We start from the raw sequence: 279699 nt of genomic DNA on the forward strand, positions 1-279699 counted from the left end.
CCACAATGATAACTGTGGCTAAGTTTGGTTAAATTTGGCCATGTGGTTTCAGAGAAGAAGATTTTTGAACAAGTTACAAAAAATGACGAAAAGTTAATAAAAATTGACTATAAAGGGCAATAACTCCTAAAGGGAATGACTGACAATTTTGCTCTTACTGTCGTATTTGTAGGTCTTACTTTGCTGAACATTATTGCTGTTTACAGTTTATCTCTATCTATAATAGTATTCAAGATAATAACAAAAAACTGAAAAAAATTCCTTAAAATAACCAATTCAGGTGCAGCAACCCAACAACAGGTTGTTCGATTAGTCTGAAAATTTCAGGGCAGATAGATCTTGACCAGATCAACAATTTGACCCCATGTCAGATCACTCTTAATACTTTGGTTTTTGAGTTATAAGCCAAAAACTGCATTTTACCCCTATGTTTTTTTTTAAGCCGTGGCGGCAATCTTGGTTGGTGGGTTGATTGTGACCAAGTTTGGTTAAATTTGGCCCAGTAGTTTCAGAGGAGAAGATTTTTGTTAAAGTTTACGGACGACGGACGCCAAGTGATGAGAAAAGCTCACTTGACCTTTCAGGTCAGGTGATCTAAAAATAGTTTATCCAAAATAACAAACAAACCTGCCACAAAAATCTTCAAACAATCTACCATAGAATGTCCTTTAAAATCTTTGAAAACATGAGTTATCTCACTTTGTACAGAAATATGATTTAAGATAGTATTCTAACAATAGATATGAATCATAACACTAGACTAAATCATTGGACCTAAACAAAACTTGATCTATAATTTGTCATGATTAAACTATATACCAAATAATTATCTTCAAGAACAAAGAAAAAAAGTGTGGAAAACTAATTTGCCGGACTGACGGACGGACAGACAGACGGACAGAGTGCAAACCTAAAGTCTCCTTCGACTTTGTCAATAGTGGACTTATAATGTCAATAGTGGACTAATAAACTTGTACACAGAGATATGTCTTGCCTATTTGTTATTTTGATAATGCAAGTGTTGAAATTAAAATAGCAACACTTTAATATGTAAATATTCAAAGTCAATGAACCATGACTGATGGTGCAGGGCAATACAATCTCCATGTGAATGAGATGTGCCAATGCTTATACAATTGCATACCAAATACCAAGAAAAATGCTTATTTGCACCCTTTTTGGCCCCTAATTCCTAAACTGTTGTGAAAAAAACTCCCAAAATCAATCCCAACCTTCCTTTGGTGGTCATAGATTTTTATTTACTTAAACTAAAGTTATAGTGCAAAACCAATGTGTCTTTGGACAACAACGACCATGACACCAAAGTCATACCAATTTATGACCGAAAAATTATTTGATGCCGTATAAAAATCAAACAAGAAAACAAATGGCCAGATTTATGTACAAAACAACAAACTATAAACAAGCAAACAAAGATAACCACTGAATTACAAGCTTGTGTCTTGGGACAGACACATACAGAATTTGGATGTGAAACCACTCCTATTGAAAGTGGTGTAACAGCACAACAAAAAAAACAAAATATAAAAATAAGTTGAAAAGGAGCTTTGGAGATGAAGAACAGTAAAAAAGTGCTGGACCTTTGCTTTTTGTGTGTTTGATTAACATATCAGATTGACACAAGACACAACAAATCAAAGTGCTGGATAGCACCTGTGGAAAGATTGGAAGAGTTGTTTGAATTATTTCATATTTAGGTATGGTGGGGACAAAAGAACATTAATAAAACAGTATTGCTGCAAATTGCATAAACAGCAGGGTTCTAGCAGGAATAAAAGTGCTTTTCCAGTATGGGATAAAATGACCTCAAATTAAATAATATGGGTCTCTTAATTTGCACAATTTTATTTAAACTGCAGTTTATATCTTATCCAAATAATGTTGCCTGTTTGAACATGTTTAAAAAAAAATCAAATCAAAAATTCTTCTAGTAACTGTTACCAATTCCTTGTAAGCCATAAGTTCTAGACCAACAGTTAAGAACTTAAAGTGTCAAAAAATATAATCTAATCAAAGAGCTGAAAGCTCTGAAGAAAAATGACGCCACTGTCTCTAATATTGGGATAGTTTTTATGCAAGTCTGGATTTTCACATACCGTAATTAGTTTAACAATGCAACATGTCTCGTAAGCATATAATTGATATTCGTATATGTGTGTGTGTGTGAAGTGAAGGTGCCAACTGGCTGGGTTTTTTTTAAAGACAAATGAATAGGTCAAGACTACCTGAATTGTACAAATAAATACCGTAGAAAGGCTTCTATATTTCTCACTGGTACATAGGCTGAATCCGGGTCCGTTCGCGCCCATTCACCTTTGCGCCAACTCATGTTCGCCCCCTTTCACTTTCACACCCTACATGTTCGCAACTAATCTTAATTGGTTTTGTGTTTAATAACTCTGTAAGCAAGTGTTTTCTTATAAGTATAATTGTTGTCATTGTCTCAAAATAAAGTGAGACAGCATTTTTTTTTGTGTTGAATAAATCTTAATCATGTTTTAGATAGCGTATTGTTAAAGATAATAATAATCCTTTCTAAATAAAGTGGTATTTTGTCAACGTTTTATTTAGCGTTGAATAACTCTTAATCATGTTTTGGTTAGTGTATTGCTATACTTTGTTTCATTGACCTCTTTCATAATGAAGTGAGATTTTGACTATTTTTTTTTCTGTGTGTTGAATAAATTTTATCATGTTTTGGTTATAATAGTGGATTGCTATATTTTGGTTCCTGTATTTTATTGTTTCGTTGTTTCAGATCAAAGGGCTTAAAAACAATTATCTTTTGTGTTTTTCCTTTAAAATCTTCAATGTTTTACTCATACCAAGCTATAAATACATTCAGTATTTACACCAAAGCAATTTAAAACAACAATCATGATTTTCCAATTATTCAACTTGAATTTGAATTAAAATTGGGCGCGAATGAGTAGAGTGAGAACGGACCTTAGGTGTGAACGTGCGAGGTGCGAAAGTGTATTGGGCGCAAACAGACCTGATACCACATAGTCTGAACCCCCTTCTCCCACAAAATATGAAGTAAATTAAAAACAAATTGTTCAGAGAACAATTGAAGTCTTTCCACTAGAAAAGATCTATTTTTATATTGAAATATGAAAAATCAGTTTAAAATGTTAGTTCCTATGACGTCCTATTAACCTATGACCTTGACCTCAATTTCAAGGTCACAAACCATGGACCTTGAATCAAAATATCCTAGGTCTTTATTATATTGTATGCGCAGCCTTTCAACCAAAATATACAAGTAAGGACATGTCGCAACTAATAATTTATGAAAAATTATTTGTCAAAATGTCATACAGTATTTGAAAAGAAGTGAAAATAAGCCAAAATCAAAATTTATAATATGACCTTGACCTTTGACATTGACCTCATTTTCATTTATAGTACCAATGACCTCATGAAGACCCTAGGTCTCTATCAGTAATGGTTTACCAGTTGAAAATGCATATCGCTTGAATCAAATGAAAAAGGGGGAATAACTCTCATATGGAGTCCCCATAGAGCTATGGTTCAAACGAATATTCTTATCCTAAATATGTAACGAGCAATTTGGTAAAATAAAATTTTAAAGGATTTTCTTACCCCAGGAGTAGATTACCTTAGCCGTATTTGGCACAACTTTTTGGAATTTTGGGTCCTCAATGCTCTTCAACTTTGTATTTGTTTGGCTTTTTAACTATTTCGATCTGAGCGTCACTGATGAGTCTTATGTAGACGAAACGCGCATCTGGCGTATAAAATTATAACCCTGGTACTTTTGATAACTATTTACGGTTACGAAGGAGAGGTGGCCACAAGAAAAACAGTGTTTGGGGAGATAACTCTTACAACGTAATGTATTTTGTTATAATTACATTTGATATATGTTTCATTATAATACTTTATTCTGATTGGCTAACTGCACATCACATGTTATTCCTCAAGCAATTGCATCACTCAATAAAACTTTTCATTCATGATAACACGTGGTCCCACAATAAAGTGCACAGATGAATTGAATAAAAAAGTTATAAAATTCGTGTTTTCATGATCCTAGCTAAAAAAAGTAATTATAAGTATTGAATGTTTCTTTTTGTAACCTCATAGGGTTGCAAAAGCGTTGACCGTGTGCACATTTTTAGAATGAAGCGCTTACGCTTACGCGCTTCATACAAAAAGTACTTCGGTCAACGCTTTTACACCTCAATGAATTTACAAAAAATAAAGCATTCAATACTTAAATGCAGTTGTAAATTTTTAAAGCAAAAAGAGTTAATACTAACTTTCACTTTTTCGGATGTTCATGTACATTTTGTATGTATTTATTTTTCTCAACTACATGATTTTTTTGGTGTATTTTTAATGATATATATGAGTAGTCCAAATAATTATTACATCTGGCAAGGCTTTTTAAATTTTATTCTGGGACACCTTCCTATGACCACAAGGCTATGTTAATTTTTTTCTGGGACGCCTTCTTAGGAAGCCTTCCTACGAACGTCTTAGGAAGGCATCCCAGAAAAAAAAATAGCCTTGTCAGACGTCATTATTGTTTGGACTAATACATGAGATATTGGATATTTGTATGCATTATTTAACCAGTTGAGTCTTTTACAGGATTGTTTGTTTAATGCTGTTACTGAAAAAAAAACAACTTAAATTTGCTAATTATTTGGCATGAACGTTTGATTTATTGAAAGGGACTCATAGTTTTCCATTTAATTTTAATAATTGTCTAATGGTTAAAACAATAGCTTCGTTGTTTACTTTTAGGGAGCTACCATTTGATTTTTATGGGGGGGCTAGGATGAAATTTGAAAAAAATAGGCAGGACAGGAGTTTTGAGTAAAAAAAAAAGGCAGGATGAGACACTTGCAAAAAAAATTAGTCAGGACGACAATTTGGGTGAAAAAAGTCAGGATAAACTAAAAAATAAAAGGCAGGACCGAACAGAGTGAAAAATAAAAAGGCAGGACAGATTACAGCTAAAAAAAAAATGCAGGACAAAATTTTTCTTCCTAGCCCCCCCCCATAAAAATCAAATGGTAGCTCTGTGGAGTACGCCGGTTAGGCACAATCAAACATGATATGCATTAGTCAAGAGAGTTCCGAATGGTCGGGGATTCCCTCAGAGTTACTATAGACGGCCAAGCTGACAGACGTGTTCCCTGATCGTAGGAGCCTGGAATTCGGTGCTGTACACAGACCCGTGTAACTCTCAGCCTAAGAGTATTCAGCGACACTCTTGGGTAAGTCATATATATATATTAGTATACTTATGTCACCACAATTGGTGTCAGAAGTTGTTTGACGAACTCACTGTTTGTTTACATTATCTGGCGGCAATTTTTTTCAAATTTTGGAAAAGAGAAAAACTTGTTTTCTCTTTTATTTAAAGAGATATATGATAAAAGTAAGAAGTATTATTCACTTTGTACTGTGCTTAAAACTTTTACATTATATTTAATACAATTTTTGTTGTTTTCAGTTGTCCAGTGACATTGAGACCCCCCTCCCCCTTTCCCCAGCTACTATAGTTTGATAAGGGTACATCAGATGTTCTGATGTTTGCGTTTTGATATTGTATTTATATCCTTTACCTTCCCTGTAAGGGTACATCAGATGTTCTGATGTCTGCGTATTGACAGATTCTATTTCCTTGACCCCCCCTTTTTTTTTTTTTTTTTTTTTTTATTTTTTTTTGTCGTGATATTATTTTGAATAGTACGCCACATTTTGATTCGTAGTACGTATTTCAGCATTTTGAGATAGCGTATATCATTTTTGCGCGTTGACTTATTTTGATCGTTACGTGACACTATTTGATCTCGTGTACGTTTTGATTTTTAGATTTTGAGACATCGCATATTTTTTGGACCGTGAATTTTTGCGTATATTTATTTTCTGCAAAATACTACAAAATGTCACAGCCAATTAATATCAACACTGCTACAGTTGAAGAACTCAAAAGTATTAAGAGTATTGGCACAAAGAGAGCTGCGATCATTACAGCTGCTAGAGAGGAGAGAGGACAACTTACCATAGAAGATTTGAAATTACTTGAAGGTATTCCTAACACCATATGGGACCCTTTGGTTGACGAAGGAGCAATTGTTGTGGAACCACTGGAACGTACCAAAAAAGACATAGATCCAAAGCAAAGAGTTCGTGAATTAGAGGAGCAAATGAGTGGCATGAATGCCGTAATCAAACAACGAATGCAAGAAAAGCAAGTAGCACTACAAGAAATGCAACATCAAATGCAAACTATGCAAGATGATTTTGAAAAAAGATTTATTGACCAAAATGCAAAGTTTCAGAAATGCATTGAGCAAATGGAACATGACCATAAAGAAAATACAGATGCGCTGTCAGTAGAGTTTGAGAAAAGAGAAAATGAAATGCGTGAAGAAATCAGGATTAGAGACAACAAAATGAAACAAGCAGATGAAATGAGACTCACCACTGAGAGAATTGAGAAGCTATTTCCGTCCGGAATTTACAGTAAACAAGAGGACAGGAAACCATTAATAACTGCATTGAAGTCAAGCTCTGGATATACTCCAAAAGGTAATTTACAAGACAGGAGTGAAAAGAGAGTTGAAGGACCGTCTGCTCCAAAGTTGGCAACTTATGATGGAAAAACAGATTGGCGACCTTATTTCCTACAGTTTAGTCACATTGCCAACAGATATAAATGGACACCACAACACAGACTTGATAAATTGATAGAATGTCTGAGGGACAAGGCACTGAAATTCTACAGCGTGAAAGCCAAAGGAGTACAGGAAGATTATGACAAACTCTGCAACAAGTTGAATGAACGTTTTGGAAGACGGGATCTACCACATATCATCAGGAGACAGTTGCAGGACTTGAAACAGGACCAAGATGAGACACTTGAGGAATACACAGAAAGAGCACAAGAAATGGCAACAGATGGGTATCCTGATACACCAGAGGCGTTTGTAGAAATTGTAGCCATAGATGCATTCCTGAAAGGATGTCTAGACAAAAAGGCAGCCCTCACAGCAACGGACAAGAATCCCACTACACTAGATGAGTCAATGCAGTATGTGAAAAGTGCCATAACTAACCAAAGAATTATCCTTGGAGCTAAAAGAGTCGAGATGAAAAGGGTTACATTTGATGACGAAAAAGAAGAAATTCCAGCAAAATCAGACCTTTGCATAAGAAATGTGAAATTTGCTGAGCGGGAGAATAACCCATCCATTGTCAATTTGGACCAAAGACTGAAAAAGACAGAAGAAGGGTTAGAAGAGACCAGAACAATGGTTAAAGATATATGGAAACTGCTGACCAGCAACAGATCAAAGTCACCACCTCGACAGTTCCCAAATTCACCTGTGAACAACATGGGAGGCGGCAACAGAGACACAAACTGTTTTAGCTGTGGTAAACCAGGACATTTTGCAAGAGATTGTAGAAGTAGAAGTAGAAGCAACTCACCTGGTGGGAATCGGTCACGGTCACCATCACCAAGCAGACAGTTAAACTGGAACGGACTGAAGATGTAGGCCGATCTTCAGTTCACCAATCAAATACTGGCCAACCACCTCCTGTGACGATCAGAGAAATATACATGTATAAAGGAAAGGCGCAGATTGAAGCAAAGACTATGTATATTCCAGTACTTGTAAATGGTGTAAAGAGTCATGGAGTAATTGATAGTGGTGCTCAAGTTTCAATACTTAATACAGAGCTATTTAGAAAACTACAAACCAAGCCAAAGCTATCGGATACTGTTGTTGTTAAAGGTATCAGTACAGCAGGAACAATTCAAGCAGAAGTTGCAGAAAAGGTCGCTCTACAAATAGGTAGATCAAAGATAGAATGTAACATGCTAGTAGCAGATATAGAAGATGAGATAATTCTTGGTTTGGATTTCTTAGAAACTAACAGAGTTATTGTTGACCATGGACAATATACAATAACATTGAATAAAGAAATAATATCGGCGACAGAGACGTCCAGTACTGAAATAGTTGACGTTAAAGTGTATAGAGCAGTAGTAGCGGAAACGACTGTTTTACCACCATACAGTTCACAATTCATCCAAGTGAAACTTGACAGCAAACCAGAAGGCGATATTGTTATACAGCCATCACCAAATCTTGGAAAAGTATTATCACCAAACTCCTTGTGTAAACCGGAGGCAGACATGTATCTCTTAGTTAGAAATCCAACAGACAAAGAGGCAACTCTAAAGAAAAAACAGTTATTTGGATCAGGAATTGAAGTACAGATGCTATTTGGTGAAGAAAGATGTGGAAAATATTCAGCAAAGATCAGAAAGGTGAATACGACACACACGGAAAGCAAACAACTACCAGATCATTTAACTGACCTGTACAAACGGTCCATACGGAAACTTAACGAATGTGAAGCAGTTAGAGTTAGAAATTTGTTGTTGGAATATCAAGATGTTTTTTCCAAAGATGACTTTGATATAGGTTTGTTTAATGGAGATGTGAAGCACAGAATAGACACAGGAGATGCAAAACCAATTAGACAAAAGCTTCGTAGAACGCCACTCCATTTTGAAAAAGAGGAAGAAGAGCATCTTAAACATATGTTGGAGAAGAATGTTATACAGGTATCAAACTCTGAGTGGGCAGCTACTCCGGTATTAGTAAGAAAGAAGGATGGTAGCTTGAGGTACTGTGTTGATTATCGTTCTTTAAATAAAGTAACTATAAAAGACGCATTCCCGATTCCAAACATCGAATCTTGCTTAGATACACTTGGAGGAAATGTATTTATGTCATCGCTGGACATGGCCGCAGGGTATTGGCAGTTGCAGGTTGACGAAAGGGATAGACACAAGACGGCCTTTATTACAAAGTATGGTCAGTTTGAACATGTAAAATTAGCCTTTGGTCTGTGTAATAGTCCTGCTACTTTCAGTAGAGTGATACAGCTTGTCTTGCAAGGACTGGCATGGAAAGAGTGTTTGGCTTATCTTGATGATGTTCTAGTTTTAGGCGACAGTTTTTCAAATCATTTGGAAAACTTAAAACAGGTACTGGACAGATTCAGGAAATATAACTTGAAGTTAAAGCCAAAAAAGTGTAATTTATTCCAGCAAGAGGTTAAATTCTTGGGAAAGATTGTCAGTGCTGAAGGAGTAAAAGTCAATCCAGAAAATGTTGAAGTCGTTAAAAATTGGCCAATCCCAAAGAATAAAAAAAATGTAGAGTCCTATTTAGGTTTTATGAATTATCATCGGGATCACATACCTAGATATTCAAGTATAGCACTACCCCTCCATGAGATTGTAAGACTGAAAGAACCTTTTATTTGGCAAGAAAGGCACCAACAAGCATTTGACACATTGAAGAAATGTTTAATTGACGCTGTTATATTACACTACCCTAGCTCACATGGTACATACATATTGGATACAGACGCTTCTGATGATACAATAGGTGCTGAACTTAGTCAAGTGCAATATGGAGAAGAGAAAACTCTTAGTTTTGCAAGCAAGGTACTAGCACCTGCTCAACGTAAATACTGTACAACGAGAAAAGAACTTCTTGCTATTATTGCATTTACCCGACAGTACAGACATTATCTTCTTGGTAAACCCTTTATTGTTAGGACGGACCACAATAGCCTTATTTGGCTATTGAACTTCAAAAACATAGAGGGACAACTAGCACGTTGGATTGAGGAACTTGCACAGTATCAAATGGTTATACAACATCGAGCTGGTAAACAACACACGAACGCCGATGGACTATCAAGAATATCTGATACACTACCAGCCTGTTCCGAATATCAACCCATCATTGAATTGAACCAGCTCCCTTGCGGCGGATGTGATTTTTGCACAAGGGCCAGGAATCAATGGAAAGTGTTTGAAGAAGAAGTTGACTATGCGCAGACTATAGCAGTCCGACGTATATCGCCCGAAGATGGAGGATGTAATTGGATAGAGGGTCATACTTCAAAGGAAATCAGTGAGGAACAGAAAAGGGATAAAGATTTAAAATGCCTCATTGAATGGTTTGAAAGAAATCATGAACCTACCATCTTAGAACTTCAATTAAGCAGTCCAGCAGTTAGACATTTTTGGACCTGCCGCACCCAATTGAGAATTGTAAACGAGGTGCTTTATTATGAATGGGAAGACCCTGTTGAACCAAGGATACTGTTGATGGTTCCAAAAAATATGAGAAGGCAGGTATTAGAGTTGTGCCATAATTTGCCGTTGTCGGGTCATATGGGACAGACTAAAACATTAATGAAGCTTAAACAGTACGCTCTTTGGCATGGAATGTCAACTGATTCCAAAATGTATGTAAAATCCTGTGGCATATGTAACAAAAACAAGAGAGCAAGAGAACATTCTAGGGCAAAGCTAGGCCAATATCACTCGGGAATACCATTAGAAAGAGTACACATGGATATACTTGGTCCTTTACCACTGACAGAACAAAAGAACAAGTATATATTAATGGTAATTGACCAATTTACTAAGTGGATTGAGTGTTATCCCTTGCCAAATCAAACTGCAGATACTGTTGCGAGAGCCCTGGTTGATGGATTTATCTCTAAGTTTGGATGTCCGTTGGAATTACATACTGACCAAGGGAAAAATATGGATGGCGTTATGATCAGAAAGCTATGTGATCTACTGCAAATAAAAAAGACCAGGACAACACCTTACCACCCTTCCTCTAACGGGCAAATCGAAAGGTACAATAGCATAATTTTACAGGCTATCAGATGCTTTATTAAGAAACAGCAGAATAAATGGGACAAATATTTGCAACTGCTTGCAGGGGCAATCAGAGCAACACCGAGCAGACAGACAGGTTTTTCGGCAAACTTTTTAATGTTTGGTAGAGAGGTTAATCAACCTATTGATTTATCTTTTGGACTTTTGGCTGTAAACCAACGTGAAAAAGAGACTGTAGAATACATACAAGATCTGATTATTATGCTGAATTTGATACATGATATTGCTAGGGATAATCTTAAATCAGCACAGCAACGACAAAAGAGAGATTATGATCTAAGGGCAAGATTTAAAACCTACTACAAAGGGGATGCTGTTTACAAACGTGATTCAGTTACTAAAATCGGACAATCCAAAAAACTGAAATCTCCATGGAAAGGACCCTATATAGTAACTAAAGTGATAAATCCTGTTTTGTTTCAAATAAGCGACAGAAAGAAAGACTGGATCGTACACCATGATCGATTAAAAATATGTACGGACGGTGAACTTCCGGTGTGGCTACAACGGAAAAGATCTGACCTATGTAAACAGGTTCAGGAAACAGATGCAACAACCCCAGAAGATAAAGAGACAGACATGAATCTGGAGCCATTATTGGATGAGTCGAGTCTTATTACATCGGAAATTCCGATGTACCGTGACGCGTCAGTAGAAACATCGGATGTTCCGATGTACCGTGATACTGCAGTTGAAACATCGGATGGTCCGATGTACCGTGACGACACTGCAGCGAAGGACGCTTATCGATTAGAAGACTCACTTTATCTCCAAAACATGTCGGAAGATGGTCACAGAATCGTTGTTAACAGTTTGAATGATATTGATATTATTCCGGAGATGGATGATACAGTTATCTACGATTTTGACAACGATGACAGGGATGTTAATATACAAGAATGTTCAACAGAAGGGTCGAGAACAAAGCGGAAAGTGAAGAAGCCCGCTTATTTGTGCGACTATGTTGAATAATTTAGACAAGATATTGTTTTATTTGTATATATGTATAGTGATGTTTTGTGTTTTGTAATTATACTGTGTTGTTCAATAAATATTGCAGTATACGTATCCGTCATGTATATTTTGTCACGTTTACTTGTATTGTTTTTGTGCGTCCTATCTGTCCTATAAGTTTGTCTGGTATTGTAAACGGTTTGATTTGATTTTGTTTTCCTGACGAACTATTTAGTTGTTTCTTGTGTGTGTTTGTTTGCGTTTCTATATTTAAGTATAGATTCAATATATAATATATATGCATATTTATCTTTATTTATATAGTCTATTATAGATGATGGACGATTTTGAACCAGACTATGAACCAATAGAGGGTGAAATTCCGGAACCTCGTTCGACAATTAGAGGCAGTTCTAAACGTAAGAGTAAAGTGCAATCTTGTCCAATTTGCCAAGGCAGATTTACTAATGTTAGGAGACATGTTATTTGTTCCCATCTCCCTTGGTATACCTCGCCCCTCACAGCATGTTGGACTTGTAAACTACAGTTGGCACAAGAAAAGTTGGTACAGGTTCATATGGTAAACATACACAACAGCCAGGAGGAACAACATAAATTTGATACTTTACAGCATGGGAAAAGATGGACATACTTAATGAACGGTTTATTGGATGATATTGCTAAACGTATACCAGTTAAGTTTGAAGGTTTGATCAAATTTGTTCAAAAGCATTCAGATTTTTCAATTTGTTCCGGTGGGGTACATCATTGGTCAGATATGCCATTATTAAAGCTGTTTAATGAGGTAAACATTTACAAGCCGTCCCATCTTTTACATTCAGCCTACCCACCTACAGATCCCCATTCGTTACTTCATTGGAAAATTCTGGCACTTCTGATAGCCCATACAGAATCGGGAGAAAATTTAGTCACTTTCGAAAGAGAACTAGAACTGCATCCTACTCAAAGAACAAAACATTTAGTCTCACTTGTTGATAGCCATTTTCATCTGGATTTATATTTAAAAGAGACCAGACATTCTGGTCTACCGTCATTAACATGGGATGAAACAGACAGACACGTGGAAATTCAGTTCTTAATTTCAAACTACTGCTTTCCGCGTAATTGGCCATCCAGCAAAGACCGACACCAGCTCAGAAAAGATAAAAGATTGATGTTCACGTTTGGTATACACCCAAGGATGGTAGCAAGAGAAACAAGACGACAGATGGAGAGTTGGTTGTCGGACCTGGAAGTGTTGGTCGAGGCAAAGAATGTATGTGCAATTGGGGAATGTGGGTTAGACGCTCAACAGGCTTCGGAGCGGGATATTAGCAGGCAAATGGAAGTTCTGGATAGCCAGCTACAGTTGGCTAAGGCAAAACAGCTGCCAGTAGTCATCCACTGTAGGGGATTGTCTGGAGAAGATAGTACAGACGACAGATGTTTAGATGTTATGAGGAAAGTGTTGGAAAAGGACCATCGTATACATAGACATTGTTTCGGGGGTAACATTGGTATGTATAGGAAATGGAAAAGTTACTTTCCGAATTGTAAATTTGGGATTTCCCCTTTTTTGTTGATGGAAGAGAAATATCCTGATATAAGATCGACAGTATGTAACATGGATATCAACGATATTATTATTGAGACAGATGCGCCTTACCTTAGTAACAAAGGAGGAAGAACAGGATGTCCATCTATGACTTATGACATAGCTCAAAAATTGGCAAATCTATTCAATGTATCTCTCATGGAGGTAGCCTGTGTTACAACTTCAAACGCTCTGAAGTTGTATAACATAAAGCATTAGTTCATGGATTTATGTGATTTTAAAACTGTACAAAGCTTTGTTTAGTAGTTATGCCTTTAACTTTTATGTGTGCTTTATGTGTGGGATAAAAACATTTGTCACGTGTGCGTACCTGTATATATGTTTGTTTATTCATGTTTTATCGGCTTTAGTTAATCTAAGACTTTTGATGTGAGATAATATCTGTCTTGGATTTGCAGACGAACTTAATTCTAAAAACTTGAACGGTAACGAAATCCTATCAAATAGAAGGGAGAGGAATGTGGAGTACGCCGGTTAGGCACAATCAAACATGATATGCATTAGTCAAGAGAGTTCCGAATGGTCGGGGATTCCCTCAGAGTTACTATAGACGGCCAAGCTGACAGACGTGTTCCCTGATCGTAGGAGCCTGGAATTCGGTGCTGTACACAGACCCGTGTAACTCTCAGCCTAAGAGTATTCAGCGACACTCTTGGGTAAGTCATATATATATATTAGTATACTTATGTCACCACAGCTCCCTTAAACACAACAACATATTCACTTTGGTTTCGTTGTTTACATAATATTCACTATGTACTTGGTAACAGTTATTAATTAATTGAATAGAAAATATTATAATAAATATTATTGGAAGCCGAATTGACGTCAAATAGGTGCCGATTTGACTAGATGCCAATTTAACCAGGTGCCGACTTGACTTGTACGTTTCAATTCCTCTGCGATCGTTTGCGGTATTTTCTTGAGAAAACCTATTTTCCATCATCAAAGAGAAGAAGAAACTGCTTGAAATGATTCCCGAACGCTTCGTGATTGTTAAAATAAGTTTAATTCACTCAAAAAACAATTTTAAAACTTGCGATGTTTAAACAGGAAGTTTCAAAAGCACGTGTAAAAGAAGAAATTAACCGGTGAGAGTGGAAATCCGTACATAACATATATCACTATAGTACGACTTTTAAAGCAAAACAGTTTCATCCTTTTGTAAAACAGTCTTTAATATACCTATCACATTAATGTTTGAAGGGTCTTAAGCTTATTCAAACCATATAAGTCGGTATGAAACACCAAAACGGAATGATAATAACCGATTACGTTTTGTAGTTTACAAAATTCTGGACTGGTTCCTGTCAAGCTACAACACTTTGTTCGACTGTAGTGGAATACAAACAGAAACCAGTTAGTTTGTAAACTGGTTCCTGACTGATTACTACACAATGCTCATGCATAATGATAACACAAGCACATTCCAGTTTGTATTGAAATTAGTAAATACGAAACCAAGCGCGGTAGGCAGAGAAATCAGGTCGGCAGTTATGGAACAATGACTGCGTCATTTTCCAAAAATGTTGTTTTGGGGCATTTTGTTAGTTGAAACATAGGTTATATGGCTATTGAAGATTAAAAGTTGTAGAGTGCCTTTTGATCAATTTATAAAGTATTTATTCAGCACAGGGCATTGAAAATGTACTTCTTCAGCATAAACAAATTTAAAAAGTTTTTCTTTTTTAAATGCAGATTTTTCTTGATAGCAAAAATATATATTCACTTCTTATAAAAATTCAAATGACTAAAATAGACATAATGATTGATGGGGAATAAATTAATAAAATATGGTTTGTTTAGATAAATAAAAGTTTTAAAATTTTAACACTGTTTCAAGCCAATTTCTAATAAAAAAAACTAGAGGCTCTTAAGAGCCTGTGTCGCTCACCTTGGTCTATGTGAATATTAAACAAAGGACACAGATGGATTCAAGACAAAATTGTGTTTTGGTGATAGTGATGTGTTTGTAGATCTTACTTTACTAAAAATTCTTGCTGCTTACAATTATCTGTATCTAAAATGAACTTCGTCCAGTTAGTTTCAGTGGAAAATGATAGTGAAAATTTACAAATTTTGTGAAAATGGTTAAAAATTAACAATAAAGTGCAATAACTCCTTAGGAGGTCAATAGACCATTTTGGTAATTATGACTTATTTGTATATCTTACTCAGCTGAACAATATTGCTGTTTACAGTTTATCTCTATCTATAATAATATTCAAAAAGAGCAAAATTTCCTTAAAATTACCAATTCAAGGGCAGCAACCTAACAACGTGTTGTCCGATTCATCTGAAAAAATTGACAGCAGTTAGATGTTGACCTGAATAACAATTTTACCCCATGTCATATTTGCTCTAAATGCTTTGTTTTTTAAGTTATAAGCCAAAACTGCATTTTACCCCTATGTTCTATTTTTAGCCATGGCGTCCATCTTGGATGGTTGGCCTGGTCGTCGGACACATTTTTTAAACTAGATACCCTAATGATGATTGTGGCCAAGTTTGGTTTAATTTGGCCCAGTTGTTTCAGAGGAGAAGATTTTTCTAAAAGATTACTAAGATCTACCAAAAAAAATGCTGAAAAATTGACTATAAAGGGCAATAACTCCTATAGGGGTCAACTGACCTTTTAGGTCATGTTGACTTATTTGTAAATCTTACTTTACTGAACATTATTGCTGTTTACAGTTTATCTCTATCTATAATAATATAGAAGATATTAACCAAAAACTGCAAAATTTCCTAAAAATTACCAATTCAGGGGCAGCAACCTAATAACGGATTGTCCGATTCATCTGAAAATTTCAGGGCAGATAGATGTTGACCTGAATAACAATTTTAACCCCATGTCAGAATTGCTCTAAATGCTTTGGTTTTTGAGTTATAAGCCAAAAACTGCATTTTACCCCTATGTTCTATTTTTAGCCATGGCGGCCATCTTGGATGGTTGGCCTGGTCGTCGGACACATTTTTAAAACTAGATACCCCAATGATGATTGTGGCCAAGTTTGGTTAAATTTGGCCCAGTAGCTTCAGAGGAGAAGATTTTTGTAAAAACTAAGGACGACAGACGACAAACTACGACAAAGGACGATGGACGCCAAGTGATGAGAAAAGCTCACTTGGCCCTTTGGGCCAGGTGAGCTTAAAAGTGAACTAACCTAAATTGTTGATTTATTACAGATGATTATTGGAAATTTATCAAGTATATTATAGGCCTAACTTGCCTACCTTTTATATTCAAATTTATATATGTTATTTTTTTTTAAAGATCATGTTAATCCTTAATTAATCATTTATCTTTCAGACATAATTTACAGAATCACTTTATGTAATGTAGATCAAAAGTAATCGACAATAAATAAATCTATCATCCTTATATATCAAACATCTAATATACATTTGTGTATTCAATTATGAGGTCAAGTATTTTTTGTATTGAGATGTTTATTGGGTCTGTACAATTATGTAACACTGATGTTGATAAGTAATGTGGTCAATTTGATTGACAGTTTAGGAGGTTGCTCATTGTAATTTAAGGTCCACCTTGTCCCTGACTGTTTGGTGATAACGACAGTTGTCAAGCCTACTGGTATTGTATCAATACTCAATTACCTAATAAAAATTCTTAAAAAAAGCTTGCACACCAACACACCTTAACTACATACATTCTTGAATGAACTGCTTCAAAAATATATCCATTTTTCACAGTTTACATGTGTATTATGTGCACATACATGAGAACTATAGGGAACTATATTTCAGTGTGAATACATGCAGTTATCAAAACCTGTCGTGTTGTTAGGGAGGCCAATGGCTAAGGAAAGATTTAGAACAAGTTCCAATCTTTCCAAAAATGAGTTACAAAAAGTCTAAAGACACAAAGTACCAATTAAACATAATTTACGAAAGCTATACCAAAGCCTATCACAACTTATAATATATATCATGTTTCACTACAACTCAATATTGTGTATAATAATATGATGTACCAGACATCATTCTGGCATTCAAAATTTCTATGTTTCATCCTGGTTGATCCACTTTGCAGAAAATATTAATTACACTATTTCAAAATTGCTTTAAAATGCATGAAATATTTGCCACTGGATGTTAAAGTAACGACACAAAAATTAAACATAAAACCAAAATCTGATCAATAAACAACATAATGTGTTATTAATAATGACAATTTATTAAAATAACAAATTTAAATAACAGATATATATAACAGAATATTTAAATATAAAATAAATCAAATGAAATTTACCAAAATATGCAATATTCAATAGCAATATAATTTATTTAGTAAAAACATAACAATTCTCAAATTTCTACAGGAGTTTTGTAATAAAAATCTGTCTTCTAAAGCACACACAATCAACAAAGGATTTCAACATTTATTCAAAAGATTCATTTTATATTCTACTTTTCAATTATAAAGCAAAAACTTAATGCAACGTCCGACTGCATGCTTTTGGCCCCAGAAAAATATTTGTAAAGTCTCAGCTTACAAAAAACAGTTTTACTTGTTCTACTAAAAAGACATATCCTAAGGGAATCATTTAAAATTAACATGTCTTCTTGTCCTAATATACAACCAGGAACATATATACTGTTCCCAGATACGACTAGCATAAATAATGCATATATTGTAAAGAGATTGTGTGGTTCATGAAATATGGGGTATTCATTATGTTTTCATATATAAACACAATTAACTGAATTAGTGAATGCATATACCTAATTTCATCAATATGAAAGAAGGTTTAATAATGCTTTTTAGGAATGTTTAATAATGCCTTTTAGCAATGAGAGTAAATACACAAAAAATTAATGGAATGCAAAATAATTTTAACTACTCCCAATCTGGGATTGTTTGAATAATAGTCCCAGCCCCAATACACATTTTATTTTTATCAAATCATATATCATAATCATATTAATCTACCCAACTTATTGCACATTAAATATATAAATCAAATCAAAATATATTTTATACTTATTACAATGGCACTGTAAATAAGAGAGTTAAAATGTCCCTTTCAAAATCACATACTAAATTGACATATCTTTTATACAAGTTTAATCAGAGAGTTAAATAGTTCTGAAGCCAATGTTATGTCCATTGAATATTTATTTTGTTTTCTGCCAATTGTTTTATCCGTAACCTAAGATTCACAATTAGGTCATATGAATCAAGTTTTTAACATTCTTTAAAAATTTAAAAGAGACTATTAAATCTCTAGAAAAATTTTAGCATCACAAAAGAATCTTAATAAGTGACCTTGCAACATCATACATCAAAGGATAAACAAGGTCAAATTGTCATCTAAAAGTTTGACTTATTTAGAAGTACAAAAAAAAAAAACAGTTAGATTTAGGGGGGGGGGGGACTTACAGAGCTACATTTTTGTACATATATGGTTATTCTATAGACCTCTTACATGTCCAACTCCTACTGTTGCCTTTTTTTGGGTGCCCTCCAACCCTTTTTTTTTTTTTAAATCCTGTAACTGTGACTTACTTAAGTACCAGACTTAGCAGTCATATATTTAATGCAGTGATGAGGGAACATTTTCTATTTCAGTAAAACATATTATTACATTGCTTTATCTGATTATTAATATATCTACACTCTTAAAAGTATAATAATCATTTACCAATGAGAACAATATAGACTAGAGAAAAGGTCCAACACATTTGATTTACATTTTCAACCATTATCTTTTTTTTCACTTTTGTAACTTGATCTACTGTGAAGACTTTTCTGCTGCATCAAATGACTTGATCATCATTATCTGACCAACACTATTTTCTATACTTCAGCTGTACAGAGAAAAATGCCATTTAACTCCCTTTCAATGGACACACTGCATATTTTCTGCATGATTCTTAACACTAATCATCTGCCATTTTGATCAACTTTAATATATAAAAAATACCTATCATTTCTGTCATAAGTTCGCCATCATAGATTTATAGCTATATCCTGATTCAATCAATAGTCTGACTAGCTTAATATACTCTATAATTAACTATCCTCTTTCAGTTGTACTCAATGCATCAACCATCTGATAACATCTTATTATTGCTAACTTCCACTAAATACTATATTTATATTCACTACCATCGAGTGTAAGTAAAATCAGCAACCTATTATCTATCCACACTAATCTGACTAGTTTGAGTAAGTTTGTTAAGTTTGTAATAGGCAGTGGTTGGGTAGCGAATTGTTTCAGTAACTTTGTCTGTTGAGATCCAATACCAAACAGTGATGATGAGGCAGTCTGAAAAATACAGATTATCAACATAGTGAAGTACTATTAATGGTAAATTCAGAAATTATTGCAATGCTTAACTTTTCATTAATGCCAAAAATGGCACAGCATCAGGATTGTAATAATGAAAACTTGACGAAATCATGCTCCAATGAAATTAGATTTTACATTTTTTTCAGATGTCAAAGATTCAATATAATAAATACATGCTTTTAATTCTAAATTTACATTATTCTTTTTTGTAGACCTGAAATTTCCAAAATATCTTCAATGATGTTGATTTCAATCATAGGAAATTAATTTTCTGAATTTGTGTTAGTGCAGCCCCTTATTTGTTCTCAAAAAACCTGCCTGAAACATAAATAAAGTCAACAGGTACATTGTATTAAACACCTTAGAATTAACTGCATTCTTGAGCTTTTTGAAAATCAGTTGGATTTGAATCTGTTATATTCAACAGAAATGCCAAAAGTGCATAGGATTCTCTCAACTGTTTTATTGCATATTCAGTGCTATAATTAGTTTTTATACTAACTAATTTGTTGAAAAACCTACCTGCCAGAATTTAAGCTTATTGTCTGTATGACTATATGTTGCCAAATGTTTACCGTCAGCAGCTATAGCTGTGGCTACAATGTGACCGGAATGTGCTGTTATGACCTGGAAAATAATAGAACCTTAATGAGCTGGCTATCATTACCTGTGCACCTGTAGTGAGGTGTAATACCACCAAACAAACGGTTGCAAACTAAAAAAAGGTTGAAAGAAATATTTCTTTGAATTTGACAGTTGTAATACATTGTACATTTCATTCCAGTAAAACATTTCTGGGTCATGAACATATATCTTAGTGTTATTACACCTAATGACCCATTAAAAGGGGGAAAATAAAGGCAACAGTGGTAGACTGCTGTTCGCAATTCATAAATCGATAGACAAAAAAAAATCAGGGTTACAAACTAAAACTGAGGGAAACATAAAATATAAGAGAACTACGAGACAAAATTAAAATGTAACACACACAGAAACGAACAACTTCTCGCTGCATTGAAAACTATCGGTGACCTTCTGCTGTTATTTGTTCTATGGTCAGGTTGTTGTCTCTTTGACACATTCCCCATTTCCATTTTCAATTTTATTTAATATAACAAAATCCATTCTCCTGACTTGGGACTTGGCATTTTAAGAAAAAAATGGTGGGTTGAACCTGGTTTTGAGGCATGCCAAATCTCCCGCTTTAATGGCAATGTTAATTTTAACATTAAAATGACAACATTACATGACAGGACTACAATACAAACAAATTGGAGAAAATATAGGACTTAGAAACAAACGAATAATAATACATGAAAGGTACCAGGTTAAAATTTAATACGGCAGACGCGCGCCACATCAACACAAGACTAACCAGCAACGCTCAGATGAAAAAGTTTGGAAGCCAAAACAGGTACAAAGTTGCAGATTCCCGAGGACCAGAAGTTCCAAAAAGTTGTGACAAATATGGCCAGGGTAATCCACCTTGGACGAACATCCTTATTATTTAGAATAATTCATACTTTTGCAAACAGTAAATTTTATAAAATGACTATATGAGAGATATACATGATTAAAATGAAGTGGTGACTAGCTACAGAATAAAATGGATACATTACAAAAATACACAGCCATGTTAGCCAATAGGCAAAGCTAATAGTTTCCCTAGTACAGTTTTTATTACATAAATCCAAATAACCCTACCAATCAAACTGGTTAAGAAATGTTGGGAAAACAGATCATAACATGTTTATCACATTGATGTTGGTGCATGTATAATCTCCTGTCACAAATCAGACCTAAATCCAAAATAAATGTCTAAGGATGCTAACAAGACCAGTATTGAATATTATAAATAAAGCTTCCAACATTTGTTGGGCAATATATAAAATTTTCTCCATTATTTTCTATACTGTTTTACAAAAAACTATCTGAGACAATATACTGTTAGGGAAAAAACTTCCATTATAACTAATAAACCTTTATAATTATCATCTATCTATGTACAATTGTACATGTAATTATCCTCTATCTATATATTTTTTTATAATTTTTAATACTTTACTCTGTTCTTTTCTAATGTTTATTTTTATTACATTCAGTATCTGGTCAAATGATCTTTTGCCGTGTGATACTTGTTAAAAATCATATAACTTACTTGGCACTTGGAATGTTGTTTCAAATCATAAAATGCTAAACCTCCGTTCTTAGCTCCAACCCAAATTCTCTTTGAAATAGGACACATACTGACCATACTGAAACTATACAAACAGAAAATGTTCTTGTCATGGTCACTGCAATATGCTGTAAATGTTTTTTATAAACTATCTGAGACAATATACTGTAATGTATCCATTTTATTCTGTAGCTAGTCAACAGTCAATAAAAAATAGGAAGATATTTTATGATTGCCAATGAGATAACTACACGGGTGTCATTCGGTTTATCGAGAGAAATGAGCGTGAAAGAATATCTAACGGCCGTCAAGTATTGAGCGACGATCGTGAAAGCTCTGGTAACGGATCGTGAAAGACATTTAATGAAAATTCTAGGTCAGAATCTTTGAAAAAATCGCTTAATTTTCAAAACGCGGAACAAATCCGAACAAAAAAATATGTCTGTCAAAATGGTTTAACTTCCTCAACATAACTGTGAAATAAGAAAGATAAAATATGCAGTACTTTATGAAAAAACACAAAAGGCGCAATGCATGTCTATGAAATTAATTACAAATAACACGCTTTTTGCTACTATAATGGTCATATTTCAGTACATCGTGATATATTTGAAATTTAATCTTTGGTGTATCTGATAGTACAGTAAAAGTAAAGTATGTTCTTCTCTTTAAAGCATTAATTTGTTTATGAAAACCTTGAATTTGTTGAATATCCATCAAACTTGGTCGTGAAAGATCAGGCAACGCATTATTTTGATCGTGAAAGATAATACGTGACCAGACTTATTACTAGTAATCAGATATCAATATTTCTTTTACCATTTGATAAACCTGCAACTGGTTGAAGCCTGAAACTATTTTGATAAGGATGAACAATAAGGCTATTTTTTTTTATTCAGCACTTTACCTCGAAAGTTAAAAAAACTAACAACTAAAACATCTCTATATAAATTTGAAAGATTCAGCTCTGAAAATCGGTCAAGTTCAATTCAGGCAGACCGACACTATTTAGCCAATAATATGGATATGCAACGTTTAAACCAAAATGATATCCATCAATCAAAACATTACAGCAAAACAGCATCTTTCATGAGTAATTTGAGATTGAATGATAACCAACATTTTGTGCAACAGTACTTTCTTAAGTTCTGCATATATACCACGCAGATGTGGATTGATTTAACTACAGACTATAGAATACCAGACCGCAAATGCTGTAATGCCTCGTCTGCTTAACTTATGATAGTTAATTTTATGGAACGTCTATAATATCAAGGGTTTAACTAGAAGTGACAAATGCGCTTAATGCGCTTAATGTATTTTTGTCCTTCTGATGAGTTAAGCCTTTTCAATTGATTTTTATAGTTTGTTCTTATGTTGTACTGTTATACCACTGTCTCAGGTTAGGGGAGGGTTGGGATACCGCTAACATGTCTAACCCCGCCACTTTATTTATGTATGTGCCTGTCCAAAGTCAGGAGCCTGTAATTCAGTGGTTGTTGTTTGTTTATGTGTTACATAGATATAGGAACATGTGGTGTGAGTGCCAATGAGACAACTCTCCATCCAAATAACAATTTAAAAAGTAAACCATTATAGGTTAAAGTACGGCCTTCAACACGGAGCCTATTTGTTTTTCGTTCATTTTTTGTTATTAAAAAAAGGCCGTTAGTTTTCCCGTTTGAATTGTTTTACATTGTCATATCGGGGCCTTTTATAGCTAGCTGACTATGCGGTATGGGCTTTGCTCTTGTTGAAGGCTGTATGGTGACCAATAGTTGTTAATGTCCTGTGTCACTTTGGTCTCCAGTGGATAGTTGTCTCTTTGGCAATCATACCACATCTTCTTTTTTAAAGTTATGATAGTCAATGGTTCATAAAAAGAGTGCAAGGTTAGATGAACCATGACATACAGATCTCTACAAATATCCCGTAGACCAAATAAATGTGTTCCGATCCTTACAGTGCCTTAGAAACTGACAAATGTAAAAGTTATGCTTGGCCAAATAATTCGAAACATAAGGTCAAAAGTACATGAACCCTGACCGTCAGCCAGACATAGACATCTTTCTAGCATTCAATATATCAAATACAATTGACGTCATCGTGGTCATATATGAAACATGCAAACAAACATGTACGCCATACACGAAATACCATAGCGCTATAGCATACAGGTATATATCTAAAGGCTAGACAACATAAATTGACCATTGCCGAATGATGCATGATAATGAGTTCGATGTTATTTGAAACCTTGCAGAAGTCGAAAATATACATCTCACAATCATAACAACAGACAGTTATCCTAAAGCTTAACGAATCCGCGATACGGACTTGACCACAAAAATGAATCTTCCTCCATGAAATAAGGCAAATTCGGGGTCAGGGGAATCCTGTCTGACGTACATGTAGTTTATAGGACCCAATATACAAAATGTGGGTATCCTATAACTCGTGATAAGTGAGTACTTAACATGACAATAAAAAGCTTCATCCTACAATCATCCAACTATTTTACATTTTATTTTCTGAAAATATTAATACTTTGAAAAGCTTAAACCTATTGAGGATGTTGACCTATATAGCTTTTCTCAATACCAATAACAAATATTAACTTTGCTATAATTGAAAAATAATTTGAACGTCTTCGTAGCATCAAATCTTTCACGATCCTTTTCACGATCTTCAAAAATGCGGTACGTGATCTTTCACGATCCAATAAAACCATTTTTGTGTAAATAGTTTTTTATTTACCAAGTTTCAGATTATGTTTATACAAAATAACTATAAAAACCATTTGATTAATTCAAAAAGAATGCCCTTATGCATATCAAAGTAGGTTTTCTAGTCGAATTTGTGAAAAAATCATGTTTGTTTACATTTTTTATGTCATTGAAATGTCGAGAAGCAATCTGCCTTTTGTTGTTTTGTAATAACTGTGTACTTTTAAAACTGGATATTCTCACATACTGATCATAATGTTGAACCATTTTGACAGACAGTTTTATTTTGTCGTAAATTTGTCTGTGTAATTAATTAAATTAGAATATCAATTGACCTTTCATATGTCTTCTCGATTAAATGTCTTTCACGATCCGTTACCAGAACTTTCACGATTGTCGCTCAATACTTGACCGCCGTTAGATATTCTTTCACGCTCATTTCTCTCGATAAACCGAATGACACCCGTGAACTAGCAACCATAGACCAAATAATATTGATGTTTGTAACTATATGTCACTTTTAGACTTTCAATAATGACTTATTACAATACTGAATAAAAAGCTTTATAAGGCACCAATGTGATAAAAATTCAAAGCAGAAATTAATTAACATATATTTCATGCCATAATAATTACATTAGATGTATGTTTCATTATAATATGTTATTATGATGGGCTAACATCAATCTTGAGTCATTCTGAAATTAACATTCATTTCGAAATAAATTGTAACATTCATGATGACATACGTTTCCACAGTAAAGTGTCCATGTAAATAAAAAAACAACTTTATTGTAATCGTGATTTCATGTTTAGTGAAAAAATGTAATTATAACTTTTGAATGCTTTTTTAAGGAATTTCATATAGGGTAGTGAAAGTGTGACAGAATATTTTTTGACTTTGACAAGGCTTTTACACCCCAATGATTTTATGAAAAGAAGCATTTAATTAACAAATACAGAAATACTTACCGGCAAATAGCAGGAAAGAGTTCTTGAAGACCCTTTGACTTCAATTGTGGTACATCTAAACAATGAATAGTAACATCCATGGCCTATTAAATAGATAAGACAAGATTACTCAAGAAAATTGGTCACAAAATATTTTTCAGACACATAGTTTTCTAAAATAGACTATGTATCCATCAAACAAGCCATAATTTCAAGTACATGTATAAAATCTTTTCAAATTAAAAAAATGTATAAACACAATGTCCGGGCATGAAATGATATATGGTATCTCTGATTAGTAATTGCTGAAGAAACTGATACCCAAAATTTATGTGGCAGACAGATACTCAGCTGAGAGATGGACAGACATTATTACTGCCATGGAAAGGGGTATACTAATCAAAACTAATCATTTCTTATGAAACATGTAGAATGAATAATTAAGCAACAAACATGAATGATGAACACATAGATAAGTATGTCTTGTACCTCTACTAGATGGTCAGCAACATCATTTGGCATTTTCTCTACCAATAATTCTATGATTCTTAAGATTTCTACTTTAGCTCTGATAAGCACAGAGTTTTGTATCTGAGAGTGTTGTGACTGTGTTGTTTGTAGCATGGCATTAAATCTGGCCACTTCCTTTGCCATGGTGATGATGAATGCAGGTGGTCGAGCTGTTGCTATTAGTGATAGAGCATGTCTGGCTGTCCTACAGGCATCCGCAGCTGGAGACAATGGAAGCCCAAAGGTCATACTAAAATAATGTAAAATATGTTAATCATTAGCCAACTATTTCTTCAGAAAGAAATGGTTTGATTCTAAGCAAAAACTTTTTTTTTTTTCATGAAAAAAAAACCCAACTGTTTAAACAATAAAAAAGGTTCAAAACATTCTAAACACAAATACATAATCACTGTATATTTCAAAGTATGTGAGGACTATTACATAATAGTAAAGTTGTTTTTATGATAAAGTGCCTTTGATCATCTAAAACTACATTTGCAATAACTAATCATATAAGAACTGATTCACAAAATTTATTGAAGTAGAGATATACTAAAAACGTTTGCCAGAAGTGTTTGAAAACCAATAAAACACCAATTCTAAAGTTTAATAAAATCCTAGAATTTTATTAATAGAAAAATTCTTGTCAGATGAAAGTAGACTCAGGCTTCCCAGCCCTCCATTCCATAAAGTAATGTAAAAAATATTATACCACCACCTTCAAGAAAAGCAAGAAAACACTTTAACATGATGAAAATAATTTAGTACATGTAAGTGACTAGAACAAAGTAGGGGTAGTGTAATAAAGGGGAAATTAGTATTTAAAAGTTAGTAATAAAACAAAATAATAAATTTCCTGTCATTAAAGATTAAACGACTTACATATCCCTAATAAATCTACAAATATTATCATAATGAATTCTGAATAACAAATCTAAACATGAAACTTCTAAGTTTACAAAATAACATCCAATAAATGATGCCCCCACTTGCATATAATATAAAGCTGTTGTAAGGGAACATAACTGCAGGAAAGTAAAAGTGACCAAACTGAAATCTGTACTTAATCTGAGTTCTGTGTCAATAAGTATTGTGTATAAATTTCATAACATTGGGTTGAGATAAACTAAAATTAGAGAACAGAAACTAAACAAGAATTTGTCCAAAGTACACGGATGCCCCATTCGCACTATCATTTTCCATGTTCAATGGACCCTGAAATTTGGTAAAAAAATCTAATTTGGCATTAAAATTAGAAAGATCATACCAAAGGGAACATGTGTACTAAGTTTCCAGTTGAATGAACTTCAGCTTCATCAAAAACTACCTTGACCAAAAGCTTAAACCTGAAGCGTGACAGACGGATGGATGCAGGGTATGACACACAGAAGGATGGACACACGGAGGGACGACCACACAGACCAGAAAACATAATGCCCCTTTACTATAGTAGGTGGGGCATACAAATCATCAATTTTTGCATTTTTAAAGGGCCTAACTCTCGAACAGTTATAGTGGCATCACCAAAATTCAAACTAGATCTGTTTTTTGTGGTAATAAGCATTGTGTATAAGTTTCATAACATTGGGTTGAGGCAAACTAAAGTAAGAGAACACAAACTAAAAATTCAGCAATTTTTCTATTTATAAAGGGGGATAACTAAAGAACGGTTATAGTGACACTTCCAAAATTCAGAGTTGATTTGTGTGTTGAAGTAATAAGCATTGCTTATAAGTTTCATAATATTTGGTTGAGTCAAACTAAAGTTAGAGAATGGAAACTAACTTTGGGAAGTACGGACGTAGGTACAGACGGACAAGGTTATAACTTCATGCCCCCTGCTAAACAAATAATCATTTTTTATATTGATAAAAATATTTGGCATGGGTATAAAAAATTATGATAGACGAATGAACATTTAACTTCAATTTTTGAAAATGTTCTTGATTTTGAACTATAAGGCATTACATTTAAAAAGTTTTGTTGTATAAGAAGTACTATTTTGTGTATAATGTTGTATTTTAGAAAAAAACACAAACCTATTGGGATGGGATAGGTTTGAAGAATAAAACAAAAATATAAGAGACAGATGACTGAAATATGAATATTAAAATTTGAGTGAGAGTATTTTATCAATATCACAAACAATGAAGAAATATGAATATTTCTTAAAACATGAGTCTTCTGTTACTGGTTGAATAATTTAGTATTTTGTTTACAGAATTTCTCTTTTTAAAGCTGTCTTAAATATTAGTAACAATTCATTTGAACTTGGAGCTTAAGTAAACCTAATAGGAAATCTTTATATGAAATGGGTTAACCCAGGAAAAAATATTTACTTTGATTTTGGGAAAGTGTAACTGCAATGATTAAAAAAAAAAACTGAAGTGTGCATATAGAAGTGAACAAAAGATGATTCAATCTAAATCTAATACCTTCAAACAGAGTTAATAGTAAAATGATAAAACCAATTTTAATCATAAATTATTATCGTCTTTATAAATGTGTATACAAAATACCTTGGAACAAGCCTATCAGAATCAACACAGAGCTCAAGTAGACCAAGCAGTACTGCAGACACGTCTAGATATGGCTCCCATACTGTGAATCCTCGACCAATCAAATCTATGGCAGCTCTTCTGATAGGTGTGTGTGCAGGTAACTTACGACTTGGTGGCTGTTGCAGTAAAAATGTTAATGCTTTACCTAAAAATACACACCATGAAAAATTAAACAAAGCTTTAAATCTAATATTAATCCAATATAAGAGATAATATCTTAATCAATATTGTATTATTTATCATCAGAAGCATTCATTCATAAGAGGAGATGTAAACAATCAAAGTTATATGAAAAAAACATTTTTTTAGTTTATATACATCAAATTGATCATAATATCCCCTTTTAGTTTGGATTCATCAATTTAATCATTCTGTGAGCACCTAATTCTTAGAGGCATACTATTCATTTCTACAATTTACTTTGAATTGAAAACAAACAATTAAACAATATTTTGCCCTTATACATATTCTATATTTAACACAGATTAAGCATGATACACACTTGAAACAATTTGAAGTATTTAGAAAGTATACAAGTTCCAGAAGCACCATTGGTGCATAAGCCGAGTTGCGTGAAAAAGACTGTAAAGTTTGTTGACAAGTTCTGTTCATGAAGGGGAAATGGGTATTGTGACCTAGACCTGAAATATAGCGATTTTCTTCTTTTGAAGGGGTATTCTCAAGCTAAGCTTTGTGAATAGAGGTCATACGGTTCAAATGATATATCCCAGTCTATCAATTGCTACTGTGACTGTAATTATCTATAACCCCTTAATCTTTTATTGATAGGGTGCCTCATCACCAAATGGGCCTTTATCAGAACAAGATTGGTAAAGATATTACATATTTGGTCCTAAAACTGAAATGTTGGCACCAGGAGATTCAGATGACATTCATCATGTGATAAGCTGAGTTTGGCTTTGTTGCAACTCGGCTTAAAACTAAAGAGGCTTGGTCGTAAAATTGATTGAATCAGGAGAAAAATAAGACTTCCATATTTACAAATGTATTTGTACCCTGCCATATAATGTGAATATCATAAATCTTTAAACATTCAGCTATCATCACCACTTGATTATATGGGAATGCATATACAATTAATATCTACAAAATCTAAGGTTTGGGATTATTTTACATACATGTACTAGCATTATATTTATTGTCACTGTCAGTCAAATTATCAATCATTAGATAAAAACCTGAAAATTGGATACTGTGTTAATATATGTATAGCAAAACAGATAAATATAGATACTACCACTGTATTCAGTGTGATACAATATTCATCCACTAGAGACAGTTAAATTTTCTAATTTAAAACGCAAGGCTTGCCAAGCGTTTTATATATTTAATATTTAACTGTTGAGAGTGGATAAATATCGTATTACACAAGATTTAGTGGTAGAATCTGTTTCTCTAATGATTTTCACACAATATGCAGGCAAACTTATTCCTTCTTTTCAAATAATCTGCAAAAAGATGTGTTCATTCAATGTGATGTCATCAGGCATGATCACCTTTTTTCATGCTGTCACAAAAGAAAATTCAGAGGATTGCAATAAAATTTGATGTCATAATTGGATTTTTTAAAACCAGTGAAGAACTGAGATCAAACAAAGTAAATATTGATAAAAAAAAAATTAATACAATGGATGCACAAAGGGATAAATTGAAGAAGATTAATTAGAGAAATTATTAAAACAAGTTACAAACAACAAAAGGCACAGACATGTTTTATAAATATTCCATTATTGTTTTTCTATCATTTAAAAAAACTAAAGAAAATATCCTGCTCCTATTAATCATTGCTTCACTGCATTGCACCCTAACTTACTTGTATGTCTTGACAGAGAGTAGTTAGACAGAGTGAAGCCTTCCTGTTCTTTCTTGGATTTCTTGGTTACTTCTACCTTCCTTCTATTAGGTTCTATCTCATGTCCAAACTCAGCACCAATCACTCCTAGCATCACTATAGCTGTAGCTTGCTTCCTTCTACTCTCAAAGGAATACGATGACCCTCTATGTAAAGGAGAGTCTGTATTGATTCAAAAGAAAGTTTTACAAAAATATTACAGGAAAAGGAATTCAGGAATTGCAAAAATATTGGACAGTACAACAAAGATCACATCAAACACTTCCTCCCAACTCCTTTGAGATAATAGAGATACAAATAAAAACAACTGACAGCACATAATTTAGATAGCCTAAGTTACTTGGTAAAGTATTATCATTTACTTTTTGCTGTATCCCCTTAAGGTAGTATTGGTATTTAATGTCACATGTACATTAACTACATTTGCATAATAAAACTTTTTTTTTATCACATTTTTTTCAGTAATATAATATACTCCAAATGTTTTAAGATTCTAGAAATGTAATTATTTATTACGAAAATGTAGTGAAACCATGAAAAAGTAATTTTACCTATTAAGAAGTCTCTATGTTAAATTAACCATGGGAGATAACTGTATATACCTGAAACCATGGGAGATAACTGTACACACCTGAAACCATGGGGGATAACTTTACACACCTGAAACCATGGGAGATAACTGTACACACCTGAAACCATGGGGGATAACTGTACACACCTGAAACCATGGGAGATAACTGTACACACCTGAAACCATGGGAGATAACTGTATACACCTGAAACCATGGGGGATAACTGTACACACCTGAAACCATGGGAGATAACTGTACACACCTGAAACCATGGGAGATAATTGTACACACTTAAAACCATGGGAGATAACTATACACACCTGAAACCATGGGGATAACTGTATACACCTGAAACAATGGGGGATAACTGTACACACCTGAAACCATGGGGGATAAATCTACACACCTGAAACCATTGGAGATAACTGTACACACCTGAAACCATGGGAGATAACTCTACACACCTGAAACCATGGGATCCATATTGTCATCCTCATCATCCTCCTCCCCTCCTTTCTGAGTCTCAGCGTTCATAAGACTGAGGTTAGGATCTACGTAGGTCGGAAGGTATGGTGACCACTCATCTACTATTGCCTTACGTCCAGCTGGACCAATTCTCCTTAACTCTGCTAACAACAGGGCTTGGGCTGCTTCTCTTATCTGAATATAATTATAATTTAAGTCAGGTTTTATAAAATCAAAAATGGCCAGAAAATAAAGCTACCATAATTTAGGGAACTTAAATACATTTTCTCAGAATATTTGTAGGTTTCTTGTGAATATTTTTGAGTTTAGTATGATGTCCATTATCACTGAACAAGTACACTTTTTTAGGGGCCAACTGAAGCATACATCCAGGTGCTGGAGGTTCTCACTGTGTTGAAGACCCATTGGTGGCATTTGGCTGTTGTCTGCTCTTTGGTTGGGTTGTTGTCTTTTTGACACATTCCCTATTTCCATTCTCAATTTTATAACAAAGACATGAGAAGATGTGGTATGAGTGCCAATGAATGAGACAACTCACCATCCAGTTGATATTTTGTTTAAATGTGAACTTGATTTCTTGCCATCACCAATCTAAGCCTACCTCAAGACATCTGTCCTGCCATCTGCGAGCCAACATCTCCAGCTGAGGTGATTTTATATTTTCAGAGCCCACCATTTCAGGTAGGAGAACACAATGTAAAGCTGCAAGAAGACTCCATCCTTGTTTTATCTGTGCCTGGTGTAACATCTGTCCATCTGTCTCATCCTCACTCCCCCCTTCAGAACTGTCCCCACCCTCTACTAAATGTGGTGGCTGAGGGGCAGCAAAACTTTTGGAAGATCTTCGTCTGTACAAGAAATATAAGAATACAGTCAAATTGCAAACAGATAAAATATTTAATCATAATTGATAAAAAATATTTTTTATTCGTTTCAACATTCAATTAGAAATAATATTTTAATATTGCTATTAACCCTTTCAACGCTATACACGGCATATGCCGCGATGACGTACGCCGTTCGCCACTGCTATTCGCGGCATATGCCGCGATGAAAAAGGATTTTTCATCAGGACTCTTAAACCATTCGGTTTTCATTCGGGTTCTCCCTAATTTTTCCTCGTTTGAATCTAGGATATACAAGGTCTCATTTGCGCTTGAAATCCCAGCAATTTTTATAGTAAAATCATGCAGTAGAAGGAAAATAGAAGGAAAATAAAAACAAATATTTTGACAAATGCAAATGGCGGAAATCGGAAACGAAGCTGTAAATATGGGAAAATTTCAGCATTTCTATGGCGAAACTAACAACGAGGATTAGTTAAAAGGTTTCTTGTTATCTCAATGTGTTTATTACATTTAATTCGTGTGGGAAATATGATTTGATCCATCATTACGAGACGTAGAAAAAGGGGGGGAAACGGAGGTTGACAGATTTTTTTTAGGACGGAGCTATTTATTTGTGCCACGATTACATAATACGTTGTGTATGGTGCAATACGCTACCGAATCAGTCAACTGATGTCTTCTTTATTATATGGCAGATAAAACAACAAAATAAATGAAGACTAAAAGTAGTTTTTATTCAAAATTCAACATAAATGTAATAAATTACGCCTTTTACCTGACAATTACCTGAAAATGCAGGTAACCTGATAAAAATTTCACTAAAATAATTGCTTAACATTACAGTTCTTGCTCTCCTGAGCATTTTTCATGCAATAACTTTCTCTGTATCTCATATAATAAAAAAGATACAGCAGTCTGAAAAGGAAAATACTGTTCTAATGACTGAACACAAAAACAATGCAGCAGCAGCAGCCATTTTTCTATTTTTTTGTGTAGCGTTGAAAGGGTTAATAAAATCATAATTACCAAAATGAATAAATAACACTAAAATAGATATACATTGTATACGATGAATTCACCTGAACTTTTTACATGATGAAAAGCTATAAAAAAAAGTTGTTAATAAAAATTAACCAAATTCATTAGATAAATTGTTACAATCAAAGAACAATATTGAATTTGACAAAATCTAATTTTCAAACAATAACTGACCAGTTTCAGTTACATTAATAGCCTACCTAGGTCTTGATGATTTCAGTCTCCTATTGATGAATGCAGAGTTTGTCATACTCATTAATGTATTAGCAGTAGATATTACACTCAGCAAATGTTGTGTAGTGACACCACTAGATATCTGCCATCTAGACTTTGTAGAAAAGGCCCGTAACTCTTGCTGCAGTGCTTCAGCTGTGGATCTTTTTATTTTAGATTTTGAACCTGGTGAACTTTCTCCTTCTTGGTCACTATCAGAATACATTCCTGAAGTAGTTTCAATCTGTGACAACAATGTAGGTTTGTCTGAGGTGGCCTGTGGTAACTTAATATCTGAATCACTTGATTTCACTTCCTGTAGAAGACGTCTATGCCATGCAGGAAGCATTAAACACATATGTCCATTTCTAGATATCAAACCAAAAGATAATGGGACTTTAGGTTTAATCAGTCCTAATTTGTTCATACAAAGTTTATCAAGATCTGGGTCAAGTCCCCAAGCATGAAGACTGGACATAAAGAGTCGAGCAATCTCTAACGTAAGATTGTTCACATCGGTCACCACCACACGTTTCTCCTTCTTTCTACCTTTGACAGGTGAGGCTTGGACATCACTATGTACAGGTGAGAATCCAGCTCCTTCAGCCTTGGACTGGATCTTCTGACCCAAAGAATCAGCTTTATCTTTAATCTTTGTCAGCATACCTATAAGGGTAAAATAAACACATTCATTATCAAAGACTTCAATCATTTGACAAGAAATTTATCTCTGAACTAAACATCTCATTTTATCTTTAAATGAATCCTGCCTATACATTGAAAATCTATCAGATTTCCAAAATCTGCTAGAAAAACAATTAACTTGTTTATCAATTCATAATTTTGTCATTTAATTAATATTGTTACCTAATATTTTAGCTTGTGCATCTGAGAATTCTGATCCAGGTATTTCATAGGAAGGTAGAATGAATCCCTTGGCCTCTAATTCTCCTGGTGACATCATAGCATACTCATCAGTTAATAGTTGAACTAAAAAATAAATATCAAAGCACTGTAAGCGCTATAGGCAGTTAATCAAATACCAAGGCAAAGGTAATGATAAAAACTGTGGCAGCGTTGCTTCAATTGTTTATAGCAGCTTCATTAGTTAATATTTGTACTAAAAATTAACAAGGACGCAGACGACAACGCCAATGTGATACCAATATACGACCAAAAATTTGTCAATTTTTGCGGTCGTATAAAAAAAAAATGAATATAACTTAATTTAACTTCATAACTCTAATGACTTTATTTACTTTTATCTGTATCAAAAAAGTTAAATGAGCATTAAGGCACATAATAAAGGGAGCCAATATACCCACTGTGGTATGCAGATCAAAATTGCAAAAGGAAAGGCCTTCAAGTCAGTAAAAACGTCCATGGAGAAAAACTTTCAGGGTATATCTTTAGTCAAATGAACATTTCCTTTAATTGTATGGTGAAAGTCCTATAGCTCTGAACAGACAAACAAGTGGACCTTATTGCTATATGTCATTTTGCAACACTTGATTGATAGATGTCATAAAAAAAACTTTTACACAATAGTGACAAACATTTTTAAATCAACAAATCAATGTTTGCCAGAAACCAATGAAAATTAGTATCAAACAGTGAAAGTATTTTGACAATAATTGGAACTAACTGACTACCTACCAATCAATGCTTCTGTATCAAAGTAGATAATGTGAGCATCAGGGTCTCTAGTGTTAGTTCTAACACCCTGTATATACATGGCATAATTCTGAGGTTTAACAACCTGGTCAGGTCGCTGGTTCTGTATAATACTTCCAGGAGTTTGTAGTTTCTGCTGAGCCAGATTTTTGAACGTGGCCAGATTTCTACGTTTCAATGCTTGTGATAAGGTTATGTTAGGATTAACAAGTCCATCCACAGGCATTGCATTCTCATCACAGTTACTCAGTATATCCTCAGCAGTTATACCATGGACTACTCGGTCTAAATGGCCTACAAAATAAAAGTTGTATAAATTGTGGTACTATACCATGGACTACTCGGTCTAAATGGCCTACAAAATAAAAGTTATACAAACTTTTAAAAAACAACCAAAAAGAGCCTATTTCATATCTTCCAAAGATTATTTCTATAGGGTTTAAAACATAAATAAAAGTGGACAAATATTTCATGATGAATGAACATAAATTGTATTGCCACTATTAAAGTATAAATCAGCCACATCTTGTTTTGATTCCAATATAATGAATAATTCAATAGAAAATGAAGTTCAACCTTAGACCCTTGTTCTTTTAAAATAACCTTAAAATATGATCTGTCTCATAGTGTGAAAATAAACAAGAATGTGTCCATAGTACACAGATGCCCCACTCACACTATCATTTTCCATGTTCAGTGAACCGTGAAATTGGGGTCAAAACTTGTGGGTTTTTTTTTAGAATTTTAGAAAGATCATATCATGGGAAACATGGGTACTAAATTTCAAGTTGATTGGACTTCAACTTCATAAAAAAAATACCTTGATCAAAAACCTATAACCTGAAGCGGGACAGACAGACAAAGGAAAGAATGGACAAACAGACACATACACCAAACTTTGGCACAAATGTGGACACAAACATGATGGTAGTCTCACATGTAAAAAATCAGCTCAAAATCTGGAGGTGTATAGAAAAAAAAGTCTGTATAACTATGATTTTCACCAATTTTCAAACTTGTTAACCCTCAATTTTGGCAAAAATTAGCAGAGCACAAAGAAATTTTTACTTGGTCTGCAACACATCATGATTAGCTCACATACCAAAAATCAGCCCAATATCTGAAAGACTTTAGAAAAAAAGTCTGTATAAATGCGATATTTCAATAATTTATCAAAGTCCAAAGCCTGAAATTACAGCAAAAATTACCCCAGTGTAACAAAACTTAAACTTGATCTGTAACTTATCATGGGTGATTCACATACCACAAAATCTGCCTAATATCTGAAAGTGTTTAGAAAAAAATCCATATAACTGTGCTTTTCAACAATTTATCAAAGTCAAAAGTCTGTAATATCGGTAAAAATTAGCGGAGCGGAACGAAACTTGAGCTTGATCTGTACCTCATCATGGTAAACTCACATACCAATAATCAGTCAATTATATAAAGGCATTTATAAAAAAACTCTATATAATGGTTTGTTGCGGAATGACAGAATTAAGGAATTTCTGAATTACAGAATTACGGAATTACTGACAACAGTAAAACTATATGGCATCGACAACTTCGTTGCGGGGCCATAAAAACATAACACCCCTCTACTATCCTAGGTGGGGCATAAAAAGAAATATACCAGTTTCCATCTGCCAAACATAAACAGTTCCATCTGAACAGCTCACAACCATGAAATCATCAAGAGGTCTCCATTTTATTGTCTGAACAGGAAATAGATGGCGCCCTGCTAACATAATACACTTCCTCTCTTTCAAGCTTAACAAAGCTACTGTGTGGTCACTTCCAACTGAACAGATTGATGTCAAAATTCTTTGCTGAAAGAAAATCATGTAAATATTTATGTCAAACCAAAGTAATAAACTAGGGCCACTCAACATTTAAAAATAAATATTCCCATAATTTAAGATAATTCTTAAATAACATTATACAAAGACTTACATGATAGACCACAACAGAAACAACAGAGTATAAGAATATTGAGGAATAAGATTTTATCTGTACTCCTGTCAAAGATACAGGTGCAGATCCAGAGGGGGGTGGGGGGTGTTCTGGGGGTTGGAACCCCCCTTTTTTTGGGACGATCAATGTATTTGAATGGGGACAAGTAATTGGAACCCCCACTTTGTCCTGGGTTAGGCCCCCCCTTTTTAAAATGGCTGGATCTGCCCCTGAGATTGGTACTATTGCAGTGTTTCTTTATTACCATTGTAATGAGTTAGTGGACAGCTTTTAGTATCTCAAAAATCACTTATAAACATGACTTTTCATATCCAATGGTAATGATATTATTGTTGTCCAAATTAAACTGCGTTAAGATTTATAATTGACCCAAATTATAGTGCTGCCATGTTTTAGTAGTCTGGTCTTTTTAATATTGCTATGTTTATGATGATGCAGATTTCTTTCAATATTTTAACAATCATTCAATAAAGCCTGAAACAATGAACATATGTACTCACTCAGTAGTTTTTACTCTTGACATTTCATACTAGTTAACATCATACTTACATTGCAATTCATTGGAGGAACAAGTAACTGGGTTATCTCCCCTCCATGAACAGTAAATGTGTGAAGTCTGGTTCCCACAAACATGTCCCAGAGTATAACAGAGAAGTCAGATACTTACATTGCAGTTCATTGGAGGAACAAGTAACTGGGTTATCTCCCCTCCATGAACAGTAAATGTGTGAAGTCTGGTTCCCACAAACATGTCCAGAGTATAACAGAGAAGTCAGATACTTACATTGCAGTTCATTGGAGGAACAAGTAACTGGGTTATCTCCCCTCCATGAACAGTAAATGTGTGAAGTCTGGTTCCCACAAACATCCCACAAACATGTCCCAGAGTATAACAGAGAAGTCAGATACTTACATTGCAGTTCATTGGAGGAACAAGTAACTGGGTTATCACCCCTCCATGAACAGTAAATGTGTGAAGTCTGGTTCCCACAAACATGTCCCAGAGTATAACAGAGAAGTCAGATACTTACATTGCAGTTCATTGGAGGAACAAGTAACTGGGTTATCTCCCCTCCATGAACAGTAAATGTGTGAAGTCTGGTTCCCACAAACATGTCCCAGAGTATGACAGAGAAGTCAGATACTTACATTGCAGTTCATTGGAGGAACAAGTAACTGGGTTATCTCCCCTCCATGAACAGTAAAGGTGTGAAGTCTGGTTCCCACAAACATGTCCCAGAGTATAACAGAGAAGTCAGATACTTACATTGCAGTTCATTGGAGGAACAAGTAACTGGGTTATCTCCCCTCCATGAACAGTAAATGTGTGAAGTCTGGTTCCCACAAACATGTCCCAGAGTATGACAGAGAAGTCAGATACTTACATTGCAGTTCATTGGAGGAACAAGTAACTGGGTTATCTCCCCTCCATGAACAGTAAATGTGTGAAGTCTGGTTCCCACAAACATGTCCCAGAGTATAACAGAGAAGTCAGATACTTACATTGCAGTTCATTGGAGGAACAAGTAACTGGGTTATCTCCCCTCCATAAACAGTAAATGTGTGAAGTCTGGTTCCCACAAACATGTCCCAGAGTATAACAGAGAAGTCAGATACTTACATTGCAGTTCATTGGAGGAACAAGTAACTGGGTTATCTCCCCTCCATGAACAGTAAATGTGTGAAGTCTGGTACCCACAAACATGTCCCAGAGTATAACAGAGAAGTCTGATCCACCAGATAACAGGTGCTGGGGTTCGTACCGAGTGTTTTCATTGAACGGGTATAACAGAGTTGTTACTGTACCATCATGGCCATCTAGTACTTTAAGTGGAACATCTGCAAAATTGTTTTCAATGCACTTTTACTGCTGACATACATGATTTCAAATTTATAACAGATTTGTATAAGCTGACAAAAAGATGTAATCATTAAACAAAATTTCAAACAGACAATTTCTCTGGTACTGGTATGTTTTTATGTATTGTACTGGATATAGTTTTTAATTAATTGTATTAAATTTGTTAATCAACCTGAAACTATTTCTTGTCGTTGTTAATACAGATTAGTGAATTCTTATTTATGTAGAACTCTTGGCAAAGTTCATAGTGTGTTTGCTGATATTCAATGTATTCTATAGGTCATATGCTCTTATCTATGTTATAAAACCTATGGTAATAGGGATCATCTATGTCTTGATTTCCTTGGACATTTAGATTTGTTGATGAAGCCACAAAATAAAGCACTTTCATAGAATTTTGAATGCCTTCATTTAAGAATTGAATGCTTCTTTTGTAAATTCATTGGGGTGTAAAAGCATTGACAGAGGTACATTTTTTTATGAAGTGCTTCATTGAAAAATGTATGCAAAGTCAACCCTTTTACAACCCTATTAAATTACTAAAAGAAGCATTCAATATATTATAAAAAAGAAGATGTGGTATGATTGCCAATGAGACAACTATCCACAAAAGACCAAAATGACACAAAAATTAACAACTATAGGTCACCGTACGGCCTTCAACAATGACCAAAGCCCATACCTCATAGTCAGCTTATAATTACATTTTTTTGCTATGACCATGAAATAAAGATTACAATCAAGTTTTACTTTTATTTACCTGTGCACTTTATTGTGGAAACGTTTGTCATCAAAAATGTGAAAATTCATTTCGAAATAAATGTTAATTTTAGAATGACTTGAGATGGATGTTAGCCAATAAATAAGGTGTTATAATGAAACATACATCTAATGTTATTAATATAAATATATATATGTGTGTTTCACACCTTTGTGAACATGTCACATGATGTGCATGCTGATATGTAAGTAAGCAATATAGTTTGGTCATATTTAAAAAAAAAAACACTTTAGCATGTAATCAATTTTGACATTGTTCAGATAGAACTATTTACCTTTATGTTCCAATGTCTTATCCTCCAACAGTTGTAGTATAATACTTTGTGTGGCTACTGCTATCACTATAGAACCATTACTTCTGCCACATGCCACTTTACCTTGGGAGGGAACATAAATTGTGGCAGTTATCTTTAATGGCTTGTCTTTATGGTCATGCTGCAAACATTATTGCAAGTTATATTTATAACAAACACATTTATTATTTGTACTGATGGCATAAGGACCATAATTTGCTATTGGGCTCGTTTCCTATAACTATAGAAAAGTGATAAAATTGTGAATTACTGTAAGAAAAGTTGTAACTACATCTAAAGATGCCCTTATTTTTATCAACATACAAGTGTATGCTACTCTTCCCTAGAAAAAAATTGAAATTAACAAATTTCAAAGATTCTACAACCGTATTTTTGTGTCGTTTCTCGAGTTACTTTTCACTTCCGAAGAGCATAACGCTGACTGATTTATAGATAATCGTCACCGGCAAATTCATAACTTTTGCTTTCAAATAACAAAGAACATCGACCAATAAGAGTAGTCAGAAGAAAATGCCAACAATTATAAGTATTTCTGTAGCAGGTGAAAGACCACTGTCGTAACTTTGGTGTCCGATTTCGTAACGCATATTTTAGATGATCTGTTTTGTTGTTATAGAATTCTTAAAATCAATATGCAAAAATGAACTCTCGCAAGATGTTCAAACAGGTAAATCAGGGGTGATTCACATTCTTGTTTTGTTCTTCGTAATAATTAAGTTAGAAAATGGCGTTATCGTTATGCGTTACATTTCACACAAAACAGAAGTCCAGTTTTTGTCGTTAAGTTCTAATCATTTCCGGTCATACGTGAAACATGTAACTAGCATGTGATCACGCCCTTACAGCCGGACATACGATATCCTAGGTCTAAATATTGTTTTTGTTTCCAACGGGATGTTAGCAAACATAATCTGTAGACTTGTTTCGTCTTGTTTAAAAAAGGAAAATACAATTTTCAAAGAGATTGCGCCGGGGGTCTGTTATTTTTCCTATGTGCATAATGTTACATACGATCTTGTGTGAAAATAAATGCTCAATGACTTGACAAAATCGATTTCAGATTTGACCGACGTTTTAACACACTTCGTTTCCCAATGACGATGTAAAGGGTCCTTGGAAAATTCAATCAAAATTACGTCTCTTATCATGGTGCCGATGTTCGTTGGATTGATTTTGCTTCAGCAGTTAATATAACTGGATATTTTAGGTGAATAAAGATAATTTAATAAAAAATACATGTTAATATACCGTTACACTTGGAATGTACAAAGTTGGGATCTTTGTCACAATTTTTAATTTTTTTTTTATTCATGTTCTGCAAACACTTTTCAGAAACGCAATAAACTTGTCAAATGAAAAGTAAACTTTTACCAGGCACGACTTGAAAGGAAGTACTTTATTGATTTTAGCCCACTAAAGTAGGTTAAAATGTGGAAGCCATGTAGATGGTGTACAGGTCACAAATATCACATGGTGCCTATTTTAAAGATTTTAATTCCAAGATAAAAGTTTTTTTCTTTACTGGATTTAAAGAATTTTACATTGCCAATGATTTGGAATAAATTGTATATAACTGGAATTTCAAAACCAAATATAAATATATTTTTTTGGCTATAACATCATGATACAACGATTATGGTATCCTGTATCAATGAAGAAAATATGGAAATTTCCGAATAAATTGTACTAATTGGTTTCAAAACAAGCACATATTTAGGAGTTTTATAAAACTGTTACATTTAAGATGGATTTTAAGAAAAAGTATAGTGTTCAGATTATTTTAAGCAGATTTTTGCAATGAAATAAAACTAAAAAAATGCTTTCGGTTTCTTATCGTTTCCTGTCGCGTATAAAAAAACCTTTAATTTAACATTGAAAATAGATTTTAAATATTAACATGAAGCAAGTAACACTAGTAATGGTGTACATTTATGTCTTTTGAAATATATTGTGCAAAATAAAGAAAATAAAGATTGGTTTCCTGCTTGGTTTCCTGTCACGTAAACGGTGGATCAAAATGTATTAATTTTTTCACAAAAAACTCAATTGTTCCATTCATACTATTCTAACACCAACACAACCCACAGAATAAAAGTTAAAGTTTTAGAACTTATAAAAAAGGATACAAAAAGAATCCAAAGGCTGAATACCAAATTATGATCCATATATATTTCAATGTAAATATAAACATGAGTATTTCTTGCTTTGACTTAGTTTGTTTACTTGATCATAGGGGTTGCCAGTTAATTCAGTTTGTGACCTTGACCTTTATGCTAGATTCCAGCTTTGAACCAACCCTCTACTTTGATGAACATTTTCAATATAGTATTATGAATAAACTCAAAGCAGTACTGGGTAAGCTGAACATGACTTAGGACAGATTTTTTAAAAGTGACAAAATAATCTCCTTTTTCTGGTCCTTCAATTATTAGTAAAGCCCATACAGCATAGGCAGCATTAAAAGGCATCGAAATGACAAATGTAAAACAATTTAGACGAAAGTCAAGTTTTTAGCCATCAAAATGAGGATTCACGATAAATAGTATTCATAGTGATGAAACAAGATTGTACATGGGTGCTCTATCCACACTATCATTTTCTATGTTCAGCGGACCGTGAAAATGTGGGAAAATATATAATTTGGCATTAAAATGAGAAAGATCATATCATCGGGAACACATGTACAAAGTTTCAAGTTAATTGGACTTCAACTTCATCAAAAACTACCTCAACCATAAACTTTAAACCGAGATGGATGAACGAACAAACGAACGGACAGACAGACCAGAAAACATAATGCCCATAAATTGGGCATAAAAATGGAATTTATTTATGATTGGAAAATGGATAAATAAATCCTAAAACAGCTTCAAGTATTTCTATTTGATATAGACTTTAGTTATGCTTATTATATCTGAATGAGGTTAAGGAACAGGTACAATATAGGTATTTTTATCCTGTTTTGTTCGAGGTGTTCAATTGAAATTAACATCAAAGAAAGTGTAAGTTGATATGTCAAGTATTATTCTAACACAATCAACAATTTATTTGAAGACATCCAGCAGTTATGTAACAATTCTGAGAACCTGTTTCTTATACTTTGTCATTTTTATACATACATACTATCATCATTAAATTAACTACTTACAAAGCCATCAATAATTCCAGGAGGCGTTTCATATAAACTCTTCCATACATCTTTCAAACTCTTACTACATTTAGGTGGTAAAGCTTAAATTATATAGTAGATTAAAAAAAAATACTTTAAATATAGGAAAAGTAATACAGATAAAAAATTTGTCAATTAAAGGTTCAAACACTGACTGAAGTTAGAAGGAAAGTCTTAAAACAATTTGAATCAAAAGTGAATTAAACATATTTTTTTTAAAGTAACTGAAATGCTATCTTGACAACTATGATGCTCTATGATGATGTGAGCACAAAAACCATTGTAGAAATTAACACAAAGAGCCTTATTAAAAAAAAATTTTTTTTTTTATCAGTGATGATTTTTACCTGGCAATCTATCAAAACTCTCCTGTCTGACCAGGGTCATCTGCCTCTCTGATACTGTAGGTAGGGTCCACATTGTAACCTGACCTTCTGAGTCACCTCTAATTAGTAATGGAGGTGAGGCTTTATCTCCTTTGCCTTTGTTGAAGGTCATGGCAGGTGAACAAGCAGGTGACTGAAAGTAAATAATATCCTTTATACATGTATGTATATATATATACACAAAATTTGTCTTGTCATTTTTCATTTGAAATCTTGAGAAAGGACAAAAATACCATTAAACAAAAAAATGTCCATAGTACATGGATGCCCCACCCGCACTATCATTTCCCGTGTTCACTGGACTGTGAAATTGGAATCATATCATAGGGAACATGTGCACTAAGTTTCAAGTTGATGTGACTTCAACTTCTTCAAAAACTACCTTGACCAAAAACTTTAACCTGAAGCGGGACAAATGGATGGACGAACAAATGAACCAAGGGACAAACAGACCCACAGACAAGAAAACATAATGCCCCTCTACTATCGTAGGTGGGGCATAAAAATATTTTCATGATGTTCTACAGCCTACTTTACACTTTGAACATGACCTTAACATATACTGGAGTCTATACCAGGTTCAACCTATACTGGAGTCTATACCAGGTTTAACCTCTACTGGAGTCTATACCAGGTTCAACCTATACTGGAGTCTATACCAGGTTTAACCTATACGGGAGTCTATACCAGGTTTAACCTATACTGGAGTCTATAGCAGGCTTAACCTATACTGGAGTCTATAGCAGGCTTAACCTATACTGGAGTCTATACAAGGTTTAACCTATACTGGAGTCTATACCAGGTTTAACCTATACTGGAGTCTATAGCAGGCTTAACCTATACTGGAGTCTATACAAGGTTTAACCTATACTGGAGTCTATAGCAGGCTTAACCTATACTGGAGTCTATACCAGGTTGAACCTATACTGCAGTCTACACCAGGATTAACCTATACTGGAGTCTATACCAGACTTAACCTATACTGGAGTCTATACCAGACTTAACCTATACTGGAGTCTATACCAGGATTAACCTATACTGGAGTCTATACCAGGTTTAACCTATACTGGAGTCTATACCAGACATTGAACACACCTTTCAAGAAAATTTCAAGGCTTGAACTGGTCTATTCTAGGAACATAAACAAATCTTAAAGAAAAGTGTAGGACTATATTTCAAGATTACTATAGACTTTGAATAAACTTATCTTCTAAAGTTTACACTAAATGAACTTACATTATCAGAGTAAATATCTAGGATGTAGTAAGCATGTGGTGATGATGGCTGGTAGCTGTGTTTATGGTATTCTTGGCTCTCAGAATCAGCACTGAAACAAACTTAATTGTTTAACTAGTTGCAAACAATTGAAATTTCTTCACTTGTGTACTGGAGGGGGGGTTATTCATTGCAAAAAAAGTGTTTCTTAAATACCGTAGTTAACATTACAAGTATCACATGAAGTAGTTTCCATATTCAACATAACATTTACACATACAAATAAGTTAATGGCTTATTTTAAAATAACTTAAAATTCAGTACATGAAACATGGACTTTTTATTTTATGCTTTAATTTTATGCACATACAGTAAACCATTACAAATATATTTAATAATGTGTTACTAAATACTAAAGCTGAACTATAAGCATTATCTTTATTGAATTTCTGTCATATTTTGGCTCAAAGTGGTGAAAAATATAATGTTAAAAGGACCATCAACATTCCATAATGATATCTTGCATATGCAAAGCAAAGATTAGCCTAATGCCTACAATACAAATGTTCCAGGCAGTGTCAAAGCTGACCTAGCAATATATATTGTTAAGGCTTACAAAATCTTGTTGCTTTTAAAAAGAAGAAAATTTAGAAGATTTGTACATAATCTGATACCTAAGGAGTCAAACATTATTATTAAGCAAGGCATACTTCAATTAGACAGCAGCCTAACAACAACAAAAAAGACAAGAAGATGTCAACTAGTGTCTGTTATAAAAAAAATCTTGGCAAACTGCACAGTAAAACTGAATACTGAGTAAGATATGATACATTGAGTATATTTCAGAAACCCCTCTAAGAAGTCCATACCATTTTCATATATATTATGATGTGGAACATAAAATTTGGACAACGGAATAAATAATTGATTAAAAAAACCTCTAACCAATCAGTAAAACAATCTGAAAAACAAACATTATTATGTTATGAATAAACAGGTCAAAAGATGACATATGGTCGATGGATTATGATTTGTTAATTTCAAGCAGCAAAATAAACATTTAATTTTTCAAATTTAAACACATTTATTGATTTGCATGCTTTGTAATCCTTATGTTGAAGACAATCTTTTTTTTGAATGAACAGTCGTTTTGTTTGCTACATTTAAGGAATAACAGTACTGTAGTTGAAGAGTTGCCACCGTCAATTGTAGATTTGACGGTCGCAAATGCAGTTTTACTGGCGACGCGGAGCGGAGACAGTAAAACGGAGAATTGCGACCGTCAAATCAAAATTGACGGTGGCAACTCTTCAACTACAGTACTGTTATTCCGATTCTAATGCATTACAAAAAGAAAAAATACGATAAAACTTGAAAAAATGTCTAAATTTGTCAAATAAAAAAAAATCCGCGAAACTTCATGAATAATTTTGGCACAAAGACGTCATGGCTAAACGTGACGTCGTACAAACGAAAACTTACAAACTGGAGGATATTTCGTTACCTGTACGCTTCAAATTTGGATAAAATTACATTAAAACGGCAAATTCGAGGTAGGTGTTGTTTTATTTTTGATTATATAGTAGTAATCGAACATTTGTTGATTCATCAATTCAAAATGGCGGGTCTCTCCTTAGTTACGCCTGGTCAACTGTGGATTTGACGGCAACTGTTAGCCAATGAAAAAAATTGTTACATCCAAATCGCATTAGAATCATAATTAGACATAGATATTAAAGAAAATCTCAGAAATTCAAGTTTAAACTAGCAAAGTCATGATCATGTAGAAGAATTGAAGATGCTGTAACTTGCTGATTGATATTTCTAATGAGTAATGAAGCTGTGATGATCGATATACAAAATCTTATCTCATTGCATGAAAACCAGTTCATAAGTTTTGACCTTTTTGAGGCAAATTTGAAAGTTAACTCATTAATTCCTTTCTCAAGCTTAATGCTACATTGTACATTGTGGTTTGAATGAATTATACTGTAATAAGTTTAATTGAGGCACTTAAGTCACAGAAATCCTTGTAAGGCAAGTTTAAAGTAATGCACCAAGGTTCAGATTATACAGTGATGTCTCTCATCAAAGATCATGCTAGTTTTATAATATCTATAAACTCTCGTCTTTCCAATTTTTTGATTGGAGCATTCCTGATGAAGGTTACTATAGAAAGAGTGTTGCATGCACCAAATTTGTGTTATCTTAATCAATTTATAAGAAAAATAATATATTATGCATTGCAATGAAGTAAGATTTTAAAGTGACAAAAATAAGGCAGAAGCAAATATTCAGAATAAAGGGGAGGCTACTCACTCTACTGACCTAGAAAAAATGTTGTAATTACAATACATAAGTGGCTTACAAAAATATCTCCTGCTAAGTTTTCATGATATAAATTTTGTTTCCAAGATAGCAAGAAAAAGCTGACTTTGTTTTCAAATATCAGATTATTTTTTTCTAAAAATGAAAATATTCCTTGGTATGAAAGAACGGGGCCTGACCTTAGGGTAACAGTTGCAGATCCAGTGGGTGGGTTCAGGGGGTTGGAACCTCAGTTTTTAAAAATGGATGAATTTGCCTCTAAGCAGTGTACACAGAGATATCTTGGTGCAAATATTGGGCTACATTATTGAATCTGGGGCTTAAATGTGGACAGGATGCTTATCATGAATTTTGTGATTTGTCCATATATATATTGCAGTGATTGAATGATGATGTCCAATAAATGTAATACTCTTAAATATGGTACTTTATTATCGACTGCACCTTATTGGAATATTCTGTCTAGTTATGATGAAAAAAAAGAAGATGCAGATATCCTTTAATCAAAAGCTGCAATCCTTAGGTGAAAGATAAGTTTAAATGTTAAGGTATTCAAATGGATAAAACCAGAGGATTTCGAAAATCTGACAAAAATTCCAAAACATGACCAGCAAATATCCTTCGGTTAAAATCTTAAAATAAAATGAATTCTATCATTGAGTTTAATATGGTTATTTTAGGAAAATCCATTAAAGAGGTATACAGTATTCTATTTCATAAAACATAAGCTCCTCACAAATCAACTTCTCTAACTTGTCATTTAAGCGTTTTTGCTATTTTGTCACCCATTTCTTTATGATTATTGGCCATTTTTTGTATCAGAATCCTGACCAACACATACATTCATTTTGGAAATGACACTAATCTAAAAATTAAACATCTATGATAACTACACATTGTAATGAGAAAGATTCTAAACATAAATATATATGTCACAAAAACTTATGAAAAACAAGTTGGAATCAGTTAATAAAAATTATAATCAACCAAAAACGAGTAACAAAGAGAGTTCAAACATAGGTTAATTATGTGAATTACATCTATGTACTCATGTCAGTGCAAAACTAAATACAGTTAAGAATTTCACAAAAGTATTTCACCACATTCACAGCAGTTAATAACCAACTGGATGCTTAGCTTTTCTATAAGCAGCAACAACAAAATATTTCTTCTTCCTTTTTATTCAAAATCATTAAAGGAGCAGAACCAAGGGCTTTGTGATGATGAGAAGGAAATTCTTAATCATAGTAAAATATGTCTTAGGGACTTTCATTTATAGACTACAAGGAAAAATAAATCAATTATAATTGGTTAATTTTAAATCTTTTAACTCAATACAGGAAGTAAAAAGAACAAGTTCCAATCGGACAACATGTCCCCTTACACTTTCTCAATTCTGTGTTCACTGAACAATCTGGGTCAAAATTCTAATTTTGAAAATATTTCAAAAATTTTCATCCTAATGAACATTTGTTCTAAGCTTCAAGTGAATGTGATCACAACTTCATGATATGTGACTTTGAACCTAAACTTTAATCTACCTTAAAATAAAACTTTAACATGATACAGGATGGACGAAGAGAATGACTAACAGACAGGTCCATACCAGAAAACAATAATGCCCTTCTACTATCAAAGGAGTGGTGTCGTCTGTTACTCATACCAGAAAACAATAATGCCCTACTACTATCAAAGGAGTGGTGTCGTCTGTTATTCATACCAGAAAACAATAATGCCCTACTACTATCAAAGGAGTGGTGTCGTCTGTTACTCATACCAGAAAACAATAATGCCCTACTACTATCAAAGGAGTGGTGTCGTCTGTTACTCATACCAGAAAACAATAATGCCCTACTACTATCAAAGGAGTGGTGTCGTCTGTTACTCATACCAGAATACAATAATGCCCTACTACTATCAAAGGAGTGGTGTCGTCTGTTACTCATACCAGAAAACAATAATGCCCTACTACTATCAAAGGAGTGGTGTCAAAATGAAATACTGCCCTACTACTATCAAAGGAGTTGTGTCAAAATGAAATACTGCCCTACTACTATCAAAGGAGTGGCGTCAAAATGAAAATTTCACTGAAATAAATGTGACAGACATTTAAAAAAGCAATGATGAAACATCAAGCCTGAAAACAAAGCTCAACTAGAGATTCTGTTAATACTCTCATTCACAGCAAACAATCAAATACTAAAATATATCAATTTCTGGTCTTAAGCAACATCTTAATGGCAACATCAAACTGCAATTATACAAGTAATACTGTAAATTATGAAATTATTGGAGGCAGTTATTATTGTGATTTTGTCATTTGAGACTAAAATGACTTTTTGAATGCGATTTAAATGTTTGCGATTTTGAGAAAAATCTTGTTAAATTCATATAAAAGATTTCAATTATCCAGTTGCATTTTTCGCATTAAAAAACATCACAATAATTTCTGAATTTACAAAAGATTATTTTTTTTGAAAGATAAACTAGGAGAGTAATCTTTTAGCCAAATCTACAGTAGTTCACTGCTTTTCTACGTGTGTCTAAGAGCCAACAATAACATAAGTAAGAGCTTTTTTTTTTTCATGGCACAGCAAAACCAAAACATAAAAAACATTTTTTTTATATAGAATGTTTGCCATGAACAAGCTTGATACAAACAGAATATTTTCAGACTTGACATATTACCTGGTGAAAACTTTTCCTTTCAGTAAACTAGAATGCAATATGATATAAAATGATTTTTTTTACTGAAACTACAAATTTCTATTAATATATTTGATATTCAATGAAAACTTATGAGCAAAATGAATTACTTAAATAACAGCAAATTTAGATTTCATTGCTCTCAAGTTGAATTCATGATACTGTGGATTCATTCATTTTACAGGGAAACCAATTTTTGGGATTATGGAGAAAAAAAAACATATGAGTTGATATTTAATTTCATTTGAAAGTGTGCATACAAGCTTTTAGAAAAATCTGAAGTTCCTTAAACATTTATGCTTAAAATTTCTTTTAAATACAAAATCATCTAAAATTGGTATCCAAGAATAATTATAAATCCACAGTTAAATATCTGTCAAGCCTGAAAAGTACTCATAAACAGTTTTCAAATATGCAAATTTGAAAAATCAGCTAAATCCATTCTTTGCGATGTAAACTACAATAATAAGTAATAGTAAATAAAATTGAATTTTCTAATCATTCTATAACGATTATTAAACCATGTTTCTGGTGATGATTTTGACCAGGCTAAACAGATATTTCTGTTCATATTAAAAATGTTTTTCAGATATATACAAAATATGTAATGTAACAATAATAAGCTAATTTAAACATGAAAACTCATCTAGATTGTTTAAAATATGAATATGCATGATGTGAAGTTTATGAAAGAGGAGATAACTCTAACAAACTGAAGACTATATAAAATCTTATTTCAAATTTTTTCTTCATCAATGTTTCTGAACTTACTTTGTTGGTAATTTATATAGGTAGCCTTTGCCGTCACTACTCCAGACCAATACTTTATCTACACTAATGAAATCTCCGCCAGACCAGCGCTCACCACAACGATTAGACTCAGAACATAACAATGTAAAATCTCCTGCATCATATATCTGTAATGGAAAAAATGGCGGGTAACTTAATCATAAAAAAGAAATGTCAGTTTTCAATCACTTATCAAAATACGTTTATGTATAAAATATTTTTTTTACAAAACTGACTCATATATAAAACATATTTTTTATTCAGTATCATAAGGTATTGGTAAAACTGTTAAGTCAACAAAATTGACAAAGCAATCAATCAATACAAGTACATAAAAGCTATACATCTAGAGGTCGCATCTAGAGGTCGCATCAGTCAGTTGGATTTAGTGAAACGAAATTTCCTATATAGTTCAACAAGCGCTAGTCACTAGAGGGGTATAACTTTAAACATTTAAAGGAGTACATTTGGTATGTACCAAACAAGATATCTTGATACTTTAAAGTTCCAGTACTTCGAGCATATCAGTTATAAGACAACATAAATCCTAAATCTTCTACCAAATTTGTAAGTGGTGTTTTCAATTTTTGTTAATAACCTTGAAGTTTGGTGCATTACACCTTATCACTTTTTGTCTTTATTACTGTACATCACAAAGGTTCTTGTAAACTATTGATGTCATAATAGAAAATATCTGACACCACAATGTAAAGTGACTGTTGTGTGACGTCAATAAATCAAGAGACGCAGATATTCGGGTTAACAGGCGTGAACTTCCAAATAACAATAAGGTATATTTTTAAAATAAAGTAATTGATATATTAAATCATGAATTAAAGTGTAATATAATGAATTAAATGTGTTTTTTTTGTGTATGTGTATTTCTACTAACTTGATACACGTGTATTAATATTTTTTCTAACACTGATTCCCATCATATATAATTAATGCATATGAAGCTACATTTCTACTACCAAATTATATATGCAAATAATCAAATATGAAATGAACATAAAATCTACTGGAAAACAGAACAGTTTAACTAAAGTGATCCTGAAACAGACATTCAAAATAGCAAATCTACTTTGTTCCGACTTTGAAATATTGTGCTGAAAAAGCTAACAACGATTGATATTGAGTACAGTGATTATTATATTCAGGGCATTATTAATTTGAAACTTCTGCATCAATTATAATTCTACTGAATGATGTTTATTTTAATTTTCATGTACTGTGAATTCATTTATTTTCTTGGGTAACCATTTTGGAGGATTGAGTAATACTTGCATTTTCATGGATTTTTGGTTTCTTGGTTTTGCCAAAGTCTTAATAAAATTGAGAATGGAAATTGGGAATGATTGAAAGAGACAAAAAACCGACCAAACAGCAGAAAACAGCTGAATACAATCTTATAGAAAATTTAATAATAATATAATTCGTTGAAAATTTATATATTTATGGTTCACAAGTATCCACGAAAATTGGTATTGGACAAATAACAGTGAATTGTCAATTAGCAAATAAACTTTGTGTGGGCAAGTGTGAAGATAAATGTTGCATAAAATTATACTGCTTACAACTTTGGTTCCCTTCACAATATCATGATCCTGGTCACGGCACCATAATATTTTTAAGGAAACAAAAGTTGTTAACTGTATAATTGTATTGCAGTATTGTTAAGTCATTCTATTATGTTGTTGTTACTCTTCATCTCAATGTTTCTACTGCAAAACAATTATACAGCTTACAACTTTTGTTTCCTTCACAATATTATCCTGGTCACTGCACCATAATATTGTGAAGGAAACAAAAGTTTAAAGCTGTATTATTGTATTGCAGTAGCCACATTGAGATATAGAGTATCAATAACATAATAGAATAACGTTACAATAGAAGTTTCTTACGGCTCCACAATGTCGTGTTAAAGTTTGCGAGTTTCTCAACAACCTATATGTCAAAATGTGTCCTTATTAGCTATAGCTCATTGGTCTAATAAAATATATTTGGGTTTAATGTTAATACTGCCTATCTTCAGGTCTGAAGTCATGATCCATATCAATGTTGACACATTGTGAATAGCTGTCTTCTAAAAATATTCAAGATAGTGGTATTATAAATTTTGGAAATGCAGTCAGGCGTAAAATGGATTTTCAAATCTTCATTTATGGTCAACAAGTACTTTTAAAGCTACTTGCATTCTAAACAACAGTAAAAACAGGAAAAAGCTTTCTGACAGTAAATAACATTTATTTTTTTTATTTTCAAAAAGCATGACTCACAAATGATTAGCAATGCAAGAGGTCATTACATGTCAAGAAAAGACATATCCATACTAGTTCTGTCATTGATTGTTCAATATTTTGAACATACAATATATTTTACAGTCTCAGCTAAACAATACAGAAGTTTCATTTTATGTTCTAACATGCAGGCCTTACCAATAAACGTTTATCCTTAATTCTGTCATAGCATGATTTCACATCAAAATCATACACCTTTAAATCAAAATATGCAAATTTCTAATAAATCAAAACACTACCTTAAAGTGTTTCATAATACAATAAGTGTTTTAAATCATTTATCAAAAACATACAATCCGATACATGCATTTTTTTTTTTAAATCAGCAGCATTGAAGATGAAATGGCTTCTTACTGTCAATTGACCTAATATTTCAAATATGTATTTTTAATTTTTGTTTATTTAGATTATAAATGTTAGAGTAATACAAATAAGAGCTAGCAAACCTTTTTATTAAATGTATAAGACAAATTTCTAAGAGCATATCATTAGACATGTATAAGTAGAAAACTGCAATAATTTACATGAAAAATGAGAAGATAATCAATGAAGATTGGAATAAACTTTGATAAAAATAAAAAATAAATCGTATCTGAGATATACATATGTATATGAAAGTATTTTAAGCATCATAAGATTCTATTTAAAATCCTGATGTGTATAAATTAAAGCATGCTCATCAAACATGTTAACTCTATTTTCTGCCTAAGTTAAAAATTTCAAACATCTAATATCATTAAACAAGCAGTGAATAGAATTTAAAGATAAAAAGATATAAAATATAAAAATACAAGCAAACACCTTACCTTGAACAACCTATAATTTCGATTTTGTCCAATCACTAGCTTGCATTAAAACAATTTAACCAATCAGAATTCAGAAGATCTTACCTGCCAATACTTGGAACAGACTATAAGGACAGTCCTCTGGTTAAAAGTACAACATGTTAAAGTTTCTGCATTCAGACATCTTATCTGCTTAGATTCTTCTTCAAACACTGGCTGAGCCTATCACAAATATAGTTTATACAATGATCTATTTTGTCACTTTATATTGATTGCTATTCCCAGTGCAAAGATTCTAAGAAAAGTTGAGAGAAATATCTAGAAGCAAAAATCACATGTGATATCAATTTCTTAAAGGGCTTACATTGTAAACGTATATATTTCATAATTTGTTCCACCTTACAAATGTTCTACTTGAAACTTTGTTATAAACAATGTCATAAGATCTGTTCTGGAAGGAACAAATATTCTTTACCATATATTCCGTTAGGAAGTTGAAACATATTTATTCCAAAAGAAATAATATTTGTTCCAAATTTTATCACTTGAAGTAGACAGTTTCATTTCATATTTTAAACAATTCGAGAGTGAAAATATGGATTTTGGTTATTCATCTTTTATTCTTATTATCTGTAAACAGTATCTGTTTAATCAGAGCCATTCTACTACAAAATGGAAGTCAAGGTATTTGATTTTTGTATGGATTTTCATAACAAACCAGATGTGTCAATTAAAGAAGATAATGACATTTAGTTGATTCAATCAAAAATTCAAATCAATGATATTCTTAGAATTTAATTTCCTATCATTAGTTGATAATGATAATGTTTCTTTTTAAAATCCGGTGTAGTAATTATATACATAAACCAGTGTTTTTTCCCAGATAAATCAGTTAGCGTCTTGGTTAACAAGGAAATTTGAAATATCATCTTGATTCAAACAATTATAGCATCACATTCATAACATTATCTATATGAAAACCAATTCAGATAGAATCACATTCTAAAAATATAACATCACATTACCATGATGCTAAAAGGCCATGGGAACATCACTGGATAAAGATGTAAATAAACATTACAATAAGTATCTACCCTATTTTCATAACCAGTCAACATCCAGATCTTCACCGCACCAGAGTTGGTTATTGCCAACAAAACATCCTCTACAGAAAAAAAAAATAGTTCCATGTACAAAAGCATGATAAAAATATTAATGAACAAATCATACAATGCTTCAACTAAACTTTTGCATATAAATTAAGTAAGTGAATATTACATCATATTCAATGTGTCTGTCTATCATTCTATAGAGAAATTATCTAGATACAATTCATAATTCTTGTTTTCAAAATTCCAATAGGGAACATACTTTGTATAGTTGTATAAATAACCTATTTTTCACGACGTTACGGCCATTGGCCTTCTTCAGTTCTTTATTTTTCCTCTCAACTAGATGGCTGACATTACATTTGTATTTGAAAAGATTGAAAAGGAAATACAAATGTAATTTCAGCCATGTAGTTGAGAGGAAAAAGTAAAGAACTGAAGAAGGTCAATGGCAGAAACGTCTTGAAAAATTGGTTTATTTATACAATTATACAAATCATAATTGTTAAAACTTGTACATGTATATACAAATACTTTTTTATTATTCACATTTAGAAATAAACAAAATGCCTATAAAATAACTATTGGCATAAAAAAACTAAAAATAGCAAATGGATTAAAGAGACAACAAGCACACAGCTATTTAGCTATAGCATGTAACACTGCAAAGTTTCAATGTAATTTCAGTAAAATGCATTGATGTGTGTAGGTGAAGGTAATGTCTGATTAGCATGCATGCTAGCTGAACTGTGAAATCATTATAAGGTTTACTATACTACCCTCCTTTCAGAGTAGTCTAGTCCTTGAGTCAGAGATGGGTTATCTGTTGGACAAGTTTACTCTTGAAAGAGGGTAGACTAGTTTACCTAATCTAATAGTGAATTCACAGTAATAAGCAAGCTAACCAAAGTCATTACTTTTATCTTCATACTAGTACTCAATGCATTTTGCTATATAACGGAAAAAATATCTGCAGAAAACACTGACAAATGTTGATGGAATAACAATTGGATCCTCAAACATGGTTAAATTTATGACAAATTTTCATGGAATAACAATCCCCCAAACATTGTTAAAAATCTTGAAATTTGTACAGGAAAATCCACATATGACAAACTGCATATAATGTAATACATGTACATCATTATTTGTACAGGACTTTCAAGCAGTGAAAATATTCCATTTGATCATTTAGTAAGGAAAGGCAGTTTTATGCTGAAGATTTAGCAGAAAATTGATAAAGGTTTTCTAGATAGTAAAATTTTGTTTTCAACAAAAGCAATGATTTTTTATAGGTTATCAGAAATATTATAACATATTCATTTCTGCATTTAGGAAAGGTCTTACAGAGTTCCTAGCATTGACTAGATTTCTAATATCTTTTTTATATCACAAGTAATTTAGTAAAGCAATAATCTATCTTGATTGTTAGTTGGTACTGTGGAATTATTATTATTCCTCAGAATATAACCATGAATTTTAATATTCAACAAATTACAAATTTTTAATATGCTTTGTATATAAAGATTGGCCAAACCACGAAATCAAATATCCACGAAAATGGAAGTTTTCCTCAATCAACGAAAAATTGATCCCCAAGTAAATAAATGAATCCACAGTAGTAAGAAAAATGTGTAACAGCATCAAATAATTCAAAAGCATGTAAAGACTGTAAAAGTCTTTTTTACCATGGCTAAAAATTGCAATTGAAAGAAAAATAGGTTAATGAACATTGAAATCATTCATTTTCAATAGTTTTTATTTTATTTCAGTCACTCAAGTACTTACTCCTTTCATCTGAAAATAATTTCATTCAAATATATTTACAAATACAGAAGGAAAAATAAAACGCATATAAAACAAAATATATTGAAAAGCCATGTTTCAACTTTCTTGAAGAGTATATTTTAATGTTCAATCAGTTTCAATATTTTCTTTCATTGAACATGGTTTCAATTCTATCTGGCTAAATTTACTATCACAAAATTCTCTTTAAATGATATACAGTAAAACCTGCCTAAACAGTCACCTCATTTCAATGGTCACTTTTAGAATCTCCCAAATATCATCTCTTTTGAGTCACCTTATTATTATTTACAATTTTGTCAAGTTCTAAGCAAAGATCATTTTTATGTTTTAACAACCTTAATTCACCAATATGTAATCAAAACAAAAATATATGTATTCATTACCTTCAAAGTCAAAATGAGAATCAGAACATGTTTGCAGCCAAGACCATGAGGATAAGAGGCTTTTAGTGAAATCTTCTTGTCCCACTCCTTTACATTTTCATTTAAAACCATAACAACAACTTATTTCTATCTATCAATTTATGTATTTCAAAGTTTTCTTTAAATTTGTAATGCTAAATTCCAACAGCTTTTTTACTGCTTGCAAGAAAGTTATTTTACTATTTTAACCATTGTCATTAAAAGATTATGAAGAATGGAGATCAGTGTAACATTTGATAAAATCTTTATTTCAAGCACATAACCACAGTTTGTAAATTACATCAACTAATTTTTTTTCATGACTTTCACATGTAGAACAAGTGAAACTGTAAGCTACTGTCCACTGATGATACCCCCGCCGTAAGTGGATAATTTTAAAAGTATAGAAATATACAAGCGTTCAAAAATTTTCAACTTGGCTATCATGTGTAAAATCATACAAGTGGTCGGTTAACAGGAAGTTGTTGAGTGATAAATCTGAAAACCAATCACACGGTATAGCAGACTTATATAAACCCTAAAACCAAATTTCAGAAATCCTTGTATTGTAGTTCCTGAGAAAAATGTAAACAGATGGACTGACGGACAGACAGAGGTAAAACAATATACCCCCCTTTTCAAGGCGGGGGTATAATAAAAATAATGCAAATATAAATCATTACGAATACTCAAAACTAATATTTTTCTTTATTTATCTACATCAAGTAAACATAAGAATCGCGGAATTAAATTGCCTCAAAATGGACTAGAAAGGGATAAACAAGAAATAAAGTATCTGCTAAAATAAGTTGCTTTACATTACTTTAATAAAATCAATATAACACATTACCTTCTCTTTTTACTGGTCTGAGAACACAGCATGCACTTATCCAATCAGGCAATACTTTGGAACACAATGTGTACAAGGTGTCAAAGGTCAATGGGTCAATAATAAGAATTTCTGGATAATAACCATTACATACTAGACGTAGGTCTTTTGAGTTCTTAAAATAGTAAGACTGGAATAGAACAAACAATTTCTGTATTAACAATTTTTCATATTGAAATAACTCTATAAGAAATTATAGATGTCTTATATTTCTATATTATGCACACAATACTAGAATGATAGGAAACATTAATATAAATTTCATACTTCTGCTTCCCATTTGTTCACTATCAAATAGAATAGGATTCATTGCATATTTTCTTGATTGCATCTTCACTTTATGTAACTTTTCACTCAGGATTCTTACATTTTGGGTGCCATAAGTATATAAAGAACTGTTTTCCCTCCCATGGGACTTGAGTACAACCTTGGTTTTTGTTTTGAGTACAACCTTGGTGTTTGTTTTGAGGGCAAGTTGCTCAATCTCAAGTTTTATGTGTAGTGTTTTGTGCACTGTTGTTTGTCTTTTCTCTTTTAACAAATGTTTATTTTCTTTAACAGGTTTTTCATTGACTCCTTGGTATCTTCTCTCTGTTATTTACACTTGTGTAAAGGCATGAAAGGCAAGATATTATGTTAACCTTTACATGATTTCTTTGCTATGAGCAGCTTGGTTGCTACATGTATCTCAATGACATTTGCCAAAGATCTCCTTTTATTAATATCCACTTTTATTTAGTTATTCTTTTTATAATTGACTTTTACAATGTTTGTAAAGTCAAAGTCTATTTGTTTTCCTAACAGATGTTCCACTAGAAACTTCTTTATAAAGAATGTTATAATATCTATTTCTGTTGGAATAAAAAATATTGTACCCTTTAATCTGCTGGGAACATATACTGTAATATATATATTCCAGTAGAAATACTATTTGAGAACACTTTTTCCATTTGGAATTTATAATTATAAAGGAGATAGTGTTTCCAGTCCAGTAGTACTGTCCATACTTTACTATTAGCCTTATGAAGGAACTTGTTTTCCATGCCAGTAGTCCAGTCCATACTTTACTATCATCCTATTTACCTGCATGTTTGTGTGTGTGACTGTTAACTTGCTACATTCTACACATCTACCGTCACTTATATCCCAAAGGCACATCTCTCTGAAATTAGACATTACACTGATTCACAACAGGTTTTCATTTCATAATGGGTTATAAATCTAACTTTGTTTAACAAAAAAAAGAAAGTTTAGGATGATGTCCATTTCACTAACTTTCAAGAACTGCATCCTAAATGTATATATTTCTCCAGATGATAGTTGTCCTACATGTTCTCAAACCACATCTTTATAATACTCCTCCTATAGAAAATATGCTATTATAATATATACAGCCAATTTCCCTTTTACAAAAATAATTAAGGTTAAAATTACATCCTTTGTTGTAGCATCAATTTAACATCAAACTTTTTTTCTTCATATATGATGTAAAATGCTCCAGTCATGGAAACAAATGTACTGTAAGCAGGGGTGTGGAAATGCTATGCCTGACTCATACATTTGACCACCTGGACAAGTAATTGTTTCTGTCTCATTGATGTTAACCCATAACCTCCTTTACTTATTTGCATGAATACCATCAAAGTCAATCATTGTGTATATTGTGATGCAAAACAGTGTCAAGAACCATGTTTTATCCAGTAAAAATTATTGCATCAATATTTATTAGGAATTTCAGGGCAAGTAACTGTTTTTCTGGACAAGTCAGATTTACATTTATACTTGCCCTGGGACAAGTGCTCAACAAATATTTCCACACCCCTGAGACTGTAAGTAATAGTAGAACTACATAAATATAAATATACCCATTCTCTGAAGCACTGTTAGTAATAGTAGAACTACATAAATATAAATTTACCCATTCTCTGAAGCACTGACAACATATGGAGTTTCTGATTTGCTACTGCCTAAGGCTAAACAAGTGATTGCAGTAGTATGTCCAAATAGTAAACTTCTTGGAAATATCTAAAAATAAATTAACAACATACTTGCGTAAACTCTGGTTGAATTTTTATTGAGCAATCTATAACAATTTTTTTTTTACCTGTTTTTTTCCCCTGTTTTTTTTACCTTAACATTTGTATTCATCTTTTTCAACTTCATAAAATAAAGAATAAAGAACAATGGTGCATTTGTAACAGCCCCTATGTTCCATCAGCTAGTTTGTTAGTTCTGGTTTTGACTAATTTGCCAAAGAGGAACTTTGTGACTAGTTGATAAGTTCCTTTTGACTTTCTTAGTCAGTATCTTGGTTCCCCTTCGAGAGGTTCAAATATAATATGCTGCGCTTTTACTTTGTATCAATTCTCCAAATGGAACTTTGTGACTGGTTGAAAAGTTCCGTTGGAACTTTTGGGCTAGTTTGTCAGTTGCGGTTTTGACTAGTTTGGCAATAAGGAACTTTCTAACTAGTTGATATGTTCTGGTGGAAGTTTTAAACCAGAGGAAGAACAAAGTAACTAGTTAATAAGTTCCTCCGGAACTTTTTCAGCTAGTTAGTTCTTTCTGCCCAGACTTTCCAAAGCCGGAACAAAACAGCATTTACACATTTACCTGCCAATTTTCTGTGACATCCCATATACCAAGCTGTCCATCATTACATCCAGTGATAATAGTTCTCTGGTCAGGTGTCATCAACACCGCTGATATACAGTGAGTAGGACAGTTATCTCCCCATAATACCATCGGCACAACAAGATTTCCACCAGTAGACATTTTCAATTCTATCTGCAATTAAAGATAAAGGCAAATGTAAAAATATAACAAATTCAAGAATAATGTATGTGCAAGAAGTGTTGCATTAATGTCAATAAATCAGCAACCATGAATATATATGGCTTGATGTTACAACACAATAAAAACAGATATATAAATCTTGTTTTTCTGTCAAAATGTGTTGGCACTTGTACATGTGGACATAGACCTCCAACAAGAGTACAAAAGAGAAGTAACTCTTGCTTATTTTTTCATTTTCCAACATTTGCGCAGAAATCTCTTTCTTCCTTACTTCCAGTCTTGTTGGTCATGAGACTATGAGTAACAATAGAACAAGCATAGGAAATGTTATGGTATTTGTGTTTCTTTTTTAACATTAAAATATATATTAGAAATTACAAAATGTAATTGATACCGACTTATTCCCTTTCACAGGTAACATCAATAATGATGTGTAAGCTACAGAACAACTTTGTCAAATCGATTCATCCAGTAAGCTAATACCAAATGAACGCCCTTCCAGAAATAAAAACGAAAAGGCACTTATAATACCATCATGTAAAACAACTGTACGGCAGGAGTCGTTCTATTTAAGAACACCTTGCCCAACTCTACTGTCTGTGCCCTGAGTCCTGAATCTTTCAAGGCTCAGCTTCGTCATTAGATTTAAATGGCATGTTTTTAAATTGCACCTGTATATATATTAAATTGATCCCATTCTATTGGTTAATTAAATTTCAAAAATATTGCATGGGCTCACTCCAAAATGTGGCAGAATTGTCAACCAGTTGACAGTGGCCGCTTACCGGAAGAAGAACACCTGCCTCATACATGTCATATTAGCTGTGTATGTGGTATGGGCTTTGCTCATTGTTGAAAGCAGAATGGTGACCTACATGTACATTGTACATGTATAGTTGTAAATTTCTGTGTCATTTGGTCTCTTTTAGAGAGTTGTCTCATTGGCAATCATACCACATCTTCTTTTTATATATATATATGGTAAATGGTCAAAATCTGTATCCATATGAGTAAGTTAACTCGTACCAACGAAAACTTGTACAAATGTACCTTGTTAACTCGTACCAAAAAAGTTAACTCGTACCACTGGGAAGTCGTATCAGTGCAAAGTCGTACCATCAAAAATATATTAAAAATTATGAATATTTGATGGTATTTTTTGTTAACTTAATAAAACTAATGTTGAATTACTTGTCTACTGGATTTTATAGACAAAAATACGAATGTTTTTCTAAATAGCTTTACCGGTATTTTTTAAGCTGATCTTTCAAAGTAGTTATAATCCAGAAGAAAGAAAAAACATTGCTTTAACTGTACCTTAAGTTGAATATCAATATCAAAATTAAATTAATTAATGCTGTAATCCATGATCACAAATTGAATGTTTTGTTTACAATTGTTGAAAGCCATGTTCTTTTTGGCGGGAAAATTCGGGAACAGGAAACGGTTACATTTTATTGTAACTTGTTATTTATAAAAAGTCAGAATTTCATTTTGGAAATCATTTTGATTAACTGCTAGGATTTATTCATGAAGAATTAAAGAACCTTAGTGAGCACGCTCACATACCCCACGTCCCCACATTGTCATTGCAGAAATTAAATAAGTGAAAGAAAAAAAAATTGTATAAGAAAAATTAATTTCCTGCCAATATGCACATCTAAATAGTATGTCCTTATTATCTACAAAATTTCATGAAATTCTGTTGTGTGGTTTCAGAGGAGTTGAGATGACAAACTGTTGCAGAAGTACATTGAAGCAAATAAGTTTAAAGGGGCGTATTTATTTCTCCTAGAAAAAAAATTGAATCCCAATTTCACGTCGATATGCACAACTACATAGTATGTCCTTATTATCTGAAAAGGTTTCATGAAATTCTGTTGTGTGGTTTGAGAGGAGTTGCGATGACAAACTGTTGCAGTAGTTCATTATAGTAGATAAGTTCAAAGGGGCGTAACTCCTAGAAAAAAATGGAATCGCAATTTCACGTCGATATGCACAACTACATAGTATGTCCTTATTATCTGAAAAGGTTTCATGAAATTCTGTTGTGTGGTTTGAGAGGAGTTGCGATGACAAACTGTTGCAGTAGTACATTGAAGCAAATAAGTTCAAAGGGGCGTAACTCCTAGGGAAAAAATTGAATCGCAATTTCCTGTCGATATGCACAACTACATAGTATGTCCTTATTATCTGAAAAGGTTTCGTGAAATTCTGTTTTGTGGTTTGAGAGGAGTTGTGATGACAAACTGTTGCAGTAGTACATACAAGTAAATAAGTTCAAAGGGCGTAACTCCTAGAAAAAAAATTGAATCGCAATTTCCCCTCGATATGCACAACTACATAGTATGTCCTTATTATCTGAAAAGGTTTCGTGAAATTCTGTTGTGTGGTTTGAGAGGAGTTGCGATGACAAACTGTTGCAGTAGTACATTATAGTAAATAAGTTCGAAGGGGCGTAACTCCTAGAAAAAAAATTGAATCGCAATTTCCCGTCGATATGCACAACTACATAGTATGTCCTTACTATCTGAAAAGGTTTCGTGAAATTCTGTTGTGTGGTTTGAGAGGAGTTGCGATGACAAGAAACAGGACTGAAGGACGGATGGACGGACGGACTGACAGACGGACAGACGGGTCAAAAACATTATACCCTCCGCAACTCGTTGCGTGGGGTATAAGTATAATTACTTTGGAATGATTGAAAATTAAATTAACAGTAAAAGTTTAAAAAAAAAGTCTTTTCAAAGGAGACAACAAAGCAAATCTGCCACGGTATTTTCTATCCAATAGACAGGGAACATTAGCTACAAAGTGGTCATTGTACTTTCAAACTATATACATTTTACAGACTTGAGAGACATTGAGTGAAAGTAAATTACGTCATTAAACACCATTTATATGCATTTAAATAAGTTGGTACGAGTTAGCAGTGGTATGAGTTTGCACTGGTACGAGTTTTTCTAAAGTGGTACGAGTTGACGTTGGTACGAGTTTACAATGGTACGGGATAACTATAATTCAATTGAAGATACCAATTCTCGCTTGTACTCAACAGAAGAGAGCGTCACCTAGTGAAGGTGCTGGAGATCAGCCTTGAACTTGAAGCTCTTAACTATATTCAACTGTATAAAATTTATAAACTTCCCTAGTGATATGGAGGAGAAAATGTCATTATCATGATTATTCTGTAGTGTGCAGAACAAGAAGTTCAACTTGATTCCGTAGTGTGCAGAACAAGAAGTTCAACTTCATTCTGTTGTTTACAAGGCATATTTTTTCTTTATATATACCAAGGATTTGTATAGTTAGAAATCCTTGTATATACAGTAACAAATCATATTTTGTATTACTATTAGTGCCTGTGACAGTGTCAGTACTGAAACAGATGTCAGATGATCTAAAATACTTCTTATTTCTAATCAGTTCCACAATTCTTTGTAAGGGCAATGAGGGATAATGCTAACAGGTTAAATGCTAACAGGTGTGATTTACTTAATACAAACAATGGTCCCCTCTACATTTGAAGAAATACACAGAATTAACCAATAGGGTCAATATATGTTGATTTTCCGTAAAAAGTCAAATGATAATGTGCCTAACAGCTCCTTTTCCGGTTACTTACGACATAAAGTAATTCACAAAATGTTTTGATGTTAAATCTGAAATGCAGGTAGTTTTCAATCTTTAAAAATCAATTTGAAATAATAGGATATTGTTTCATTAACAAATCTAGATTACAAAATATAAAGCAAAAAAAATCATCTTGAGAGCATATCACTACGCATAAAACTAAGATAAAAAATGAAATCGGTGACGACTTTCATTCGGAAATAAATAAAGGCAACAGTAGTATACCGCTGTTCGAAACAAATCCGATTTTCAAGGTATAAATTTTTCGTAAATTTTTCATTACTATCAAAGGAACAAAACTGAGATAAAACATGATAATAACAAGATTGGTATAGTGAGACTCTCTCTCGGACTCTCTATACAAAGCCTTGATAACATTGAACTCAAGACCAGTTCTTATATTTTGGTTTGGACTTGTATTTACTAATGGTAATAATTCTAAGTATAAAAGTTACAGAGACAGCTAGGTCGGAGCTTTAACATAGAAATTACCTGATCCCTGTGGAGTATGAAAAGAATGTCCAGATTAATATAAAGTTAATCCCAGATAAACTGATAGGCAGTGGCTATTTGACCGGCACCGGCTAAATAGCAAATTTGCTATTTGACCGGCACCGGCAAAATAGCAAATTTGCTTTTTAGCCGGCACGGAATAAAACTGTACATTGATATGATTAGTGGAGAATAAAAAAAGCTTAATAATAATTTAAAATCATTTTATCACAATATCAAGCATTAAAAATACAGTACAATAAAAAAACTTTTAATTTTCAAATTAAAAATATTCTAAAAATCAAAATATTACTCTCATTTAGAAAAAAATATGTAAGGTTTTCGCGGAACCCAGTGCCTCGCCTACTTTTGCTGTTTTAGTTTAAACATATTTTATTTGCTGAATTAAAGCAAAATGGATTCATGAGACACAAGTAAATCATACTTATGAAGTCTTCTCCATAATACAATATAAAGTTACAATAATAGTATAATATAATGGACATGCATATAAAACAAACAGTTAATACAATATAATACTAGCTTTCATAGGTGAACAAAGAGGAGACAAAGTAAAAAAGGAAAAAGAAAGTTTGAAAAATCGTATACTTCTGTGACGATGACTTGTGGATTGATGACAACGATGACGTCCCGTGTCAGCAATAATAACGCTCTATCAAGGCATAAGAAATCTGTTTGACCTTTTTGTGTAATTTTGAACATGTTTGAAAATTTGAATATTTTGTTCATTCGAAAGTTCCAAGTGTCCGCAAATTAATAGTTTTGTATCTAAAACAACTTTTGCTGTAAATGGCAGGCTCAACAAAAACGAGGAAAAAACAATAAAAATGTTCCTCTTGATACTATCTTTTGATTGTAAGAACCTTCTGTCCAAGTTTGTTAAAAATCCATGATAGTTTATGAATCTAATAAATGTTTTAAAAACTTTAACTGCAGACTGTATGTAATGTTAACTGGAAGAAAATGTTCATGTATAAGTAAAATATAGATACACAGGTACAAAATATTAGTTAACAAAATTTCCTTCTAGATACAAGCTTCTGTCCAAGTTTCGTACTAATTAGAAATAAGATAAGAAAGTCATTAAATTTTTGAAAATTTAATCACAGAGTAAATGTGTTGCTTCCTGGCAAAAGATTTAAGTCCATTTAAAAGTACAAAACGGAAAAAATGGTGTTTTTTTTTACAAAGCTTACTTCTGGATACTATCCAAACATGCTGTTAATAACAACATTTCAATAACGAGAACAAGTTAAAGCAAGACCTGAACTTTTAACTGCCTCTTGTTTGGACTCAATTGTGAACATTGATTTAATAAAAAAGTATTGTCAAAAAGATGCATGGGAAGCTATCAAGGGCGTATATAAAGAGAAGAAAAAGAACCCTATCTACATATGCAAAATTTGCATATATGATGCAGATTCAAAGGAAGCCAGTGTAATGAGTAGTTCATGTTTGGAGTGGCGGTAACCTTTATCTTGTGCTAGACTAAAAAACGTTTCAAAGGTAAAAAATTGGTTTTGTAACAATTGCAAATGTTAAATCATGTGTCATTTTGAAATTCGTAGCAAATATAAAATTTATATTTGCTACGAATAATAAAAAAAAAAAGAAGATGTGGTATTATTGCCAATGAGACAACTACCCACAAAAGACCAAAATGACACAAACATTAACAAATATAGGTCACCGTACGGCCTTCAACAATGAGCAAAGCACATACAGCATAGTCAGCTATAATAGGCCCAGATAAGACAATTAATGTAAAACAATTCAAACGAGAAAACTAATTAACTTATTTATGTAAATTGAAAAAATGAACGAAAAACAAATGTAACACATAAACAAACGACAACCACTGAATTACAGTTCCTGACTTTAATAATGTCCTTTTTATGATGTACGTAGTTTTACAAATCACTATTTTATCGCATGGCAGGATATTTTGCACAGATTTGGGCATTAACTTTTTTATAAATATTTTAGAAAAGATATATTTAGTAAATTAATGTACAAATAAATCTGTTTTCATACTTTTAATTGATATTATAAAGTTAAAAATTATTAACATCTTCAATATTTTATTTTTTATTGTTCTATATTTTTAATGCTTGATATTGTGATAAAATTGTTTTAAATTATAATTGAAAAGTTTTTTATTCTCTATTAATCACATCAATGAACAGTTTTAATCAGTGCCGGCTAAATAGCGAATTTGCTATTTTGCCGGTGCCGGTCAAGTATCAAATTTGCTATTTAGCCGGTGCCGGTCAAATAGCCACTGCCATACTGATATGTACAGTTTATATACTAATTACGTACAGGCGCGGATCCTGTCATTTTGAAAAGGGGGCTTCCCAACCCAGGATAAAAAGGGGGCACTGGCTACATGGAAATGTAACAATAATAAAAATATTATTGTTCCATATTGGAGACATCTTCGCTAGCCAAGGGTTGAGATCCTCCAAGTGGATCGTAACCCTTGGCTAGCGAAGATGATGTTATATATATGGTACCTTTGATAACTTTTTACACCACTGTGTCGATGCCACTGTTGGTGGACGTTTTATGCCCGAGGATATCACCAGCCCAGTAGTCAGCACTTCGATGATGACATGAATATCAATTAAATGGTAATTTTTATAAATTTCCTGTTTACAAAGAGTTTTTTTTCGAAAAACTAAGGATTTTCTTATCACAGACATATTTGGCTTATTTTGAATTTTTGGTCCTCAATGTTCTATAACTTTGTACTTGTTTGGCTTTATAATTATTTTGATTTGAGCGTCACTGACGAGTCTTATGTAGACGAAATGCGCGTCTGACGTATTGAATTATAACCGGCCTGGTACCTTTGATAACTACAATTGTATCAAGGAAACAGGATAAAAGAGGGCCGAAAGATACCAGAGAAACATTCAAACTAATACATCGAAAACAAAACTGACAACGTCATGGCTAAGAATGAAAAAGACCAACAGACAAATAATAGTACACAAGACACAACATAAAAAACTAAAGACTAACCGAAAAACTTGGGATGATCTCAGGTGCTCCGGAAGGGTAAGCAGATTCTGCTTCCCATGTGGCACCCGTCTATGCTCATGTTATTACAAACCCAGAAAGTAAAATAATTCAGTAGGTCACATTCGTGAAAAGGGAACGGAATAGTAGTAACGACAAAAGGAACATATTCATCTGTGAACTGGATATTCCAAAACGGTAAACCAACTCGTGATGGCGACCGCAAAATTTACGAAGGGATGATTTCAACTTCGCAATTTGGAACTCTTGTTTTAATAGCTACCTTGTGAGCAGCAAGCCTCGATCAAGGAAATAATGATTGGAAATGCAAGCCTGGAATATCCTATCAATTGGGAGATATATATCCGTATGCAGGTTCTGCTGGAATGTTACTATACATAGAAATGGATAACATTTGGGTTGCACCATTAAAGAGGCAATGACAGCTCATAAACTATAGCAAGAATTAAGAAGGTCCAAATTCTACTGAAGCAATTTGCGTCTGTCTTAAAAAAAAGAAACAATACAAAAAATACCAGCAACAAACATCATGGTAAAAGACTCCATACATCAAATTACCATCAAAATAGAAGTTGTGAGAAAAGCTGTTACACACAAACAACCAATCCAAAGCATCTGGCCCAGACAACATACCAAATAAGAGTACTGAAACAATACACCAAACATCTGGGACCAATACTGACACCCATATTCCAGCTATACCTAGACATTGGTTCCCTAGCACAGGAATAAAGCAATGCCAATATCTCTTGCATCTTGCAGAAAAGAGACCGACATGCGACTGAAAATTATAGACCCGTCTCACTGACATCAGTACCATGTAAGCTACTTGAACACATCATATACCGACATATGATTAAACATCTTGAAAAGCATAATGTATTGACGTCGCTAAACCAAGGCTCCAGATCAGGTTATTTCTGTGACACCCAATTTGCCATCACCAATCCACGACATGCGACAAAGGAAACCAGGTAGACATTGCGATAATGGGTTTTTCCAAGGCATTCAATACTTTACCTCATGATAGACTCCTGCACACAATAAATCATTATGGAATATGGGTATTTGTCCACAAAAATGCCGAACTTCATTCCTAACAGAAAGAAAAATGCGAGTCCAAATTAAAGGAGCAAACTGAGGTTGAATTCGGAGTCCCCAAGGAACGGTGCTAGGACCCATCCTCTTCTTGTGTCACACAAACGACCTACAAGATGCAGTAAACTCACCAGTCCGACTATTTTCAGACGACTGTTTGATGTACAACTGCTAACAATAGTAATCAACAATTTAATCAATTGGAAAAGGAAAAATATATTCCCAGAACTTGACTTTCAGATTAATGACAAAGAAGTCAATGAATTGCAGCAATTTATTCATTAAAAACTAAGAAGTCAAGTGGCTTCGACATGATCTTATATGAAATGCTAAAATGTAGCCATTCATTTCTTTTAACAAGTTAAAAAAAAATGTATTGATATTCTTTTTACTGGTACCTTCCCTACTATTTGGGCAAAAGGATTTATAGTGCAAATATTTAAAAGTGGTTCTACTGATGAACCCTCTAATCATAGGGGTATAACAATTGGAAGTGTACTAGGAAAACTATTTGCAAAAAATATTGAACACAAGGCTAGATATTTTTGTTTGTTCATTCAACAGAAATATAATATGTGAAGAACAGACTGGTTTTGCAAGAAAAAGATAACTCACAAGTAACCATATATAGATATAGGAAGATGTGGTGTGAATGCCAATGAGACAACTCTCCATCCAAATAACAATTAAAAAAAAAAGGAAAACCATTATAGGTTAATGTACGGCCTTCAACACAGAGCCTTGGATCACACCGAACAACAAGCTATAAAGGGCCACAAAATTACTAGTTTAAAACCATTCAAACGGGAAAACCAACGGTCTAGTCTATATAAAAAAACGAGAAACGAGAAACACGTATAAATTACATAAACAAACGACAACTACTGTACATCAGATTCCTGACTTAGGACAGGTGCAAAAATTTGCAGCGGGATTAAACGTTTTAATGGATCCAAACCTTCGTCCTTTTTCTGAAACAATTTATAAACTATGCACAAATTTTGATCTGCGATATTTGAATGCAAATGCACAGTTAATGAAATATTAGTGGCAAACATCCAAGGCCAAAAAGCAAACAAACAAGTACAATCAAAGCCATTACAAGACACCACTGCGAAATATTTAACCCTTCGAAAATATTCACTTTAGAAAAAAATACAGGTAAATCTTGAAGTTTATACAAATGTAGTAAGACGAACAGAGTGAAAATTAGAGTATTCCAAATAATCAAAAAAAGAGGGACGAAATATACCAAAGGGACAGTCAAACTCGTAAATCTAAAACAAACTGACAACGCCATGGCTAAAAATGAAAAAGACAAACAGAAAAACAATACTACACATGACACAACATAGAAAACTAAAGAATAAACAACACGAACCCCACCAAAAACTAGGGGTGATCTCAGGTGCTCCGGAAGGGTAAGCAGATCCTGCTCCACATGCGGCAGGTATATAAGCTGGTATATAACCAAGATCCATATAAATATTAAATAACACAAAAACATTATAAACAGTATCAACAGAATATGTTTATAGTAACATACCGGTATACTCAAATGGGTCCTGAGCTTCTCTTTCAAAAAGGCATTATTTTAGGTTTCATCTACCATTTTCTACATCAGAAAATGCCTGTACCAAGTCAGGAATATGACAGTTGTTATCCATTCGGTTTGATATGTTTGAGCTTTTGATTTTGCCATTTGATTAGAGAATTTTCGTTTTGAATTTTTCTCGGAGTTCTGTATTTTTGTGATTTTACTATTTATACACAACACAACATAGAAAACTAAAGACTGCGGAAACCACACCAAACAATGGGGGTGATCTCAGCTGCTCGAGAAGAGTAGGACATGATTCACAACAAACCTTCTTTTTCATTATTTGTTAGCTGTTTGAGAAACTAAGGTTTAAAAGGCAAAGTTGAATTTGGTCATTATTGTAGGTTCTTTTTTGTCATACAACTATTTTAAATATTCGGCTTTGTGCGTTCCTGGTGAAAATAAATCAAGAAAGCACTTCGAACTCATGCAATGAATTAATATTTTTTTTTTATGTTTTATTAAACTTTTATTACAACAGCACATCTGTAAAAATAATAATTTGAGAGGTAGTAGAAGTGGTACATAGAAGCATCATTCATTCCCTTTTATAATAATCTTCTTCATCCTGATTTGTTTTTCTATCGCGACATAGAAAATGAAAAAAACGAAGAAAATAGAACACTCAGAAAAAAATTATACAACTATTAAACAGATGTTACTATATTGTAAATTAAAAAAAATCAGTTTTAAACATAAACACATTATAAACATGTGAAATAAAAGTAAGTTTGGTTTAGGATAAGCAGTTTTTCTGAAATCAATAACGATTTGGTAAGTTTAGTTTTAAGTTTCAGAAGTAAAATAAGTTCGACGATACCAGTAATTCAATGAAGCAGCTTTCCAAATCTGAATGGCAAGGTGTTAAAGAAATCAGTAACGATTTTGTTTCTAGAGTTGTTGCACAGGCACTTGTCTCAAAAAAAAATCTCCTATATACCTTAATATAACACAAGGTACTTAACTAAATTTTTAGAAAATGACACCCAGTCCCGAATTCACGTCATTTTTTTTATTTCTCGGTTTTCAAACTTACTTAAACTTAATATGCCGTAAATCTAAATTGATTTATCTACACAATGGTATATGACACGACTATCACTGTTGTCGGGATCATTGGTAGCAGGCCTCAGAAGTCGGTCAACGGGATGTTTTTTTGCATTCGTCTCAATTTTTGGCAACACCCGGTCCGCATGTAATTTTATACTGGTTTCTCATCGGTCAATCGTCTGGCTAAAAATAAATGTGGGAAATTTTGGTCAATTTATAACTCTACATTAGTGTCGTTGTGTACACGTGTGTTTCATAACAAAGTTATTTGGGTTTGTTTCACATAATCTGTAAAGAATTTACAATAAAGGTAATAATTCATAGTCAGAGGGAAGCTAACAGTTTTTATTTTAATATTTTTTTATAATAATTCAATCACTGCGGGTTGGGTGTTGCCAAAAATTGAGACGAATGCAAAAAACATCCCGTTGACCGACTTCTGAGGCCTGCTACCAATGATCCCGACAACAATGATAGTCGTGTCATATACCATTATGTAGATAAATCAATTTAGATTTACTGCATATTAACTTTAAGTAGGTTTGACAACCGAGAAATAAAAAAATAACGTGAATTCGGGACTCGGTGTCATTTTTCAAAAAATTAAGTTAAGTACCTTGTGTTATATTAAGGTATATATGAATTTTTTTTTTTGAGACAAGTGCCTGTGAGTTGTTGCAATTGCTGTAAGTAAGGCCAATATATACCCTCGTTATCGGTTGTGGTATTGCTCATCTTAAGATTTCAGAAAATAACAATTTCAATTTTAAATATTTTACTTTCTTTAAAAACAATTCAAGGAATTGATCGTCTCGATTTTTTTAAACATACGTATTTCTATTAAATGGTTACATCGAAATGAGAACAGTTTGAGTTTGCCTAGTGACTTGTACTAATAGAAAGAGTAAATCTTTGATGAATTTGAATCGATTTCAAATTCATCAAAGATTTCCCCATTGAACCTCTATTGAATAGCTAATAATACTCAAACGGAGAATGTGTGTGTGTTTCAGAGACGTAGTCAACAACTAGAAAAATACATTGCGTTTGGTCTGTGAGGAATTTCCTTCCATATCAACATTTGAAAATATTGTTATGTAGCTTCGTGCATTATGCAGTAAATAATTACTTTGTATTGGTAATTCTGTTAATATTTTATTTTCACTATTACTTATACTAGTAACCCGAAAAAATACATTTTGTGAAATTATAACAGATGCCTGCCAAACAATGAACAGATCTATTTGTGAAGTTTGCAAATGAGATATTTTTGTCACAAAATTATCAACTGTTCATACAGCTACTAATGTTATTTTTGTAATTTCATGTTGGGTGCCAATTCTAATAGGAAAGCCCCAATAGTACGTTCCCATTGATACATAGATAAAGGTGTTGATACAGACCTGCATAAAAAGGATTCATCAAATAGGAACTTATTATATATGGAAACATTTGACCGCCATGTGTATGTCCTGAAATAGAGAAAACAGAATAAGTTAGTTCTTACAACAAAGTACATCTTTATTATAAAAAAAAGTTGTAAAAACTTATTATTATAAAAATTAGGTTAACAGCCACATGAGCAAACTATTGATGCTGATGAAAGATCTTTGTTTGTCATTGTTAAAATTTCTTCACAGCTTTCATAACCTCGGGAAATTTTGGAACTTCCCGAATGGTATATACATTATTATTATTATTATTATTATTATTATTATTATTATTATTATTATTATTATTATTATTATTATTATTATTATTATTATTATTATTATTATTATTATTATTATTATTATTATTATTATGTCTAATGGTGAATTATTGACGCTTCCCTCTGGATGTTATGTTTGTTTTTTCTGTTGATGTTGCATTATTATAGAATCCTATATACAAATGCTAATTGCATTCTGAAAAAGTATGCATAGTACTGTTAACTTCCATTGATGTTTTTCTATTTTCTGTAAAATTTGTTTTGGCCTAAAATTGTAAACTTACCACAGAGAATTAAATCAATCTTATTATTTGACTGCAATGCAAGTTTTGCTGCCTTTGGTTGATGTGCTATTAAAATGGTGCGTTGTTTGTCTGAGCAACCCTTAATGGCAGTGTCTAATTGCATACCATGATCTTCATACCTGTTAGGAAAACAATGTATTGTTGTGAAAATAAAACAAAAACAAATCCACATATCGCAATATAAGTAAATGCCAATTTCCCTGTATGATTACCATTTTATCAATTTGTATAAATTTTTTGTAACTATATTGTGTGGTTTAAGCATATAGGATCATATATAGGTACTTTTTTGTAATTTTATTTGCCAAATACAGCTAAGGTAATGTAATCTTGTAGAAATACTTTCTTTGTTATTATGAAAAAAAATCAAAGTTTTGTTAAAAATTAATTTGAAATGCTGACCATCGATATGATCGGTAACACATTGAGTAGATCATTCCAATGTAAAATACTTAACTGTTTTTATGTTGACTTCTAGAAAATACATGCATATATGTATAATACAAATTTCTTGACAATGTATGCGTATTAAAGATTGGTATAAGTGGCGATATCGTTTCACATCACCTGTTTGGTAAGGTGTATACCTAAGACCTTATACAGTATTTAGTGTAGCAATTTATAACACCCCTATGTTATTTTTTTTAAGATATAACTTTCTTCATTGTCGATATTTAGTTAAACATTTGTTTTTACTGAATATAACTGCCAATGCTAACATGCCATATTACCTAATCCTATCTGCTTCTATATCATCAGTCCCTATAAAACATAAGGAATTGGCGTCTGCTTTGTCTGCTGGTACTTTAACATTAGTATTGTGTAAAACTTGAACACCTAATTCTTTCATGGTTACCATCCAATTTTCAACATCCATAGTGTTATATTTATGATTGCCTGTTGATTAAAAAACCTCGATATAGGTGTACATAAAAATTAGACATTAGTGAATTCTAAAAAAATACGTTATGTCAGAGTTTAATATGTTATATATTTTTTTTTATATAAATTTCCCGTTAACAAAACTTTGAATTTTTCGAAAAATTAAGAATTTTCTTATCCCAGGCATAGATTACCTTTGACGTATTTAGCACAACTTTTAGGAATTTTGGATCCTCAATGCTCTTCAATTTTGTACTTGTTTGGCTTTATAAATACATTGTAGTTTGATATGAGCGTCACTGATGAGTCTTATGTAGACGAAACGCGCGTCTGGCGTACTAAACTAGATCCTGGTACCTTTGATAACAAGGAGTTTCTTGAAGAGTTATGTGATAACTTCAGTTTTTTTTTTATATTATCATGATTTGTTATTTTAAGCAATTCCTAGAAATTTTAACGACGGTAAACTTCCAATATCTATTTCTAGTCTACTGTGAGGCAAAAAATACCTTAGTCGTTTACATAAGACCCAACTTTTAATTACTTGATTAAATTTATAATGCTCTTCAACTATGCATTTGATGAAATGAGTGCACGACATACCAACTAATATTTTGTTATCTTTTATGATTTGTTAAAGTTACCGAGTCGATGCTTATGGTCATGACGTGAGGTATGATTGATATGATCTTTTGTTTTTAAATTCACTATTACGAAATGTTGAATGATTTGAAACTCTAGTGGTTTTCTGTCTTAGTCGTATTGGACTGAACTTTTCGATTTTTAATACTCTTTAGCTTCGTATTTTGAATTGGATTTCGAATTGTCACGATTCTTGCATTAAGGAAACGAGTTTCAAGAGTATCTACATTTAACTGGTACTTTTTGCGGGGTTTTACCATCAAATCAACAAAAAGTAAAGTTTACGGAGTTTCTTGACTTGTATGTAACCCAGATTTGTTTCTCTTTATCGATTTATGACTTTTATACAGCGTTATACTCTATCTATATAGGTTTTTTTTTTTTTTAACCAGAACGAGTAGTTTACAAACTTTATGATATTAGAGATAGGCGTGGTTTTACACGCCTTTGAATTTTTTTATCAACCAGAACAGCACTTTTTAGAAATCATAACGATGGCGTCATGAAGCGGAATTTTCTGCGACTGTCATCTGTCATGAACTTGTGTAACATGTTGTTTAAATTTTTCGTTTCATACAAGCGAGTTTCATAGCTGGCAATGAAACCAGGTTAAATTCACCATTTTGTACACAAGGAAATGTGTGTACCGAGTTAGAAATATGACAGTCGTTTGCCATTTGATGTATGTGTTTTTATCTTTTGATTTCGAATTTTTGCTATTTTATAATTTTATAAATATATATATTTTTCTAATTGGCAACAAAATTTATTTTTACAAAATACAACTCTCTATTCTTCAATAAAATCATATTTAATTTAATATTATATTATTTGTTGAATTTTGTTCCAGATTTTGTTTCTAATTTTTTCACACAAAAGTTATAATGTGTCTAAAGCTGTACAATTGTTTTATATGCATTACCTGTGACATAAAAGATTCCATGTTCCGATCGAATATTTCTCAGGGGCTGTACTGCATCCCTCAACTGTGAAACCAAACCGTCAACTAAATCTCCGTCGATAACAACAACATCTGAAAGATGATACTCCGTAATCAGGTTCATTCAAAATAGTCCAGTCAAACTAAGATTTAACCTCAAACTAATTGCAACAGAAAATGTTTTAGTTCTAATCTAAAACATTATACCCTTTATATACAGAGAAAAAAGTCTCATCAAATCTAACTTGAGGAAAACTCAAAATCAGCATTTTTTTAATTCCTATGGAAATTAACATTGGAAGGGGAGATAACTCTTGCAAAAATGAGTCTTTTTTGGACAGTTTCTGGTTGTTTTTCTTGAAATTTATGTAAAGTATTATACTTTGATGGGGTTATACGTTTGTATTTGATTAAATTATGTAATCTTCTGCTCATGAAATGTACAAAAACCGAAGTGTTATCGGTAGTTTGTTTTTTTTCGTGCATTTTTCATTAAAGAAATTGCAATTTTGAAGCTTTGTGACCATTTTGAAAAATAATGCGAAAATTTGGTATTGTTTATACTATATAATTTATATTTTTTCAGCAACTTACTTATTTATAGAAACTCCAAACCACAAAATGAAGAATACATGCTTAATTATTTTTATCAAATTTGAGATTCCTTACCTTGACATGTTGAAAATTTCAATAAATGGTCAACCCATTAATTACGAAATCTAAATTGTAGTTTGATAAAAGATATGAAAATACCTTTAGAGTTGTTTGTTATATTCTAAAAATCAAGAATCAATACATTCTGATGAATAGAAGTGTTAAAGTTATAATTTTGTATCAATTTTAATTGATATTTCTGCCTTTTTTGTAAGACTTATCTCTCTTTTCAATGCAAATCTCCATAGGAATTTTAAATGGTGATATTTTTTAGTCTTCCTACAGTTAAATTTTATGGCACTTTGTTCTGTTTATATTTGGGGTATATTGCTCAAGATTAAAACTTAAAAATCTTCTGTTGCAATTACTTTGGGGTAAGGGTCAAATTTATGCTAGATTGAGTTGACAAAAACCAAAGAAATGTATTCTCGTAAATGCTCCATTTTACATATACAAGATAATTAAAGAGTGATATGGTTTAAGAAGTTCATTCAAATTTAAGAAATATATTAGCAGAAAAGAACTATCGTATCAGTAATTAAGTTGATGAATATTGATAGATTATCGTTGATCCTCTGAACGAACTTGATTTTCTCACTTGAGCCGGTACGGCGAAAGTGATAAAAGCAATCGAGTTGAGAGAACCAGTGGTAATATGTTTATCGCTATTTTACCTATGACGACGTTGTCATTTGCATTGTCAATTTCATTGTCAACGCAACGTGCACCCTTAGATTCTTACGATCATTTCTCATATAACTCCGACTACGCTGAAAAAGAAAATTATCAGTCAGGAAATTTCGTCAGATAGCGATAAAAAGTATTTTTTTATTCACTGATTAAAACATTGAAAAGCTTGACATTCGTCATTAATGTGATGCAAATTTGCATGATATTTTTATACCAACTCTCAGACATGAATTCTGTCATTATCTGTCTACTTATATTAATTGAATTTTCCATAAAGGGAATAACGCACTGGTTGAAGGTTCTTTGGTTGAAGGTATTTTATCTTTGCTAGATTCGACCAATATAAAGTGTTGTTATTTTGTTTAGACTTGTGTGTAATGTTTATGGCAATATGTTCGCTCCTAGATGCACGTCCTTCATTTTGTATTATTTGGTAACTGCCCAATTGACATATACCACTTATTTCCTCTCATGCATAGAACTACAATATGTGTCATTCTTCGTCCCTGGTCCCTATTGTGATATGTATTTATCATTCATTACAACAATTCGAAGTTAACATAATGAATCGAGATATCCGTATGATATGTATTCGTGTGATCTTTTGCAATTTTAATACAGAGAATTTCAAGTTTTAATGATGACTTATATTGAAGCACTATATATATCTAATGGTAATGACAAAAAAAAAATCTTCTAGGATAGACGTTTTATCGTATAAAATTGTCTACACATTGTAAGGTATCCATAACATATTCAAAATAAAGATAATTTTAGAAAATTATTATATATTTGGGTGGAGAATTCCAGAATTCTCAATCTGTTACCGATGGCCAATATTGTTTTATTTGACCGAAATAAACATGATAAACCATGACTGAAATTTAAGAAAACATAGGAGCATCAAGGAATTGGTTAATTTTTCGACATCTGCCGTATGAGCTATTTGATTAGGTTCTGCATTAAAACACAACTCTTTCTCTCTCTCAACTGTATGATGATTTTAAGAAAACCTTCATTGGTTAGACTTTTTTCTTATAATACCTGACTGAAGATTGTTGGTTATGTCAACTGCAACTTCAAGCTGTTTCTTTCCTACAGTTGGCCCAATATGAATATCACTGAGTAATGTAATTGTAAAGCCATCCAGCGAGTGGGGTAAATTCTTTAAAGGAATAGTAACTTTTTTGACGATTGGTGGTTGACAAACTTTATAATACCCGTAACTTGTGATGGACAAAACATACACAATTGCCAATATTGCTGTATGATCATCTTTAAGTGGTCTCTTATTACGAAGTTCACTGCTTTAGCTATCACTAAGAATGTACACATCTGCACATGTGCCCCTAAACACAAGTAACTGATTGTGCCTAGGAATGTACACATCTGCACATGTGCCCCTAAACACAAGTAACTGATTGTGCCTAGGAATGTTGGTTCTGTTCTGTTTAGAAAAAAGTTTGATGTATAACTTCCATGTGCCAACATTAAATAAAGTATTAATATTAATTTCCACATAAGTCGAAGAGTTGATGCTTGTTGACATTTGTCCTGACTTGCAGACGACAGGTTTAACCATACGAAGATCGACATAAGTGTAAGGACACACTCTAAGAACATAGTAAATTGAATCTTTAGAATTACTCCTTTTAGATTGGTTTCGAGAGAAAGCACCCATGACTCGGCTAATACTTTGCTTAAGACAATAACAACTACTGTGATAACCAAAGCAACTTTTCTTCTCGAAGTCATACCGGGTTGTTTATGTATATCGGTTACAACCTGAAAAAAATATAGCCTTAATATCAATTCCCGTCACAGATATGATAACCGTTCCGTACCTTCCACATTTTAGATATTTAAGACAATTAAAGTGTGATATACTTATATAAGGACTTAAACTAACATTTGAGAAATATATTAGCAGAAAACAAATATCTCTCAGTAAACAAACTGATGAATATTTAGTGTTATATGTTTTTATATTGAGAATAGTGTTGTAATCGTACACATATTGAACACAATTCATCAATAAATTAACTACCTCCTTCGACATTAAATAGATGTAGATGTGTTCATATTAAGGTTGTGTCTTTTTTTGTATGTTTCTTTTTATTGATTTCGTACGTATTGCTGGCAATTTCAACCATTAAAAAGATTTAGTTATAGGTTTACCAACATTAAATTTAAATTTAATGGAAGGATAAGTGAAGTGTTTTTAGAAACAAATAACAAGATATGTACACCAATACAATACATAGATTAAAAAGCAACAAGTGACAAGTAACTGATACAAATTCCTCTCCTTAAATGTGAAGTATTGACAACTGTACGCCGTTTTTGACATTTTTACCTATATGTCTGTTTGTTTTGTTCACGCATTGTTGTCAATATAATTAAATTTTCTGCGACTGTCATACAATTTAAAGGTTTAGTTAGCTTTAAAACAAGGTTTAATCGTCCATTTTCTGCATCAGGAAATGGCTGTTCTAAGTCAATAATATGACAGCTTTTGGTTTTGCCATTTGATTAAGAGTTTTCCGTTCTGAATTTTCCTTTGAGTTCGGTATTTTTGTTATTTAACTTTTTAGCGGATAGTAGAGCAAACTAGCTGAATACAGTCCCAATAGTTATCAAAAGTACCAGGATTATAATTTTTTAGTACGCCAGACGCGCGTTTCGTCTACATAAGACTCATCAGTGATGCTCAGATAAAAAAAGTTAGAAAGCCAAACAAGTACAAAGTTGAAGAGCATTGAGGACCCAAAATTATAAAAAGTTGTGCTAAAAACGGCTTAGGTAATATTTTCCTGGGATTAGAAAATCTTTAGTTTTTCGAGTAATTTAAAGTCTTGTAACAGGAAATTTACAAAAATGACCATATAATTGATATTCATGTCAACATCCGAAGTGCTGACTACTGGGCTGGTGATACCCTCGGGGTACCAAGACATCATCTATTGACGAATGCTGTAAAAAGATTGAAAAACATAAATTGCATAATTTTAATATTGACGGGAACATCTACTTGTAATAATAATATCAGATACGCTGTACAGTTTATACTTTCATTATAGTAACTCTGAAACTGATCATTAAAAAGAAATTGTCTTTGAATGTTTGAAATACTATGACTTTTCTTCCTCAGGAATAGATAACCTTTATAGCTGTATTTGGAAAACTTTTATGAATTTTCGGTTCTCAATGCTCTTCAACTTCGAACTTTAATTGGCCTTTTGACATTTTTCGATTTGAGCGTCACTGATGAGTCTTTTAATTGAAGACGAAACGAGCGTCTGGCGTAAATGTAAAATTTCAATCCTGGTATCTATGACGAGTTTATTGACTATGTCGGTGGTAACGTAAATATACCTTACTTAATCGATAAAGAAGATTAAAATCAGGGCAATATACAAAACCTCAGGGACAGTATGTCTTCCATACGAAATGGCGCCCTCGATCACACATTACACTGCTATCAGAGTACATAAGATGTGCTCAAAACAACTTATTCAACTTTTTGATATGTTGATTTCTAGGTACAAGAACGATACACATGCACACAATGTTATTACCGCAAATGCCTGCTGCTAACACTTTGATAAGGTCTTCTGCGATCGTGTTTTCCAGTCTTGCTAATCAACGCTTAGTTTAGCTTCTTTTCGCTAAACAGCGAAACCCATTCATAACAAGAGGCTGTCACAACGACAGCAAACCGGATTTATTAACATTTATTTGTGTCCTGGCAATATCACAGGAACCATTGCTGATGGATAGTGAAAGTGAAAATCGTCAATATCAAATGTGACCTCATTTTGTCATCAGTATCAACATATTAAAATTAGAAAAGCTTAGATTGAATGGTTCATGAGTAAATGTAACATCGTTAAATTGATGTTCAGTTTTTTTTTTTTAAAGGAAATCATTATTTCTAAAGCTGAAAATGGTTGGTTTGCTTTGGGTTAAAACAATCCAATTAGGCCGTGTTCACATTGACCTAAATTCGGTGTTGTTTTAGTGTAACTCACACGTAAACTAAACACAATTGCGTTCCTATTTATAGGTTAGACACTACTTGGTCATGTTTTATGAAGATTTAAGCCCAAGGGGAAGCCGAGGGCTTAAATCTTCATAAAACATGACCAAGTATTGTCTGACCAATTTAGAACATATTCACACTTTCGAGTGACCTTCCAAATTAGCTTTCCCATTGTAATTTTTAAACCTTAATAAGAGTTCACTTTTTTTTTTATAATTAACCAAATGTTAAGGTTCCACTAAAGTCAAAATATAGGACACTTCATAAACATCTAAACTTTGCCTGTATTTTTCAACCTATAATGAATAAAGTCATAAACTATGAAAACATATGTTCATTTAAACATACTTTACATATACACACAGTGTTAATTGTAAATAAACTTGAAATTATTATGTTGTGGCCAAACCGGTTCTTGGGGTGAACACTAAATTTTCTAAAAAATCTGCAGGCCTGCAAGACGACTTAATTTGCTTAAAATTGGTATGGATGAATACTGTAACATGTAATGCAGGGCAAGCTAATGCTGATTTGTCACATACATATGTTTTAATGGCATATTTGTCCAATTTCTGTATTGTACCTTCCATATTCGTTCACTTAGATACATGAAATTAACTGAAACTCGGAAATCAATACATTTTATAAAAAATCAACAATGGCTTGCCCTGCATTACATGTAATAGTATTCGTCCATACCAATTTTAAGCAAATTAAGTCGTCTTGCAGGCCTGCAGATTTTTTTGAAAATTTAGTGTTCACCCCAAGAACCGGTTTGGCCACAACATAACAATTTCAAGTTTATTTACAATTTACACAGTGTGTATATGTAAAGTATGTTTTAATGAACATATGTTTTCATAGTTTATGACTTTATTCATTATAGGTTGAAAAATACAGGCAAAGTTTAGATGTTTATGAAGTGTCCTATATTTTGACTTTAGTGGAACCTTAACATAGGTAATCATCATTTCAATGGATGGAATGAAATAGCACTGACATAGTTTGTGAGGACCGAATGGATAAATTGTTTTTATTCTGCTTCAGGTAAAATTTTATACTATATATCTTGAGATTTTTTTATTTTAAAAAGCAACTCAATGTTATATAAATCCCCATTTTGATTTTTTTATAAATATAAAACTCTGTATAAGCATTTAAATTCAGTACTTTTTATTGATAATTTTATAAGTATTGTGTCTCCGAAAAAAATCCTTTGCTTTCTATATCAGCAGTCTGGAATTGTTTTCTTAAAAGAAAAAAAAATCCCTCAAATGCCCGGTATATATAATAAATAAATATTATTTTACCTACATCATTACCCCCATATTGTTTTTGTTTATTCTATATATGTGTACATTAGAAAATTTATAAAAATTTGCAAAATTCAAAATGTTTTGTTTTAGTATTTGCTCTTTCATCTTTAATCAGTAGGCTCTTTTCCCAGGGAAAATGCCTCAGGGGATTGTACACTACATTAGTGCAGTTATTAAGAGTTCACTTTCATAATAAACTGACAATGAAAAGTCATTCATGTATAGCATTTCATAATGCATGGAAAACCATGTACTATGAAAATTAAAGGGGGAAAAACTGACTTTTCATTGGACGAGAAGGGGTGAGTATGTTCTAATGATAAAACTCAATGTTTACATGTAGTTTAAATCATGTTTTACCTACACACAGTCGATAGTCAATGTAGGCCTTGTGTAGGTTAAGTGTACACAAAACTAGGCATTTAGGACAGTAGTTTTATCGTGTATATATTTAAGGAGGAAACTATTTTTGAGTAAAATTGATATTTTTGATAATTATATTTGTTGTCTAAATTTTACAGTTTTTTTTTGTTAAAAAAAAATTAACGTACTTTATTAACCCCTTATTAAGACTCAAAGCAGCATCATTGCCGAACCCATAAGGCAGCAACCAATTGATTTTCGGGGGGGGGGGGGGGGGTATTTTAGTTGAGTATAAAACATAAAGGCAAGGGGGTGGGGTGGGGAGCTATGGATTTTGTTTTGGAAACAAAAAATGTTCCCAGTTTATGGCCCTGAAAAAATTTTTGTTTGTTTCATCCTCATCTGCCACTATATATAATGCTATAATTGATTTCGACTTGTCACCAAAATTTGTCCAGAAAAAATTCAATAGCTCACGCCCCCCTCCCCCTCCACAAAAAATGTAAATAGGTGCTGCCTTATTCATTTGAAAAGGTCTTCCAGAATCGACTTGACGAACACAGAAATATTCGCCACTGGTCTTTACTCAAAAAACGATTCAATTATAAATAAATGCACGACTAAAAAAAGTGTGAGGCAAATGATATGTTTGTCTAGTATCTCAGATCCGTTAAATAACACGTAAAATAAATAATAAAACGTTACCCTTTTTCCTCTACCAAATACTCCTTGGAGAAGACATATACCATTTGAAACGAACAGAAAAGATAAAAATGAAGTGATCCCTAATATCTCAATCCTTTTTTTTTTGGGGGGGGGGGGGGGCTGTAAGCACGCTGTTGCAGCTAACGTTTTCTAATGCGTTATCGAGACATCTCTAGTATATTCAAACTGCTGCAAATTATAAAGATGGCTTTCATAAAGTAGCAACCACTTAACTTAAAAAAAGGGGGAGAGTTATTTTTTTTTTTATCTGAGTCATGTTTTTTTTCGCGCGTACGTTTCTATTCCTTTTTTTCGATGCTGGTGATCAAATACTTTTTTTTCAATATTCAACACTATAATGTATGGGGAAACTCTTGATTCAGAATATAATCTGTATGACCATTTTTTTTTTTTTTCAAATTGGGGATCGGAATATTTCCATTCCCATCCCCCACCCCACTTTTGAAGTCAAATGGTTGTTCCCTCACCGCTAGAAAAAATTTCCAAAAATTTTGAATTCATTTCTGCGTAATGCACATTTAAATGACATATAGTTTACAAGTGGGAACAAATCTTATGTACAGGTAGCTAAACAAGTTGTATAGATGTGAACAAATGTAATATGAAATCAGTCTACACTACACTAAACTAATTGTAAACATGTTTACTCTACACGGCGTTTGGTGTGAACACATCCTTAGATATGCTAATTTCATTATTCTATATTTACCTCTTCCAACATTGTATGGAAGACATTACAAGTTAATTGACCGTTATTAAATATCCGTTTTCACAGGACGGGATAGTCGTAAACACAATCCCGTCCTCTTTCCTGTCGAATGTGACATACAAATTTATACAAATCAGTAGGTGTGATCTAACATAAGCAACCTGACAAGTGCCTCATGAGCAGCAAACCTCTGGTTTTTGGCAGAGTACGTGATGCTCAGTCATTATTTTTCTATGTAGTGTTTTGTATACTGTTTGTTTTTCGACTGTTTTCAGCTTTTTATCAAGGCATTGCAAGTTCGTCTTCGAGAACAATGTCATTATAGTTCATTTGCTTCCTCAGTAATTGTTAAATAAACTTACATTCATTGAAAGTTATACTGGTTTAATCAAACTTGTAATTTTGTCTTTTAAACGCTCACTACATTGGATGTCTCCCTTTATTTCAATCAATTAGTAAATTTTCAACAGTTGATGAACCATAATGGTATTTGAACAACAAAATAAACTTTGAATTCATCATAGTCCAACGTTTCTGTTCATGTCAACTTTGTCAAAATATAACAAATTATACATGGTTTTTTTTTAAACTTTTGCAATGGACATACAGCACAACAAGAGTGCACACGCTGAAATGACTAGCCTTCTTTACTAATCATTGATATTATTGTCGAGCCTGCAACTTTTGTCGACTTAGGTATAGTGATCCGGCGGCGGCGGCGGCGGCGTTAGCTTACTTCTTAAAAGCTTTATATTTTAGAAGGTAGAAGACCTGGATGCTTCATACTTTGTATATAGATGCCTCATGTTACAAACTTTCCGTCGGTCACATGTCCAATGTCCTCATTTTCATGGTTCAGTGACTACTTGAAAAAAAGTTAAGATTTTTGTAATGTTAAATTTTCTCTTATTTTAAGTAATTGGATAACTGTATTTGGTATGTGCGTACCCTGCAACGTCCTCATGCCGGTCGGAAGTTTTCATTAGACCTCAATCTCATTTCATGGATCAGTGGACAGGTTAAGTTTTGGTGGTCAAGTCCATATCTCAGATACTATAAGCAATAGGTCTTGTATATTCGATGTATGGAAGGACTGTAAGGTGTACATGTCCAACTGACAGGTGTCATCTGACCTTGACCTCATTATCATGGTTCAGTGGTTATACTTAAGTTTTTGTGTTTTGGTCTGTTTTTCTTATACTAAATGGATCGTAGCCGCCGGATCACTATCCCTATGTCGAGCCTTCTGCAACAAAAGTTGCAGGCTCGACAAAAACGATAGTATTGTCAAAACAAAATGATTTAGCAATTTTAAGACTACTGTTATTATTTTTTAATTTCCTTACTATTCGTTTAGCAATATAATATATATTCCCTAAAACCGGTACTGTCATATGTGATTTTTTTCTATAAGTTTGACTCACTGCCAATTTACATATTATTGAAACATAAAACAACTTCTTACTAGCAATAATTTATTTCACAATATTCAAAGAAAACGTTTAAAAAAATCAAATATATGCTGTCATTAAAATTTTCAGTAAATAAATAACAAACAAACAATGACTAAAGTACTATAATCAAATCAAAATAACAATAAAAATGCCCTTAAATTAAGAAAATATACTGATTGCATGTGTTTATAATTAAGTAACTTGCCGGTTATTTTTTTTTCTCTCAAAAATTCAATAAGCCTTCTTCTGTTTGAGAAGTCTCTATTTCCCTTCCATCATTATATATAAGCATAAGTTCACATAAAGGAAACTATTTTATCTTTTTACACGGTAAAGAACCCTTTTAGTTTATTTTTTATTAATTTTAAAGAAGCCTACCACAGTGACATTAAAGATGGGTACAGAATATTAAAAGGACTTATCTGTGATTAAAAAGCGATCAGTCAATAGAAGGCTTATTTAAAAAAAACCATCAGGAATCTGATCTAAAAGCAACAATTAAGTAATATTATACACAGAAATCTTATAACCTGATATTTTCTCCTTTTGTTATATTTTAAGAAAAAATAATATTATATGATAAATCGTATGATACCAAAATCTACTTTTTATTAAAACAATTGCTTATAATATTATAAACAATAATATTCTTACAGGAACATGAAAATTATTGAAGAGTTCAACTTGTAAAAGGAATACTTTTCACCTGATTTCTGACTAGCTAGACGGATATAACATAAAGTGACTAGCTAGACGGATATAACATAAAGTGACTAGCTAGACGGATATAACATAAAGCACACCATGAGATCAATAAGTATTTCAATCTAATATCACAATAAATAAACAGGCAGAACTGAAATTGTCAAAAATAGACCAAATTCCTTATTAGTTTTAAATCCAAGATTCATTTATTAACTAACACATGTATATACTTTTTATCTTATTTTCAGCCAATTTTTAATTAAAGATAATTCTGTATTTGAACATATGGTATTTTTTTTTCATCTGTGGCATTAATATAAATGGTGCCAAGAATAAGTCAACTTCAATTTGATTATTGGATCCTAAGTTTCAGGATTGTATTTTCTTTAAATTCGTTTTAAGAACAGTTTTACAACTATATGTTATATGAAATTTCGTTGTCATCATGATTTTTATTGTTGGGAACAGAATACATATACACATCGGTCAGATATTATTACCTTATACAAAAGTTGAAATACCTAGTGTAGAATTGGATTTTTTTCAATATTTATGTAAATTTAGCATGCTTCATCAGGTATGATATTACACAAATTGTTAACACGTATAAAAGAATACAAAGTAACAATTTCCTATAAAAAGTAAGCAGAATAATTTACATAACAACAAAAAGCAGATACTATAAAACTAATTATTTGAACACATAAAACAGTCATACAGAAACAAGATATAAACAAAGTTTAAAATTTGAGTATTACTGCATCATAAGCATTGTATATTCCTTGAACACAAAAGATGAAATAAACAAAAATGATAATCCTGCAGTTACATGTGAAATTTGGCTTAAATAAACTGCAAATTCTGAAATTATTGTGATCTTTTAATCAATAAGGGAAAAAAGCAGTATCAGGTTCCCAATAATACAAACTTTCATTCATCATTTCAGCAGCAATTTTCCTTTATGAATTTTTGCAATGTATTAATTAGATTTTACAGTTGTGGCAGTGGTCAGTGATTTGGCAAGAATAAATACAAACATTAATATCAGGATTTACAGTAATTGCTTTTATTTTTTCTATCAAATAACTATTGCCCATGGGCAGTTTTCTTTAGAGTATTCTCAACCAAGTTCCCAATGAGTTAGTACTAACTTGTTATTATCCACATATTTGATATGCTTGGGCTTTTGATTTTGCCATTTGATTAGGGGCTTTCTGTTTTCATTTTTCGTTTTTTTCTTGTTAATTTATTTTGTACACAGTACAAGTTCATATAAGTTCATACATTTTTTTATACTTTAAAATAAAAATCTAAGCTAAGTATACATTGTCATATGGCAAAGCAGACCTTTGGTGATTCTACAAATCTTTAAGTCCTTTTAAACATGGTTCACATTTATGAAAATGTTAAACATGACTCATAGTGAACAAAAATCTTTGGTTTTCTAAACTATAAATTCAGATTCTTCTCAAAGAAAGCTTTGAGCACCTTTAAAGCTTAAATAAATATTTGACTACTTATAAATACACAGCCTCATATGATAACTTAACAACTTTCATTAGACATCTTTGAAGATACTTATTTATTTGGACACAACATTAATCACTTTAACCTTGGTGAAAAAAGAAATTTCATACATAAGTAAAATTGAAATGAAATATGTATATATATATATATAGATCATATTGTAATTGCATAAGGAAAGTTAAGTTTTTTATTTGTCACCAGGCTGCTTCCAGTTAGTATCTACAGTATGGGATTTTATTTCTAACATTTTTTACCCTTTTGCAAAAACTGGATTTTTTGTTTTTTTTCTTCAAAATCGATATTTACTATGTTTCATAGTTAAATAAATATGAATTTGAAAAAAAATATGTAAAAATATCAATAAAAAAGAAATGTGAGAATTCCAAATATAGATTAGTGCACTTTCAGAATAAGTCCCATGATGCACTGTTCACTGTTGAAACATAAATTAAAAAAATCATATGACATGAAAAAAAAAACCAACCAATTTGCAGAACTTGGATTTAATGGATGATTGCAATTGGCTAAAATCACAGTAAATCATTATTCTCGTTATATATTTTGGTTTCATTCATTTGAATATATCAGTAATGAACCAGATGCTCCGCAGGGCGTAGCTTTATACGACCGCAGAGATTGAACCCTGAACGGTTGGGGCAAGTATGGACACAACATTCAAGCTGGATTCCGCTCTAAATTTGGATTGTGATTAAATAGTTGACACAGCATAGGTTTCTGACACAGAATGAATGTATTCAAATGAACTTAAAATTTTTGTTTTCTCTTAGAGCAATTCACTATGCTGTTGAATATTAATCCTCTCAAAAAAATGTTTGAAGAAATTTTCTTTTTATTTATGAAATTTCAAATGAGAAAAAATTGAACCCAATTTTTTAATCACATCCCCCTTTCCCTTATTCCAAAACTAATTTCAATTCAAATATTCTAATGGAGTTTGCAACAATTACTACTCATTTAAATACATCATAAAATATTAAGATGTAAAAAAACTGCTTGTTATCACTGAATGGTAAAGATTATTTAAATTGATCACTTGGTAGTAAAAAGTGAATATACATTGTATATTGTATATAACAAAGATTTAAGTTGATTCTGGACAAAGAAAGATAACTCCAATTAAAAAAAATTCTTGCAGATATTTCTTGCTTACTATACTGGACAAAGAAAGATAACTCTTAATCAAAAAAAAATTTGCTATTTCACAATATTGTGAAATTAGATATTTCTTGCCATTGCACAATACTGTGCAATTGAAAAGACTTGCTATTGCACAATACTTAATATAATAATTTTAGATCCTGATTTGGACCAACTTGAAAACTGGGCGCATAATCAAAAATCTAATTACATGTCTAGATTCAGCATATCAAAGAGGCCCAAGAATTTAATTTTTGTTAAAATCAAACTTAGTTTAATTTTGGACCCTTTGCACTTTAATTTAGACCAATTTTAAAACTGGACCAAAAATTAAGAATCTACATACACAGTTAAAATTGGCATATCAAAGAACCCCAATTATTCAATTTTTGATGAAATCAAACAATGTTTAATTTTGGACCTCGATTTGGGCCAACTTGAAAACTGGGCCAATAATCAAAAATCTAAGTACATTTTTAGATTCGGCATATCAAAGAACCCCAAGGTTTCAATTTTTGTTAAAATCAAACTAAATTTAATTTTGGACCCTTTGGACCTTAATGTAGACCAATTTGAAAACGGGGACCAAAAATTAAGAATCTACATACACAGTTAGATTCGGCATATTAAAGAACCCCAATTATTCAATTTTGATGAAATCAAACAAAGTTTAATTTTGGACCCTTTGGGCCCCTTTTTCCTTAACTGTTGGGACCAAAACTCCCAAAATCAATACCAACCTTTCTTTTATAGTCATAAACCTTGTGTTTAAATTTCATAGATTTCTATTTACTTATACTAACGCTATGGTGGGAAAACCAAGAAAAATGCTTATTTGGGTCCCTTTTTGGCCCCTAATTCCTAAACTGTTGGGACCGAAACTCCCAAAATCAATACCAACCTTCCTTTTGTGGTCATGAACATTGTGTTTAAATTTCATTGATTTCTATTTACTTTAACTAAAGTTATTGTGCGAAAACCAAGAATAATGCTTATTTGGGCCCTTTTTTGGCCCCTAATTCCTAAACTGTTGAAACCAAAACTCCCAAAATCAATCCCAACCTTTCTTTTGTGGTCATAAACCTTGTGTCAAAATTTCATAGATTTCTATTAACTTAAACTAAAGTTATAGTGCGAAAACCAAGAAAATGCTTATTTGGGCCCTTTTTGGCCCCTAATTCCTAAAATGTTGGGACCAAAACTCCCAAAATCAATACCAGCCTTCCTTTTATGGTCATAAACCTTGTGTTAAAATTTCATAGATTTCTATTCACTTTTACTAAAGTTAGAGTGCGAAAACTAAAAGTATTCGGACGACGACGACGACGACGACGACGACTGACGACGACGACGACGACGACGCCAACGTGATAGCAATATACGACGAAAATTTTTTCAAAATTTGCGGTCGTATAAAAACTGTTGGGACCGAAACTCCCAAAATCAATACCAACCTTCCTTTTGTGGTCATGAACATTGTGTTTAAATTTCATTGATTTCTATTTACTTTAACTAAAGTTATTGTGCGAAAACCAAGAATAATGCTTATTTGGGCCCTTTTTTGGCCCCTAATTCCTAAACTGTTGAAACCAAAACTCCCAAAATCAATCCCAACCTTTCTTTTGTGGTCATAAACCTTGTGTCAAAATTTCATAGATTTCTATTAACTTAAACTAAAGTTATAGTGCGAAAACCAAGAAAATGCTTATTTGGGCCCTTTTTGGCCCCTAATTCCTAAAATGTTGGGACCAAAACTCCCAAAATCAATACCAGCCTTCCTTTTATGGTCATAAACCTTGTGTTAAAATTTCATAGATTTCTATTCACTTTTACTAAAGTTAGAGTGCGAAAACTAAAAGTATTCGGACGACGACGACGACGACGACGACGACTGACGACGACGACGACGACGACGACGACGACGACGCCAACGTGATAGCAATATACGACGAAAATTTTTTCAAAATTTGCGGTCGTATAAAAATGCATCTGCAAAATGAAAGAATGTGAAATTAATAGTCATTAAATCATCAGTCAACCATGTGCACTCATGCATGATGATAAGAACTTAATTTTCCAATTGAAATCATATCAATTAAGCAAGTAATTTATAAAATACTGATAACTTTACAGCAACATTTAATGATTTTGGGCACATAACATAACACAATCATTTTAATCACACTGACACTAGTGTTATTTTTGTAATTTCATGTTGGGTGCCAATTCTCATGGGGAATCCCCAGTAATAAGTCCCCATGGTTACATAAATAAATGAATCTCCATGCTGATACAGTCCAGCATAAAAAGGATTTGTTAAATAGGCACCTATTATTATGGGAAACATTTGACCGCCATGTGTATGTCCTGAAATATAGAAAAGATAATCTGTGTTATATAAAAGAGTAAAACATACATCTTTTCAAAATAAAATAAATGACAAATATATTCATAAATTTTCAGTTGTATTGTATTGCATAATAATGATGAATGTGTGTGTGGGAAATATGCAATGAACATTCTTAGATTGTTTGATAATGATTTTATATGCAACTCAAGACTTAAAAAAATACTTGTTTGTAAACAATTTTCCAAAGAACGTAATTATCTGAAATAATAATGAAGAAATCACATGGACAAACAATAAGGTACATCTAGGTCCATTTGTTTCTAGTCTTGTGACTTCATATGTGTGTTGCTTTTAGACATATTAAATGATTTATTCAAACAATTGAATCGTGAAATCTGAAAAGATTAATATAAATATTCCCTAAAGATCTAAAATATAATTTATTTTTTCTGTCAAATAGGATTTGTACTTACCACATAGTATTAAATCAATTTTATTATTTGACTGCAATGCAATTTTTGCTGCACTCGGCTGATGTGCCAATAAAATAGTGATTTGTTCCTTGGAACAACCCTTAATAGCAGTGTCCAGCTTCATACCATGTCCATCGTACCTGTAATGCAAACACTGTGATAATATAAATTTATATAAGTCCATAACAAAACACCACCTGGAATAAAAGGCATGACTCTTTTTGTTTAATCTAATTTTATTTGCTTCTGTAGATAAATAAACTCATCATAGATACCAAGACTAAATTTTGTAAATACGCCAGATGCGTGTTTCGTCTAAAAAAGACTCATAGGTGACGCTCGAATCCAAAAAAGTTAAAAATGCCAAATAAGTACAAAGTTGAAGAGCGTTGAGGACCAAAATTTCCTAAAAGTTTAGCCAAAAACTGTAGATGATTGATTTATTCTAATGTTTTATTAATTGTTATAATAATGTTGATACAAGGGGTATACATCTATGAGACAAGACACCTTACATTTTGGTTCTGTAGATGATTGATTCATTCTAATGTTTTATTAATTGTTATAATAATGTTGATACAAGGAGTTTACATCTATGAGACAAGATCAGACAGACACCTTACATTTTAAAACCAGATACTGCTCTTCTCACCTGACATGAATATGTTTTTTGTATTTTCACCTTTTTCACAAGTTACTTGTTTTTTTTAAACAAATTGTTATACTTTTGATTATCTGAATTTGATTATTTTTCAATATTGTGTAGTTTCTTTGAATTCTTTGCTTTCTAAAAAGATAAAAGCTTGTGAACAACCATTTGGCCTGCCAATTGCGATGATTCCCTCTAATGTATTTTAATGAGACTAAATTGAGCAACACGATGGATGCCACATGCTGAGCAGAATCTGATTAAGCTTCCAGACAACTGAAATTACCCTCAGTTTTGGGGGTATGTTTTTCTCAGTCTTTAGCTTTCTATGCTATGCTATGCTTTGTGTACTATTGTTTGTTAGTTTTTTCTAGCCAAGTTTATTTTCTCTTTATGAATTTTAATATCCATCGGGTATCTTTCATACCTCTTTTATGTAGACAAAACATGTGTATGGTGTATAAACTAAAACCTTACAGCCAAGTGTGTTTCAGGCATTTAATAAATTTACCTATAATACCAACATCAGCAAGATATATTTTAAATGTAACACAGAGTTACATATATTATAATTTGTATTTCTTCCTAATGTTTTTGATTCTGTTTAGAACCAGATCATGTGATTGAGTATGCCTTGATCTTGTATGTAACCACCTGTAAGTTAAGAGATAGGCTTCAGACTAAATTCTTAATGTTGTAAGTTACAGATTTCCCCTAATGTTATTTTACATATGATGGGCTATTAGCTTTCTTCACTGGCAATATTCTTTTAGACATGTTCATGCTTACGACAGGAGCACTATGGACCTAATCTTTTTGCCCAGATATAATACCTAATCCTATCTGCTTCTATATCATCAGTCCCAACAAAACATAAGGAATTGTCGTCTGCTTTGTCTGCTGGTACTTTAACATTAGTATTGTGTAATACTTGAACACCTAATTCTTTTAATGTTTCCATCCAGTTTTCTACATCCATAGTATAATATTCATGATTACCTGGAAACAAAACAACTTATTTGATATAAATCTTACTATTACTCTGTATCCTTTTGTATCTGCTATTTTACTTATTATACATGTTCATGTACATATATTTGTATGTTGTATATAACTATTTACTACATTCAGTTATTTCCATCGTTTTACATTCTTTACAAACATGTTGTGTCTTGTAACAGTGTGATACTTGAAGTGTATTATTGTTTTAAGTTATTCAAATGTTTTTAATGACAGAAAAATGACAGATAATTGATATCAGTGACATTCCATGTAATGTCAACACAAACTACCTTGCTTGTGATAATCTCAGGGATAAAACACCTGCGTGTGTATCATTGTGTATAAAGAAATGTTGGTCATTTCCAATGTGTATATTGTTGGTTAATTGCATTTCTGTTTCTATGAATGGACATTATATTTCTGATTTTTATTCAGAGTAGGTTGTTGGTGGTAAATGTGTTCTGTTGTACTTTGTACAGTAGACCCCGGCTAATCAGATACCCAAAATGTCAGCTGAAAATATCTGATTACCCGATATATTCAATTAGACGATGAATGTATATTCATTGAACATTCTGCAATTATAAGTAGATCTTATCCTCAGATGTTACTAACCTTGACTATTGCTTAATATGTGAAAGGGCTAGAGGAAGCTAGAGGTGATTTTTATCAGTTGCATCACCATTCACCACGATGTTTGCGTAAAAAAATATCAGCTGATTATGTAGTATTTTTGATGAGTTTCTTCTTTCCCTTTTTAAGAAGTGGGAAACTATCACATACATGTTGGTAGAATGTATTGGATGACAAGATCTTACTATATAAGAAATGTAGATTATATCAAAACTTTGACTTATTTTCTTTGCATATTATATTGAATCAATTACATGTATAATCATATCATTCTTACTGAAATGATTTGTATTCATACAGTTACTATTCTTATACATGTACATTACCTGTGACATAGAATACTCCATATTTTGACTTAATATCCCTCAGTGGCTGTACTGCATCCTTTAGCTTTGAAACAACACCATCAACTAAATCCCCATCAATTACAACAACATCTAAAAAAAACATGAATACTAATGAAAATATTTTCAATTCTTGGTATTTATATACATGTACCTATATAGATACTAGTTTAATGCATTTGTATATTTCAGAGAAAATTTGTCAAAAGATTAAATAAATTTTTATAACATATAAAAAGGGATAACAGGAATATAATAGCATCATGTTTTTCATGTTAAATGTTTGTCTTGTTCAACTGAATTCCTTTATGATACAAGTTTCCACATTACTGGAGAAAGTACATATTATAATGCAAGCCATTTTATCAAGATTTACAAATTCTTTTTAAAGGTTTTTACTTCTAAAATGTCTTTATTTTTCAATTAAATTTCAAAATACATGTATAATTAATCCATATGATATGTTCATTATATGACATCTTTATGCTACAAAATGTACATAGACTTCATAAAATGTTGTATGAGTGCCAATGAGACAACTCTGTACCGTAAACAGTATTTTACACTATTGTAGATAAGACCTGACAATTGAAGTTTATAAAAAAAATATGCATGCACATACATTTGAGTACATCAAATGATAATGTTTAAATCAAGTTACATGTACATGTATATTGACAATTAATTTTATCTGTATACATTTGTACCTAATTATATTATTACCTGACTGAAGATTGTTGGTAATGTCAACTACAACTTCAAGCTGTTTCTTTCCTACAGTTGGCCCAATATGAATATCACTGAGTAATGTGATTGTAAAGCCATTCAATAAGGGTGGCAAATTTTTAATTGGAATAGTAACATTTTTAACCATTGGTGGTTGACAAATTCTGTAATAGCCATAACTTGTTATTAAGAAACCATAAAACATTGCAAATATGGCTGTACTATTATGTTTTAATGGTCTCTTTTTGCAAAGTCTGATCATGAAGCCAACTGCTTTAGCTATGATCAAGAATGTAAACATCTGAATGTGTGCCCCTAAACACAAGTAACTAACTATGGCTAAGACTGATGGTTCTGTTCTGACAAGAAAAATGTTCGATAAATAACTTCCATGGGCAAGCATTGTATACAGTATAAGTATAAATTTCCACAAAAGTCGAGGAGGCGATGCATCATGACCTTTGGTCTGAAATACAGAAGACAGATTTTTCCATAAAAAGATTGATATAACTGCAACGCCACATTGTATGATTATCACAACTTGAATTCTGAGAATTCTTCCTCTTAATTTGCTTTCTAGCGAAAGCACCCATGATTCTGCAAATAGCACACTTAAAACAATAGCGACTAAAGAGACGATTAAAGCACCCTTTCTTTTCATGATCATGCCGGTTTGTTTACATCGCTTACAACAATGAGGGTAAAACGAAAGTAGACATTATAACAATATATTGTATAACAAGTTTTCCTATAAGACATCTATACTTTAAATGGTATGTTAATTTTGTCTCTGCTAAAGAAAATCTACTGAATAAAATAATAGCCAAGGAACATGAGCCAGAGTGCTTGACGATGGTCATGATCTTAAGCGGTAATGTACTTTACCTAATTACCAGTAAATATTTATACATAAAATAGGACAACAATGTACGTTTTTAAAAAGCAAAAAATGTTATGAGCAATCGGAAATCATTTTACAAATGTTCTCCCAAAATCGTAAGTACTTAGAAATTATATTGCACATGATATGAGTTGATTTGATAATGTAGTAAAATGTAAATTATAATTGATATAGTTTTAAAATGTGTTTTTTTTTTTAGTAAAAGCAAAAATTAGAATTCGTATTTTTGAAGGACATTAAAGTAGATTTTAAACTGTAAGTTGTCATTTACTTCCCTCAGGCAGGTTATTTTCAAAGTTTTGTTTTACCTTCCAATGTTTTTTGTTGGAAGCATGTGAGTTTTATAATATGTTTCATTGCCGTCCATAATTGATTTTATGTTTGCCTCCGATTTTAATTTCCAACTTAGCATAGCCGAAAAAATATGCAATAAAACATAAAAATACAAGTCACTTGTGGAGTCAATCGATCATAGATGTCAACCGATTTGTCGACATGTCGAAACCGGAGGAATCAGTGTTTTCATTTTCACAGTTCAGATATTTTATGATCGGAATTTCTTTCTTACGGCGAAAACAAATAGGCAACGAAACTATAGAAGGTTTATTTACAAGTAAATCTAGCGTATATTGTAAGTGCATTAATGTAACGAATAACACAAAGTAATCATAGACACAAATATTATTGTTACATTCGTAATAATTCGATCATTACCCAACTATGTATTCCGGCAATTAGTCTCCAATATAACAATAATATTTTTATTATTGTGACATTTCCCTATAACCGTAACCAGTGCCTAAAAATATTGGGCATCCATTTGTAGCAATAAAATCATAACACAACATGTAGTTAAAATTATTTCTAAAATATGTCTAATACTACCTTTATGGTCCTTTATGTATAAGAACAAGATTATATTGTATTTTTTCAACTAAATGTTAAAAAAAAAAGAAAGGTAAAAAAATCTCATAACATAAAAATTGATACAATCTAACAAAATGAATCACATAGCGTCAAAATCAAAAATGTTTAAATCAAATTTGCTATTGAAATAATAGTCAGTTCTTTGAATTGCATATATGTAAACATAATTCGCGTTATATAGACAGCACTGCTCGACTTCACCTCACCTTTAGCTGGCAAAGTAGGTCACTACTTTTGTCGAATTGCCGCTCGAGGTCGGCTACAGTTTTTCTTCTGAAATATAGGAATGAAACTTTCACTTTTAAAATATATTATACTATTTCAAATACTAGTTTGACTAATTCCGTATCTTATGTGACGTATGCGTCAATAGAGATAATAGATGTATTTCACATGTTTGATTCGACATTTTATACACCTTATCGCTATCTATCCCAATACGGGAAGTTCTAAAAATTTACACAACTTTCAAAAACCCTACAAACAAGATATAACTAATATATGGAACTTTTTTAAACAGAGGCTGGGCATAAAAGTTTCAAAAACACTTTGTGAACACTTCCTCAAATCAAGGCATATTTCTTACTTAAGATTAATTCAATAATTGTGTTAATTTTTTTTTCGAAAACTATACAATTCCTTGATAGATTGTAGATATACCAACAGTTCGAACATCAACCTACGGTAACAACTCTTAATATACAGCTGCTGTTTTATGGAATGATCTAAATGATTTTAGAAAAATTACTAATTTCAGTCAGTTTAAAAATATTTTAAAGTCATGGAATGAAAATGACTGTAAGTGCAAAGTTTGAGCAGATGATTAGTTAATACATTATGTTAAAAAAATACCATTTATATCATATGCGATTTTTAATATTTTACGCTATGCATTGTGGCAGGTTTCTAATGATGGTTCGTGTATATCTTTATATGGTTTTAGCTTTAATACCTATAATGCTTTTGCTTCAACATCTTGCTTTTCATGATTACTAGTAATCTGCTAATTACAAACATTTATATATATGCTTCATTTTGTATGATGAATTAACTTATTACATGTGTTTTTCATATTTTGAGTTTGTCGGTTAAAAGCTTTTAAGAGCTTATGTTATGTTCATGTTTGTACACTATGCCGACTCTATAAATAAAGCGGCTAAAATTATTAATATTCATATTTAAAAATTTTAAATGTTTACTTTCGATATGTTTTCCGCCCTCGGATCATAATTGTCTGATGACCTTTGTGTTTCCTAAACTGGAGTGCCATTCCATCTAAGGCCTTCGTATATTTGATCATGAAAGTAATATTCAATATTACTTCCATCATTTCATGTATCTATACTGAGTGAGCATAGCAGCCAGGTGTGCAGTTTTACGTCACTTGACCGTGGCCATGGAAGTTTTATATTGTTAAGATCATGATGATACTGAATTTCATACTTGACACAAACAGGAAATTGTCTAAGCGACTGTTATTTTCCTCCAGATTGAAAAATAAGATCAAGGATTATGGTGTAGTCGTGAATCATGGTTCTAAGCTGGAAAGTTTATACGAGCCGAGTATATAACTATTAATCGATATATACCTTTACATAGGTAACTTCAACTTGTATATTGGGCATATATCAACTAAAACATTTGTGGCTATAATATTTATTTTTGTGACAGAATGGCCATATATTATATAGCAGAATGCATACGTAATTTCCTCTGTGGTCCGTGTAAATATATGGGCGTACTACACCATATCGTTATTTTGTGATTTAAGTGCGGTATTCAGACATATTTCGGATATATCCATACTGTATAGATAATAACCGAGAGGTTCGAAAATAAGGAAATTTATAAATACCAACTGCTAATGTTATTTTTAGATTAGTTAACTGAAGCTTATGTTTAAAGTTGCAGTGCATGGTTAACTTCTCAAGTTTCTGCTTACATTAAAACAAAAATGTGTTGTTCGTTTGTGGAGTTGTGATGAAGAACACATAAAGTTATGAGGAACCGAGTAAACCAAGTGGTCAATGGTGAAAAGGAACCATCAACGTTAAACGAAAATAATGGGTTGAAGTTGAACGACGAAGGCAAGTTCGTATCTAGAACACCGCGTAAGCTTTTTGCAGATTTGCATAGACACGCCATCAAGCTTGGATTAAAACCTGAAGACTTCCAACAATTAACCAGTGTAAACGAAATTCAGAAATCTAGAAACCGTGTAAACTATTGTAGACTGTTAATAACGATTGCATGTATAGTTTTTGTGGCTATATTATTTATTTTTGTGACAGAATGGCCAGTATCTAACACCCATGTAATAGTGTGGTGGTTTAAGTGGTACAAATCTGATCCTTTGAAAGAACCATGTGTTGTATATGTACCAGAGAGCGTTACGGAAAATATAAAACCACCGTTAAACTGCGATTTTTGCAGGAACCTTCACCATGTGGTTCATATTAATAATATCAGTATCGAAGACTTTGAAAGTCAGTATGCATATAGTGGAATACCTATTGTCGTTAGTGATGGCACTAAAAATTGGACGGCATCAGAATTTTTCAGTTACAACTTTATGAAAGAAGTGTTTAGTCCTGGAAGTGAAGCACTTGACAAAGTAGAAAAAGAGTGCCAGTTTTTTCCATACAAAACAGATTTTACTTCACTTGGAAAAGTGTTTGAAATGAGCGAGGAAAGAGCTTTCATGAAAGGCAAATCAAAGCCATGGTATATTGGATGGTTAGTATATTTTATTTACTTCATTGGTTGTAGTAATTATATCAAAATTATGGTATGATTAAAAAATGTAAAACCACAAAAATAGTCTGAGGAAAATCATAACGAAAAATCAAATGAAATGGCAAAATCAAAAGCTCAGACACGTCAAACCAGCGAACTGATTCTTTTTTAGTTAATCATCTTGAGTATGTCACAAAATAATGCATGCAGTTTATTTGTTTACAAACAAGCAGACATAGAGAGAAAGTCTGATGAACTATGTTCATTTTTTGCAAAAATGAGTTACATGTACAAATAGGGGGAAACACTATAATGCAATAACATAAAAATGGATATTGGCCGGAAATTCCAGTAGATACTTTTCGGGTGCTAGTCGAATTTCACACTGTGACGAAGAAAATTGAAATGATCTAATCATCTTATATTGCATCAAACACATATAGGTAACCTGTTTTAACTTTCTTAAAGGTATTATTTTTATTAGTGAATGTAAAAATACTTCCTACAAATATATAATATATATACTAGTATAGGAATTGAATTTTGGTTAAAAAAACACCTTGTGAAATAAAACGTTATCAAAATTCAACCATTGCTTTTCGATCACAAACTATTCTTCTCAACATGAAAATCAATGAAAAGAAGGAAAAGGTCAATGTTTGATTAGCAATTGGACATCTTTCCACCAGAGCCAAAATGATGCAAAAGGCAGTCTGTATGTCGACCTTTAAAAGTCATTTTAATTGCTTATATATATATATACATGTAAATTTTATATAAATATCATTTAAATATTATCATATTCCATCAAAGTCCGTCTAAAGCTTTTATATCAAAGATTTCTTTGATAGTAGCCACTATCAAAAATACTTTTAGAATTCTGGTCAATATTGATCAAGTTTACTTCGTGAAAGACAACTTAAATAGTGACAAATGACTTTTAACAATGAAAACTTATGCTATACATATAGATGTATGTACCAGTGTTAAATACACATGTTTCTATGATTTACTGTCGTGCGCACTCAGCAGGTCATCACCAGACTTGCTTAAACATCATGTAATTTTCGTTTTCGAATGGACCCCAATGTTGACTGGGAAATAGAAATATGGTCACTTGGTCTTCTCCCGACCGGCAGTAAAACGCTTGCTGAAGTGGGGCGTCCGTTTGGCTGTGCGGGATGTATCAAGTTCGCAGTTACGTCCGGTCGGAATGGGGACGTTAAATCCGATGTCTCGTGTAAAGAGAGCGCCACGCTCTTTGCACGTTAAGATCCCTTGCAACAACTCTTTGAGGGGTCCGTAGGTGGCCTGTTGCAAGGCAAAATTTCTGTCCCTATCCAATAAACCCTCATTTTCCAGTGGCAGTCCAAATTTCCCCGACCATCATCCCAGATGCATGGCCCAGCTGTATTGTGACAAGTCCTACCTATTGTATTTATTGTGAACTTGTTTTCGTCCTGAATATGCATGAAGACGTTAAGCAACCAAAAATCAATCAATCAATCGTTTTCGAATGGTCTTATGAACGGGTAAAGAGTCAAAATATCCAATGTCATTAATGTCATAATTGATAAATAAAAACAAAACATACATACATTGGTAATGCAATGCTTCTTTATAGTAAATGCTTCCAACTCACCGTACAGTTGTAAACAAAAAATGTAAAACAAAAGCATACCGTGTGTAAAGAAGAAATAGATGAGGCCTTTCTAGTAGTCCCGAAAATCAAATTTGGAAGGGACATTTCAACATGAACGTGTTGAAAATTCAAAGAACTGTGTAATTAATAAGAAATAAAAAAGGAATATACATTTTTTTCCAGGAGCAACTGCGATAATTCAGCAGCAAATATATTGAGACAACATTATACTAGACCATACTTTTTACCAGAGTTTTCAGAATCTAGCAAAACTGACTGGATATTTATGGGTAGCCCAGGCTATGGGGCTCATTTGCACGTAAGTAAATGGCTGTAATATTAATGATACAGTCTTTGCATTTTTTTGGTGGTACGTACATGTATTATATAAATATAAATTTAAATAGGTCATGCACGGAGACATCTCCTTAAAGAAGAGGAATATAATGATATGCAAAATTGACCAAAACTTAAAACTTTTGACTTTACATGTATTTATGTCTAGTTATTTAAGTATCGGTTAGACTTCTCAGAATCCATCGATAATATATGGTGATAAAGAACACGATTAGACCCTTGTGCACTTGCGGTTTTATTTTATGCATAGTAAATCTCGAAAATCAGCTTGGTAACTGATAATATCATTCGTTATATAATGATCTTGGTAACACTGAACAGTCTTAGTTTTGACGGTAGGTCCAATTACGTGTAAAAAGTTTCACTTTGTACGCCTTCTACATCTGATTTTTGGCATTCATTTTGAATTCCTTAACAAGCCAAGATGTTGTTTCTTGTTTCAGATTGACCATGTAGACTTACCTTCATGGCAGGCTCAGATAACTGGTAGAAAAAGGTGGATTTTACAGCCTCCACGGGACTGCTATTTTCAATGTCCGCGACAGCTAGAAGTTATTGTAAATCAAGGAGAAATAAGTATGAAATAACTAGATATCCTCTTCCCAGCTATAATTGCTTTTTCGTAAAAAAAAAAATCATTTCCTTTGATATTGTCATTGGTCTCAAGTCTAATCTTCCATTCCATCGACCAGTTTACTGCTCATTATTATTTTCAGTTCATAAACAAATGACTTTTCAGAGTTCAACAGATATTTAAATTTAGGATGTAGCAACTGCACTTCCTTTTAATTTTATCATTATCGTACAGATATTTAGAGCTAAAACTCACCAAATAAGTCTTGATATATCAGGCTAATGCCAGACGCGTATTTCGTTTCCAGACTCATCAGTGACGTAAATGTAAACAGCGTAATAGAGTTTTACATATTTATTTAGTTTAGAACCTCCCCAACTAGGGCAAAAACATGAACCTTTCATTCTCACTTCTACGGAAGGTGCGTGTAACATTGAAGACCTGTTGGTGACCTTTTGCTGTTGTCTGCTCTATGGTAGGGTTGTTGTCTCTTTGGCACATTCCCCATTTCCATTCTCAATTTTATAGATATAGGAAGATGTGGTGTGAGTGCCAATGAGACAACTCTCCATCCAAATAACAATTTAAAAATTAAACCATTATAGGTTAAAGTACGGCCTTCAACACGGAGCCTTGGCTCACACCGAACAACAAGCTATAAAGGGCCCCAAAATTACTAGTGTAAAACCATTCAAACGGGAAAATCAACGGTCTAATCTATATAAACAAAACGAGAAACGAGAAACACGTATATATTACATAAACAAACGACAACTACTGTACATCAGATTCCTGACTTAGGACAGGTGCAAACATTTGCAGCGGGATTAAACGTTTTAATGGGCCCAAACCTTCTCCCTTTTTCTGAAACAATAGCATAACATCACAACATATAAAAACATACGATAAAATGTTGGATTCAGAAATGATATGATGCAACATATTTTTTAAGGTCAAAACCCACTTTAATTCTGGTAAAATTCTAATCTTGGACATTGCATTGCCTTTGACAGTTCCTTTACTTTAATTTATTTCTAAAAAGCATCAAACAATTCTTTAAATGTTACATATTCAGGCTTCTAATATTTAGCATTTAACAAACACTGTGTATATCATCTATGAAATTTCGAAAGAAGCGATGTATTTTGATTTATTTGTTTGCATATTCTAAATTAAAAAAATAGGTTCCTTATGACTATTTATAATACTACTACTGAATCAAATTATTTTTGGAATTGTTGATGGGTTTTACTAATTATCATGGTCTAATTTAATTTTTTCACCGTTATCAACATTCTTGTAATGAAGTATAGAAGCATTTTAATATAATTGTAATGAAAATTTACAATTGATTAAACACAAAAATAAGAATACCGTTATCTTTATGGTATAATGAATACACATAATTGGATTTATAATGAATAATCAGAAGTTGATCGGAGTATAACTACATTTGTGTCAGTAGAAAATATGACTAATCTTTTATTTTATTTTCAGTCGTTTTAGATACAAACAAGTGGTACCACTCTACACTAAATATAGGAGAAAATATCAGTATAACAATAGGATCAGAATATGATTAGATACAATCATATAGATAACTGCACCATGTTTTTTCAGAAACATTCCTTTAAGTTAATTTTAGCACAAGTTGATCCTGCAGGTCAAGAGACACGTTGAACAGATACACTGTATTTTGTTTAATTTTAATGATAATAAGTTACTGGTCAATGAGCATCATTGAAGCCCAGTTCTCAATAGTGTGTGCAAATATATCTGAACGGGCCATAAAGAGAGGTTACTGTTCAGGTAATAACTATTATTCGAATGAGTTTGTTTATCAACAAATTCTTGTAAAACTTTATGAGAATGCTTATTACATAAGGATAACAGTATTGAGTTGGGAGCTTCTAGTCATTCTATTTTTTGAAAAGACCAGAACAGTGGGGCACCACAATTTTTTAATAAATTATATATATTCAGGTGATTTTCTTTCCCTCAATAACCTATTGCAGTTCTTGAACTTCTTATAAAGATTAACCTTTATTAATTAAAAATAAGTAGAAGTTATCAAGGTTACGTTTGAAAGCCAGATAACAACTGACATCACCATGTCAAAAACGAGAAGATAAACAAAAATAATCCGGAAAACAAAACTAAACACCGAGCAACATGAGCCCACCAAAATCTGGGGGTAATCATACATGTGTCTTAAAATGTTAATGTTAATTTGTATGCCCCACCTACGATAGTAGAAGGGCATTATGTTTTCTGGTCTGTGCGTCCGTTCGTCCGTTTGTCCCGCTTCAGGTTAAAGTTTTTGGTCAAGGTAGTTTTTGATGAAGTTGAAGTCCAATCAACTTGAAACTTAGTACACATGTTCCTTATGATATGCTCTTTCTAATTCTAAAGCCAAATTAAACTTTTGACACCAATTTTACAGTCCACTGAACATAGAAAATGAAAGTTCATGTTTCAGGTTAAAGTTTTTGGTCAAGGTAGTTTTTGATGAAGTTGAAGTCCAATCAACTTGAAACTTAGTACACATGTTCCCTATGATATTATCTTTCTAATTATAATACCTAATTATTTTTTTATCCAATTTCATGGTCCATTGAACATGGGAAATGATAGTGTGAGTGGGGCATCCGTGTACTTTGGACACATTCTTGTTTCTTATATACTTGGTAGACATGTAACCTACGCCGCATTTCTATTCATATAATACCAAAACTGAATATTTATTAATATTTTTCTGTAGATGATTAACTTTGTGAAATGAATAAGACTATATCATTGTAATTTAATTTCATAGGTAACATATGAGTATCAGATAAACTCTGATAACTTATATTATTAAAATGAAACATTTACTCAGTAGGATGTTTACCTTTTATATCGATAGACAGCTTATGTATTTGTGATTAACTTGATAATACCAGTCCTTTTTTAGCCTTCCATTGTCACAAATAACGCATGCTTTATAGTACTTCATATTTATATTAATATGGTCGTCTGCAAGGAACTGATGTAAAAGTCTGTTTAGTACAAGGAAGATTTGTAAAACATGGATTTATTCATGGAAATTAAGTTTAAGTTTTCCATAATGTAATGTATTAGCGATAGTGTTAAGTAGTGAATGAAATGATAAAAAAATAAGAATGTTTTAATTTGCTGTCGTGTGTCTGCTTTACTTTCTAAATATTTATGTATTTTATCTAGATCGACTTTAGTACTGTGATTTTATCATTTTTTATATATTATTTATGAATAAGTATAAGTAATCCTTTTTTTTTATAATTATATTTTATATTGATTGTATGAAGTATGTTTATTTAAGCAATAAATGTGTAGATTTAAAAAAAAAAAAAAAATATTTGATATTTTTGGCGTGCAATATTGAAGTTATTTTTCATTAATTAAGATATATATCTTTCGTTTTAATCTAAAATATGATAAAACACTTCATAAACTAACAAGCAATCTGAAGAAAATGCTGTAATTGAGGAACAGGCCAGAGAAAACATTAAAATGACTGAAAGACCAAATTCTTTTAAAAAGAGCAGCATATTTAAATATTGCAATTGTAGTTAAAGTTCTTATCATGTTTCAAAAGGCTGCTGCTATCAAATACGATCCTCTTAAACAGAAGAAAAACAAAAATTATTCAAGTATGACTATGCTATTTCATCAAATATGTTCAACAAAATTGATTATGACATGGATTGTGTGAAAAAAAAAGAAAATACAAATGTATACAGAATATGATGATATTTTATTGCATGTAAAAATGACACTTTTTTTTCAATTCAGCGATAATAATAACCTGTGTATTTCAATTCACAGGTATGTTATAAATATAACATAATTGATTGTAATATGTTTGGTTTGAACTATATGTTATTCCAACTAAATCATACAACTAAGGAAAATAATCATTAACAATTAAGATTCAGAAACCAGTAACACGACTCTGCCAGTTATCTATTTAAATAAAAATATGTGGTATGATTTCCAATAAGACAACTCTCCACCACAGACCTTATGACTCTGAGGTTAACAAATATATTGGCCATTTAGGCATTTATCAATTAGTTAATGTCATACCGTTCAAGATCTTTAGCATATAATACAACAGTTTAAATATTAGTCTCACATTGAATTATAAATGACATCAAGCCATCAAGCAGTATTGAAGCAACATCTAACAAAACAGTGGCATTGTATAAACATTCGTTCACAACTATTGTAATTATTTATATATTTCCTTGGTAAAATACAGTATGCAGTTAGACACATTTCATGGACCAAACACAAAACATGTCTGCATCTGTTAATCAACACACTTACAAACACACAGACACATACCTAATGTTTTATCATTAAAAAACAAGATTTAAAAAAATCAGTCATATACAGAACTAAATTGAAAAGTGCAAAAGTAGTGTGCACCATATCACAGAACTGTGAATAAGAATAAGAATAGATGATTGTTTGTTGATTTTTTTGTTCCAAATAAGGCTTTATTATCAATTTTAGTAAAATGCATTGGAATGTGAGACAACTGAAATTAGCAATTTAATTAATGGCACGAAAAAAAAAACAGTTTCAGTCTGATTAACAACGAATTATTATTCGATAGTTTTATACTCTGGACAGTCGCAAATAAGTTAGAAAAAAGCCTTATAATTCAAAAGTATTTAAAAAAAATTAAATTCGTCTTTTGAATGATAACTTTAAAAAAAAAGAACAAAAACATTCAGTTCAATCATGTATTTGTCCAAAACACTGGATTTCACATACATGATACTATATTACAACATTAACAGTTTAAAAAATATATGGATACAGGCACCAGTAATCATATTAACAACGCAACTATAACAAAATATACAGATGACGTGTTAAAAAGATTAATAACTAATTCTGAATTAGGAATGAGTGAGTTTAATTTTTTTTTATCAAACAGTTACAAAAATACATTTGATTTTCATGTACAATATGCACAAAAATGTATACCTGATCATTTCTGATAAATGTATAAATGACCACTGGGACTTTTTTGGAAGCATAATACAATCTTCTAATTTCTTTTTTGCTCATGCATTCACCATGAATAATTTTCACAGCATGCAACAACCCTTAGAAACCTTCTAAAAAGAGCAAAAGTGCACTCAAATTCAACGTAAATCTACAGGTACCATATAAAACAAGCCAACAGTAAATATTTATATATTAAAGTAAATTTGGTGATTTTTTTAAAAACAACTAAAAACAGCACTTATAATTAGTAATAACAGATTGAAAATAAATCATTGGTTAAAAATATATGCATAGAAAGTTCACATACAGTATTCAATTGTTTGAACTTCAGACATACAATTACAATAACAAGATAAAGCATTTCATGTTCATGCTAATTGTCATATACTCAACAGGTACCATATAAAACAAGCCAACAGTAAATATTTATATAAAGTAAACTTGGTGATTTTTTTAAAAACAACTAAAAACAGCACTTATAATTAGTAATAACAGATTGAAAATAAATCATTGGTTAAAAATATATGCATAGAAAGTTCACATACAGTATTCAATTGTTTGAACTTCAGACATACAATTACAATAACAAGATAAAGCATTTCACGTTCATGCTAATTGTCATATACTCAACAATGACTCAGTTTCCGATTCGTTTTTTTGAAATCAAGTTATGCATGTTTAATATTCCTAAAGATGTTTTTCACCCTTATTTCTACTGAATGAATTGTATGATTATATTTACATTTAAAGCTTGCATATGATGGAAACTGAGTTTTGAATTGATTATTAAAATAAAGAGAGAAATATAACTATTCTTAGTGATAATAAATAAAGTATTGTAAATATTTCCCCCTTTTTAACAACTCATTCTCTCTCCATCATCTCCCTACTCCAACTCAATATTTTTACTTTTACAAGCTAAGCAAAACTATCAATTAAAGACAATTACTACAAGCCTCAAGACATTTCAGAATTTTCAGTAATTACACATTTATATTCACTTTTACTATCATTTAGTATAATACACCCCTTTGAGGTAAAAAATAGGAACACAATGACCCCATTACCACTAATAAATTACCCATATTTTCCTTACTTTCAGGTCTACAATTCAGATTTACCAATGCTATTATATATATAAATTCCCATGTAATTCTAACAGTATAATTCAGTGTGCTTCTTATTACACAGATTCAATTTCATATTGTTTTGACCAAATTTCCGGTCTTACACTCATGCATGCATCATTGAAGACCTGTTGGTTGGTGACCTTCTGCTGTTGTCTTTTCTATGGTCGGGTTGTTGTCCCTTTAACACATTCCCCATTTCCATTCCCAATTGTATCGTGGTGCAATTTTAGAAACTAGAGTCTTTATCGCTCTCCTTGTGTTTGGAATTAGTTCAACAACGAATTAATACCGTTATTATTGGCCAAAGACTCCAGTAAGAATCGATCACCATGACTTTTTAATGATAGGGTTTGTTATTTTACGGTCTCTCTCAATATCTTCTTTAGTTTCAACAACACCACAACAAACTGATCCAAGTCGAAGGGCAATAACATTGTAACGAACCAACTGATTTTATAAATGTTGACTTATATTTGGTGGTCTTATCCTGTCTAGAGACCACTTTAATGTCTCTCAAAATAATAGCCAAAAATCGTTAATCGGATTACTTGTAACCCCAAGGATGACAGGGGTACAATTTGTTTCAATTGGCATAGTACTTCCAAGTTTGGTGTAATAGTTACAGACGACGGATGCTAAGTCTAGGCAGGAACTCATACAGGCTCTTTGGGTAAAGGGAACACAAACCTGTTTCAAATATTACATAACCTTACATATTGACATTTTTTTCATCATTATATATAATTAGACGTATGTCTAAAAACCCAGATGAACTTTAATATTGTAAAGTCTGAGAGCAATTCAATACTAGTATTTTACAATTTTCGTATAAAAAAAACCTTATCAATAAAACTTAACAATAGATATCTATCATCTTTCCTTCTATCTAGATTCCATTTCTTTAGGGAGGACATCTACATATCCATGTCTACAAAAGTTATACATAATCATAAATATCTTAATTCAATTACTATATATATTTTTATGATATTTGAGGCTAGATTGTTGAAACAGTAATTGAAAAATGACCAATAACCTTTATATTCGTATTTCCGTACTACCAACACTCATGTTCAAATTAATTGGCACAAAAACCCACTGCTGTTTGAAAGTTTACAATTACCATAATATCAACAGAAATTGAAATACTTTATGTAAATTTAAATAAAGTTATACACTTCAAGGGGCCGGATCGATCTTTTTGATTTATCGTCATCAGGAAACCTCAAAGCCATGTGCGACAGAGAAACTGTTCACAGTGAGATTACATGAAAGCCAAACATATTATTCGATACTTCAACAGACATATACTTAAAACAAGAATGCACGTATTGTAGTAAAAAGTAAGGACAAAACACATCAAACGAATGAACAAAAGCTGTCATATTCCTGACTTGGTACAGCCATTTTCGAATGTAGAAAATGGTGGATTGAACCTGGTTTTATAGCACTAAACCTCTCACTTGTGTGACAGCCGCATCAAATTCGTAAGCATAATCCTACTCGTAATTAAAAGTATGAGGAAATAGGTGTATAACGAATCAAACAAAGTTGCAGCCCATCAATATTGAGCTACTAACCAAAAAGGAAGTCAGTAGTCTAGAAGATTCGTTGTTTTGAAGGAAAACTGACGATCCTATAGTCAATTTATATTGGAGTCGAACGCCTACCACGTTAGGGATTCGAACTCACAACAACAGTAATGACAGGCTAGTGATACGATATTTGGACTTCTTAGATCCTTGGGCAACGAGGTCCCCGTAGTATAGGACAAATGTACAACGACATTTATGTTCATTCAACATATTGACAAATTATCGGCAGAAAATAACATGGATTTGACAATTTTGTTCATGCCATAATGCTTGGAAGTATTGAACATTTTAAAGTATGCTTGATTCTGTTTAAATGAGACGAAATGTATGTCATAACAGTTTTTATTCTTTTATCGACTTTTAATATTTGCCCTTAATTGGTATCATATAAGAAAAGTATATATATTGAGATTACAGGTCAAATGTATTCAGTTCTCCACCTTTTTTTCTCCTGAAGAAAAAACGAAAAAATAAATAAATTTAATAGACATCTTACCTTGATGACCACTTCTCCCATGTTGTTGTCTTGCTCCTGTTATCAAATAAAAAAAAAATATTTTACATACACATGCATAATTATTCAGTGAAATCATTAATTATCTTGATTTCTATGATACAATTTAAGAGAGTTCTCATATTTAATGAGTCACGGTTACGTATATGTAGAAAGTAGAAGCGTTATAATACTTAACATCTCTATTAAAGTAAATTGTCATTACTTTTTTTTTATATTCAATAGCTATTTTACCTTATATTGACGTTTAATTGTCGATAGAATGTGTTTGTGTTGGTAACAGTAAAGGGTTAGGGTTAGTATCGTTTAAGTTTGTAAATTTCATGCATGTGTCGTTGTATTTCTCTTCTAGATGATGCATTTCCCTAGATGTTGGTTTGTGACCCGGATTTTTGTTTTTTGTTTGTTAAATTGATAAGGGACGAAAGATACCAGAGGGACAGTTAAACTCATAAATCGAAAATAAACTGACAACGCCTGGCTAAAAATCAAAGAACACAAACAGACAATCAACAGAACAATATGACACAACATAGAAAACCAAAGAAATCAGCAACACGAACCCCACCAAAAACTAGGGATAAGTGACTTTTGATCAGCGATGTACTAATGTTGTCTTTATTAATATTAATGGGGACATAAGCGATTCTTATATACATGATATATATTCTGTAAAATTCTATATTTGATCTAGCATTTGCCTATGCAGATAAAAATCGAATTGTTTGGGAAACAGGCACAGGTGGTCCGACGAATTAAAAGTCATATCTTGTAATTTTAGTTTTATATATAATACTTTCATGTGTCAATACATATTTTTGGTTTAGTATATGTCATCGTGCAATTTGACTGTCTTTATCTGTTTACCAATTATGTCTGTTTAGATTTCTAGCACAAATTTTTATAAATTTTATGAAACTAAATTCAGTGGACAAAAGAGAATTTCCATCCCAAAAAAATATCCTATCATATAAACTAAAATCGTATAAGAAAATTTATTAAGTAAAGTTACTTGGTAATATTTTTTTTTAAGCGATTTCAGTTCAAACCACAGGACAAGTTTTGAGGTGGAAATCACTTTTGACCTCTGACAGTATAAACAACTTTCATAGAACCGGGAGGTTTAGCTAGCTAAAAATTCAGTTTCAATCAACCAGTTTCTTCAGACGATGCCTGTTCCAAGTCGATATGAAGATGAGTTGTTTTTCAGTCGTTCTGCTGGTTGATATAATCAAGCGCTTGATTTGTTTTTGTCAGTTTGATGGACTTCCACCTTCTGAATTTATCTTAATGTTTGGTATTTTGTTTAAACATTTTATAATAGAAAATTCATTTTCAATATTGAAGTACCATTACTTGTCATTCACACTTTTCAAAATTCACAATTTTACAGGAATATCTTATCTAAAGTTTAAATATGAATAGAATCCTAGTTGCAATCAATTACAAAAGAAAAATAATATCAGTGTGCTCTATTTTTGTGTGTTTTTTCGAGATGAGTGTTCCAACTGAGATTACATTAAGCAACTAAAGTAACAGAAAAATTATTATGTGTTGGTATGGTTATAAATCGATTAAGGTTCATCATAACCTTTTGGCTAATATGGCCGTATTTACACCCCAAATTTTACTCTGAGTACAGACTTACCTATGCACCTTCAACAGTTTTAAGGGATGGCAGGAACTAGATATATAAATTTTAAATGCATTTTATGTTTTAGAAAATTATAAACTTTTCTAGATTTTGACTTCCAGTTTTTTTCGTTCCTGCAGAAGGTGCAAAAATTAACTAAGTAGTGAAAACGACTGAGAAGCTCCCCTCATATAATCAATGTTGTGAGTAGTATTGATTTAAATGGACAATGGATGGACAATAGACACCTGTAAACAATAGGTGATTTAAACTGTGTAACTGAGTGGACCGTATCAAATGAAACTCGGGTGTTTGTTTACTTTGCTATCTTCTGCAGACTGAAAAAAACTGGACATGAAAATCCAGGTAAGTTTTTTATTTTCTGAAACGTAGACTTCGTATAACTTTTATATATCTAGTTCCTGCCATGCCTTAAAACTTTCCTGGATGTACTAGTTTGTCTGTACTCATAGTAATTTTTAAGGTGAAAACACGGCCATATTTTTCAATTCCTTATGATGAACCTTAAGTAATGACATTTTCTTTTAAATGTTGTAACACAGCAGTGTGAAAAGGTTTATATGAAATAAAAAATGACAGGGTATGAAAGGGACAATCAAAGTATAGCTCAGTCAAAATGGAAAAGTGAGAAAAACAAACTGTTATAATTGCCCAGCATACAGACAGACAGGCAGGATGTATAAAAACTACAGGATTATCAAACTTAGATAAGACAGTAAATGCTCTTGATGTAACCTTGAATGTCGCCCCTTTCTAAAATAATGAAGTCCAAGTGATAAAGCATACTGTGGCCAAAAACTGAAATGTCCACACATTGAAAGATGTAAAGGCTGTGACGACAGAGCGTTTGTAATAATAAAAAAAAAGCAAGCAATATGTAAAAAGAAGGAACAAAATTTCATATTATTAATAACCCAAAAGATTCTCAAAATAATGATCAACAATGTAAGGAATATTTGCTTTAAAGTCTTTAAAGGAAGACAACTTTTACAAAGGGTGGAGAAAAACATATTTACTTAGAGGAACTGGCTGAGTTTGCTCATAGTATCCAACTCTTTGGCTAAGTCCATCCAAAACCTGCTGATTATGTCTCGGTCTACAGCTAAATGTTGCATGGGCTTCAACCATATCCGAGTTTGAAATTGGCCTCATGTTAATCGTGATGTTACCAACTGGTATTCCATGAACTGCCTCCCTTATACCTGTTCCTCCTCTTCCAAAAAAACGACCAGTATGATCTGCTTTAAGTGATCCAATATGAACTGGTTCCCCAGGCGGCCGCTGTATGATCGGACAAATTCTTTCTAAAATATCTTCTCTCACTTGTCCAACGGGAAGCAATTTGTTTGATAAAATGAAGATAAGCCGATCTGCACTTCCATTATTATTCCTTGTAAAAATGTTCTTCTCATGAAGTTTTACATAAAAATCTTTGAGTAAAGTTCTACTGTTATCAGAATTCACAGACCTTTGATAATAAGTGTGAGCATTTTGAATACTTTGTTGTGTAATGGTACTCCATGCTAAAATAAATTAAATAAATGAAATGTATCTATCAATTAAAATGTACAACTAAATCTCATACGTTGAGACTTTTATACTATTAAAAAGCGCTGCACCATGTGCACTTGACACGTTCATCGCCTTTAAGCTCGTCTTTGTGATTTCAATCAACTAGAAATACTCTGATTTTCGACATTTTTTTTAAAAGAGAGGTGAAAGAAACCAAAGAGTCATTCAAACTTAAAAGTCGAAAATGACTGACAATATTATGCCATGGCTAAAAACAACAACAACATGTAGATATAAAATAGGTCACCCAGGTTTCATGAAAACTGCTCCAAGCGTTTTTCAGTTATTTCCCACCACTTTTTTTATGAATAAAGTCCCAAAGTTGAAGAGGAAAGCATGTCAGTATGTAAGCAATTAAATTCACCAAAGTTTAACATGAATCTGTATTTCTCAACTGGTAAATTAATCTCTTTATAACTTTTGAGATAGTATCTTATGATGACATATTTTAAGCTGTACATAGTTTTGTTATAATCAAACCTCATAAGTTTTATGTAAGTATTCTTGTTTAATACGGCGTTCATTACCACTGAACTAGTATATATATTTGTTTAGGGGCCAGCTGAAGGACGCCTCCGGATGCTGGAATTTCTCGCTGCATTGAAGACCTGTTGGTGACCTTCTGCTGTTGTCTGCTGTATGGTCGGGTTGTTGTCTCTTTGACACATTCACCATTTCCATTCTCAATTTTATTGATTTTAAAATAAAAGAAGATTTTTTTTAAAGATGGCCAATCAAAGTTTAGCCACTTTCGTTTCATCCGATTAGATCAAACATATCAACTCAGAATGGTTCATAGAAGACATTCTTTAAAATTTGGTTGAAATTGGTAAAAAATTGTAAGAGGAGGTGGCCATTTTATTTTTGTCCCCAAAATGAGAACCAAATGAGATTGTGGAGTGTTGAATTCATCCACCTACTAAAATTGTTTTTTGTAGTGTTTAAAATTGGACTACTAGTATTAGTATTAAAAAAACCCATTTAAAACCATGTTTCCGCCAATTGGGACCAAATGAGAAACATGTTCATATCACATTCCTGGCAGTAGGTATAGGAAGATGTTGTGTGAGTGCCAATGAGACTCTCCATCCAAATAACAATTTATAAAAGTAAACCATTATAGGTCAATGTACGGCCTTCAGCACAGAGCCTTGGCTCACACCGAACAACAAGCTATAAAGGGTCCAAAATTTCTAGTGTAAAACCATTCAAACGGGAAAACCAACGGTCTAAAAAAAGTCTAGTGATAACTGATCATATACATGTACATTGTATCTCATGATATGAATTCCACATGGTTTGAGAGGATTTGTATGTAGCTATTGGCGCCATGTATGCCATCCGATCACCATTAATTTTTGTTGTTTTGTAAAGGGTGCTCCACTATTACCCTAATATGTTTTTGAATTAATTGTGGTATTAGTGAAGAATACTCTAAACTTTGATTTTTATCTAAATTGAATGAGAACCATATGCATTCCTGAAAAGTGTTACCCTAATGCATTGTGCTATGGTCCCATATCTTTATGATTCTCAAGTACATTAATATATTTTCATAGACAAAGTCCTCAGTATGAACAAAAGCAAATCATAATAATAAAATTAACGGTACCAATTTTCTTGCACCAGATGCGCATTTCGACAATACATGTCTCTTCAGTGATGCTCGTGGCCAAAATATATGAAATCCAAAGCTTATATAAAAGATGAAGAGCTATAATTCAAAAGGTCCAAAAAGTAAAGCCAAATCCGTGAAAAGAATCAGAGCTTTGCATGAAGGAGATACATTCCTTAATTTATAATAATTTATAATATTTTGTAACAGCAAATTTTAATAACACAAACAAATCCGTATTTTCATGCCCTCTTTAAGGTGGAACCTAACACTACAGGGAGATAACTCTGTAAAATCAGTTACACGTTTTGATTACGTTGTGTTGTTAAGGGAATATTAAGCTTCTCAATGATCAAAATAAGTGTTTGTCAAACTGCTATATAACCAGTGTATTTTTTCTGATAAAACGGTTGGTTCAAAGTTTTTTTTGAAATTTTTATATTTTTTCAAAGGGTCAAAGTAACTACTTTGTCAAAATTTTAAGAAAATTAAACGAGCCAAATCAATTTTAGATAGTGTTGGGTACATCCTTAAAACAGGTCGAATCATCAATAAAAACTGCTTAAGGGGGCTCGCTGGTCTAAATCATTTTTTTTTATTTAATATAGGATATCGCTATATTTTTCTATAAATGAACTTTATCTTATACTTAATAGAAAAATGAAATAAAAAAATGGGGTCACCGTCCATTTACGCTCATAATCTGCCTTTGAAAGAAGCATACATTTTTGTTAATGTCCTTTTTTTCTGTTGAGCTAATAGGAGAAATAGCGGTAATATTGAAATAAAAAAAGAACTAAATTACAGAAATCGCTTAAATTTTACAATTATTTAGGTTACGTACAGCTTATTCGAAAACAACTATAAAAATATAGGTCACCGATGATTAAAAAAAGATATTTCAATTTTAATGCCAAGAAATGGCATTTTTGCACCAAAGGGATATAATTTGAACCGTTTTCACTGATATCTACATTTTAAAAGTAATCAGGGGCTAACACGAATTGATTTTTTGGAATGATTTTTGTACCATATGATAAAGTAACAACTATTCAAGGTACTTATTAAATTTTGTAACGAAAAATAAATGTTTAATTTTTTTCTGAAAATCTTATACCCGCGAGCCTCCTTAAACAATCAAAAACCAAATTCAGTCTATTACCAGAATTTTAGGTATACGAGTTCTGATCATGAAAATTAATGGTGGAAAGAAATCAATCTTATTAAAATAAGTTCTCATCACATGCTCCTCGTTTTTTATGTGTCACACGGCGACATATAAAAAATCGAGGAGCAAGTGATGAGAACTTATTTTAATAAGATTGGAAAGAAATTAGCTTGGTTGTGAAATCGTAAAACTATAAACATTATTAATATCAGGGGTTTCCCATAACTTTGAATATTTATTTATTTTTTATTTTCAAGGTATTGTGGCCTAGTATCATCCATTTGTCTTGTTGTATAACGAGGACAAGTTTGAAAATATGCCACCGTTTTGAAACTACGTTTTTTCATGCATGACTCTCCATATAATATTGAAGATCGTCATTTGTACGTTTGTTATTTTGAGATTTGGAGTAGTATTTCGTAAAAATCAAAATGTTTTATGCAAATCTCACAGGGTCCTTCCTTCTTGCTAATTGAACTTCAAAGGGAAAGAACAATAATCTTAAATCAGGAACTCGTGAAATTTCATGAAACCAAATAATTTCACATACAGTAGAAAATAACAACTGAGGTGGCAATGTTTAAGAAAAAAAAACGACAGGTATACGATTTGATAAAAGTATGCCAGCGTTCAAAGCCCAATAGTCTCTTCTTGAAGTGAGTCTATAAATATATATGGGGATTTTCAATTTGAAAAAAAGATATTCGGATACACACAAAAAGGCTTAGCAGATTACCAGACATTTCTTTTGGGGAAATAAGCATTTCAATTAACGCCGTTTAACGGGTAACATTATATCATTATATTCATAAATTAATACATGTAACTAGTTTGAAATAAGTTAATTTGTTCTTACCCTCGTTGACAGTCTCTTTGTTGACAGCCTTTTTGTTGACAGCCTCTGTGCATGTGCACACTGCTTTTGTAATTCTTTTAACATCACTTTGACAAATTAATGGATTTCTTCTGGTTGGTCCACTGATTTTGTTTAAAAACTCCTGAAACCTATTCCTCCACTGTTTGTTATGTTTCAAGCATACTGCATGAACCCCTGATGCCATCCCACTTGTCCGTCGATTTCACTGTTCAGACTTCTGCAATAGTGAATTGGGAAAATGCTGTCAATACAATAAACATATATTTGTTTGCTTGATTTTGAGGCACATACCACAAAATAAATCACTTTATACAGATATAATTATACGAACATTTACAGGACATATTCTTACAAGGAAGTGATATATATCGTTAGACACCATTACAACAAAGACCACGTGACAAAAGTGTAAATTGGTGGCATATTTGATTATGGTAACTAAACATTGTAATTCTTTCATACTTTATGATATTTCAATAATTAACCAGATGCTCCGCAGGGCGCAGCTTTATACAACCACAGAGGTTGAACCCTGAACGGTTGGGGCAAGTATGGACACAACATTCAAGAGGGGGCAAAGGGTTAACTGTTATGCTGTTATAGGGCAATTTAATTCTTTGTTATCTGTTATTTTGAAAACATATTTGCTGTTAGCTGTTATTGTCTTATTCTTTGTTAGCTGTTATTAGGCTTTTAGTTTTTTTGTTATCTGTTATTGTGATAATGTATTTGCTGTTAACTGTTATTGAAAATTGGAATGTTAGCAATTTTTTTTGACAGTCAATATTCGGTATGAATTGAAGATCATTGGACATTGGGGTCTACCACTACTAATATGTTGTCCCGTATTCAGAGAAGGATTCCATTAACATATACCCATCACAGAAGTGAGGTCCAAGACAATTCAAGTATATCTTAGGATCATCCTTTGTAATAAATTCCATTTTTTTTTTATGAATGTGTATTTAGAATTATCTCATTTTTTTGTATGAGAATAATGTTCCTTGTATCACGTACGAACATATTAAATTAAAACGATTCTTAATATGACAAAAAGGAAAACATATGGCCAGGAATATCTGACAAAGATCTTAAATAAGGACTAGGTCCTAACAACCAGTTAACCTTTTATATAATATGGTACATAGACTCAGCTTTGTGATTCTTTTCAAAGCAGAACCAAATGCATTGTACAATGAAAGTTCCAACCATGTAATTGGGTCCGAAGTAGCTGCGGTATCGTAGCTCTTTAGGTCCTTTTGTTATTTTTTGACTATTTGCGGACCATAGAGCTACGGATTTTTCCTATTTCAAAACGTTCGGAATTGCGACCCAGGTTCAGGTCGCACTTATTTCCCAAAAATTTATTCTTTATAATCCATGCAAAGCTTGTCAATATATCTAGTTCGTTTCGTTAGATATTTTTCTAGGATATGACGTACCTACTTATGTTTGAATATTCATTTCCTTAACACTATTATCTTATTATTTCCATTTGTATACATTCTCCGCCTATTTTGTTCGGCCATATTGAATCTCGTGGTGACGTCACGAAAAACAAGAAAAGATAACTCTTATAGGAAAGCACGTGCTAGTTTGTTTACGTTGTCTTTTATTTTATTTTCATGACTTTTTGAATGAAAGTACGTTTAATTAAGGTTAGATACTAACGGAAATAATAATTCTTTCATGGAATTTAAATATATAGTATGAATAAATGTTTTAAAGTCTTTTAAACACTCGATTCTCGCTTAGAAATAAGAAAACAAACCAACACGTGTTTGTCTATAAGAGTTATCTGTTCTTGTTTTTCGTAGGCGTTCCTCACCTCCAACATAGGAGATCGAGGATATTTGAGTTATCTTTTCTTGATTTTCGTGACGTCACCACGAGATTCAATATGGCCGAACAAAATAGGCGGAGAATGTATACAAATGGAAATAATTAGATAATAGTGTTAAGGAAATGAATATTCAAACATAAGTAGGTACGTCATATCCTAGAAAAATATCTAACGAAACGAACTAGATATATTGACAAGCTTTGCATGGATTATAAAGAATAAATTTTTGGGAAATAAGTGCGACCTGAACCTGGGTCGCAATTCCGAACGTTTTGAAATAGGAAAAATCCGTAGCTCTATGGTCCGCAAATAGTCAAAAAATAACAAAAGGACCTAAAGAGCTACGATACCGCAGCTAGGTCCGAAGCTGCACATTACTCATTATAAACAAAGATTTATTTTGTTATAAGCCATTGTTTCCCTACTAAACTAAGTATTCTACTTACTAGCACACTTGGTACAATCAAAAACCTTATAAAAAACTGTTCAAATAAGGCCTTTAGAAATAGTGGAATAAATTGCTTTTGGAGTATCAAAATTTGTTCAATTGAGTTATTTTTGAAAACTAGAAAATACCACCTTTTTCTAATGAATAAAATCCCTTAACTCAATAACATTAAATCTGAAATTAATAAAAAATCAAAAGGGAGTTTACAACAATAGATATAAATATTTCAGCAAAGTTTCATGAGAACTGCGGAAAACATTTTTGTGTTTATGTCTGAAAACTGGAAAATCACATTTTTTTAATTGATAAAACCCGTTAACTCGGAAACGTAAAATCTAAAATTTATAAAAATTGAAAGTGACCTCATGTTAATATAGATATAAACAATTCACCAAAATTCCTTGCTTTAATTGTAAAAGCATTTTTGAGATATGATCAGAAAACTGAAAAAAAAGCACCAAATTTATTGAATAAAAAACCATTACCCAGAAAATTAAAATCTAAAATTTATAAAAAAAAATAAAAAAACAACAATAGATATCGACAATTTCCCAAAGTTTAATGCAAATTGGTAAAAGAGTTTTTGAGTTAATGTCCGACAATCATGACAACAAACAGACAACAGTATACCATAATACGATACATAAATAAATACTAAAAACATAGTCATAGAAAATGGAATGCATTATAAAGGATTATATCCGTAAAAAGAAATACTGATTGTCAAAGACTGAATTATTTTAATATTACATTTACTGTTATTTTTTTTTTGTCCATTTTAATTCCTTGTTATCTATTATGAGACAAATCAATTTGCTGTTTTGCTGTTATTGGGACCCCCCTTGCCCCCATCTTCGCTAGCCAAGGGTTACGATCCATTCCCTTCCCGCTCTCTTCAGAGAGAGCGGGAGTGGATCGTAACCCTTGGCTAGCGAAGATGCCTTGCCCCCTTCCCCCTCATTCAAGCTGGATTCAGCTCTAAATTTGGTTTGTGATTAAATAGTTGACACAGTAAAGGTTTCTGACAGAGAATGAATGTGGTCTAATGAACTTAATTTTTTTTGTTTTGTCTTTAAGCATTCACTATGCTGTGGAATATTTATAAAAAAAAATCACATCCCCCTTTCCCTTTTCCAAAATTGATCTCAACTCAAATTTCTAATGGCCCCTAACAATAAATACTCATTTAAATACATCATAAAATATTAAAATGTTAAAGTCATAAGAAACCTCAAATCAAAAAAAAATAATGCATATGTTTTTTATAACTCAATGGATAGTTTTCATTATAAAACTTACGTTCATTTACTATTTTCTGAAGAAAATTCTTTAATTTATTCATATTTAGAAGAAGTTTACTTTATTTTAATTGCTTGCTTCCAGCAACCAATTCCCCCGACATATTTTCCGTATGCAAAGTGACCTCAGTGTGACCCATCTCGTAAAAATCCGGTGATCATAATACGCATGAATGTCCTTAAAATAAACTATTATCTGAATTCACATGTTAAACACGTGCTCTCTTTCCATGCTTTTTTGTTTATTTTTTGTCGATTGTTGACAAACAGGTGACCATCGTTAAACTTCGGCTTCAAAACACGAACTTTAATTACCTGCCATATTTTCACAACAACACTGACCGATTGAAAAAAAATTGACGATTATACGAAATTTAGACGAAAAAAATGATAAATTCGTGCACAGAAGACTAAGTTTATGATGTTTGTATACATTGGTTCAAGAATTGCAAGAACATAATTTTTCACCGGTCACTCGTTTCTTATGACTTTAAAAAGTGCTTGTTATCACTGAATGGTAAAGATTGTTTTAATTTATCAGTTGGTAGTAAAAGTGAATATACATTGTACATTGTATAAAACAATGATTTAAGTTGATTCAAATACTTTTCTGGACAAAGAAAGATAACGCAAATTTTCAAGGAATATTGAAATTTTCTTGCTATTGCACATTATTGTGCAATTAGATTATTCTTGCCATTGTGCAAAACTGTGCAATTGAAAATACTTGCCATTGCCCAATACTGTGCAATTGAAGATTTCTTGCTATTGCGCAATACTGTGCAATTGAAGATTTCTTGCTATTGCGCAATACTGTGCAATTGAAAATTTCTTGCTATTGCACAATACTGTGCAATTGAAGATTTCTTGCTATTGCTGAAAACTGTGCAATTGAAAATTTCTTGCTATTGCACACAATACTTAATATGATACTTTTGGATCCTGATTTGGACCAACTTGAAAACTGGGCCCCTTATTAAAAATCTAAGTACATGTTTAGATTCGGCATATCAAAAATTAAGAATCTACATAGACAGATTTGGCATATCAAAGAACCCCAATTATTCAATTTTTGATGAAATCAAACAAAGTTTAATTTTGGACGCCGATTTGGACCAACTTGAAAACTGGGCCAATAGTAAATAATCTAAGTACATTTTTAGATTCAGCATATCAAAGAACCCAACGATTCAATTTTTGTTAAAATTAAACTAAATTTAATTATGGACCCTTTGGATTTAAATGTAGACCAATTCGAAAACGGGACCAAAAATTAAGAATCTACATAGACAGTTAGATTTGGCATATCAAAGAACCCCAATTATTCAATTTTTGATGAACTCAAACAAAGTTTAATTTTGGACGCCGATTTGGACCAACTTGAAAACTGGGCCAATAGTAAAAAATCTAAGTACATTTTTAGATTCAGCATATCAAAGAACCCAACGATTCAATTTCTGCTAAAATCAAACTAATTTTAATTTTGGACCCGTTGGACCTTAATGTAGACCAATTTGAAAACGTAACCAAAAATTAAGAATCTACATACAAAGTTACATTCGGCATATCAAAGAACCCCAATTATTTAATTTTTGACGAAATCAAACAAAGTTTAACTTTGGACCCTTTGGGCCCCTTATTCCTACACTGTTGGGACCAAAACTCCCAAAATCAATCCCAACCTTTCTTTTGTGGTCATTAACCTTGTGGTTAAATTTCATTGATTTCTATTCACTTAAACTTAAGTTATTGTGCGAAAACCAAGAAAAATGCTTATTTGGGGCCTTTTTGGCTCCTAATTCCTAAACTGTTGGAACTAAAACTCCTCCAAAACCAATCCAAACCTTCCTTTTGTGGTCATACACCTTGTGTTAAAATTTAATAGATTTCTATTCACTTTTACTAAAGTTAGAGTGCGAAAACTAAAAGTATTCGGACGCCACAGACGACGACGCCAACGTGATAGCAATATACGACCAAAAAAATTTCAATTTTTGCGGTCGTATAAAAAGGTGCCAACATAGGTGTCTCCTTTAACATTCAATTTATGATTTTTTTTTGCCATTTCTTTTTTGCATGCCAATTAGGGATACTAATTATAATATTTAGAAGACTAAGTAAATCACTTAATATTTTAAAAACATTAAGATATAGTCTAAAAGCAAGTATTTCAAGCATCATAGTAAATATTCTTCAGGGTTCCGCGGAACCAATGCAGTGTCTCGCCTACTTTTGCTGTTCGTCACAGGCCCAACAAAAATTAGAAAAAAAATAAGAAAAATGTTCCTCTAGATAATATCTCTTGACTGTAAGAAGCTTCTGTCTAAGTTTAATAAAAATCCAATTCATAAATCTAATAAATGTTTAAAAAACGTTAAATGCCGACTGTATGTTATGTTAACTGGAAAAGAAACTAAGTCAATTTATAGGTAAAATATAGAAAGACAGGAACGAAATTTTAGCAAAACTTTCTACTAGAATAAGATACTACCTTTTGATCATAAACAAGGGTCTGTCCAAGTTAAGTAGAAATCCAGGAAAGTTTAGAAAGTTATTTAAATTTTGAAAAAGGAATAGCTAGATTACCTTAGCCGTATTTGGCACCACTTTTCGGAATTTTAGATCGTCAATGCTCTTTAACTTCGTACTTGTTTGGCTTTATATATATTTTGATATGAAAGTCACTGATGAGTCTTATGTAGACGAAACGCGCGTCTGGCGTACTAAATTATAATCCTGGTACCTTTAATAACTATTTACACCACTGGGTCGATGCCACTGCTGGTTACGGGACGTTTCGTCCCCGAGGGTATCACCAGCCCAGTAGTCACCACTTCGGTGTTGACATGAATATCAATTATGTGGTCATTTTTATAAACTTCCTGAATATAAAACTTTGAATTTTTGAAACACTAAGAATTTTCTTATCCCAGGAATAGATTACCTTAGCCGTATTTGGCACCACTTTTCGGAATTTTAGATCCTCAATGCTTTTCAACTTCGTACTTGTTTGGCTTTATAAATATTTTGATATGAGCGTCAGTGATGAGTCTTATGTAGACGAAACGCGCGTCTGGCGTACTAAATTATAATCCTGGTACCTTTGATAACTATTTACACCACTGGGTCGATGCCACTGCTGGTGGACGTTTCGTCCCCGAGGGTATCACCAGCCCAGTAGTCAGCACTTCGGTGTTGACATGAATATCAATTATGTGGTCATTTTTATAAATTTCCTGAATATAAAACTTTGAAATTTGAAACACTAAGAATTTTCTTATCCCAGGAATAGATTACCTTAGCCGTATTTGACACCACTTTTCGGAATTTTAGATCCTCAATGCTTTTTAACTTCGTACTTGTTTGGCTTTATAAATATTTTGATATGAGCGTCAGTGATGAGTCTTATGTAGACGAAACGCGCGTCTGGCGTACTAAATTATAATCCTGGTACCTTTGATAACTATTTACACCACTGGGTCGATGCCACTGCTGGTGGACGTTTCGTCCCCGAGGGTATCACCAGCCCAGTAGTCAGCACTTCGGTGTTGACATGAATATCAATTATGTGGTCATTTTTATAAATTTCCTGAATATAAAACTTTGAATTTTCGAAAAACTAAGGATTTTCTTATCCCAGGAATAGATTACCTTATCCGTATTTTGCACCACTTTTCGGAATTTTAGATCCTCAATGCTCTTCAACTTCGTACTTGTTTGGCTTCATGAATATTTTGTTATAAGCGTCACTGACGAAACGCGCGTTTGGCGTACTTAATTATAATCCTGGTACCTTTGATAACTACTTTAACTAACCACAGAGTGAATGTAATGTTTCATGGCAGAAAAATTAAGTCCATTTATAAGTAAAATAAGGAAAAACAGGGTCTTTTTTTACCATATTTACTTCTGCATACTTTCTTATGGCCATAAGCAAGCTTTTGTCCACGTTTGGTAGCAATCCATGAAATTTCAAAGGGAATATTTGTGGACACGGCAAACCGCCGACGGCGAAGACGGAATGTAGGATCGCTTTGTCTCGCTTCTTCGACAAAAACTTCATAAGAAACTTGGTCAAAGTCTTTGCATAATATAAGGCAATATCCAGAGCAAATTTTTCAAAAAATGTTTTCTCCTTTTCAGAGTTGTTCTGATAAAAGGACATCAATAACTTAGTCAATAACTTCATAGACTTTCCCCAAAGCTCTTATAAACAATAACGTAAAAGCAAGGATTTGTAAAGTAAGAATACAAACCCTTGGTAAAATGATTTCTCTTTGACACATTCCATTTGAAATGTACTTTATAGGCCATTGTCCATTGTAAAAGAAATATTCCTTGTAACCCGGCGATTTCTCAAATAAACTTGCCAGTCGAAGTTTGTTTTATGTTTAACTTTGCGTTATTGGTAAGACATCTTTTTTTTAATTTGACACCCCTCTTTTGCTTACTCCAATAACGGATGGTTCCAAAAGAAGTCTTTCTGTGTAAATGAAACAATAACACAACACCACAGAAACCGAAAAATGACATCTAGATTCATCCATAAACAAGTACCAATGCCAGGCTTTAAGCCATACAGGCTTGCGACTACCAAAAAATCTAACATCAGGACCCGAGGTCAAACTATTATTTAATCAGTCTAATATATATTATAAAAAAACTATGTATAATAGTCCAAGACATCATGTGTATGCATAATTTATTTAACTCCTTATATACATGTACATGTATAGCTTCTTAAACGGTCCAGGGTTTGCTCATTGTTGAATGCTGTCCACTTATTGTTTTACAAATTTAATTCTAGGTTTTGCACTTCAGCAAAAATTGCATACATTCATGCCATGAACAGTACATCTTCGTTAGCCAAGGGTTACAGTACACTTCCTCCTGATGGTAAGTGGAGAGGAGAGGAGCGGGTCGTTGTCCTTGGCTAGAGAAGATGTGATCAGTATAGAAGACCATTTATGAATGTCCCAAGTAAATGCATAGTACAGAATGACAATTCAGAAATAAAAGTTATCAGTAATTTACAGTGTCGTTTTGAATTTTTTTTAAGTTAACTATATGTGTTGTATGAGTGTTTTACATATTATAATACATGGTAATCTTGATGTTTATCCATTTTTCAGAAGTTTACCTATGGCCATTGACGTCACTTTTGTGGCGTTAATCCAGTCGTGGTGTCACGGACATTTTGTGTAGGACCAAGTCAGGAAAATGGCAATTGTTTTCATAAAGTTCGTTTCTATGTGTGTTGCATTGTCGTTTGGTTTTTGTTGCATTTCTTTGTTTTTCTCTTATATAGTTGGTGTGTTTCCTATCGTTTTAGTATGGATTTGTTTTCTCTCAATCGATTTATGACTTTAGAACAGTGATATACAAAATTTAGTTCTGGTATTAATGATGTTTAATTACAACCACTGGGTCGATGTTTTTTTTTGTATACTACTGTTGCCTTTATTTAGTATGCTTATTAACGTCACTGCAACACACACACACCTCTATATTCAAGACATAGTAATAATATAGTGTATCAATCGTAACTACTCGGCCATTCTCGCTACGCAGTACAATAGTTATTTCTTCGTGCAACCAGAAAGGCCGAGGTGTTCCAATTGAATAGCGTATTTATAAATATTACAGGAGAGCACAAGTTTACATAATGTAATTGAATTTCTTTTCTTATAGCTAGATACAGCTGTATTTGGCAAAACTTTTACACCTTTTGGTCCCCAATGCTCTTCAACTTCGTACTCTATTTGGCCTTTTAATTTATTTTTATTCGAGCGTCACTGATAAGTCTTTTGTAGTGTAGACGAAACGCGCATCTGGTGTATATATAAAATTGTAATCATGGTATCAATGATGAGTTTATTTATATGTCACCGACATATATAAACAGGTTTTGACTAAAACTTGTTGATTAAAAAAAAGAAAACGAGTTTGATTTGACTTTATTTTGGACATCTTTTCAAATATCCATAAACAGTTGTATGCGAAAATTTATTTGAAATAAACAACTCATCTTTGCTGTACAAGATCATCAATCAATCATGAAATCAATAGCATATGATTTCTTTCATGGTCAATATTATCTAAGAAATTCAAAATTCTAAAATATCAATTTTATTATCATGTTTTTATCTTAAAATGTCACAAGTTTTCTCACATAACATTCAAAATATTCTGACCATGTGGAATATTTTATTTTCATGGTACCATTTTCATGGGCTGATAAAAAACAAGTCCTTTTCATAGATCTCGATTTCTTAATTTTACTCAAGCATTACAATGTCTTAATTTTGATTGTGATCAATTTTTTTAATAAATTAAGGTTTCTGATACAAAATTAGAATTTTTGAAAAATCTTACAGAAAAAAGTATAAACCCCACCAAAAAAAAATTTGAAAAAAAAATATTTTGAAGACAAAAACGTGAACTCCAAATCTTTTTTTAAATTCTAAGAATATTTGTTTTATAGGAAAAGTGTACAATTTAAGAGAATTAAATGAATTGTGTTGAGTAAACTTCAACACAATTTATTGTCTGGAAACTAGAAGAAAGGTTTTTTTGTACCTTTTTTGAGGTAAAAATATGGTCATTTGACAGTTATTAATCATGTTAATATACAAGTGTTTTTTTTATTTACGGATACAAGTAAACATGTTTAGCACAGGCACTTGTCTCAGATTTTTACCCCCTATATACCTGTTAGTCTTGGTATCTATGATGAACTTATTGACAAAAAGGTTTATAGGGGGGGGGGGGTCTGAGATGAGTGCCTGTGATGTATAGTAGCAGACTTATACATGTTATAAATGTACCCCTAACCTTTCAAATTTTATTTTTTACTTGCATTGTTCAACAGTCATCATGGTCATAATTTCTTCGTTTTTTAATAATTGAAGTTCTCTTGGCTACATTGCTCTAATAATAAGTAGTCATCAATGTTGGCTTTACCATTAAAATAAATAATCCTGGAAGACGAAAACCTCATTTTTTTTAATATATATCTTGTTTTTAAAGTATTTTCCCTGATTGATGGAACACTTTCAGGGGAGACAATAGTAAGCTCAATAACAAAAGAGGGACGAAAGATAACAAAGGGACAGTCAAACTCATAAATCTAAAACAAACTGACAACGTCATGGCTAAAAATGAAAAAGATCAACAGACAAACAATAGTACACATGACACAACATAGAAAACTTAAGAATAAACAACACAAACCCCACCAAAAACTAGGGGTGATCTCAGGTGCTCCAAACTGTCTCTGAATCCTGAATTACTCTTTAGAAAAAGAGGAAAGTAAACTGTAACAATAGAATATAGGAAGATGTGGTTTGAATACCAATGTGACAACTCTCCAGCCAAGTCCCAATTTATAAGAGTAAGTCATGGTACAGTCTTGATACATTTATGTGTAGGCATAACTATTAGTATATATAATGAGGTATTGAATAACATAAGGAAGGAATACTTGAATTGTAAAGTAACTACAACTTATAAAGTGCATGGAAAAAACTATTGAAAGTAAAACCATGAAAAATATAGCTAAATTGACCAAGTGATTTATTATAGTATAGCTGCTATTTGATCCATTTCACTTATTTTCTAGAATATGTTTAAATAAAACTAACTACAAAGTTACAAATTTACAATAGCAATCAGCCTTTAATTTTAGAATTTGATCTTATGATCTATTGTTTTAAATAATAATACATGCATAACTGCTTTGGTGATGATCAGTATTGAAAGATTGTCTAAACTTTCATTCTCCCACCTGTTGCCCTGCCATAATGTAGGAGAGATTGCTGAAGAATCTTAAATCATGCATAATGTCATAGTTTCCAGTTTAGTTTTTTTTGTAGTGCCAGTATGTATCTGTATTACCAGTCTACATATATTATAAGTGCACATTTATATTTCATCAACATCAATATTTCATACACTATATATACATGTGTGACAAAATAGCAAAGAAGGTATTGTAGATCATTGTAATTAAATTTAAACAGTGGGAGCCCTAAAAGAAATCCAAACTACCCTGGTTAGTGACTTATCATTTTTAATCTGGGAGGGGGGGGGGGGGGCTGGTCAAAATACAGGGGGGTCAAGTTTTTTTCTACATGTATATATGTGGAAAAGGGGAGTTCAAATTTTTATATAAATTGAAAGTGGGGAGATCAAGTTTTAACACACAGGACAATAAGTATTTACATACTTCAAGAGACAAAATGTCTAGAAGAACATTACAACAGTCAAAACAAAATATACTTTTAACACCATTTATATACAATTATAAAGTAAGACATCACAAGACTTTGGTGATGTAGGAAGCTGCATGCAGCTCCATTATCTAAATAATTCAGTTGTTATATATGTATTTCACTCACTTTGATCAATAAATTAACAAGCCTTACTGCTAAGCATAATTTTAGTTTGAGAGATATAAAGTACAAATCAAAGAAAAATCTACAGCGATTTGTGCAAAATTTTGTCCAAACATACAAATCATACCACATTATGAAAAAACATAGTATATGGCAATAAATTCTATAAATGATTAAATATTTATCTACTCTGCATTTGAATATTGATAGGCATTGATAATGACTCTGAGATGAAGAACACCACAATGTATCCTCGAGAATGTATCCAGTTGTTTTCATAACAAGATCCCTTGGAGTCCATTTATAGCTCTAACTCCCTCAAAATTTGTACTTTATAGGCAAATAGATCAAAATTTCAAGGTAACTATCACACATTTGTGAATGAAATGTGACGATAAATGAGCAACTGAATTGTTTAAGCTGAAAGCATGAACTATCCATATTAAAGTTTAGCGACTCAATTGAGGTTTCATTAAAGCATAGGCCGATCCAGGGGGGGGCCTGCTTTAATAGGAAAATGTGGCTGCTCATATCTTAAATTTTCTAAGTTTATACTTGGTGTACACAAAAGGAGTGTCAATTTTGCTGTATTATCAGAACTGGGGCGTTTCCCCTTACATTATGATATTGTAAAGTCAATTGTAAAATACTGGTAAAGATTTGAAAATCTTACAACTGAATTCAGTCTATTGAAAGATGCTTATAAATGCAGCCAAGAGCTTCACAAATCTAACATAACTTCTTGGTACTCATTTGCTAAGAAAGTATTAGAAGTTTTTGAAATTAAACCAGAAGTAAAACATTTTGGACAATATAAATTTTTGAACATATCTAGCAAATTAATTCACACTAAATATATTAGCAATTGGTATGCTAGCCAAAATAAAGCTTCTGATGGAAAACTGTTTAATTATGTGAAATTTAAGCAGAATTTTGGTTATGAAAATTATCTTTCTTTAATAAAGGACTTTGATTTAAGAAGATCTATATGCAAATTACGTATTTCTGCTCATAAGCTTCAAATTGAAGTTGGACGTTTTTCAAATATTCCACGAAATGAAAGAATTTGCAAAAAATGCTCCTCTGGCTGTGTTGAAGATGAAATCCATTTTTTAACTAACTGTGAAAATTCTAAATCAGATAGAGATGCTCTCTTTGACTTTGTTTGCCAAAGAATTCCAAATTTTTCCTTACTGGATAATCAGCATAAATTTATTTATTTATTAAACTGTGAAGACAATCAGGTCCTTAATGCTGTTGGTAAATTTATTAAAGTGAATATGAGTTAGTAATTGTATTGTTACTGTATGTAAAATAATGTTTGTATCTACATTGTATGTATCTATCAAATTAATATTCTTTTTCCTTATTCATGTATGCTCTGTATGCCCCTTGTGGGCCCTTAATTGGAAATAAAATATGTTCTGTTCTGTTCTATAAGGAATCCTACTAATATTCACAGAAAAGGTCTTATGGAAGACAAGACAATTTCCCCACAAAAATGTTTTCATTTTTAACATTTTCGTGAAATTTGGTACTGTACACGTTTTTTTATGTTAAAATTTCATATGTAAATAGAGGTGGGTCAATTCTTTTTTTTACTGGGGGTATCAAATAAAAATAGTGAAATATTATGAGGAGGGGTCAAAAAAAAAATTATATAGTTACTTATAGTTACTTATAGTTGATTTCCAGTACAGGATCCCTCAAGGTTCCTCTTCACCAGACTCGTAATTTAATGTGTTTCTTATACTATTTTGACCGTGACTTCCGGATATTTCTGCTCTATAGTCATTATAGTATAATTCTTCGTCTGACCAATATTTGTCTAGTCGATTTTTGAATGCATTTATCGATGGTGACTTTGTTATTTTATCTGGTAGTTTGTTCCAGGTTTTAGCAATTCTAACAGAGAAAGAGTGTTTACGGATATTAGATTGGAATCTTTGATGCACTACTTTATTACTGTTGGTCCTACTACTACATCTTTGTTGAGAATCGTCTGCCTTTCTTAAAAATGAGCTAACTTCTTTGTCGTAGTATCCGTTCATTGTTTTAAAGGTTTCGATCATGTCTCCTCTTATTCTCCTATAGGATAATGTAGGTAAGCCTAGTTTTTTTAGTCTCTCTGGGTAGCTCATGTCTTTTAGCCCTGGTAGTTGTTTTGTTACCCTTCTTTGGACACTATATTAGATTTCAAAATGACCAAAAAATTGTATAATCGGGACCTGGCTGCGGAACAGTAGCTCTATGGTCCGCGAGTTGTCAAAACGTCGTAAGAACCTTAGAGTATTACCGTTCCGCAGCTTATCGAGACTGGGCTCAGTGTTTTGGAGTCTTAGATCGGGGCCAAGGCCAAAATTCTATGCAAATGTACGTTTACGATCTTTTACTATTCTTCGACCATTAAGACATAGTGATTGAATGCTTCAAAAGTTAAATGACAGCTTGAACTTACCTATAATTTTGTAAACAGTGACAACAATCTATCAGGAAGAATATCAGGAAGGAAAGGGAGATAAAAAATGTAGCCTGGAAATTATCTTGGGCGCAAGAGAAAACGCAGGTTAGACCCGGGATACAGGTCCAATTGAAAACGAAAGTAGAAAAACACACTGTTTATATAGTCATTTTAATTTTAATTGTTTGAATCAGAAACTGCCAATAAAACATAGTCGTTTCTGAGGGTCATTTTTATTCTGTCATACGGGGTTTTCTATCTACACCGTACGAAAAATCACATTTTTAAAATTTTACTTTGGAAAAAAGGGGGGAGGGTGTATTTATGATTTTTTTTTTGTCGGAGTCAGATTTGTGTTTCGACGCTCTTATCAGTCAAACTTTTCTTCCTTTAAAACTTAAGACTCTTGGGGAATATTGGGTTTCAGCCCCACCACAATATTTTTTTCCATCGAATTGATGATCTGACAATATTTTTTTATGAAAAAAAAACAGAAACCCTGGCCCCTCGGCATCAAACATGGTTTAATTTGGGACCCTTTTGGCCCATAACTCCTAAACTGTTGGGACCAAAACTCCCAAAATCAATCCAAACCTTCCTTTTGTGGTCATTAACCTTGTGTTAATATTTCGTAGATTTCTATTTACTTATAGAAAATACCACATGTCACTCTAATATAATTGTAATCAATTTAACTATTGTAAGTTTATTGTCTTAATTTTGTATGCCATAACCATTTAATGTAAATGTGTTTGTGCGAATAAAATATTGTCTATTGTCTATTGTCTTATACTCAAGTTATTGGGCGAAAACCAAGAAAAAGGCTTATTTGGCCCCATATTCCTAAACTGTTGGGACCAGAAATCCTAAAATCAATCCACACCTTCCTTTTATAGTCATAAACCTTGTGTTCAAATTTCATAAAATTCTATTTACTTATACATGTACTAAAGTTATAGTGTGAAAACCAAATGTCTTAATTGGACGACGACGCCAACATCATACCAATATACGACAAACAGTTTTTTATTTTTGCAGTTGTATAAAACATTACTGAAACATTAATCCAGGCATAATGTTAACACATATCATCCCTCATAAATTTTTTTAGATGTGTTAACTCCAATTTATTTCTGGACAATTCATCTCATTATTTTTTTGACATGTCATCCCTCGTCTATTTCTGGATATGCCATCCCTCATTAATTTGTGGATGAGTCTTCTCTCATAAATTACTAGATATGTCATCTTTGATTAATTTCTGGATATGTCATCTCTCATTTATTTCTGGATATGTCATCTCTCAATAATTTTGGATATGTCTTTTCTCATTAAATTCTGGATATATCATCTCTTATCAATTTTTGGATATGTCCTCTCTTATTAATTTCTGGATATTTCATCTTTATTATTTTTTTGGAAATGTCATCTCTTATTAATATCTGGATATATCATCTCTTATAAATTTCTGGATATGTCATCTCTTATTAATTTCTAAATATAACATCTCTAATTTATTTCTTGACATGTCATCTCTCATTAATTTCTAGATATGTCATCTCTCAGTTATTTGTGAGTGTGTAATCTCTTAGTAATTTATTGATATGTCATCTTATTAATTTCTTGATATGTTTTCTTGTATTAGTTTCTGGATATGTCATCTCTTATTTATTTCTGGATAGGTTATCTCTTATTTATTTTTGGATATGTCATCTCTCATTAATTTCTGGGTGTGTCATCTCTCATTAATGTCTAAGTATGTCAAATCTCATAAATGTCTAAATATGTCAAATCTCATTAATTTCTTGATATGTTTTGTTGTATTAGTTTCTGGATATTTCATCTCTTATTTATTTCTGGATAGGTTATCTCACATTCATTTCTGGGTGTGTCATCTCTCATTAATGTCTAGATATGTCATCTCATTAATTTATGGATATGTTATCTCTCACTAGTTTCTGGATATGTAATCTCACATTAATTTCTGGATATGTCATCTCTCGGTAATTTTTAGGTATGTCATCTCTTCTCAATTTTTTTTGTAAGTCATCTCACAGTAAATTATGGATATGTCATCTCTCAGTTGTTTCTGGATGTGTCATCTCTCATTAATTTCTAAATATACCATCTCATTAATTTATGAATATGTCATCTCTCATTAATTTCTCAATAAGTCGTCATTCATTTATATCTAGATATGTCATCTCACAATAATTTTGAGATATGTCATCTTTCATTAATTTCTAGATATGTCATCTCTAATCAATTTCTGGATATGTCATTTCTCATTAATTTCCAAATATGTCATCTCTCATTAATTGCTTGGTGTCTCATCTCTCAATAATTTCTGGATATGTCATCTCATCAATTTCTGGATATGCCATTTCTCATTAATTTCCCAATATGTCATCTCTCATTTATTTCTGGATATGTCTTTTCTTATTTATTACTGGATACGCCATCTCCCATTGATTTCTGCTTGTGTCATCTCTGATTAATTTCTGGATATGTCATCTCTCAGTAATTTCTGGGTGCGTAATCTCTCAGTAATTTTTGTATATGCTATCTCACAGTTATTTCTGGATATGTCATATCTCATTAATTTCTTGATGTGTTATCTTGTATTAGTTTCTGGATATATCATGTCTCAATTATTTCTTGGTGTGTCATCTCTCATTAATGTCTAAATATGTCAAATCTCATAAATGTCTTAATATGTCAAATCTCATTAATTTCTTGATATGTTTTCTTGTATTAGTTTCTGGATATGTCATCTCTTATTTATTTCTGGATAGGTTATCTCACATTAATTTCTGGGTGTGTCATCTCTCATTAATGTCTAGATATGTCATCTCATTAATTTTATGGATATGTCATCTCTCATTAGTTTCTGGATATGTCATCCCTCATTCATATCTGGATATGTCATCTCTCATTAATGTCTAAATATGTCAAATCTCATAAATGTCTAAATATGTCAAATCTCATTAATTTCTTGATATGTTTTCTTGTATTAGTTTCTGGATATGTCATCTCTTATTTATTTTTGGATATGTCATCTCTCATTAATTTCTGGGTGTGTCATCTCTCATTAATGTCTAGATATGTCATCTCATTAATTTTATGGATATGTCATCTCTCATTAGTTTCTGGATATGTCATCCCTCATTCATATCTGGATATGTCATCTCAATAATTTCTGAATATATATGTTATCTCTCAATAATTTCTGGATATGTCATCTCTCATTAACTTTTGGATATTTCTTCTCTCAGTAGTTTCTGGATGTGTCATTTCTCATTAATTTCTAAATATATCATCTCATTAATTTTGAATATGTCATCTCTTAATAAATTTCTCAATAAGTCGCCAATCATTTATATCTGTACAAGTCATCTCACATTAATTTCTGGATATGTCATCTTTTAGTAATTTCTGGCAGTGATATTGTTGGCTTTTTTCAAAACTACCTCTACCCTTTTTTATTGCGAAAATATGCGTCATTTTCATCAAATTGGGAAATTTCAAATATACCATGAATTTGACTGAAACTTCAATTACAGACCCATTTTCAAGAGTCAAAGCCTGTTATAAAATAAGACCCCATTTTATCAGTGATGATACATAAATAGACCCTTAAATCTGCACATATAGTCATTTTAGGCATGAAAAATGTTAAAATGATTTTTTTCAGTTTGTTTTCATGCACAATTACTACTGAGACTGAACTGTTTGGGAAGAAAGTTGTCTTTTTTTGGGAATAATTTAAGCCATATTTTTTTTCAATTTGGGATTCTTCTCCAGGGGAAAAAGCCTGTATTCGCCACTAATTTAAGGCAAACAATATCACTGTCTGGATATGTCATCTCTCAGAAATTTCTTGGTGTGTCATCTTTTAGTAATATCTGGAAGTGTCATCCCTCAGTAATATCTGGACATGTCATCTCACAGTAATTTATGGATATGTTATCTTTCATTTATTCTGGATATGTCGTCTCTTATTAATGTCTTGATATGTACTCTCACCAATTTTTGGATTTGACATTTTTCATGTTTTTTTTTTTGGATAATGGCCAGGAAAATGAAAACTTGGTATGGATATGAAAATAGATTGTGCTTTGTACGAGACTGACACCTAAGCCTAATTTTAAAGGTTAAATAAAAAATAAGAATATAGGATATAGCTGCCAATAAGACAACACTCCAGAGACTATAAGATATATAAGTTAACAACTTAAATTCCCCTTATGGCCTTAAATAATATGTTAACATGGCAGTATTCCACAGGAAGACATGTCATCATACTGTGACATATTATTTTTACTCATGAGTGGACCAGTCTTTGATCTCCCCCTTAAATGCAACTAATTTACCAGTATTTGGAACAACATTTTTTGAATTTGGGGTCCTCAATGCTCTTCAACTTTTTACTTGTTGGCTTTCTATTTATTTAGATCTGAGCATCACTGATGAGTATTATGTAGACGAAACACGTTTCTGGTGCATTTCATCATAGTAAATTCTGATACCTTTTGATAACTATATCCATAGTCTAGAAACTGCAAACACAAATTTTAAAGTCTTTTGTTTGGATCAGCCAGGTAGCAAACCCACAACCTCCTGCACTCCAGGTGAGACAACTATTAAGTAACCTCTAAGCTACTCATTGAGTGTGGACAACAGGTCAACAAGCAAAAAAAATAAACTAACAGACATGCACTCACTGAACATCTTCACAAATAACAAAATTTCTTCACACAATTTAGTTAAAACAAAGATTCAAAACTAAGTGGTTTATTGTTTTTATACTACAAATAAAATATCCAACTTAGTATATTAAAAGTTCTGTATTAAATACTCAGTACTTTTTATCACTTCACCAAATACCATATAATCTGACATAAAAACAGGTTCAGTTTTCTCACAGAATTTGTTTAGAATAAACCTGGACTGTGCCTCCTCTTGAAAAATCTTGAATTTACTCTGCAAAAATTAAAGAAAATTGTTTACAAAAATACTCAGCAATTATATGATGTAAGCTGTAAAAATATTTCATAGACAAGATTTTGATCGATTTTGTGTATTGAATGAAATGTCAAACTGCTCATGAAAATAAATCTTCTTATTATATGTTAATAAGATACCTGTATGGTACCACCAGAGGGTTTTTTTACCATCTGACATGATTTACTTAACATTTAAGATGCTTTTTTCTTTCTTCAAATAACTTTTGGATTTAATATGGGGTTTACCCTCTGCTGAGGTACCAAGAATCTTCTTGTTTCTTTTGATGACAGCTAAATAAAACTGGACAGTTTATATAAGATGTGCTCTAAAAAACATCTTTGTAGTCAAGAAAATCATAGGTTAATAATAATAAGCCTCATGAAATTTGAATTTTAAAATTGGATGACAAACCTAATCTATACAAAAGCAGTACAACTACATGTATTATTAAAAAGAATTGTACTAGATTAACTTACGATCCATGTTTTCTTCAGCTGACTGGTAGTCCATTGATGCTGGAAAATATCAAATGTTTTAAAAAGAGTAATCAGTGTCTGATATGTTACATGGTAAGATACTTTTTGTTGTAAAAATGTTTTTCTTTGTACTTTATAGTAATATATATGTAAATCAATTAATATCACCATATTCAAACAAGTAATTAATTTTGAATCAAGGGATAAACCCTACTACATTTTTTAAATATCAGTCTAATAATCAAGGAATGATTATAAAATTATAAACTACAACCAGTTTAAAAATAATAATCTGAAAATGAACCAGATGCTCCGCAAGGTGCATCTTCATACAAACGCAGAGGTTGAACCCTGAACAGTTGGGGTAAGTATGGACACAACATTCAAGCTGGATATAGCTCTGAATTTGGATTGAGATTAAAAAGTTGACTTAGCTTCTGACACAGAATGAATGTGGTCTAATGAACTCAAAACAATTGTGTTGCTTTTTAGCAATTCACTCATAACCCTTAAAATAGATCCCAGCCTTCTACTTATAGTATTAAATATTGTGGTACAATTTCAGAGCAATTACAACTTAATTGTCTTTAAACTAGATAAAAACTTGTTTTGGGTCCCTTTGGGTCCCTAATTTCTAAACCTTTAGGACCATAACCCCCAAAATCAATCCCAACCTTCCTTTTGTGGTTATAAACATTGTGTTAAAATTTTATTGATCCAGAATATTTTTAATAATTTTTGCGGTTGTATAAAAATTACAGTTTTAAATTAAAATATCATACAAAACTGAAGAACATTAATCAAAGTACCTGCAGTGAACATTGCATTGTATAGATCATTGGTTGTAGTTGATGTAATTGTTAAAATTAATTTTTGGAAATTGGAATTATCCCTTTGTCCATCCATAATTGTAGTTGGTAAAAAATAATTTTCAAAATTAATTCCACTACAATTATGAACAAAGGAAGATAACTCTAATTAAAAAAAAACAATTATCCAATTAATATTTTTTCAGCAGATATTAGATTCCTTTTTTTTCCATTTGTAAAGGAGCATGACTCTAGAATGGTTGTCAGAAGTGACATCACCAAAATTCAAATATAATCTGTATTTTGAGGTAATAAGCATTATGTATAAGTTTAATAACATATGGTTAAGGCAAACTAAAGAAACAAAACAAAAAAATCAGCACTTTTTCATTTGTTAAGGGGCTTGACTCAACAATTGAAAATGTGACACCACCAAAATTAAAACTTGATCTCTGTTTGATGGTTATTAGAATTTTGTATAAGTTTCATAACATTTGGTTGTGGCAAACTTAAGTTAGAGAACAGATACTTTTTTTTTTTTTTCTATTCATAAAAGGGCATAACTCTAGAATGATCTAGTAATGCTTCCAAAAGTTCAAACTTGATTTGTATTTTGTGATAATTAGCATTGTGTATAAGTCTCATAACATTTGGTTGAGACAAACTTAAGTTAGAGAACAGAAACTAAAAAGTTCGCAATTTTTCTATTTATAAAGGGGCATACATGTACCTCTAAAACCATTAAAGTATAGCCACCATAATTCAGATTTAATCTGTGTTTTGCTGTAATAAACATTGTGTATAAGTGTCACATATTTGGTTGAGGCAAACTCAAGTTAGAGAACGGAAACCAAATTCGAGACATACGTAGAGACAGACAAGGGTAAAACTTAATGCCCCCTCAGCTACTGTTGGGGCATAAAAATTGCTACATCTGACAGAAATGTGTTTTTTTTCTTCTGGATTTCTACATTGTTTTAATGTCACATGACATCTTTTTAATTGTTACAGTAAATTGCTCCTTTTATTGAATATTAAGTGCAAGTGTACTTACATGGTTCACCCATCATCTCATTATACTGCCTAACCTACAAAACATAAAACAAGGCGTTATAAAAACAAATAAATTATCAACCATTTAAAAATCAATCTAATACTTACTTAAACGTTTTATTATATCTATTAAAGAAAAGATGAGTACATTATATGTAATCATATTTTTGGGTTGCTGTGAATGGCTTGGTATAAAGGCATTTTTCAAAGAAAATTGTGGGTTAAACCTGGTTTGAAAGTTCAATTAATATTGTACAGAGGAGATAGTCAACAACATCTGGCAATAACTCTTGGCAAAAAAGACTATGTATATCTTATTTAACTACTAGTTGTTGCATTTTTGCAGTAATGGTGTAAATGGTGTAAACCTTCTGGTAATTTTAGTATTGTTCATTCTTGTGATAATATGTCTATTCACTGAGTAGGTTATTATTTTCACTAGCAATGTCAGTTGGTACTCAACCAAGGGGATATACAGGTGCTCATCTTAAATAAGTAAACATATCAAGTAAGTACATGATATGAATGCATTAACTTACATTATATGAGAAATATAAAAATATATTAAGGAGTATATGAAAATAATACATTTTACAAAAACAATTATCAACGCATCTCCTTAAAGCAAAAAGTGTTATTCATAGTATATGTATCAATTTAACTATCATCAAATGTATTGTCTTTATTTTGTAAGCCATAAATGGCATAACCATTTAATTTAAACATGGTAAATGTGTTTGTGCTAATAAATATTGTCTATTATATACAATTATAACACTAATATTAAGATTACTTATTTGACACTGGACCTAAAAAAACTGAGAATCGTCACCATTATTTAAGATATTAATGATCAAGAGTTGAAATATTTCATTAAAACTCTACAAGTTTAATTAACTTACTGATTCTTCGTGTTGACGCCTTGCCTGATTGACCAGGGCTTCTCTCTGTAAAAGTCTATCTTTTATTTCCTGCAAGTCTTCTTTTGTTGCTTCTATTTCAATCTTAACATGACCCTCTTCTTTTCCCATTGTTATTTTGCTTCCCTGTTTTTCTTTCAGAAGTCTCCTTATATGGATTCCCTTCTTTCCAATGAAATTTCCTACATCTTCAGGCCTTAAAGATTTTAAGTGCATATCTAATTTCTCTAATGGTACAGCAGGTGTCATTGGCTCTTCTTTAACACCATCTTTTACCTCCTCCTTTTTAGGAGGTTCTGGGGGTGGATTTAATAATGAAGTATCTTTATCTTTATCAAACTTGTAGAAAACATAAAGAAACCTATTAGCACTATTAAGTCTACTAGATAATTGTCCACGTTCCTTCAAAACATGTAATATATCTTTTAGATGTCCATACTCATCTTTTGTTTTGTCAAAGTTTGTTTCGATATAATTGTTAAAATATTTATAACATTCCTCAGCTACTTCATCAGTTATTAGTTCTGCCCACCTTGTATCTAAAATTGATAAATAATAAAATAAACTGCTGTGAAATCTGTCTATTGAAAACTGACAATATGCAAGATTGAAACCTATGCAGAAGAAGAAGAGAGAGAAGATATTTTAAATGAATATATATTAAAACCAAAGGGCATAATCATTGCAACATCAATAATTTTCATAATACAATAAAAACAATGAGATAAAATAAAGATGAATGAGAACTATTAATTTCCTAAAGAATATGTAGATAAAGAATCTATATTTTTTATTATCTAAAAATGTAAAATACCAATCTTATTTTTAATCACTATTTATTCCATTCTGAATATTAAAGTTCTAAAATAACACAACTTTTTTCTTCCAGATAAAACTATCTGGGACCCTGTTTAAGCAATGCACGATGCATAATACTTTTCTGTTTAGACCATCTAAATACTTCAAACAAAATATTTTTTTTACTTTAAATTAATTGCTTCTGCTTCTGTTTCTGCTGCTGCTAGATAATGGCCACAATCAACAAACTGATTATACTGCCATGGTTTGGTGCGCATATTTGACACCCCTAGCGCCTCCCCCAATTGAGTTTAGAAAAAGTGGATCATAATTAATTTATAAGTTTCCTAGTGATCGCTTTCCTTCCTCAGCACATTTTCGGTGACCTTTGTTTTGCTTCACCATTGAAACTAACAGAGAGTTGTCTAAATGACTGTTTTTCCCAGAATTGACTAAATAGTGATAAGGTGTATAGAAACACACATCATTTGTTTGAGCAGGAAGAAGAATACATGACCTTCCAACTGCCTGACTGGGGTCTACCATCGGAAGATTTGATGTTATTAAGCAAATGTCATAATTTCTGTTAAAAAAAATTCCCCCAACTGATCCTAGGTTAACTAGGAATGTTCATCAATTTGGAAATTTGTATATTCCAAGAAGACCAAATAAATTTTGTGAAAAGAAAGTTGAATGCAAAAGGAAGTGTTTTTTACTGCATGTGGTGCAGAAAAAAAGTACAACTGTACTTCATAATACAATATGTTAACATAATAACGTAACCTTTTGATTTTCTAATACGTTTCTCTTGGATTTTTTCCGGCAAAAACCTGAAAATATCATCGTCTGGTCCGCATGTACAAATGGCCTCGCCTACTTTGTGGAAATATTGCTTTGTGAATTTAGCTCTTAAGATGTTCATTAATTGCTGGAATCTTGCTCGCCATCTGGCTCCGTGTTTCATGCACTGTGGTTCATTGAGATAATCTAACTCTGACATGTTATATTTTGGAACCAACAGCAAACACGAAAATTGGAAATTCCCTTTCCTATAAAAAGAAACCAATTACGGAACGTAATTCCCGTTCCGGTGGGCAAATTGGTTAACTCGGCCTTAAAATAAAACTCGACCTACAATTATTTGAATTTAGAAATTAAGTGAAAAAACTAGGTCTATGTTTCGTAGATTGTTTAATTTTTTTTTTTAATTTTTCACATTATTTATGGGTTACTTAATTTTAACAACTGTACCGTGTAAGCCTTGGAATTATCTGGGTACAACATCATTGATAATGGAGTTGAAGTCAAAGTCTTTAGTCACCTAATTAACTCAAGTTTATATGGCATACCTGTTACCTGTCTGGTAGGTTCACCCTTTCTAAGGGTCACTCCCAATGGGATTTATTTAGGTTAGTAATTAAATATGTACATTATTTACAGTTGTACATTTAAACTTTTAAAGAATTATACCTGTACAGTAACACCATAACCCAAGAAACTCCTACTTTCACTTGATAGACTGATATAGTTCATTTAGTCAAATTTAACTCTTGTTCAACAGGGTTGTTCGTTTTGTATGTAGACCATAGCATAAAGTTCGTGTGATATTCTCAATGTCTCTGATATTTTGATGTTTGATGTTAACTATTTCCTTGATCTTTTCAGATGATGAGTCCAGAATAAACTGCACCATTTGTCCTTCATTCATAATTTTATCGAATATCTTGTTGCCTATATTGTTTTTCACATATCATATAAGTGTTGTTAAATGTTTATCTCTTTCGGTTTTCAGTGCATTGCATTCCAGCATAAAATGTTCTGTATCTTCTGTAGCTGAATTACATAATTGGCACATATCCTGCTCCACATTTCTGCTAAACTTGGCTCTATCTACTTGGAGTGTATAAGTCCTTGTTATAAGTTTTGCTTTTAATTCTGCTTTTTTTACTTCTAAGGTGTTATTTGAAGTGAATTTCCATATTTGGTGAGCATGTCCAAATGGCCTTGCTTTAATGTCAAGGTACTTCATTGTTGATTTTTCCAATTTTTCCATCTCCCATTTCTCTGTCCAATAATCTTGAATTGCACACTTGACAGTTGTTTTCCATTTTTCTCTAGTTGGGTTGACTAATAGCAGTTCTTGAGCTTTTGGCAGTTTGTACTTTGATAGAGCAGACAGTTTCCAATCTACTTATGAACGTATTTGCAGTTTGTTTTGACATTACAAGTTGTCTAGCTTTCTATAATTCGGTACTCTATGCTGGTATTGACTTGAATTATGCCTCCGAAGAAATTGAGTAGCAGTCGGTCCACAGTTGACTGTATTGGTTCTATACCAAGTAGACAATAGTTGGCAGCACTAGCAACTCTTTTTGGCAGTCCTTGTATCTGTCTGCAGATTTGTAGTTGCACTCTCTCCAATTTTGTGATGTCAGACTTTTTTTTTTTTTTTTTTTGTTTATATAGATTAGACCGTTGGTTTTCCCGTTTGAATGGTTTTACACTAGTAATTTTGGGGCCCTTTATAGCTTGTTGTTCGGTGTGAGCCAAGGCTCCGTGTTGAAGGCCGTACTTTAACCTATAATGGTTTAATTTTTAAATTGTTATTTGGATGGAGAGTTGTCTCATTGGCACTCACACCACATCTTCCTATATCTATTTGTATAGTTTAAGACTTCAATACCATACAGGCTCCTTGGCAAGGCGTAATTTTGCCAGAATCGTGCCGAGACGATTGGTGACATTCCTTTTCTGGCACTCAGTCCAGGACCAAGCATAGCATATATAGTACGACGTGCCACTTTTAATCGGTCTTCTATATTCACGGCTTTGTTCTTAATAGTTCTAATAAGACCCAGATGTTTAACTTCGTTCTTTTCGTCGATTTTTTTGTCTCCTAAATAAACATTCAGCTGTTGTTGAACGTTTGTTAACGGCACAATTTCCGATTTTGCAGGATTGATTGCCACGAAGTCTTTGTTTGTCATATCGATGACTATATCAAGTAAAGCCTGAACTTCATGCTCTTTGCTGGCAAGTATGGCAATGTCATCCGCACAAGTTGGAGCGACAACGTTAATGTTGCCTATTCGTGCACCGATATTAGATCGTTCTAATGCTTCTAAGATGTTGTTGTGATAGCGTTTGTATAGTAGAGTCGATAACTTTGCACCTTGTCTTACACCTATTTCTTGCGTAAACTTATCTGAAATGCTGTTATTCCACTTGACTTTAACAGTTACATTCCTGTACATATTTCTTAGTAATAACCACATATTTCCCACAATTCCATCATGGTACATTTTGTTAAAAAGGATTTCGTGATGTCAGTTTATCGAAAGCTTTTTGAGCATCTAATGTTAGCAATACGAGTTCTTCTAGGATCTCCTTGTAAGAACTCATATGTCAGACAGACACATATTTTTTTATAATTTATACTTACCTAGTTTTGTTGACCTGTAGTCAGGTGGAATTTAAGTGATATAGTTCTATCTTTTGTTAATATGTGTGAATAAGATAAGTTTAACTGGAAGACATGTCGCCCTACCCTGACACCTTATTCTGTCTCCTGGTTAAGGTCAACTGGAAGACGAGTCGTCCTACCCTGACACATAATTCTGTCTCCGGGTAACAGTCAACTGGAAGACATATCACCCTAAACGGACACAATATTCTGTCTCCTTGTAACAGTCAACTGGAAGACATGTCACCCTACCCTAAAACAATATTCTGTCTCCTTGTAACCGTCAACAGGAAGACATGTCGCCCTACCCTGACACAATATTATGTCTCCTGGTAACAGTCAACTGTAAGACATGTCACCCTACCCTGTCACATTATTTTCTCCTGGTAACAGTCTACTGTAAGACATGTCACCCTACCCTGATACATTATTCTGTCTCCTGGTAACAGTCAACTGGAAGTCATGCCACCATACCCTGACACTTTATTTTGTCCCCAGGTAACAGTCAACTGTAAGACATTTCACCCCATCCCGACACAATTTCTGTCTCCTGTAAGATTTGTCATCCTACCCTGATACATAATTCTGGCTCATGGTAACAGTCAACTGGAAGACATGTCACCCTACCCTGACACAATATACTGTCTCCTGGTAACAATTAACTAGAAGACATGTCACCCTACCCTGACACATTATTCTGTTTCCTGGTAACAGTAAACTGTAAGACATGTCACCCTACCCTGACACATTATTTTGTCTCATGGTTACAGTCAACTGTAAGACATGTCACCCTAACCTGACACATTATTTTGTCTCCTGGTTACAGTCAACTGTAAGAAATGTCACCCTACCCTGACACATAAGTTTGTCTCCTAGTAACAATCAACCAGAAGACATGTCACCCTACACTGACACATTATTTTGTCTCCTGGTAACAGTCAACCTACCCTGACACATTATTCTGTCTCCTGGTAACAGTCAACTGGAAGACATGTCGCCCTTCCCTGACACATTATTCTGTCTCCTGGTAACAGTAAACTTGGAAGACATGTCACCCTATCCTGACACATTATTCTGTCTCTTGGTAACAGTCAACTGGAAGACATGTCACCCTACCCTGACACATTATTATGTCTCCTAGTAAGTCAACTAGAAGACATGTTGTCCTACCCTGACACATTATTATGTCTCCTTGTAACAGTAAACTGGAAGACATGTCACCCTATCCTGTCTCCTGGTAACAGTCAACTGGAAGACATGTCGCCCTACCCTGACACATTATTCTGTCTCCTGGTAACAGTCATCTGTAAGACATGTCGCCCTACCCTGACACACTATTTTGTCTCGTGATAGCAGTGAACTGGAAGACATTTCACCCTAAACGGACAAATTATTCTGTCTCCTGGTAACAGTCAACTGTCACCCTACCCTGACACATTATTTTGTTTCATGGTTACAGTCAACTGTAAGACATGTCACCCTAACCTGACACATTATTTTGTCTCCTGGTTACAGTCAACTGTAAGACATGTCACCCTACCCTGACACATAATTATGTCTCCTAGTAACAATCAACTAGAAGACATGTCACCCTACACTGACACATTATTTTGTCTCCTTGTAACAGTCAACCTACCCTGACACATTATTCTGTCTCCTGGTAACAGTCAACTGGAAGACATGTCGCCCTTCCCTGACACATTATTTTGTCTCCTGGTAACAGTAAACTTGGAAGACATGTCACCCTATCCTGACACATTATTCTGTCTCTTGGTAACAGTCAACTGGAAGACATGTCACCCTACCCTGACACATTATTATGTCTCCTAGTGAGTCAACTAGAAGACATGTTGTCCTACCCTGACACATTATTATGTCTCCTTGTAACAGTAAACTGGAAGACATGTCACCCTATCCTGTCTCCTGGTAACAGTCAACTGGAAGACATGTCGCCCTACCCTGACACATTATTTTGTCTCCTGGTAACAGTCATCTGTAAGACATGTCGCCCTACCCTGACACACTATTTTGTCTCGTGATAGCAGTGAACTGGAAGACATGTCACCCTTCCCTGACACACTATTCTGTCTCCTGGAAGACATTTCACCCTACCCTGACACATTATTATGTCTCCTAGTAAGTCAACTAGAAGACATGTTGTCCTACCCTGACACATTATTATGTCTCCTTGTAACAGTAAACTGGAAGACATGTCACCCTATCCTGTCTCCTGGTAACAGTCAACTTGAAGACATGTCGCCCTACCCTGACACATTATTCTGTCTCCTGGTAACAGTCATCTGTAAGACATGTCGCCCTACCCTGACACACTATTTTGTCTCGTGATAGCAGTGAACTGGAAGACATGTCACCCTAAACGGACAAATTATTCTGTCTCCTGGTAACAGTCAACTGTCACCCTACCCTGACACATTATTTTGTTTCATGGTTACAGTCAACTGTAAGACATGTCACCCTACCCTGACACATTATTTTGTCTCCTGGTTACAGTCAACTGTAAGACATGTCACCCTACCCTGACACATAATTATGTCTCCTAGTAACAATCAACTAGAAGACATGTCACCCTACACTGACACATTATTTTGTCTCCTTGTAACAGTCAACCTACCCTGACACATTATTCTGTCTCCTGGTAACAGTCAACTGGAAGACATGTCGCCCTTCCCTGACACATTATTTTGTCTCCTGGTAACAGTAAACTTGGAAGACATGTCACCCTATCCTGACACATTATTCTGTCTCTTGGTAACAGTCAACTGGAAGACATGTCACCCTACCCTGACACATTATTATGTCTCCTAGTGAGTCAACTAGAAGACATGTTGTCCTACCCTGACACATTATTATGTCTCCTTGTAACAGTAAACTGGAAGACATGTCACCCTATCCTGTCTCCTGGTAACAGTCAACTGGAAGACATGTCGCCCTACCCTGACACATTATTTTGTCTCCTGGTAACAGTCATCTGTAAGACATGTCGCCCTACCCTGACACACTATTTTGTCTCGTGATAGCAGTGAACTGGAAGACATGTCACCCTTCCCTGACACACTATTCTGTCTCCTGGAAGACATTTCACCCTACCCTGATACATTATTCTGGCTTATGGTAACAGTCAACTGGAAGACAGTTCGCCCTACCCTGACACATTATTCTGTCTCCTGGTAACAATCAACTGTAAGACATGTCACCCTACCCTGTCACATTATTCTGTCTCCTGGTAACAATCAACTGTAAGACATGTCACCCTACCCTGTCACATTATTCTGTCTCCTGGTAACAATCAACTGTAAGACATGTCACCCTACCCTGTCACATTATTCTGTCTCCTGGTAACAATCAACTGTAAGACATGTCACCCTACCCTGTCACATTATTCTGTCTCCTGGTAACAATCAACTGTAAGACATGTCACCCTACCCTGACACATTATTCTGTCTCCTGGTAACAATCAACTGTAAGACATGTCACCCTACACGGACACATTATTCTGTCTCCTGGTAACAGTCAACTGAAAGACATGTCGCCCTACCCTGACACATTTTTTTGGCTCCTGGTAGCAGTAAACTGGAAGGTATGTCGCCCTACCCTGACACATTATTCTGGCTCCTGGTAACAGTCAGATGGAAGACATGTCACCCTACCCTTACATATTATTCTGGCTCCTAGTAACATTCAACTGGAAGACATGTTGCCCTACCCTGACACATTATTCTGGCTCCTGGTAACAGTCAACTAGAAGATATGTCCCCCTACCCTGACACATTATTCTGGCTCCTGGTAACAGTCAGATGGAAGACATTTTAACCTACCCGGACATATCATTCTGGCTCCTGGTAACAGTAAACTGGAAGACATGTTGTCCTACCCTGACACATTATTCTGGCTCCTGAGCTGACCAATCTTTGTTCCTACTCCTTAATGTTGTTTGATTAACTGAGAAGCTACAAATACCAATTGTCAAGTCTTCAGGGTGACCTGGCCTAAGATGGAATCCATGACCTTCCACACTTGAGGCATTAATAGCTTCTATGAGAGATGATATCATCAGGTAATAGGATAAAATAAACTGTTATCACAGAGATATGTCTCGCCTTTTTGTAATTTTGATAATGCAAATGTTGAAATTAAAATTTGCAATACTTTAACATGTAAGTTATGCAAATATTCAAAGTCGATGAACCATGACTGAAGGTACATGGCTAAACAAACTCCATGGAGTAAGATGTGCCAATGCTAATACAACTGCATACCAAATACCATTGGCTTATTATAAGTTGTTCCCTTTAAAAAAACCTAAACACAAACATTAACTATTTTAAAGTTTCAAAGTCAATGAACCATGATCCCGTGTGTGGCAAAATAATCTCCAAGGAAACGATACTTGCAAATGCCAATAAATTTGCATACCAAATATCATTGACTGAACATTACCAGTTCATCTTAAGCTGATCTAATCACAAACTAGTACATGTATTCGTGTAAACAAGGCAAAAGTTTCAAAGTAAATAAACCATGACTGAGGGGGCTAATGCTAATACAACTGAACACCAATTAAAATTGGCCTACCACTAATGGTTCCCCTTCAACTGACCTAATTATAAACTAATACATGTTAACTTAGAAAAATGTTCAGTCTATAGACCATGACTTAGGGGGCGGAGCCAAAAAATTTCCATGGAGATGAGATATGTAAATGTTTATACAACTGCATACCAAATATCCTTGACCTACCACTAGTGGTTCCCCATAACTGACCTAATTACAAACTAATGCATGTAAACTATAAAAAGTTTCAAAGTCAATAGACCCTGACTGAGGGGGCAGGGCCATATAATCTCCATGGTAATGCCAATACAACTGTACCGGTATATCAAATATCATTGACCTACCTCTAGTGAACAGCATACCCTTGTCTCGCTTTTTTTACTTCAGCAAGGCGAGACAACAATAAATTTACAAAAATATTTTATTTGTCACACAAATAATTTATCTAAACATATACAAATATATGACGCATATACTTTCTACCTTTTCAGTTTTACATTACACTCAACAATGTGTTCCATCAAATAAAATATTGCATAACAAAATGCTTCCATTTTTTATATTCACTGCTTCAGTACATTCCATATAGAATGAGTAATTATTATTAAAAATTCCAAGACAGATGTTCTTATTTAAAATTTCAAAACAGAAACAAAACGAGATGTTATCAGCAAAGTAAATTATAGATAAGTATAGAACAGATCTCATCTTGAAATAGCACCAAAGAAATTGCAGTAGAAAGAGAAATGTTCAATGAATGATCTGGTTATACAGAGGTTTTCTCTTCTAGCTAACAAATACTGTAATTCTGTCTATAATTTAATGAATATACAATTATAAAATGTGCATGATAGCTCTGCAGTATGAACAAAAATTGTCAGAAATTCAAAACGAAACGTTAACCAATTAATTTATGAAACTGCTAAAAACAAATAAATCAGAATAAAGAGCGCCAACAAAAGAAATGAAATAATTTGATACCATCTTTTAACCATAACACAGAAACCTTGCATAAAGGGATTCTAACTCTTATTGTTCGTGGGTCAGATAAAAAACTTAAGATTATTCAAAAGTTAAATCATCTTCAAAAAAATATATGGAAAGAAATTGAAAAGACATAACTGCATTCAGAACAAAATAAAAAAGACCATAAATCGTGAGAGAAACTAAGTGCAAGACATATTCCAATTCATTTGATCTACAACCTATAACAAAGATTTTGACTTTTAAATTAGTCTGTGCATATACATAACCCACTAATTTTACAGCACATTCCTACCACACTACACATTTCATCACATACATCAAAATAAACTTTTATGTAGTTTTAAAATATTAGCTACAATATTATAGAAAGAAAATTTTAATAAAATACAGGACGGAATCAAATTGGCAAGAATATAAAACATAATAATTTCTACAGCAATAAATACAATAAATCTAACTAAACAAGTAAATACTTTAAATATTGCAAAATAAAGATCTAATAAATAATAATTATAATAATTCTCCATTGCCACAACTGTAATATTTTTTTATGGTAAAAACAACTTGCTAAATGCATAACAACTTTGTTTAAAACAAGATCTTTGATAATTTGTCCAAAATATAAGAAAAAATTGTAGATATTTGATTGTTAAGTTACTTAAAACAATACACTTAATTGCTGATAATTGGAAATAACAAAGGTTTCCGTAAAATGTTGACAACACAATAGAAAATTTCAGACGCCACAATGAAAAAGTGATTGTTGTATGACATCAAAAGTTCACATATTAATCACAAGATATATGCAAAATTGGTTGTTATACATCTGAACAGATACATAGGTCAAATGATGCTATAAAAAATTCTACAAAGTGTAAGAAGTGAAAAAATACTAACAATAATTTTACATGCTACGGTGTGCACTCACAATATGCTTGCTTATGCATTATGATTGTGCCTACCTAACTTATCTAAATGCTTAAAACTTTTGAACACATCTCTAAAATACCTTGAATCACTAAACAAAATAATCATGTTTGTGTTTGGTATTTATAGATATATCTAGATTTGGAGGCATTCCCTACCAGCTTATTAGGACTTAACTGAATGAACTTAAAATTAAATTTCTAAGACGGGTCTTCATCAAATCATAATTAGTGTTTTATGTGAATCAGTGAATTTTTAAAGAAACATTAAGGCAATCCATCAATGTAATGAGATGTGTTTCATTCATTACCTTACATTTCGTGTGTCAGAGTAGAAACAATTTATGTGAAACAAAATTAAAAAAATTCACAGCAGCTTTATCACAATAATGCTTGGAATATTTAAATAAATCTTTATTTAATATGCTATGTTTCTCTTCCATCATACAGAGTTGCACATCCTAGCACTTGATCTGATCGAGAGAGCCCAGGATTATGTCCATGATCCCTACTGACACTCGGTAGATAACTACTCTCATTACGAGTAGATAACATGTTCATTGATTTTTTTAATTGGTTATAACTCCAGTTGAGTTGCTGAACTTCATTGTTATGTCTCTGTTTAGTGTTGTTAAATTCCTTTAAAAGATGATCGTTGGTCGTGACAAGTGATCTAAAAAAAAAAAAAGTAAACAAACAAGATGAACATGACCTACAAACCAGATTATTTTATCTTTGTCTGCTTCATAAAATTTGATTTTTGAAATTCATATCTCAAAACATAAATGATAAGTGTTAATTGTTTTCATGCTCCGAATAGTAAGAGCAACAGCTCAGTATTTACAAAGGTTTATAATTGTCATTCTGGAATTTAATTTTATTCTGATCACACTTAGACAAAAAAAAGTTAGCAAAATTATATTGGATACCAGGAATTAGTTGTCTCTTGGTCACACATACGTTTTTCTCTCTATCCTATGTATTTCATGTTGCCTCAAACAAATCCTAACCTACCCTTTAGTACAGGGTCCCCTAGAGTAAATTCTTTAAATGTAAATGAAAGCCACTTGATTTTACATTTAGAAATCAGTAGATTTTGGATAGGCAGATGAATGAACATTATAAGGATCGCTATAGATCTTTTGTCTAAAGATTTTCCGTTATCTGTTTGTGTATACGATGATATACTTTTACAAAACATCTTTTTAAGGAGGCTAGCAGGTATAAGATTTTCAGAAAAAAAATAAACATTAATATATATATTATTTTAGATAGAGATAAATGCAGGACGCCCGACGCAAAGTGATGAGAAAAGCTCACTTGGCCCTGGCCTGGTGAGCATAAAAGGACATTAACAAAATTGTATGCTTCTTTCGAATGCAGATGGTGAGCGTAAATGAACAGTTACCCCATTTTTTATTTAATTTTTCTATAAAGTATAAGATAAAGTTCATTTATAGAAAAATAAAGGGAAATCCTATATCAAATAAAAAAAAAATGATTTAGACCCGCAAGCCCCCTTAAGCCAATAAATGTTTACTTACTTGTGACTATCCTGTAACATGGATGCAAGGTCCTGTAATTGACCATGTTGTTTTAATCTGATTTGTAAAAGTTGGTTTTCATTCTTCAACACATCATTCTGTCTTTGTAACTCATCTAAAATATCATACATCATTAATATAAGAGTTATGAGCTTCTTCAAAACAAATATTCCCATAAGTTCTTTTGTTCTATAAACAATGTCATGTTCTATTTAAAACAAAACATTGGGTTGTGTGTGTTTAGTTACAAATAAACTTGTATTATGTAAGATTTTTTTTAACAACGTTGGAGATCCAAATAAATATTTCTGTGGGCATAACTTGCAAGAAAATCAAATGTATTATCTACAAAGTTAGTCTTCATGTATTTGTTCAGTGCCTAACAGTTGGTTTTCTAAAACTTTTTTCCTCCATAAAAATCAATTGGCTTCCTTTCTATCTTATCTTCTAGGTCAGCTTTGAATGAAAAGTGAATAAAAAATAGTTTCCTACCTAAATGGGTCTGATTAACAGAAGACATGGAGTTTACAGCCGACACTTCATTCCCTGTGTCATTTAATTTCTTCTGTAAATCACGATTTTCCGTCACTATCTTTTTTAAATGCTCTTTCAATTGATCCTGTAGAATAAATAAATAAATTAAAGAGAGAAAAAATAAACTGTAGTTTCAACTTTTCATTATCAACTTAATTCTTTACTTTCTTAACCAGTATAATCATTTGAGGCTCATTAGGCAGGTAAATGCACTTCCATCAGTAAATGAATGAGTTTACCTATCTAAAAATATATTTATATTGTCAGTTAGGGCAGCTGACAGACACTGAGAAATAGTTAACAAAGCACTTGTTGGTGAAACATGTTTACCAGGATAAACTCTTACCATGCGATAATTGATGTGTGTTGTTGTATTTATTATCGTTTTATAATACTTATTCAGTGAAAGACAAGTGTCAATACCATTAGGTATCCACCCACTATTACCCAACCACAAGAATACCTCTTAATGTGTTGGTTCACCTTGTTCAAATTCAAGTAATGATTGAAGTAAGAGATAATACAATCTAATTCTTAACGTTTTACGACAATAATATATGAGAGTAACTATACAACATTGGTGTCTTACCACATCTGTCTGTGCTTTCCTTAACTGGGTTCTCATCTGTGTTTCATTAAATGTACTATCGGCTAATGTTGCTTTGGTATCGTTGGATTGCTTCCGTAAACGATAATTTTCTTCTTCCAGTCGATTTAATTGTTCGTCCACATATCTTTTTTCTCTTGTAGAATCATCGCCAAATTTTTTTCCAAGATTCTGTATTAAACTGTAGGCAAAACCTAAAAACATAGTTCATAGAAAACTATTATTTCTGAGCAAAATGTAAGTTTTTGTTCAGCATTTTTACTGAAAATACTAGAATTCAAAACATCTACTTTTAATTAATAAAAAGAGGACACATGTTGATTAGATCATCTTTCAAAGATACCATAAGGTTTTATCTGGGACAACATCCCTAATGCGCCTTGAAATGAGGAACTCAAAAGTCACATGTAAACAAAAATTCTCTGTGTAGTGATATTTGACACTTTTCTATGATAAACAAGTGACTGAGCTTAACCATTTGAGTTAATTTAGAAAGTAGGGGAACACAGAATAAATGTGTATAATCTATGGAGCTATTAAATTTGTTTAAAGTATTAAATTTTAAAAGAACTTATTGTGTTAAAAATGGTATTTTTTACTACTCCGGGTTTGCTAATTTACAGAAAAAGAAATCTCACTTCGTACCCTGAAAATTTAACCACATATGTCAAAATGTCTCAGCTTCGAAACGAGCCATCACACATATCCAAGTTAACGATAAGGACTGAGGAACAGAAGAAAACGATACCATTACCGCCTATGGAGAAACTAATGCGCATCTATACCCATCTGGAGAGCAAATATTTTATAACACAAAAATTATTGTTAATCTCATACTAAATGCAGCATAATTTAAGCTATTGTAAAAATCATTTTTAGAGTTATCAAAATGAAATAAATAAGCTTTTAAAAAACTTGGAAACAACCATATTCATTATACATGTATATGAATTCTGAATAATAAAATCAAAATAGCATTTAGCATTAAGCACTAATAGTGAAATTTTTTCAACCCTATTACAGAAAGAAGAAATTATAGCAAACCTTTGTATTTTGGATTTTTGTGTAAAGATTTGGTTCCATTCCAGTATCTATCTACAAGATCACACATTTTAAATAAAAAGTCTTTGTACGTTGGAGTTTCTCCTTGAACTGGCTCATTTTCAGACTTTGGTCTCTCAAGTGACCGATGTCCATTCTCAAGACGATCTCCTTCTATTCTATGCATACCAAAATCTTCCAAGGAATCCTGACATAATATAATAAAGATATTCATCAAATATAAATCACATATCAGAAAGGTTCTATCCTGCTTTTTTAGTTTATAATATTAAAGTTGGCTGAAAGACCAAAAGTAAAATGTGCTTCATAATATAACCATTGCCAAAACTACATATAATAACAGGTAGAATCAATTCTCAATGCCTTGTATAATTTAAGTCTCACTAAAAAGTTTTGACTGCTTCTTACTATTGTCCAGAGTGCTGCTACATTCAAATGTAAAATTATAACACTTTTTTCTCAAGATAAATGTTAAACTCCCAACAATATGTATTACTTTTTCTGACATAAAAGTAATTTTTCTACTTTCATAGTTTTCTACAGCAAAGTTAACAAAATGTGTTTCTCTTCTTGCAATCTAAAAAGAATGTCTACATGTGATGTGGTGTAATAACCAAACAATAGGCTAATTATTGAATCTGTAAAGAGTTCAATTATTCAATGCATGTAGTTTAAATATTTAATGCAACGTAACAGAACTAGGTCAAATATGAGTCTTTGTTAGCCATTCTAAATTGAACATAAAACCTTAGAAAATTCTGAATTTGTATGTTTAAAAAATAAAAATAGCAAAAAACTTTCTAAAAATGCTCTCCATTTTTGAAGGTATCTATGATAAAACCACAAAAACATGAGAAGTCCATTATTTTTGCTCACATTTAGTTTGTGTGAGGGTACACTCTTTGTCCTTCTGTGATCATTAGGTTCCTCCTCACCACCATGTCGTCTCTCTGTAGGTATTCTAGGACTCTCTGATCTATCTCCTCTTCCATTCTCTAAAATAAATATATTCAATCAACAAAGCAAAAGTCTTAATTAGAAACATTTGAATTTATATCTACAAAAATAAAAATTTTAAAGGCATTTTTCAATAAAAAATTTACTGAATTTAAAATCTGACACAGGAAAACTTTATTAACTGATGAATATATCTTGTCTTACATAAAACTTTTCTATTTCAACCTGCATTTTCATCCGTGTTTCTCAAAAAAATAATCTTGGAGTTCAAATATCAAAGCCTCGAACAGCTGGAAACATCTTTTATAATTCTCTACATAGTAAAGGTGTTAGACAATATAATTTGAAACTCTACCACGAAGGGGATATTGTGATTTAAAATCCTGGGGATTTTGTGGTTGTGGGGACACATATCATGTGACTTTCTGTCATGTGTCACAAGAAAGCATTTTCCTTAGTAACCAACTAAACATAAAGTTACCTGGATGTGGAGTGAAGTAGCCATGACTTTTGAATTTAGTATAGGCATCAACTTTCCTGGGTGAGGTGTGAAGTAGCCATGACTTTTGAATTTAGTATAGGCATCAACTTACCTGGGAGAGATGTGAAGTAGCCATGACTTTTGAATTTAGTATAGGCATCAACTTACCTGGGTAAGGTGTGAAGTAACCATGACTTTTGAATTTAGTATAGGCATCAACTTACCTGGGTGAGGTGTGAAGTAGCCATGACTTTTTAATTTAGTATAGCATAGCCAGAAGTGAGTAGTGCTTTTGCTAATTAATATTCATAATATGTAAATAAGAATTGTACCACGTGATTAAAGTTTGAACTAGACTGGCTTGATATCATTAAAATCTTTAAACCACGGATATTATAAGTTGCCCGTCACAGAGTCCTTGTGTCTAATCACTCTGATATTTCCATTAAGTTGTCAGGCGGTCAAAATCATAACAATGAACACGAATTAAGTGAATTTTTCGTGTTCTAGCGAGTTTAGTCCTCTTAAAATATTGACATTTTAACTTTACGTGGGAACCTAGAGTTAAATGACTACGCATACAAGGTTTGGACTTGCTTATTCTTTGGACATCCAAGTTTCAAGTTTCACACCGGCAACTTGTTTTTCTAATGACCTTGTTAGCCAATTTTCAACACGAAGTTTGCAAATTTGACGTTTCTGCCATTTTAACCTGTATTTTATACTGCAATGTTTAAAGCTTCTTGCTTCGATTTTCAAAATAGCTCAGGAACCTTGATTATTGCAACGAAAGTCATTATGTTTCTTTTAAATGGTGTATATTACTGTGTATATTTATTTTCTGTCCCTGCAACCTGTCTATCACTTAAATTTATGGTTAAAATAGATATTTTTTACAAAAATCCCTATCATTTCAATACAATTTCCATTACCCGTATCCGATTTCATTAGTATAATATTCAAATGAGCAAAGTGGCGTTGATTTCTGGATATGGGCATCAACTTACCTGGATGAGGTGTGAAGTAGCCATGACTTTTGAATTTAGTATACGCATCAACTTCATCCTGGTATTGTAGGTTTTCATCTCGTCTGAAATAAATAAAAAATGCTTGAATTTAATGAATGTGTACCGAAAAGAGAAACAAATTGCTAAAACTTAAAATTACTCCAACTAAACTAAATTTTTCAATCCTGTAATAAAATGCTGGACAATGCTACTCAATCCTGTAATAAAATGCTGGACAATGCTACTCAATCCTGTAATAAAATGCTGGATAATGCTACTCAATCCTGTAATAAAATGCTGGACAATGCTGCTCAATCCTGTAATAAAATGCTGGATAATGCTACTCAATCCTGTAATAAAATGCTGGACAATGCTACTCAATCCTGTAATAAAATGCTGGATAATGCTACTCAATCCTGTAATAAAATGCTGGATAATGCTGCTCAATCATGCTGAATAATCTAGTTTATTTACAACACTGTGTAAAATAATCATTTCTATTTATAATTTGACTTTTCTGAGCCTTTATAGGTATAATGCATTCTATATAAAAGATTTTCTTAACTTGTATTTTCAGGAGCATTTGTTTCAGCTTGCTAGCTTATACTGTTTTCTTTAAAAAAAATCTATAAATCTATATTTTTTAATGCCTCTTACCTGGTTCCATCAACATCATATGACCCTGTATGACCAGCTGGAATGTTTGGATACTTTTTCTGATGAGGAGCCATTGGACCGTCTGCTGTTTGTTTCCTTGTCTGATGGTTATCCTACATAAATAGATTCAAAATTTAACTTTCAACAATTTTTAACAACTTAAATTCAAGCAGACTGGACTTGAACTATATATCATATAAACTGCTGATATATATATAATAGAAATTAGATTTATTTAATCACACTCTTTAGATGCAATATCTAAATGTCCCTATGCAAGTATAAAAAAGACTATTCCAGTGATCAGCAATATACTTTTGATCACATTTGAGAAGTAAGAAATGTTAATATAACTATTGTTCAACTTTACAATATGTCACAGTCTCTTTTTGGTGACAAATTAGTGTGAGTGTTAACCCATTCTTGAATGTGTGTGCATGTAAGTATTAGCCGACATGGTTATCCCTATTTTTATTTTAAATGCAGACAAGCTAGCAGTGTGATTCTTGAAATTTGTATATATATTGTATGTGTATGGAAATATTCCAGTAATCTTGTGGATCTTATCTTACACTGACCTCCTTTATGTTATGTTTTATAGCTGACAGATCTTTTATAGTATGCAGTGTTCTCCCCAGGATTTTTGGATAGCACCTGGTTAATGGGTGACGAAATGAATTTTACAATATTTCGTGTCGCGTTGCGTCGCTTATTTTTTTCTTCTTAGTTTTTGTCATTACCTTTTTGCCTTTATTTAGTTAACTGTGGTACTGTGTTATATAGACTTTGGGTCAGAACATTATTGGTAGAAAAAGTAAATCAATAAAACAGTTTGTATACTTTAATATCTTTGAAAAAGAAAAGAAAGCACAATTAGTCTTTAAACTAAAGTCACTTCTTATATTTTGATCAAGCCATTTTTTCCCAATACTTGTAGTTACACTACACATTCCCCATGTTAGATTTGACCATAACAATGAACTTTGAACAAGATTAATTTCTAATACAAAACCTTCAGTAAATTATAAACTTTTTTCCATTCTTTTTAACCTCAAAAAAAATATTTATTTTCCCATGCATATTATTTATTACTTTATTTTATTTTATAATTAAATTTTTTTTTCAAATGTAAAAAAAAATTTAAGGTTTACATTCCTAATACAAATAGGCATTCAGGTTGTCCAGCCAAATAATAATTGAAAAATCTACCAACTTATTATAAAATGTCTGTGTATCAATAAAGGAATGATTCTCTAAAATAATTTGCAAAACATTTTTGTTCGTATGTTCTAAGAAAGTTTTTATCCTTAATTTAACATTCTAATATAATTTTGCATTCAATTTATACTTTATTTTAATTTTCAATGAGAAATTATATGTGAGGAGCATTTGTAATAAGCAAAATCAGGGGAAGTAACTCCACAATTAATTTCTAACAGGCAAATTATTTTGACTAAAGACTGGCGTAATAGATTTCATTAACAAATGTCTGCTTGTCCCCTATTACAGGTCTGATATTAAAATTATGAACTCTTAATTAATTAAAACACAAGAGAATCATGTACATTGATTAAATCCAATCATCAACAAGATTAACCTCAACAGGTAAATCGATCACGTGGTGTAAACAATCTACTTGTCAATACTGGATTAAACTGGTTAGAACTGGTCAATTTTCATGTAAAATTTTAACCCTCACTGAAAGTTCAAGTCATCTGAAACTTTACCGATTTTAATACGAATATTTTACCGAAATCTTTACCACCACGGAGAAAAATTATACATCGCGGCAAAAAATATACCACCGCGGTAGAAAATTATACATCGTGGGCCAGTGGTCCTTTAAGGGCCTGGGGAGAACACAGGTATGATTAACTTTTATTTTTATAGGTAAGATTACATTGCCATTCTAGTTAGATTACATTGTCATTTCAGTACTACTACATTGTCATTCTAGTAAGATTACATTGTAATTCTTGTGAGACAACAATCATACTTTTAATATAAAAAGATGATGGGTTATGATTGCCAATGACAGACATTAAGGAACATTTTAAGGTTTGTACATGTATTAACTTACCTCAATAGCTTCTTCTGGTACTGTTTCCATGGTTTTTAAAACTAAAAATTAAGCATTCAATGATTAACTGGTCTAAAACAATCAATATATATCTCTATTTCTTGTTACATAATGAGTTTTGTGCTTTTTCTTTTTTTATGTTAAAAATCTTTATTTGTTACCCTCTTGGAAGAATAAAATTGGTAAGGCTCATGTTTAGCAAAACATAGACCTTGTTTTGAGTACTTTTGTTTATGATCTATATTTTAATAAGTTGTATTCTTACAATGTCTAACATTACTTATATATTAGTTATAATTTTAGTAGTAACCTTGAAATTCTTATTATCAATAATATTTGAAATGTTAAATGCTTACACTTCAAGGGTGGAAATAACAGGTTTAAAAGTTTGCTTTTCTCTGTTGCTCTTTGAAAAATTGTGAACTCAAAAAGCCTTTTTTACTTCAATTTCTAAATTTTCTATACCTGAAGAAGTGATGTTTAAATTTGTTGAAAACTAATCCCATTTATTCTGGCTATCGTAGTCAATGTTCAAGATTATCAACTCTACTTCTTTAAATCTGTACAAAGTGATCAAGTCTAAATTGATTTTCTTGACAATATTTGATATCAAATATATCATTACCAATTGTGTGTGCTATTCTCATTTCAAATTCTCTTCAAAACAAATCTATGTGTACTGTAAAATTGTGGGGAAATGCATTTTTATTCAAAACGACAAAAGTAAAAGTGTTCTAGAAAGCTATCCAGGAACAAACAGTCAAATGTTAGTAGTTAATGCATAAATAATTGGCTACAAAATTATAATACTAACAACTATACAAAGAATAGAAATGCTTTTATCACAAACTACTGTAGTAATGATATATATAGAAACGTTAATAATCCTTTAGATGTGGAACCATAGCTTTTATGGTCCATTTGATACTGTAAACAATTTTGTGACTATAAGATCGACAGTGCTGAAATTAATAATTCTTTAGCCAACATTTTATTAGTACCATTATTAAGACAATATGACAGGGTAGTCTTTTTTGCTATGTGGTGGTGACAAACTCCTAGGATCAATCAATCAACCAACAAAATATATATCATCAATTCAAAAGTTGACCTCAATAAATAAAATTGAGAATGGAAATGGGGAATGTGTCAAAGAGACCATAGAACAAACAAAAGCAGGTCACCAACAGGTCTTCAATGCAAGACTTTCACTCTACTTATAACACACAAGGTTAAAAACTTTTCTTTTGGTTTCATATCTGTTTCATAGATGTGACCTACAGATTTTGCTTGACTTGACAGGTATATTCTGAGATCTTTTCTGTCTTTCTGTCTATACCTACTCATATTCAGAGTATTCAAACAATAAATCAAGTTCATAGACAAACAAAGAGTGTAGTACCTTCTAGTGAGTATTCCTCGGCACTAGGTTCTCTAGCAGTGGACCCCGTTATATGTCTAGGCTTACTCAAGTCCCCACCTGTATGGGCTATCAGATCTAATACTGCTACATCGTCATCATCTAAAGCTGAAAAAAGTTGTCTTCTTGATTACATAAATTTCATGCTTAAAAAAGTCGTGCAAAATTTACCATGGTAGGTATTGGCAAATTCAAATCTGTGTCTCCTTTTACATAATTTTGTGGAAATCATCCCTAAAATGGATTAATAATGAAGAACACAATGTTAACAATACACATGGTCCCATGATATGTAGATAACTATAACCTGATGAAGATTATATTTTATACTCAAGTTAACTTTTTATACTCAAGTTAACTTATTAAGTCTCACTAACAGGGCTTTCAACAGATTTTTGCATAGAATTCTCAAGTTGCAAAATATGCATCTATTTGTAATTTATATCATACACAGAAATTCTGAAGTACATGTAGGTGATAGGTAGAGCAGCGTAGCTCCATATATACTTTTGAAAGCCCTGGACTAAATTTACTATATATTAGAGAAAGCTAGAAGATAGTTATTAAATATACCAAGACAGATTGTTAAAATTTTAAAACAATGGTTAATTTGTGACAAGTTCAGGGTATTTGGCCTTAATGGGAAAATAAACTTGAGGGAAAATGTATAATAAACAAATAATTTCTCCATTCAGACTATGTTTTTTTTTTGTAATGATGTTTTTTTTATAACACTATCATTTTTTATTGGTATGTGCATCCTGTCATAATTTGGTACTGAAAATATTTTAGAAATTTGTCAAATCATGCTTTTAACTTTGCAAATTTACACAGAACAAAAGTTTAAATCTTTAAGTCTGCTTAATATATTGACTGTAGATTAAATTCAATGGAAGTCTTGGTTATAGGTAAACAATGATTTAAATATTGGATAATGTTGAAATAGTTTTCTTTACCTGTCATTCCTTTCCCCATGCCCCTTACAGACTGGGCACGAGGGTTAGGCTGTCTATGTGGAGGTTCAATAATTTCTTCATGTGGTGTCATCTCCGTGGCCTGACTTGAACTGAAATGGATTAGAGCTGCTTGTCTCTCCCTGTCTCTAACACCTCTATCATCTAAAGCAAAACAAATATGCACATTATAACTTTATGTGCTAATCGCATCTGTAAATTCATACAACTGTGATATTTATTAAGAATAATTTGCTGTTATTTAAGTTACCAGCTGTATACAGCATAAGTATATATATATAAAACAGTTTGTAAATTTCTGACAAAGTTATTTGGTTGGTGTATTGACTTGATTTATCTAATTGATCATATTATAAAACAACGAATTTGGTGTATTCAATCATAAAACCACATAATCAGAGGTTCAGTTTTCTGGTTGTATTCTTCTTCAAAGTCTAAAAAGTTAGGCCTTTAATACAAGCTATTTCACTGAAATTTCAATATGGTTTTCATTTTGAATGATTTATACTATCCCTGAATTTTTTTTTAAACAGACTATTATTGATTAGATGTAAACAATACCTAGTTTCTGTAAGTTTGGCAGCATATGAATAAGATATAGTCTGTAGTCTGCTTCAGTCCTAGTAACAGGGTTCAATCGAAGGTCAAGTTCTTTTAAATTAGTGTTGAACCTTAATCGCTTTAATTCCTCAAAACTTTCAATGCTATTGTAGTATCTTTTCTATGTTAAGGACAAACAATACAAAGATATGTATAGATACATTATCTCTAGTTAAAATTATGTCTACACAGCACTTTTATAGTCCCTTACATCATATGTACATTGGAAAATTACAATTGTAATCACACATAGTTGTTGTCTGAGATCAACCCAACTTTCTTTGTGGTTTTGTTGCTCATTCTATTATTTTTTCATGTTTGAATGTCTCTTTAATATGTATCTTTTACAAACACGAATTACACCATTTTTTAAACCATTTTCTTAACATATGTCCTGTATCTAGTCAGGAATATGGCAGTTGTTATCGAAAATAACAGCCTGTTTCTATATATGCTGGCATTAATTTGTTTTTGTTACAGTTCAGTATTTCTGTTGTTCCATTGTTTTCCTCTTATAGTTGATGTGATTCCCTCTGTTTAAATTTGTAACCCTGATTTTATTCGCTTAATTAATTTATGACTATTGAACAGGGATATACAACTTTTCCATTTATTTATTAGCTGTTTTAGATATATCACATCTTGTAGTTCTTTTCATTACACAAGAAACAATAAGATGGTTGGTTTGAAGTCAGGTAGGAAACATTAAAGGTATAATTTGTCCTGGCATCATTTGTTTTGATTAACTTACATGACTTATATTTAATAACTGTGAATTAAAATTGCTGCACAAGATTCTTTTCTGTTACTACAGTTGAGTATGTCATGCTTGTGTTGTTTAAATCAGAGTAGGTGAAATAAGATTTTTTAAACAGCATTATAGCATCACAAAAATCTTAGGGAGATCAAACACTCTTCCCTAAGTATGAATAAACATTTTTAACAAATCAAATCAAACGTTTATACATGTACACAGTAAAATTTTTATATCAATTTGTTCCAACTAATTTCAAGGATACAGATTCAGTTTTTCCAGAAGCTTCAGATGTTCAATTCCCTGTGAATAACAAAAGATAATATAAATATTGGTTTTATGTTCAAACAAAAGATAATATCAATATTTGTTTTATGTTCAAACACGTACAAAAGATTTCATTGGCAGGACTGTGGTCAAAAAAAGAAAATGTTTGAATTTCATTTTATTTGAATAGAATGAACTGTAACATATAAGTGAAACATTATTTTTTTCATATATCAGTAATGACTGTTATACAGAGTATAGAGAATATTATCAACTAAGGGGAGGATAACTAGGTAAATATAATATTTTTACATAAATCTAGCAGTCTGTAGCAAATCAATCCCAAATAAGTCCCCTAGAAAGTACATTGTAACCCCATACATGTATATATCATGTATATGTATTGCCAACTATAGAAATGTTTGTTGAATTTTATTTTAATAAAAATCCATTTTGTACTGTAGCACACAAAAACAAAGAAAGATTACTTGCATTCATTATAAATCTTCAATAACAAGTAACAAATTCTAAAATTATGTATTAGTAACACTTCATGCATAGTACATGTACTTATGAATGTTACCTTTAAGCATGTGATAGTATTTCTTGATAAATCAAGGGACTTTAGTCTGGAGAATTTTCTAAAGGAACTTCCTAGTTCTACAACTTTTTCATGGTAAGTCCCTGGCAGAGACAATGCCTTTACATCCTCTGGAAATAAAAATAGTCAACAATAGTATTATTTTATTTCACTAATATAACTGTACACAACTTGCAGATATGATCCCACAGTACTAAGTAGTGTAAATTAAAACTGACAGAAAAATACAGCATATAAAAATACATATTTATAGCATTGACAAATTCTAAACAACCAGCAACATTATTTTATTTCATTATTACGTAAAAAAAAATATATGTACATACATCCATAGATGTAGAGTTTAGTGAAACCAAATAACATGTCAATGAATTTGTTCAAAGTCACAAGATGATTTTATTTTTTTTAACGTTTTTTTTGTACATGTAATTATTTTTCTTTTCTGGGATTTTTGTGTTAAGGTATGTATATCTTTGATACATGTATGATGTACATGTAGTTTATTAATTTCATTTCAACTTTAATACACATGAAGGTCAATTTACAGCTAATAACATACTGTTTCAACTCACCCTGCCTACCCTACACAAATTTTGTGAAACTTTTCAATTTAAACAAGCACATTTAAGTCGGACTGCTTTCCTTGTTTATCTACCAACTCAATATTATTCAACATGTTAGCAAAAACACAAGGCAAACAAAACACATGTAAGATAAGTATCACCTGCCGAAATAAAATAGTGTCAATTAATGGCAATTTTATCTGTAGTATCTTTTAGTATAACACCTTTTGTATCAGTAATTGTATTTGGTCTAGTTTTTATCCTTGTGTATTGTGTTTTCTACCTACATGTACTAACATATTTTTCCGAATTCCCCTTTTATATGGTTGAACAACCATGCCTAATATTTTGAGAGTCACTAGTATACTTGTCCATAAGATAAATGTATCTGAAATAAATTTCGATCTTTAATTTATTTTTTCATTTGAGTTTTTTTAGATCAATGGTACCTTTGTTGACATAAACAAGCGTCTTGTGTTTTCAACCTACATGTATCTAAGAAACAGGTTCAAAGTGGGAAATGGTGTGCCGTATAAATCAGGAATTGGTTATAAATTTGATACCAATGTTTTTATCGAAGTGTTAGAGGCAATCAAACTTATAACTTATTGAATTAAATGGTACATATACAACTGTAAGATATAAAATATTATTTTGATATCTTTTGGGACAAGTTGTACACATTTTACAATGAGGCACTTTAGAAGCCTTGTATGGTCTAGTTCACATTCATGTTTTTGTTAAATAATTTTGTTAATGCATTGTGAAGTGAGGTTGGTGATTATTGTCTGTAATATTCACTGACAAACTGTTTTTTCTGTAAATGAAAATTAGCTGATATTTTATTTTTTTGGTAAAAAGCTGTAAGGAGCATGCTAACCACATAGCAGTCATCACTCATGTGACTTAATGACATAGAAGTTAACTTTGCATGCAAAAAGACCCCTGTCATATTTTTAGAAAATTTGTTTACTTTAGATCCATTCTTTTGGAAGGTAAAACTAGTATTAGTGAAAGGGTACAAAACTGTGATATCAAATAAAAAAAGTAAATACTTAATTTTAATAACTTTATTTGGATAATCTTCACCACATGTGGTATCATTTGCTATTGTTACAAAGTATAGCAGCCGAATATGACATCACATGGGCATGCGGGAAGTGAGAGTAGAATTAGGTCGAAAACATCAGACAGTCGAAAACACAATACAAGACGATATTTGTTTTAAGATTTTATAAAGAGACAACTTCTCCTTTTATTTCTTAATTTTTACAAAACAAAAAGTTGAAATTTAATTTAAAATCATATTTAAAAAAATCAAAGAAGTGCCACGATGTTAGACAATGAAGTTGTCTTCTTTGCTCTTCTTTTGTAGATCCTTAAAAATTAACAATCTTTCTGACTATCAAGTCTATGTTAATAATGGGAGATAACTCAAATATTAATTGACTACCTATAACTGATTTTACACAGTGGACATCAAACAACTTAAGGGTTTAATCTAATATAATATCAGTTTTAGATTATTTTCAACCACTTGAAATGTGAACAGCTTTTGTTCACAGTTTTAGTAATGCAATAAAGACATTTAATAACTTGCAATGAATAGTTTATTGCCAACATGTCATGACAAGTTGGCAGGATTATACATTCTCAGTGATTAACCTTAAACAAATTAAGAACATGAAATAGGAAGAATTTTGAGATGAAATATCTTAAGAAATGCAAACGAACGAGTTTCAAATTAAATCGCAATATTTTACACTTTATTTTTGCATCATGCAAAAAAAAACACAGAAAAATATGAACTTATTTTTTTTGTAGAACTTTGTTTTTACTGACACGCCCAAATACGGAAATATTAGTTTAAATGTAAAATTAGCATATGAAATGAATCTGAAAATTAAAAGAATATTTACCTAAATTGTCATGTTGTAAATTAACTCTATTTCGAATTATTTCTTCTGTCAATGTTAGCGCCATGTTTCAAAACACTATTATTCAACAGCTGCAAATCAACACCTAGCACGATCATTTGACAACGTTATTGATCGAAATTATCTCCCCTTTTCAGCGGTCAAAACGGGACGCATGTATATATATTTTACGAAAACATGAATTAAAAATAGTATCTTTAAAAGCAATAAAATAAAAATCTGTATAATAAAAAAAAATCTTCACTAAAAATGTCCTCATAAATATTTGTACGTTGCCAAATGAAGATTTTACCAGAGATGTGCTTGACTTACGCTAAAAAAAAATAGCAAAGAAAGATTAGGTTACTGTGATTGTATATAACCTTCAAGTAGTGCAAACTTCAAAAAAACAAAACAAAACAAAATCCAAACTTTTCAATGTTGCTTAGATCGATTTGTATAGTAAGATACTATACAAATCCTTGCTTAGATTGTTTATAAAAAAATGTGTGAATAGAAAGAAATATATATATCAGATAGAATTTTAACATTAAAGTTGAGACGATATATATATTTCAAAAATGCCTTTTTTTTTTTAAATTTTAAGAGGTAAAAGTGTCCCTGAAACTGTTCTTGCCACAAGAAAACAGATTTTTTTCTATAACGTTCTGTTACAATATGTGTTTTATAAGAGTTACCTCCCCTTATATGACAGAGTTGCAAAATCGGATTGAACGTATACAACCACAAATATTGTGCATCAAATTTGCAGATTTAAGCTAAAAACCATATCAACTATGTCTTGCTATTTTACAATCAAAGATGGCAATAATAATGTACAGCCAAAGTTTTGTACATAGTAAGACCAAGGATTTGTATAGTTATACTTACTATACAAATCCTTGGTAAGACTATACAAATCCTAGGTATAGCTAAAATAGAAATAAGAAGATGTGGTATCTATGAAAATGACAAATGACATTGAAGCTGGGAATAGTATATCTAACATATATGTTCCTGATTGAAGTAAGCAACTATATGTTATCGTACGACCTTCAACAATTAGCAAAACCCATCGTTGTAATTGTAATCATTGGACTGGCCAAGCATTGTATAGTAGTTCTCTTACTTAACAAATCCTTGCTGTGCCATATATTTTAAGTTATATATCACAATTTTCGACCTCCATTTTCATGTATATAGTGCCACACTCTGAGGCCACACTGCAGGGATATTCCATACTCGGACACCGTACTCTTTTCTGTATCAGGAAGGAGAAGAAGAAGAAGAAGAATCAGCAGAGAACCACATAACAACCCATAAAAGTCTATGTTTGTCCCAAATTTGGTCAAAGTCGATCCGGTTCCTAGCCCGAGTCGAACCGGCCCTATTATTAATGAATGAATAATTTCTATTAAAGTCCGAGAGTTTTGATTCAAGGTTTCAGATACATATATACAAAATGTATGAAAACAATATGCATTTCGGTATTTAAAAGCATCTTGAAGCTACTTTTGATAAACTACCTTCATTCATTTGTGTTTTTTTTGGAAATTGTAATGACCTTAATAAAAGTGAATATATATTTTGTGTTTCTGTACAACGTTTTTATAGAAGATTCTAACGGGGGACGTTGTATGCTGTGTACTATTTTTCAAATGTAAACAAGTCAAAGCATGGCGATGTAAACAACGCAACCGGCATATTCATTCACACTTTCGTCGCAGAACAGAAATTTCAGAAACTTCATTAAACATGGAAAAGGCAAAGGTAACATGAAAACTGAAGAATTTAGGGTACTCTGTGTCACTGTTTCTTGAGAGGGTGATATACAAATGATAAACAAATAAAGAGTTTAGGAATGGGTACAAGTCAAATCGGCACCTGGTCAAATCGGCACTTACAGAAAAAGTCAAATCGGCACCTGGTTAAGTCGGCATCTAGTCAAAGCGGCACCTATTTAAAGTCAATTCAGCATCCAATAATATTTGACATAATATATGGGACGTGTTTCCTACAATAATAGTGTCATATTTATTGTAAAACCTATACAATGCTTTTTGTTTATTATAAATTTACTATAATACCCCCTTTTTCACACTTTGAGACATAATTTATGTTTATGGTCTGAGCATCAATTCGTCCATTTGTAGGTTCCTTCATTTGTCAGTTCGTCAGTCCTGCATCTGCTTAAAGCTTTAAGGTAAAGTTATTGGTAATGGTAGTTTTTGATAATACACCTTATCGCTATTCCCCGGCTGACCCAAGAATCTGTATGATATTGCTTGAACTTTTGACGTCATTCAACAATCACTTTTCCATTGTGGTGTCAGATATTTTGTATTATGAATTTCAAATTTTACAGGGAACCTGGAACCTGTGTGATGTCCAGTAATGGCGGACAAATAGCGAGAAGGTCTATTGAAGTCCAATAAACTTGAAACATATTGTTTTCCTATAATGTTATCTTTCATATATGTAAATGCCAAGTTAGAGTTTTGACCAAAATTTCATGGTTCAATGAACTAAGAAAATGTTATTGCAAGTGGGGCAACTGTGTACTATGGATAAATAATATTTTATCTCAAATTTATCTTTTCTCATCACTGGAAGTTCGACTTTGTTGTCATGGGTACAAGTCAAATCGGCACCTGGTCAAATCAACACCCATAGAAAAAGTCAAATCGGCACCTGGTTAAATCAGCACTCAGTATAGTCAAATCGGCATCCAAAAATATTTGATATTATATATATGTATAAATAATTTTAAAATGTATAAATTCATGATCTATTTTGTGGTTAGGATTTTATCATGCATTACAAATTTACATCTGTGCTTGATGCTTTTTAATGTCGTCGACATTAAAAAGCATCAAGCAGTTAGAAAACATACTAGGTTAATTATTTAAAGTTTTCACAACATTTTATGTCCTGATGTTTTGGAAAGTTTTCTTTTCAATTAATTTTAATAACTTTAATCAAGTACATGGTTAATATGGTTGTGGTTCTAACTCAACAGTAGAATGTTAAAGGAATTTATTAATTTTATTATAAAAACTTCATAAGAAACAAAGAAGCCCTTTCACAACCTAATGTTTAACAATGAGACAAATAGAAGAAATAGAATGGAAAACTATGAGTCCCTTTCAATAATTCAAACTTTCATGCAAAATAATTAGCAATTTAAGGTGTTTTTTCAGGCGAGTTTAAACAGCATTAAACCAACAAGACTGCAAAATGTTCAACTGTTAAAAAGTGCATAAAAAATATCCAGTACCATACCTCATATATATCATTGCAAGGATTTGTATAGTGAGAACTATACAAATCCTTGATCATTGTATATATAGACAATAATAGTGCACTGACTTGACATATCAACCATATAAGGATGAGGCTTAGAAACAGGGAAATGCGAGGCTGTTAAAATATGTACATGTATATAAAACAAATCTAACATGGGTGCCGAATTGACTATATAAAGTGCCGATTTAACCAGGTGCCAATTTGACTAGGTGCCGAATTGACCGGGTGCCGATTTGACTAGGTGCCGAATTGACCGGGTGCCGATTTGACTAGAATTCTGTTGTCATCTGTGTGCATTAACTTTTACACACATCTTTTCCTCTGAAACAACTCTTGGGCAAAATTTGACCAAACTTGACCACAATCATCATTAAGGTATCATGGTCAAAGAATATGTCTAGAGACCCCCCCCCCCCCAAAAAAAAAAAAAAAAAACCAACAAAAAAACAAAACAAAAAAAAAACATGAATGCCATGGCTAAAAAACAAATTTAAGGGGGTAATATGCAAGTTGTTGTCTCATTTTAAAAAACATTATAAAAAAGAAAATCTGAAATTGGCACATACTTCAAAGTGTTGAGCATTACCATTTGTCCATATTTGTGTACATCAAAATGGTCAGACGACTTCTTGTAGGAGTTAATTATCCATAAATGACATATTTTTTCGTACTTCTTTTTGCCTTTAAATGGATTATTTTGAAAACTATAATAGGAACTTCACATTGCAAAATGATCAGCGAAGGTAAGTTACTCCCTTTATAGAGTAATTGCTATTTGAATACCATTTCTTTCATTTTTGCTTTATCTTTAAAGTTATAATAATAGAGTGATAGAAACTTTAATAAGCATAAATAATAAGCAAATCAAGAACTACAATTAATACACAATAGAGGAAATCATACAACTACTCCTTATTGGACTTATTGTCCATTTTAAATGACCAAATGATCAGAAAGTCAAATCTACAAAAAGTTCAATTTTGCTTATAGAGTTAGAATACTATCACTCTTTACAATTGGTTTTTTTTTTACCCTCTTTTGTGTTTTGAGCAAAAATTAAAGAAGGAAGGGAGAACTTAACAGACTGAATTATCAGTAGTACAAGATAAACAAGATAAAGATTTTTGTCATGAACTATATATTCTATTCTACAAATTTGGAGAATGGCCTTTGTTGAATATGCACATAGACCAAGGAGAGTGTCACTGGCGCTTTAGAGCCTCTAGTTTTATAATTCAAAAGAGGGACATGCGGTTTCACCCTTCCACTGGACCACCTAGGCCTGGTCATTGAAGCTCCAATGATTACCCTTCCATTGGATCACCTGATCATTGAAGCTCCAATGACTACCCTTCCACTTGGCCACCTCGTCATTGAAGCTCCAATGACTACCCTTCCACTGGACCACCTAGGCCTGGTCATTGAAGCTCCAATGACTACCCTTCCACTGAACCACCTGGTCATTGAAGCTCCAATGACCACCCTTCTACTGGGCCACCTGGTAATTGAAGCTTCAATGACTACCGGTACCCTTCCACTGGACCACCTAGGCCTGGTCATTGAAGCTCCAATGACTACCCTTCCACTGGACGGATTAAATTAAATTAATGATTACATCATTTCTGAAAGTCTCTGATTAAATTAATGATTACATTGGCAAAGTAATCATGATTACATCTGATTACAATGAATTAAAAAAAAAAAACATTTTGCATGACAATGCATGATGTAAATGAATAAACGTTTAATATATAACTATATCATTTTTTCGAAAGTATTGTGTTTGCTATAGTATAAAATGATAACTTCAAACTTCATCTATTTAATAAACCTCAAAAGTTCACTTCATACATACATGAACATTGTGTCACTGGTTATCAGGGGCGGATCCAGAATTTTCAGTTAGGGGGGGGCGCAAATTTTTTGAGGTTTTTTTAGGTAAAATTATTGAAATATTCTTCTTAAGGGATGAAATGTAGATAGCTCGAACTATTGTGTGTTAAAACAAGCGAGGAATTCAAGTTTAAAACTGAAACAGCCTTAATCCACACCTGACAACAATCTACAGATAGACGGCCGGACAGGCTGACGCAAAGTGAGACGAGACAGATCACAATTGCTCACCTAACCAATATATTTTTTAAACGAAAAGTTCTACTTTTACCAGCGATTTTTAATTGTCCTTTCATATTATCTGTTTTTTACTTTTTTGATTTTCGGAGGTCGTGCCAGACTTCACTGTGTTCGCAACAAACAACTAAAATCAGAATGAGATGCATTTACGCAGATATTTTTATTTACTTGGGATCCCAAGCATACGGTAATACGGTACAGAATTCGGCTAAATATTTAGGTTGCAAGGGAGAAATAAATATAGACCCAGAGATACAAATTAATAAACTAACCTTTCGCTTAAAACAGTATTTCTATCTTTCATTACGGATATTATAAAAGAATCTCACCTGCCGACTGTTTTCTGGAACGTGTCATGATGAAATTGTGAAAGTGATTTAGGGATGTTTTGGAACTTCGATTATCAAACAAATTGATTATAAAAACCGCAAACACAATGTTATCGCTGTTTTTACTCTAACAGCTTAAAACCTATTACATCTGTCATCAAACGCAGCTCCGCGTTTGACACATTCCTTTCAAATTATTGATAGAACTTTGATAAAGCGTAGGTCAGTTGATTAGTAATCACGTTGATTCTGTGAAACTGACTGTTTTATATATACTTTGAATGTTAAAAAAGATTGAATGGTCTCTTCTGATACTTAAATATGTTGAAGTCAACCCATGCTTTGCAAATTTTAGGGGGGGCGCACGCCCGCCACGCCCCCGCCTAAATCCGCCCCTGGTTATGACCCATTGCACTTTATCATCATTAATCTCTGAATCATTTTGACTTCAATATAGCTTTATAAAAAGCGTTTGCTGTTTGTCTTCTGACATATTCCAGACTTTAATTCATATTTGTTTCAAGGTGCAGCGTATGGGAGATAAAATATGGATGAAATTAAGTTACCAGTTTAATCAAATTGTAAACACAATACAAGTGCTAAAAATCATTGCATTTTACGTGTCCAGTCCAAATACATACAAACATTTGCTTATTTTAAACAAGATATTTGTCCAACTTTTAATTAATTTTGTGCTAATTGGATAAATTATCACATGTCTGATTGATCTTTTACCATATATATTGTCGGTTTATTCCCGATTGTCCCACTTTTTAAAATTTTAGAGTTCTGATTGTCCCACATTATTTTATGTAGTAAAATGTTCTTAAATAAACAAGGAAACTGTTGTTTGTTTTGCTAAATAAACAAGAATTAATTATTGCACATTTAACATTAATTTTATAAAAGTATAAAAAAAAATGTTTTTTAAATCATTAGATTACTACACTTTTGATTAAAAAAATATAATATTTCTGATTTATGAAATAGATCTTTTAAGGTCTTGAATTAAACTTTTTTTCTGAACCTGATGTTGGGGTTTATATATGACTCTAGAAAAATAATTGGTGACGAAAATGAGATGGTGGTGCACTTATTTTTGCTGCAGCCATTTGAAAGTACCCAATTCTGAAAATTTTCTCAGTTTTCATCAAATGTTATCCATTTTTGGGCTATTATCATGAAAAAAAATCACAGTTTCACAATTAAACTTTACTTTTTTTCATACTTTCAATAAAGATAGAGTGAACAAATCTGAATAGATCTAACTTTAAAAAAAAACTAGAAGTAGGTGTTAATTTATACGGAAGCCGATAAGGGCCATTCAAAAAAAAAAAATTATGTCGTAATTACGACATGTCGTAATTACGACATGTCGTAATTACGACATAACATGTCGTTATTACGATATCGCTATGTCGTAATTTCGACATATCATGTCGTAATAACGACATAGCGTTGTCGTAATAACGACATCGCTATATATAAAAGAATATGTATTATGATTGGCAAAAAAATAAATGACAAAAAAATTAACAACTATAGGTCATCATAATGCCCCCAATAATTAGAAAAGCCCCCGCATTGTCAGCTATAAAAGAGGGAGGAAAGATTCCAGAAGGAGAGTCCCCGAAATGCTGTGTGGCGGACAGTGTTATTATTTAGTTATTAGCTCCCTTGGTAAAACTCCAAATTTCATATTTAATGTATTTTATTGTTAAATGATTTACATGAAGCTTAATAAGGATATATTTGTTATTGCATAGCTTTTGCTATTTGAATTCATTGGTTAAATATTTCTATTTATATTTTAAAGTTTGATATTTGCATCGTCGCAAAATCTTTGGGTACTTTCTTTGGACCTTCAGTGAGAAGCATATATATATTTTATAGATCACAATTTCGGTTGAGAGAAAGATTTACTGCAAGACATGATAAAAATATATGTCATTATTCTTAAACATTGCCTTGTCATAGTTCAGTGTAATATGTATTATATCTGTTGTATAAATATGTTAAAAATTTAAATAAAGATTATACAATAAGATAGATACAAACTTTGCCAACTTGTCGAAATTGAAATTTTCTTAGAGAAGTGGACTTGTCCTTCCAAGGCAAGCCATTCTTTCTATCTCCTTATAAATAATCGTAAACTACATGGCTTCTTGTAATGAGGGTGAAATGAAGTATTGTTTGCTCTATTTCTACTTTCAAACGTAGGGCACAATGATTCTACAACCCCTATGTTTTAAAACAGAATCTTCGCAATTTCGTACGCAAAAACAAAATAAAAATGTTAGAAAACACGAACCAATATTAAAACAAATTTAATATATGTTTTGAATTATGTTTTTACAGCTCTTGATCATATTCTAAGTATTATCTAGAATATTTGAGGATTAAAATAAGAAAGCAATTGTGAAAAAAAACGGATGTGCAACGGTACATTTATGAAAAACTGTTTTACATCTCATGTATTGTGATCCTTTTTCTTATTCTCCGATCTTTTTGATTTTTGATCAACGACATGTGTCGATTCTTTTTGGCGTTAAAGCCGTTATTTTACCTAATTTCATTTGACTCGCTGGCTGCATATTAAGCTGGAATAAAAAAAAATGTCCGACGTTTTTCGTAAACTCAACGACTAAAAGTAGATATAGCAGATGAAAATGAAAAAAGAGTAAGACAATAATAATAACTAACAAAAGTTCAAATATTTGCCTCATGTGAGTTCAAATATTGCTGATTCAATAAAATCTTCTCTACACAGTCGTTTTTCAAACGGTAGCCATTTTGTCCAAGTTGATATTTCATTTTTCAAAGCAAATAACGCCATGATATGTCGAAATTACGACATGCTATGTCGTAATTACGACATAAAATATTTTTTTTGAATGGCCCTTATCGGCTTCCGTAAATTTAAGAAAGTTTTATAAAATTTTATTGCTTTTTTGTGTCAAATTGACCATTCTGTCAATTTGTCAATTTTGGAATTTTCTCTTTTTTATGAACACAAATCTAATTATTTCAACCTCTTTGTTATAATTCATTAAAAAAATATTTGAGAAATTTTGAAAGATTTTTTTTTTGTATATGGGATGCACATGCTTCTGGTAAAATCATTTCTTGTACCCCCATCTACTTTCTCTAAATTTGCTGCTGTCTAGAATTTTTCCAGATCAGCCTTTCCAAGAATCACTATTAAAGGTTGTTTTTCCAATTTTCCCATTGTTTTTGCAGTCAACAGGACTCTTCACCAATTATAAAGAAGAGCCAAACTTCCATAAGAAATAAGAAGATGTGGTATGATTGTCAATGAGACAACTCTCTCAAAGAGACCAAATGACACAGCAATTAACAACTATAGGTCACCATACGGCCCTCAGCAATGAGCAAATCCCATACCACATAGCTTCAAAAGGCCCCAAAACGACTAATGTAAAACGAGAAAACTAATGGCATAATTCATGTACAAAATAATGAACGAAAAACAAATATGTTACACGGCAACAAACCACAACCACTAACTGACAGGCTTCTGGCTTGGGACATCACCACAATAAAGACACTAAGTACAGATCTGAGAGTACTCGCAGTACTGACTAAAAAAAACATTTTTTTTTAAAAGACTTCATTCAATATTATATGATACTTCAATTGTACCTACTATGAGCAAAATAAAATATGTAAATATTATTATTTGTTCTTATTTTGTTCATATTTTATAAGTTACATTGATTAGTAACCTTTGATTAACTGCAACACGCTATAAAAACAAATTAATCATTATAAAAACAGTTCCCAATTGTCCCACATTTAAACTTCCCAATTGTCCCACAAACATATTCCCGATTGTCCCACAAAATTTCATTACCTTTTTACCTGTAATTTCAAAAAGTGGGACGATCGGGAAGACACCATATTGTCCTACAGCTATACTCAGTTGGTAATTGCAATAAAAACAAACCTTAATTGGTTTCCTACCTGTCAATTCAAAGTTGACAAAAATCACAACATTAACAAAGGGATTATAATTAAGGGTTAAAGAAAAGTATAACTTGAATAAAACAGTTATTATCAAATATATATATGTACATCTTTAAATTGTGAATATATGTACAATATATATTACTAAGACCAGTAACATATAATTGTATTATATGACTCTTCTTAGGCTATTAATGACTTTTCAATACTGTAACAGTTTATTTTTTACTGAAGTAAACCAAACTATCTTAACATGGTCAATATAAATTGAATAAGAACAACAAAAAGTTTCCTTTATTGACCATAAACACAGTTTAAGATTTTTTTCATTGTAATCAGAATGTAATCATAAAGTAATCAGGATTACAGGGTATTTTGAAAAGTAATTGATTAAATTAAATTACATGTAATCAGATTTTTGGCTGATTAATGATTACAATGATTACTTGAGAAATTGTAATCAATTACAGCTGATTAACGATTACAATTACAATTACCCCAACTCTGCTTCCACTGGACCACCTAGGCCTGGTTATTGAAGCTTCAATGACTACCCTTCCACTGGACGATCTAGGCCTGGTTATTGAAGCTCCAATGACTACCCTTCCACTGGACGACCTAGGCCTGGTTATTGAAGCTCCAATGACTACCCTTCCACTGGACGACCTAGGCCTGGTTATTGAAGCTCCAATGACTACCCTTCCACTGGACGACCTAGGCCTGGTTATTGAAGCTCCAATGACTACCCTACCACTAGACGACCTAGGCCTGCTTATTGAAGCTCCAATGACTACCCTTCCACTGGACGACCTAGGCCTGGTTATTGAAGCTCCAATGACTACCGCTGGACCACCTAGGCCTGGTTATTGAAGCTCCAATGACTACCCTTCTACTGGACGACCTAGGCCTGGTTATTGAAGCTCCAATGACTACCCTTCTACTGGACCACCTAGGCCTGGTTATTGAAGCTCCAATGACTACCGCTGGACCACCTAGGCCTGGTTATTAATGCTCCAATGACTACCCTTCCACTGGACCACCTAGGCCTGGTAATTGAAGCTCCAATGACTACCCTTCCACTGGACGACCTAGGCCTGGTTATTGAAGCTCCAATGACTACCCTTCTACTGGACCACCTAGGCCTGGTTATTGAAGCTCCAATGACTACCCTTCTACTGGACCACCTAGGCCTGGTTATTGAAGCTCCAATGACTACCCTTCCACTGGACGACCTAGGCCTGGTTATTGAAGCTTCAATTACTACCTTTGCACTGGACGACCTAGGCCTGGTTATTGAAGCTCCAATGACTACCCTTCCACTGGACCACCTTGTCATTGAAGCTCAAATGACTACCCTTCCACTGGAACACCTTGTCATTGAAGCTCCAATGACTACCCTTCCACTGGACGACCTAGGCCTGGTCATTGAAGCTCCAATGACTACCCTTCCACTGGACCATCTGGTCATTGAAGCTCCAATGACTACCCTTCCACTGGACCACCTTGTCATTGAAGCTCCAATGACTACCCTTCCACTGGACGACCTAGGCCTGGTCATTGAAGCTCCAATGACTACCCTGCCACTGGACCACCTGGTCATTGAAGCTCCAATGACTACCCTTCCACTGGACCACCTGTTCATTGAGGCTCCAATGACTACCCTTCCACTGGACCACCTGGTCATTGAAGCTCCAATGACTACCTTTCCACCGGACCACATGGTCATTGAAGCTCCAATGACTACCCTTCCACTGGACCATCTGGTCATTAAAGCTCCAATGACTACCCTTCCACTGGACCATCTGGTCATTGAAGCTCCAATGACTACCCTTCCACTGGACCATCTGGTCATTGAAGCTCCAATGACTACCCTTCCACTGGACCAACTGGTCATTGAAGCTCCAATGACTAACTTTCCACTGGACCACCTGTTCATTGAAGCTCCAATGACTACCCTTCCACTGTATCACCTGGTCATTGCAGCTCCCATGACTACCCTTCCACTGGACCACCTGGTCTTTGCAGCTCCAATGACTACCTTTCCACTGGATCACCTGTTCATTGAGGCTCCAATCACCACCCTTCCAATGGACCACCTGGTCATTAAAGCTCCAATGACTACCCTTCCACTGGACCACCTGTTCATTGAAGCTCCAATGATTACCCTTCCACTGGTCCACCTGGTCATTGAAGCTCCAATGACTACCCTTCCACTGGACCACCTGTTCATTGAAGCTCCAATGACTACCCTTCCACTGGACCACCTGGTCATTAAAGCTCCAATGACTACCTTTCCACTGGACCACCTGGTCATTGAAGCTCCAATGACTACCCTTCCACTGGACCACCTGGTCATTAAAGCTCCAATGACTACCCTTCCACTGGACCATCTGGTCATTGAAGCTCCAATGACTACCCTTCCACTGGACCACCTGGTCATTAAAGCTCCAATGACTACTTTTCCACTGGACCATCTGGTCATTGAAGCTCCAATGACTACCCTTCCACTGGACCAACTGGTCATTGAAGCTCCAATGACTAACTTTCCACTGGACCACCTGGTCATTGAAGCTCCAATGACTACCCTTCCACTGGATCACCTGGTCATTGCATCTCCAATGACTACCTTTCCACTGGACCACCTGTTCATTGAGGCTCCAATGACTACCCTTCCACTGGATCACCTGGTCATTGCAGCTCCCATGACTACCTTTCCACTGGACCACCTGGTCTTTGCATCTCCAATGACTACCTTTCCACTGGACCACCTGGTCATTGAGGCTCCAATGACTACCTTTCCACTGGACCACCTGTTCATTGAGGCTCCAATGACTACCCTTCCACTGGACCACCTGGTCATTAAAGCTCCAATGACTACCCTTCCACTGGACCACCTGTTCATTGAAGCTCCAATGATTACCCTTCCACTGGTCCACCTGGTCATTAAAGCTCCAATGACTACCTTTCCACAGGACCACCTGGTCATTGAAGCTCCAATGACTACCCTTTCACTGGACCACCTGGTCATTGAAGCTCCAATGACTACCCTTCCACTGGACCACCTGGTCATTGAAGCTCCAATGACTACCCTTCCACTGGACCACCTGCTGATTAAAGCTCCAATGACTACCCTTCCACTGGACCACCTGGTCATTAAAGCTCCAATGACTACCCTTCCACTGGACCACCTGGTCATTGAAGCTCCAATGACTACCTTTCCACCGGACCACATGGTAATTGAAGCTCCAATGACTACCCTTCCACTGGACCATCTGGTCATTAAAGCTCCAATGACTACCCTTCCACTGGACCATCTGGTCATTGAAGCTCCAATGACTACCTTTCCACTGGACCATCTGGTCATTGAAGCTCCAATGACTACCCTTCCACTGGACCAACTGGTCATTGAAGCTCCAATGACTAACTTTCCACTGGACCACCTGGTCATTGAAGCTCCAATGACTACCCTTCCACTGGATCACCTGGTCATTGCAGCTCCCATGACTACCTTTCCACTGGACCACCTGGTCTTTGCATCTCCAATGACTACCTTTCCACTGGACCACCTGTTCATTGAGGCTCCAATGACTACCCTTCCACTGGACCACCTGGTCATTAAAGCTCCAATGACTACGCTTCCACTGGACCACCTGTTCATTGAAGCTCCAATGATTACCCTTCCACTGGTCCACCTGGTCATTAAAGCTCCAATGACTACCTTTCCACTGGACCACCTGGTCATTGAAGCTCCAATGACTACCCTTTCACTGGACCACCTGGTCATTGAAGCTCCAATGACTACCCTTCCACTGGACCACCTGGTCATTGAAGCTCCAATGACTACCCTTCCACTGGACCACCTGCTGATTAAAGCTCCAATGACTACCCTTCCACTGGACCACCTGGTCATTAAAGCTCCAATGACTACCCTTCCACTGGACCACCTGGTCATTGAAGCTCCAATGACTACCTTTCCACCGGACCACATGGTCATTGAAGCTCCAATGACTACCCTTCCACTGGACCATCTGGTCATTAAAGCTCCAATGACTACCCTTCCACTGGACCATCTGGTCATTGAAGCTCCAATGACTACCCTTCCACTGGACCATCTGGTCATTGAAGCTCCAATGACTACCCTTCCACTGGACCAACTGGTCATTGAAGCTCCAATGACTAACTTTCCACTGGACCACCTGGTCATTGAAGCTCCAATGACTACCCTTCCACTGTATCACCTGGTCATTGCAGCTCCCATGACTACCCTTCCACTGGACCACCTGGTCTTTGCAGCTCCAATGACTACCTTTCCACTGGATCACCTGTTCATTGAGGCTCCAATGACTACCCTTCCACTGGACCACCTGGTCATTAAAGCTCCAATGACTACCCTTCCACTGGACCACCTGTTCATTGAAGCTCCAATGATTACCCTTCCACTGGACCACCTGGTCATTAAAGCTCCAATGACTACCTTTCCACTGGACCACCTGGTCATTGAAGCTCCAATGACTACCCTTCCACTGGACCACCTGCTGATTAAAGCTCCAATGACTACCCTTCCACTGGACCACCTGGTCATTAAAGCTCCAATGACTACCCTCCACTGGACCATCTGGTCATTGAAGCTCCAATGACTACCCTTCCACTGGACCACCTGGTCATTAAAGCTCCAATGACTACCTTTCCACTGGACCATCTGGTCATTGAAGCTCCAATGACTACCCTTCCACTGGACCAACTGGTCATTGAAGCTCCAATGACTAACTTTCCACTGGACCACCTGGTCATTGAAGCTCCAATGACTACCCTTCCACTGGATCACCTGGTCTTTGCAACTCCCATGATTACCTTTCCACTGGACCACCTGGTCTTTGCATCTCCAATGACTACCTTTCCACTGGACCACCTGTTCATTGAGGCTCCAATGACTACCCTTCCACTGGACCACCTGGTCATTGAAGCTCCAATGACTACCCTTCCACTGGACCACCTGTTCATTGAAGCTCCAATGATTACCCTTCCACTGGACCACCTGTTCATTGAAGCTCCAATGACTACCCTTCCACTGGACCACCTGTTCATTGAAGCTCCAATGATTACCCTTCCACTGGTCCACCTGGTCATTAAAGCTCCAATGACTACCCTTCCACTGGACCACCTGTTCATTGAGGCTCCAATGACTACCCTTCCACTGGACCACCTGGTCATTAAAGCTCCAATGACTACCCTTCCACTGGACCACCTGTTCATTGAAGCTCCAATGATTACCCTTCCACTGGTCCACCTGGTCATTAAAGCTCCAATGACTACCTTTTCACTGGACCACCTGGTCATTGAAGCTCCAATGACTACCCTTCCACTGGACCACATGGTCATTAAAGCTCCAATGACTACCCTTCCACTGGACCATCTGGTCATTGAAGCTCCAATGACTACCCTTTCACTGGACCACCTGGTCATGGAAGCTCCAATGACTACCCTTCCACTGGACCACCTGGTCATTGAAGCTCCAATGACTATCCTTCCACTGGACCACCTGGTCATTGAAGCTCCAATGACTATACATTTAGCATTGATATTCATATTTAATCAAGCTTACAGAAATATGCCAGCTAATAATTGCTTAAGACATACAAATTACTAATTAATTTTGTTCTTCTTCTCCCAATTGTAGGAGGCAGTTGATAATTTGTACAGCTATAGAGACCATTATTTTGAAAAGTTTCCACTTGAAAAAGCCATTGATAAGAATGATGATGTAAAAAAAGAAATGACCAAAACAGTTCAAGTATTAGAAGGTTTAAAGGGTATGTATATATGTTTTCTGTTTGTGTGTATATTTTTGAAATAGAAGACATTTGGAGATGGAGTTTTATATGTTTATTTAAAGGGTTTACTAGAATTTTAACTGCCAGGACTAATGGACTCACCTAAATGATAACCCTGATTTAGTTAGTTATGATAATTTAAATCTGATATTGCTCAATTAAAGCAGTGCTACAGAACTTTGAATTTGCAATTTTCATTATGTCACCAGTTCCCTTTGATTCAGGCCGAAGTGACCTATAAAGGCTTTTAAAACTGTTCGGTCAAACTTTTTTTATTCCGTTTGGTTTTACATTTACGGTAGTTACTTTAGTTTATGTAATAACTGGATATAATTCTTTCTTTTCAGATGAGATTACAAATAAAGCTATTTATCATATGTTGAGAGGGAGAGCACTAAATGTTTTACCAACCTTTGACCCCTTAGCAGAGGAAGCCTTGTCAAAGGCAGTCAAGTTAGATCCAAAGTTAGTTGATGCCTGGAATGAATTAGGAGAAAGTTATTGGAAGAAGGGAGAAGTGCCTGCTGCTAAAAATTGCTTTGTTGGAGCACTTGGACATGTAGGTTTCTAATAAATTTTCATAGCAAAGTAAATTGCTTTGTTGGAGCACTTGGACATGTAGGTTTCTCATAAATGTTCATAGCAAAGTAAATTATTCATAGCAAAGTAAATTGCTTTGTTGGAGCTCTTGGACATGTAGGTTTCTCATAAATGTTCATAGCAAAGTAAATTGTATATAATTTAATGTAATCAATATTTTACTTTTTATTTATTGCTTTACTATGTTACATTCATTGATGGATTGGTATGAAAGTGTGCTTTAGATATTTAAAGATTTCTGTTCAATTGATATTCTATGAAAATAGAGTTATCTCCCATATTTTTTTTTTTTCATTTTTCTTTCTTTTTTCTCTTTATTTTAATAATTTGAACTACTGAAATTAACAAAGCAATGTCATCATTTATTTCTCAATTATTTAAAAGACTATGTTTGGTGAAACAAAAACATATTATTTAACTTCCCTTTTAACAGTTTTGTTATAAAACTTGCCTAGATAAGTTGAAATTTTGAAATCTAGAAATTGACACTGCCTGTTTATGAGATGACCAATGAAAATCTTTTTTTTGCATAAGTCAAACATTGGACTTTAGTTAACCTTTTAGTTTGATTTTAGTTATATGAAGAGTTATTATAAAGAAGTGTTGTTGAAAAGCCAAAAAACATTTATTTGAGGGTATTGTCACCTCAGAATTTAATGTGTATATTTATTTTTCTCAAAAATCAAAATGTCATTTAAATCTAAACTGACAAAATTGCAAAAATAAATGAACACAATAATTTCTGAATTTACAGTAACTATAATGTTAAGTCACCTTTAAAGTGCTGTTTCACCTCTGCAATAATGATTTCAACATCCAAATTTAGCAAATTGTTGCAGGAAAGTTGCTTAACACCTGTGTGATTTTGAGTTAGCATTTATAAGAAGTCAAGTTAGATCTTTTGGTCTACCTTACATATATACCTGTATTGTGTAAGCTACTCTGATTGTCTTTATTACTATCTACTTTTTGCTCCAGGTGAAAAACAAGGTATCATTAAGGAATTTATCAATGGTTCTGAAACAGTTGAGTGGTAGTCCTTCAGACAAACTTAAGATGATCGAAGAAAGTGTGGAGAAAGCTAAAGACGCTGTACAACTAGACATACATGATGGGACCTCATGGTGTACGTATTAATTTAATCAACATGTTGTTTTTTTAATCTCAGTTCTTCATTGGTCAAAATTCGTTTATGACGTCTTTCTTGCTTTCCTCTGATATCCTATTATGAAGACATTGGAAAAGTTGACCATGCCAGATGACGTCACAAAGAAAGAACACATCTTTTTGTAGATCATTTGAAAGGAAGAGTTTGCACACATATTGTTTAAAAATCATTAGAGAAACAGATTCCACCACCAAATCTTGTGTAAATAATATTTATCCACAATCGACAGTCAAATTTTAATTCTTTAAAAGTTCAACTGTCTCTGATTTTTTCTTTCCAATTGCCAGTAAAAGTACAGCACAATGTCGGCAATTGATTATGGTACATAGGATTGCACAATTTAAATATTCTGTCTTTATGATTAACCTGTCCTTTTGTCAGTTTTCTTAAATGATTTTCTGTTGGATGAATGAGAACTGAAGATGAGTTGGTTATTCTGTCAGCTTTCTTAAATGATTTTCTGTTGGATGAATGAGAACTGAAGATGAGTTGGTTATTCTGTCAGCTTTCTTAAATGATTTTCTGTTGGATGAATGAGAACTGAAGATGAGTTGGTTATTCTGTCAGCTTTCTTAAATGATTTTCTGTTGGATGAATGAGAACTGAAGATGAGTTGGTTATTCTGTCAGCTTTCTTAAATGATTTTCTGTTGGATGAATGAGAACTGAAGATGAGTTGGTTATTCTGTCAGCTTTCTTAAATGATTTTCTGTTGGATGAATGAGAACTGAAGATGAGTTGGTTATTCTGTCAGCTTTCTTAAATGATTTTCTGTTGGATGAATGAGAACTGAAGATGAGTTGGTTATTCTGTCAGCTTTCTTAAATGATTTTCTGTTGGATGAATGAGAACTGAAGATGAGTTGGTTATTCTGTCAGTTTTCTTAAAAGATTTTCTATTGGATGAATGAGAACTGAAGATGAGTTGGTTATTCTGTCAGCTTTCTTAAATGATTTTCTATTGGATGAATGAGAACTGAAGATGAGTTGGTTATTCTGTCAGCTTTCTTAAATGATTTTCTGTTGGATGAATGAGAACTGAAGATGAGTTGGTTATTCTGTCAGCTTTCTTAAATGATTTTCTGTTGGATGAATGAGAACTGAAGATGAGTTGGTTATTCTGTCAGCTTTCTTAAATGATTTTCTATTGGATGAATGAGAACTGAAGATGAGTTGGTTATTCTGTCAGCTTTCAATGCAATCAAATAAACACTGAAGAAAAAATTGAATTTAGAAGGAATCTGCTATACTAATTTTAAGGATGTACCTAACACTTTCACTAAAATTAATTTGGCTGGTTTAATTTTCTTAAAATTTTGACAATGTACTTACTTTGACCCTCTTACAAAAATATAAAAAAATCAAAAATTTTGAACCAACCGTTTTGTCAGAAAAATTACACTGGTTATATAGCAGTTTGACAAACACCAATTTTGATCATTGAGAAGCTTATTATTCCCTTTACAACACAAGGTAATTAAAACGTTTTGCTGACTTTACAGAGTTATCTCCCTGTAGTGTTAGGTACCACCATAAACAACTTGAAATGGATCTGCTTAGCTATTACATGTACTCCTGCATTATAAATTTTACATATTAAGAAATAAAAAAAATACTATACAATATTACTTATAAAGATTTAAAACAATACTATTTGCTTTTATATTTTTCAGTGGTACTGGGTAATGCTTACCTATCATTTTTCTTTGCTGCAGGACAGAATCCAAAGTCTTTGAAACAAAGTATGAGTGCTTACTTACAAGCAGTAAGTGCTATGTCTTATCGAACTCTTACTGTTTTCCTAAGTAGACTTCTCATTTCCTTAAATCAAACTAGACTATAAAAGTAATTGTGAGCTATAAGTCTCATTCAGCATCTGTCATACATTGTCTCATCAAATATAATTGAGAATGGAAATGGGGAATGTGTCAAAGAGACAACTACCCGACCATAGAAAAAACAACAGCAGAAAGTCACCAACAGGTCTTCAATGTAGCGAGAAATTCCCGCACCTGGAGGCATCCTTCAGCTGGCCCCTAAACAAATATATACTAGTTCATTGATAATGAACGCTTCTATGGGAAAAGTTAAGGATGATTATTTGCCTTCAATATTATTTGGGGTCTTTTTAAAATAATCATGCCAATGTCTTGGACATCAAACGAACATGTTTACCATAAATAGAATGTAGTTTGATAAGATTTTAAAAAAAAATCCATCAACATTTAAAATTATAATCTGTATAAGAATTGTTTGTATTATGGCTGCTAACGTCACTACAAACAGAATACTATAAAGAAAGAAAGAAAACTAAATTTTTTTTTAATCATATCGCCAAAATTAATTGTGAGCACCAATTTTGGTAAAAAAAAGGTTTATTTTTAGAAAAAGTAGAAACTTTTTCCAAACTTGAGAGGATTACACTTTTGTTATCTAATTCTAGAAATGAAGTTGATAAAGCACCCTATGATAAGCATGGATGTCTTCTTTGTGCAAAGAACGAGAATGTAACCAAAAACCAATCTCCAATCCCCTTAAATGGTTGGTTCATACTGATTACAAATTTTTCCTCCACGATAATAATATTGAAAAATAAATGTAGAAAATCCTGATAAAGGTTAGTTTACATTTCCAGGATTGTTTACCATATGCCTTTAATTGACACTAAAGTTGTCTTATTAGAAATCATACCACATTATGTTATACTGAAAGCTTCTTAACTGTCATTGTTGAATTCCAAATAAGTTTTTACTATATTAGGACATATTTATTTCAAATTTCTGTAAGGCATAAATTTGTGTATTTTTTCATTTGATTTTGGCTCCTCTGGATTTATTGGTACATGTATTGAGAGTATTTTGTAAAATTAATGATCTTACCAATATTTCAGGAGAAAGATTCTGTTGCCAAAAATAATCCTGATCTCTATTTTAACAGATCTGTGGTAAGTATAACATGTTATTCAGAATTGAAGGGAAATATGTTTAATGTATATCTAATCCAAAATCCCTGTCTAAATCAAACCCTGTGTTAACAACTTTTTGGAATTTTAGATCCTCATTGCTCTTCAACTTTGTACTTGTTTGGCTTTATAAATATTTTGATATGAGCGTCACTGATGAGTCTTATGTAGATGAAAAACACTTCTGGCGTACTTAATTATAATCCTGGTACCTTTGATAACTATTTATACCACAGGGTCGATGCCACTGCTGGTGGAGGTTTCGTCCCTGAGGGTATCACCAGCCCAGTAGTCAACACTTCGGTGTTGAAATGCATATCAATAATGTGGTCATTTTTATAAATTTCCTGTTCACCAAACTTTGAAATTTTTGAAAAACTAAGGATCCTATTCCAGGCATAGATTACCTAAGCTGTATTTGGCACAACTTTTTGGAATTTTGGATCCTCAATGCTCTTCAACTTTGTACTTGTTTGGCTTTATAAATATTTTGATATGAGCGTCACTGATGAGTCTTATGTAGACGAAAAACACGTCTGGCGTACTAAATTATAATCCTGGTACCTTTGATAACTGTTTACACCACTGGGTCGATGCCACTGCTGTTGGATGTTTCGTCCCCGAGGGTATCACCAGCCCAGTAGTCAACACTTCGGTGTTGACATGAATATCAATAATGTGGTCATTTTTATAAATTTCCTGTTCACCAAACTTTGAAATTTTTCAAAAAACTAAGGATCCTATTCCAGGCATAGATTACCTTAGCCGTATTTGGCACAACTTTTTGGAATTTTGGATCCTCAATGCTCTTCAACTTTGTACTTGTTTGGCTTTATAAATATTTTGATATGAACGTCACTGATGAGTCTTATGTAGACGAAACACACGTCTGGCGTACTAAATTATAATCCTGGTACCTTTGATAACTATTTAAAGGGAATTGTGTCTTAACCAAACGATGAGTAAACTGAAGAAATGTCTACTGCTTATTGTTTTAGAATAGGTGTTGCTTATTTTGGGGGAGGGGGGCAATAAGAGGTCCGTCAACATGTTAACAACACCTTAATTTTGGCAAAAACAGTTAACAAAGTGGGTTGAAAACAGTTAATAGCTTTAATTTATCTCAGATAACAGTTATCAACACCTTGAAAAGAGCCAAAACAGGTTAATATAAAAAGGTATTACCCCCCCCCCCCCCCCCCCCCCCCCCCTTTCCCATAGTTGGAGGCCATACAGTGCTAACTTCTATGTCATTCAACCTTCTTATTCTTATATTGTTAATTATTTGAGTCTTGAAAATTATTAAAGCTCCCCCCCCCCCTTTCCCATAGTTGGAGGCCATACAGTGCTAACTTCTATGTCATTCAACCTTCTTATTCTTATATTGTTAATTATTTGAGTCTTGAAAATTATTAAAGCTATATACCGAAAAACAGAAATGAGTAAATCTATCAAAATCTAACCCTGAGTATACACAGAATCTTTCAAAATCAAATCCTTAGAATATTGTTAAGTTATCTAATTAAACACCTGTATAAACCAATCTAACCCTGTACAACCCTAGATACCTGAGCCTGGTGATGCTTATAAGAGATGATGAAAACTGGTGACTCTTTATCTATTAAGTGTCATAAATGGTTTTATTTTGGCTCAGTATAGCATTGTCAAATAAATCCCAAATGGTTTTCAGGTTATACAAGTTTGAGTATTTTTTGAAGTTGAGAACATTTTCTTCAAATGTGAAAAGGAGCCTCTGTGACTGAATGGTCTAGATAGTTCATCTATTATGTAGTGATCAATAGCGTGTCAACACAGAGTTTATAAAAAAGAAGATGTGGTAGGATTGCCAATGAGACAACTATCCACAAAAGACCAAAATTTTGTATGTTTTAACTTCACTTTTAAGGTGGTACCTAACACTACAGGGAGATAACTCTGTAAATTCAGCTGAACGTTTAAATTACATTGTGTTGTGAAAGGAATATTAAGCTTCTCAATGATCAAAATTGGTGTTTGTCAAACTGTTATTTAACCAGTGTAATTTTTCTGGCAAAATGGTTGGTTCAAAATTTTTTAAATTTTATATTTTTTTGTTAAAGGGCCAAAGTAAATACTTTGACAAAATTTTATGAAAATTAAACGAGCCAAACTAATTTTAGGAAAATAGCCAAGAGAATGTTATAAAAGTGGCATTAAATAACAACAATTAATCAATCATGCAGAACTGAAATATTACGACATGTAGTAGGTTGAGGATCTGTGTACTTGTGATACTTACAGTATCAGGGTTTTTCTCATTGTTGAAGACCTTAGGATTGCCTTTTATTGATTATATCATTTTTAATTGAACTTTAGTGAATAGTTGTTTCATTGGTAATCATACCATATCTCCTTATGTTGATTTTGATCAATTTCATTCAGATCAAAATTATTGTACGTGAATATCATAGGTTATTTTATCATGTTTTAATGGCCTCCCTAATAAAAAGTTAATAATACAGATGGAGAAATTTTATTGATATAACTAACATCCAGTGAATTGTAAAAGATAAAGTTATGCCCCTTTATAAATTGGAAAATTGCTGAATTTTTCTTTCTATTCTCTAATTTATGTTTACTATTTTACTTAGTACCACAATACTAAAATCTAGTACAAATTTGGGTAGTGTGACTTTTACCATTATTCAGTTATGCCTTCATAACTTGATTTGATATCCAAGCATTTATTTAATAATAAAGTTGATAATGCAGATGGTTAACTTTTATTGATATAGCTAACATCCAGTGAACTGTAAAAGATAAAGTTTAGCTTTTCTCTGTTGTGTTGGATCACTGCCAACAATTAATTGTCCTTTTTTGTTTATTTCCATACTAAATGGTCTCAATATTTCTAATTTCTCTGTTTGAATAAATGTTATAACATGTCCACCATTACTGAGAATATGAAATGCATTGTTTGAATTGTCACATACGATAATGTTATTTTGAGATGTTGTCACAATGCTGCAAGGATCAAAATGTCCATGTTTGTCAGGATGTATTTTTGTCTGACAGTTATAGGTCCATTTCATAATATAGTCCTGGTCAAAAGCAATCACTCTTCCAAAATCCAAATGAGTTCTGTCAATAACATAGATGTCCCCTTTGTTATCAGATGTTATCCTGCGGGGTCTAATAAAAAGCCTAGAGCCATCTGAATTATATTCAATGACTTTCTCTGGTTCCTTGTTTTCGTTTAGAATAACTAACTGCCGATGGCTTTTATCCGTTAATGAATATTGTCTTCCATCTTTTTCCACGGCACCCACAATAATCTTGCCGTCATTTAATACATGGAGAGAAAGAGGAACTTGGGACTTTGTGAGAAGTCTTTTCTGAAATGTATAAAATGGTTTCATATCAAATGTTTCTGTGGCAATTTTAATGCACGGATCATCAATAAAGGCAATGATTAAGTCCCCTGATTGTGTCAAAGCAATATCAGCTACGTGTTCATCAGAATAACTTTTTTCATTTATTACGGGCAATTCATGTACGAATTCGATTTTCTTTATGCAACTTGATGGTCCATCCTTTATCCAAATGGTGTCTTTTGGACCTTTGACGATTGAGCTGATTTTCTTAAAGTTTGTTTCATATGCTTGCATCTGACGGAATTCAATGAATGTACTGTCTGTTAGGGGTACTATTTTTAATTCACAAATTGCCTTTTCAGTTTTCTTTTGAAGAACTTTGGTTTCCATTGGTAACTCCATAAATGATATATCAGTGTTATTTATGAAGGCTTCTGTCTCTTTGTCGAAGAGGCACAATGTGCTTACATCATTGCTATTTTTAATTTTGTCTAGGACGGAAATCTTCTTAGTTAATTCCAAGATTTGTTCTTCTAGATGTGATTTATTCTCTTGAAATTTAAGCTGTATCTCATCCCAAAATTCCTCGAGTTCATTCATAAGTTTATTTGTATATTGTGTAATTTCATCTTTCAGTCTTTCATCCTGTTTCTGGATATTTTTTTTTTCTTCAAGATAATGATATTTATGAAGACTTTGCAATTCGTCGACTTTCTTGTCCTCTTTCGCCAAAAAAATCAGCATATCATTCTTAATTTTATCATAATGTTCGTCAAGTTTTGCCTTTTTCTGCCAGAAAACTGTTTCACTCTCTTCAATGACATGATTGCCAGATCCATGAGACTGAGACAAGCATCGAGGGCATACAAGCTCGTCACAAGTTACACAAAAATTATAACAACTGTATTCTGGATGAATTTTGCACTTACTTATCCTCACGGTACCAGTAGATCCTTCATTAAAATAAAACATGTCATGGCTTTGATCTCTTTTGTGAATTTCGGTGCATTAATCACAGAATAATTTATCACAGTCCAAGCACTTGCACGTCACTTTCAGAGTATTTTCACAAAGATCACATTTATTTGGAGCTTGTGCCATAGTTATAATGTACTCCACTTATGAACAACAACTAATACTCTGTTGTATCCTAATACGTCTAGTTACATCTCAGAGTGTCGCTATAAGTATACGTCACTTGAGTTTTTCCCTTATATATTTCATATAAAACTATATTTTGTCAAATGTATTATGTTTTATCTTTGAATTGGAGATACATGTGTTGATGATAAGCTCAAAGTACAGTGTAACACCAGTTTATCTTTTATCACGATTTTTGTCCTTGTGTTTATCTGTTCCATATGCAGTACATTACAAGTCATGGCTGTTATCATCGGAATGTACAATTATATATTGGAAGATAACAATTAATCAAGCAAATGTTAAATGTAGGATGAAAAAGGCATTCAGTCATTATGATTACAAAAGTAGCTCAATTTACTATTAAGGATTTATGCCATTCTGAGGCCTTTTAAGCTGAAGTAATGTGAAACAATTCAAAAGAGAAAACTCTTATCATAAATAATTCCACATAATTTTTGTTTGAACAGTACTTAACTTTCCTTTGCTGAAACTATTTAATCATTTGGTAGAGAATGTATGGAAGATCTACTGTAAAAAAAATAATTTTAGTTTTGTCAGGTGAAAAAAACTCTTTTGCAAGAAGCAATTCTTTTTTTTCTAAATGTCATATTTCAAAATAGCACTTCCCAATTGTAAAAATCTTATTGCCTCTTATTACATGTAGACCAAAAAAAGACAAATAGTTCTTTTTTTAGATTAATTATGACCCATTTATGGACATTATGCTTTCTGATCTGTGTGTCTGTTCGTCCACCCGTCTGTACATTTATCTGTCCCTTAGTCTGTCCTGCAACATTTTTGGTCGTGGTAGTTTTTGATGAAGTTGAAGTACAATCAACTTGAAACTTAGTGCACATGTTCCCTATGATATGATCTTTCTAATTTTTAAATAACAAATTATAGATTTTATCTCATTTTCACAGTCCTCTTAACATAGAAAATGATAGTGCGGATGGGGAATTCGTGTACTTGGGACACATTCTTGTTCCATATATTTTTGTATTAGTTCTTTTTCCTGATGCGCCGTACATTTACCTATAAAATGCAAAGAACAAATGACCAGCATGTAATTGTTTCCAATGATTTATCTATTTAGGCCTTCAAGTATGAAGAAGATTACCAGGCAGCTGTAGATGGTTTCTCTATGGCATCAAAATTAGACCCGACATGGACAGAGCCTGGAGAGCATGAGAAAAATCTCATGTCATATCTCACAAACCTTAGAGATCTCACAGAAAAGAAGGTAAGACTTTAGAATTACATATTGTAATTAAGAAATAGTTATCTCATTCCATGCTCTATGTTCATTTTAACATGGGTAAGCATTGTATTTCATTGTGTCGAAACGTGTTTCTTTATACACTATAAAATTAAGAAGGAAATTTGGAATGTGTCAAAGAGACAACAACCCGACCCTAGAGCAGACAACAGCAAAAGGCTATATCTTGTATGTTAAGTTAGCCTTTCTTGAATGTTTCAAACTAAAAATTACTTTTTTTTAACACAATTTTTCATTATGAAACCTGTCTGTAAACCAAAAATTTCTAAACCACAGCCGGCCTTTTCTCAAATACAGATAAAAATCATATGAGATTAAGTTCAGTGAGGCAGTATTTGCTTTGAATCATATTTGATTTTTGCTCTCTAGGGAAAGATTAAAGACAAGAAGATAAAAGCTTTAGTTCAGACCATAAAGGATGTTGACTTGGGTCCTTACGCTGGTGGAAAGTACACAGGGCCTTCAGGAAAGACCATCAATCTTGTACAATGTAAATTCTGTGACCTGAAACCACAGTTAAACGCAGAGAAAGTGATCTTAGGGAAAGTTGTATGTACTGTTCAGTCATATGAACCAGTGCCATTGTAAGTAAATCTTAATACTGTGGATTCATTTATTTTTGTGGGTACCAATTTTCGTGGTTTGAGGAAAATTTACATATTCGTGGATATTTAAATTCATGGTTTTGGCAAAGTCTACACACATTCCTTTAGGAAATTTGTTTTTCGTTGAACATCTGAATTTGTGGTTCTCCTGTACCAAGGAAATCCATGAAAATTGGTATCCAACGAATATTAATGAATCCACAGTATTAGAATTGTGTGCACCAGTAATATTACACAAACAAAGGAACAAGTGTGTTAAGAATATGTTATGATACAACCACTCATTTGGCTCTTTGAGTTTGAAAATCAAAATCCCTCAGTTGTTGACAGAAATAGAGGATAACAGTCTGGCATATCCAGTTTTTATTTTGAAATTGGTATTTTTTCATATATGCTTTTGGTCTTCACACAGTCATAACATGAGTGACCCTTAGCTTAAATGTGTCTCTATTCGACAGCAGTGCAAAGTAGAACATATATAAATATATTAAAAAAAACATACTTCAGAAATATTTATATTGTAAAATAAATGATGCATTGTATACAAATACAGAAAAGAATTGTGGAGTCTTAGAGAGGGTCCCAGTTCCACAATTTTTCTCAAGTTTCTAGTTTTACAACATAAAAATAAAATATAATTCTGGTCGTCTTTCAGAAATCATTGCAAATTTCTATGTTTTTGAAAATGATCTTCATATAATTTTTAGTGATAAATTCAAACTTTAAAATAATGATTTCTACATTTAATTTTTGTTACAGCTCTTTCTGTATGGTTGATGATGATGAACAGTGCTTACCTGTCAATGTATATAACTTATCACAAGGTAGTGGGGTCAAGATCGGGGACTCTGTTGCCATACCAGAACCATATCTACAGACCATCAAAGTCTCACATAAAGATGTGGTAAGTTTTCCCTGAACAAGGAAAGGGGTCAAGGTCAGGGACTCTATCCATACAAGAACCATATCTACAGACAGGGGAGGCAGAAGATACCAGAGGGACACTCAAAACACATAAGTCCAGATAAACTGTCAAAATCTTGGCAAACAAAAAGATAGGCAAACAAGTTCACAAAACACTGCATTAATAGCAAAAGGCTGAATTGGGGTTATCTCAGGTGTTCCAAAATGGTAAACATATCCTGCTTCACTATTTACACTAAACATATATTTTTGGATCATATATGATCCAGCTGCAGACAACAAGAGTGCACACACTAGACATGTACACCAAACAATCATTCTATACAACAAATATAGTAGACCTATTGCATTAAGTATAAGAAAAATAGACCAAAACACAAAAACTTAACTATAACCACTGAACCATGAAAATGAGGTCAAGGTCAAATGACATCTGCCCGCTAGACATGTACACCTGACAAGCATTCCATACAACAAATATAGAAGACCTATTGAATAAAGTATAAGAAAAACAGACCAGAACACAAAAACTTAACTATAACCACTGAACCATGAAAATGAGGTCAAGGTCAGATGACACCTGCCAGTTGGACATGTACATCTTACAGTCCTTCCATACACCAAATATACTAGCCCTATTGCTTATTGTATCTGAGATATGGACTTGACCACCAAAACATAACCTTGTTCACTGATCCATGAAATGAGATCGAGGTCAAGTGAAAACTGTCTGACGGGGATGAGGATCTTGCAAGGTACGCACATACCAAATATAGTAATCCTATTACTTATAATAAGAGAGAATTCAACATTACAAAAAATCTGAACTTTTTTTCCAAGTTGTCACTGAACCATGAAAAAGAGGTCAAGGACATTAGACATGTGAGTGACAGAAACTTCGTAACATGAGGCATGTATATACAAGGTATGAAGCATCCAAGTCTTCCAGCTTCTAAAATATAAAGCTTCTAAGAAGTAAGCTAACGCCGCCGCCGGAGCACTATCCCTATGTTGAGCTTTCTGCAACAAAAGTTGCAGGCTCGACAAAAACTACATCTTACTATACCCTTTGTTATATGGAGATCTATGCTTTGTTCTAATTGTCTTAAAACTAAATTGTGAGGATTGCTTTAGGTTGTATCTAGTCATTTTAATTAAGTAGAAATCTCACTACTAGTAATTAGTTTTTACTTTTATTTTCAGAATTTAAACTTCAATAGTATAAGAGTAAATTCACCATTAGTATTAGTTGTTAATGGGAAGAAACTTGGAATAGACAAGCAGGCACCATCTGTGTTAGCAGTTAGTGCTGTTAGCCAATGATTGGAAAGAACACAAACCTTGTTGGAGATGTTAGCCAATGAGAGATCTGAATACAAAAATATGTTTGTGCTGTTAGCCAAAGAATGTGAAAAATACTGTAATCAAGGACCATAAAAGTGCTGAAGCATGACTGTGATACAGGGGCAGATCTGAAATGTTTTTTGTTTTGTTTTACTGAAGAGGTTTATTGACATGCTAATTTATTGTATACAAATAAAATTCAGATGCACAAATTGAAGAAATATATTTAAAGAATAAGAACTATTGGTATACAAAAATATTAAATATTATGATATAAGATAATCAAAACAAATCCTGCAAGATAACCTTAGTGTGCTTAGTTGGCAAAAGCAAACAACAATCACTCAATCAATTTGTATTTGAAAAAACAAAATTAAAGATTAATTCTTGGTGCAATATGTCATAAATATTTATATAATTATATTTGCATAATATATTGTCTAAAATATATCTCATTTCATTTCCATAATAAATAAGTTCAAGCTAACTAATTCCTAATGAAAGTAACTGGTTTTTTATTTCCAAATCACAAAAATATTGACATGTATTTTAATATTGTTAATATTTGTTTTTAGTCAATAGAAGTGGTTTCTTTGTATTATTGTTACCCTAATTTATATTGTATTTTTCTGTCAATATCATACAATATGTAAATGAAAACTAATTGTCATTTCAAGACTTTTTCATGAAACCTTCATACATATTTATTTCAAAATAAATTATTTTCTTGAAATTGCTTTCTGCTTAAACTAAGTTGTGCATTATTTATGAAGTAAATCAGTATTGATTTCATAGAAGTTCTTAATTGTGATTTTTAATTTATGAACTTTCACTAACTGGTTTTAGACCATCTGATTGATGAAGCTGCATTCATGTTTGAGATAAGACAAAGTTCTTAATAATGATATCGAATCAGTGCATAAAGTTCATACTGATCATACATAACCAGTGGATTATAGCTTGCTGTTCGGTGTGAGCCAAAGTTCTGTGTTGAAGGCTTTACTTTGACCTATACTGCATTTTGTACTGGTATAATTTTAAAAATTGTGACGTGGATGGAGAGTTGTCTCATTGGCAATCCATATCTTCTTATATCTATTTGGCATGTCAAGTTCTACTTGATGATACTTAAATAGTGTTAGATTTTGACACAATTTGCTGGTTGATGGTATTGATTCAGTGTTGATATGACACAAAGTTCTGATTGATTGACTAAGAACTGACGTTTCACACTAATTGTTAATAAGACAAACAACTAAACAAATTGAGACCCAAAGGAGCCTGAATACTTACCATACATCAGGGATGGGGTCGATTACTTTGAAAAGTAATCGATTACATTACAATTACTTTGCTTATTTTATGTAATCGATTACATTATGATTACACCCAATTTCAAATGTAATTGATTACATTAGATTACTTTTCTCCATTGTAATCATGATTACTTGTGATTACTTATGATTACATTGTATATTTTACATAACATCAACAAACTAAATCTATAGAATTTTTTTAATATCATAAATATATACAAGTTAAGTAAAGTGATACTAAGAATCCCTTCATCTGACGATTAGACCATAAATCGATAGTCAGACACACACTTTCTGCTGAGCGTAATTTTTCCTTTATATTTGATTGAATATTGCTTGCTTTCTGATGTAATAGTTTGGTAGAAAGATGTTTCCTGCTAGGAAGTTGATATTTTGGATTCAATGATTCGACAAAGGTCTTGAATTCAGGACTCTCTACAACTGAGAGTGGTGTTAAATTTCCAGCTACAAATGAAACCAAAGCATCTGTAATCTGCATTTGAGAAGCATGATTTATTTTTAAAAAAAATATGTCTCTAAAATTTGTAATCATCAAGTAATCATATAAATGTAATCTAAAAGTAATCTAAAAGTAATCATGATTACACCTGTTTTTTGCAATGTAATCGATTACATTCCGATTACTTGTAATCAGAAAATGAATGATTACTGATTACATGTGATTACATGACAAAATGTAATCAATTACAGCTGATTACGATTACTGATTATGATTACCCCATGCCTGCCATACATGTACATATCAATTAATAACTCATGTGTAGAACATAAATTACATACACCTCACTGCACTTTGAACTAGAAGCTCTAAAGAGCCTGTGTCGCTCACCTTGGTCTATGTGAATATTAAACAAAGGAAGCAAATGGATTCATGACAAAATTTGGTTTTGGTGATGGTGATGTTTTTGTAAATCTTACTTTACTAAACAGTCTTGCTGCTTACAATCATCTCTATCTATAATGAACTTGGCCCAGTGGAAAATGTTAATAAAAATTAACAAATTTTATGAAAATTGTTAAAAATTGACTATAAAGGACAATAACTCCTTAGGGGGTCAATTAACCATTTCGGTCATGTTGACTTATTTGTAAATCTTACTTTGCTGAACATTATTGCTGTTTACAGTTTATCTGTATCTATAATAATATTTAAGATAATAACCAAAAACAACAACATTTTCTTGAAATTACTGATTCAGGGGAAGCAACCCAACAACGGGTTGTCAGATTCATCTGAAAATTACACGGCAAATAGATTTCGATCTGATAAACACTTTTACCCCTTGATAGATTTTGCTCTAAATGCTTTGGTTTTTGAGTTATAAGCCAAAAACTGCATTTTACCCCATATCCTATTTTTAGACGTGGCGGCCATCTTGGTTGGTTGACCAGGTCACCGGACACATTTTTTAAACAAGATACCCCAATGATGATTGTGGCCAAGTTTGGTTTAATTTGGCCCAGTAGTTTCAGAGGAGAAGATTTTTGTAAAAGATAACTAAGATTTACTAAAAATGGTTAAAAATTGACTATAAAGAGCAATAATCCTAAAGGGGTCAACTGACCATTTCGGTCATGTTGACTTATTTGTAAATCTTACTTTGCTAAACATAATTGCTGTTTACAGTTCACCTCTATCTATAATAATTTCAAAATAATAACCAAAAACAACAAAATTTCCTAAAAATTACAAATTCAGGGGCAGCAACCCAACAACGGGTTGTCCGAATCGTCTGAAAATTTCAGGGCAGATAGATCTTGACCTGATTAACAATTATACCCCATTTCAGATTTGCTCAAAATGGTTTGGTTTTTGAGTTATAAGCCAAAAACTTCATTTTAACACCATGTTCCATTTTTAGCTGTGGCGGCCATCTTGGTTGGTTGACCGGGTCACCGGACACATTTTTTTAAACTAGATACCCCAATGATGATTGTGGCCAAGTTTAGTTTAATTTGGCCTAGTTGTTTCAGAGAAGAAGATTTTTGTAAAAGCTAACGACGACGGACGACAACAGACGCCGACGGACACTCCGTGATGGGAAAAGCTCACCTGGCCCTTTAGGCCAGGTGAGCTAAAAAGGTTGTAATGAGGTCAGATACAGAAGGGTCATGCAATCTTTACACCCAAACCCTGAACACTAGCAATACATTAATTAAAATGAAAATTAGAATGGAAATGGGGAATGTGTCAAAGAGACAACAACCTGACCAAAGAGCAGAAGACAGCTGAAGGCCACCAATTGGTCTAAAGCACTGAGAGAATCCATCAGCTGGAGGCTGCTTCAGATGGCTCTTTTTCTTTACCTATAATTTATATTATGTTGATAGTTCTAAAGTTAAAGCTTTACTACAACTATCACAAAAACTTAACATGATCCATGAAAATGAGGTCAAGTTCATATAAACTAAACAAGAAAATACATGTACATCTTACAATCATTCAATACACAAAACGTAGTTGACCTATTGCTTATAGTTTGTAAGAAACCGACTTAACCAAGAAAACTTAACATTGACCAATGAACCATAAAAATGAGGTCAAGGTCAGATGAACCATGCCAGACAGACATGTACAGCTTACAATTCTTCCATACAACACATATTGTTGACCCAGTGCTTATAGTTTAGGAAAAACAGACCAAAACTGAACACTGAGAACTTAATCTTGAAATTAAGGTAAAGGTCAAAAACAAACTGATACTGACATGTACATCATAAAATATTTTCATACACAAAATCTAATTGACATATTACATTTAGCATTACAAAAAAAGACCAAAACTCAAAATATTAACTTTGACCACTGAACCATGAAAATGAGGTCAAGGTCAGATGACGCCTTCAAACTAGACATTTACACCTTACAATCATTCCATTCACCCAATATAGTAGACGTATTGCATACAGTATAAGAAAAACAGACCAAAACACAAAAACTTACTATAACCACTGAACCATGAAAATAAGATCAAGGTCAGATGAAACCTGCCAATTGGACATGTACACCTTACAGTCCTTCCATACACCAAATATACTAGACCTAGGCTATTGTCTATGGTATAGATCTAAGATATGGACTTGATCACCACCAAAAAATGAGGTCCAGGTCAAGTGAAAACTGTCTGACAAGCAAGAGGGCCTTGCAAGGTACGCACATTCCAAATATAGTTATCCTATTACTCATAATACAAGAGAAATTAACATTACAAAAAAATTTAACTTTTTCTTCAAGTGCCATGTGCAAGGAACCATGAAAATGTGGACATTTGACTGATTGAAACTTCTTAACATTAGGCATCTATATACAAAGTATGAAGCATCTATATACAAAGTATGAAGCATCCACCCTCTAAAATTTTAGAGTTTAAGAAGAGAGCTAAAGCCATTGCTGTAGCAACTAGATCACTATCCCTATGTCAAGCTTTACTGCAACAGAAGTCTCAGACTCGCCGACAAAATGCAGCATCAATTCAAAATTTCAGCACAAAACTGTCAGACTCTTTTGCCTTTGATTCATCTAATCACATTGAAAAACCAATCAATTCATCAGTGAAGTCAATAACCATCCTCTGTTGCAAAATAATTGCAAGTTTTGTTGTTCAGGAATATGGCAGAAAATCTAATAATTAAAAAAAAATGTATAAAAAAATATATACTTTTTTATCTAGAAATTCTTTCATACATACATTTCCAAAATTCAGTAGGTAAAAAGTGCTGATCAAGAAAATGGTTGCTTAGTGTATCCTCCAATAGCATTGAAACATATACAGCATATACAGCAGTTCACAAGTTTCTTAAATGGCTAATATGCCAGACCCATAGTACAACTCTGTTGGAGGAAATAGTCATCGCTGAGCTGTTTTGTAGATCAACACCTTCTTTATACTGTTTTTTTTCCTGACATGATCATTACAACTTAAAGCAACAAAGACAATAAAATAATTCACTGTTGGAGGAAATAGTCATCGCTGAGCTGTTTTGTAGATCAACACCTTCTTTATACTGTTTTTTTTCCTGACATGATCATACAACTTAAAGCAACAAAGACAATAAAATAATTCACTGATTTTATTTTTAGAAAAATGTACTTATTTTCTTGTTTTTCAAACTTTAAAAAATACAAGTATTACAAACGTAGATGATTAAAACAAAATTAAACTTGAATTGTAGCATTTAGTAGAAAATCAGTAAACATTTTATGACAAAATCAACAAATAAATACATTAAAACTTGTATTTACAATAACAAATATGCAAAATACACAGAACTTTACTATTGTCTAACAACATTCATTTCTCTGTGAAAGGTAAGTGTACGACAGGACAATACAGTTGTCATGATTCAAAATAACAATGTTGTCTACACTGACAAAAAGAATTCCCCAAAACAGTTTTCATAGGTATTAATTTTTTTTAGGTTTAGAAAATATTGTATTTATGTTGAAACTTAATTTCATGATTTTAACAAACATAAGCCTCATTCCATTAAAATCATATTCTATCAATAATTTCGGATCAACAGTGATAAGTATTACAGCACTATCAAGTTTGGGACATTAAAATGTAAAATGTGGAGAAAAACATCTTCCAATTAACAAATGTTGTTCTGAAGTCCAAAGCACAAGTTTCTCAGATTCTTCTCTCTTTGTGTTTAGTCCTGTGACTCTGTTGGTATCTCAGTTTATCATAATATACAGCTTGTAACTCTGTTGGTATCTCAGTTTATTATAATATACAGCTAGCTACGACTTTGCTTTCATTTTAATACCTTCCACAATATTGTCAATTTTGGATTGATTAAATGCATGTCCTTGTCCTACACGTTTGTTATATGTGTAATCTTCTCCTGGCTTTTGTAATTTTGTAGGATCATATGTATATGTCTTTTGTATTGGTCCTTTACCGGCTTCCTTGAATCTTAATGCATCAGCTCTTTGTCTATCTTCTATTTGTTTTACAATCTTATTACTTTCCCAACCTGAAATTGAAGCAAAGGAAACTGTAAACAAAATATCAGAATATAATTAGATAAACAAATTAATCACATCCACTTCGCTAGATAAAATTAAAATATCCTAATGTAATGACCAAAAAAAATATGCATATTCTTAAGCTAAATAAAAGGGGGTATTTTCTGTAAAATACAGAATTTTCTTCAAGTATTACGAAAAAAGTTCCCCAATTATTGAACTAAAGAAGACTATGCATGCACATTATGTAGGCCTTCATAGGAAGCCTGTGTACTAAGTTTCAAGTAGATTGAACTTCAACTTTATCAAAAACTACCCTGACCAAAAAATCTAACCTGAAGCAATAGTTATAGTTCTCTAAAGGGGTTAACTCAATGTGAACTTTCTATTTGCTGTAAAACTGTCTCTGTTGAAAGGATTATTTCCTTTGCAATAAAATAATTGAAATTTGACTTTTTATGAGTTACACTGTCAACACTCACTGTCTTTAAATCCTTGAGAAAAACTTGGTTTCTTCTTCTTTGGTTGTGGATGAATAACCATTTCAGGTATTTTAAGGAACTGTCTCACAGCAGGTATTTTAAAAAACAAAACTTGAATCAATGAGAAAGTATTTGATGTAAACCAGTAACAGCACATGGCCTAAAAGAAAAACAAAACTTGAATCAATGAGAAAGTATTTGATGTAAACCAGTAACAGCACATGGCCTGAAAGAAAAAGAATATATTTAACATGAAAAAGTATTTTACATATAAAACAAGTGAAACTGCGAGCTACTGCTCACTGATGATACCCCCGCCGCAAGTGGATAATATAAATAGTGTAAAAATATGCAAGTGTTCAGTAAACAGGAAGTTGTCGAGTGATGAATCTGAAAACCCATCACACGGTATAGCTGACTTATATAAATCCTGAAACCAAATTTCAGAAATCCTTGTATTGTAGTTCCTGAGAAAAATGTGACAAAAATTTTCAACTTGGCTATCATGTGTAAAATCATACAAGTGTTCGTTAAACAAGAAGTCGATGAATGATGAATCTGAAAACGCATCACACGGTATGGCTGACATATATAAATGTTGATACCAAATTACAGAAAGGGTGGATTTGTAGTTCCTGAGAAAAATGAGACGAAAGTTTCATGGGACGGACTGACAGACAGAGGTAAAACAGTATACCCCCCTTTTTTGAAAGCGGGGGTATAACTAAGGGTAAATAAAAACAAATTCAATGTTAACCACTAAACTTTTGTACAACTTATGTCAGTAAGCTAAACTGTTTTCTTTAAAATTAATTTTGTATGTACATTGTGTCGTAGATCAAATTTATTCGTTCAATGTATGTTTACTTGATTTTGTTAATATGTCTTTTGATTGAGTAAAACAATTTCAATTGATATTATATAGTTTGTCTTTCTACATTGTGATGTTATACTATCACTTCAGCTAGCTAAATGTTTAAACCAGCTGCATTCGTTTGCACCTGTCTTAAATTAGTAAACTGTTGTTTAGGAGATAACTGTATTGTATTTTAAGCTCCGACGGCATCAATTGGGGATTTGATAGTCGCAAATTAAGTTTACTGGCGACGCGTTAGCGGAGACAGTAAACGGGTATTTGCGACCATCAAATCCCAAATTGATGCCGTCGGAGCTTAAAATACAATATTGTTATCTCCATTCTAATGAAACTGACAGAAAACAACGTTAAAACATGTATTTAAAATCTGTCATAAGCCGTCTGCGCTTGCGCGTACGTCCCATAGCATCAATTGTCAATTGATGCCATGTAAGAAAGAGACGTTATCCAATCAAAATGAACGTTATAAACGTTGTTGCATTAGAATCAGTGGTTGTCGTTTGTTGTTGGGGTTCATACGTTTTTCTGTTTGAATGGTTTTACACTAGCCTTTTGGGGCCCTTTATAGATTGATGTTTGGTGCGAGTCAAGCTCTATATTGAAGGCTGTACTTTGACCCATTATATTTTACTTTTACAAATTTTGACTTGGATGGAGAGTTGTCTCATTGGTTCTCATACCACATCTTTTTATATCTATGTCTTTAATATGAATTTTGTAATTGTGTATCATAAGGAAATACATACTGTTGGAAAATTACAGACAAACAGTAAACCAAGAACAGGCATCAATCTCATTCCCCACTTCATCACATGTTTTTGTTGGCTTGCTGCCACTCCATCAGCTCCAACCTAGATAAACAAAACAATACAATTTTATGACAACAACAACACATTTAATATATTTCTATTATAGATTAACATGGATCTAGTCTTTAAGATTATTGTTTACCTCTCAGTATGAATTGAAACAAATATTTGCTAGAAAAAATAAGAAGTCTATCACTTCTCCCACATATAGAGTGTGACTTTAAAAATTTCCCCAATAGTTATACCCTATAGTATTATAAAATTTAATCAGGGTTTTTTTCAAAAAATTAGTATCCTTTTGATGTGAGAGCACAAATCAATGGATAATAAATGTTAGAAGTATTTCTGTTTTTCACAGTTATAATTTGAATTGCTTTGTACATCTTAAGGTGGTACATAACACTACAGGGAGATAACTCTGTAAATATCACCTCAACATTTTAATCAGGTTCTATTGTTAAGAAACTTAAGCTTCTCAATTTTCAAAATAAGTGTTTGTTAAACTGCTATATATTCTATGAAATAATTTTTGATGAAGTGTGTGGTTGGACATTTTTTTTATTTTTTTTTTATTTTTGTCATTGGGTGAATCTAAGATTTTGTCAAAATTTTATGAAAATTAAACAAGCAAATTTAGTTTTAATTTGGTACCACCTCTATATAAATCACTTTTAGAGCTTCATTCAAACTACAACATCCAAACTTCATCTAATTCTACAGCAATTTAAAATCATCATATATCAATTTAATTAAATCATAAATCGTCACACTCATACCTCTACAGTTATTGACAAGGTAGCCATTGTTACAACAGGAAGTAAAAATATTGGATCTGGTACAGTCAAATCTTTAAACCATAACAAGCCACCAGTGGCTAAACTCTCCACTGGAAGATGTGCCATGCCTCTCAATCCAGTAAACCATGATAAAAACACAGGCAACTGGAAATAACAAGTTCATAGTATCAATCTCAGTAACAATCACAATTATTTCATCATATTAAATAGTAAAAGATTACATGTCTCTCAAGTTGTTTTTTTTTTTTTTTATCAATATGGTTGACATTTTTCTTCCCTTGGTAGATAACTAGAAATGATTACTGAATCAATTTCTGTAAATGAGAGAACTGATTATTTACCAATACATAGCGATTATAAGGTTGACTGCATATTGTTAAATTTCAGCTGCGAGTAACAATATGTAGCTTTTTGTCCAATGAGCATAGCCAGGTTTCATATTGTGTCATAAAATAAATTTACAGACCAGATAATCGATTTATCAGGTTGTGTTTGCTTATTTGCATGATAAAAGCTAGAGTTTTCTCTTGTTTCACCAGCAAAAAACGGAAGATGACTTGACAAATTTGGGTCATTAGAAAAGTACTGCATTTTACAATGACACATTTTCACTTATGTGTAGATTAATTGGGCTTTTCCAACTGCCCATGCGTACTTAGGAAAATGTCAGGATTATATAATAAATGGGTATTCAATTAATAATGTCTATTGTTTTTTTGTGCATACAGAAATCATTATTACTCTTTTTCCCTGCTTTCAGAGTTATCAGCTGCAAATATTTAATATTTTGTTCCAAGTAGTTTTTCACTTACCTGTGCCATTGGCATCATCATATTTCTAAATAGTTTAATGTCATGTTTCTGATAATATTCCATTAGTTCTGAACCATATCGTGCAGCTGAAAAAGAAATTTAACTCAATAAAGCAGAGCTAACTTAATTATGTTATTATTCATAGAAATTATGTTTTGACCTTAATAAAATTGACGATTTTTCAATTTTTTCTTAGAGATGTAGAAGGACCTAATTTTTTTTTGTGTGTATGACATGTCCTTTTGGTCTTGTGCTTATTTTAAGGACTGTGTTATGATCATAGAAACTAGAGGCTCTAAAGAGCCTGTGTCACTCACCTTGGTCTTTGTGAATATCAAACAAAGGAAGAGGATGAATTCATGACAAAATTGTGTTTTGGTGATGGTGATGTGTTTGTACATCTTACTGAACATTCTTGCTGCTTAAAATTATCTCTATCTATAATGAACTTGGCCCAGTAGTTTCAGTGGAAAATGTTAGTAAATTACAAATTTTATGAAAATTGTTAAAAATTGTCTATAAAGGACAATAACTCCTTAGGGGGTCAATTGACCTTTTCAGTCATGTTGACTTATTTGTAAATCTTAATTTGCTGAACATTATTGCTGTTTACAGTTTATCTCTATCTATAATAATATTTAAGATAATAACCAAAAACATCAAAATTTCCTTAAAACTAACAATTCAGGGTCAGCAACCCAACAACGGGTTGTCCTATTCATCTGAAAATTTCAGAGCAGATAAATCTTGACCTGATAAACAATGTTACCCCCCATGTCAGATTTGCTCTAAATGCTTTGGTTTTTATGTTTTAAGCCAAAAACTGCATTTTACCCCTTTGTTCTATTTTTAGCCATGGCAGTCATCTTGGTTGGATGGCCGGGTCACCAGACTCATTTTTTAAACAAAATACCCCAAAGATGATTGTGGCCAAGTTTGGATAAACTTTGCCCAGTAGTTTCAGAGGAGAAGATTTTTGTAAAAGATACCTAAGTTTTACAAGAAATGGTTAAAATTTGACTATAAAGGGCAATAACTCCTAAAGGGGTCAACTGACCATTTCAGTCATAAATACTTATTTGTAAATCTTACTTTGCCGAACATTATTGCTGTTTACAGTTCATCTCTATCTATAATAATATTCAAGATAACCAAAATCAGCAAAATTTAAGTTACTAATTCAGGAGCAGCAACCCAACAAGGGGTTATCCGATTTATCTGAAAATTTCAGGGCAGATAGATCTTGAACAGGTTAACAATTTTACCCCCCATGTCAGATTTGCTCTAAATGCTTTGGTTTTTGAGTTATAAACCAAAAACTGCATTTTAACCCTATGTTCTATTTTTAGCCATGGTGGCCATCTTGGATGGTTGGCTGGGTCACCGGACATATTTTTTGAACTAGATACCCTAATGATAATTGTGGCCAAGTTTGGTTTAAATTGGCCCCATAGTTTTTAGTGGAGAAGATTTTTGTAAAATTTAACGCGGGACGACAACGACGGACGACAAGTGATGAGAAAAGCTCTCTTGGCCCTTTGGGCCAGGTGAGCTAAAATCAATACTAGAGCAATGGAATGAGGTGTTTTAATACATTTCTCTGTACAATTTTATAGTTATCCTATAATACTAATAACTGCTGTCAATTACATTTCAAGTTAATAAATGCTCAAATAACATTTGGGTTTATCCTGTAAGGTTTGATCACAAGTAAACATGATAATCAATAATTAATTATTATCCCACAGTACATCATGTTCACTTAAACAGGAACTTGGAAGATGCCTGTAGATCATAATATAATATGGGTTGACAGTTTAATCATTAGAAAAAATTATTTCAATCAAAGTTTAGTTAGAAAAAAACAATGATTGCAATGTCTAAAAAAGGTGTTGAAAATGTCAAATCTTCATTTCAGTGAATTGTGTATTGTACTAGTCCATACTTGCACACACAACCCTTCCTTTTCTACTCACTTCCAACAAGATCTCCCCTGAGTCTACACTCTGACATTCTTTCTTGTAATCTTGCTAACTCTGGCATGTGGTTGTTCATCTTAATAATATGTCTCCTTGATATGACAGCTATGGGAAGCATCATAAGTCTTACAATAACTGTGGCTGTAAAAGATATGCTGAATTAATAGATTTTAACAATGATTTTTTTTTACTAAGAATTGATAGATATTTGAGTATGGTTACCAAAGTTTGAAAAGGTTATATGTTTATAACTGATGGAATGCAGTGTTAGAATAATAATCATTGTATAATTTATAGCTTTCATGTATCTGCTATTTTTTAAGGAAAAGGGTTAAGTTTTCACAAAATGCACTAGCAATTCCACTACCATCTATGCTTCATCAGGAGCAAAAAAGTCAGATAATTTTGGCTGAGTATTGTAGAATTTACAGACAGATTGGCAGCCTACTTTAAATCATTTTAATAACCACCTGTTTTGTTTGCAACTAAAATCCAGTTTCCTATTATTGAGTTTATTTATGTGATAGAATACAACTTAAAAGTTCATGATATATCATAGAGATTTCATTACTAGTGATTATATTATGCTAATTATTAATTATGCTTCATTGAAATATTGAAATATGTACACTAAGTGTAAATTTAATGTATAAAATGTATTTCCTGGAAAGAAAAGCTAACAATGGTTAAAAACTTTTGTACTAAAGATATATACAAAAGAGATACTGATAAAAATATGTTTACCCAGTCCAATAGCTCCCCACCATGGCATTCCTAGGTCAACATGCAATGATTCTAATGCCATCTGTACCACGCCAGCTGGAGTATAGTTGTTTAAACCAAGACTGGCAAACGTTGGTTCACCCAGAGCATTGAGTGTATCAGCAATGTCCAACGATTCAGGGGCAGGTAAAGGTGGAGGTGGTATATAATCTACTGTATCAGCAAATTTCTGCAAAAAATAAGGAAGACGAAACATTTTAAAATATAACATGCTTGAAAAATTCTGTAACAATGTTTAAACGGTGGTACATTTTTTAATTTTGTTTTAATCCTCATCAAATTAAAAATAATGAAAAAATTATTTCCGACAAATTGTAAACTAGAAAATGATTTCAACAAAGAGCTTACTGATGCATGATCGGTACTGTTAAATCTCTGTATAAAAACTGCACAAATGTGTGGCGTCTTTGTCCTCCATATAACTGGTAGCTGGCCATGGCTGATATTTGATGACAATAAATGGTGACCACGAATTTGGCAGGACTGAAAAATAAATAAATCCATCATTAAAATTACTACATTATTCTCTGCAATATTAATTCTGTACATGTAAATCAGTACTGTCATGACTGTTTAAATAATTTTTCTTTGAATACTATGGATTCATGGTTAATGATAATTCAAATGCTTAACAAATAACTAGTTATCTATAGGCTTGTATGAAGACTTTTGCAAACCACAAATCAAATATCATCAAAATACAATTTGTTCCTCAGTAATCAGGATTTAAGTGCATCCGCAATAAGGCTTCATAGCTACAGACTAGAATATAATTCATGACTACAATCCTTTTAACCTGAGTGTGTCTTGCTGGTCATTTTATAAATGCTAAAATAAAGTATATCTAGATCTTTATCTTATAATTTATAATTTTTGTCCAAGTGAAAAAGGTAAACATGGCAAAATATCATTCTCGTTTTACAGTGTTTAAAGTTATCCATAATTTCCTGCATTTTTACTTTCCTTTAAAAAGATTGTCACGTAACCAACCAAAAAAGTCAGGTCCAATGCATTAGGGGTGCTAATTTATGCAAAAGACCCTGGGTCAATATGAATACATAATCTAACACCTCGTTCATTTACAATGCAAGTGAATAGCCAAGTGTATTCCGATTGTTCATGTTATCATGGTTGGCTACTTATTGTTTGATGCTGAAATTAGCATAAAATTCAGCATATTTCAGTCTCCTGGCCCAAAGTCTCTTGCAACTTGACGTCCATTTGAAAATAAAAGTTCAATACATGTTCACAGGAATAATTGCGTCACTTTGGAAACTGTCAAAATATAAGAAAACAAAGGATGGCAAGTAGGTGATATATACCTAGTCATAAATGAAGAGATAGGGAGAAAAATAACAAATTCAGGCCCAAATTATAGGGATCCAAGGCTGTCAGTGGGCTGAAGAAGCAACAAAAGGTCGCATTCATATTAGACAGGCAAATATTCAAAGTAACTGTAAAATTAAGTTTTATGACATAATTTCAGATAGTCCTTATAACTGCCTGTACAAACTTCACATATATATTAAGTGAAAGCAGGCTCAAAATAGAAGAACTAGAAATGCTCTCAAGAGATATATATATATGTGCTACAAGATGCATAACTCGAGAATAAAACTAAAAAGTGTGTAATGGCTGTTGCCAATTGTCACTCAACTTAAAAACATTTTTCAAAGTCTATTTTAGATTTTAGCAAGTGTATATATTCACGGAGTGTGTATATAGTAAAAGACTTTTATCCATATTACCCTCAAAAGAGGGGTGTCCCTAACAGAAGAAGCTTACACGAAGAAAAGAAAAGATAGAAGAAATTATAAGACAACTTCAACAAAACTGACAAACCATCATACATTCACTTGCATGAACTGAAAATGTTTAAACTTAGAGGTGACAGACTTCCTAACACCCTTATATAACCTTTCATGCTTCCATAGACTCAAGTCAAGGACAAGCACCCTTCAGGCTTCGCAAGAAAGGTATAATGTGGGACATTTCTAATCATCAGCATGCATATACATAAATAATCAATAGACAACTCAAGACGTACATTAATAATTTCGAATTCTTTGCTTATGGATTTTTGTAAAAATGAAGATTTGCTCAAAAGTTTCTTCATTTCCCTGACATGCCGAATGGAGGCTGCCATCTTGGCTGTCTGCAAAATTAATCTCCAAATATAAATATTTTTCTTGGTTATATCCACTTTAAGCATGTAAATTTTTGAGAGATTCAAATAAATGAATTAGACTTTATATTTCAACGTAATCTTAATGTAAATCGAATGCACAAAGTGTTATTGTGAAATAATTCCTTTGGTTTCGAGATTAACACTGTAAAATTTCACAACTCGGAATGGCAACTATCGTCCGAGTAAAACGTAGAAGAAACGAAGATCCCTTGGAATCGATTGTCATTTCATGTAAAAGGAAAAAAGAAGAAAATCATCCACAAGCAAGCTCGTTGGAAAATGAACCTCAAAGCTCTCTGAAATTTGCAGGAACTGTTGCTTCGAAGGTGACTAAAAAGGGGGGAGACAAAATTTATTAAAAAAATAACTCTTTACGAATGTTTTGCTAAAGAGTGTTCTAAAGTAGCTATGTGTTATACAGATTTCAATTTTACTATCATTCACTACAACCACGAACAGTGGTTCTCTCTGTCCACTTCTGCTTCTGCCACCAATACATCTTATAGTCTTTAGTCTTTAGTAAGTGTCCCAAATGACACTGTAAACACTTGTGTACGTTTCCTCTTTTGTAGTTTCTTCACATATGTAATGTTCACTCATGTAATTAATTGAAATGGTGGCTGCTGCTTTAAAAATTTTGACTTAATTTTGATTTAGAATTATAGTGTTTTTTTACTGTATAGTGTTTTTGAATCTACCAGACTCCGTTAAATAATTTTCCAGATGGCACAATATCTCTTTTTGATTGTCCTTATTAATGTCTTCTTCATCGATTCCTAGTAAGGTGTCTAAATCCATATGTATATTTCCTGTTATAAAATAAATAGATGTTCGCTATTTGTCCGCCATTACTGGATATCTCACAGGTTCCCGTAAAATTTTGACGTCATAAAACAAAATATATGACGCCACAATGGAAAAGTGATTGTATGACATCAAAATTTCAAGCGGCCAGGTCAGCCGTGATTAGCGATAAGGTGTATAAAAACTGATTGACATGAAATGTTCATAATTTAGCACATACAAATGTAAGTGTTGAAAGTATTTATTTCACATTTATAAGCCATTTAAGAATGAATTCAGGACGTCTTGCAAATCAAATACAATTCTAGATCATATTCTTTTTCAAGCTGCAAAACTTACTCTGGTAAGACTTGGGCATCGATTATCAATAAATCATCGACCAATATAAAATTATTACTGCAAAACGTCAACAGCAAACATCCGTTTTTTATTTTTTCATATCCTGGAAGTCTGCCCAAACCTTCACTTTCTTCAGTTTCTCAGTTATTATAAACTCAAAATTTAAGCTATGATCTCTGGTTTATTTTGTTAAATCGCGTGTGTTTTTGTTCTTACTAGCATGTGTATAATTATGGCAGAGTCTCCTTCTATGACATAAACATACATGTATATTGTAAGATGTACAATCATGTCATTCTGGATTGGTTTATGTGATACTTATAGTAAAGCTTTATATTTAGGACTATCAACATAATATCACTGGTCAGTTAAGCAGACAAGACATTTCAGTGTGTACAAATGTTCATGTATATTCTTCTTGTAGTATATATCATAGTCTCTTCATGTCTCTTATATATGTTTGAACATTTTTTTTAAAGAAATATACATTTGTATATGTATTTGTATTCCAGGTTGAAGGTGTTTCCAGACAAATAAGAGATGCCATAAGAAAAGAAAAACTTCAAAAAGAATATAAACAACACACTGTCAACATAACATCAAAAAATCGCCAAAGACAAAAACAATCTTCACAAAATAGTAGATTAAAAATTATATCATCTTTACGTAATATTGAATTAGACAGACTTGATAAAAATGATGAAGAAATATGCAATTCTGAAAGTAAGAAATTGACTCAAAGTGAAATTGCTAAAAGTAATAGATTATCAAACGGTGAACTAGCTAGTGAAGATAAAAATGGAGGTGCCAAAACAAAATTACACAATGGAGCAAGTGCTAATGATTCAAATGATGGTGACCATAGTAACAAAACAAGAACTTGTAATGGTGCCCACAGCAGTGATTCAATCGTTAATGATGATAAGGGTGCTGCAAATACAAATGAAAAAGTCTACCAACTTTTAGATGTTGAAATAGACCAATCATCATCTGTACAGATGCCTACCTTTGAATCATTATTGAAAGTAAGTGAATTTTTTTATAGACTTTATCAATAAATATATAAATATCATATATATACTATGGCCTCCACATGTAACAAGAATAATTCAGTCTATCCCCTTGATTGACCTCTTCTTCTTGCACTGACTTGCGAGGGCCTGAAGTCCTTACCGGTATACTTTTCAAGAATCCTGGATTTTGATTGGTGCTGTCTATGACAGGTGATCAATCAGCAGCGAGAATCAATGAAGAAAAAAATGAACTTAAATTGTGTTTATCCTCTGAAAATGAACCTCAATTCAACTCTGATTAAAATGTATAAATTTTATAAGAACACCCTGAACTGTTGGACTATTTACTAAAGTTTGTAGAGTAAACTTCAAAAGAATCGTATTACCCATTTCTTGGAGTATTGCAAACCCCGCCTTAGGCTTAAGAAATGATTGTCAACTACTGAGAATCTGAAGTCATTAAAACTTTCAATTTATTAACTTGTTAAAGTTCTTTTGTAATTGATTTTATTACCAATAAAAATAAGATGATACAAAAGTTTTTTACTGTATATATTTTGTAGGAATCTCAGTCTGCGGACAACATAACATGTAATTCTGTACCTCTTGTTAAACAGACAGTCTCACAACAAGAAGAAGATTATGTTTACGATTTGTATTATACAAATAATCAAGAATTTAATTTCAAAGCTTTAGAAAGTGACTTAAAAATTCAATTATATGATGATGAACTGATATTTGCTGATGACAGGAATTTTACAAATGAGGAGATATACGAGGATGAGGATGATAGCAATGACGAAGATAACTGGAGGAATGATTATCCAGATGAAGACCCTCACTTTTATGAAAATGAAGATGCAGAGTATCATTATGGCGATGGTAGGTTACTTTTTTTTTTTATTATAAACGATTAAGAATATACAGTAAATAAATGATGCAACTTCAAATGTTGTTTTAAAAATGTAGTTTATTGAATATGGACTCTAAATAAAACATTACATCTTGAATCTTTGAATCTTGAAAAAAGAATGAAATAAGAAATTATCATAGCTGAATTTATACAACACAATATCAAATGCTAATTTTAAATTATATAAAGAATAAGAATTTATCATAGCAGTATTTATACAACACAGCTTCAAATGTTAAAAGAATAAGACTTGATTATAGCTGAATTTATAAGACACAACTTTGAATAAGAAAAAGAATAAGAATTGATTATAGCTGAATTTATAAGACACAACTTTGAATAAGAAAAAGAATAAGAAAATATTATAGCTGAAATTATATGATGCAATTTCAAATGTTAAAAGAAATTAGAACTTATTAACATATCTGAATTTATATGGAAATGGGGAATGTGCCAAAGAGATAACAACCAGACCATAGAGCAGACAACACTACACAACAAAATATTGTAGATGAAATTATATGACGCAACTTCAAATGTTAATAATAAAAGAGAAAGACATACAGTGCATGGATATGTATGATACTACTTCAAATGAAAAAGAAAGAACTTCTGAGATATAAGAATATGTTGTATGAGTGCCAATGAGACAACTCTTCATCCAAGTCATAATTTGTGAAAGTAAACTATTATAAGTCAAAGTACGGTCTTCAACACAAATGACTGACACCGAACAGCAAGCTATAATTGTCCCCAAAAATGACTAGTGTAAAACCATTCAAACAGGAAAACCAACAGTCTAATTAATTTATATAAAGAACGAGAAAAGAATAACACATATGAACACATCAACATCTACAACTACTGAACAACAGGTTCCTGACTGAGGACAGGTGGAAACAAATGCAAGGGGTTTAAACATTAGAAAGACACACTACAAAATATCAATTGAAATGGCTATTTATACTTGTAGATGACAGAGATACTGTGGCATTTGAACATCAGGACCATGATTTAGCAGGTTGGATGTCATCTAGATGTAATATAGGTAACTATCTTGTTTTTATTACTGTAAATTCAGAAATGAATGAGAGGTTTTTAGTATTGTGAAAAATGCAACAGAGTTGTAAACACAATAATTTAAACTCTCATTTTGGAGTACTTTATATGAACTAAACAGGTTTTTTCAAAATCGTAAAAATTAAAATGGCATATAATTGTAAAATGACAAAATCGCAATAATAAATGCACACAATAATTTCTGAATTTACAGTAATCAATTACATGTACATATATACTGGTAACCCATCCAGTTTGTTAACTTAATAGTTTAAACATATTTATTTATAGTGGATTGGGAAACAAGTTTTGCAACTTATATTAATCTCCCTCCACTTTGCGGTTGCGAGTGCTGCCTTGTAGCGGCATTAGCCTACTCTTTTTTGAAATCTACAAGGGTGTCTTTAACGTGCAAGAGATGTGTCTCTCTCTTAACACGGGTCAGCCATTTATCGTCCCCGTCCGACGGACTATCATCGTTTCCTCAAGACCATAATCGCAAATGGTGTCAAGGGAGAGCCGAAAATTGAGTTCCTGAAATTTTCATCCCAAACGAAATCGAACCAGGAACCTTTGTGTAGTAGTCCGATGCACTAACCACTACACCACGGCTCTTCTTTGTTAACTTGCTATGATTATTTTTATATCGTTTTTTTATCAGCCCGAACTAGTATTCTGTCTTTCATTTCTGAAAGATTTTTGTCTTAAAATAGAGGTTATTGGTGTTTACACTGATTCCATGCACATATAAACTGAATAAAAGAATAAAAGTGGCCTACATCTAAGTTGTTCTACTACTGTAATCACTAGCCAGTCAACCCTGAGGTTGTGAGTTCCAACCCCTATTATGTGGATGCACTGGACTCGAATGGTAATTGACTAGGATTGTCAGTTTTCCTATCATAGGTCTGAGGTTTTCTCTGAGCATTTCCAGCTTCCTCCACTTAAATAAACTGACTGCCACCAAATAGCCCAAATGTGGCACTTAAAACACCTAAATTCAATCAATTTAGATGACATTTTTTGGTCTTGCCTCATTGGCATGTTATTAATTTTTCCTGCATGTTTTTTTGGTCAGTATTCAAAGCAGTGGTTTGATTCTGTTCTGCTAGCTCTATCTCACAACTATCAGATATTTTACTTTTTTATAAGGCTGTCCAAAATCCATGCTTAGTTACAATAGTCTTGTATCTGAAAAGATTCACCTTCCAGTCTAGCAGAGATGTTCTGTTATTTTACTATGGTATATTTTGTATTTCAGAAGCTGCAGAGGTTAGTGATGACGAAACTGGGTCTTCTTATGACAGATATTACCGCACGATAAAGCAAGAGGTAGACCAAATGGAATGATAACATGGGATAATTAGACTGGATATACAGAAGTTACCTCATTATTCAACAACAGATGTTTGAGAACAAGCTTAAATACCAAATCTGTTTACTTATCATTGGTCATTATTGTATACATACCATACAAATAAGGAAAAGTTATTGTTATCCTTGTGAAAAAAAGAACTGATAACAATATATTAAGTGTAAGAATCAGAAATAATAAAGAATACTGAAACATGGTGAATAAACCCCGCTGACTTTATGACCTTATTTTAAAAGTTGCCAGCATTCTGGGTAAGAAATGGCAGGGGGTTTATTTCTGAGTGTCTGGTAATTTATAAAATCTCTTAATAACATTTGGTTAGTATTAATGATAGGAAATTCCAGAGTTAGCTCCTCATTAATTGTAAATTTCTAATGCATATCAACTAAGTTATATCTTGAGTTACCAGAACAGGAACAGGAAACAAATGTTACATTTGTGAATCATTCTACATTTTGATCATACATTAATCTTAACTTGTTGTTTTGTTCATCATATTTACATCACTGCCCTATTCTTAGGCAGATTAGCATTTAAAAACAATACAATGCAATTTATATAGGTAAAAAAAATGAAATTTTAGAGTATGAACCAGATACAAATACTTCTGTATGGATATGAAAGCAAGACATTTTTTTGTGTTCAATATTGTGCAATATAAACTTCAAATTATGACAATGTTGTTAGAAAGTAGAAATCTGATCTCTGTAGTCAGTAAGGCATTTGGTACAAAAATAAAGAAACATATTCCAATATAAATATTATCTCACTTGGTCTTGCAAGCTTGACTAATTTACCCGCTTTAGACAGTCGTTTATCAAATATCACTGTTTCAATAACAATAGATATCAAGTTTATATTTTATATGTCAAAGTTTTAAGTCAAAGTTGATACATTTGTAATAGTAATTACATGTATATGTTCATAAATCTTTAGTCTGTGAAAAATAAAAATATAGTCATCAGAAATACTTATACTTTACAATTACTATGTAATGAAATAACTTGTCAATAAAATTATTTCATTTTTTAGATTTTATTTGCCTCTCATTAGTTACCATATATTATCAGCATCCAATCAGTACTTGTTAACCTTTCTGAGCACGTCATTCACTTGTTTTTGTTAAAATTTGTTTACAAATAAATCCACTTATCCATGGCCCAATTTATTTTTATATTAATTTCTGCTATTTCCAGCATGTATTGCTGTTTTCTCCTAAGTTGAAATAAAGTCTAATGTCAAAATAATACCTTAGCCTGTATGAAGCTGAAAAAAATCAACATACCTTTAATTGCATACAAGTACAGCAAGATGTAATTATAATGTAAAACTTCTCTATTCTGGTCTTAGTGAGTTTAATTTGGGTGAAATTATGCCATTCTTTATTCAAATCATTTACTTCTTGAAACTTTCAACTAAAATTAGACGAGATCAATGTACTGTCAGGTATATTTCATTTACAACACCATCACATCTAATGACAACATAAATCTACAGCCATATAAGAGAATTGCCAATACACTTGCACTGAATATTTTGTGATGTTGTCAGTTAGAAGATAAATTCAATGCAGTATTCAACATTAAGTTTTATTTGCTATGGTTAGTTCTAAAGAATGATGTCTATGCATGGTTATAAAAAAAACCAGGATTATAATTTAGTAACAAGTACAAAGTTGAAGAGCATTGAGGATCCAAAATTCCAAAAGGTTGTTCCAAATATGGCTACGGTAATCTATGTCTGGGATAAGAAAATCCTTAGTTTTTGAAAGATTTATAGTTTTGTAAACGGAAAATTTATCAAAATGACCACATTATTGATATTCATGTCAACACTGAAGTGTTGACTCCTGAGCTGGTAATAACCTCAGGGACGAAACATCCACCAGCAGTGGCATCGACCCAGTGGTGTAAATAGTTATCAAAAGTACCAGAATTATAATTTAGTATGTCAGACGCGCGTTTTGTCTACATAAGACTCATCAGTGACTCTGACATTAAAATATTTATAAAACCTAACAAGTACAAAGTTGAAGAGCATTGAGGAACCAAAATTCCCAAAAGTTGTTCCAAATACAGCTAAGGTAATCTATGTTTGGGATAAGAAAATCCTTAATTTTTTGAAAAAAATATGTAACTAGTACACATATTTGTTAAGGGGCCAGCTGATTGGTGCATGAGTTTCTCGCGACATTGAAGACCCATTTGTGGCCTTCAGCTGTTGTCTGCTATATGGTCGGGTTGTTGCCTCTGTGACACATTCCCCATTTCCATTCTCAATTTAAGACCTAGTTTGGCTGTTACCATTTTAACTTCTTCTATTTTAGAATGGCACTCTTTGTTGTTTCTCTCACGTTTAAAATCAATTTCCGAGATTACATACATTGTTTCAGATGAAAAAATTAAGGCCAAGTTTGATAATGGTAATTTTCACTTTTGCCATTTTGCAGTTATGTCCTTGTTTAATTCAGAAATGGGGCTTAGTGTTGTTTCTGTGTCCTAACTCGATAACAGATATAGAAATCATTTTAAAAATTAAGTGTTATTTTATCATTTCATAGTGGTGCTTGAGATTTATTTTCAGTTTTGCAGGTAAGGAGTTTAAATCCTTGGTTGACTGAAAAATGATAACTTTGCAACACATTCTTTTTTCGAATTTTGATACACTTTTTCTGATGCCAAAATTGAGGTCTGCTTTGATTTAAGCATTTGCACTGATGCTGATTCAGAGTTATGGTCCTTGAACACCTTATCGATGACAATACTTAATGTAACAAAAACCTTTGTTTCCCTGTCATGTTGACAGCCTCTTGTCACTAATTGTGTAATATATAATGTATTTCTTGAGAACGTCTGAAGGATTTTCCATACTTTGTGAATTTTGAAAGGGCCAAAAAGTAGCAACAGTCATATCATATCATCTCCTTTCACATACCCATAGGTGGCTGAGTGGTCCAGGTAGTCTTATCTACTGTATTGCTAGACTGACAACACTGAGATTGTGGGTGCCCTAGACTGACAACACGGAGATTGTGGGTGCCCTAGACTGACAGCACGAAAATTGTGGGTGCCCTAGACTGACAACACGGAGATTGTGGGTGCCCTAGACTGACAACACGGAGATTGTGGGTGCCCTAGACTGACAACACGGAGATTGTGGGTGCCCTAGACTGACAACACGGAGATTGTGGGTGCCCTAGACTGACAACACGAAAATTGTGGGTGCCCTAGACTGACAACACGGAGATTGTGGGTGCCCTAGACTGACAACACGGAGATTGTGGGTGCCCTAGACTGACAACACGGAGATTGTGGGTGCCCTAGACTGACAACACGGAGATTGTGGGTGCCCTAGACTGACAACACGGAGATTGTGGGTGCCCTAGACTGACAACACGGAGATTGTGGGTGCCCTAGACTGACAACACGGAGATTCTGGGTGCCCTAGACTGACAACACGGAGATTGTGGGTGCCCTAGACTGACAACACGGAGATTGTTGGTGCCCTAGACTGACAACACGGAGTTTGTGGGTGTCCTAGACTGACAACACGGAGATTGTGTGTGCCCTAGACTGACAACACGGAGATTGTGGGTGCCCTAGACTGACAACACGGAGATTGTGGGTGCCCTAGACTGACAACACGGAGATTGTGGGTGCCCTAGACTGACAACACGGAGATTGTGGGTGCCCTAGACTGACAACACGGAGTTTGTGGGTGCCCTAGACTGACAACACGAAAATTGTGGGTGCCCTAGACTGACAACACGGAGATTGTGGGTGACCTAGACTGACAACACGGAGATTGTGGGTGCCCTAGACTGACAACACGGAGATTGTGGGTGCCCTAGACTGACAACACGGAGATTGTTGGTGCCCTAGACTGACAACACGGAGTTTGTGGGTGTCCTAGACTGACAACACGGAGATTGTGTGTGCCCTAGACTGACAACACGGAGATTGTGGGTGCCCTAGACTGACAACACGGAGATTGTGGGTGCCCTAGACTGACAACACGGAGATTGTGGGTGCCCTAGACTGACAACACGGAGATTGTGGGTGCCCTAGACTGACAACACGGAGTTTGTGGGTGTCCTAGACTGACAACACGGAGATTGTGGGTGCCCTAGACTGACAACACGGAGATTGTGGGTGCCCTAGACTGACAACACGGAGATTGTGGGTGCCCTAGACTGACAACACGGAGATTGTGGGTGCCCTAGACTGACAACACGGAGATTGTGGGTGCCCTAGACTGACAACACGAAAATTGTGGGTGCCCTAGACTGACAACACGGAGATTGTGGGTGACCTAGACTGACAACACGGAGATTGTGGGTGCCCTAGACTGACAACACGGAGATTGTGGGTGCCCTAGACTGACAACACGGAGATTGTTGGTGCCCTAGACTGACAACACGGAGTTTGTGGGTGTCCTAGACTGACAACACGGAGATTGTGTGTGCCCTAGACTGACAACACGGAGATTGTGGGTGCCCTAGACTGACAACACGGAGATTGTGGGTGCCCTAGACTGACAACACGGAGATTGTGGGTGCCCTAGACTGACAACACGGAGATTGTGGGTGCCCTAGACTGACAACACGGAGTTTGTGGGTGTCCTAGACTGACAACACGGAGATTGTGGGTGCCCTAGACTGACAACACGGAGATTGTGGGTGCCCTAGACTGACAACACGGAGTTTGTGGGTGTCCTAGACTGACAACACGGAGATTGTGGGTGCCCTAGACTGACAACACGGAGATTGTGGGTGCCCTAGACTGACAACACGGAGTTTGTGGGTGTCCTAGACTGACAACACGGAGATTGTGGGTGCCCTAGACTGACAACACGGAGATTGTGGGTGCCCTAGACTGACAACACGGAGTTTGTGGGTGTCCTAGACTGACAACACGGAGATTGTGGGTGCCCTAGACTGACAACACGGAGATTGTGGGTGCCCTAGACTGACAACACGGAGATTGTGGGTGTCCTAGACTGACAACTAGGAGATTGTGGGTGTCCTAGACTGACAACACGGAGATTGTGGGTGCCCTAGACTGACAACACGGAGATTGTGGGTGCCCCAGACTCCAAATCTTAATTGATTGGGAGTGTTAGTTTTCCTACCAAAGGACAGTGGTTCGATCCTTCTTCCTCCACGAAGTAGCAAAATAGTGTAGGAGGGGCATTTAACCCCGATCAATCAATATATATATTGTTCCCCATTTCCATTCTCAGTTTTATTGACCAGTAACTGCTACAAAAAGTGAATAATGTCATAGATCAATATATCTCCTCAAAATGAACCCATAAAAAGGAGCTTACTGTGTAATGGTTATTTCTCTCTTTGTTGAAGGCTGTACAGTGACCTGTAACTGCTGTGTCCACATCAATTGAATTGGTAACCATAATACATCTCCTTATATTGAAAAACTTATCCCAGGTTAGGGGAAGGTTGGGATCCCTCTAACATGTTTAACCCTACCACATTCTGTATACGCATGTACCGGTCCTAAGTCAGGAGCCTGTAATTCAGTGGTTGTAGTTTGTTTATGTGTAAAATATTTGTTTTTTGTTCCTTTTTTATGCATAATTGTTTTACATTGTCATTTTGGGGCCTTTTATAGCTGACTATGTGGTATGGGCTTTGCTCATTGTTGAAGGCTGTACGGTGACCTATAGTTGTTAAATTTCTTTATCATTTGATCTCTAATTGTGGAGAGTTGTGTCATTTGGTCTCTTGTGGAGAGTTGTGTCATTGGCAATCATACCATATCTTTTTAGCTCACCTGGCCTAAAGGTAGCACTCCACAGTTAGAAAATAAAATTAAAAATGAGCCCCAAAATGTTTTATCATCTCCTATTCCTGGATTTCTAATACATTAACCTAACTGTTTGTGTTGTACATGTACATATGTATGTAATCAGTATCTTCCATAGATTCAATTTTCCAAAGTTAAAAGGGTGAAAATTAATTCCTTTTATGTGTATCCATGGCAACATTCAGCATTTATTTACCATAAAATATTGCAAAAAGGGGGGTGAACATGTCATATATCCCCCCAAATTTGGATCAAACTAGAATTTCAATGCCTTTGAGTGATACCTTTTTAGAAACTGTTTCCTTAAATCTTCCTAATGATCAAATAAAAAATGGGTGTCTTTCGCCTCATTTTTTCGTAAAATCCAATCACAAAGATCGTGCGATAAAAAGTTGGAAAAAAACATTACAATAATTGCCGGACCAATGTATGGTATGGACATGCAAATACGGACTGTCATACAGAAAACAGCCTATATTACATACATTACATAACCTTGATGTTCATATAAACCCAATACAAAGGCTATTTTAATACTCAGCTATCCAAAAATGAATTTTATTGCACACTAGCTCTCATATTTAAAAAATCCACAGGGGCCAAAATGCGAAACTACACACCTAACTGTGGAGTGCTACCAAAAAGGCCATGTGAGCTTTTCTCATCACTTGGCGTCCGTCGTCGTCGTCGTTAACAATTTTTCAAACATCTTGTTCTCTGAAACTACTGAATGGATTCGAATGAAACTTAGCATAATTGTTCCTTAGATTATCCTGCACAAAGTGTGTGCTTTGATTTTTGATCCGTCAAAAAACATGGCCGCCATTACTTAAAATAGCACATAGGGGTCAAATGCAGTTTTTGGCTTATATCTCAAAAACGAAAGCATTTAGAGCAAATCTGAGATGGGGTAAAAATGTTCATTGGGTCAAGATCTATCAGCCCTGAAATTTTCAGATGAATCAAACAACCCATTGTTGGGTTGCTGCCACTTAATTGGTAATTTTAAGGAAATTTTGCAGTTTTTGGTCATTATCTTGAATATTATTATAGATTGATATTATTATAGATAAAGATAAACTGTAAACAGCAAAAATGATCAGCAAAGTAAGATCTACATAATTTGACCAAAATTGTCAATTGACCCCTTAAGGAGTTATTGCCCTTTAAAGACTTTTTTTCACAACTTGTTCATCATGTTGACTTTCTTTAAAAAATCTTCTCCTTTGAAACTGCTGTATCAATTTCAGCCAAACTTAGGCTAAATGAGTTTCAGAGTATCTAGTATAAATTTTATATTTCATTTCCTTGTATGTCAAGAAACATAGCTCCTATGGCTAAAATAGAACATAGGAGAAAATGATTTTTTGTTTGCTTTTGAAGAAAATAGGACGATTCAAAGAACATTTAAATAAATTGAAAAGCCAAAATAATCATTGATGAGAGATTTAACCAAAAAAATTAAGGTGAGCAATTCAGGATCTTGAGAGCCTCTTTTTTTTTAGCTCACCTGGCCTAAAAGGCCAAGTGAGCTTTTCCCATCACTTTGCGTCCAGCGTCCTGCGTCGTTAACTTTTACAAAAATCTTCTCCTCTGAAACTACTGGGCCAAATTGAACCAAACTTGGCCACAATCATCATTGGGGTATCTAGTTTAAAAAATGTGTCCGGTGACCTGGCCAACCGACCAAGATGGCTGCCATGGCTAAAAATAGAACATAGGGGTAAAATGCAGTTTTTGGCTTATAACTCAAAAACAAAAACATTTAGAGCAAATCTGACAATGGGTAAAATTGTTTATCAGGTCAAGATCTATCTGTCCTGAAATTTTCAGATGAATCGGACAACCTGTTGTTGGGTTGCTGTCCCTGAATTGGTAATTTTAAGGAAATTTTGCTGTTTTTGGTAATTATCTTGAATATTATTATTGATAGAGATAAACTGTAAACAGCAATAATGTTCAGCAGAGTAAGATTTACAAATAAGTCAACATGACCAAAATGGTCAATTGACCCCTTTAGGTGTTATTGCCCTTTATAGGCAATTTTTGACCATTTTTTGTAAATCTTAGTTATATCTTTTACAACTAGAGGCTCTGAAGAGCCTGTGTCGCTCACCTTGGTCTATGTGAATATTAAACAAAGGACGTCAATCGATTCATGACAAAATTATGTTTTTGTGATGGTAAATTGTTTTTACATCTTATTTTACTGAACATTCTTGCTGCTTACAATTATTTCTATCTATATTGAACTTGGCCAAGTAGTTTCAGTGGAAAATGTTAGTTAAAATTTACAAATTTCATGAAGATTGTTAAAAATTGACTATAAAGGGCAATAACTCCTAAAGGAGTCAACTGACCATTTTGGTCATGTTGACTTATTTGTAGATCTTACTTTGCTGCACATTATAGCTGGTTACATTTTATCTTTATCTATAATAATATTCAAAATAATAACCAAAAACAGCAAAATCTATCTAAAATTACCAATTCAGGGACAGCAACCCAACAAAGGGTGGTCTGATTCATCTGAAAATTTCAGGGCAAATAGATCTTAACCTATTAATCAATTTTACTCCATCAGATTTGCTCTGAAAGGTTTTGTTTTTGAGTTATTAGCCAAAAACTGCATTTTACCCTTACATTCTATTTCTATCCATGGCAGCCATCTTGGTTGGTTGGCCGGGTCACGCCACACATTTTTTAAACTAGATACCCCAATGATGATTGTGGCCAAGTTTGGTTTACTTTGGCCAGGAAGTTTCAGAGGAGAAGATTTTTGTAAAAGATTACTAAGATTAACGAAAAATGGTTAAAAATTTACTAAAAAGGGCAATAACTCCTAAAGGGGTCAACTGACCATTTTGGTTATGCTGACTTATTTGTAGATCTTACTTTGCTGAACATTATTGCTGTAACAGTTTATCTCTATCTATAATAATTTTCAAGATAATAAGCAAAAATTTTCCTAAAATTACAAATTCAGGGGCAGAAACCCAACAACGGGTTGTCTGATTCATCTAAAAATTTCAGGGCAAATAGATCTTGACCTGATTAACAATTTTACCCATTGTCAGATTTGCTCTAAATGCTTTGGTTTTTGAGTTATAAGCCAAAAACTGCATTTTACCCCTATGTTCTATTTTTAGCCATGATACCCCAATGATGATTGTGTCCAAGTTTGATTTAATTTGGCCCAGTAGTTTTGGAGGAGAAGATTTTTGTAAAAGTTAACGACGACGACAGACGACGGACGCCAAGTGATGAGAAAAGCTCACTTGGCCCTTCGGGCCAGGTGAGCTAAAAATCGTCTCCTCTGAAACTACTGGGCAAAGTTAATCCAAACTTGGCCACAATCATCTTTGGGGTATCTTCTTTAAAAAATGTGTCCGGTGACCCGGCCAACCAACCAAGATGGTGGCCATGGCTAAAAATAGAACATAGGGGTAAAATGTAGTTTTTGGCTTATAACTCAAAAACCAAAGCATTTAGAGCAAATTTGACATGAGATAAAATTGTTTATCAGGTCAAAATCTATCTGCCCTGAAATTTTCAGATGAATTGGACAACCCGTTGTTGGGTTGCTGTCCCTGAACTGGTCATTTTAAGGAACTTTTGCTGTTTTTGGTTATTATCTTGAATATTATTATAGATAGAGGTAAACTGTAAACAGCAATAATGTTCAGCAAAGTAATATCTACAAGTAAGTCAACATGACCGAAATGGTCAGTTGACCCCTTTAGGGGTTATTGCCCTTTATAGTCAATTTTTAACCATTTTTGTAAATCTTAGTTATCTTTTACAAAAATCTTCTCCTCTGAAACTACTGGGCCAAATTAATCCAAAATTGGCCACAATCATCTTTGGGGTATCTACTTTAAAAAATGTGTCCGGTGACCCAGCCAACCAACCAAGATGGCCGCCACAGATAAAATAGATCATAGGGGTAAAATGCAGTTTTTGGCTTATAACTCAAAACCAAAGCATGAAGAGCAAATCTGACATGAAGTAAAATTGTTCAAGATCTATCTATAATTTTCATATGAATTGGATCTATCTATAATTTTCAGATGAATCGGACAACCCATTGTTGGGTTGCTGCCCCTGACTTGGTAATTTTAAGGAAATTTGCTGTTTTTTGTTATTATCTTGAATATTATTATAGATAGAGATAAACTGTAAACAGCAATAATGTTCAGCAAAGTAAGATTTACAAATAAGTCAACATTTGAAATGGTCAATTGACCCCCTAAGGAGTTATTGTCCTTTATAGTCAATTTTTAACAATTTTCATAAAATTTGTAAATTTTAACTAACATTTTTCACTGAAACTGGGCCAAGTTCATTATAGATAGAGATACTTGTAAGCAGCAAGGATGTTCATTAAAGTAAGATGTACAAACACATCACTAACACTAAAACACAATTGTGTCATGAATCCATCTGCTTCCTTTGTTTAATATTCACATAGACCAAGGTGAGCGACACAGGCTCTTTAGAGCCTCTAGTTATAATTATAGCAGTTTACCCCTTGCTATTGCTTGAGGTAAAATATTTAGCATAAAGGGCTAACACATGGTAAAATCAGTATAAAAACAAGCTATGTATTATTTCCTAAATATACCACTACCATCAGAAGATTTAAGTGGAGAGAAAAGACACTTTGAAATAAGAGTTTCATCTTCCAAAATACCTTTTGCTTAACATTAGCCAGTGGAATAAATTCTGACCATAGAAAATACAGAAGTCTTGTGAAGACACCAATCACTGAAATCAGTTTGAAAAGTAACTAATAAATGTCTTGATAGAATAAAACACTGTTAATTACCATTGGTTTATTTCTAAATAACAATAAATATATAACAGTACAAAAACAAAACAATAAATAAATCACTTTAAACAAATCAGATTCTGATTACATAAAAATCTTCATTCATTACGTGTCACAGAATCAATGTCATCATTGTAAAATATTCATTCATGTTCAATAATGGTGGCCATAATCAATGTCTGCATTAATCAGTGAAATTTATAAAAGGTATGGACGACAGAATTGGCAATTATTGAAGGAAATTGGTTATAACAACAGCTTGAGATATCTTTAAATAAAATTTGTTGAGGCGTAAGTATGTTGATCTATTAGATTACTTTTGATATTTTGTTTCTTCAAAATGACTTACTGGTGAAAGAAAATAAGCAAATTAGTATAAATCAATAATTAAATATATTATTTCTGACTTCTAATTTTATTTCTTGACTTCCTGTTTCATGAGAAGTTTGAAAATAAATCAAATATTTATTTATCAAGTCTTGCAAATTCAAAATATTTATCAAAGGTACCAGGGTAATAATTTTAAATGGCAGATGCGCGTTTCGTCTACATAAGACTCATCAGTGATGCTCAGATCAAAATAGATATAAAGCCAAACAAGTACAAATTTGAAGAGTATCAATAAACCAAAACTCCAAAAAGTTGTGCCAAATTGAAATGATTGTAATATTTTTATTATTGCGAAAAATGCAACAGGATTATAAATGCAATAATCTTAACTGGCATTTTGATTTAATCTAATATGAATTAAACAGGATTTTTCTCAATATCGCAAAGAAAAAAATGCGTTTAAGTCTAAAATGACCAAATCACCAAAAAATAAATGAATGTACAGTATTGGCCTCCTGTTTTATGAGAAGTTTGAAAATATATTAAACATTTATTTATCAAGTGAATCAGTATAAATATGATAACTTCTATAATGGGAGAGATCACTGAAACAATACAAATTATGGCAATAAAACCTAGTGAAAACATTGATGTAAATATTGCACTGGAATGACAAGATATAATATATGTGTAGGAAAACAATATTGCACATGACATATAAAAATATAATTAACAATACAAAACTATATCACAAACAAATCAATAACTTAAGTACTTATTAAACAACAAACTATAGTTATATAAACCACCATTGACTAGATTAGATTTTTATGTAAAATTCATAAATAAAACACAAATTAAATATTATAGTATAAAATGAGATCTTGGTTTTGAAATATAATCAGACTCCCATTTTTTTTTATATTCAGATTGGAAAATAGATTGGTTTTTATTAAAAAAAAAACATTTGCTTTTCATAATTATATCAAGCAAACATCCTGAAAGCATCGTGGATAAGCCTATTAGTAAATTTGTAATTTGTTGAACATTTCAATTTGTGGTTCACTTTTACCCACCTTTTACCCATGACATCCACAAGAAAATGGTATTTAACGAAAAAATAATCCACAGCATGCTATTGTAAAAGTTATAATAACTATCCCGGGGCATAAACTCTAATACTTTGGTTATTTCCTATTACTACTATAAAATATAAATCATATAGTGATGTATGGTAGGAAAGACTGCAAGACATTGCTACATGAAGAATATACTCCTGAGTCAATGAAAAATTGAAAAGTTGATTTCATGGTTACATGTGTACCAAGAAACTAAACATTCAGCAAAGTACAAATTTTGTATAGGCCTGCATGCAAACCTTAGTAAAACCATGAAATCAAATATTCACGAAAATATAAAGTTTCCCAATCCACAAAAATTGGTACCCACGAAAGTTATTGAATCCACAGTACTCAAAGTATAGCTCAAGAACTGGTACTGGTATATATATCTTTTTTACCTATCTATGGAACAGAGCAAACAACATGTAATACATGTATATGCATAGCACATGTAAACCTTTTTTTTCTATTAAATAATCTATAGATATTTCTATATGAAGAGATTGAAAGAAAAAAGAGAGGAAGAGAGAGAGAGAGAGAGAAAAAAAAAGATTTTCCAAACATTTATATTTTAGTTTGTGTGCTAAAACAATAGTCTTTTGTTGTTATATGTTTTAAACCCTTAAGCACCTTAGTCAGGTGATGCTGTAAGGGTGATGTTAAATCCTGACTATTGAAAAAATAAAGAAAAAAGAACTGGTACATAAGGTAAGTGCAGATAAAAATATCTTGTGTCAAATTTTAGGCACAAGTACAATCTATCAAGATCTCTGTTGTATCTTATTGTCAAAACTATACTTAAAGAAACAAGTTTCTAAACATGTAATAAGTAGGAATAACTTCAAACTCCAGTTTCATGAAATATACTAGATGTTGAACTCTCTTTTCTCTTCCTCAGAGATTCATTAGCATTTTCAATCCATTCAGTCAAAGAGATAGGAGTAATTATATCACCCCTTATGTCCAGGGGAGTCAAGGATTTTTCCCGATGAACTTCCACAGAACATGTTATTTGGTTTTTGGCAGGTATTGTAAAGGCAACAGTATCAGGTTGTTTTGCCTCCACAACGTTTATTTTGCCTTCTGATGGTGGTTTTGTGTTTCCTTGAGACTGACTGAGTTCATCTTTTCGTTCATACTGTATAAAATCATCATCGTCATCAGAGCATAGATCTCTCAGGAGTGCATCTGCCTTTTCTATCTCACTTGACAGACTACTTATAGAAGTTTCTATCTTTGAAATGCGATGTTTAAAGTTTTGATTTAGGTAAGTTTTCTGTTCAATCTCATTTTGTTTCTTCCTTTCATGATTATTATTTTCTTTTTCATAACTTTGTTTTTTATTCCTACTTTCAGTTCTTTCATTTTTATCGCCATCTGATTTTTCATCAGAATCTAAAATGTCACATATATTTTTTTCAAGCTGACTATCAGAGTCTCCCATAGAATCAGATTTCTTTTCAGAAGTGTCATCACATTTTGTGCCGAAACCTGAATCCTTTTCCTCTGTGTTTTTTGTATCATCATTTAACGGTTTATGAGAAAGTATGCTAGAATTCTTCAAAGTAACACTTTTAGAAGGTGACTTTTTAGAAGGTGACTTTTTTTCTGTTTTCTTCTTTACATGTGGTTTTGTAATATGGTCACTGTCAATACGAATTTCAGGTGTAATTTTCCTTCCAGATTTCATGCTCATTAAGGTAGGTTTCTTTGATCCAGGTTTAATTAATAATCCAGTTTGTTTTTCAGATTTTTCGACTTTCTTTGGAGAATCATGTCCTTTATGTTTTGAATCTTTTGTGGGTTTTACATTCAACACATTTGAAGCGTTATTAGCAAAGGTAATTTTCTTCACTGGTGAGTTCCAAGGTTTCCTATTCATAACAACAGATCCCTGTTTCTTTAAAACTGATTCATTTTTTACTGGTTTTACAACAATTTTATGAGCCTCATTATGGATTTGTTTTTCTGGTGCACTGTTGTTCATTTCATTTTCATTATTAGTGAGATCATTATGTATATCATCTTCAAAGAATTCCGCCAAAAATCCTACTTTCCCTTTTTGATTATCAGTATCTTCTGTAGATACCGTGAAGAAGGATTCTTTACTAGCCTTCTTGCTTATTGTTTTGTCACTACTTGTGGGACTTGCTGCTTTGGTCACATGCACACCTGGAAAAAATAAATAATGATTGAAATCAGATTTTTATGCCCCACCTACAATAGTAGAGGGGCATTATGTTTTCTGGTCTGTCTCTCCGTTCGTCCATTCAGGTTAAAGTTTTTGGTCAAGGTAGTTTTTGATAAAGCTGTAGTCCAATCAACTTGAAACTTAGAACACATGTTACTTATGGTATGATCTTTCTAATTTTAAAGCCAAGTTAGATTATTACCCAATTTCACAGTCCATGGAACATGGAAAAGGATAGTGCAAGTTGGGCATCCGTGTATTTTGAACACATTCTTGTTGTAAATGAATAAAACTTGTGTCCCATTTGACATATTTTTCACCAAAATAGTAAATCATATCTATTTTTTCACCAATCTATCAGTTCTAACATCACTGCTGGTCAAAATTTTTAAAAATATTTACAATACATTTTTTGTGTTGTTGTCTGAAAGATTATGCCATTTGAAGGTTACATAAAAAGAGACATCAAATAAAGGGAAATAACTCAAATATCTTTTTCATCACAAATTTGATATATTTCTACATAGGGAAGACTTGCATAGTTTAACATTTTACAATTCACACATTTATTTGATTGCCATTAAGTTCTACAAATGCTTGATTTTTTTTCATCAAATTCTCTGGCACCATCAACTGACCTAGCATTTACTGTGAGAAAAATCTAGAACTACTGTAGATTTATTGATTTGATTTGACTTTTGGACTATTTCATGGCAGCTCATTTTTATTGGTGAAGGAAACTGGAGTGCCCAGAAAAACAACCGACCTTTGATAGGAAAACTGACAATCCTAGTCAATTAAGATTGGAGTCAAGCACACCCACATGAGGGGAGTTGAAACTAACTAACTCAGTGTTGAGTGGCTAGTTATTACAGTAACTATTTAGACCACTCAGCCACAGAGGCTCCTTCCAAATTTATTGAAAACACCTTGTATTCATAATTACCTGAATCAACACTGTCGTCTGTATGGGCTGTACCATCTCTGTTTAGAGGATTTTTATTGCCCAGAACAGCCTCATCGAATGTTTTAGGATTTCCTTCTGTAGCTCGGAGTATTTCATCATAAAAATCCTCAACCTCTTGTGCAGTTAATGATTTACTTTCCTCCTAAAAAAGAATAATAATTTGTCCTCAACCATAGGTTATCAGCCATCAGCCGATGATATCTATTACAAACGGTCCTTTTCAGGGCCATTAATATTTTACCAAAAAAAATACCTTTGTTGCTCATTCCAGAAATTCTAGAACACAAATGTATTTTCCTGAGCTATTTTCAAACGTCAGTTTGTGTTTGTTATGTCCAAATTATAGTAAGTGTTCAAAAGGCCCTTCCACTGTTAGTTCGGTATAATAAAACAATTGTGGCCCCTTCTCGTGTTGACAATTTCAGGTGTTTACCTTTGTAACGGGCCATAATTGTATATTATTTCCCTATTAACATCGTTTTAAAATGAAAGATTTTTGTAGTTGTTATTTCTAAAGTTTTGTTGCAGTTTCATTTATTCTGCTTTCATTTATATTTTGTATGAAAATGACTGAAAGTTTCCTAACCCACCCTTATTTTTTTCAATATCCTAACATTTTCTTTGTATTTAAGATTAAGAATTGACAGGACTTCAGGTCTAGACGATCCCTTCCATTACATTTGTGGTTATTATTGAATCCAGCATATTTCACTTCTTCTCTGTGGAAGAATTCTATAACTAAGTAATTGTTTCTTATAATGACAGTCCTTTCGATTCCATTGTTTTTACCATTGCATCAAGGATATTTCCAACTTTTGATCTGTAGAAGAATTGGTAAATCGAGGGAAATAACTCTTAAAATCACCAGTACGTTTGTGTCAGCCTTTTTCATAATTATATTTTTGAAGCTACGTTATATTCTAGGATACAAAGATTATTTCCAATCTGTTTCAGGTTAACGCTTTAAATGCATTGATGAAACTTTACTTTTAACAAATGTATAACTTAAAGAGTTATCTCCCTGAACCAAACTCTACCCCACTTAAATTACCATAACAACCAACCTTCTTTGACACTGTATCCTCCTGGAGGCTGTTTTTCTTCACTCCAATCATTTGATTATCATCAGAATTTATATTTACATCTACATTTTGTATATTGTTATTGTCACTATGGCTGTTGTCATCTGATTTTGTAATTTCATTTGAGATTACATGGTCAAAATGAGTTATCTCCCCTTGGTGACCTTGAATCTCTTCAGAAGACGATCCTAATTTCTTTATGACTTGAGCTGCTGGATTCATCACCTAAAGGTGAATAAAACTGAACATTTAACATGGAGTTCAAAGAAAATATAAAAATTCGACAATGGCTTATCATAAATAACAAGAGGCTCTCAAGAGCCTGAATTGCTCACCTTAAGTTTTTTGGTTAAATCTCTCATCAATGATTATTTGGGCTTTTCAATTTATTTAAATGTTCTTTGAATCGTCCTTTTTTCTTCAAAAGCAAATAAAAAAAATCATTTTCTCCTATGTTCTTTTTTAGCCATAGGAGCTATGTTTCTTGACATACAAGGAAACTCATTTAGCCTAGGTTTGGCTGAAATTGATACAGCAGTTTCAAAGGAGAAGATTTTTTAGAGTAAGTCAACATGATGAACAAATTGTGAAAAAAGTCTTTGAAGGGCAATAACTCCTTAAGGGGTCAATTGACAATTTTGGTCAAATTGACTTATTTGTAGATCTTAATTTGCTTAACATTTTTGCTATTAACAGTTTATCTGTATCTATAATCATATTCAAGATAATAACCAAAAACTGCAAAATTTCTTTAAAATCATCAATTCAGGGGCATTATACCTGAAAAACCAGTTACCCATTTCGGCTGAAAATTTCAGGACAAGTAGACCTTACCCTAATAAATACTTTAACTTCTTGTCTTATTTGCTGGAGTTTTTGAGATATAAGCCAAAAACTGCATTTTACCCTGTGTTCTATTTTTAGCCATGACGGCCATGTTTTTTGACGAAATAGAAAATAAAACACAAACTTTATTTTATAACCCTACTGATCATTCAGTTGATGTTTGGTTGAATTTGGTTGAGTAGCTTTAGGGGAGAAGATTTTTAAAGTTAGCAAATATGATGAACAAATTGTGAAAAATTGTCATTAAAGTAAGGGGTCAATTGACAGTTTTGGTCATATGAACTTATTTGTAGATCTTGCTTTGCTGATCATTTTTGCTGTTTACAGTTCATCTTTATCTATAATAATATTCAAGATAATGACCTAAAACTGAAAAATTTCCTTAAAATTACCAATTAAGTGACAGCAACCCAACAATGGGTTGTTTGATTCATCTGAAAATTTCAGGGCTGATAGATGTTGACCTAATGAACATTTTTACCCCGTGTCAGATTTGCTCCAAATGCTTTCGTTTTTGAGATATAAGCCAAAAACTGCATTTGACCCCTATGTTCTATTTTTAGCAATGGCGACCATGTTTGTTGATAGATCAAAACTTCAGATACAATTTATAAACAAGTTACCCTAAGGAACATTCAGTTAAAGTTTGGAAGTATTTGGCCTTGTAGTTTCAGAGGAGAAGATTCTTGAAATAGCTTATGACGACAGACGATGAGGACGACAGACGACGAGGACGACAGACGACGGACGACGACGGACGCCAAGTGATGGCATAAGCTCACTTGGCCCTTGGGGCCAGGTGAGCTAATAAAATAAATTCAAATCATTATACTCTCAAATAAAAATATTGTTCACTTAAAATTTGAAATAAAAATATAACTTGTATAAACTGTTATCTCAGAGATATGTATCGCCTTAAAGTAATTTTGATTATGCAAATGGTGAAATCAAAATAGCAATACCTTAACATCTTACACAAGTTAAGCAAACATTCTAAGTCAATGAACCATGACTGAGTTACATGGCTAAACAATCTTCATGTTAATGAGATGTGCCAATGCTAATACAACTGCATACCAAATAACATTGATTTATGTTATAAGTCGTTCCCAAATCTAAATATAAAAAATAACTTGTAAACTATGTAAAGTTTTAAAGTTACTGAAGCATGAAGAGGCGGGTTGGGCTATATAATCTATATGGAAACATAACTGGCAAATTTACATACCAAATATCATTGATTTAATATTAAATTAGCAGTTCATCTTAAACTCATCTGATCACAAAAACTAAGATAAGTTTAGAGTCATTAGACTATGACTAAGGGTCCAGGCCAAATATTATCCATGGAAATGAGATGTGCAAATGCGTATACAACTGAATACCAATTGACATTGACCTACCACTATTGGTTCCCATTGAACTGACCTAATAACAAACTAATATACAACTAACAGTCAATAGACCATGACTAAGGAGGCGGAGTCATATTATCTCTGTGGAAATGAGATATATACCAATTCTTATACAACTGCATACCAAATATCATTGACCTACCACTTGTGGTTCCCCATAAATTGACCTAATCACAAACTAATAAATGTAAAATAAGCAAAAGTTTCGAAACCAATAGACCATGACTGAGGGGACAGGGCCAAATAATCTCCATGGACTGAGATGTGCCAATGCTTATACAACTGCATACCAAGTATGATTGACCTAAAACTTGTGGTTCACCATAAACTAGACCTAATCACAAACTAATACATTGTTGACACCGCCGATGCTGGAAACAGCATACCTACGTCTCACTTTTTTACTCTGTCAAGGCGAGACATAAAGTAAGAATCTGGCTTTAATACTGAAATAAAATCTTGAATAAAATGAAAAATAATATTGATTATTATATCTCAACTCAAATTTGTTCAGTTATTAAAGACAGCAACAGTTGCTACAGGGCTTCTGCTGATATGTTGGTCTTACCTGCATAACAGTCTGTAGTAACTTTGGTGTTTTTTTCCTTTCCTTTGGTTGGTGAATAATTTCTTCAACATCCACCTTACTTCCACAAAGAGAACTTTCACTTTCCTTCTTGGTCATCTTAGCATTTTGTCTTAATAGTTTTCTAAAATTATGAAATGAAAAATGCATTATATACAGATGTTGTTAAAGAATCTTTTTTATTTCTTATTCCAAAGACGACTTTGCACTAGGTTTCAATTCACTAATGGTACAGTAAAAACAAGAATGTGTCCATAGTACATGGATGCCCAACTCACACTATCCTTTTCTATGTTCAGTGGACCATGAAATTAGGTTGAAAAAATTAATTTAACATATAAATTAGAAAGATCATATCATAGGGAACATGTTTACTTAGTTTCAAGTTGATTGGACTTCAACTTCATCAAAAACTTTAACTTGAAACAGGACAGACGGATGAATGGACGTACAAACAGATGGACAATTTGAACCAACTGTCAAATTGAAGCACAAACTGGGTAACATAATGCCCTTAGGTGGGGGCATTAAAATATTTCATGCAAAACTATCCCAATATATATACACACCTAGCTCTTTTCTTTAACATTGTATGTGCTGCAGGAAACTCACTCATTGCTGACTCAAAGTCAGCTTTACTCAGCATAAACAGGTTGGTAAACCCTTTCACCCTGACATCAGCTGTTCTTCTATTACCCTCTGTCCCTACTGATAACAAACTGAAAGTGAAAGTTTATAAATCCCATAAAAAGAGAAAATTTCATTCTAAAATATTGTCAAATGTCTTGGACAGAATGTATCTCCAGATGGTTTATGTTTGGGTTGTTGTGCTGCTTTCTCCAGATGGTTTAAGTTTGAGTTGTTGTGCTGCTATCTCATTGAGGAAATTTTATTTGTAGTTAAAAGAATATTAATTTTGTAGACATCTTTATGTTCATTTTTAAGATTTTATTTGGATTGGCAATTTTACCTACAGATCTCCTTTGTTCACATTTTAACAACTACAGAATGTGCAAAAGTTTTTAGCCTTTGGGTCATTAAATTATTTATTATTATTTACCCTTATCAAAATAACATTTTTTTAAAATTAAAAACAGTAGCTGATCGTAAATAAATTATTTCATACGATAAAATCTACCTGATTTCACCAAACACTGAGCCATTCTTTAAGGTAGCAAACACCATAGAGTTATCCAGTCCACCAACAACTTCTACTATACCTTGGCTTACAATATACATTTCCTTACCTACTTCACCCTACAGAACAAAATAAATATATTAGACATTCTCGTAATTTTTGAGGCCATTTACAGCTTCCTGTTTAATGTTAGCCAAGGATCTGTGTTGAAGACCATAATTTGACCTATAATGGTTATTCTTTTACAAATTGTGACTTGAATGGAGAGTTGCCTCATTGACACTCATACCAGATCTTCTTGTATCTAATAATTAGCAAGGTTTTCTAACTTGGTTAATCAAAAACATTGTTACTTCATGTGTAAAATATAAATATAGGTACAGATATGAGATGAGACACTTAATCTCAAAGAGTCTACTACTGTGTTACTGAAACTTTCCAGCTTGTCCAACAAAATATGTCATTTTATATTATTTTTTTTATTGGATAAGAGGAAATCCTTGTTAAAAAGAAACATCCCATCTATATTTTGCATCACAAACTGTGGTATGTGCATGCAAAAATTGATTCTTCTAACAATACATATTCATTTATAATTAAACCAATCTATATGGAAAAAAAGACATATGAACCATCTGGCATAATTTCTAACTGAATAAATGGATCCTTTTTTTCTAAAATCAGGTATTATATAAGTACATACCTTTCTACACACATATTCTCCAGGCAGGTATAACATAGGTTTTAGTTTCAACACCAGATTAAACAGTAAAGACTTGTCACAGTCCTGAAACAGTTTCACTTTACTTAACGTGTTAAAGTGTACATGAATAGCTAAGTCTGTCCTCAACTTTGTAGGTAATGTGTCCATTAATGCCTTTTCATCTGAAAAATGTAATTTTTTAATTAATGCATTTAATCTGATGTGTTCAATATTGAATATTGTAATTCAGTCTTTAAAGTCAATGGAAGATTTTTTACTGAATTTACCCCTAAAATAATTCAGTCTTTTCAATCTTTATTATCTCCCCTTGATATCCAATCTTAATTATCTCCCTTTGATTTGCACAAATGTATAGGTTCATAGGTTCTTGAGTTTTTCAAAGTATGAAAATATGTTGTTAGTATTGAAACATTTTTAAAACTCGCTGATTTAATAAGCTGCTGTTTTGGATAATAATTTTAAAAATTTCCTAATTTCTTAATTACTTTATTGCAACAAATATGTGTGCTTTGGAAATTTAGATGAAATTTGTTGAATAAAATGTTATGCCTTTCGATGAAATTAGGCACATCATTATATTAAGCAATAATTTAAACCTCCTCAGCATCTATATATTATTGATTGTTGGTTGCTTAACATTCAGTGGCAAATACTTCAGGCATGTTCAGGACGAGCATGTTAAATTATGCTCAAAATATAAATAATTCATCAAAATATAAAAATAATCTATTAAACAGTATCTAACCTAAAACTTTTTGTTGTTGCCAGTTGTACAGAAACCAGACCCTAACTTTCTCTCTCATTTCTTTAGGTAGGTTAAGATTTTTTACATATCTCAGAGCTGTTTCCATCCTTTTATCATACATGGTCTTCACCCTCTGTGCCGACTCTACTATGTCACGTATCTAAACAAAAAATACAAAATTCCTTCAATTGAACCTAGGAGAGCATCATTTCATTTCTAAATAATGTGGATTCATTTATTTTCCTGGGTAATAATTTTTATGGATGAAGGAAAACTTGCATGTTCATGTACATTTAATTTCTGGGTAATGCCAAAGTCCGCATACATATCAAGAAAATTTCTCATTCTCTAAACATTTAATGTCGTGGTTCATCTTTATCCACAGAAATTGGTATCCAACAAATAATAATGAACCCACAGTATAAAACAATGATGCTTGTACATTGAAGAATTGGCATCACAGCAGAGAATCGCTAAATATACTATACCATTGTCAAAATAAAACCATTTTAAGGCTATTGGAAAGTTAGTACATTTGTTTGTGTACAATGTATCTGTATAGCTTATATTAATCTGACCAGTAATTTGCAATCAGTACTGCTTTCAAAATAAAAAAAAAAAAAGTTTTAAAAATGTTTGATCAATTATCCAGAATCAAATATCGACAATCTAAGATCAAAAAGCTTGCCTTATCCATAATTTCACTTGATAAACTTACATTATAATTGAAATTGTTATAGAAGTAATTAACATTGAATATTTACAATACAATACATTTATTTTTGAAAAATAACTCTCCAAGAAACATCTGCAAACAAAATTATGGACTCAGACTTAATCTTTGTAATACTAGGAAATCTTTATTTTTAAAGATTGCATTATAGGTTTTATAAAATGAGTTTAGGATTAAAAGTTAGTATACTCACTTGTCCAACCAGTAAAGCAAAGACAAAGACACCTGACAACCAGTAAACTGTCATAAACACATACTCCAATTCATTCTGTGGTTTGTTTATCTTTCCTATAGAGGTTGCTGTCTTTGTAGCCAAATAAAAACACCTGATATACCTGTTAATCAGATTTTTTTATATGCATTTGTTATATTGAGATTCAAAATATTCAAAATGGCAAGGTGACCAAATATTTTTTTGGGGCATTTTTCTATTCATGTAACAATGTTAACATACAATTTCAAACTTAAATATTGTAAAGGATTTTTTTTTAAGCTGTTCATTTATTTAATGGTATTTTTTTTTCATTTTGATGCTCTCCTAGGTTCATGATTCTTAAAATATTCGTAAAAGTCTCTTAAATTTCCTTTTAAATGTTCTTTAACAAATCACTTTTCATATAATTAATTTTATTAAGTCTGAAAAGTGCAAAAACAGAACGATGAACAATTAATACGAGTTTTTTAATTAATATGTGTTTTTTTAAATGCTGTATAACTTACGCATTTCCCTCGCCATTGTAGACCCAATCATTTTTATCGAATCCTTCGTACAGCGACACTGAATAGTAGCCACAAGTCTCTATATGGATCAGGAAAACCATGTAGGTCATTGTCTTCAAAATTCTGTTAATCAAATCATTTCTCATGTCAACTTTTTAAATACTTTTAAAGCATTTTCAAATAATTTAATTTTGGATGTAACATGTCTTCTGATTGGCTGACGTTATTTTGTTATGAGCCCATAGACATAATTTAGTCATGTGACCATAATGTAATCAACGTTTTTTCATGGTTTTCTACGGTTTAAAATGGAATTTAGAATTAAATTTTAAGAAATGACCGTAATATTTTTTCTGTCTATTCGAAATAACATAAAAAATGTAGTGCACACTGTTAAATAACCCGCTAAGAGCGTTATTCAGTGTGCATCAAATATTTTATGTTATTTCTTAATAGACAGAAAACATATTACATGCATTCCTTAAATAATTTAATTTTAGATGTAATGCATCTTCTTATTGGTTGACAGGGGTTTGTCTATCAGCTCATAGACATAAATTTGTCATGTGAGCATGAAATCATTAATGGGTTTTTTTTCATGATTTACTCCATTTTAATATACAATTAAGAATAAAACTATAAGGAATAACTGTGATATTTTTTCTGTCTATTCAGAATAACATCAAAAATTTTGTGCACCACATTTTTAATGTTATTTCTTCATAGACAGATAAAATTTGCAGGCATTCCTTAAAGGTTTGTGGGGATACTGTTTATCATGATAACTTTTTGAATAAATGAGAAAAGGTATAGTTTCAGTTTTTTGTGGATACTTGGAATTCTTATTTTGGATAATGTTATTCTGTTATAAGAATATGGAACGTTCTGACTAATTTCATGAATATTCATTGTCAAAACTTCAATAGTACAGGATCTTATTTCAGGTTATTTTTTCTAAATTTAGATAAAATTAATTTGTCTTCCATTTGGTCTTATCAAAGAATCAATGTTATCATTATTCCTTTAACTGTTTATTGAATTTCATACGTTAAGAATAATGAATCTTATTTCAGTTGAAATGTAGACAGGTACCCCTCTAGATGTGTTTTGATTATTTGTGTCAATATCAGAGTTCTGTTTTATTCACATTTACCCACTATTTTTCTTACATACACAATATTTATGCTTAACCTGTTAATTTTTTCGAATACAAATCAATGTGACTAAAATGTTGCAAAGAACTATGAAGTTTTTAAATACAAGGAAATAATTGAATATGGTTTTTTTTGTATCTTTGGTTGAAATTGAAAGTAGAGAAGTAATGTTTATCTTTACGTACCTTAAAATATGTGCCGATCTGACAGCCTGATCACATCTCTGATAAAATTCCCAAAATGTCTGAATCTAAAAGTGTTTATACATATGTATATCAATATCTTCTAGACCAAAAGCACTTATAGTAAAAACATCAACCTCCAATATCAGAATGTGAGTTCTATAATTATTGTGATACTCACAGTCATATAATGGACTCTCATCCAAGTATAACTTGGAATATGAAGGATGAGAGTCATTCTAGTAATGGAGCCTGAGGCTCAAGAGGATGTAACTTTAGCATTCATTTCCCGATGTGCAACGAGGCATCTCATTTAAAAGAGGTCAAAATCCTTGACCTATGGGTATAACGTAGCTAAACCTAGCTATAAATACTGCGGCTATTACCTGTGCCAATCATGTTTCAAAGTTTGTTTGTGCAACCAAAACAATAGGGATGGGCAAACAGTACCCTCCAAACTGGGTGGGTAAATTGTTACATCCTCTTGAGCCTCAGGCTCCATTACTAGAATGACTCTCATCCTTCATATTCCAAGTTATACTTGGATGAGAGTCCATTCTACTAATTACGCTCCTCGGCTCTTCGAGGATGTAACTTTAGCATATTCAAAGTGTTGGCACAAACAAGTAGTTCCCTGAACAACTAACAGAGAGCAAATCATAATTTGCTGACTCAGTCCAGAATATACTGGAGACTAAGATAGAAGTCAATCTAACTAATCTTTCTGAATTAATAATAAATATCATCTAAATATGAAGGTAAAGTACTAATATTGTTAGTCTAGGTATAAAAAATAAATAGTTTCAAAAACATTTCAAGTAATTTTGAAAATAAATATATATCAAAATATCAATAAATTTTGTAGTCTGAATTTCACTATTTTCAAGAATAATAACTTATTCTTTACATTCAAGAGAAATTCTTTTAACTATATAAAGAGCATATATAACACTCATACCACATCTTCCTATATCTATATATCAAGTTTAGAAATTTCAAAATACCATTTGCCTGATACTTGCTTACAAACCATTAATTGTATATCTAAATATCTACTGACATATTATTCAGCAACACTTGTCTTTAATATTTGAAAGTGTTTAATCCTGTAGCCCTTCTTTTTTGTACTCTTCTAACATGACACTCTCTGTAGTTCAGATGTGTATGAAAAAACAAGAATTTGAGAACAAATTCAGGAGACAGTAGTTTAAATAACATGAAAACACAGCCATATACAGATTTTCATTAGCCTTCTGAAGATTTCAATATTATGTATACATGATTTATCTAATATCAATCCATGGTAAAATATCTAGTACATTTACAAGCTAAAAACCGTCACTGCAAGTTCTACAAGTATTATCTCTTTGCATGACATTCAGTCTGTCTTTAATATTGTAAGAACAGAAAAATTGATTCAAAAGCTCAAGTAAGCAACGAAAGCTTCAAATAGAATTAATATTCATAACTTTAACATAACTTAGCAATCAAAAACTCCTCTCTGAGTCATATTAAAAAGTCATACATAGGTGATTACTTTCACACAAAGGTCACCTGTTAAGAATAAAAGGTTGACTTATTTAAAACTACATGTAGATGTCAAAGATGAACAGCCTCTACTGTAGTTCTTATTCAGGACACTTAATGAAGTGACTATATTTACAAATTTCATCTTATTCATTTTTATCTGGAATATACCAACTACAATATAGTATTTGATATCTGGTTCAGTAAATTTACATTCCATGTTAGATTATGACAATGGGCATGATGGGTATATGTAGTATATGAATTATATACATTTATATATCAAACAGTATTGATAATAAATTCAATCTTATAAAGTCCAACACATCATACAGACTAGGTCTACATATACCTACTGCATCTAATGTACCATTCTAAAGTAAACCATCTCAAAAGTATCATCGTTATGATATTTCATTAAGTATAAACAAATTATACAGTGTAGCTATTTAATATCTTATGTTATAAGAATTAATATAGATCAATATATCCAGATTTAAAACCGGATCCAGCGTGTTTTTAAAAATTCTAACATTTAAGTAATACTGTTCTGTGAACACTCATCTGATAATCTGATAATTATCTTGAAAAGAACTGGAGAAGGGTTACAAAGTTTATACTTCATTGTAAACTGTAACATTTGAAAATGACCTTCACCCATCCTGATATCCATACACATGTTAGATATTGAAGGAATATAACTATTACTGTATATAATAACCTATATCAATCAAGTCTTGAACTGCTCTATTGTACAATATGCTTATGATACATCTTACATGTACTATTTTCTATATATATACATCTGATATTATATAAATTATGGCTATGTTATATTTAAAGCAATATAACTACATATATTTAAGAAAAGTAAATTCTTATTGAACTGAAAAGAAATTCCAGTGTACATGTACAAAATATAAGTTTGCAATTTGCTTTGCAAGTTCTAATGCTTTATAGACAAAAAATGATAGGAGACTTTTCAAAGTTTCATTTCTCGATGGAGCATAAAATATATAAATGATATATAATATATAATATATATATATATCATAGTATGACTATGTCAATTCTTATAAACTGATGATACAAAAGCATCAATATAGCAATTCTATCTCAAGCTCATGCAGTCTAGAAAGATCACCATTTTCTTTTTGTATTTTTAATAACCATCATGGATTTCAATAATACAGATGCATAGATGCAATATAATCATTTGATTATCATTATAGAAACTTTATAAATTCTACATAAATTCATGTAATACTACTTTCTTCAGTATATGCTATCTGACACGAAAAATTTGTAGAAGATTAGTCCCCTTAACATTATATACAAATGTTTACAGAGATATGACTTATAGCCTATAACAAGGCAACACTTTAATAGTCACTTAAAGATTAGTGATGCACATATCCAATGTACATTATAGTATTCCTTTAAAAAAGGAAAATGTCAGATGTGTCATGTCCAACATCAAACCAAACTTTGCATGTTGAGAGAAAAATCTTCTTGTTTTGTATAGTTCTGTAACACTCATTGCTGCTACCATTAGCAATTTAATAAATATATTAAAGTTTATCATATCTAGTATCATTACTTAGATTGTAAAGCACAATTTGTCTTGTCAAAAAAGCACCTTTATACACTATTTTCTGCAAGTCAAAATAGGGACTTTTTGGAAATAATCCTTTCTTGGCAGAGTCTAAATAATTAGTATAGTTGTATCTCAAACTATATTTTACAGTAAAAAGTTGTTTACTATTACTGGTACCTTGTAGACAGCAAGATCAAGATCTACAATTGTGTTCTTATTAATGAGAACAATAACTTTGAGCTTTTTCTTCAGAAAAGAGCTACTGTTTACCTATTCCAAGGCTTTGTTTGTTATATTCATAATTAATGTTATAACAATGCCAAGATATAAGACTGAAAAAACTCTTATTATATTTTATAAAAATATGGTAATAAATGTACATGAACGTATCATTTTACAAGTGTCAAATAATTGTATTCATAATCTGAAATCTACCTTAATGAATTTCAAGGCAATGATAAAACCATCCAATGGAAATTATTTTTATTTCCTTCCACACTGCATATATATATGGAAGTTTTTAACGACCTTGACCGACTATACTGTTTACAGCCCTTGCCTGGTCGGTAATAATATAATGCATGTTATGTCAACATCATAAAAATTATCCTTGAGAAAAGGAATTTACATCTGACCAATGCAAGTCAATCATATAATTTTTTCAGAAGATCCTATGATCTTTCTTTTTTACTATTTGATATCAACTAGTATGTTTTGATATGTTGGCATTACACTTCTCACAATTTACAACATTATTATCATATTGCACTAATTCTTTTTCAAAAGCAAAAAGCTTAAGTTAACAATTGGCAATAATCCTCTGCTTTATTTTTGCCAAGATAAAGATATAAATCTTAAATCATAGTAAAGACATGAGATTAACTTCATGTACAGAATTATGCAACAAAAGTTTGCATATTTTAAAAATGCATTGTTGCAAATTTTTCAAACAATAATAATTGTTTTACTATTATTTTCTACAGTATGTTTCTACCTAATCAATTGTTTGTTAGTGGCATGTTAAATGCTCTACAAGGAACTATTCATTAAATGCTTAGATGTTCCACCTTCGACCTATATCTGGTCTTGTTTGCCGTGATATACCACTTGCTACTCAATATTCAGATATTAAATATCAATCACATAATATTATTTCTGTAAATATTTCAACTGTAACACAGTATTATTATCTCTCAAAGAGCTTATTTTAAAGCCTTTATGGCTTTGCATATTAAAGATATACGTATTCTGTATATATTCTGGTTGTTAAAACAATATTGTAAGTTCATTCTGAACTGTTGTCACATTTATGACACACCAAGGACTAAGTCTCTAGGCTCATTAATTGCTTTAGACAAATAAGCTTTTAAAAATTAGCTATTTGAACGTTATTTGATATAACATATTTTAGCAAAGGTTTTCAGATACCTTAGATTGTAAGTGGCACATAATGCCTTCCGAAAAATCACTAACTTTGTCTATTTATAGTAACACACATACAGGTGTTTCATATCGACACGTAGTCTAGCATATTCCAATGCACTACATTACAGTTTCTTATATTGGAATAAGAAATGTATTTTAATCACAACATTTTGTGATAATAAATCTCAAATATATTTGCTATATTTTCTATAAATTGTACGTCACTACGTGGGTACATTATAGCAAGAATATACGAGTACACCTCCGTACACTTTGAACTTACCTTAGAACAAGAAAGATATTCTACTCATATATTTCTGTATAGAGATTCATTCGTGTTAAAAATAACTACGATATTAATTATTAAAGAGTGAACGCGTTCGGTCCACCATTGATTACGTGATAAGCACCTGTGTGTTACACATCACAGTACACGTGTATTTTTAGAACAAGGTTTAGAAAATAGAACAACGATAAAATACGTTGTAATTAACGAACTTGGATAATAAGTTCTCAAGATAATTAATGTTTATAAAACATTTTATACTGGAACAACGTTCTCAGTTTTACAAAATCTTAAAATTCTGGACGTCGTCACAGATTATAACGAGTTAGACACCTCGCTGCTCGAAAAATAATATGATTGGCACAGGTAATAGCCGCAGTATTTATAGCTAGGTATAGCTATGTTATACCCATAGGTCAAGGATTTTGACCTCTTTTAAATGAGATGCCTCGTTGCACATCGGGAAATGAATGCTAAAGTTACATCCTCGAAGAGCCGAGGAGCGTAATGAGTAGAATCAAAGTGTTTGTAAGCACTGAAGGGCAAAGATTGTCTTAAGGTGGTACCCAACACTTTTACTAAAAAATAATTTGGCTCGTTTAATTTTCATAAAATTTTGACACAATATTTGCTTTGACCCTTTGACAAAAATATAAAAATTTCAAAAAATTTGAACCAACCATTTCATCAGAAAAATTACACTGGTTACATAGCAGTTTGACAGACACTTATTTTGATAATTGAGAAGCTAAATATTCCCTTAATAACACAACGTTATTAAAAGGTTTAACTGATTTTGCAGATATATCTCCCTGTAGTGTTAGGTACCACCTTAAATCTATAAATGGGAAGTAAAATTAAACATTGTATTGTATAAAGCAATTGTTGTAGTTGATTCAAGTACAATAAGAGACAATGGGAGATAACTCTAATTTTAATGTTAACTTTAACGTTATCATTGATTACTTTTAGAACAGATCTTCAATTCCTGCACTTTACACAAAATATGTAATTTTCTTGACATATCGTTTTGTATCTTGAATATCTGAGCATGCATTTCATTGATAAATTTCTAAACAATTTCATGGATAGGATAGTATGTTTATGGCACTACATTTTAAGTATACATCTCACAAGAAGTGATAAACGTTAGAAGATTTACATATCAAATCAGTACCACAGGGATATGATTGCATTTCTTGCAATCTTCACCCAAAAACCTTCATTATTATTCTTCTGAATGAACAGTATTTAATTTCAAATACTTTTTGTGACATAGCTCCTCATGATGTAATATTATGTTGTGAAATGTTTACCTTCATCAGTCTTGGGAGTCTCAGTAAGGCAGATGTTCCATGTATACCAGTCACCAAGTAAAATATGTCTAACGGCATCAATGACAAAACATCAAACTGGAATAAAAACATCAAATATTACAGTAACCAATACAATAGACCACTTTTAAGTTATGTCTTCCAATAGAAACGTTCATCACGTGCTTTATGATGCAATTTACCAAATAGAGGTCATTGCCTGTATTCCTGCACTGTTAACATACATCGTCTTTATGGTCTTTTTATGGTTAATTCAACCGCTGGTTACCATATCTATATAAATAGGGTGCAAACATTAATCCACCATTCTGCCTCTGATGAAGGTCCTTTTTGGAATGAAACCAGTCAGGCTATGAAACATCTCTAGGCGCTGTTATTTATGTGTATTGGTATATAATACTATATTTTTATACTTTTTCGTCTTTATGGTCTTCCTTATGAAGGATAAACTGTTTGTTCCATAAGTACTTAATCAAATTTCCCTAATGACAGCAATGTTGATAATCTATTATAAGAATTCAATTTGCTGAATCATTTGTGCAATATAGCATTATAGCATTTTATTTATTCAACAGCTCCCTTTACATGGAAAGTAAGCGACAATGCTTCTGAATGCATAGGTGGTAAAAGCAAGTTGATTTTGTGGTTAAGGTACACAATAAATTCAAATGTTCAATGAAATACAATTTTTCTAGGCAGACTTTAGAAAAACCTCAAAATTAAAGATCCAATTTTTCTTAAAACATGAAAATTGGTATCCACAAAATATAACTGACTCTACATTTTTTGTAATCATAAAATCTGTGAAAATTACCTTGAATATACTCTTCTTCATGTAATGTTTTCTTGTTTTTTTAACATCAGTCTACAAAAACATTAAACAGACACTTTCTAAACAATAAGATAACTAATGAGCATCAATAACCTATTGAAGAAGAAAAAACTGATATATTACAAATATTCATTTAAAACATGATTATCCTCAGATACCATATATGTTGTAATATTATTAAATAAGGAAGAAAAATGAAAATGAATAAAAGAATTGTATATTTCTGTATTAAGAACCTAATTGATATTCTCAAATTCATTTATTTAACTTTCAAGACAGTCAGTTTAAATGAATTGTGGTTTTATGCTCCAACTGATCTATGTAAATCTGGCTTTCAATAATTTCTGTATTTTTTTTCAATGTACATAATTAAGTCTATTGCAGAAGCTCAAATGCTTGCACTTAATTTGGGAAATCATTTTTCTGTGGTATTCATTAATTGGAATAAAAACAGCCTTTGTTATCATGTATGCAGCTTCCTTTTTAAAAACAAATTAGTTTGCACTTTAAATATAATCAACAATCAAATACAAATTACTTTTATATATTCAACAATCTATAATTCATTTTACTACAACTTCCTAAACAAACTAATTGCAAATTTACCTCATTCAATCCGCTGACTAAATAGGTCAGCCTCGGTTTGAACACTAAAATATCCAATAAATAAATAACATCAGCTGTATAGTCTGCTATTAACCAATAGAGTTTGGTCTTGTCATCCATGTATCTTGTTTGGAATGATGCTCTCAGTGGAATGGCATAGGCATTGTACATAAACGTACAAGTTACCAAAAATAACCACCCCATGTAAATTTTACCTAAAACATTGACGAACATGTATAAAAAAAAACACCAAAAAATTAGGAAGTCTTTGTATTTTTTTTACTTCATCAATTTTGTTAAAAAAAAATGTGATATACCCTCATACAATGGATATAGCGATCCATCATAAAATGAAAGTTTATGTAACAAAATAAACCTTTATTATGCTTGTTGTTTTCGGTGTGAGCCAAGGCTCCGTGTTGAAGGCCATACATTGACCTATAATGGTTTACTTTTTTTTTAAATTGTTATTTGGATGGAGCGTTGTCTCATTGGCACTCACACCACATCTTCCTATATCTCTTTATTATTTTTGATTTTATAGTGATACCATTATCTCCCCTTGTATTTATTCTAAAGATGCATTCTATAGAATTCATATCTTTCACAACAGAACCAATAGAAAACTTGTAAGCACTAGAGGGTAAAGATTACTTTAATTTATCAGTGGGAAGAAAAATTAAAAATTGCATTGTAAAAAGCATTGGTTGTACAAATGTAGTTGATTTAACTACAATTCTGGACAAAGGGAGATAACTTCAATTTTTTTAAGATGACTTTAACAATGACATTATTTATATTTTAAGAACAGATATTAGATTCCTGTATTGTCATTTTCTTGACAGGTGCATTATTAATTTGTGACTTGAATATCTGAGCATATATTACATTGGTATATTTTTGGAAATGTTCATAGATAGGATGCATAGAATGTTATGATCAATGCACTTTATTTTATCATGTTTATTTTTTCATCACATTTTATCAAGTTGTATTGAACATTATTATCATACTTGACTTTTTATACTAATGTATGTATGCAATGTATATGTTTGCATTTTGTTTGATTTTTCATTACGAGGGCCTCAGGGAAGATTAGTTATATAGCTAACTGTGTAACCCTCTTAAAATAAAGTATTGTTGTTGTTGTTGTTTTATAAGTGTATCAAAAAGGTTGTGATAAGCCTTGGCTTATTTAGATATCAAGTCAGTAGCATAGAATTTTGATTGTGTTTCATGCAATCTTTACCAAATAAAAATTGTGCAAAAATTTGTTAATACTTTTGTACTGTTAACAAAATATCAATGGTGATTATTAATTCATGTTGAGCATCATTGTTACCTTCTGTATAATTTGTAGGTGAATGATCCTTGTTTGCCTGTATTTCTTTCTTAAAACTGTGGATAGTGGAAAACTGAATGGAAAATTGTGTTTTTATCAAAAGCTACAGATTCAAGTATAAAAAGAAGCAGAGAAAACTACTGAAAATTTAGAAATTATTGGGATGTTTTTATCTTTGCAAAAAATGCAACAGGGTAATATAATAGCAAAAATTTAAACTTGCATTTTGAAACTTTTTATATGAATTAAACAGAATTTTTCTCAATTCTAAAATGTGATTTTAAATTTTGCGATAATTGAGAAATCTAAAATGTGATTTTATTAAATTGTGCGTAATTGAGAAAAATCCTGTTTAAATCCTGTTTTAGTCAAAAATGACAAAATCACCATAATTTTTGAATTTAAACTACTTACTCTGTGCTTCAAACACCTTTGGAATTTTACATGTAAATCTGGTTGATCTACAACACCTGAACAGGTGATGTTCTTCTTCAGGTTCACCTGTAGGAGTAGGCTTGTGACCAGGAATGAACGAATCAATCCTATGTGTTCTTTGTGGTGGCTCTTCAAAATTGGTGATTGCTGAAAATATGACGAACATTACCTGTTAAATCTGTTAGTCCATAAATACATCAATTTTGTTTGCTTATTTGCTCAAAAGAATGTTTAAATTATTAACCTTTAGTCATATTCATTCACTTTTGTATCATCATTAATGAAATTTTGTCATCTTTGTCAAGGTACTAATCCCTAATTAAATGGAAAGTATCTTCATATTTTAGCAGGTAGACCTGTAAGCTGTTGATCACTAATGTAACCCCTGTCTTAAGTATTCCAATAAACAGGAAGTTGAAGTAAGATGAATCTAAGAGCACATTACATGGTAAAGCATGTTCACATGAAGCCTTATAATAATTTTCAGGAAGCTGTTATATGCAGTTATATAGAAAAATACCATAAAAATTTCATAAATGGCCAGTATGCATTAGAAAAATTATATTATAAGTATTCCGTAAACAGAAATTTGATGAGCAATGGATCTGAAACTCCTTCACACAGTATAGCATGATCATAACATGAAGTGGAAAACAACTTTCAGGAAACTATTGTTTGTACTTCCTGGAAAAAAGTAACAAAATTTAAAGGGACGGACATACATACAAAGGAAGGGACAGGGTTAAAGAGTATTACAACAACAAGGTTTTAGGAGAAATTAAAACTAGTTTTGATAAAAGCCTCAAGCTTAAGTATTTTATGTAAAACTTTGATAGATTAAATATACCTGATAAGGCATCTGAAATAGCATCATACTCTGGTGTGTCTGAAGGAGAAGGTGGAATTACTGTTCTGGCCTTGACCCTTTCTGTCCGACTAGAGAAAGCTCTGACCAAGTTATGTATAAATGTTTAAAGATTAAATATACCTGATAAGGCATCTGAATTAGGGTCATACTTTGGTGTGTCTGAAGGTGAAGGTGGAATTACTGTACTGGCCTTGACCCTTTCTGTCCTACTAGAGAAAGCTCTGACCAAGTTATGTATAAATGTTTAAAGATTAAATATACCTGATAAGGCATCTGAATTAGTGTCATACTCTGGTCTGTCTGAAGGTGAAGGTGGAATTACTGTACTGGCCTTGACCCTTTCTGTCCGACTAGAGAAAGCTCTGACCAAGTTATGTATAAATGTGTAAAGATTAAATATACCTGATAAGGCATCTGAATTAGCATCATACTCTGGTGTGTCTGAAGGTGAAGGTGGAATTACTGTACTGGCCTTGACCCTTTCTGTCCTACTAGAGAAAGCTCTGACCAAGTTATGTAGATGCTCACTGAGACTACTGCTGAGGTTGGACAAAGATCCACTTCTAAAGGAGCTACATAAAATAGAAATATCATATAAATCTGAAGTAATAAGATTATCTTGAGGTTGGACATTAATCCCCATGCTCACTGAGACTACTGCTGAGGTTGGACAAAGATCCACTTCTAAAGGAGCTACATAAAATAGAAACTTTCATTCCATTTGTTTGAAGGGAATATTTACAAAGACCGTTTCATACATTAATTATGCATGCAGTTTGATTCAAACTACTAAGCCTTTCAGGTCAGACAAGAAGACAAAAATGCAATTATCCAAAGGCTGCAAAGAGGACTAATAGCTGTCACAAATGAAAAGACATTATATAATTAGATATAGGGTCTAAAAAGTTTAATACACTTTTGGCATTTGTATTTTTAAAGAAAGAATCAAATACTGACCAGTTGGATTCAAGAACTGCCTCCAGTTCCATATTTCATCTACACAAAAAGTGTCCTTATAAGTAATCTATTCCTGCCATGTTTGTATAAATACATATAATATCATAAGAATATGTGCTTGTTAGGCTTTATCTTATTTTAGATCTGAATAAGGACATCTATCATATATTAAACAATGCGATAAATAAAAATATTCCCTATTGGCTCTGTTACAAGACCAATACACTTACAATCTATAATATAAATTTTAGTGGCAATAAAGTTCATTTCTATGTCTGACTTAACCTTAAACCCACAATCAATATGTCATTGAGGTTTCAGTGTGTGTGGTTGAAAACACATATTCTTAATTAAAAGAAGCTTAGATTTGTGTAACTACCAATAAATAAAAATAAGTAATAACCTTCAAAATCTGAAGAAAAAAAGATATTAACAAAAAAAACACCAAGAAAACCAGTAAATTTCAAATTTCAATGTCAAATCTAAATTGTATTTTGTATAATGTCAATTCAAATTTCAAATTTTTTCTATACAATCTAAATGCAATTAATGAAAAATACACAAAAACCCAACATTCATTTAAATATAAATCTAATAAAAGTGAAATATTACATTGTTTTATAAGACATATCAATTACTGGCCTGATGTTTATTTCCCTGGGAATCAATACCATCTGTGACAAAAATATTCACTGTATATACTTCTCCCTGATTTTACCCAATAGTCCATTAATATTTATGGTATGCTATTATATAAATCATTTTCTCTGTGCATAAATGAATAGGAACATTATTACTATATTACTACATTAATTTTCAATATTATAATCTTAATATTATGATAATAGATCTATATAGTTTAGATTGTATGATAATAAATCTATATAGTTTTGAGTAAGTAGCTCAGATTTGCTGCTTTTTCTGTTTAACGGATTCTTCTACAGACACTAAAGGCAGACTGAGAAATATAAAACTATAGTTTAACCTAAGTCCTTGCTTTATATTTAATAATGTGCCAGCCCCACCATATGTGAATGTGAATTTGAATCATATGATTGTCACACCTGCCAACTTTTCAAAATGCCAATGGGGGTTTTACGTGCAAGATGAATCTTGTGGTCCCAAAAAAACCTTCAAGGGGGTCTTCAAATGAATTTTACTGTTATTTTTTGGCTTTTTTTTTATACTTTTTATAGCCTTTAGAATTTATAAAACAAGAATGTGTCCATAGTACACAGATGCCCCACTCCCATTATCATTTTCTATGTTCAGTGGACCGTGAAATTGGGATAAAAAATATAATTTGGCATTTAAATTAGAAAGATCATAACCTTAGGAACATTGTGTACAAAGTTTCAAGTTGATTGGACTTCAACTAAATCAAAAACTACCTTGACCAAAAACTTTAACCTGAAACTTACACTATCATTTTCTATGTTCAGTAGACCGTGAAATTGGGGTCCAAAGCCTAATTTGGCAATTAAATTAGAGAGATCATATCATAGGGAACATGTGTACTAAGTCTGAAGTTGATTGGACTTCAACTTCATCAAAAACTACCTTGACCAAAAACTTTAACCTGAACGAACGAACGAACGAACAAACGAACGAACGAACAAACGAACGAACGAACGAATGAACAGACGGATGGACGCACAGGTGGGGCATAATTAACTGCTTTGTTTAAGAATTTGGACAAAATTGCTCTTTCAAAATTTCCATTTGGAAGCTTTCATAGGGGAAATCCCCCACAAATAGTGACAGTTGGCAGGTATGGATTGTGTTCATGCTTTGAGAATATCAAAAGAAAAGATAGGGTTAACATACGTTTTTTTTGGCAAAAACACAAGATAAGAAAATTTCATGTAGATTCCTACTGTTTTAGAGTTACCTCCCCTTAAAATGCCAATTTAAAAACATTTAAAAGCAACCAAAAATAATCTACACGTCAAAACTTGTAAAATATTTATATTTATAAGTTATATTCTTATTAACTTTTTTTAAATGAACATTTACATTATATATCTGCATTCCTGCATCAAATTTTGCTAACTTGATAAAAAAATCTGGACCTTAGGTTATCGGTTTATTACAATCCAAGATGGCAAAAGACACCCATTCCACCTTAAATGCTATTCCTGTCCTATGTTAATGTTCCAGTCCTGTCATATGTAATATTTCAGTCCTGTCATATGTAATATTTCAGTCCTGCCATATGTAAATGTAACAGTCTTGCAAAATTTTAACGTGCTAGTCTAGTCAGATGACAGTGGTTTACCATATTCATATATTTTTTTTTGTCCTTTTGAGAATTTGACATCAATGGCAAATTTATTGTAGTATGTTGCTCACTTCATTATTCTTGTATAATGATATACCTCAGACCAAAGCTTTTTCTCCATGCATACAACTATAGTTAACTTTAATATACCTTTCATTAGATTCAGTATATGAAGACCTTCTTGAGCTAATTTTCCCCAGTTCACTCCATACAGAATTAATACTGAGTAACCCCGGACTGGGTGGAGGATGGCCATGTCTATCATAACCATTGATGCTCAGTAATCCTGGGGTGGGAGGGGCTGGTAATCGTCCATCAGAGGGGAAACTGTCCCAATCATTAGATTGTTTCTGTCCCAAATCATCACTGGTGAACTGTATTCCATGGTTTGTATGGATATCTGAAATAAACATTTGTTTCATAGTTATATTACACAGGTAAAATAGCTACGGGTGTAATATGTAAAAAAAATCGGTTATACCACATCCTTATTATACCAATGACTTACGGACGAATAGTACCAGACTTAAAATGTCTGTTGCTTCCTATCCGTAATACGTCCATATCAACTCATAAAACGTCTGTTAAACGTATAGATGTTCTATTTTACCTGGGTGGTTGCTAATAAATTGACCTTTTCATCTTAATCAATTCAAAAGATCATCTATATCCACTTTTAAAAATTTATAAATGATCTCATACTGATACATTGTGAATGCAAGACACACAAGTGAACCTTTTAAAAATATGGAAGAAAATATGTCACTGTGACCAGAATGTTGTTTAAACAGATTTTTTCTATGACAAAACTGCATTGGTGATCATATATATCAATTTTTTTTCCCCATGCAAAAGCTAACTAAATTTCCTCAAGAATGTATATCTTGTCATAATAACTATAATATTTCTATAAATAGCAATACAATGTAACACAGTACATTATAGCTTTCTGAGAAATGACCTACTTGCAAAACCGTCCCAGTCAAAAAAGTATGAAAGAAGGTTGTAGTACCCCAAATGTTGATGACCAGGAAAGTATTCTACAAGAGGAATGTAGCACTGAAATGAAATTGAAAAATAATCATCAATTTCTGAGAAATGAATCTGAATTCAAAGTCAATCCAAATTTATTTAACTTAACCCTTTCCTCCATAGTGACACCTTTTGAACCAACCCCCTTTACTACATAATGACGCCTTTTGACGCCTTTTGACGCCTGTGTAGTACCTCCGTTAAAAAGCTTTGACTGCAAAGTGTCTGCTTCGGACTTTATAAAATTTGCATCCAATATGAAAAGGATATTCATAAGAATATCTGACTCTAATTTTTTTGATGATTTTGTATACCTCTGTGACGATGACTTGTGGATTGATGACAACGATGACGTCCTGTGACAGCAATAATAATAACGCTCTATCAAGGCATAAGAAATCTGTTTGACCTTTTTATGTAATTCTGAACTTGTTTGAAAATTTGAATATTTTGTTCGTTCGAGAGTTCCAAGTGTCCGCAAATTAATAGTTTTGTATCTAAAACAAAGTTTTCAGATAGCCAGTTAAGGTTATCGAATAAGTTTTTCCTACATAATGTGTATTTTGGGCAAACGAAGAAGTAATGGTAGACATCCTCAATATCGGACCCACAATGACAAGAAGGATCATTTATAATGTTAGCTCTAAATAGGTCATTGTTCAATGGTGAAGCGGAACATCGCAATTGCGTTAAGATAATATTTAATTTCCTTGGGCCGTACAAATAAAACGTTTCAATTTTACATACTAGACTATCGTTTTTTAATTCTTTCTTAAATTAAGAAATAGAGTCGACACTGCAAATTTTTGGATCAAGTTTATTCCAGTTACGTATAGTAGAGTGAATAAACGATTCAGTAGTAAGGGAAAGTCTACAAAATGGAACAATAATATCATGACCATTTCGCAACGGGTAGTTGTTTGTACTTTGTACACAAGGAGGTACTAGATTACAAAGATATTCTGGTGCATGCTTTTGGTTCATGTTATAAAACATCTCCTTCTTCTTTCAAAAAGAGATTCCCAGCCAACCTCAGAATATAAAGTTTCAGTTTTTGTAAATATTGGTAGACCTGTTACTATTCTTGCGGCCTCTAATTGTAAATTTTCTAATTTATTTGAGTAGCCTATTCCACAATTATCCCACACTTCCGTGGCATATTAGAAAATGGGTCTTATAAAAACTAAGTATAGTTTTTCTAAATTATTCGAGATAATCGATATTTAAGTTTACGTAATACATTTAAGTGTTTCTTTACACTTGTAATTATACTTTCAATATGATTGTTCCATTTTGCGTCACTACTGAAATTAACTCCCAGGTGCTTATGAGATGTACTTAAAGGTATATTTTTACCATTTAAGGAAAAGCTGAGGTCTGGAGTCTCAATATTTGAAAAAATCATAATTTCGGTTTTATCTGGGTTAAATGACATAAGCCATTTAGAAGACCAAACATCCAGCTCTTTCAAGTCGCGATCAATAACAGATCTAATCTGTTCTCCATCGCTACCAGAATAGTTGAATGATGTGTCGTCAGCAAATAGCCGACACAGTGAAGTAAGCTTATCAGTAATATCATTAATATATAAGACAAAGAGAAGAGGGCCCAGAACTGATCCCTGGGGGACACCAGCTGAGACATTACAGAGGGAAGAAGACGAGTTATTTGATACTACTCTCTGTTTTCTGTCGTGTAGATAATCCTGAAACCAATTCAATACGTTTCCGTCAACACCATAAGCTTTCATTTTATATATAAGACCCATATGCCAAACTTTGTCGAAAGCTTTAGAGAAGTCACAGAATACAAAACAATTTATATCTTTTTTTTCCAAGGAGTTTAATATGCAATTATATACTTCTAAGAGTTGATGAACAGTTGAATTTTTAGGGAGGAATCCTGATTGATACTCATAAATTAATTCATTAGCTTTTAAATGATTGTATAAGTGCTTAAACACAACTCTTTCCATAACTTTTCCTACACAACTTATTAAGGATATCGGTCTATAATTTGATGGCAAAGATGAATCTCCCTTTTTGAAAATGGGTATCAGATTTGCTATCTTCCAGCTAGTTGGGTATATTCCCTCTCTTAAGGATTTATTAAATATAATATGGAGTGGAACTGCTACCTTTTCTGGACACAGCTTTAGCATCTTATGACTGATCACATCAGGACCAGATGCTTTGTTTGAAACTAATATCTGAATAATATCTATTATTTCTTTTATATTTACTTGAATATCTGAAAACTTACTATTAGTTTTTGTATCAAATTCGGGCAAATCAACATAATCTTCATCTAGTTTTGAAATCATACTAAAATATTTGTTCAACAAATTACATTTCTCCTCATCTTCATATATAGTATCATTCAGTTCATTATCATTTATAATATTTTGGAGAGGGGGTATGGGTTCTGAACCTTTTTTGGATTTAATTAACGTTTTCATTAATTTCCAATACGTTTTTGAGTTTGAGGGTTGTTTTGATATTAGACAGTCCAAATTTGTTTCAAAATTTTCTTTGGCGATTTTTTTCATATTATTTACCTTATTTCGTTGTTTTTTGTACTTCATAGTATTATTTTCACAATTATATTTAATCGCTTTTTTCCTTAATCTGTTTCGGATTCGAATTTCACGTCTTATGTCATTATTGAACCAGTGTTTGTCATTATGTCGTACTGTTACTATTTTAGTAGGGATGCATTTTTTAGCTATTTTCAAAAATTCTATTGTAAAACATTCACACATCTCATTAGTGGTTTTACTTTCGGGAAGCATGGTATTCCAGTCTATTTCGTCTAATTTCTTAGCAAATTTGGCTTTATCAGCCCGATCGTATAGCCATACTTCTCTTTTAAAAGATTTAAAATCGGACATTGGACATTCGAGAAATGCAACAGATGCATCATTATCACTAATTGCAGATGGAGTTTATGTTTGAAACATGTGCACAAATTTACTGTTCATATTCTTGTTATTTTCATTGTTTTTCCAAGGGGGGGGGGGGGGGGGGGGGGGGGGGGGGGGGGGGTGGAGGGGTCCTGATCCCAATCCAAACTTAAAAACATGAAAACCAGAGGTCCTGAATTTAAAGAAAATTTAAATCCTAACATCCCAAAAATTCGAAGAAAGAATTCCCTGATCCCGAAAAAGGGTCAATTCTGAAACCCGAGCTTAAAAACACCCGATTCGGACGTCCCAAAAAAGGACTGCCCCCCCCCCCCTCTTGTTCTAATACATTAAATACATTTTAGCAGCTTACATTAACTTTTATTATATATTGTTTATCAAGCAACATATATTTTCCATGATTTTAGTTTTTAAAAGTATTAAATATGAAAATATAACCTACAGACTCCACTTGGAGGAAACAAGAACAACTAAAATTCTCAAATGCTTCAACCTATACAATTACTGTCCTATTAGAGTGGAAATAATTCCTTCATGTCATGCTCATCTGCCCATGATATGAAGGAATTATTTCTTTAATGTCTACAAGATGTCTGTTCAGGTAATATCAATCATATATTGTCATACATTAATGAAAATTGATCTAAGAAAAAAAACTTATCCAAACTCAGATATTTACACATGTTTAGGAATAGAGAAGTGTTACTATAATAGCTCCAACTGGATTCTTGGTCATAAAAGTTGGGGAAAATTAAGTTTTAAAAAAACATAGAACTTGATCATTGTACTGAAGATAATCAAGTGATAAGGAAATCTGTAAAACACTAACCATAACTTGGGAATGTAACCAGATTAGAAAAACATGGTAGCACCTAAAAGTCAATTTTAAGGAGGTCCAAAGGTGGAGGTTTAGGGGTAGTATAGAATTTTAGTATAAGTTTAAACCCTTAGAAGTTCTTATAATTGGGCATATAAATGTTGAAAATATGCTGCACAGCCCTATATTTTAACCTTAGAATACAATAGAAGTGCATATCAACTTTCCATTCTGGGATAGATTTTTGTTCATGAAACTTCATAGTAAAAGTGGCATATTTACAGAATTGCAACCTTGTAGAAGATAAATATAGTGATAATGACATCTGTAAAACACAAATCTCTTTACAGATATCAGAGACATGTGTATATATGTCTCTGCAGATATGAAAATAGGATGAAATGGTTATAAATATAAAGGTCAAGGGCAATCTAGACATTAACCTACCAAAGGTGATATAACATCTGAAATCATAGGCAAGTCTCCTAACTATGTATCTGATGGAGCTCTTTAAAGTCTATAAAAGTTGTGAATAAAACTTACTACAGATTAAATAAAGATGGATATAAGAAGGTGTTGTATGAGTGTCAAAGAGACAACTCTCCATCTAAGTCACAATTTTTAAAAGTAAACCATTATAGGTCAAAGCACAGTCTTCAACATGGAGCCTTGGCTCAAACCGGACAGCAAGCCATAGGCCAATTATAACAAATTCCTAAACAGTAAGGTTGCTTAATAAAGACAGATATCTTACACAAAGTTCTCAACCATTAATAGTAAATTCTACTGGTTTGTGTCCCAAGACAATGAGAGTCCACTCTATAATTCAAATCAGTCAAATTATAGCTATAATTGAATCTGATACACATAAATAAGAAGACAACATCATCTATTTATTAGAGATATGATGTCTCTGATGTGAGTAAATTGATTCATTGTCCCAAGAGATGCTCTTCACTGCATCACAACTCGAGTTCCTATACAGTTACATTTTTCCTTTCAGTCAATTAATGATCCTAATTCTATTTCATTGCGTTCAGTTATTTCATTTAAGGGATTTCTTTTAAGCAGGTATTTTTTCATTTGACCGTAACGTCATCAACCTTTTATCATGATAAAGTCTTTTATAATTAATGGATTTCAAAACTAAATTATTAGGTAGACTAATATTTTTTCTGTCTATTTAAAATAATCTCAAAAATTGGTGCACACTTTTTATTCAGTGTCACTGCACCACATTTCTTGTTATTTCAATATAGACAGAAAAACATGTCATTCTTTAAATATCACAAACGTTAATTTTTAAACCGATTCAGAACCTTTTCTATCCTAGCCGAGTTGAGTTCTCCATTTTTACTTATATGTAGGAGAATAATTGTATTATCCCATACTTTCTGATAAAGCATTTGCATTGGAACTTTCCTACTATCTAGCTAGCTAATACTTCATTGGATATTTCAGTGAAGAATTCTATACAAGTATTATCCCATCATTGAACCGTTCCATTATTTATTGATGAATAAACTTTCCTTGCCAACTCTTAATAAATGTATGAAAATTAATTATAAATTGATCAACTTTGTTTGATGCACTTAGAGTAACAATGAAATTCTTAATATCTGAAGAATGTTGGTACAAAGGGAAAATTAAATTGTATAAAATGTACACCTTTGTCATTCATACGAATATAATTAGAGTAAATGTTTCTGAGACAGCAACTAAATAACGAAAGGCATCTAAAAATTTATAAGAAATGCCACTCAATTTATACTCAATTTATATATTACTATGAACAAATTTGAAATAATATTTGATTTAAGATTCAAATACAGCACTGAGCGCAGCAGCTTAATACCTGTATTAGTTGTATTAATGTGAACAAAAAGAGATTTGGGGTAAACACCAATGAGACCAAAACCTAACTCTACAAATAAACAAAAGACAGTCTTCAACAATAGAAAAGGTAAAGGTAAAGGATTACTTAAAGATTGCTGTTTTTTGATTTTACATTCATTATTTTTTTTCTGTTTAATTTTACATTCCGTCGTGCATGACAGGTGCCTCTTTGAACGTGTTCTTCTTGTCTTATTTTTATGTGTATCGTGATTTTCAAATGCTTATTTTGTGTGCTCAGTTATTTTCAAATAAAGGAGTAGGTTCAGTAAGACCCCTTTTTGGCCCCAAGATAAAGCAGTTTTACAAAATTGTGAAAATGTAATCTTTAAGCTATATTTTGGAAAGTAAAATGCTTCTGCTACATAAATATGAGCTTTTTTTGACAATACAATGCACACATATCGCGTACTAGCATCATAAAGTCATGCTAAATTACTGAAATCTTCAAAATTTAAGCATTTTGGTTAATTTTTAGACAGGTTACTTTTTTAAATGAAAGTGGTCGCATTCGTGCTTATTCATAATATTGAAATGTAAGTTGTATTTGATGATATTACAAAACATATATAAAGGTTGAGGATGAACACGGATGTGGCCACTTTCATTTGACAAAAAAACATCTGAAAAGTGATGTTTTTTGGCATATTTGAAAGATTTTTCATATTTAAGCTTGAATCAGAGTGTTTTTTAATAACTAAATCAGTTAAAATCTTTCACATAAACTAATCAAATCAATTAAATAGACACTTAAGTGTTTAAAAAGTATCCAAAAACTTTTGTTAAATGAAAATAAAATTTGAGGCCAAAATCGGCAATTCTTTTGGATCGAAGCATCTAGGTAGAGGCAAATATTTGCCATTCCCATAAATAAACGCACTTTACAATTTCTGTAAAAGAATGGAGCAAACTGATTAAGTGACATACTTAAACTATTTAACAATAATGTATTTAGATAGTTTTGGATCAATTTACATAATAATTTAATTGTATGTCTCATATGTATATAAAAAAATGGCTTATATCACATTTATACCACATTTTGGCATCGTTTGTTTACATTTCCTTGTGATGATTTTTGGTTTCACAAGCGTGTATTTTCCTATAAAATGCTTATATTCTGATGTCATTGTTGTGGGAGTACGATCAGAAAAACCCTGTCAATATAGCATATTTTACCACGGGTGTGTACTCAAAGTGTTTGAAGGACGTCATGTTAGAATGTGAGTCTTGTTTCATGTTTTTTATGTGCAACCCCCTTCTTCACCTTCTGTACAATATTAACGGCTATAAATTGCAGAGTTGTGAAAAAAAATGAAAAAAAATATTCATGAAATTTACATTTAAAAACAACAAATTCATATGAAAAACACATTAAGTATCTTGCATATAGAGTAAATAAGCTTATTTGAATTTTCACATATACTCTTTAATTTTTGAATCCCTTATACGAATCTTGGATACAAATAGATTTCATAAAGGTAGCCAATACTACCAAATATTTACCTATCTTGGACAGAAAAACTGATTTAAACATAACATTCAGCAAATAAATACTTAAAAAATGCCTACTGTTCTCACTAGAAGCTTGATAGAGTAATGGACATCTACTATCATCAATGTCAAACTCCTGAAGGGATATAGCCTCATCCCTATCTGTGGGGATTCTCCACGCCATTTCTTCTTTTTGCGGCTGTCTGGCGCCCCACCAAGTCGATGTAAAACTCCAAATCATAGAGAGACAAGGTATTGAAACATTCGACCAGTTTTATTAATTTCTTCAATATTTTACGTCAGACTGACAAAAATTTAAATCCAGCTATTGTGTAAATAATATTCCACTCAAATGAATAACAGGCAACATCATGGCTCTTTTGTCAAAAACAAAATCCAAAATCAATACATCACTTAAACTGCAGTATCCACAAAATGAATAATGAATTGTTAAATCTAAGTTTTACATAACTACAAGGAAAGGATTAATTTCAATAACACAGATAAACCTTGCTTTCTTAAAAAAGTATAGATGTATTTCCACAAATTAACAAATTTTAGACACAAAAAGGCAATTATTATCCAAAAATAAACAGAAAATTTCCTTTATAAACTTGATTCACACTTTATCCAATGAAAATTATTTCACTTGAATGTGTGTAGGCTTCATACGACAATCACTTTATATATCAATCCAAGTACACAGCTGTCTCCATAAAATATAGTACATCTATACAAACTTACGATCACAAAAGCCACAGATAGTGGTCAATGAGCCTCAATCACAAAATATAAATTGAAACTGTCATTTTTACAGATTCGTATAGCCAGACATATATTGATGAAAGAGAAAATGGAATATTTTTGGTCTCTCTTCGGTATTGGTAATGTTTAATCAATACTTTACCCTTAGAAGAAATGGTTTGTGATGAATTAGATTTCCTGGTCTTTGGCAGCATTTACACAATCGGAAGACTTTTGGGGAAATCAGTGTAAAATGTGTCAATACTCTATTTAGTATACACAATCGGAAGACTTTTGGGGAAATCAGTGTAAAATCTGTCAATTCTCTATTTAGTATACATAATCGGAAGACTTTCAGGGAAATCAGTGTAAAATGTGTCAATACTCTATTTAGTATACACAATCGGAAGACTTTCGGGGAAATCAGTGTAAAATCTGTCAATTCTCTATTTAGTATACACAATCGGAAGACTTTCGGGGAAATCAGTGTAAAATGTGTCAATACTCTATTTAGAATCCAGATTAACAAACAAATAGATATATACTGAACATGTTATAAAATGTAAGTTCTAATACAGCTTAATTGAAAAATGATGTCTTGTCTAAGATTTATTGTTGATGTAGTTAGGGCTAGTAAAGTTTCATTTTAGGCTTTCAAAATCCATGTGTATTCCTCCTCATAAATATCTTATTTCTAAAGAGATGGTTTAGGTATATATGTCTTCAAATTTTAAACTCCTATATCAGTTGGAATATTGAAGATTGGATGACAATATGGGTTCAAGGGCAATTCCATCTATTTTTGAAAAGGGGGTTTCGAACCAAAACTACGTCCCCATTCAAAAGTATTGATCAACAAAAAAAGGGGGGTGCCAAAACCCTTAAACCCCCCTGGAACTGCCACTTTGAGTTTGTGAGCAGGTGTATCAAGATAAAGACAGGATCATCACAGGTCAATTATCAGTTAAGTATTTGATTCTGTAGTACAATGACCATTTATTTCATCTTTTTGTTTGTTTTCCATATATTTCCATGAATTGTTCTTTGTAAAAGTACATTATCTTTGTAAAAGTAGAGTACCATGTTTTCAGTGTTTATACCATCTCAGATTATCAATTATAAAAAGAAAAATAATCAGAGTTCCAATGACACCCACGTTCTACTTATTTATCTGACCAGGGGCAACTTTTTGGTTCTTTTTAACTTTTTAGAAATCTTTTACAAGAAATACAGACATGAGATTGCTAACAAATATATATTTCTATTTTCAAATGGAATTATTCCTGTAAAAATTATTAGTCAGCTTTCGTCTTATGACGACCTAGCTGGTATAATAGACCTTTGATATAATTTTAATTGGACAAGAAATGTACGAGTGGGAGTGATAGGAGATGTTCAATGTTCATTACTTTTCACAGAAAAAGAAAAAAAAAGATCATTGCTAATTTTCTAACCCACCTTAGACATTGCTGATACCTTAATATGAATTTCATGACAATCCTACAAAAAATGTAGGTGTGAGAGTGCTTGTAACAAAATTTTCTATATAATTTAAATTTCCAATAGAAATGACTCTTTTAAAAATCAGCACTAATTTTTTGATATTCCAGACATTGCTGAGAAATTAAACCTGTGATAAATATCAGACTACATTTACAAGGGGCATAACTCTTGAACAAATAATATATCAGCCCTGATTTTTAAAATCATCCCAGAAATGCTGCTATAAAATTTCAATATAAATAGCGCTATATTTCTATAAGATGCAGGTTTGAGAGTGTGTATAATGCTTAGTCCATTTATTTGATACTTCCAAGGGGCACAACTCTTAGAAAAATAGTTGATCAACACTAATTTTTCTACATGTCCCAAGACATTGCTGATATATCTTTCAAATGAATTTCATGAATATCTAGCAATAAACCAATTGATGAGACCAATCAAAAGAACTGACAGATGGAATGCCATATATTATTATGTCAGAAAAAAAATATATAATTTAAAACTGCAAATGAGTCAAATTATGTTTCAATCATTTCTTCATCACTTTTGTTCAATACTGTTACCAATACATTATTTTTTTATAACTGAAACTAATTCTGCAGCTTAAATTACACTACTTATAATCTTTGATATAATTTACCAAAATCTTTGGGTATTAAGTTTATATAATTTACATGTAGATCTACTTGACCTCCTTGCATTACCCTGATTCTTAGTAAAGAGGGTCTTAAAAGTTTGAGTCTGGTCTAGTATAGCACCAAGTAGACATTGAAGTTACTGTAGTTTACTATGGATTCACTAATATTTGTTGGATACCCATTTTTCATTGATTTCGTGGGTACAAGAGAACCACAAATTTAAATGTTCAACAAATTACAAATTTTCTAATAGATTGAATGCACAATTTGCCAAAATTACAAATCTAAATATAGGAATATTCAATTTTTGATAATTGAGAATTCCAAGATTCTGGAAGAAATGCACAAAATTTTACAAACTATCTGCCTTTTAGTATCCAAATTTATTTACAAAATACAATTAACATTTGTTTTTATTGTGTTAGAACCTTCAACTGTTTGAATCAATAAAATTGAAGATGGTTTAATCAAATAGCAGGGAAATATTGGTTGAAATCAGGCTCTATTGATTTTTCTCTACTCTATATAACTGTGACCTGAATGTTGTATTGAATAACACTTATCTCAATACACAATTAATCAGTCTGCTCCAATAGCCTTGATACATCATAACCTATAGAACAGATTCTATCTCAACAAATTTATCATATTTCTTCTCATTTCTATGAGAGAACAAACTGTGTGCTCTAATCAGTGTGGGATCCAGAACTTTTTATAAGGGTGGGCCCGCTCCAGGCATGCTTCAGTGATTACCTATATCATTAATCAATTTTTTGCTGCAAAAGGAGGAGGGCAGCCACGAAGACCCCCTCCTTTTTTTTTGGATCTGCCTATGCTAATGATCATTATACAGAATAGTGTAAATTGATCAAGTAGAATATTAATGTTCACTGTTCTTTCATGTTAAAACAACTATTAAAGAATAATGTTAGGTTGTAAAAGCATATTAAGATAGTGAACAGATAAACTTATTACTGTTATATATACATGTATTTAAATGATAAAAAGAAACAATGGAAACTAACGAAACACCATGAGTTTCTACATTAATGGATTGAATGGGTTGTAATAGAAAGTAACAAAATTTGTAAAATATTTAGCAGGAGGAGGGTTAAAAAAAGTGTAAAAAAAAAATAGTCTTCCTCAATTTAAAGTGGATAATCCAACTCAGTTTGGTAAAAGTTGAACAGAAAGTTCAAAAGAAAAAATCTAGAAACAAATATTTGTTTTATAACAGTTTATCACAAGCTACTGAGACCTATGATCTGTAAGGCCTCCAAAATCAATAACGGTCTTTGAAAACCATATGGGCATTATCAAACCTAGTTCTTATTCAAGATATTATTCAAAGCTCAACTGAAATTGACTGAAAATTGAAATGTTGATGCCTTACTTCTATGAATAATATACATCATAAAAGATGAATAAAATTGAGAAAGGAAATGGGGAATGTGTCAAAGTGACAACAACCCAACTATAGAGCAGACAACATGCAGCCAAACGCCACCAATGGGTCTTCAATGTAGCAAGAAACTCCTGCATCCATAGGTGTCCTTCAGCTGGCCCCTTAAAAAATATGTACTAGTACAGTGTTAATGGACGCCATACTTAACTCCGAATTATACACAAGAAGTGGCGGGGTTAAACATGTTTATGAGATCTCAACCCTCCCTCTATACCTCTAGCCAATGTAGAAAAGTAAACGCAAAACAATACGCACATTAAAAAGAAGCAATGTTATTGTAGTTTCACTTACTTGGAATAATGTAGTCATTTTGAAGCGGGCCAACATTTTCACTACTTCTCCTCTCGGTAATTAACAATCTATGTGCTGGATTGATACCCCCAGCATATGTTCCTCTACGGGGCTGAGTTTTAAAACGCTGAATTGATTCTGTGTCAAAGGTAAAATGCTCTGGTTCTGGGGTAGTTACTTCACTGGGTTCCTCTACTTTAAAGACTGGATTACTCACTCCTCCAGGAAGCTCTTCATTACCACCTAAGAGGCTTTCTTCCGAAATGGTTGATACTTTGGATCCAGCAAAATGACTGACTTCAATCCTAGGTGGAATTATATCTTCACTGTCACCCATACTTCTTGATATCATATCTTTTCATATTTCTAACGTGTGAGCACCATCTTTAAATGTTACTTCTGAAATAGAATGGCAGTTAATTATGGTTCATTTTAAAATACAGTTTTTTTAAACTTATATCTTAGGATTAAACATCTATTCAAAAACTGAGAAAGAAAGGTATTATAAGACTTGATAAACACAAGACCAGCAATCCCATAATAAACTGGTTAATGATAATATTATCAAATAGGGAAAGTGTTTCTATTTTTCAGTTTGCTTCACTGCTTTCTGTTTTCAATGTGAGTTTTTATTATCATATCAAATCATATTCAGTGATTAAGGTTGTATTTTGAGACTAACTTCTAACTATATATACGCTGTACATGTACAAAAACCATTCAACCTATCGCTTATTTAAGACTTTATGTTCTATTACACATGCACTGTACATGAAAAAAACTTTCCCATACTTTCTTTTTCATGCAACCATAAGGACATGCACTAGCTAGGATGTCTTATTGAAAAAAATGATCAGTTAAAAAAAACATAAAAAGAGGTATCTGAATAGTTAAAAACCTCAAATCACTCTTAACCAATTTAATTCCCCATTTCTACAGGAGGAAATGCTTCTACTAAGACAGGAACATTACAATTGTTTTTCATTTGTTTGATGTGTTTGAGCTTTTGATTTTACCATTTCATATGGTTTTCCTGTTTTTGTATTTTCCTTGGAGTTAATTTTGTTAATTTACTTGCACAGTGCACATGATATTCAACTACATGCCGTCACTTACACTTATTATTCGTGCAATTTATTCCAGTTATAAAGCTGATTTAAAAATTCCATATTATTCCAGGATAATAAATAAGTAAGCCTAAGTCCATTTGATGCTTTTTCTGATGTTGTAAGGGAGACAACTATGATTATCCTTAGCAAAAAAAATAAAACACAAATTCACTGCAACAGTAACAATTTCACTAAATACTATTTGGCAGCAATATTTAACTTCAAGGTACATTGTAGAAAATCAATGTTCATTTTAGAATTGTAATTTACAATTAATGGACATTGATTTGCTAATGCTACCTTTTTTAAGCAAGGATGAGTTATTTCCCTTGTATAAATTTAAAATGTGACTATTTCTTAAGGAAGAATAAGTTACCTCCCATGTAAAAGTTGTATATTACCATAAAAAAAAGTTGTTTATGAGTTTATGTCCCCATTTGGAAGTTGGAATAAATTCCTGCATTGTGCAACTGGCAACTGCAAGGGTTTTGTTCATTTATATAATCTAGCATACTCTGCACATGCAATGGATTGAAGTTCCCAAATTGAAATCATATTTTTATATTTTTCCAATGAACTTTAAAGGGGCACTAGCTGCCAATTTCATGGTCACTGATTTGACTCAAATTCTCATATTTTATTTATAACAATATAAAACATTTTCCAAACTATCAAAAGTATAAAATAAACTATTTATAGGACATTGTCTGTCAATAAGATGTAGCTTCCTTTCGTGTGAGTTTTAGCCAAGACACCACAGGCACTTGTCTCAGAAATTTTTTTCCTATATACCTTATTATAACACAAGGTACTTAACTTGCATTTTAGAAAAATGTTAGGTGGTGACGAAGTTCCGTTATATGCCGCTATATAGGCTGTCAACCCCACTAAAGCTTGTTATATCGTAAATCTAAATTGACTTATCTATACAATGGTGTATAACATGCCTGCATTTGTTGTCGGAATCATCCGTAGCAATCCTACCAAAGTATGTCAATCGTAATAATTTTGCAATTATAGTTTCTGAGAAAGTTTTAAGCAATAACCATATATTGTTTTTGAGACACGACCCTGTTTTTTTTATTACAAAAAACTAAATATCACTAAAATGAAATTTTAAATCAAAACCAAAAAGTATACAGATCTTTAGATTAATAGAACAAAGTAGTGTGTAAAGTTTTAAGCAATAATCATAAATTGTTTTTGAGATACAGCACATGTAAAAAAAAAACTCCCCTTTTTTACAAAATACTCAACAACTCAAAGATGAAATTTTTAATCATCATCAAAAAGTATGCAGATCTTTAGATTAATATAACAAAGACATGTGTAAAGTGTTCAGCAATAATCATAAATCGTTTTTGAGATATGGTGCGACATGTAAAAAAAAAAACTCCCCTTTTTTACAAAATACTCAATAACTCAAAAATGAAATTTTTAATATTACATGTACCAAAAAGTATACAGATATTAAGATTAATATAACTAAGAAGTATTTAAAGTTTCAAGCCATATTAAATCAAGAATCTTTATTGAGATACATTGCGACATATGAAAAAAACACACCCCTGTTTTAGTTACAAAGTGCTGTAACTCAAAAAGTTTAATTCTTATTTTCACCAAAAAGTATACAGATCATTTGACCATCATAAGAAACAACTATAGTAAATTTCATGAAATTTGGATAAGTCGTTCTCAAGTTACGGTGCAACATATTTACGCCGGACAGACAGACAGACAGACACCGGACATTTGTATACCATAATACGTCCCGTCAAAATTTTGAAGGGCGTATAAAAAATGGTCCTGCTCTATTAAGTCATAATATTTTTTTTAGATTTGGTCAATTTGAATCTACTTTATTTTTCCAACTGATGAGACTTTCTACATCTAATCCCCTGGTAAAATGTCTTTGCCTCTAACTGATGAAATTCAATCCTCAGCAACCAAATTGTTTTCCTAACAGGCCAAATGGATTTTTTAAAACAAAAATTATTCAATATTAGATAGTTAAACAAGTATAAATCAGAGGCCAATTTAGGAGTGAGGTCTAGGCCCTCCACCCTATTGTTGGAGAAATTTGGTTGTTTATTTAGGACAACACTAGAGCGGCCTCTCTTGTGGCATAATACATGTATAGATTCTGTAATGTTCAACATCAAATAAACTTATTTTTCAGCCTATAAATGAGGAATTTGTTTCTAAAAGAATTGGTAAAATAAATGTTAAAAAGGCTACTGGTATAGATGGTATATCACCAAAAATTTTACACGCTGCTAAACCTGTAGTGATTAAACCTATCACACAGCTTGTAAATTTATCATTATCAACTTCCATTTTTCCAGACTCATTAAAAATTGCCCAAGTGGCACCTGTTCACAAAAAAAACAGTGTTCTTGAAAAGGGTACTTATAGACCAGTTAGTGTTTTACCTGCTATATCTAAAATTTTTGAAACAGCCATAGAAAATCAACTCACTAAATACTTTGATGATATTTTCGACCATTTTCTTGCGGCATTTCGAGCTGGTTATGGCTGCCAGTCAACATTACTCAAAATTTTGGAAGATTGGAAAAAGGCACTGGATAATAATAAATATTTAGCGGCTATATTAATGGACCTAAGTAAAGCCTTTGACTGTCTTCCACATGATTTACTTCTTTTGAAATTGGAAAAATATGGCCTTAGTCCATCTGCTCTGGAATTACTCAAAAGCTATCTGACTGCAAGAAAACAGTGTGTAAAAATAGGCCAGAGTATCAGTCAAATGCAAGATATATATAAAGGTGTTCCTCAGGGATCTATACTAGGCCCTGTATTATTTAATGTTTTTATAAATGATATTTTTCTTTTTGTCAAACAGTGTGATTTATACAACTATGCTGATGATAACACCCTCTCAAAAACAGGTACTACTTTGGAATCAGTTATTAAACCCTTAGAGGAAGACAGTAATTCCCTAATCTCATGGTTCTCTTTCAACAAAATGCAGGCAAACCCAGAAAAATTCCAGGCAATTTCCATAGGTAAAAAAACACACACTCAAAATATTACTTTCAACCTAAATGGATTCAACATAAAATGTGACGACGAAGTGAAACTTCTTGGTGTAACAATAGACTTTAAACTGGATTTTAACACTCACATCTCAAATATTTGCAAAAAAGCTGCACGACAACTAAACGTTCTAAAAAGAATTGGCACTCATCTCACCAGACTTTCAAAACTTACAATATACCACTCATTTATCATGTCAAACCTCAGCTACTGTCCTCTTACATGGCACTTCTGCAGTGAACAAAACACAAAGAAAATAGAAAAAATACAAGAAAGAGCACTCAGATTTATTTATGACGACTACACAAATTCTTTCACTACTTTGATCAACAGTAATGCAATAAAAAGAATATCTAATAAAGAAAAAAATTAGGGTTAACCCCTCCATGTAATGACTATCCCTTTCATCAAAGATTTGTGTATGAAGACAAATCCTTGCTTTTGACGATTTTCAAATTATTTTTTTTTGGTGTAAAAACATTTTTTAGTACAAAAAGGCACTATCCTCACAAGCACTAGTCTCAGAATAAAAAAATCCTTTATGCTTTTTCATAACATTAAGGTATAAATGTATACAGAGACATATAGGAAACTTTTTTTCTGAGAAAAAGTTACTGCGACTCCCACATATTAATATTATTTTTGCAGATTTTTTCCCGAAGAAATCTAGTATTATATTGTCAAAACATTTCCATGAATTTTGAAATATTCAGAGACTTCAGTCTTCTTTATTATTAAAATATGAGGAACACTCTTTTAAAAAAAAATCGTATTTTCCCATTTTCAAGTTAAACATACCATGCAAGCTTTTCTTTCTTTTTTTACTACACAAGCGAAGTGACCCCTTGTCTGAGGGACAGTCCGTCATTTAAGGGATATCTCTTATTATTATTAGGGGATCCCACAGGCACTTGAAGACCCACTATCAATGTATATTTACGAAATACTAATAGTAAGTGCCTGTGGGGTCCCTAACCTGTTAAAGGGAACAGAAAGAAATACCATTATCGAGGGGGGATAGGACCTTTATCGGGCCTCCGGGATCGGGTGTTTTAAAGCTCGGGATTTCGGGATTGTCCTTTCTGGGATCCGGGAATTCTTTTTTTCGGATTTCGGGACGGCGGGATTTACTTTATTTAAATTCGGGATTTCGGGATTTCGTGTTTTTAAGCCCGGGATTTCGGGATCAGGACCCTCCTATCCCCCTCGATCATTATCATGACATCTGAGCTTTTGATATGTGATTGCGATCGTGTTAGAGAAGCAATTGATACAATTTCCTTTTCGGCGTTTGGTCCAACATTGTCTATAGGCCCTACTAGTTTGAAGCCTGACGAATCGATGAGAACTAGGATCAACTCAATCGTAACTACTCGGCCATTCTCGCTATGCAGTACAATAACAGTTATTTCTTCGTGCAACCAGAAAGGCCGAGTAGTTCCGATTGGGATCAACTAAGAAGCCAAAATAATTCCGCGGGAAAATTAATCCACACAAAGTCAAATCCGGAATTATACAATAAATTTCCGGAAATCATCACTCAGTATAAAAAGAAGATATGGTATGATTGCTAATGATACAACCCTCCACAAGAGACCAAAATGACACAGAAATTAACAACTGGTAAAGGTCACCGTACGGCCTTCAACAATGAACAAAGCCCATACCGCATATAGTCAGCTTTACGGTGGTACGGGTTAACTGTAATTCTTTTATAGCTGACGAATTACAGTTAACCCGTACCACCGTAAACTCGTACCAACGTTCACTCGTACCACAAAAAAACAACTCGTACCAATGTAAACTCGTACCACTAGCTGCTAATGTAACGGTTTATTTCTTCCTCTGTGATATTTTCTCCTGAGGATAATTTGTCACGGTAAATTTTTTCCAGGCATGGTATTTCATAGGTAGAATTTTTCCAGAGGAGTGAAAATCTATCTGTGTTATGCGGATAGTATGTACCGGTATATCTTTGCCGTATCATATTTCACAGAACCTTGTGAAATATAGTCCCACTAACTAGTATGTAACTTACCCGTAATCAATATATACCTGACATTAATTATAAAATGTTTCACAAAGGTAAAACAAATTTGCATAATTTATCAAAGGGAGGTAAATATGAGCAATTTATATCTTAAAGATATTACAATGTAAATTATATTCCTGAATCTTTTTCATAGTGAAATATTTTTTATATATTCATTTATATAACAAGATGACTTACAACATGATTTTTTAATAAGACAGATAACATTTCACAGGTAAGTATACTATCCAGCTGTTAAAATTGCTTTTGTTCCAATATATTGTTATGCTATAATTTATCTGATTTCCATATAATCAACAACAACATCTTTGTCTCCAGACTATTTAAATATTTAAAATATTATCATAATCAAATTCTTCCATTACTGTTAACAGTAGTAATGCAAGATCATGCAACTATATTTCTACCTTTACGTTTTAATTTATATTTGTACTGAGATCTGAAAACAACTCACTTTTACATGTATTTCACTTACCTTATTTAATCATGATATTATTTCACAATTACAAATTAATCTTTGAAATTATTTCTGGTTTTCTTTCTTATGTTTAATGATAATTTTCTTTTTAAACGAATGATATTTACTAGATTTTTTTCAGGATTTTTTTTCAATGATAATTGTGAAATAATTCCCATTATAATACATTTTTTTTACAAAATAGGTTTAATTCAAATACACTATTATTATTTCATAGTATTTGTAAAGGATACGTCGTTTTTTCTAATAACTATTCAATAAGTGAACTACCCAGATAGAATTTCACGGCAAAGGAAAAAATATCCCAGGGAAATATTTTCCGCCGGATAAAAAAATAACAACAACTACTGTGACATTTTTCCCTTCGGATCAAATTTCACCCGGATATAATTTTGCTTTACACTAACTCGTACCAACTTATTTAAATGTATTTGATTGGTGTTTAAATTATGAATATATACTGTTATTTATCTCTATACCTATATAAAATGTATATAATTTTGAAAGTACAATGACCAATGTTCCATGTGTATTAGATGTAGACAATACCTTGGCAGATTTGATTTGTTGTCTCCCTTGAATACACCCTTTTTTAAACTTTTACTGATAACCATTGGAATTAATTTTTAATCATTCCAAATCAGTTACATTAAATAGATTTGGGTACTTTTCTTCTGTTTCCCAAAGGAATTTTATTCACTGAAAGAATTAATTTTGTGTGTTTTGAAAGTTGTAAATTGTTTATGACCAACATGTTAAAAGTATGATTCTTTTTATATATAGTCACGATACCTTGGAAAGTTAATAATTAATTGTTTGTTGTGTCAGTCTAACTTTAGAGCTTTTATTATAAAGCCATGGTGCTAAGCTCATGTTCTTAATCATATACAGTCTTATAATAGTCTTGTAAGAATATGAATGTTGGTTAAATTGATATATTATATGTTTGTAATGATTGTCATGTTTGCCCTGGTAACAATCCAATATTTGGATTTTACACCAATAAAATGATTTGATTTGATTTGATTTGATCTATGGTTTTAATGGTATTGTGAATAGCCAGTATACGTAATGGTAGTGATAGCAGAACCTTCTTTAATTTATCTCTACTTATGAGTTATGAGATTGACTGTCCATCTGTATTGTGAATAATGGAATTGTGAATGGTCAATGGTAGTACTGGCAGAATAACAAAGGATATATATTTTAATTTTTATTTGTTCATCTATAACATCTTATTACATTTAAGATTTCACATGGTATTACATTAATACAATAATGTTTTCAAAGATAACTGGCACTATTGTTACATAATAATTGGCACTATTGTTACATAATAATTGGCACTATTGTTACATATAGAAAAATAATATGATTAAACAAGTTGATTAGTTAATAATCAACCAATAATCACACAATCAAAAGAATGTATTAATTTGATCACACAATCAAAGGAATATCATATATTAATTAGCAGGGTATTAAGGTAATGAAGAAATTATATTAGTGTATTAATTAAAAAAAAAAAACGTCTTTTTTTCAAGTTTTTATCTCAATCCAGTATAAAACTTCAGTAATTCAACTTCTTTGTATTAAGTTTAGAAAGAAAAACACCACAAAACATTCATATTTTTTAATTTATTTTTAATGGTACGACTTCCCAGTGGTACGACTTTACGTTGGTACGAGTTAACTTTTTTTGGTACGAGTTAACATGGTACGAGTTTCCGTTGGTACGAGTTAACTTGCTTCCCTATAAAAGGCCCCTAAATGACAATGTAAAACCATTCAAACGAGAAAACTAACGGCCTTATCTCTATATAAAAAAAAAAATGAACGAATAACAAATATGAAACACATAAACAAACGACAACCACTGAATTACAGGCTCCGGCTGACTTGGCACAGGCACGTACATACATAATGTGGCGGGGGTTTCCCATTACATGACTTATATGAGATTGGGCGTTAAACATGTTAGGGGGATCCCAACCGGCCCTGGCCTCCCCGGCCCTAACCTGGGACATTAGTATAACAATACAACATAAGAACTTAGTCGGTATGTTACGTTGCCGAGTTGTTCTCGGCATCAGAGCCATCACGGTAAGATCAATCAGGCTTAGAATGGTATGTGATGGCACATAAATCAGAATCTACTAATATAATGATATAAATAACCAGTCTACCCCCTTCCATCTTTCCCTCTTATTCATTTTCATCCTTTAGACTAAAACTAAGTAGAGCAAACATTCAAACACCCAATTCTCCGTAAGTGGCACAAACTTAGAGTAAAATCTTTGATCCTGAGGCTACGAAAACATAACTTCTCTCTTATGGTTTGGGAAATCAGTGCCGGATTGTCGCAATATTTTCTTAGTAGTATCTTGTAACTTTAATTGATTTTACTAAAGCTGTAACCAATCTCTCTCCTATGAATACTCAAACGAAATGTTTTGTTGTGTTGCCTATATTTTTGGGTAAATCAGAGACATATAATACATATAATCACTATATGTCCCAGAGTAAATCAGAGACATATAATACATATAATCACTATATGTCCCAGGGCAAATCTAGTATATATATAAAGAACGATTGATAGATATACCGGGCGTTTAGGGCCAATATTTTCTGTCGGTAAATTACATTTAATAAAACTTTTGGTAGCTTTTACTTTCAAAATAAATTCTGTTACAACAATTAAGATCACCCACAATTTTTAGTTTCACATATCATATCTAAAAGACCAAGGAATTGTTTATTTCTTTCTGGGTGGATGCCTTTTTTCTGCAATACAGTTTTCTGGCCAATTTCTGTCACTTAAAAAATGACAGTTTGTCAAGTATATACGATATTAAGGTGTTGCCATGGTAACTACACATTTTTTTGAAGTGCTTTGAGTAGTCTTTATGGTGTCGGGTTTATTAAGATAAACTTCCTTTAGTTTTTCATAAATTTCTTATATGACATTGAGAAGTTATTTCACTTTATTCTTAGAAAACATTGCAGGCGTATCATGCACTCATGTCGCAGCTGTTTATCTAAGTGTTGCTCCGTTTTCAAACATAGAGAATTGTATCTGTTCTCAAACACATGATAAATACATGTTTTTAGGAAAATAGAAAATAATCAATGAAGTTCTAAATCCTTTATACTGCCAGCCCCTCTTCAGTATAATACTGTAAGCCCCTCTTCGGTATACAATTCGTTAAAAAGCCGTACTTCATTGTCCAGATTATTATTTAAGTTCACAAAAACCTACAGTTAATCTGTTTTTCAGAGATTGTTAACATATTATATTGAGAAAAAAACATAAACCAGTCCTTTATTTAGGGACATGTTAAATCAACACTGAAGTGTATCTGTTTAGTGCAGACGGTAGTGGGAGTTGTTATGTCGTCCTATAAGTGTGTGTGTCGTTACATTTGGCGTTGGATGTTTTATGTTTCAGATCGGTAAATATCATACAAATACGGCCGAGCATTGAGTCAAACCCAATGTTAATGATCATCTATAGTTTCAAAATCCTATATACTGATACTACTAAAGCACATACGCATATGGTATAATAGTGTATAATAGTGGTCTCGGCATCAAACAACAAACAGATAAAACACACAAACCTTTTAAAACAACAGCAGGCTCAAATAACAGGTCTGACGGTTAATATATACATGTAACGAGTCAACACATCTACTCCTTATTATTCAAACAGATTACAAGTAATTTCTAAATCGATTTATGACATTGATCTTCTTAGGACTTCATATTGTATTTTGGTTTCTGTGGTAACGGTTATTTCCGTTATATAAAATCTCGTATTTTAAACCAATAATCACATATCTCATATCAATTATATCTCACACATTCCTTTTGTGAATTGGTTAACTAGAAAATTATATTTTTATTAAACGATATCTTATCAACACGATTATTTTTGTAATTAGCACTGAAACGCAGAAAAAATCTTATAGATTGATATTCTTTCTGAAACTTCGACCTCCAGTACTAGTTAAACAACTATGTCGAGACATTCAATTTGCGAGTTAAAGGATTCCACGAAACTTCGAATTCTGCGTATTCTGTATAACAAAACATAACCGATTGCAGGTGCATGTCAATGTATTCTATATTTGATTATTGTTTTGATGATCTTGACATTATGAAATTAACCATTGTTTTTGTGAATATTCGTGTGGTTTGTAAATATTTAAATACATAATTTTAGATAACAGAATAAATATAAACGGAATGACTATAAAGAAAAGACGCACAGAGTCCGTTAAAGATCCAACGACAGAAACTCTCAGATGTTTGAAATAGAAAAATGTTGATTGAAAATTGAAGACACATTAGCGTTACACCGTCTGACTTAGGTTTCTCATGTTAAGTGATTATTCTAGAAAATGCATGTCGTGTTTAAGACAGAAAGAAACAACTTTTCTGCATATCCGTATTCTCGTCTGATAATTATAAAAAGAAGATGTGGTATGATTGTCAATGAGACAACTATCCGCAAGAGACCAAATGACACAGAAATTAACAACTATAGATTATCGTATGGCCTTCAACAATGAGCCTGAATAATAGAAAAAAAGATGATTTACCTGCAGTTCACCATTTTTCTCTTCTTCTGACATTGTATTGTGTATGTTGGTCTTGGAGTATTCTACAGTATGCTGTACCTGAGATTATTCTCAATATTCTCAGGTTGTACCTCGAATCACCGGAGACCTGTGTTTACCTGAGAAAATCTGCATCGATCTGCATCACAACATAACCACTCAACATTAGATCGATACTTGTATCATTACATCAATTCTATTAACTTTATTTACAAGAGATTTACTTTGAAATTACAGGAAATCGTTACATTAACGTAACGTTATCTTTTGATCTTCTATTCATTAAAATGTCACGAAGTTATAGACAAATATAGTAAAAACATTAATTAAGAAACAAATCACAAAAAAAGTAT

At 32.5% G+C, this 279699-nt stretch overlaps 11 protein-coding genes and 1 pseudogene across 19 annotated transcripts; 4 read left to right on the forward strand and 8 right to left on the reverse strand.

The window, feature by feature from the left end:
* The first annotated feature begins 5100 nt into the window (after positions 1-5100).
* Positions 5101-14040, forward strand: LOC134723192 (putative deoxyribonuclease TATDN2). The gene is made up of 2 exons (XM_063586820.1): positions 5101-5273; positions 12068-14040. Exon 2 carries the CDS (start codon positions 12078-12080, stop codon positions 13554-13556), a length of 1479 nt encoding a protein of 492 aa, XP_063442890.1. The 5' UTR covers positions 5101-5273; positions 12068-12077; the 3' UTR covers positions 13557-14040.
* A 5301-nt stretch (positions 14041-19341) lies between these two features.
* LOC134720777 (WD repeat-containing protein 7-like) lies at positions 19342-64668 on the reverse strand. Of its 6 annotated transcripts, none has more exons than XM_063583272.1 (28): positions 64543-64668; positions 60735-60908; positions 60040-60146; positions 59205-59283; positions 58083-58251; positions 55008-55078; positions 54019-54135; positions 50811-50956; positions 50022-50048; positions 45027-45117; positions 43752-43923; positions 43384-43466; positions 40197-40356; positions 38902-39119; positions 36940-37135; positions 35289-35600; positions 34500-34622; positions 33620-34298; positions 32135-32381; positions 31512-31707; positions 30437-30637; positions 28561-28747; positions 26924-26938; positions 26021-26291; positions 25553-25635; positions 21837-21939; positions 20201-20305; positions 19342-19654 (listed from the first exon to the last, which is right to left on the reverse strand). In XM_063583272.1, exons 2-28 carry the CDS (start codon positions 60894-60896, stop codon positions 19469-19471), a joined length of 4506 nt encoding a protein of 1501 aa, XP_063439342.1. In that variant the 5' UTR covers positions 60897-60908; positions 64543-64668; the 3' UTR covers positions 19342-19468. The 6 variants fall into 6 exon arrangements, with proteins under 6 accessions (XP_063439342.1, XP_063439340.1, XP_063439339.1 ...); XM_063583270.1 differs by lacking the exon at positions 64543-64668 and adding an exon at positions 64413-64534; XM_063583269.1 differs by lacking the exon at positions 64543-64668 and adding an exon at positions 64400-64527.
* A 7863-nt stretch (positions 64669-72531) lies between these two features.
* LOC134722317 (transmembrane protein with metallophosphoesterase domain-like) lies at positions 72532-79452 on the reverse strand (annotated as a pseudogene).
* A 12213-nt stretch (positions 79453-91665) lies between these two features.
* On the reverse strand, positions 91666-96641 carry LOC134720779 (transmembrane protein with metallophosphoesterase domain-like). The gene is made up of 5 exons (XM_063583275.1): positions 95855-96641; positions 95114-95224; positions 93986-94151; positions 92504-92643; positions 91666-92047 (listed from the first exon to the last, which is right to left on the reverse strand). The coding sequence occupies exons 1-5, from the start codon at positions 96522-96524 to the stop codon at positions 91860-91862; spliced, it is 1275 nt and encodes a 424-aa protein (XP_063439345.1). The 5' UTR covers positions 96525-96641; the 3' UTR covers positions 91666-91859.
* Positions 96642-99501: 2860 nt separating this feature from the next.
* On the forward strand, positions 99502-107750 carry LOC134720780 (uncharacterized). Its single transcript, XM_063583276.1, has 4 exons — positions 99502-100421; positions 102247-102382; positions 102864-102996; positions 104492-107750. The coding sequence occupies exons 1-4, from the start codon at positions 99685-99687 to the stop codon at positions 104575-104577; spliced, it is 1092 nt and encodes a 363-aa protein (XP_063439346.1). The 5' UTR covers positions 99502-99684; the 3' UTR covers positions 104578-107750.
* A 1930-nt stretch (positions 107751-109680) lies between these two features.
* LOC134720781 (uncharacterized) lies at positions 109681-132713 on the reverse strand. Of its 3 annotated transcripts, none has more exons than XM_063583278.1 (5): positions 132606-132713; positions 118142-118379; positions 113947-114453; positions 111259-111294; positions 109681-110095 (listed from the first exon to the last, which is right to left on the reverse strand). In XM_063583278.1, exons 2-5 carry the CDS (start codon positions 118344-118346, stop codon positions 110082-110084), a joined length of 762 nt encoding a protein of 253 aa, XP_063439348.1. In that variant the 5' UTR covers positions 118347-118379; positions 132606-132713; the 3' UTR covers positions 109681-110081. The 3 variants fall into 3 exon arrangements, with proteins under 3 accessions (XP_063439348.1, XP_063439350.1, XP_063439349.1); XM_063583280.1 differs by lacking the exon at positions 132606-132713 and adding an exon at positions 118515-118556; XM_063583279.1 differs by lacking the exon at positions 132606-132713 and adding an exon at positions 118494-118554.
* A 4673-nt stretch (positions 132714-137386) lies between these two features.
* On the reverse strand, positions 137387-142721 carry LOC134720782 (uncharacterized). The gene is made up of 5 exons (XM_063583281.1): positions 142455-142721; positions 140856-141412; positions 139955-139988; positions 138092-138130; positions 137387-137591 (listed from the first exon to the last, which is right to left on the reverse strand). The coding sequence occupies exons 1-5, from the start codon at positions 142669-142671 to the stop codon at positions 137587-137589; spliced, it is 852 nt and encodes a 283-aa protein (XP_063439351.1). The 5' UTR covers positions 142672-142721; the 3' UTR covers positions 137387-137586.
* A 7388-nt stretch (positions 142722-150109) lies between these two features.
* LOC134720783 (centrosomal protein of 72 kDa-like) lies at positions 150110-167768 on the reverse strand. The gene is made up of 15 exons (XM_063583282.1): positions 167647-167768; positions 165147-165274; positions 164562-164599; positions 163504-163658; positions 162925-163086; positions 161951-162076; positions 160549-160589; positions 158469-158581; positions 157812-157894; positions 156243-156361; positions 155349-155553; positions 154287-154498; positions 153656-153782; positions 153164-153278; positions 150110-152292 (listed from the first exon to the last, which is right to left on the reverse strand). Exons 1-15 carry the CDS (start codon positions 167708-167710, stop codon positions 152046-152048), a joined length of 1935 nt encoding a protein of 644 aa, XP_063439352.1. The 5' UTR covers positions 167711-167768; the 3' UTR covers positions 150110-152045.
* A 1531-nt stretch (positions 167769-169299) lies between these two features.
* Positions 169300-196886, forward strand: LOC134720784 (tetratricopeptide repeat protein 5-like). The gene is made up of 10 exons (XM_063583283.1): positions 169300-169413; positions 183076-183208; positions 183577-183788; positions 184808-184955; positions 186669-186760; positions 187886-187939; positions 193550-193696; positions 194102-194316; positions 195097-195241; positions 196465-196886. The coding sequence occupies exons 1-10, from the start codon at positions 169399-169401 to the stop codon at positions 196582-196584; spliced, it is 1281 nt and encodes a 426-aa protein (XP_063439353.1). The 5' UTR covers positions 169300-169398; the 3' UTR covers positions 196585-196886.
* A 5312-nt stretch (positions 196887-202198) lies between these two features.
* On the reverse strand, positions 202199-211616 carry LOC134720785 (mitochondrial inner membrane protein OXA1L-like). Of its 2 annotated transcripts, XM_063583284.1 has the most exons (9): positions 211501-211616; positions 209802-209936; positions 209415-209622; positions 208668-208811; positions 206692-206777; positions 205859-206023; positions 205020-205124; positions 203397-203556; positions 202199-202922 (listed from the first exon to the last, which is right to left on the reverse strand). In XM_063583284.1, the coding sequence occupies exons 1-9, from the start codon at positions 211597-211599 to the stop codon at positions 202687-202689; spliced, it is 1338 nt and encodes a 445-aa protein (XP_063439354.1). In that variant the 5' UTR covers positions 211600-211616; the 3' UTR covers positions 202199-202686. The 2 variants fall into 2 exon arrangements, with proteins under 2 accessions (XP_063439354.1, XP_063439355.1); XM_063583285.1 differs by lacking the exon at positions 202199-202922 and having other exon boundaries at positions 203539-203622.
* Positions 211617-211783: 167 nt separating this feature from the next.
* Positions 211784-217622, forward strand: LOC134720787 (probable RNA polymerase II nuclear localization protein SLC7A6OS). Its single transcript, XM_063583286.1, has 5 exons — positions 211784-211967; positions 213297-213809; positions 214361-214679; positions 215684-215758; positions 217031-217622. Exons 1-5 carry the CDS (start codon positions 211806-211808, stop codon positions 217117-217119), a joined length of 1158 nt encoding a protein of 385 aa, XP_063439356.1. The 5' UTR covers positions 211784-211805; the 3' UTR covers positions 217120-217622.
* Positions 217623-227789: 10167 nt separating this feature from the next.
* LOC134720788 (uncharacterized) lies at positions 227790-279453 on the reverse strand. Its single transcript, XM_063583287.1, has 19 exons — positions 279329-279453; positions 268025-268423; positions 255375-255624; positions 252389-252558; positions 251098-251265; positions 249342-249556; positions 248718-248768; positions 247886-247981; positions 241738-241802; positions 240399-240521; positions 239872-240013; positions 238946-239105; positions 238180-238361; positions 237477-237595; positions 236908-237057; positions 236321-236462; positions 233474-233716; positions 232389-232551; positions 227790-231423 (listed from the first exon to the last, which is right to left on the reverse strand). Exons 2-19 carry the CDS (start codon positions 268374-268376, stop codon positions 230093-230095), a joined length of 4122 nt encoding a protein of 1373 aa, XP_063439357.1. The 5' UTR covers positions 268377-268423; positions 279329-279453; the 3' UTR covers positions 227790-230092.
* Between the last annotated feature and the right edge of the window lie 246 nt (positions 279454-279699).

This window comes from Mytilus trossulus, chromosome 6 (genome assembly GCF_036588685.1).
Source record: "Mytilus trossulus isolate FHL-02 chromosome 6, PNRI_Mtr1.1.1.hap1, whole genome shotgun sequence".
Classification (NCBI taxonomy): domain Eukaryota; kingdom Metazoa; phylum Mollusca; class Bivalvia; order Mytilida; family Mytilidae; genus Mytilus; species Mytilus trossulus.

Coding starts and splice junctions, on each gene's coding strand:
- LOC134720788 (XM_063583287.1), bottom strand. CDS start 268,376: ATGATATCAAGAAGTATGGGTGACAGTGAAGATATAATTCCACCTAGG. Junction 249,557..251,097: donor AAAGGTGTTTGAAGCACAGA/GTAAGTAGTTTA, acceptor TCAATGTTTTAG/GTAAAATTTACATGGGGTGG. Junction 233,717..236,320: donor TACTACAGACTGTTATGCAG/GTAAGACCAACA, acceptor ATTCACCTTTAG/GTGATGAATCCAGCAGCTCA.
- LOC134720783 (XM_063583282.1), bottom strand. CDS start 167,710: ATGGCGCTAACATTGACAGAAGAAATAATTCGAAATAGAGTTAATTTA. Junction 162,077..162,924: donor CATGGGGAAAGGAATGACAG/GTAAAGAAAACT, acceptor AACTTTTTTCAG/CTTTAGATGATGACGATGTA. Junction 154,499..155,348: donor CAAAAATCCAAAATACAAAG/GTTTGCTATAAT, acceptor CTATGTTTTTAG/GTTTTGCCTACAGTTTAATA.
- LOC134720779 (XM_063583275.1), bottom strand. CDS start 96,524: ATGATCATGAAAAGAAAGGGTGCTTTAATCGTCTCTTTAGTCGCTATT. Junction 95,225..95,854: donor TACCAACAATCTTCAGTCAG/GTAATAATATAA, acceptor TGTTTTTTTTAG/ATGTTGTTGTAATTGATGGG. Junction 94,152..95,113: donor TGGAGTATTCTATGTCACAG/GTAATGTACATG, acceptor TTTTGTTTCCAG/GTAATCATGAATATTATACT.
- LOC134723192 (XM_063586820.1), top strand. CDS start 12,078: ATGATGGACGATTTTGAACCAGACTATGAACCAATAGAGGGTGAAATT.
- LOC134720784 (XM_063583283.1), top strand. Junction 186,761..187,885: donor TGAGTGCTTACTTACAAGCA/GTAAGTGCTATG, acceptor CCAATATTTCAG/GAGAAAGATTCTGTTGCCAA. Junction 194,317..195,096: donor TCATATGAACCAGTGCCATT/GTAAGTAAATCT, acceptor TTTTTGTTACAG/CTCTTTCTGTATGGTTGATG.
- LOC134720781 (XM_063583278.1), bottom strand. CDS start 118,346: ATGGCATCAGGGGTTCATGCAGTATGCTTGAAACATAACAAACAGTGG. Junction 114,454..118,141: donor CAAAGAGACTGTCAACGAGG/GTAAGAACAAAT, acceptor AATTTATTTTAG/CATGGAGTACCATTACACAA. Junction 111,295..113,946: donor AACTCAGCCAGTTCCTCTAA/GTAAATATGTTT, acceptor ATTTGATAACAG/GAGCAAGACAACAACATGGG.
- LOC134720785 (XM_063583284.1), bottom strand. CDS start 211,599: ATGGCAGCCTCCATTCGGCATGTCAGGGAAATGAAGAAACTTTTGAGC. Junction 206,778..208,667: donor CAGGGGAGATCTTGTTGGAA/GTGAGTAGAAAA, acceptor TTTCTTTTTCAG/CTGCACGATATGGTTCAGAA. Junction 202,923..203,396: donor TTCTCAAGGATTTAAAGACA/GTGAGTGTTGAC, acceptor CTTCAATTTCAG/GTTGGGAAAGTAATAAGATT.
- LOC134720782 (XM_063583281.1), bottom strand. CDS start 142,671: ATGTCAGAGTTAGATTATCTCAATGAACCACAGTGCATGAAACACGGA. Junction 139,989..140,855: donor GGCGTCAACACGAAGAATCA/GTAAGTTAATTA, acceptor TATGTTTTGTAG/GTTAGGCAGTATAATGAGAT. Junction 138,131..139,954: donor TGAGATGATGGGTGAACCAT/GTAAGTACACTT, acceptor GATATTTTCCAG/CATCAATGGACTACCAGTCA.
- LOC134720780 (XM_063583276.1), top strand. CDS start 99,685: ATGAGGAACCGAGTAAACCAAGTGGTCAATGGTGAAAAGGAACCATCA. Junction 102,383..102,863: donor GCTATGGGGCTCATTTGCAC/GTAAGTAAATGG, acceptor TTCTTGTTTCAG/ATTGACCATGTAGACTTACC. Junction 102,997..104,491: donor TGTAAATCAAGGAGAAATAA/GTATGAAATAAC, acceptor TTTTATTTTCAG/TCGTTTTAGATACAAACAAG.
- LOC134720787 (XM_063583286.1), top strand. CDS start 211,806: ATGGCAACTATCGTCCGAGTAAAACGTAGAAGAAACGAAGATCCCTTG. Junction 211,968..213,296: donor CAGGAACTGTTGCTTCGAAG/GTGACTAAAAAG, acceptor TTTGTATTCCAG/GTTGAAGGTGTTTCCAGACA. Junction 214,680..215,683: donor AGAGTATCATTATGGCGATG/GTAGGTTACTTT, acceptor TTATACTTGTAG/ATGACAGAGATACTGTGGCA.
- LOC134720777 (XM_063583272.1), bottom strand. CDS start 60,896: ATGTCTACTGGTGGAAATCTTGTTGTGCCGATGGTATTATGGGGAGAT. Junction 50,049..50,810: donor CTATATAAATTACCAACAAA/GTAAGTTCAGAA, acceptor ATTGCATTCTAG/TTTACTGAAAGGAAAAGTTT. Junction 21,940..25,552: donor CTCTTTCCTGCTATTTGCCG/GTAAGTATTTCT, acceptor CTGTTTGTATAG/TTTCAGTATGGTCAGTATGT.